Source organism: Paramisgurnus dabryanus, chromosome 4 (genome assembly GCF_030506205.2).
Source record: "Paramisgurnus dabryanus chromosome 4, PD_genome_1.1, whole genome shotgun sequence".
Lineage (NCBI taxonomy): Eukaryota > Metazoa > Chordata > Actinopteri > Cypriniformes > Cobitidae > Paramisgurnus > Paramisgurnus dabryanus.
The window spans coordinates 44624351-44912708 of NC_133340.1; the positions used below are offsets into that span (position 1 = coordinate 44624351).

Sequence of the window (288358 nt, forward strand, 5' to 3'; positions counted from 1 at the left end):
TATCTCTGCCCAGCATCTTATTCTTCCTTGTTTTCCAAATAGCCAGTTTAGCAATATCAAACACATAATTTAATAAAACCAAAGCATTTTTGCGACTGACCAAATATTTTGGTTTCATATAAACAGTTGATAAGAGAAATCTTCACCTAAGGCTGATGCCCATTGAGTTAAGATGGTAAACATATTGCCCAGCCGTGCACATTGTACAAACAGATGAAAAACAGATTCACTTTCAGAACAAAACAGACAGCCCACTGTTGTATTTGGATTGAGGTGCACCACATGTCTATTTCTTGCTATTGCGCCATGAACTATGCGCCATTGCAAATCTCCTGTTCGTTTGTCAATTGGCGTTTTATACAATGATCGCCAACAGCCTTTGGGGGAGGTATTATCTCTAAAAAATTCAGTCCATCTAGATAAAATCACTCCAGACAAAGATTGTGCATTGGTCACCTTGACACAAGTCACATACAATGCTGTTTTCTCAGCAGACTCAAAACTGCCCAGCTGAGGAGTACTGAAGGACAATATGAGATTTTCCTCCTCCTGCCATTGTCCTGAGTCATCAGCTACCATTAGGGTTGGAAAATTATATTCACATCCAGTTTTCCAATCATCAATATGATTAGAATCATTAAAGAGCACCTATTATGGGATACACGTTTTTAAACATCCTTTTGTGTGTAAGTGTGTATTAGTACATGCTAACGATATTCAAAAAGTACATACCTCAAAGAAAACGATGACGCGAGTTATCGTCTCTAACGTTCGAGGACTACAAAAACACTCGGATTGTAGGCAACAGTTTACTTCCTGGGATTAGTGACGTAGATAAGACCACATTATCATAGTTCAGCCCTCTCTGCTTTGCTTGGGTACGCCCTCAAAGACGGGGGTGGGGAGCGCCGAGTCAGAAGAGAGCTAAAATGGCGGAGGTTGTGAGTTCCTGCTTTGACTCTGTTTGCAAACTCTTGTTTCATCGTTTAAGCGATTATATCTCTCGGGTAGACGCTGTCTCTTTAGATGTGAGGGCAAAATAGCACTTTATGGACTTCCACAGAGGACATCATGTTTAATACGGTTCCGGAAAAATCCAGTCAGAAGTTGTTCACGGAGTTTTCACAATAACTGCTTCTCATGAACCGAAGCTGGATTTGCGCGACGTCCAGGCACGGATTAACGCACGGGCCTACTGGGCACTTGCCCAGGGCACTTGGCCAGCAGGGGGCCCTGTCAAATTTACTGTGTCTATTATTTTCAAATAAATATTTTAATTTTATTTTCAGTAAAATTGTGTTAAATATTGAGGGATAATGTGAATTTTTTTGCAGTTGCAAAGTATTAACTAGTAAATAAATCAAATAAATAATTTAAATGTATTGCTGCACTGTTGAGAGGGACATCTAGAGGCGAGTGAAAAGAATTGCGTAATATAAAAGTCACGTGTAGAAGACGGTTACTCAAAAACTAAAACAAAAAATGTGTCAAGAACGTCTAAATTAACTGTCTTTAAAGCAACACTATGTAGTTTCCATGTAAAAATGACTTACAGCTCCCCCATGTGGTTGAAAAGCGCAACAGTGCCTGGTATCAGACACTCTTCTGCAGGCAGGGGGAGGGGCGGGGCTGTGTGCTCTACCCTCCACCACCACTTTCAGAGTGTGCTTGTAGCAGCTAGGAGGCTGCTCAGGTTGCAGCAACAGTACAATTTGTCCAGTTAAAAGTTGTTCTATCACTGAAATAATTTTAGAGACATTATTTAAAGGTAAAAAAACTACATAGTGTTGCTTTAATGGCCATTGAATGCGATCTTGTGAGGGAACTGGATTTTGATGATGTTGTGGAAGCGTTTTCTCTGAGGAAATCGAGAAAGATACCCCTCAGCTAAAGATGAAAAATTTTTAACTTTAGGTAAAAAGCTCCGCTCATCAATGTCAGTTCGAAAGCGGCCGTCCAATCACAGTGGAGGAGGGGCGGGACGGGGACAAGTATCACAGCAACCATCTCACAGCTGACAAAGCGCTTAGCTGAAGAAAGCTGGCACTCAGCTGAAAAACAGGTGCCATTTGGCTTTGTCCAGGCGTTTTCAGACGCGTTTAAAAGTTTTGGTGTACAAAACCCCTAAAAGTTTTGGTGTGTCCAGTCCCACAAAGCTTTTACGCCCGCGACCGGCGTATGTTTTCAATTGATTGCAATGGAAACTTGGCGCTTATTAAATAAGCAAGCAGCTAGCGGGTTTTTTCCGTGCTGAAAACTGGCGCTCGGGGTTTTTTTAGCGCTGAGCGCCGAGAGGTCAAAATATTCAACTTTGAGTGAAAGGCTCCGCTCGTCAATGTCAGTTCTCACACGGCCGTCCAATTACAGTGGAGGAGGGGCGGGACATTACCACAGCAATCAACCTGCTCACAGCTGAAGTATCACAGCTACCAAAGCGCTCAGCTGAAGAAGCTGGCATTCGGCATCCTCAAGGCGTTTTCAGCCGCGTTTAAAATTTTGGTGTGTCCAGCCCCTAAATGCCTGTGGCGAACGACAGTTACACATGAAATGTTATGAAATGTCTGCTAAATGTAGAAATGTAAAATATTTATGGAATTTTCTCCTGTGATATGATTTGGAGAGGTCAGAATCTTTTTGAGTATGTTGTATGTTGTCAGTTACTGGTGAGATATTAAAACAAAACAACTTGTGGTGTGAAAGTACAGAATATTGTGTGCATTCTCTCCCCACGTATTAGTGCCATTGTTAATCCTGTAAAATGGAGCATACAGGCAGAGGCGGACCAACACTTGAGCCCTGTATACAAGTGCAACGCTGTTGCCCAAAAAATTTGTTAAGGGGGCCTTTGAGACATCCATGCCCAGGGCACATCATCGCCATAATCCGTCCCTGGCGACGTCTCTTCTTGAAAGTTGGATTACTGTGCACTTCTGGATCAGAGGCTGTAAGTATTCACGTTTATTATTTGCCTTTTACTGTACGTTACGTAACCGGTAACCGGAGATTAACATAATGTGCGTGTAGAGCTAAGCTTGCAAGCTAATTGTTTTGTGTTGTAATACTGTATTTCATAAACAACGTACCATATTTACACACGTGTATAATGTTGAATTATGCAGACTATCGTTTTTTTATCTATGTTGGTTTAGACATGTTTACAAACTTGCTAAGTTGCTAAGCTAAATACAAATACCAGCTAAACTGTTACCGGTAAAATTTGTTCTCATGATCAAACTCAAGAAACTCTAAGTACAGATGATTTGTTTAAAGTTATATGTATTTTACTGTTGTATTTACTTGAAGCTTTCTTAGATTTTGAAACGAAGTAAACACGTAATGTGTGTTGCTAATGTTGGGCCATGTAATATGTAATACATTTACATTTTAATGAATAGTCTAACGATTTATAGTCGTTGTACTCTATTGTTATAATATGTCTTTTTGACTGAATACATGTTTGTTTTATTTGTCTATATCCTAGATTCGCAGCTGGACACATCCTTCTACACTGTATGCAAACATGCAACATCATTACACACAGTACAAGGAGTCAGACTGGCATATAAGGAGCAAAGGTGTGTAACACATATGATGTATTTAGCTAGTGAAACCACTACCAGTCTTAGATGTATAACTGATGATGACAAAGTTTTTTTTTCTCTGCATAATAATAGGAACCCAGGCAGTAGCATCGTTTCACAATGTTTCCATCACCATCATCAGTGGATGCCTTTGCCGTCCGTAGCCTGAGATTTCAGATTTGCAGCAAAAAAAATTGATTTTCTCATTTATTGGAATGCTGTGCAGGTATTTAAGTATTTTAGTAACTGTGTTAAATAAAGTAGTATTTACTTTTACAATAAATTGATTGCTTGTTTATATTTTTAAAGGTTGTACCTTGCAGCCATCCATTACAATGTCACCAAGGCGTAACAAAAGCAGGAGAGGGAAAGTACAAGGCTATGTTCCCAAAACACACAAGTGACATACCGTAAGCAGTAATGTTTTACTTCAAATACATTCATAATTAAAAACTTAATGTATGAAGCAGGGAAATAAATGATCAAAACAAAAGATTTATTGACCGCAATATTTCTACAGTTATGTGGATGATGTGATCAGGCTTGTGTTTGATGAGGTATTTGAAGATAAGCTGAAGGAAACCCCGATTCCAATGGACCTGGCATCACAGTTTGAGAGACCTTCAAAGGAGGACGTGATTGCATGCCATCTTCAGTGCAGGGGTCGTCGAAAGCCAAAATTGTGACCGATCTGATAAGGAAGCTCCAAGCATATCTGGAGAACAACACACGACAGGATGATAACCTTATAGTGTCGTCTTAAATAGCACCAGCTGACAAAGCTTTGATATGCCATTTATCTGAATAGATAGCTGTAAGAAATGAATTGAACAATTTTTGAAACAAGAGCACAATATGGTTACTAAAGTATGTTTATTTGTATATTGTTTAACATTTAAATATATATTTGTAATAAATAAAAAAAACTTTTGACTGACTATTATATTTTCTTTAAAGTTACATCTTTTGTTCTTTTGGGTACTTTGTTACTATAATGATACTTTAGTGTTATTGGTTTAAAAATGTAATAAAACTTACTCTAGTCCTGCACCTCAAAGGCTTATAGTCGGTACAATAAATGTTCTGTGTGTAGGGATTTAGACAATTTGTGCAAAACCTGGATGATGAATCACGCAGGTAAGAGGCCCTGGAACATGTTGCATTCTCCTTAAAACCTAATAAGTAAAAACATAGCACTTATAAGTAAGCAGTCTTTCATAAAAAAGTTTACCATAGTGAAATAATGTAGAACATTCATTTCAATTAATACTTTCTTTGTGCTACATTTGGTGTTTCCATATAGTTTGCACAGTAATATAGTATGTAACAGTCTTTTATAATAAAGTTTACTATAGTAAAATAATGTTAATAAGTGAAATAGTTTTATAACCATTTCAACAAATACTTTCTATGTGCTACATTTGGTGTTTCCATATAACGTTAGTTTGCACAGTAATATAGTATGTAAGCGGTCTTTTATAATAAAGTTTACTATAGTAAAATAATGTTAATAAGTGAAATAGTTTTATAATCATTTCAAAAAATACTTTCTATGTGCTACATTTGGTGTTTCCATATAGTTTGCAAAGTAATGTAGTACGTTATAATTACCTTTTGGATGTCTTTGCAACACATTTTCGTCTTCGTTTAGCATTCTGGCAGAGCTAAGGACACCTAAAAAAGTTAAATCCAATCGCGTTCATTGACGGAGATCGTTTATATCGTAACGGCCGTCTGAACTCTCTGGATCGAGCTCGAAGTGGTAAGACAGTACAGACAGCATCGTTTATAGAGAAATATAACGCTTGTTTACGTTGCCTGTGACTCTCAGTCAGAACCGGAAAACCCACGCATAGTCAGGGGCGTAACCTTTCAAAAACACGCCGAACCCAGTTGACCAATAACAGTTGAGTAGTCATCTGACCAATCCGAGTACACTAGAGGTGTGTTCGACTTCATGCGGCGCTGCGCAGACCGATCGGCGGCTGACTTGAAGCAGTGCACTGCATTCCGGTTAGTATTTCTGTCCGACTTAAGCTGGCGCTGCAGGCACGTGACTGTGTCATATGGTTTTTAAGTACCGCGAGAGCGGTTCGAGATCAGCCGCCTGAGTTAGCCAGCGCAGTTCGCGAAGAGGAGCTGCACGGGCTGTAATGACGACACAGCTGTTTCAAGATTGGTCGCATTCACCACATGACAACAATCACGTGTGTTTCGTGTGTATTTTCACACCCTCAGTTCCACAAATGCTCACAAATCTGTATTTTTATAACAGTTAAAGCTCTTTTCATGTAGTCGCGATGTTATATTGTGTCATCTTCATCAAAATAAAATGGATACAAAAACGTAGACCCCACTACATTGGTATTTAAATAATTTATGCTTCTGTTAAACTTTATTCTTGTAAAAACAGATGCTGTAAGCCTCTTCAGTTCCACTCATGCTCATACACGGACATTCAAAACAGTATAATTCACTTTTTATGTAGTTTACATCTTACAAATCATGCTTAATGCGATTAAGCAAGCAAACGGCACGTGATCAGCCATGCCTGACGTAAATGCAGCAAACTACGGGAACCACAGCGCGTCCGACTTCACGTCTCCGTTTTCAGCTCCTCCCCGCCTGCACGCGGCTAATCTCGCCGATCGGTTACATCCAGCCACAGCCGATGTCGAACACACCTTAGACATTTTGGGAGGCGGAGACAGGAACTAAATCCGAGCGTTTTCCACACAGGGAGAATTCGGTGAGGTATGTAAGCAATTTATAAGACTCACAATGCATTAGTTCAAGTTTTAATAACATGTATGTACTATGGGATATTACAATAACGTGCTAATTTATTAGCAAAATAGGTACTCTTTAAAGTAAGTGTTCGCTCAAAACACATGACGACTAGTCACCAAAAATTGCAAGAACCATTGATAGCTAAACCCACTGGAGTCTTATGGATTGATTTCAGAAAACCTTCACCATTTATTGCATTACAAAGCAAGGAAGAGGCAGGATATTATTTAATATAACTCTAATCGTGTTAAAATATAAGTATAAAAGTATGCCAGAAAATAAAATATGTAATTAAGATCCAGAAACTTCAACTTTTATAAATAGAGACCTCATAAGCTACTGTTTCTATGGGCTGCTGTTAGAGGCTGTTTACACTTGGCATTAACATGCAAAACGTTTTGAACGCGTCCACTTTCAACCACATTCAGAGGTAGTCGAAACCACTTTCGATCGGATCGCTTTGGAGTTGCGGAACGCAATGTGGTTAAATGTGTTCGAACAGCCACACGCGACCGCCTTCTCTCGGCCCATTTATCTAATCTGAAGTATTAAACACTAATTTTACGTCTTTTTTTACTTCTGCCGTGAACATAAGGTGAACAGCGCTATTTTTAGCCTTTCATTGATAAAACTACTGAGGGTGTTCTCCGTAGTTTCGTTTTGAAAGCGTGAAAGTTGCGCGATCCTATTTCATCAATTGCGCTGAAAATTCAGAGAAAGCTCCAACAATTAAACGTACAAAACACTGTGCAGCATGTATACTTGCTAAACAAGCAGCGGGCTCCGACATAATATAAGTTTGCGTCCATATAAACTCATAATTACTCCCGCTCGCGTTTGAATGACAGCAGAGAGACTCGCCCACCGTCTCACAGACCACCCCCTCACAGTATTCAGGACAGATGCGGTCGAAAGTGGACAAAAGAGATTTAAATGTCAGGTGTAAACGTAATGTGTCTCTCTCGTCCACTTGTGATCCGATCGATGAAAACGCTTCTTAAAACCAAGTGTAAACAGCCCCTAAGTCGTCAGCCATATTGGAATGGATTAAGACAGTACATTAACCACTGTTGCCAATTCTTTAGTGTTTCTGTGGACTCGGATTAATGATCAATTGGTTAAATTTGAGATTTGAATTTTGTTTACCGGCTGTAAATATATAAAAAATATTTTTTATAAAAGTAAAGTTTTGGTATATAGTCACTGGACTAGATATAATTTGCCACTGTGTTGGTTTTGTTATGCAAATCGGACAACCTGCCAAGCCGGTCTAAACACTTGAGAGAAGGTTGCCACCACATCTGCAACCATATTTACACACAAGTGTTATTATCAACTGTTACGTGCTGTTGCGTAGACCCAAACATAATGGGGTGGTTTCCTGGACAAAGATTAGCTTAAGCCGGGACTAGACCTTATTTTAATTAGGAAATATAAACAGTTTTAACAAACATCCCTCACTAAAAACATTACTTGTGTGCATTTTGAGGCAAAACAAAGGGCACTCATATATTTTAAGATACAGTATGTCAGTGCAAGTTGTTTTCAGTTTGACAGCTCTTAATATTATTTTAGTCTAGGGACTAGTCTAATCACTGTCTGGGAAACCACACCATATTTGTTAAACTAACAAAATGTACAGTACTAGTTTACAGTGTTGGGGGTGATGCAGTACAAGTAACGTGCATTACGTAATAATATTACTTTTCTGAAGTAACAAGTAAAGTAACGCATTACTTTTTAAATGTACATATTAATATTTAAGTTACATTTTTAAAAAAGTAATGCAAGTTAATTTTCAGTTTAATTAATTTGATAAAAAAATATGTACTGAATTAAACTGAACATAGTCATGAAGAATTACGTAAACCCTATGAATGCGCGCCTGAGCGGAAACAGTTTGAGTCAGAAACGTATATGGCAGGCCAGAGCTTGACATTTTTGTGATGGAAATATGCAATTTCTGAATGCAGAACTTCTCAGTCATTAAAACAAGATCAAGCCTCAGCCAAGTAAGAAAAAGTAGTATTAGTTTTCATGAAAAGTAGCTAAGTAATGCAATTAGTTACTTTATTAGGGAGTAACTTAATATTGTAATCCATTACTTTTAAAAGTAGCTTTCCCCAACACTGCTAGTTTAAAACCCTGTAATATTGAGGTAATATATATACAAAACAACACAACACATTCTCACATATGAAAGGTTATCCCATTTTTATTCAGAATATTAAACTCTGCAGGGTTTACAACCAGGGGGAGCACAAAGCAGTGGAAACTTCTAAATATGGAATGGTCGAATGAGAAATCTATGCATACAGTGATGTTCAAAAAAATAGCAGTGGCACATCAGTAACCTATTGCACCACTGTCATTAGTAGTAGTATTTCTGCATTGGAAATGATTTACTTACAGATATAGGGATCTATCTTACACCCGGCGCAATGCAGCGCAATGCGCAACGCAAGTGTCTTTTGCTAGTTTCCACCCTGCGCAATTATCATTTTCACGTTTAGCGCCACGTTGTTTAAATAGCAAATGCATTTGCGCCCCCTTTTGTTCTGGGCTGAAAACGAGGTGTGTTCAGGTGCATTGTTGGTGTGTTGCTATTTTGAGGCAACTGAAATAGACTACGCCATTGACCAACAAAAACGTCTCGGTTACGTATGTAACCCTCGTTCCCTGAAGGAAGGGAACGGAGACGTCACGTTGTGACCGACGAATTGGGAACCGCTCCGCGGGTGACCTATCTACTTCGAGAAACTATAAAAACGCCAATGAACTTGGCATGCAGGTATTTGCATAATGCCGGCGCCGCCCCCGCCAGGTGCGTATATAAGCCGCAGGTGCACAATACCAAATTAGCTATATTATTGCTGAGAAGCCGAGCAACAGTGCCCGGCCTGAAAACAGCAATGGAACAGCAAACTGTGGCGACGGGACGTGACGTCTCCGTTCCCTTCCTTCAGGGAACGAGGGTTACATACGTAACCGAGACGTTCCCTTTCAGTCGGTCACTACGACGTCACGTCGTGACCGACGAATTGGGAATCCCTACCAAAACGCCACTGCAGCTGAACCCTTCCAGTGCCTGCAAAAGCCCTCCGCCCTCCACGTAAGGGGCGGAACCTAAGGCGAAATGCAGAAGGCCGGTCACTACCTGTTCCTTAACCCACGATAGTGAAGCAGCGAACTGGGGAAGCGTCTAAACTGAGCGGAGCTAGAACACTGCGGAAGCCATCCCCTAAGAAGGTTGAATGGATGACATAAAAATATGAAACAACCGATAGGTTGCTCATAAGAAGTCTCTGAACAAAACATAGTATGCAGAGAGATGCAGAGCAGGCTCTGCTAAGGAAAACGTGGAGGATTAGTACCCCACGGAGTATACACACAAATGAACCCCACGTAGGGGACAAATGTGGACGCCTAGCCTACACAGGTTTACAGAGAATACATCAGTGATAGGTTGACAGCGGATGCTCTGCAACACCAGCTATCAGGGCGGTGGAGGAGAGGCAAAAACAGTTTTTGTGACGTTTTTTTCCCGATGACCTTCCATATTGGTGCAAATGTGCAGCACCAAAATAGAGGCTCCAAGCCGACACACGAGCCGACCCTCGGCATTCTTAACTAGTTAGTAGAAAGAACCCGAGTGGAAACCGGTTCGACACGAACACTATAGAATCTTGTGAACGTATTAGGTGTCGCCCAGCCTGCAGCTCTACAAATATCTGTTAGCGAGGAACCGCGAGCCAGTGCCCAAGATGATGCCACACTGCGTGTAGAGTGGGCACGTAAATTAAATGGACAAGGCACGTCCTGCTTCTGATATGCAAGGGCTATAGTATCCACAATCCAATGTGACATCCTCTGCTTGGTGACAGCTTTTCCTTTCTGCTGACCACCGTAACAAACAAAGAGCTGATCTGAGGTCCGAAAGCTTTGCGTCCTGTCTATATACACACGTAGTGCACGAACAGGGCATAACAAAGCCATGGCTGGGTCTGCCTCCTCCAAAGGCAGCGCTTGCAGGTTCACCACCTGATCTCTGAAAGGGGTGGTGGGAACTTTGGGCACAAAGCCGGGCCGGGGTCTCAGTGTTACGCTGGATGCAGCTGGCCCGAACTGAAGGCACGAATCATCGACCGAAAATGCATGAATATCTCCTATCCTTTTAACAGAAGCCAAAGCAAGGAGAGTTAAAGTCTTCATAGTAAGAAATTTAACACTCACACTATGCAGAGGCTCAAATGGGGCTTCCTGGAGTGATTTCAGAACCAAGGACAGGTCCCAAGGAGGAATAGAGGGAGGACGCGAAGGATTCAGTCTTCGAGCGCCTCTAAGAAATCTAATGACCAGGTCGTGCTGACCCACTGTCCTACCGTTTACGGGTGAATGGTGAGCTGATATCGCAGCGATATTGACCTTAATAGTGGATGGTGACAGCCTATTCTCCAAACGACGCTGGAGATATAAAAGCACAACACTAATCGGGCATTCGCGGGGGTTTTCACTTTGGGAAGAACACCAGTCGACAAACAGGTTCCATTTAAGCACGTAAGCCTGTCTCGTAGACGACGCTCGCGCAGTAGCAATAGTGTTAGATACCTCTTGCGGTAAATCATTTAAATCCTCCGTGCCCCGTCCAGAGACCATACATGGAGGTTCCACAGGTCGGGGCGCGGGTGCCATAATGTGCCCTCTTGTTGAGAAAGAAGGTCCTTCCTCAGGGGAATCTTCCACGGAGGGGCTGTCGCGAGGAGAGAGAGTTCTGGAAACCAACTCCTGGTTGTCCAATACGGTGCCACCAACAGCACGCTCTCCTCGTCCTCCCGGATTTTGCATAGGGTTTGCGCAATGAGGCTCACCGGAGGGAACGCGTATTTGCGCATGTTTCACGGCCAGCTGTGTGCCAATGCATCCACGCCGAGCGAGTCGTCGGCTAGTGAATAGAACAGGCGACAATGGGTCGTCTCTGGGTAAGGGCACATACATGGTTTCTGTCAGAAATCCCATTCAAATACATTGCCGAACAGTTTATTTGGCAGCCATGGGCAATGTAGTTATTAGGCGATCTGGCACTTTTGCATTACCGGCCCCCCAGGGAAGGAAGGGAGCATACTGGCCAATCGGACGCCTCTAGGGGCGTACTTGAGCCACGGGGGTGCCCCCCCAACCCCCCAGGCCACAGACCCATTATTTGTCCATTTGCCCATTATTGGTGCGGATTTAGTGCCACACCCCTCCTGACCCCCGGACACGCCCCCACTGACACGAACCCACTATTTGTCCATTTGCCTAGCCTGGTTAGCCAGACCTACATCAAGATGTAAGGTCTGGCAACTCTTCACACAAACGGCTCAATGCAAGGGGCGGGATATAAGGTTGTCCCTCAAAATGCCTCTGCACGCAATAGGATAGCGCTATGACGGATCAGAGCAACGAAGAAGGTGACGTAGTTACCGTAACCAGTCGGCAAAACTCCAAACACATCTTCCTTGCTTAAAAAGGACTTCAGTAGGGTTATTTGCTCTTCTCTCCGAAGCGCAGACCCCTGGGACCTTCAGAAAAAAAGTTAGCGAAACAGAGCTCGAATGGCAAACAACATGGTGTGGTGGTCTAGGCCATCAAGAGGATTATGATGAGTGATTTTGAGAACATTTGGACAACCTTGTCTTATTTTGGAGCTACGTTCTCCAGATTCGGATATGTCGATCGGGGGCCCCCCAGAGGTCATCTGACACCGCGCGGGGTCACGAGGAGCGCGTCCGCAAACCCATTACGGAAAATAACATTGGTTTAATGAAAAAGTGTCGCAACCCCCGCGTGGTCCCCGAACGTCGCGCGGCCCTGATACGCCCGTCGTAACATCCCACAGGGGGCCGTGTCGCGCTAATGCGGTCAAAATCAGTGAGGCTCTAAAGGAAAGCAGTGACACAAACCCATTATTCGTCCATTGGCAGACTATTTGTATGTAGGTGTCAGGCCTCTATCTCGGCACAGGAACGAGCTAGGAGGGTGGGATCTGCACCCCTGTCTTAGTCTCGGCACGCTTGACGCGTAGTGCGAGTTTGGTGAAGATCGGAGGAGGTCGAAAATTTGGTCCAAAAAAGACCAAAATTTGTTTGGACAAAATTTTAAACTTTGCCGGATTTGGCTCAAACCGCTCACGCGTGATGAGGGGGTCGAGCCGTGCTCGGGAACGCGCTTCTCGGGGCGGTGACTCGTTGTGGGGCGGAGCTACGGCACTGACACGTGTCATCGATTCCATTAAAAAAAAAATAGTGGGTTCGTGTACATGTCGTACGTGCGCACAAGTGACCTCGACGGTCTCCACGCTTCGTCCGTGTCGCGCTAACTCGGTCGAAATCACAGAGGCTCTAAAGGAAAAAACTGACACAAACCCATTATTCGTCCATTGGCAGACTATTTACATGTACGTGTCAGGCCTCTATCTCGGCACAGGAACGATCTAGGAGGGTGGGACCTGCGCCGCTGTATTAGTCTCGGTGCGCTCTACGCCTGGTGCGAATTTTGTGAAGATCGGGGGAGGTCAAAATGATCCGTCAGGAATATACGACTGGGGTACGCCTTAACGTCTTAATCTAGGCGCACTCTACGCGTGGTGCGAATTTGGTGAAGATCGGGCGAGGTCAAACGGAAGGTGGGGTAAACTAATGGGCAAATGGACAAATAGTGGGTCCGTGGCATGGGGGGGAGTCGGGGGTGAGGTCAGGTGTGGTCAGGGGATCAATCCGCGCAAATAATGGGCAAATGGACAAATAGTGGGTCCGTGTCATGGGGGGTGGGGGGTGCGGTCAGGTGGGGTCAGGGGGTCAATCCGCGCAAATAATGGGCAAATGGACAAATAGTGGGTCCGTGTCATGGGGGGGTGGGGGTTGCGGTCAGGTGGGGTCAGGGGGTCAATCCGCGCAAATAATGGGCAAATGGACAAATAGTGGGTCTGTGGACAAATGGGGGGGTCCGGGGCCGTCGCCCGATGAATTGCACTTCCTAAATTGCAACTGTCAGTTTAGGGGTCCCGTGGACGCCCGGGCGTGCTGCCGCACGGTGGCCGAGGGCCGAACTGCAAGAGAAACCCCATGTTTTTGACCCCGGCTAGCTCCGCCCCCCTGGGGGACGGGACGCACCTCACGCGACCGGGCCGGCCCTCGGGCGAGATGGGCCCCACCCCGGGGTCTGGGAAAAATTTGGGGGGGCCGGCGTGCAGCTGACAGTTTCAGAGTACGTCGGCCAATGTACGTACTAGCTACAAGTTACGTAGTACTTACCGCTTCCCTTAGGCGAGGCCGTGCCGGCTGGTACTCGTTCAGAGTACATTCGCTCCCGGGGGGCGGGGCCGTCATCATGCCTACCACGTCCCAAGCGCAGCTCCCCAACCAGGGTCTTCGATTGCTCCGCCATCTGTTCCTTCACATCTTTCAAGAGCTCCATTTTGAGGGCTTGTTTCCAATCTACCCCCTCTGGGGCCGTCGCCGCGGGGCCGCTTACGGCCGCACACACGGGGGCATCCTTTACCTCGACTTGATCACCTTCGAGGGCTATGGCTTCCTTCTTCAGGTCTTCGAACGTAAGTGCAGGGTCCCTTCGGAATTGTACCCTCAAGCTCTGACGCACGGGGCCCTCCTTCAGCCCCAGCAGAAATTGGTCCCTCAACAGGGTTTCCTCATCTCCCAGCCCATGATCTTCACGTCTCTGCAGGCGGGTAAATTGCTCGCGCAGCCTTAGCGCGAAGGCTCTAATCGATTGCCGGGTGCCTTGTTTGCAATTAAAGAACTGGGCTCGTAGGACAGCTACAGGAGTGGCATCGCCATATAGGTCGGTGAGGAACTGGAAAATCGTCTGGGCAGTGGCTCGGACGGCTTCGGGGGCGGCTTGCACTTCACGTCGGGCTTCCCCTTCTAGGGAATTCAGTACAAACTGCTGTTGCTGGATGGCACTCAGCCCCTGGAGGCCGGCCAGATATTCGATCTGGGCTTTCCACTCGGACAAGCGCACATCTGACTCTAGTCCGCTATATCTCTGCACCCAGGGGTTCCCCAGGAATATGGGCATGGCACGGGGTGGGGCTTCAGGCCTCTCGGGCACAACACGGGGTGGGGCTTCGAGCAACTCGTCGTCGGCTATTGGAGGGCCTTGGTGGCTCAACTCGAGGTGGAGCCCTGCCGACTACGCCAAATCTGTCACAGGTCGGAGCGGACCCGAGATAGTTAAAGGGTCACGCCCCTTCCTAGTTTCCACCTTGAGGAGGTTCCCAAGACCACCTCAATGACCAGACAAACAAGTATACTAAAGTTTAAGATACAGCTTTATTAAATATTTAAAAGCAAGGGGAAAGGGGAAAAGGCAGTTTAAAACAGTTCTCTCTCCCTCTGGTTTCAGACTGGATTTCCCAGGACGTAAGGGAGTAGGACTCCTGTCTGAGGGTTCTCTGCTGTCCGTGGCGCCCTCCCCTTCTCCTGGAGGCAGAACACAAGAGATGCAGTGAATAATGAGCTTGGTGTTTCTCAGCCACTTGCCAGCTAACTCGTAGAGACTGTATCTCTAAAGTGTTTTTCTGTTCTCGCCCACAGGTTTCTCTTCCAAGCCGCGTTGGAGCCAGGGTCGAGGCCGTACGGCAGCTAGGGGTAAGTAGGCACCACGGGGGACTCCTTGCTTCTCCTCACAGGTTTACTGATAGCAGAGGTAAGTTCTCATCTATGGACGTACGTGACTCACAGACTGGGACTTCTTGTGTTTCCTCACAGATTTGCTGGAAGCAGGGGCAAGTCTTCGTTCATGGACATACGTGACTCACAGACTGGAACTTCTCGTGTTTCCTCACAGGTTTGCTGAAAGCAGAGGTAAGTTAGCATTCATAAATGTACGTGACTCACAGACTGAGGTTCTTCGTGTCTCTCCACAGGGTTACTGAAAGCAGAGGTAAGTTCTCATTCAAGTGCATACGTGGCTCGCAGACTGGGGCTTTGTGTCTTCCCTCACAGGTTTGCTATAAGCAGAGGTAAGTAAGCATTCATGGACATACGTGACTCACTGACTGAGGTTCTTCGTGTTTCTTCACAGGGTTACTGAAAACTGAGGTAAGTTGGCATTCGTAGACATACGTGACTCACAGACTGAGGTTCTTCGTGTTTCCTCACAGATTCGCTGAAAGCAGAGGCAAGTCTTCGTTCATGGACATACGTAGCTCACAGACTGGAACTTCTCGTGTTTCCTCACAGGTTTGCTGAAAGCAGAGGTAAGTTAGCATTCATAAACGTACGTGACTCACAGACTGAGGTTCTTCGTGTTTCTCCACAGGGTTACTGAAAGCAGAGGTAAGTTCTCATTCAAGTGCATACGTGGCTCACAGACTGGGGCTTTGTGTCTTCCCTCACAGGTTTGCTATAAGCAGAGGTAAGTTAGCATTCATGGACATACGTGACTCACTGACTGAGGTTCTTCGTGTTTCTTCACAGGGTTACTGAAAGCAGAGGTAAGTTGGCATTCATAAACATACGTGACTCACAGACTGAGGTTCTTTGTGTTTCTTCACAGGGTTACGGACAGCGGAGGTAGGTTATCATTCGAAAGCATACGTGACTCACAGACTGAGGCTTTGCGTTATCCCTCACAGGTTTGCTATAAGCAGAGGTAAGTTAGCATTCATAGACAGACGTGACTCACAGACTGAGGCTTTGCGTTTTCCCTCACAGGTCTGCTATAAGCAGAGGTAAGTTAGCATTCATAAACATACGTGACTCACAGGCTTCGTGTTTCTTCACAGATTTACTCACCCAACGCTTCTCCCGGGAGCGGTGGACTTACAGGGCCATAACAGACAGGGCGTGCGGGGCCGGACGCCTCCCTAGCTCTCACTCTTCCTGTACTGGTTCCAGGGATGCTGAGCAGGGGCGAACTCTCTGAAGAGGCTCCGCACACAGATGGTGATGAAAAAGGCTGCCCACAACACTGGCCTACGGCCCAAATAAGGAATACTCGTATGTTACTCACGCAGATCTCCAACACGGTTCACCACCGCCCTCACTCAGGATCAGCGATGGCTCCACGGGTCACACTGGTGTTGCGGGTAATTGATTTCCCCCACTTGCGTTGGTTAGCACAACGTTTTGGCACTCCCACACGGGATCCCTGAGGTAAGACAGTCTTTATCTCCAAAAGAAAGCACAGCACTGCACTGCAAGCTTTAGTGATAATACACAAATCGAAAATCAAGACTCACCCACAGCATCACACACACACACACACTCTTCGTGAGGTAGGGATATAGGCAGCTTAGTCCCCGGTTTCATGTGTGGCTTGTCGGGCGTGGTTTCCAGCGCAAAGGGAGAGTGATAGATGAGTACGTATGGGTTCCCGGTTTGTCTTCCTAAGCGTCCGTCGGCTCACCCACGCTTCGTTCTCCGGTGGGGCCGGCGCTATAAACTGACACTCCAAACACACGCCAAACAATTCCTCCTTCTCAATGTTTATACAGTATTCCAACAATACTCACGTGCAAGCCTGTATTGTTTGTCCTTCTTCGCCCAGTTATCCTCAACAGAAATTCCTCCTTGCAGTAAGCATTTACCTTCTTCCGCTTCTTTCTTCCCAAAGGGAATGATTTCGTCGCACCCCAGCCTAGAACACAGCCAAAACGCAGCAACAGCACCCCAACACCGGCACAACAAAGAAGCACACCATTTGTGATTTCGGGGCTCCTTATATATCTAGCTCCTCCTCTTCAATGTCCTATCGGTGATCGCTACGTTTAATAACCCCACCTGTGTCTAATACGGGCTGATTTGGCTTCGGGGAAAACCCAGAAGTTCCGGTGTTTTTGCTTCTTCCGGGCGGAACTCGTCCCTCCTACCTTCGGTTCCGCCCTATGCAAAACGTCACCTTGTGACATACACTATCAGTATATGACTGGTAAACTACTAGTTAACTGAAAGTATATTAAAAGAACACTTGGAAGTATACCTGCAGCACACAATAAGTAACCTACTAGTTTACTAAGAGTACACTAACAGAACACTTGCATTTACACTTTCAGTCTATGACTAGTAAACTACTAGTTAACTAAAAGTATATTAAAAGAACACTTGGAAGTGTACCTGCAGCACACAATAAGTAACCTACTAGTTTACTAAGAGTACACTAACAGAACATTTGCATGCACACTTGAAGTATAAGTCTAGAAAACTACTAGTATAGTCATGAGTTCACTTGCAGTACAAATGAAGAACTAATTGTGCACTAGTTGTACACTTAAAGTTGACTACTCTTACACTTATAGTACACTTAGAAGTATACTTCTATATACTAAAAGTGGGCCAATTTAGTACCAAGCGGTATTCAAGCAGTACACTTACAAGTATACTACTAGAACATAAATGTTAGTACACTTACTACATAAAGTATACTTAAAACTATACTCCAACATTACTTAAGTATACTTAATAAAATGAGCTTGAAGTATACTTCTTTTTCGTAAGGGTTACAAGGTAACAGCTAATAAACTGAAACATTTATATTTTGTTTATATTACTCTAACCACCTTCTGTAAACAAACAGTATACTACTGTCTACACTGCACTGTATTTTTTGCATTTCTGGTTGGACACAAATTTTGTACTTGTACTCTGCATAATGACAGTAAAGTTGAATCTAATCTAATTTTCTACCCTTTACAGGAGAAGCACGGTTCAACCAAATGTTCTGCAAGAGATCCAAGCAGTGGGTCTTGAAGAAAAGCTTCATACCACACAGTTTGTAGACGAAGTCATCCAGAAGGCCATTGACAAAAGACTCAATCCAAACATTGTGTTCAACGTGCCAACCTCCCCACTGCCACCCAACATTGCACTAGTGCCTAAACCATCAAAGGAGGCTGCCACGACTTCTTTCAAAAGTCACTTCTGAGACTGACACTTTCTAATAATAATAATAATAATAATAATAACAATCACCTCTTCCCTAAATTCTATTGCTGTGTCCACTTTTACATTATTATATAGGCTACTGTGTGTATATACACACATAATTATTATTATGTTTTGCTTTGTTTTTATTTTGTGCAGGACATTTTTAGATGTAAATTATGTCCTTGTTTATTTTAATGTGTTCTTTCCACTGGTGGCACAATATTTTTCCTTTTTGAATAATAAAAAATACATTTCTTCATCTAACCCTGTCTTTTGTACACCAAAGTTATACATTATAGACTTGTGGAGGCGCAATGATTACTGTTACTGTGATTTAGCTGTCATTACTTACTTTACAAAATCATTTGGGTTAAAAATAAAGCCAAATATTATGTGTGTTACACAATTTAGACCTAAACTTTAAAAAAAGAATGCTTTCCTCAAATTGCAGTCACTGTTTCTTTATAAACTCTAATGTAGCAACAATAAGGACTATAACACGAACCACAACAAATATGAGTTTTAACTTTTTATTAAAAAACATAAACAACTCCCACTCATAGCTGATCCAGAGCTTCATTTGTTTCTTTATAGCCGCTATAATGTCTGTGAGGAGCTGGATATCTACGTCTGATGTCCTGAACAACACAGGCAGGTAAAACAAGTCGATGTCCTTTCCCCAGTCTTTCGCCTTGCAAAACCCATTCCATAAAATGACGAGGATGTAAGGAAAAACAGTAAGCACGACGTTAGCAATGCAAGCTATTTTCACATACAATAGGCTAACATAGGTGTAAATATAACAACCATAGCTCAGCTGACGGACGTGAAAAACAAAATACTCACTTTATACCCATGCCTCCGTTTCTTCCTGCGACAGCAATATGACTCTCTTTTGGTGTCCATAGGCGCACAGCGAGAGCATGTAAACCACCAGACCGGCCCCACCTCGGCTACAGCAGCCGCGGTGGCAGCCTCTTGTTCCTTGTTCATCCGTAACTGTTCCTCGTTGTATTGCGGCTAGACAGGTACCACGACCATCAGATTCGAGCAACAGCGAGGCGCACAGCGAGAGCACCTAAACCATCAGACCGGCCCCACCTCGGCTACAGAAGCCGCGGTGGCAGCCTCTTGTTCCTCAATCATCCGTAACTGATCCTCGTTGTATTGCGGCTCGTACAGGTACCACGACCATCAGATTCGAGCAACAGGTCATCAAAATCCCCTTCTGCCATCCGTTTTCAAAACTACACTCTGCCGTCGTGGTTTGTTTACTCGGCTTTCTCCACAAAGCAAGACCCAGGCTAGCTTAGCTTAGCGAAGATTTAAGATGGCTGACTCTTGTTTTGGTTCGGGCTTTTCCGAATGGACTCGCAGTCCAACCCCTATGGGCGGGGAGAAAACAGGCGGAAGTAGCTCCTAATACTGGCTGTAGTCTTTGCCTCTGGCCAAAAACTCCTCCGATGACGCAAAAATCGTCATTTTGCGTCATCGGAGGACTTTTTTGGACAACCAGAATACAGATATCTCTCCTCTCACTGGGACATGAGGGAGGGAAACACGTTCATTCAGAAATACTGCCAGGTTTCTACTGATACAAAGCTGAATGCTAAATTGGTGAAGTATTCCTTTAAATGTATGAGTTGACAAAGATTGTTACTCGTGACACTGCTAGATTAAATATTTATTTGACCAGCAGATAAAAAAGAAACTGTATCATCCAGCACATTAGATGAGATAGATTTATACAACCGAGTGCAAATTTGACATTCTAAAGACAAGTATATGCAAATCATGGAAAAGTGTGGCTAAATGAACCCCCCTCAGAGATCTTTGGGGTAGAAACAGCAGCAGCACTGCAGCCACAGATTAATGTGGTAAATCTAACCTTAGAACAGTCATTATCTCTAACTCTAAGGCTGCCACTAAGAAGCTCTGGCTGATCAGTTGCATCAGGCATCAATTTAGCACATCTCACAACCAAACCTAGCCTCAAGAGGTTGGTTTCTCTAACAATAGCAGGTGCTTCCGGTCGGCCTAGCTCTTTCTCCTCGCACGTTCGCAAATGTATGGATGCGTCCCTGCTCTACTAAGACTTCCGGGGATCCGCTTAGGTGACTGGCTGGTGTTAGCTCTGTCTCACAAGATGCCAGTTTAGCATCAAAATGTCACTCCTTGAAATATGAAACGTCTGGGGCTACGGCTTAAAACCAACAAAGAGCAACAAAGACTGTATTGTGTCTAGATATGGTGATAAGCATTCAGGAATGTTTGTCAAGTCGACATACCTTTTAATACTATTCCTCATGCTCGCTAATTAATCTTCATCATTGTGAATTCACCAATCACCTTCCTGAACTGATCATCACCTTAAGACAATTATCTGCATAATATCCTTACCATTTAAACCACACATAAGGGTGGTCACAATAGACTTTCAGCATGCTAAATTTTTATGGACCATCTGCAAATATGAGCAGCAACCAGACACAATACCATGTGACAAACCTTTCAACCTTTTTGATTTTATCAGTGTTATCGGTTTTCTCCATCTAGTATTTTTTTACAAGGTCACACCATGACATTATTCTTTCATAGGTCACAGTCACTGTCACACGTCTTCATGTCATACAAATTTCCTGGGAATTCACCAGAGTTCACTGAAATGTGAAACATTTAAAAGCTTGTGTTTCCAGTCCCCAGCATTTGCATACGAATGAAAGTCATTGGCATGAAAAGTGTAGTTTGACTTTCCCTTCACGTACTGATTATGAAGTCTCTGTTATGTTTGTACGACTGGTTTTCTCATCTTTATTGTTAAATCTTGCAAATGGGTTTGGGAATATTTGTATTACGTTACTAATTATAATTTTGAGTAATAGGCAGATATGGACAAATCTGTCTGAACTTTTCCAGAAAAACAACAAATTCACACACATCAGTGTTTTTTTTTATATTTGATAGTTTGTTTTGATTGTTGTTTTAATTTATATAACAAAATATTTTAAATAATGAAACAAACCTAGTTTTTAGTTGCACAACCTTTAGAGGCAATCACTACAAACACTAATTTCTTTATAATTCAGGTTTGAAGGACACCACCTTACTGCTTGTTGTTACTGCTATCAAAAGAAAAACAATGACTGTAAAAAGCTTATAGAGGGCTACTTGAGAATACTCTATTGTTTTGGCCATTTCTGGGTTCTTTCAGCAAAGTCAGTGTTTTGGATACTCATTTTCCCAGAAGCATTGTTGGCTTATCAACATGAATTTCTTTTCTATATTTTTCTTTTAACATTGGAGTCCTGCCAAGTCTTCCATTCGATCCACTGTTGTACCATCTGTACGACCTGGTTTATTGTATGCCAGGGTGACCAGTGCCTGTAGAAGTATCATAGAACAAATCCTGGAATTCATGGCATTCTTCAGGAGCAGCGACTGAAACATTACCTTTTGGGCTTTCGATGGATGTGGAACATGCCGGTATGGATGTGTTTATTTTCCCCTGAGTGTTCTAAAATGTCTATTATAAAACGGCTCGTTCTAGTTCTTCATTCTGATTGGTTGAAACGCGTTCTAAGCCGTGATAAAGTACCCCGGTAAACCCCAGGGGGGCAGGGTTTCATATTTTATTGAAGCTTCCCTGGACGCCGCCATTGCTTAGCGAACACCCATCTGCTGTTAGCATCCCATTGACTCCCATTCATTTTGGCGTCACTTTGACAGCGAATAACTTTACATCTGAGGCGTTTAAAGACTCCATTTGTCCATTAATTATTTCTAAAGAAACACGAAAATGTATAAAAGGCTCCATTACCATGTATCTTACGTTATGTCCCAGTAGAAGCAGTTTTTGTAAAAATAGGCTAACGATTGCGTCATAACCTGCGACTTTCTGTCGCACAGTAGAGAAATTACCGTATGAACTGGGAGAGAAGCTCACAGGCAATCTTTTACTGACTATGAAGCAATCGGGTGGACGTGAAGGCATAAAGTGAGGGAGATTACTAATCAGAATACTAACCAAAATGTGCTCCTGTTCACGCTCGCCGTCTCTGCAAGATTCAGTAGGTGATTCAGATTTCCCGTGGCACGACTATTAGAAGACTTACAATTGCCAGACAGGTTGCTCACGTGACATCCACGTCATTGAGCTCAGTTTGAGTCTGCGCAGTACGCTCGACACCCAGGAAGTGCGTGCTTCTAATTGACTTCAGTGGCCCTGTCCCAAATGGCACACTCCGGACTTGTGGTCCTCCTCAGAGTCCACACTTTGATGACATCACGTAGTCCAGACTTTAGGGACCCTTGATGCGAGTCCACGTGGGTGCACCGGAGTCGTATTTTGGGACAGACTCGAGCATCACACCGGAAAATAGGTAGAGAAGTTGCCCGTCAGTGTGAACTCCTCCCTTCCGTCGTCTGATTGGTTCGATTGCCCTTTCGCAAGGACTTCTGGGTTGGCAAAGTGCACGAAGCCTGCTGCAGTGCGGGCTTCGCTGAAGACCGCATCAAGGGGGCAAAGGAGGCGCTGATGAGCACACTTCAAAGCGTAAAAATGACAGATGGGACACCCTTCGGACTCGTAGACTAAGTGAGAACGCGCAATTTAAGGCCACGAGACCGAAAGTCCACATGAAGTGCGCCATTTGGGACAGGGCCACTTGTCTCCGTTGAATCCAATGGGGTCGTTGTGTCCATTTCTTTTACTGTCTATGGTAAACCCACGGTTCAGACCGTATTACATAAGTATCACTGCGCCACTGTTGCTGCGTACTGCTTTATAAAAATAAACACCACAGTCTTTAATCATTTTTTTTTCTACATTTGCACAATTACGGCGATATCCAGATAAATGTCATAGATAGTGTTAAGTCGTTTCGTCAATAAAGAGAAAATGTTCTCTGAGTTGTTTTTGTCTTAAATTGATGTTTCCGCTATTATTCACTAGATGGCAATCTTACCCAAATTAAACACTGACGCATTCACTCGACACAACAGCGTTGTGGTGGATTTAGCGTGACGTGTAAGTTTTGATGGCTCTGAATCTAATCTCTTACAAAAGTTCTTCACAAAAATGGAATGATCTCCGCCTTTAGCTGAAAATTTGAGAGGTGATAACTGATAAGAGAACAAATGAAGGTTTGATGAAACGTTTTTTGTTGTTGTTGTTGTTTGAAAGCGGATGGTTTGTGCTTTCATTTGACATTTGTTTATTTAAAGAAGATATTTTTTCTGTAAGGCATTAATCTAAAACTATCCAAAATTTATACTTAAATTAGATCAGAATTTACGTTTATAATAAATACATTTTTTTAAATAAAATAAGGTCAACAAAGTGCAGAACAAATATGCAAAATGCCTCGTGCACGGAAACAAAACACAAGCCAAATAGTTAAATCAGATAACCCGAAGTGATTTATAAATAAAATAAAATATAGAAATTATTAAAAGAACGAAAGGCAATCATATAATTTGCCAGCTTTGTCTTTTAAATGTAGAATCAAAGAGGCATAGGTGTCATTTACACTGGGGACGCTGGGGACATGTCCCCACCACTTTTTGAAATGGCTGATTTAGTCCCCACCACTTTTCGAAAGCATTTGGTTAAAATTTTCTGAAAAATCTATCAATACCTGTGCGACTTACACTGCAAAAATGACTTTCTTACTTAGTATTTTTTTCTTGTTTTCATTAAAAATATCTACAAATTCTTAAATCAAGATGCTTTTTCTTGATGAGCAAAATGACATAAAGAAAATAAGTATAGTTTTTAGACAAAAAAATATACAATTTAAGTGAATTTGTCCTTAAAACTAAAATATCTGCCAATGGGGTGACAAAAAAAATCTAAAAATAAGCAAATTTAAGCAAAATGTTCTCACCCCATTGGCAGATATTTTTGCTTGTTTTAAGCACAAATTCACTTAAATTGTATAGTTTTTGTCTAGAAACAAGACTTATTTTCTTAAGTCATTTTGCTCTTATTTTTAGATATTTCTACTGAAAACAAGACAAAATACTAAGTAAGAAAGTCAGATTTTCAAGAAAAAATTTCTTAGTAAAATATCTAAACATTCTTAAATTAAGATGCTTTTTCTTGATGTGCAAAAATCTAGTTTTTAGACCAAAAATATCAAATTTAAAAAATCTGCCAATTTGCGAATTTAGTGTTTAAGAAAAAAAATTTTGCTTACCCCATTGGCAGATTTTTTTGCTTGTTTTATGCACAAAATCACTTAAATTTTGTCTTTTTCGTTTAAAAACTAGACTTATTTCTTATTTTCCAAGAAAAAGCATCTTAATTTAAGAATTTTTAGATATTTTTACTGAAAACTAGGCAAAAATACAAAGAAATTTTTTTCTTGAAAATAATTTTTGCAGTGTACGTTTTGTGGTCCAGGGTCACATATGTTGCGTTGTGTGCTTATAGTGTGTTTTCTTTTACATATGTAATGAATTTCATTGTAATCATTGACTTAACGTGCTGCTGTTTTCTACAGTATGGTGCTTTGGCACTGTTCGGTTGAGCTGGTGTTGCATGGACTGTTACATGTGCAGTCAACATTGTTGAGGGTTTTATGCTGAGTATTTTTCTGTTGTTGACCAGCCTACACTATGCCCATTTTTGATGCGTTGTTATTCAATATTTTTCCCGTCCTGCTGTAATGTTTTTTCATCTGATTTTTTGTCCCCACCACTTTTCAACACAAACTGACGCCCCTGCAAAGAGGCAATGGTTTATTAACATAGAAACCTCTTATGCACGTGTACGTTAGCCCGGACACAGAGATTGTTGGATTTATAAACGCATTTTAAAAATATTTATTGAAAGCTGCTACTTCACATATTATTTGGAGCATTATCATAATATGCAGTATATTAATATATTGTGAGAAAGCTGTTATATGTGAAATCAGATAATGTGTGCACCCATATACGGCCAAAATTGAATGATCCTCATTTCATAACACATTTGCGACGATTCGACTGTGAGATTGGTAGTCGAATCAGGCTTCTCCTATCGATGCATCGAATCTTCGACTATTCGGGGTCACCCCTAATAATTACAACTTATCCCAGCGGGCATATGACCGACCTTCAACGTTGAAATTTGGTTGAAATTAGGTCAGTTGTTTGTTCAACGTTGAAACAACGTTGAAACAACGGTGAATGGTAAACGGTTGAAAAAGGTTAATAAAATGCTTAAAAATCAACGTTGAAATTTGGTTGAAATAACGTCAGTTGTTTGTTCAACGTTGAAACAACGTTGAAACAACAGTGAAGTAAATGGTTGCAGAGAGACAATAAAATATGTTTTATAATATGTGAATCATTCAGAAAAAAAATGTAAAAACTCATTTTATAAAATTGATGAAATTATAAAAAAATGTAACAAATAATTGAATATACAGGTAGCGAGGTAATCTCGCGAGATTACACGAGACTGGACTGTTTTAACGGCTGTCTGCGAGATCTTGCGTATCACACGAGAAAATGCTTCAGAGAAAGAAGAGGTAAGGAACTATAAGCAGGGGTTAAATTGGGATTTGTTATGTGGGGGGGCTCTGCGGGGAGGGGTACTTCAAGGGGTAACATGTTTAATACTGATGATAGCAAAGCCACTGGTGTGTTTCAATGACATTCTGGACCTCTGATAGGATTTGATAAGTTTCAGCTTTAAAGCTGTGCCAAAGGTTGACCCAAAATATTTTAAAAAGAGCTTCTGAATTTTAAATGATGCAAATCTATGAGTTTGACACCCTATATCCATTTGTTGCACATATCATTATGCACAACTGATCAAACTTTAAAGGAAGTTTAAAGAATCAACCTCCTTGAATAATTCTAGGCATAAGATACCCAAAAAGACTCAATTAACAAGAAAAGGTACAACACACAGTACTGTATCAGCAACATGTCTTATAAATTAGCCATAGAGATTCCCTATGCTGGTCAGCAGCTAAAACAATCATATAGTTAGGTTTGATTTGTGTAATCAAAATACATTATTTTATTAAACTATACAATAGTTATATCCAGTGTTATCCTTAACATAATGTAATTAGATGAGTGACATACATACTTTAATCCTTTACACGTTTCTAGTCTTCTATGAAGTTTTCTCGACATGGGCACCATTCTTACCTCTCTCCCTCTGTCTCTCTCTCTCTCTGTGTCTCTCTCTCTCTCTCTCTTTCTCTCTCGTCAAATGATCCTGCGTGAGAGCGCGTTCTTGAAGTTCCGAGTTTTTTCGCTTGAGTTGCATAACTTGCGTGAAGTCGCATCTAAGGGAAAAGCGCGTGTTTTCGCGGCAATTGCGGCGCCCAATTCGCGTCGTTTTCATCGCCCCGTGCGAGGACGCGTCTGATTGCGTCTTTGCATTGACTTTGTATGTACTCTGCTCGCGCAAATCGTTGAACTTGCGTTGGTGAATATGCCCCATAATGAATGAAAAAGCATTATTCCCTTTGCGTCAGTGCACACACACCAGCGCAGCGAGTACACACACACAAGCGCAGCGGATACAATGGCAAGAGCAGAGCGCGACCTTCAGCCTATGTGCCGGGGCTTAGCCCCGGACGGCCCCGGCCCAATTTAAACCCTGACTATAAGTCAATGTAAACGTATAACGTTATTTTATTCACATATACAAAGTGGTATGACAAAAAAGCACAATGCCAAATCGGGTTTTTTTTTCTGTTAGTTGCGAATGTATTCGTTATAGTAGTTAATTTACTAGTCCACGGGATGTTCCCGCCGAAATTGGATTTCGTTATTATGAATATTAATAAATTAATATGAGGTGTGTTTTTATCAACTTAACCACTTGGTTGTTTTTGCTTCAGAAAAGCAACTAGTTATAAATGTAAGGGCTTTTTGGACAACTTCGGTGAAAAAGTGTTGATTTCGTAGTTCAGTCAGCGTAACTTATATCCGAGAGGTCTTACAGGCGCCACAGACACCTATCAGCCTGAGCAGCTCGAGTGCGGTGCGGTCCGGTCAGTGTTAAGCTGCTTAGTTTCTCAAATTCTACTGATAAAGTGTTAAAACTTAGATGAGATGTTGGTGTTTTATGGCTCACGAATTCGCAATAACGGATACGTATAGCAGTTCGTGTTAATGACATTAATCCAAACTTATTGATGACGTGATAACATGGGCGTCGAATCCAATATTAATCATGCTGAGGTTTTCTCGACGGGGTAATGTGTATAAATGCAGTTATAAAATTAAAAGGGACAAGATAGTCGACGTGACCCTCATGTTTCCATGGCAATCACTCAATTACGCTTATGACGCTCACCTGCGGTCATTCGCGCAGTATCCACGATTTTAAGCGGCTTGAAACACTTAAGTTAACTCCTCTGTACGAAAATATCATGTCGTGTAAGTTTGCATGTTCTATTCGAATTGAAATACATTGTAACGGTGTAATTTTGCTTACTTGTAGAATAGTTAGCAAGTTTTAATGGAAATAGAAAATAATGGTCATCTAGACAAATGTGCTCTTGTTTTTAGTATATTTTTATAACTCTTTTGTAATGTCTTCGTTATCAGAGCCCTTCAAATTAGAATAGTGTTGATGATCTTGTCAATGCTGAGATTTTCATGCATCAACAGCCACTACATCTGGATCAGGTAATGTTGTGTTAACCCTGCTATTCTACAGTATTTACTTAAATGCAGTATGCAAGTGTATGTATTCATGTTCTGATTAAAGTCATTATAGAATTCTCTTCCAATATTGCACTAATTTTTCTTTTTTATATTTTGTCAAGATTGAACAAGAAACAGACAGCAAGGGTTGTCAGGTCAGAAACAGAATGACACACAAACACAAGAAACTTCACAGGTGAGAATTGAGAGTGGCTTTTTAAAAACACCTGCTACTTGTTTCTCAAGACTGGTTTATCATTGTCGTTAGGAAAATATAAGAAACTAATTTAGGATACAATGGTTACTTTTCAGCACAGCAATTAATTTCTTTTGTATGCCACTATTCCTTCTACAGTTTGTAGGCCTACATATTTCAAACACTTTGTTTTCAGTATACAGCGACAAAAGTTAATCCAGTGTTCAGAGTGGATGTTGATGCAAGTTTTATAGAGGCTTCATATTGACAGAAAAAAATGGGTCTTTGTGGTGGTGTACATGACAGCATTTATTTGTTCTTATCTTTATGTATTATGGCTTTAATCATAATTTTTTTAATTGTCAATGAGCTACCACCTACCCTGGTAATGCACCACCAAGATACCATGTTGTAATAGAAATCCGTAATTTACTATTTCTTTTTTGTGAAGCGTCTCCCCTAAAACCTTACAATGAATTTAATATTTGTTTTGTAACCAAATCAAATTCTACTAATCCTAATAATTAAGATGCAGTGTTTTGTATTTCACAATTTATGTTTTCTTTGGGCTATGACTTGTTTTTATTTTATTATGTGTTTTAAATTGTTGGCAGATCAACATGCAATTTGAAGACGTGTGATAAAATACAGAGAGGTGAAGTAGTGTGTCTTTCCAGATCCCCAAATCATTCCTTCTTAAAAGGTAATGAATAGTGTTATGACAAAAAATGTAAACATTCTTAATTTCTTTAAAAGTTTTACTTGGGCCACAGTTTTCTGTATTTCTAACCAAAAGATTACATTTATATTTCTATACTAATGAAATTTGTTTTTCTTTTTCCAAACTTTATCAAATGCAATGATCGCTAAGATGAGCCTGAAGAGGAGATTTGGGAAGATGCTGTTTCGTAAGTCGCTTTGCCAGATCACCTGTGGTAAGTTTGTAAAACATATATTAAAAATAGGATTAGAACATCTCCTAATCAAAAGTTTTTGATCAGGTCGGGATGTCTGCTAACAAGATGCCTTGCTGGTCTGGGCGAGTTTAAAGGCTTACACAGACAATCCAGAAGTTCTAAAGTCCATCTTCGATTTCATTGGTAAGGGACTACACAAAAGGCTGTTTGACCCACACGTAAAGCAACCTGTCAGTGTTTGCTTTAAGCATCTCTTTTAGGGGTGTTGAAAATATAAAGTTAATATCACTTAAGCATTCAGTATTGGATTCATTTGTAACCACATCGATCAGAAGCACCATTCACTACCATAGTATTCTTTATCCTACTATGTAAGTCAATGGTGCTTCTGGTCAGTTTGGTTGCAGACATTCCTTAAAAAATCTTTGTGTTCATCAGGACGATTTAAGGTGTAGAAACATCTCAGCAACCTCAGTTGTTGCAAAGGGTCTGAATATGTATAATGTAAATATGATGTTTTCTTTTTTCATACATTTGCAAAAGTTTCTAAAATTCTGTTTTTACTTTGTAAAAATATCTAAACAATTACAGTATCATGCAACAACATAAAATTGAAAGTGAAAGGTGTATGATTTCTGAATGCACTGTAGATGATATTAATTGAACCTCATTGTCATCTTCGTAAACACAACAGCTTTGTTCTTTCATCAGATGGCTATGCAATGTTTCAAGTCAGACTATCAAAGAAAACGTATCTTGCCCTGATGTGCAATAAGATTTTTTTGTACATGGGCTAAAATGCAGCATTTTTTAAAAATTAAATATCTTGTGTTTTTTTCCCTCCTTAGATGCTGTCATCGTATTAAGTACAGCATGAGCCAGAATAGATGGGTGGTGGTGGCCATAAGAAGACGGTCAACTAAACCAACAACAAAATTCATATTTGCAGTTTTTCTTGAATAAAGTTTTTCTATTCAGATTAATAAAATGACTTTTAAACATGATTTTGTTTCATATTTTATGATTTTATTATATATTTAGAAAATTCCACTTCTGCACTACTAACTGGAAACCTAACTGTTTGAAAGAATGTGTTTTATCCATAAAAGCATTAACAGCTGCTTTCATGTTTATTTGGAAAGGGTAGGCACCTGCCATCTTATTTGTCCACATTTAAACTTTACCTTCCTTAAGTGTTTAGTTTTATGAATGGGGTTGTACTGTAAGTTATGCGTAGCAAGTTGCATTCATATGATAATTGCACTAAAAATGACACGTTTACAGTAAATAATTTAGTGAGTATTGCAGTGTAAAGTAAAAATCTATATTTAGTGTTAAAAACAACAAGGAAATAGAAGGTTGAAATTGCGTCATGATATGAACCATAATTCACCTATGTTGAAAGTGTGACGTTGAAACGTCGTGATTTCAACGTTGAAATTTTTTGCAAAACCAAAAGGTAATCCAACGTTGATTCAACGTTGGTACCTGACGTTGAATCAACGTTGAAATGCCGACTGGGATGTTTTATTTTATTTTGCCTAACAACGCCCCTTAGCTGTTATAAAATAAACTGGTAACCCACTGTTTCTTGGGGCTTATTGCTTTAGTTTACGGTAATGTCTTATCAGTAAGCCGCGCTAGCAATGCATGTTGCAGTTAAACTGTGGCCCGGTTAGCATACATACTTGCTTAAGTTAATGTAAAAATGTTAATGTCTGTTGTCGTTTTTACAACTTGGACTAAGGATGAATGATGTGTATTGATGTCGGTGTTTAAACTTTTAATGTCTTGATAGAAAGCTGCAATAGCAAGCAGCTAACACATGTTGCACTATTGTGTACAGTTCTGCTATGGCCCCGTCAGCTTACTTGCTTAAATGAGTGTAAAAATGTTAGTGTCTGTTATCGTTTTTGTACCTAGGACTAATGATGAATGATGTGTATACTCATGTTAGCACTAGGTCAATACATGTTGCTATTGTTGGACTGTGCGGAACTGTGTCAGTTGAACAATCAGAGCAGAGTAGGCTACCGAAAGGTGTTGTTTAGGCAGTCTTTGAACGCCTTCACACAAATCGTTTGGGGATCTCTGAGAAATGGGGTAATATTACATTTATATTTTGAGAAAATGACAGTGTCTCCCCTAGGACCCCGCATGATTCAATTGGCTGAAAAAACTCCTCATGGGTAGTTTTCTTAGCGCCTTATTACAATTCCTACAAAATCGCGTTATGATTTATGTAGTTAGAACATTGTTAAAATTACAATTGATGTCTTTTAAATGATATGTTTCATATAGTAGTATATAAATGAGGCTATAGGTGGGAGATCTACACATTGCTTGTGTCATTATTATTTAGATATTATATACTGTATCATTTCCATTTTTTACTGTCTACTTATACAATTACTTACTCATTAATTACTTATACAAAACATGATTACTACATAGTTGAATCACACATTTAAATTATAATTATAAGCCATGATTACTACACTTTTACTATTAAAAAATATATTCCGTAAGGTATGTTAATAATTTACAAAAAATTAAAGTATTGTTTTTGTAAAGCAGATGATGACACAAAAGTACTGATGTGTCTGCAACATGAATATTAGTTTGTTATATTATTTTTTGTTAACTTTTATTTTTTAAAAATGTTATGCTTCTATTTTGTACAACATAATTAGCTTGCTAGACCGCGTATGCAGACGAGATATCGCAATGACAAATTTTTGAGCAGGCATTAGTGCTAGGTACCAATTGGGGTCCTAGGGGAGACCGAATTGCTCGGGGAGACCGAATTGCTCATGACACCGGGACTTATAAATAGTGATAGGACACTTACAATTTGCATGTTACTGGCTCTTTAAATAAAAGATAAAAGCAGAATGTTGTGCTTTTCGCAAAATTACAAAAATAAACATGAAGCGCATTCTGTCCTCTCTCCCTCAATGAAGTCCTTACAGAAACGCATCAGAAAAATTAAGCACATTCAGAACAGACAAACTGTACCGAGCTCACGCGTTAATGAGCTATGTACCTTCAAAACATCATTTATCAGCGTATCCTCATATGTTTTGAAACTGGACTGTTTGGACATTTAAACAGGAACATTCACACATTTTGTTTTATGAGAACAGAAGCAGATAAACAAGCAAGAAAACATTTTAGGCATTCATGTGTATTAAAATATTTTTGACAGTTCAGAGACAGAGAGAAAGAGAAATGTGAAAACAGCAATGTTTTATTTTTTATTTACTTGAAAACAGCCAATGTAGTAAGAATGCAAATGCAACGTGAACACGTCACTATTATGCTAATGATGCAATGGCGTAATCTAGCGACATTTAGCGACTTTCCAAGCAAGCCTTAGCTACTTTCCATTAAAAATGGTTGGCAATACTGGTGTTGATACATAAAAGAAGAATGAGTTCCCAGCAAACAGAAAACGAGTTGACACATCAATCGTCTCAGTGTATTGTGTTAAATGAAAAGATAAGATCAAACCAAGACTAATCAACTATTGTTTGACAAAAAAAACCCCACTAAAAATAAAATAGCATGTGAGTGTAGTGGAGGGAACATGCAGATTGAAGAAATGATTTAAGTCTTCTTATAGATCGGAGGAAGGAAAGATGCACCCATGTTTTCTGCCAATTGGTTGTTAAAGCTTGTTTGGGTATTAAGGACGGCTTCTGCCTGCAAAAGAGAAGACCAATAAAAGGCGATTAGAAGCTGATGTTCTATGTGCAGGCTAGTGTAACGTTACCTTATTATACAGTATTGTGGTTGTGTCAGACCTGCATCAGGTTCTAAAAAGAAGGATCTCTTTGAGTTATGATTTTAAATGTAGGCTACCTGTAAGGACACAGGTTTCCCGTAGCGAACAAATGTGGCCAGGTGCTCACAGTTGTTGTCAAGTACTCCGTATTTTCCTCCCCCATCCTTCAAAAGCTGTTGAACAGCCTTTTCCATTTTATCTACGGGTTGTGGTTTTAATCCCATAATCTCATCATAATTTACGACTTTTCCATCAGGCTTGAGCAGACCTTGCTTCACAGTGGCTCCTGCTTTACTGTGTAGTCCACTTTCACCTAAAGGAAAATATTTAACTGTCAAAGAAGCCAAATTGTTTCCCACATACCTAGATTGATCCAGTAAACCCAACTAGGTAATTGTATGTAAAACATACTAATGTGATACAACTAACAATTAAAAGTCACCTGACCATGTCTGACTCTGGATAATAAACAAAAGACAAGAGACAAGCACATCCTGCACAGTAAAGTATGTGATACCAGAATGTAAGAATGTTTAAGAATTATTAAAGAACAGGTTATGAAACTGGTCTAATTTTTTATATAAATATAATTAATAAAATGCATGTTATTGCACACTTCAGAATACTGTATGTAGGCTACTTATGTTCAAAACATGTTGCGACTGTAGACACTATTGTTTAATTCTTTCTTATGTAGTTTTATACATGGCAGTGGTGCATTAGGCTTTGTATTACCATGAGAACATGGGTGAAAGTGCTTTGAGACAGGATTGTTAACTTTAGGTGATAAAAGTAAAGAATACAGATCACTGTTGCAGTTAAAATTACAAGTTGATGTTCGATAATTAACATTAGTGTCATATTCGCATTGTGTCGCACAGAGAGACCATGAATACAATTTTGCAATTCACATGTATACAATGCTTTTGAAAGCTCTAGTGGCTGAAAATAATATAAAGATCTGTCAAATATCAATTATAAATGTTTTTATCCTTTACTGCATAAAGAAGTAGCTAAAACATAACAGAAGTGCAGAATGAGTGTATTGGTGTTCTTGTAAAGTTTTTAATAAAGTATTTAAGAAGCACTTTAAGTAAGACAGAGGCAAGTAAGAGATAGGAAACCATGATCTGAAGTTTCTACAGAGAATCACTGTACCTGTAAACTCGACAACCGTATCTTGTCCCTTTTCATTCTTCCCAGTGTACACTGCATAGTGTTTGTACAAACCACGGCTGTATGCAATGAGGTCTCCAAAATTCATGGCCTAGAAAAAGCATAAAAACTTTAACAGCAATGAACGAAATCATATCAACTTGTACTTCCACATAGGATGGTGTCAGGGAATATTTTAGTACAGAATTAAATGTACCTCCAAATACACTTAGACATACGCACACACATAAAGCCCTCTTACATAGACACACAAGCAGAAGCCCAAAGGAAAGAAACACAAAAAAAAGGCAAATCTTATTTATTTTCAAATACAAGTATTTTTCCATCTTCAGCTGTAGGCTACAAAGAAAGTTCAATAGAATAGGCATTAGTTCACTGACCAGGAATAAAAAAGGGATCCAGAAAGCTTTCACTGGAGGGAAGGCTAAGCATGAAAGATCTTATGAGTCAATGATTGTTATTGTTGTATATTGTGTTAAGGGACATACATTAAATTTAACTGGTATGAAAAACCAGCCAGTGTTAACCTGACAGCAAAAGATCAACTAACTAGGGTTTTTTTTTAGGCGAAGATGAGGTAAATAGCAGATTTCACCACTATCCGGTTGTTAAGTTTGTTAAATAATATACTGGTCCGCGCCAGTTCTGGGTCCAGCTTTAAATAATAGACGGGTCCAGGTCGATTCCGGGTCCAGGTCGATTCCGGGTCCAGGTTGCAAAATAACAGACGGTTCCGGGTCGGTTCAGTGTAGCACATTTACGGGTCTCTTTGGGTTCGGGTAGGAACCTGACAGCAAAAGATCAACTAACTAGGGTTTTTTTTAGGCGAAGATGAGGTAAATAGCAGATTTCACCACTATCCGGTTGTTAAGTTTGTTAAATAATATACTGGTCCGCGTCAGTTCTGGGTCCAGCTTTAAATAATAGACGGGTCCAGGTCGATTCCGGGTCCAGGTCGATTCCGGGTCCAGGTTGCAAAATAACAGCACATTTACGGGTCTCTTTGGGTTCGGGTAGGAACTTTTGGACCCGTGTAGACCTCTACTCCGGACCAGTCCTGAAAACTTCAGTGCCGCCTCCACGCTCAGAGGATGAGCTCATCATCTTGAGTTTGGTCCCTTCCCTGCAAAGGTTGCCACCTCAGATGAAAGAATTTGTTAAATTTAAAGTGCACAAATTAATTTATGAAAGCAGCACAGTTGTTCTTAATTTGGAGCCTACAATGTAGTATTAAAAAAGAGGCAACAATCTCTGTAGGTAATGAACCAGACTTTCTCTCCTCTCCTTCACCCTCTTCCAAGCAAGATCCTTTCTTATTCCTGTATGTAAATAGTTGTAAAGGTTCTTTGTATATATTGATTTATTTTGTATAAATAAATGGTCTATACAATCACCAAAGGTTTTGGTTTGTTACTTTATGCACAACATAGTCAATCACAATTTAGACGTTTAGACACCAACACGGAAGCTGGTGGAGATGATACTTGAGGAGTCTCCATTTGTAAGATATCTGAAAGAGAAAAAAATATAATAAACATTGTCATAAATGCAGATTGCAATTCCATATTAACAAATATAAAATTATAATGCTGTTGTTTGTGATAGCATTTCTATTTACAGTAAAACAACAACAAGCTTCATTAAATCCCCCTTCCTTTATTTAGCATTTGCTCTGATTTGCATTTCGGTGGGTGGTCGAGCTGAGCACCGGAGCACCCACGGGATACGCGCATGTTTGCGTATTTATTGTAGCACTTCCATTCGTAAAACAGCAGGTCATCACTGATATCAGTTGCCTTCCCTTGCAAATAGCGCATTAACTCCGCGTCTGCTAGCCGTTTGTGTTAACACGAACTTGTAGACATCTCACTGGGTGAGACTGTACTTTATATTTTTCATAGTTTGTGACGTGCACACCACCGCAGGGCGAACTTCACCACTGCGTGTTGCACTTCACCACCGAAGCACACAGAACTTTTGAGTGTGGTCTAGCCGAGGCGATGCCTGAGCCTCGTTTCCTCATCGCACTCACTTCAGGGAGGCAGCGACGGCGTTGGGTCCAGCATGTTCCTGGGATTGGGACCGTGACACCTCATGGGACCGGCATGCCTCGCTGGACGTTGACGTCCGGCTCGGCTCGTTGCTTCTGAGGTTGCGCCGGCGGTGTGGGCTTTGGGCGTTGTGCCGGCGGCCGTTTTGGAAGCCAGACATTAGATGCAGAGGATGCCTGTTTAGGCAGGAAGTGCCGCATTTTCTGTGAAGACTTCTGAGCCTCAGTGAAGCACTGGGTAAAGCCCTCCATGATGGCGCCGAAGAGACCTGATGGCGAAACAGGAGAATGATCTTTAAATGATGCTGGGTCTGGGCCTGACTCATCCATGTCTCGTTGGAGCTTTGCCTGGTATACCTGCAGGACTCCCATTGTAGGTAGGGCAGAAGCTGCGTGGCCATCGGTGGCGTAAGACTTGGTCGTCAGCGAGGATGTAAGACGACAGGGCTTCGAAGGGTGGTTCAGCTTGGATCTCCAGCAGCTGGCCGATGATGGGCAAAGATGGGCAGCCACAGACTCTTCAAGCGACGGTAGTTTCGGATAGCCGCGTTTGTCCACGCCGTCAACCACTGACAACACCTGGGTGGGTGACAGAGCTCTGGGAACGGGTGGAATGCGGGGCATGCCATGAACTTGTGAGCTCCTGATGGACCTCCGGGAAGAACGGAGCTTGTCTCTTATAAGCCGTCTGCATGAACCATACGTTGAGCCGACTGTGTTCAGGCTCTGTAGGCGGAGACCATTGAAGCCCTAGTTTGCTCTTGGCCTTGGTGAGGATACGGATGAGCTCTGAGTCCGACTGCGGATGGATCTGGCTGGGCTCTGGGGAGGACAGAAAGTGGTGCTACGTGGGCGGGACCCAGGCAGGAGACGCACTCGGAGCGAAAATCCTCCATTGGCAAAGGAGCTCTGCATGAGCCACAATGCCGAAGCGACATTCTCTGCTCTTTTAGAGCAGGGGTCCCCAACCTTTTTTACACCGCGGACCGGTTTCAGCTTTAAAAAAATTTTGCGGACCAGGGAGTGAGATTTGGGGGGGGGGGGGGGGGGGTCGCTGAGTTGCTGTTCGAACAAAGTGCTGAAAATTCTTCTTTTCAAAATGTATAACGTTTTAAACGTAAGTAAAATAACTACCATGCATTATGAAAATTAATAACTGCTTTATTTATAGTATATTTTCTTTAGACGTGTAATACCATATTTTGGCAGATTTTTTGTTTTTGTCTTTTTACTATCATTGTTTCACTAGTTTGCCTGCCCATTTACAGTAGTCTTAAAGGGGACATTCCACAAGACGTTTTTAAAGAGTAACTAAACCCCTGGTCAGAGCCTGACTCCACCCACTGCAATATTTGAAAAATGCAAGAAAAGTGGGCAGATCCCAACGGAGATAGAGGGGACGAACTAAGTGTATTGTGAGATCGTAACAAGGGCGTGGTGATCTTGAACCTGCTTACGTCACGAGTTATTTCTTGGACCCAACATCCAATAGGAAAATTCAACTGCAGTAGCCACCGTTCAACCTGAAGAGGGCAGCACTCAGACGTTTTTACACCATATATTGTAGTATTGAAACACTTTATATCCAAATGTCAAAAAACTTACTAAAATCAATGAACAGCACTAATAAAGCATCATTCTTACAGATCATTAACTAAAAAAAGTTGGTTTAGGGTTTAGTTACTCTTTAAGATATTAAATAAATCTTTGATGTCCCCAGAGTACATATGCGAAGTTTAGCTCAAAATACCCTATAGGTAATTTATTGTGTCATGTTAAAATAGGCACTTTATGGGTCTGAGCAAAAATGCACCGTTTTTGTGTGTATCCCTTTAAATTCAAATAAGCTGCTCAGGTGGGCGCTTGAGCTGTAGACATGACAGAGCATCAGGGAGATATTCTCACGAAAGAAGTTAGTAAGTTATGTTCAGCATTATATATATGAACAAGTTTAAAAAGTAAATCATCTGTTTTATGCATACTAAATACATGTTTATCAGATGTGGAACATTGTGGAATAAAAATAAAGACTTTTAGGTTTCATGCTCCAGTGTTTTAAACAGGCACAATGATTTTAAGCATGTTACAAATAAACTACACTTCCACAAACACTCAGAAGTTTACTTTTTGACCAAACCACTCGAGCACATTTAAATGATCTGTAATAAAACAACACGTTTAATGCTTAAACTTTAGAAAAACAGATCAAATTACATGTTTAAGTTTATTGTGTACGTATTGAACACATTCGCGTTTCTGTCAGTCTCTCTCCTTGTATTAATTTGAAACTTGAGAGAAACATTAAACAACATATTTATGCTTATTGTGTATGATAGTGAATACGCGTTGTTCTCTCACTCTGTCTCGTGCAGTGCATTAATCCTCGTGTTCATTCATATAAACTTCAGAGAAAAATATTAAACAACATTGAAAGCGAACCGCGTCGCATTGCTCTCTCTCTCGTTCGTTTGCTCACTCGCTCTCTCTCGCTCACTCGCTCTCTCTCTCTTTCACTAAGTTAAGGTTAATCCTTTAGAACGTTAATTCAACCTTTAGAAAGATTATTAAAACTACAAGTTATAAGATTGTAGGCTACTGTTTGTGTTTGAGGGAATACTAACGCGTCGTGCTGTCAGTCATTCTTTCTCTCTGACTCTCGCACTCGAGGCAGCGTCATGGTTGGATAACGCAGTTGAAGGGGCGGTATCATTATAATAAGATCCCCTACCTACGTCATGGGGGGAGGGCAATCCGAATGACCTATATATTCACATGCTTGCAGAGAGAGCCTTGCCAAAACAAAGTTACAGGGTTGCTATTTTTCATGTTTTCTTGGTTGGTAGAAGCACTGGGGACCCGATTATAGCACTTAAACATGGAAAAAGTCTGATTTTCATGGAATGTCCCCTTTAACAATTAATGGTTAACGAACTTGGCTTGATGTTCTCGAAGGCAGCACGAATCTTGGTCGGGCTCGAGCCCCAAGTCCAAGTAACAGAACAGAAAAAAATGCACTGAAGGAGGAGAGATGCCAGAATAATTGCGGCTGGGCGCGGAGGCACGGAGACTTGATTGACACAGGACTGTTTAGGTTCCTTCCAGACCTACGTTAAAAGTGTAGCCGTTAAAATATTATTAATAGTTTATTTTGATCATGGTGCCATGATCGCTGGATAATTCTGAAGTTGTTTTAAAGAAGAATAAAATAATTACTTTTCAGTCATTTGCGATGTCACACAGTTGAACGTCTCTGCGTATTTACATGATTTGCAAGGTACATTTGCAAATGATTCATAAAGTCATACCTCTGCAATTCTTTGATCGATTGTGTTTTAGAAGTAGCCTACTGTACGCTCAAAACTCTAATAACAGCAATGTGATCGCTGATGCGCTGGGAGAGAGAGAGAGAGAGAGAGAAACAGAGAGACAGAGAAAAAGTAGGGATGCACCGATAAGATTTTTTTGGGGCCGATACCGATTTAAACAGGCAACTTCTGGCCGATACCGATGCCGATATTAACTCTTTCACCGCCAGCGTTTTTAAAAAAAGTTGCCAGCCAGCGCCAGCGTTTTTCATGATTTTCACCAAAGTTTAATGCCTTCCAGAAAATGTTCTTCTTTAAATATATAAACATACAATATACCAAATGAAAGAACAGACCCTCTGCTTTCAAACAAAAAAACCCGTTTCATCCTACCTTTAGTGGTTCTTTTGCAATCAGCTTTTGAATATGGGTAGGTTTTTGCAAAAACACCATATTTTGAGCAAAAAGCAGATATAATTCCATTTTTATGACGGACTTTTCATAGAGATCCCATTCAGCGCGATCTTTAAAACAGACACGGACATGCAGCTGCTTGCCATAGGGCAATACTTCCGGTACTTAAAGTTGCGGAAGGGCGCCACCTGGTGGATAATAGCGGTATTGCGGAAAGACGGAAAATCTCGTCATTGGCGGGGAAGCGTTTTCTCTTAATTGACGAGATATCTCGTCAATGGCGGGGAAAGAGTTAAACACTTATATACAATACTATACAGTTGGTCTATTAGCTAGTTTATTTTTGCATCAAATTATTTTTACTGAACATGGATTGGATCTAATTAACATTCAACTGACCAACATAATAAGAGAGGCACAAACTAAGCTAAAACAAATATAATAAGACAGCCTGACTGTCATGACTGGGTAGGAGTGACAGGACGCAAACGCAAAGTTCAAAATAAATAACATTTAATAATAAAAGCACGAGGGCTGACATGGTGAATACAGGAACACAGGAAAACAGGAACATCCAACACAGGGAACAGACAGGGTTGTAATGACAATAATCTGGCAACCGGTGTGACAGAAACAAGGCATATAAATACAAAGACAATTAAACACAAGACAGGTGTAGTGTATTGGCGTAATGAGTCAATGAGTGTCCAGGTGAGACGGATCAGTGCAATACACAAAACATGACATGGACTAGCCGTGACACTGACAACCTTCAAAGGTGTTTTTTGCTATTCAGCATTTATTTTATTAACAACATTAACTCATTTTTTACATATAATGGATTTCTTTATGCAGTTAATTAATAAACAATCGGTATCGGCCTTCCTCGTGCTGTTGCCGATATGCCGATGGTTTCAAATTCATCAAAAATCGGTGGCCGATACATCGGTGCATCACTAAGAAAAAGAGAGAGCACGGCTCTGTACAAAAGTGGAAATGATTTATGTTATTTGAAGTACTTAAAGTACAAAATACCCGATTAAGCTATTACATGTCTATTATGCACATTTTTTTTGGGACGGTCTTGCGACCTTGTGGCAACTTGTCCACGACCCGGTACTGGGTCGCGACCCGGTGGTTGGGGACCTCTGTTTGAGAGGAAATTCCCTCTAGGAAATTCTGCTCTTTTTGATCCGGAAAGGGGCCGGGGAAGACGCCGGGGCGTGGATTCCGCTGCAGGGCTTGATTCAACGTCGAGTAAAGGTAAAGGCTTCTTCCTCGGAGCAGCGAGATGATCGCACTTCATAAAGGTGAATTTCTGCATTTGACCCAGACTTAAATAGCGCGTAAAACCCGCCCCTTTCGCGATTTCAAATGCCATTTGTCTGTAATTTTTACTGACGTTAACCAATAGGCTTCAATCGCGGGGTAAACTGGAGTTGCTACTGACACAATGCAAAGTGAACCATTTTGAAAGGGAACCATGGTTTTACTAATAGTAATCTATACACCAAAAAATGCATGGTTACTACACTTTTATTACAAACACATTAACTTACGGCAGATTTGGCAAAGAGGCCATTCAAGCCCATTTCTAATCCGTTGAAATCATGGCATCAATCAGAAATGTTGGGCAGGCTTTACACGATGGACACGGTGAAGCAGATTTTGTACATTACAAAGAAGGATGCTGCCGTGGAACATAACTCGTTTGAATCAGCTATGCGTCTGTTTTAAGCGATTTAAACTTTTCATTTTTGTTAAAACATGAGCAAAGAACAACAATTGAAGCCTTCATATCTAAAAAAGATGTTATCGCTACCTGTGTCCCAATTCAAAGGCTGCGATGTTCTAAGGACGTATTTTAAGACCGATTGCGTCACAGCAGCGTGACTTGAGGCTAGTAAGGCCATCCCAATTCAAAGGGTGCTTAGAATGAAGCCTCAAAATGCGTCCTTATTTCTTCATTAGTGATGTTACGTTCGTGAACGAATCGTTCTTTTTGAACGAATCTTTTATGTGAACGAATCGTTCTCGTTCACGCCATCCATTGACTCATATTTCTCGTTCACTGAAATTTCCCTCCCTTCTTGAGGAGCACGGACAAATGATGCGCGGCTTTCTTTCCGCCTTCAAAGAGTGACAAAACTACGAGCCAATGGCAATCGAGTATAAGCTGTGGCCGAGCATATGATTGGCTCAACGTACTGAATGAATACGCCCTTCACTGACCGAGCCGCTGTTTTGAGTCTGAACGAACGTGAGAGAGATAGAGAGATCGCGTTCTTAAACAAACTGAATGACTGGTACAGGTTACAACCTAATGAATGAGAGAGATCGTATAGATAGCGAGTGCAACGTAAACAATCTTGTGAAAGAATCATGTGGTTTTATTTTAATAAAAGTTATAGTAACCATGTTTAGGCGGACTATTTACCTTAATACAAATGATAAGCAAGGTAATTACTGTTGAAAAAATTGGTATTTCTGTTTAATATAGTTTTATATGTCTATATAGTTTAATCCACCCTTTCACCGAACTTAAATCAGTCATCTGCGTCTGAACGAAGTCTTGAACAACATGACCGAAATTATATGATTCGTGAACGAGGATCTGATGACTGACGAACCAGAGGAGGCATGCACGGGAGTCTTTATTTACAACAAATCCAGATTAGATGTACTATGAATGTACGTGTGTCTTAATATATTCGGTAACTTGATAAAATTATGCTTAGTATTTCACAATTTGAGCTTTATTAAAAACTAATGAGTTTTTGCAAAAAGTCATTCATTGTCTTAAAACACATAATGACACACATCTTCGCCACCTATTGGCGTATTTTTGTAAAATTAAGAAATGGTCACTGAACGAATCAGTGAACGAGTCTGAACGAATCATTTTGGTGAACGAACTGAAAATGAACGAGTCACCTAAATGAACGAAAATTTCCATCACTATTCTTCATGCTGTTAAGGATAGAACGAATGGATCCTTAAAAGCTGGGGCTATCCCGAGATTCATTGCGTGTCTGCAACGGCTGCATATAACAGCTGGATATTCTACAATAAACAATTAAAACCTTTGTTAAATAAAAGTTTGTATTTTGCAGAAAACATTTTTCTTGTCACTGTTTTAGTATCATAAGTTATGTTTTGTGTAAATATTGTTCTGTTTTTTTTGTGTTGTGTATATTTCTAAGGTTGATTCATTTGATATACTCTTGAATAGTTAAATCTACATTAACATGTCATATTTTCTAAAATAAATTAATATGTTTTCTGATTCCATATTTATTTTATTAAGTTAGAAACGTCTTCGCTGCGTCCTGCTGAAAGGCGCGGTGGGCGAGTGCAGCAGGTGACAAAATTATGGTTCTTCCGAAGGTTATGTCACGGTGATCCGTGTCATGTTTTGTGTCTGTTCTATATTGTCATCACCTGGACACTTGTTAATTATCACATCATTCATTCCACCTGTGTGTCATTAGTCTTTGTGTATTTATACCAGTGTTTGTGTCACACTCATTGCCGGATCATTGTCGCTGTTCCACGTCTGTTCCTGTTGTTCTCTGTTTGAGTGTTCATGTGTTCATGTGTTACTTACCTGCCCGTTGTTTTACTCCTCGTGTTTTGTTTCTGTTGGTTAAAAAATGTTATTTATTCATCTGAACTTTGCACATGCGTCCTAACTTACTCACTCCTGCATCCCAGTCGTGACAGGTTAAGCCGTCTCATTTGGGTTCTCTTTGCGGACTTCGGAGGCTGCCACCTTAAATGACCGAGTGCTCGCCTTGGTTGCGTATTTAGGTTAAATGCTTAGAACAGGGGTGTCAAACATACGGCCCGCAAAGGTGTCCAATCCGGCCCGCATGATGATTTATACAGTTTTATTAAATATTAAATACATATTTTAAAAACCCTTTCAGGCGGGGTTTTTGACTTGTGGAAACCAGCAAAACGCGGAACAGACTAAACACGGTGCCCAAAAATCTTTATTGTTTACCGCTCCCCTAAAGATCCACTGATTCCAGTAATCCACTTCATGTTTTCCCGCCCGCTCCGCAGCATCTCTGTGTCCACTCTCTGCCTGGAGAGCGAAAACGACAGTTTCCGAAGTTCGTTGCATTAACAGGTAGATTCATTACATTATATCAGTTGTTAAACCACAGAATTCGTAATTTGGAAGTTTGTTTATGTATTTCTTCCGGTAATGATTTGCTGTCGGTGTTCTAAAAGTGCTAACAACTTAGCAAGCAAACGACAAAATATCCACATTCTTAGTATTAAAGTTACAATGCTTGTCTAATGGATTTAATGTTCCCGATCAGGTGTAAGTTAATATAAACACTAAATTTGCTGTTGTTGGCACACTTTGTAGACAAAAAATAAAAAAAACACCAATGCTTTCAGAAAATATAGACAGAGAACGGAAAGGGAGGCTGCTGAAGGCAGTTCAACATAACAAACCCATCTAGCATTTTCATTTTCTAAATGACTGTTCTCATTACAAATATATTCCAAAGAACAGTGAATGGTTTATAAATAATTTTGGCATTAAGGCAAAGAAGTAAAAATAAAAGCTTTTCAACCTAAGGCCAGTGGATTTTGTACAGATGTAAATTTGTGTGTATAATATACAGTATGAGTGTGACCTTATGAAATGTAGTTTTCACAGAGCTGTGTGTTTCTCTAGTTTTCTTGCTAAACAAATAAATTAATTGGTTTGTTTAGTTAATTTTAACACAATTATCAGCACACTAAGGTTTAAAAAAATTATCCGGCCCGCACTTCGTGGCATTATTTACCATCCGGCCCTCAGCCTAAAATGAGTTTGACACCCCTGGCTTAGAAGGTCGCAGCCCTTGAATTGGGACACAGCTGCTGTCTTACTACGGCTGCGTCCGAAGGCAGGTGACTTGTTACCCGCTGCCTCATGAGGCAAAGACTTTGGAGGCATTAAGGAAGCTGTGGGCCAGTCTCTCTGTTGTCATTTAAACACGAGCGGGAGAAATGACGAGTTTATATGGACGCAAACTAATATTATCCCGAAATCCGCTGTTTGTGTTGTAAGAAAACATGCTGCACAGTGTTTTGTAAATGTATATGTTAGAGCTTTCTCTGAATTTTTAGTGTAATTGATGAAATAAGATCGCATAACTTTCACACGCTTGCAAAATGAAACTGCAGAGATCAGCCGCTTAAGTTTTATAAATGATAGGCTAAAAATAGCGCAGTACACCATATGTTAGTGCCGTGTCAGAAAAGACATAAAACATTGTGTTCAGTACCTCAGATTAGATAAATGGGTGAAGAGAAGGCGGTCACCTGTGGCTTTTAGAACACATTCAACATTTGTGTTTACACTACAAAGGAATCCAATCAAAAGTGTTTTCAACTACATCTGAATGTGGTTGAAAGTGGTCGAAAGTGGACGAGCTCAAAACGTTTTGAACACCGTTTACACCTGCCATTAACGTCATCCACTTGTGATCCGATCGACATAAAACACTTGTTAATGCCAAGTGTAAACCGCCTCTAAGAGAAATGTTTACGGACACACTTCAAAAGGCAGTGTGTTTGAAATATAAACAGTGAGCACATTTGTGATAACTAATCACATATTTGAAAACTGCAATACTAATTTCTCGCTAGAAATGCAATTAAAAGTAAAAAGTGTAAAAAGTGAAAATATACATTTATTTACACTAAATTTGTACTCCAGCCGCTTTCTTTTCAAATTCGACCAGGACATTGGATTCGGAAATGCCTCAATGCCTTCATGCCTTGGAATGCTGCCACAGAAGGCAGCAATTTAGAGTTTTTGGGCGCAGAGTCAAATCCTGGGAGGAGTTAGTTAAAGTATGACGCCTGGAAATGACAAAAACTGCGCCCAAATGACACAAAAAAACAGAATAGCTGACTTCCTGTTTGGTTTACGGCTTCACTCCAAGATACTTTTTTGTAGGTCTTGTCATGATACAGAAGCGTACCGTAATTGTACATCAAACACAGTCCGAGGGCTGCTTAGTTGAACATTTGTAGGTGGCGCTATAGAGCCATCTTCCCACGCTTAATTCCAAAGCCTACACCACATGTAAATTTTCACCACTCTTGACATCTGTGCAAAATTTCATGAGTTTTCGAGCATGATTAGGCCCTCTAAAGTCCCACTGAATTCCGAGAAGAAAAAAATAAAAATAATAATAATAATAATAACTCCTTGAAGAACAATAGGGTCTTCGCACCTTGGTGCTCGGGCCCTTAATATTATGATAATATGCTTTGGAATGTATGTTTTCCAAAGAAAAACACTGATAAAATACAAATACTTTTAAGTAGAAAGTAAAATACTTAAGTAGTGTCCAACTCTGCTTGATAGTGCCCTAGCAACTTGTCAACCCACCTGTGGACTAGTGCTGCACAATTAATCGCATCGCAATCGCGATGTCAGCCTGTGCGATTACATGACAGAAAAATGTTGCAATTATATTAAATAAATAAATGTGTGGACTTGTTAACACAAACTTTCTGATAACAGTTTGATGATTTTCCTTGCTGTTTAAAAAAAGAAAGAAAAATGAACAAAAAAGGCAGTGCACGTGTGGCATGCACGTGTGTGGCATGCGTGTGTGCACAGCGCGGAAATACCAGAGCGAAGATGGATGCAGCGGAGATTGACAGTGATCTGGTAGCTAAAAAGAAAACTCTACGTCTGTTGTATGGCGGTATTTTGGATTTAGGATTACTGACACTGAGCAGTTGCTACATCACGTGGCAATACGAAAACATTTCTAGTTTTACAAATACACATTTTAGCATTATCACTAAACTGTGTGTGGATTTTCCTTAAAACCCATCAAGTTGACTCATGATACCATTTATTATAATCGCAACCGCACATCGCAATATTAGCATCAATAACCGCAATGGGAAAAATTACCCAAATCGTGCAGCCCTACTGTGGACGTTGGCATGAACGATCTATTTACTTTGTCTGTAAAACGATAGCTTTGAATTCTTGTTAAATCTGTTGGTAAAATCTATCGCACAACAGCTTTTTCCCTCGTTTTAGATGCGTTTTCCTCGTGTTTTCACTGATTTCAGTCCGTACACAAATGCTGCCACTCTGTCTTTTGCCGAAGGTGACGTCACATGCATACCCTTCATAGAGACAGAGTGCAGTTTTGAAAACCACGCCCACCCAGGGGAAAACAATCCAACTGTCTCCATTGACTTTGTATTGCGAGAGGCCGCCTCCTTATCATTTCTGGCTTATAACAAAAAACAGAATAATGCCTAAAAGCTGCTGTGTGACAAGGTGTACAGCTAACAAGCCAAAAAAAAATACCCAGAAATAAGTTTTTATAAGCGGCAGAGCCATAAAAACCCAGCCTTTAAGGAGAAAAAAGTGGATTGCCGACTACGTTTCCCTAAAGTGCGACAATGGTAGTACTATTTAAAGTTGACTGTTTTCCACTTTTGTGTCTTTAAATGCTCGTTTTTTGGGATCGACAGCTTATAAAAACTTATTTCTGTTTTTTTTTTTTGGTTTGTTAGCTCTGCATACGGCAGCTTTAAGGCATTATTCTGTTTTTTGTTATAAGCCAGAAATTACAAGGAGGCAGCCTCTCGCAATACAAAGTCAATGGAGATGGATGGATTGTTTTCCCCATGCGGGTGTAGTTTTCAGGTTATGACGCGTTGCGCTTTGTCTCTATAGACCCATTTACAGCCCACGTGATCAAATAGCCTGCACGCGCATTTCGGCAACAGAAGTGGTGTTGTTCCCCAGTGGTTCTAACATGTTAGCAACTCAGAAAGTTTATTAAAACGGTTTCCCAGCATCAAAATGTCTGGTTGTTGCGTTTGGTTGCACTAATATAATATACTAATATACATATATATGTATCTGGCCACTTTATATTTGGCCATCTGCTAACATCTTCTATCCACTCCACTATAGTACACGGATCTGGTAGCTGTGTTTGAAAAAGTTTATAAGTAAATTAAAAAAAAAAACTTTCTCTGTCTGGGTTGCTTCACTGCTGATTCTTGCCATACTTCCTTTGCCAAACTGTGCGCGCGTACGTTGCTGCGTCATCATTGTGTACAAACAATAAAAGGGTCTATTGCGCACAGAAGCATTTGAGAGATGTCCATTGGTGAAGCCCTTTGATGAAATGATTTGTCTATGAAGCTTTGCCAGACCATGATTCAGTTACTACTGAGAATTTTTAACCAGGTTAGCCCCATAGTCTTAGGGGTGTGACAGTTATTATATAACCGTGAGACCAACGGTTATAGTTGAACACCGTCATATGCATTCTATAACCGCCAAAACCGTATTATTATTATTTTTTTAAATATTTATTATCATAGAGAATGTTTAAAGTTACACTTTGTAGTTTTCAACCTTCATAATATATTTTCAAGACCCTTGTGATGGTACATAGACTTAAAATAGGTTAAATGACATGTCCACTATAGCGTATTTTACGCTTTTACTCATACTTTTAAACTTGGGGTTTCGGGTTAGCCTGGTCCAACCAGACTCTCGTCTGGCCACGCTCCATTGCAAAGTGTTACTTCCGTTAAGGAGGGTCCTCTGTTGAAGTTTAAAACTATTGGATCTGCCCAGAGTCACTCAGGATCTGCCATAGCCAATCGCTAACGTGTGGTCGTGACGTATATCATGCGCCGAAACTGGACTGAAACAACAAGTCCGAATGATCAGACCAACAAAACTTAGCAAACATTGTTCTTGCTCCGCTATAACTTCTGTATGTTCGGCAGTTTTGCAACAACGGACCGAATACCTTTTCTCAAGTCTTTCTCTGCTGCCATTACTGAACTATAACTCAATGTGACGCATGACCTCAACATCATCGTTCTTAGCCACCCCCCTCTGTTCGCTGATATGACCTGCAGATTTTTGCAGGAGAAAACGAAACTCTACACAGCAGTCCCAGACGTAGTACTGAAAATTAAGCGGAAGCACATAGGAGGGCGGATCCAGGCTAGTTTCGAGTAGTAACCGAGCACAAAACAAAAAACTACAAAAATCTGCTTCACTTCCTCCACTTCCTCAAATTCGGACGTGAGAGTGCAACTTTTCTGCACCAGAAAGAGAAAAGGGGAGAGTGACAGAATAAAATGAAGGACGAGGAAATTATATTGGGCCAGCGTTCGCTCGCTGGCGTGAACTAAAAGAAGGAGGAGGGGTTTCTGACCGATGCTGACTTGGCCCTCATGCTTTTGTACTAGTAAGTAATGTTATATTGCTTGCATATATTAGTCCTGTCTGGCGCCCAAACACTATTTTTTTACGTTTTTTTTTTACTATAAATTTTACTGGAGGCTACTTGGAGAGTTTAGAGAGAGACTTATTATTGATATTGAGGTGCCGTGGTGGCGTCATGGACCCACGACTCGGGTGATCCGGGTTCGATTCCCCTTTAAGGCAACATTTTTTAAAATCCAAACTTTAACCAAGCGACCACCGTTACAACTGGCTTGTAAACGTAAGCTTTGCAATTAAATTATATTATATGACACATGACATGCTGGAAGACACACTTTGTGACCTAAAGAGGTGTCTTCTTTTCCTTTGCAACAGTGCTGCGGCGCTTGTGGCCTCTAGGGGCGCTAGACGTGAAAATACATGTCTAGCACCCCCTAGTGGCCAAAACGTTCCATGGTGTGCTTTTAAATACTGATTAAAAACAATTGTTAACAGTCTGTGTTATTAATGGTCTACATCGTTTTCAACTGTATTTTTTTTTTAAAACAGCATACAGGTGAGTGAGATATGCAGATGACTCATGAACATGGAGAATATATCAGGTCAATTGACCGTTCGCAAAGACCCGACCCCTTTAGTTACTGTTGCTATGTCTGACAAGATACGCCGCTCTCATGCCCCACCATGTTCTCTAGCAGTGAAAGATACATCACGGAGCAGAGAAGACACTGACAACGCACTGATACACAGGACAGACCAGGTTACTTTTTGGTTACTTTTGATATTAACCATATTAAACAAAGTCTCACCTTTCAAATCATCTCTTCCTTCTAGTTAATTTATAGCATCAAATAAACATGAATTATCATAAGAAGGAATGTTGTTTTAACAGCGGAAAGGCGTCCGTACACTCCGCTTTTCAAGTTCAAATCCTCCATGTTAATCTTTTTTTTTAAATGTTAATCTACTAACGCTCCTGACTGTTTTGGATGGCGAAGAGGTATGATTGGTCAGATCACCTGTCAATCAAAATCCCTGCGAAGGGTCAAGTTTCAAACGACGGGTTAGAGGGAGATGCTTCCTCAGGCTAAAGAAGGGGGTCGTTGGGTGATAGCGGTGAATGCACATTCACTGCTAGTTGTCTTTCTGTTAATTTTAAATAAACATAGAGCAGAGGTCCCCAACCACCGGGTCGCGACCCAGTACTGGGTCGTGGACAAGTTGCCACCGGGTCGCAAGAACGTCCCGAAAAAATGTGTATAATAGCCACTTAATAGCTTAATCGGGTATTTTGTACTGTAAGAGCCGACTTCAAATAATATCAATCATTTCCACTTTTGAACAGAGCCGCTCTCTCTCTCTTTTTCTCCGCCTCGCTCTCTCTACCAGCGCATCAGCGATCACATTGCTGTCATTAGAGTTTGAGCATACAGTACTTCTAAAAGACAATCGATCAAAGAATTGCGGAGGTATGACTTTATGAATCATTTGCAAATGTACGTCGCAATGATGTACATATGCGGAGACGTTCAAATGTGTGACAGCGCAAATGACTGAAAAGTAATTATTTTATTCTTCTATAAAACAACTTCAGAATTATCTATCGATCGTAGCACCATGATCAAAATAAACTATTAGGCTAATAATATTTTAACGGCTACACTTTTAACGTAGGTTTGAAAGGAACCTAAACTTGTCAATTATTGTAGTGGCCGTTTGTCAACAAACAAAGAAAAATTAAACTTAAATCAAACCTTCAAACGACAACTTCTAGCACCCTGGGCAGGTGATGTACGCAGGTAAGAAATAAAACAAATTCAAACTGGATTCAGACTTGTGGCTGGTTTATTTGTTCACACTGAGCAGACAATACAGCATCTCTCACGCTGGTAAAAAACCATATGCCCGTCACCCAGGTGCTATAGGACACCTCCTACTTCCTACCTATATTCACCTTTACCTGTGCCCACTACTGCCCTCAGGTGTATAAATCAAGTATTGTAATTATTAAACTAACCAAAAAATAAAGACTAAACATATAAATAAAAGACTATTAATAAATAAACAACAAAAAGAATAAGGTCAAAATATATATTACTAATTTGAGAAAATCGTAATAGTACACAAATTAATTAGAAAATTATAACAAATTACCACTACTTGAATATAAACTAATGTGGCTCCAACAATCATCATTAATCATGGTAAACTTGAGTCTCCGTGCCTCTGCGCCCGCAGCCGCAATTCTTCTGGCATCTCTCCTCCTTCAATGCATTTTTCTTCTCTTCTGTTACTTGGAATTGGGTCTCGAGCCCGACCAAGATTCGAGCTGCCTTCGAGAACAGCAAGCCAAGTTCGTTTAGGTTCCATTAAATATTAAGACTAAATGGGCAGGTAAACTAGTAAAAACAATGAAAGTAAAAAACAATCCGCCAAAATATGGTTTTACACGTCTATAGAAAATATACTATAGCCTAAATAAAGCAATTATTAATTTTCCTAATGCATGGTTTACTTTACTTCCGTTTAAAACGTAAATTTCGAAAAGGGGGATTTTCAGCACGTTTGAACAGCAACTCAACGACCCCAGCCCCCCCCCCTCAATTTCACTCCCCGGTCCGCAAATTTTTTTTAAAGCTGAAACCGGTCCGTGGTGAAAAAAGGTTGGGGACCCCTGACATAGAGCAAGTAGCTAATCCAGTCAGTTGTCCTATAACAGGTGAACATCGCAAAGCGCAAAACGGTCTGGGGATCTATGGATAATCTTTAATTCGTTTGTAAATATAAAACGAAAATACAGTTTTTCTGTTTTTTGTTTCAAAACGAAAAACCAAATAACCGTTTTTGGTGTCAGAATCAAAAAATGAAAAACCAATTAAAAACGGCCCGTTTTTCGTTTTTGGCGATCATTTTATCGTTATTCCTTTTTGAACAAAGAATGAAGAGGGTTTTTGAACTTCAGTCAATCTGTTTTTCGTTTATAAACCAAAAACGGAAGTCACGTGGTCTATTCCTTTTTTGGAAGCGAAAAGTAACTGGTAACACTTTCAAAATAAAAGTAACTATAGTTAGTGAGGTGATTGTAGACTAAAACTGAACTAATATAATTTTTTAGTACAACTAAAGTAGCACTGGGTGTGAAAAAAAAACACTTTAGTTAACTGAAATAAAAACTAAAACTCCTTCCTCCGGAATCCGTGTATCGTTCGTTCAATCGATTTTTCAAATTAAAAACAAAAATGATAAAACGAATAACAACTTGTTTTTCGATTTTTGGATTGTGCATTCAGATCAAAAATACAAAATATGAATAACGGGATAAGGACAAATTTTAATTTTGATTTTTTATTTAATACCTTAGCAGACATTTGCCAATGAAATCATTTTAAACAGAAGATTACAGGCATAATAAGGGCGTGAATTGCACTGTGCTCCCATGTAAGATCTCATTCGCTTACAGTCCGAGTTTTGAATTTTATTTCTTTTTTATTATTATTATTATTATTATTTATACACATCTGGTTTGGTCTGCGCGGCATTGTTGTTTTTTTCGTCCCGCACCCACTTAAAATTCACTCTGTGTTTCACCGCTTAGAATGCTTTTATCCAACCTTTTTTTCCCTACGACGTTTGTCACTAATTATTAGCAAAATATGAATGAAGGGAAAACATAAGTTTGTATATCTAGTGCTATGTAAAAAATAACTTTTAACTGATAGCTTAACCGACATTTAGCCTATAAAAAATGTTCCTATAAAGACACGCTTTAGCATATCGCATTCAAATTCCGACAACGATGGCTGAATGCGCTCTCTTTTAAGGTGCACTCATAACATCATCGGGATGCAAAGACATTGCCAGGTTTACATGGAATATTAAAAAAAAAATATTCACGGTCAACGCAAAATGTAACAAAGAAACATACATTAAATAGGGCAAAGCATATCACTAAGCAACATATAAACATATCACTAAAAACCATATAAACCTATTTTCTGCCAAACTATTACAAACATTCTTGCAGGTGTACATGTGATCAGAATGAAGTGCGAATACGCTAACGCTGTCAAAAGATGTCGGGGCTAGTGCGCTATTGTCAGTCAGGGCTGCATTTCCCAAAAGCATCGTAACTTAACACAGCTCTACCGTGATGATGTTTCGCCTTTCATCTATTCTTTAAAATGTAGAAGGCAATACTTGAGGAGACTAAAGATTTGTAGAGACATTGTATTATAAAGCTCTTTTAATTCATTCTTTGATTGTGAAGTTAATAATGACCAAAGGTTGTGCTTAATATAATGTGTACAGTATGCATAGAACAGTGTACATCCGTGCTGGTAAAATAAATGTAAAATAAACATAACATAGAAAGGCATAAGATATTAATATATCAATGATAGCCAAATAAGTAATATTATAAACTTAAAAAGGCAATTCACACTGGAATGAGTCCTATAACTAAATATTGAAAAGATGATTTCACATAGCATAAATTATTAAAACGTGCAATTAGTCATTGAACAATATTAAACAATATTATTAACAATTATTAACAATATTATTACATGCATTGGGTGAAGATAATTAGGCTAAACTTTTAACAGTCATTCTATATAGGCGACATTTCAGCACTTGACAAACGGATAGCCACTGCTGTGTGCGATATATTTAAGTGCATTTTTGGGAAATGCACGTGAAGAATAACTAACGTTCATTAAGTAGCTCGTAAAAAGCGCTCTTAAGTGCTAAGTTCAATTTTAACAGGAAACAAAGCCCAGACCGCCCGTTCCCAACCACGTTCCTGTCCAATATGGGTACCCCAGAGTTCCGACTGCTACCAATTTATACTCCTAAATTTAATCCCGCACCACAAGAATCCAACAAGAGTCGGACTGTATAAGAGAATAAGACTACAGGAGAGCATGATTGCTCGTTGCTCTGTCATATGCACAAAGTTATTAAAATGTCTGTAATCTGTTACCACAAAAGTACTTGATCTGTTTAAAATGATTTCATTGGCAAATGTCTGCTAAGGTATTAGATTGAAAAATTAAAATTTGTCCTAATCCCGTTATTCATATTTTGTATTTTTGATCTGAATGCACAATCCAAAAATCGAAAAACAAGTCGTTATTCGTTTTATCATTTTTGTTTTTAATTTGAAAAATCGATTGAACGAACGATACATGGATTCTCCGGCACCATAAAAGGGCCTTATTGTCACTTTCAGATATTAACATCATGGTTTATGGTAAGCCACAGGAACTAGTATAAATGTATAAAAGTATAATTTAACCTTAACATTATAACATTTACAGTAGGTTTTAGTCTTCACTCACCCACTATGCTTGTAAATCATTTAAGGGCATATGCAAGTGAAAGAGCTGCAATGCAGAGCCCTGCTTCACTGTACCATTGTAAATTATTATGTATATTTGTATTTAAAGACATAAGTTGACATCATCCAATTACACAAAAGTAGTGCCACAATTCAAAGATGTGGCTTACCATAAACCATGATGTAAATATCTGAAAGTGACAACAAGGCCCTATGGTGCCAAAGGAAGGAGTGGTCTGCTGCTTTGTCCTGCCAGTCCAGCATTTATTTGAAGAGAGAGTGATGGTAGGTGACTTGGGCCAGTCTCGCTACTATCATTAGTCCTTAAACCCTGCACACAGCACAGGCTCACATCCTCCAGGTATTGGGGAAACTCTGGGAGGCTCTGACACGAGAACCAGGGAGAAAAGCCAAGTTCTGCACACTAGTCATGGGTTATTTGAAGCGAGGCTTCGGAGCGTGTGTCGAGAATAAATGGGCGTGCCAGATGGAGCCTGATTCGAGGCTTGTGTCGTTAATGTAGAAATCACGTGACCAATGACAAACGAGGCCTCGGTTTGTGTGGAACACGTCATTGGTTCGGTCTGAGTATTGAAACTTGCGCCACCTTGTGGGTGTTGTAGCGTTTTAGTGTTGGATAGGTGTCAGGAGTTGTAGAAGCAGAGTGTTGGGGAGTTTATTATTAGTAATAGATTATATTATTAGTTATACTATATAATTAGAAAATAGTTATAGTATATATATTGTGATTAATTATTAGCTATATTATATTATTGTTGTATTAGTAAGATAAGATTAGTTAGATTGCCCTTTTTGTGACCTATTATTTTGTCTTTGTAATGGAGCCAGCAAGAAAGAGGAAATACTCCCTTGTCTGAGAGTATTTTGAAATTTTGCTCACAATAAAGTATGTGTAATTATTATATTTTACTGTGTTAATATAATTATTATAAGTCACACTTTATGACAGTGTGGTCTTCATGTCCATTTGTTCATGTTTGAAGGTGAATTGCTTGCTGTGTCATAAGGAGCTGACATACAGCAATAATATTTCTTTGTTCCCCCAGTCCCATAAGCACTACACAGTACTAAAACTAGTAATGGTTTCACTTTACACAAATATAAATAAACAAAGTAACAATTCTTATTTCACCCCAGACTACTCTCTCATGTACACTGTACTAAACAAAGTCTTACTTTTTAGCTCATACTTTTTTTAGTCATTCTTTAAACAATTAATTAATTAATTAATAATTAATTAACTGTGTATCAATTAATTGTAATTAATGAATTTATTGTAGACACCCCAAGAAAATTCACACCGAAAAACATGCATCTTCTATTTTATAACCAGACAATTAAAACAAAATCTGCTTAGGTCATTGCATAAAATGTATTTTATTTATCTGCTAACAGATAAATAAAATTTTAACAGTCGCTAGGTGTCACTATGGAGCAATGCTGAATTAAGCTTCGGGTGATGAACCTTTGGGTGAAGCAATGGGCTGCGAGGTGTCAGTGGTTCAGGAAGCCTCATTTTGCTATCACTACTGCACACCCTTCAAGCTTAGTGATTAGCTTATGTTGGTAGCAGTGCTTGCCTTCTCTTAAACACAAGTCAAAAGGTCAAACACTTGTTGCCTGTTATCGCCACAGAAAGAATCGGTGCACAGAAGGGGGTAGAGTGACCTCTGCTGGTTGAGCTTCCACATAGCAAGAAGGGCTATAAATATGTTACAAAACTAAAATGTGAATTAAATAATAGAAACTTATAAATAAATAGGCTACCTGCTATCCTAAGCTACATATAAAATGACTTAATTTACTAATCTGAAGTTACAGGTCACCAATAGTCTTAAAAATGTATAATTCTCCCTAACAGCCAGAGTTATTATTTTATTAGTTTTAATAATGGTTAATGGTTTATAAACGAATAACGAATTGACTGAAGTTAAAAGACCCTCTTCATTCTTTGTTCAAAAAGGAATAACGACAAAATGATCGCCAAATACGAAAAACGGGTCGTTTTCAATTGGTTTTTCGTTTCTGATTATGACACCAAAAACGATTACTTGTTTTTTCCCTTTGAAACAAAAAACAGAAAAACGGTATTTTCGTTTTATAATTACAAACAAATTACCCAGAGACCCACCCCTGGACGTTTTTTCCCCCGGACGGTTATTACGAACCATCACATGACTTACGTCATAGCCGTTATCACCATTTCTGAAACCGGCACACCCCACTTCTGAACACACAGATATCAATACAGGCAACACTTGAAGTGACAATTAACTTTCGTCTACAACAGTTGGTTTAAGCTAATCCCTGTCCGGGAAACCACCCCATTTATGTATATGGAAGTTCTCAGACATTAATTACATGTAATCACACAGAATATTCAATGATTTACTGACCGTAGACCGATAGACAGGCGCGCTGGAGTCCTCGAAGGAAATCCTCCCACCGACACGGTAATCTAACTGAGGCCGGCCAGAAGTAGCGCTGCAGGCGGCCGTCATCCAGGGGCAGCTCGGCTCAATTGGATCTGCCGGCTGGCAAAAACCCCTTCCGTGACGCGAATTACCGCGTGATGGCCGTAGCCAGCTATGAGATCACAGAGGTTCGGACCTCGGAAATTTTTTCATATAAAAAATAAAATTTGAAGTTCTCTGAATGACTAATTAGTTTTTCCAAAAAGAATCCACATATATAATTAAGTTTGGACAGTTTACTGTATAGTTAGTGTAAAACGACGAAGATTGGTTTAAGCTGCGACGGCGCGGGTACAGATTTTGCAGTGTTGCCAGATCCTATTGTTAAAAATCCTCATTAGACGTAGTGTTTTAGCAATTAATGTGACACTTTGACATTATTTATAAAGTTGTTAGGTGTAGGTTAGTATTAGAGATTTCTCTGATTTATTTCTGAAATACAAGGTTTTGACGAACTTTGTTTTTTAAGGCCAATTATTTTTCCTTGTTTTTCGTACTAATATCTGGCAACATTATAAAAAAAGTTATCAGATAAGACGCATTATTCAGCGCCAGCAGGTTATTGCTGATACTACATTCGGTAAGATAAAAGCAGTGATCATCATAATTGTGTCTGTAAGAGTATCAACAGTATCAATAACACTATCGAAAAACAAAATAACTCTGGTACAAAGATGTAGAAGAATTGGGCTTAAATAAAATAGGCCAAATATGTTAAAACACGTAGCGTAAAACGGTAAAGCTAATCTCAACAAAACATAAACATTAAGAATTCTGTTATTTCATTTAATTTAGAAGTTAACCCTTAGCGATGCTGAAAACAAGAGCATTAAACAAGTTCTTTTTTTAAATCTTGTAACGTTTTTGTTATAATATTGCTTATTAAAATGATAACAAAAATAAACATTGTTGCATGAAAAAGTAATAAATAATCCAGCAGTCCCAGTCCATCCCCCAAAAAAGAGTGTGTACCCAAAGTGTAAAAAGGTTAAGACAGAATATTTTAGATCCCAGGTAAAAAATAAAGTATGCTTCAATGAACTTAAACTACTTAAATACTAGCATGTACATTGTAAGTTATGTAAAGTTATGCTACAAATATACTTATTAAAAGTAAAGTTCTACTTGAGCAGTACTTCAGTTTACCTGAAAAAGTAAGAATACCAGTACCAACTAGATTTTTATTGAAATAAATGATGTCTCAAACTAACACTTAGATGTTTTAACTTAATTTTAAGAAGTACCAAAAACAAATTTGATATATAAGCCACAAAATGAGTGCACGAAAATAGTACATTTACTAAGTGTACTTAAAAAGTGTATTTTATTTAAGTGCACTTTTTCACCTGGGATAGCATTTGATAACTCCCCACCCTGGACCTCGGTAATTTTCAAACCCTGGCTACGGCTATGCGGCGTGAATTTCTCGAATGACTAGAATTTCACGCGCAAATAAATCGAGTAAACTCAAAATGTTCACACGTCCAACTACGCGCGAAAAGCTCGTTTTTGCCGTCTCTACCGCAGCTGTTGTGAATGCAGTGCACAATCACTGTGCTTTTATAGTAGCCTATAAGAAAAACATCAGTTACATACCTTAGTTTTAAGTTTGAAAACAGAATACTTTAGCAATAGTGATCAATTGACACCACAGATGAATTCCACTGCTGCAACTTCTTTTTAGTTGGAGTTCAACTAACCTTTAGTCCTGCTGCATTAATATGCATATTCATGAGGGTAAGAGGAAGTGCTGTCCCCTTTCTCTGGAATTGTTAATCCACCCCCTAGACCAGCCCATTTACAGTAAAACACTGGAGTTTTGCCAGATGAGAAGTTTCCATGTATCATCATTTTACACTTTCTTTCTTTTATAGCTGTAGGCTAATCTTTTTCTTTTCATTTCCGGTTTACCCTTTTCCTTGCTTATATTTTGTGATTATTTGTATTCATTTCCGTTTTATCAAAAGGGCTTTACACAGAAATGAACAAAAAATAATTCATCTGGATCGATCTTTTAAAAGATGAAGTTGAATGGCAGTGGAAAGATGAACATGATTGATTGGTTGAAAATCTTTATTGACATAGTATATATTGTACAAGGAATGAATAAATAAATACAGAAGCGTCATGCCCATTAACTGAGGGGGCATGTGCCCTCTTGTTTTTTATTTTGAGCCAATAGATTTTGCATCCAACCTCAAAATCAAATAAGCGTCTATTAATCTGTTATTTGACTTTTAATCTGTTTAATATGCACAATATTATAAATTATGTGCTGCATCCTTGTCACTTTTCGGAGATTTTCACCGTTTTGATAGTGTTTTGATCATGTTACATTAGTCTGGCGGCAGTGTTGCCAGTTCTCGCGAGACAAATAAGAAACCCGGCCTGTGAAAACAAGCCCAAAACAAGCGACTTTTCCACGCACCCCTAACCGCATTTGTTCCTCCAAAAAACTCTCTTACAGTCCAGTCAGTCAACACCAGTCGCAACTCGCGCGCATTAATTTAAAGTTTACATCACTCACTACGTTTTCCTAGCCAGAAAAAACAACAGATTGCCCTGCTCTGCCTCTGATTGGCTAGTACTCGTTGCCATCTGGGTCAAAGCCAATTAGAAACAGGTGTGGGTGGGAAAAACTGCTGTCTCCTGTGTGCATGGGGAAAGGGGAGAGACGGAGAGAACAGGGGCACGTTCAATCTCACACCGGTGCGCAACGTTTTGCTACGGTTTCCGGGTTGAACGACATGTTTCCTGGAAACGGTGTGCAACGGAATGCAACAGGTTTTAGAAGCGTTTTCTCTTGTTTGGTGGGTGTGTCAGAAATGTCGGCCCAATCAGTGGCAAGATGTATAAAACCACGCGGTAGTAAAGAGACAGCTCGCTCAATGGGTTCAAGTTGGAATGTTGTCTTTCATTCTGGACGGCAAGGTCAGTGACTGTAACATCAAGGGTATTTTACAGTTTTAAACACACATTTATAACGATTTCATCAGGCTTCAGAAACATTTAAAAAAGAACACAAAGAATGGCCTCTCAGCTACCGTAGTTGCAACTCTTGCGTCATCACAATAGGGTGTTCAATGCATCACTGTTTCTGTTTAATAAACGTTGTGCAACGTCTTGTCGGGGCTGAACGCAGCGTCATCACAACAGGGTGTTCAATGCATCACCGTTTCTGTTTAAGAAACGTTGTGCAACGTCTTGTTGAGCCCCCACAAAACGTTGCACAACGTTTATTAAACAGAAACGGTGATGCATTGAACACCCTGTTGTGATGACGCAAGAGTTGCAACTACGGTAGCTGAGAGGCCATTCTTTGTGTTATTTTTTAATTGTTTCTAAAGCCTGATGAAATCGTTATAAATGTGTGTTTAATACTGTAAAATACCCTCGATGTTACAGTCACTGACCTTGCCGTCCAGAATGAAAGACAACATTCCAACTTGAACCCATTGAGCGAGCTGTCTCTTTACTACCGCGTGGTTTTATACATCTTGCCGCTGATTGGGCCGACATTTCTGACACACCCACAAAACAAGAGAAAACGCTTCTAAAACCTGTTGCATTCTGTTGCACACCGTTTCCAGGAAACATGTCGTTCAACCCGGAAACCGTAGAAAAATGTTGTGCACCGGTGTGAGATTGAACGTGCCCCAGGCTAGACAAACTCCAACGTTTAAATAACATATAAAAAATATCTGATTGACAACTTATTATGGAGCTGGGATCAAGCCCAAAAAAGCAACTACACTTTAGAAACAAGCCCAAAATAACGCGACCCGCGACTACAAATATTTGTAAGCGACTTTACTGAAAAGTACGGTGGCCCTGAAGTGCAAACCACAACAACAAATTACTAAACAACAACAACAAATTAAAAAACACCACAACAAATTAAAAAATGCTGCAACAAATTAAAAAAACAACAACAAATTAAAAAAACACTACAGCAAATTAAAAACCACTACAGCAAATTAAAAAACACTACAACAAAATAAAATACAAAAACAAAATAAAAAACACAACAACAAGTTAAAAAAACACTACAGCAAATTAAAAAACACAACTACAAATTAAAAAAAACACTACAACAAATTAAAACCACAACTACAAAATAAAAAAACACTACAACAAATAAAAAACACAACTACAAATAAAAAAAACACAACAACAAATTAAAAACACAACTACAAATAAAAACACAACTACATTAACCTACCGTGGCCGGTTGCATAAAACTTTAAGACTAGTCTTTAAAGTTAGTCATGAATTTTTTTCTTCAAGACTGATCATAACCGTTTTAATTATGTTACATAGAAAGGTAGATTGGTCTAATTTAAATCCAAATAATAAGACTGATTAGCCCTAACTAATTGCTAGTTAGTTAGAATCATTCTTAAGACGCAGTCTTAATGTCACGACTATGTTCATGCAACCGGCCACCGGAAGAGATAGGTACCAGTGGGCATAGACATTATATAGACACCTCATGACGTGCTGGAATGCATCAAGCTTCGGAGCCATATTGGATGGGTCTCCTCACTGTAACGCTAGCACCAGAGTCAATCGGAGTTAACGGAAGAAAGCAACTATGCCCGTATTTTGTGCAGCTTACGGTTGCAATCATAGATATGTATATAAAGGCTAGATGGCTCAAGGCGGAGTCAGCTGTGTCGTCACTTGGCGGCCATCTTAGGTCAGTGCTGCCATAGTGCTGCTCCCTGCTGCTGTGGACGGAAGGTGAGTGACATACGCCAACTAAAATGCTCGTAACTTGCTGAATTCTTGACGGATTTACAAACGGTTTGGTTTTTTACAAACGTTATTAACGTGGCTATAATTCTGGATGCTTTAACATGTTTCATGAATTTTTTATTTATTTTTAGTATACGTATTCAGTGTCATAGGTACATCTTTGACGTTTATAACAAACCAATCCGTTTGAAAATCGGTAAATAATTAAGCAAGTTATGGTCATTTAAAAGTACCTGCATCATTAAAACTCAATGCTACGAGTGAGCGAGCGCCCTGTCCTAAGATGGCCACCAAAATGCGGACGTTCCACTCAATTGGCCATCAGCGCGGACGAGCCATCTAGCCTTTATATACATATCTATGGTTGCAATAACCGGCGCAGTATTGATTCCAGATCACATGGGATTACATTTCACAAGTAAGATTGAACAATCATTTTGGTTTTTTTACGTTATTATTTATAATATTATGTCAATGTTCAGCAGGAACTGGTACTCTCTCTCATTATCTCTCGCTGTTTTTTTTCACATTTGAAGGTTTCCCAGTGATACAGGCATGAGGAGGCAATGGGAAGTTGCTATGAAATGGGAGGGTTTTTTGTGACAGAGTCTTCAAAGGTCTAGCAAAGAGTATAGAAGAACAAGAGGGGGAACTCTGATTCGTTTTTGGCCACAGCCACTAGATGGCGGTTCAGTAGCATGGCCGCCATTTTGGAATGAAAATTCTCACAGCCAATTCATTCTCAATTCATTCATATTAAAATCAATTTAATACCTAATTACATAAAATATCTAATTACGTAAAAATTACATAAAAATTGTGTACTTTTTAAGTAAAAGTAAAAAAGTAGATGTTTAATGTACTTAAATATTAAATATAAACCAAAAACTTGACATTATGAAATGTAGTGGAGTAAAAATTATGATTATATGCTTTGGATTATAAGTTTTCCAAATAAAAACACTGATAAAATACAGATAGGCTACTTAAAATACTTAAAATAAAGTAAAATACTTAAGTAGTGTCTGCCTCTGTCAATATGCCATACTTAAAGAGCATAATACAAAGTATTTTAGCATGAAACCAGTATTTTTCAATGTGTGACAGCATCCTGTATCAATACTAAATCTCTGCCGCTTATAACAACTCAAACCGTGTGAACATCCGGTAAAAATTAGAGTAGTTATGATTATTCCTCATTAGAAATTAATGCAAGGGAGCGCACTGGAGACCCATCCAAGATGGCGGCCGCGCGATACATCAGCTCCAATAGGCAGCTCAATCTACGAGGTGTCTACGTATATAATTTCTATGCCCACTGGTACCTACCTCTTCCGGTAGGTTAATGTAGTTGTGTTTTTTATTTGTAGTTGTGTTTTTAATTTGTTGTAGTGTTTTTTATTTTGTAGTTGTTTTTTATTTTGTTGTAGTGTTTTTTAATTTGTTGTAGTGTTTTTTTTAACTTGCTGTTGTGTTTTTTATTTTGTTATGGTTTTTTATTTTGTTGTAGTGTTTTTTAATTTGTTGTAGTGTTTTTTTAACTTGCTGTTGTGTTTTTTATTTTGTTATGGGTTTTTATTTTGTTGTAGTGTTTTTAATTTGTATTTGTGTTTTTAATTTGTTGTAGTGTTTTTTAATTTGTAGTTGTGTTTTTTAATTTGCTGTAGTGATTTTTTAACTTGCTGTTGTGTTTTTTATTTTGCATTTGTTTTTTATTTTGTTGTAGTGTTTTTTAATTTGCTGTAGTGGTTTTTAATTTGCTGTAGTGTCTTTTAATTTGTTGTTGTTTTTTAATTTGTTGCAGTGTTTTTTAATTTGTTAAGGTGTTTTTTAATTTGTTGTTGTTGTTTAGTAATTTGTTGTTGTGGTTTGCACTTTAGGGCCACCGTAGAAAAGCAAGCCCAAAGTCGCTTATAATAAGCGGATTTGGCAACACTGCTGGCGGCAGCTGGCGCTGCAGTCAACGGAGTCGCAGACGTCATCAGCGTCTGAGCGCGCTCACGAGCTCTCTGCTGTTGCTGCTGCATTTTGCTATCTGAAGAATTAAAACGTGTTAGAAACGCTCACAACATTTCCAAACCCCAGTACGGTAATGCAGTTAACCTCCTCTGTGTAGAAAATGTATGGTTTAAAATGTGACGGTCTCGACGTTATATTAGAGATTTCTAGATTCGTCTTTTTGGCACAACGCCAAAGTTCACGGGGGAGCGGAATCACACATGCTCACATGAGGTAAAATTAATTGCAAAAATCCGTTCCTCTAATAATTTTATCTTAAAGCTCTACTGTGTACTTTATTGAGTTAATTCTTAACAAAAACCCATGTTTTCTTTCAAAAGTATGTGCTCATTCATGTGTAATTACTTCCCACCCACTAATCAAAGTATTCTCGTAAGTGTAGAATCTGCAATTTAAAATGCATACCGTCGAAGCGCTCTCTGGCTGAATCCATGTTGTGCCTCCATCTTTGAAATACATTCGCCGACGAGGGACATTCCTGAAATTCAAGCTCCGCCTTTCGCGCTTTCACTCTACACTCACGCTGTCCGATAGCTGAAGCCTCCGGAGGTTGCATGTGTAGGCGGTATACGTCATCAAGACAGTCTTATTTCAGAATATTAACAATTATAAAGCTGACAATTATTCTTAGTTAATTGTAAATTGATGTAATATGCGTATGACTTGCGAATGTAATGCTCAGTTGATTTAAATAAACCAGGCTTGATGACGTATCCAGCCTGTGACCTGCGTAGCTGAATCCTTCGGCTGAGACAGCTGCAAACCGTGATGAACCTGCGATCTAATGCTTTGATTTGAAAGCCTGTTGAAGACATATTCTCGAGGACATTAAAACAAATCGCCAAGGATGCGAAACGGGGATTTTAAACGACAACGTGACAGGAAAAACATCAAGACCAAAGTCACTATTGGAGTTAGTTTTCCAAGATGGGGCTCAAGGGACACTGAAGTTGCACTTTCTATATTCTCCACAGGTAATTCAGCATATTCGTTTACATCTATACAGTCCATGTTGTAAACTTGAAGTTTTATAGTTCCTTGGCTAACTTTAGCATGATTATGCATAACACTTGTTAGTGTAAACATGCATGTGGTTTAATGTGTTCGAACAGACACACGCCGTCTCTCCGCCCATTTATGTAATCTGAGGTACTGAGATAAATGTTTTCATCTTTTCTGACCTCTAGCACAAACACACGGTGACAGCGCTATTTTTAGCCTTTCATTGATAAAAGCGTCTGATCTGCGCGTCTTTCGTTTCATTTTACAAGCGTGTGAATGTTGCGCGATCTTTTTTCACCAATATGAGAGAAAGCTCTTACATATACACGGACATGTAACATGTTTACTTAAAACATAAGCATTGTACTCTGACATAATGTCTGACATAATACTCTGTTAAGGGAAAGTTGCGCGATCTTTTTTCACCAATATGAGAGAAGCTCTTACATATACACGGACATGTAACGTTTACTTAAAACATAAGCATTGTACTCTGATAATGTCTGACATAATACTCTGATAAAAGCGTCTGATCTGCGCGTCTTTCGTTTCATTTTACAAGCGTGTGAAAGTTGCGCAATCTTTTTTCACCAATCTGAGAGAAAGCTCTTACATATACACGGACATGTAACGTTTACTTGAAACATAAGCATTGTACTTTGACATAATATTAGTTCGCGTCCATTTAAACCCGTCATGGTTGCTTTTTGTATGTGATTTTAAGCGGACATATCATGACAATCAGACTTTTTTCATGTTAAACATAAATCTGTGTGCTTTGATGGATCACAGGCAAAGGACATTGCAAATTGTTCATTTTTTCTCATTGCTTTTGCTTTGTAGCTACTGGAAGCCATGTTAACCTTGGCATGACACGGCCGGGCCACCGTACGAGTTAAAACGCGTTCCGAATGGGGAGGGCTAGAAAGTAATATTCAGTTGCTTGTCATATAGACTTTCACCGCTAGATGGGAGTAGATCTTACACAGTGGAGCTTTAACATATTTTTTAATATCATTATTGAACATTAAAATGAATCACGTTGCTATAGCTTATGTCATTTTCGTTGTTTAAAATTACATTAATTTTATATGTTAATGCAGTTGTTGTGCAAAATGCATTAATGAAACAATTAAACGAGTCATTAAGACTTAAATAAATAAAACATGCCGTTTCAGATGTAAATATGATGCAAATGTGTCATTATTCCGATTGAATAGTATTTGATATTAAAGTTAGGCAACACTTTTATTCTGGAGGTTTTTGCATGAAAGCAGGGGTTTTCAGATTGTAAATATTAAGTGCCATGGAAAAGAATCTATAATATTTCGTTTGATGTCTGTGTTTGCACAAATTTCTGTGAGCTGTGCACACTGTGCCCCCTTAAAAAAAATGCATGACGCCCCTGAATAAATACATAAAATGACTTTGTACAATTATCAGTCAAAAGGATAAACACAATAAAGCCATAGGCTTATTTCCATTGTGGTCCTTCAAAATGTGTGCACTTGATAGTGCGTGTGAATGTTTACAAATGTAGGGATATGGTGTAAGCATAAGTTAAATGTAATTATATATTTTGAATATGCGGATGATTAAAACAAAAATAAAACCATAAAACGTGGACAAAACATCCCCAGACATATAAGAAACATACCACATAAAACAAAGATGGAAAATACAGTACATACAAAACATGTGACTCTTATAACACTACTACTGTCTAATACTCAGCCAGTTTTGTAGGGTTGACTTAACCCTTGTGCATCAATTAAAAAAAGTTACACATAGGTTCATAGGGGACAAAAATGTCCATGTCCAAAAAGTGTCATAAAAATATTAACAACAACATTAATTTTTATGCATTCATATTTTTTATGCAGTATCAGATTAAAAAGAAAGTTACCTCTCAGGTCCATAAAGGACAAAAATGTCCATGTCAAAAAGTGTCATAAAAATATTATAGATTAAAAAATTTTCCACTTTCACTGATGCAATTTTTTTAACCAGCATCAGCTCTAATCACAATGACTAAACATTCATTCATTTTCAGAATTTTAACCCTTAAAAATGCTGGTTTGTTTACACAATGCCACTGTTGTTTTTTATGAAAAAAACGACACCTCTTTTGCAGCGGTTGTAGTCTTGTGATTTCCAGTACAATATTTTTTTTTCATTCACACACGCACGCACACACGCACGCACGCACACACACACACACACACACATTCTGGTTTCCATGTTTTGTGGGGACATTTCATAGACGTAATGCATTTTATACCATACAAACTGTATATTCTATTCCCCTAACCTACCCCATTCCCCAACCCCAACCATCACAGAAACCCTTCTACTACTTCACATTTTCAAGAAACATCATTCTGTTTGATTGATAAGCTTGTTTTCTCATGGGGACCTCAAAATGTCCCCACAAGGTCACAAAAATACTGGTATTCCTATCTTTGTGGGGACAATTGGTCACCACAACGTGATAATTACCAGGTACACATACACACATAAAATTTTCAGTACACCAGAGGTGGAAAGTAACGAATTACATTTACTCACGCTACTGTAATTGAGTAGTTTTTTTGTGTACTTTTACTTTTTTGAGTAGTTTTTAAAATCTGTACTTTTACTTATACTTAAAGGGATACTTCACCGATTTAGCATTCAGCTTTGTATCTGTAGAAACCCGGCAGTATTACTGAATGACCATGTTTCCCTCCCTCATTTCCCCCTGAGAGGAGAAATATCTGCATTTTGGTTCTGCAAAAAAGTCCTCCGATGATGTAATATGACGATTTTTGCATCACCGGAGGATTTTTTTGCAGAACCAAAATGCAGATATCTCTCCTCTCAGGGGGAAATGATGGAGGGAAACATGGTCATTCAGTAATACTGCCGGGTTTCTACAGATACAAAGCTGAATGCTAAATCGGTGAAGTATCCCTTTAACCCTTGTGTGGTGTTCGGGTCTGTGGGACCCGTTTTTAATGTTTACTAAAAGAAAAATTATGCAATTAATTATTGTTTTAACCTCAGATTCATTGGCCTTGGCTCATTTTCTATAAAGAACATAAAAATAAACAAATTTATAATGACTGTACACCCCCCCTACACATTTATATTACATATGTGGTGTTCGGGTCCACTGGACCCGGGGTTAATAAGAGTGTAAAAATTGAATGTGCTATGTAACTTCACTCTATTTTTCTTCTATCTGGGACTCCTGTGAGTGCATGAGTGTGTTTGTATATATGTCTGTACATATGTGATGGATGCATGTCAGAGTTTTGTCCTTCTGCACTTGCTATAATGCTGCAAGGATACAACATGTTATATATCAAGCATGAACACTCATCTGGCCCCACTGTCCCAAACACTTTACCTTCTGTCTAACAGGAACCATTCTACATTTTCCCATTATCTCCCTTACAAAAAATAACCATGGCTGTATTATAGTAAAAGTGTAGTAATCATGGCAAATTGGTGTATTGATTACCATTTGTAAAACCATGGGTTTACCACAAAACCTATGGTGTGTGCGCGCACGTGTGTGTGTGTGTGTGTGTGTGTGTGTGTGTGTGTGTGTGTGTGTGTGTGTGTGTGTGTATGAGTGCGTGACAGAAAGAAAGTAAATAGAGAAGTAGAAATAGAGAAAGTAAAATTTTATATCCAAGCATTTTTATCATTTTAGGTTGTAGCCAATAGCAACACATTTTACTGCAGTGTGTGTGGACATAAGATGGACAGGACGACACAGTATATGTCTATAAAATGCAAGAAATGCATATACAACACAGCTACATAGTAAAAATCTGCTTCTTATGTGTTGTGTAGGCTGGCATGAACAGGTTATGTGTTCAATGTGGATGATGTGTTATGATACAGCATCTTTCCAGATGGGGCTTGTGCTATGTAAACTTACACAAATGTGTACAATTTCAAACTAAGTTCAAAGACTTAAACATCAAAGTGATAAAAAACGTATTTGAGATGAAAAAGTGATTAATACTTATTTAAGATAAACATGTTTTTCCCCAATATCTGGGAGAGAATAGAATTTTCTTCTCTTATTTCATATTATCACAAAAACGAATAGCACTTTAATCTATAAATAGTCCTCTACTAGTGGTAAATGACAAATATTAACCATAAATTCTGTCTATATTACTTGCAATAAGGCTAAAATAAACATCTGTAAACAGTTATACATAAATTTGTATGACTGGATTGTTTTAGGATACGAATAATGCCGTGGGTCCACTAGACCCACAAACATTGTCTAAGTAACAAAAATATGAACACCACACGAGGGTTAAGTATGTTTTGTTTAAAGTATTGTACTTCGCTACATTTTAAATCATATCCGTTACTGAGTAAAAAAATATAAAAAAGCAAAGTGAAAAGACGCGCAACTGATAATTGATGGGCGGGGGAAAGCGCAAAAAGAACCATGGAGACGGACGAGACAGGCGCGCGCTAATGCAGACCCGCCTCAGTTCAAATCTTATGAAAGAAACCCCTGGTCATATTTAAGCGACCACTTTCCACTGACGCGAAGCGAGTGTTTCTTTCATATGAAAGGTAGGATTCATGCTCTTGAGTATGAAACGACCGGGTTTTTAACCACTCATTAGCACGACGCGTTTTTAATACCATGCACATTATCTTCCGAGCTTCGCGTCAAGTCAAACACAACTTCAGAACGTCCTCGAGAATGCGCAGGTCATTAGGCATTGCAGAGAGAGAGAGAGAGAGAGAGAGAGAGAGAGAGAGAGAGAGAGAGAGAGAGAGAGAGAGAGAGAGAGAGAGAGAGAGAGAGAGAGAGAGAGAGAGAGAGAGAGAGAGAGAGAGAGAGAGAGAGAGAAGAATAAAGGTCTGACATCAGGTACCCAGGTCAGGGAAGCTAGAAGACAATAAACGTGTCAAAAGTACACTAGTCAACATTCGAAGTGGATCAAAACCTTTAATAAATGTTTACATAAAACCAATCCCTAATACCCATTCTTGTCGTAGGACAACTTTGATAAACTTTTTTGATCCACTTCAAATGTTGACTAGTATATATAGCCATGGCACTCATCTCATTATATGCTCATTTAAACTATAGTTTAATAAAATAATGTATGTTACCAGCAATACATCAATTACAAACTTACTATAGTGTTTGTATTTACCAGCTGCTGAACACCTACAAAAGTGCATAACTCAGATGTAAAAATATTTAAACAATTCCATAAATGTTTCTTAGTTTAAAAAAGCTTTTTATTTTATTAACTTTTTGTTATTGCACTTTAATTGTAAAGATGTTCCTATAATTAAAAACAACGAGTTTGAGATTTATAGTCCCTGTGGTTTTTGAACTAGAATCCTCCACCTCTCCCCGCTGTAAAAAAAAGTAACTTTTACTCTGAGTAAATTTAAAATGATTTACTTTTTACTTTTACTTGAGTAGATTTTTAGACCAGTAACTTTACTTTTACTTAAGTAAAATATTATCAAAGTAACTTTACTTTTACTTGAGTACAATATTTTATTACTTTTTCCACCTCTGCAGTACACACATACAAACCACACTCTGACATCCATACCAACACACCCACACAATTATAGCTTCATAATATATCTAATTGGCTCTATAATATACTAAGCCGAGAAAAGCAGAAAACAACAGTAAAGTGGTTATTTGCTTTATATTCCAAACCTAAAAAAATGGCACCATCTGGTAAAAAATTTTGAAGCCTTGCCAACAGAATGAAAGCCTGTTCACAAAGATTGCATCATTTTATAGTTGAATGGCACCGGGATTAAAAATGGCAGTTTTAATGGGGACATTTTGTCCAAAAGGTCCTGAGAGGAAGTATTTTGTGTACCTAGTAGAAAATAGATTTTTTAAAGGAAATGAAGGTGAAATATTAAAATTCCAATAAAAATACACACCTGTGGCAAATTTTATGCAGTTAGCATTAACACAGGCAAATTTATCAGAAAAACAAAACTGAAAAGGACAAAAATGTCCTCAAGGATGCACAAGGGTTAAAATGATTAGTATTGTCTGTTAACTTTAAGGCTGCTGGTAACGCATTTCATATGACTGCTGCTGAATACATAAAAGAGCCCTTACCCTTACAACGTTTAAATCTGCATAAAACAAAATCAGTTGTACTACCCCTTGTTGAGGAGCTGTGTACAGCATTTACCCTAGAAAAATAGTTACAAAGATATGTAGGTACTTGATTTTTAACTTTTCTATGTACCATACACATTTTTATATACTCTTTCTTCTACTTTAAGCCACTTAAGGCTACTAAAATGAGCTGGGTTGAGGTGTGTGTGCGGGTGTAGTTTTAAAATAAGCCTCACTAATTTGTTTTGTGATGTCTGCAACTTCTGTTTGAAGATTTTAGGAATGGTTGTGTACCATGAAGTGCAGGCATAATCAAAGTGGCATTGTATTAGGGCCCCAGTAAGAGTCTCGAGAGCTTGTCTATCTATTAATGTGGATATTCTAGCATCTCAAGCATTTAAAAAGTTAAAATTGATGCAAACAGAAACCCCAGTACTCCGCTATTACGATGTGAGTCTACCAGTATGTAGATGCTTCTAAAAGTGGTCTAGGAGCAGTTTTGCTTCAAGAGGATAGGCTTGTAACCTATGCTTCTCGTGCATTGACTGTGACAGAACAGCCCTATGCTAAATTGATAAAGAAATGCTTGCAATAGTGTTTGGTGTAGAACGCTTTCATCAATTTTTTTATGGCCGAGAGATTGAACTTCAGACAGATCATGAGCCACTTGAGATAATAATGAAAAAGCCACTCAACAGAGCACCAGCTAGAATCCAAAGACTACTCATGAGACTGCAAAAGAATCAGTTTAAGTTTCGTCCGGGAAAAGAAAATGTATGTCGCTAATGCTCTGTCAAGAGCGTGTTTGGCAGAAACTGAAACTTCAGAGAAAGTCGACATTACAGAAGCTCAGGTACATATGCTGCCAAAAAATGTGCCTGTGTCTGAAAATGAAGTTAAAAGAATTTCAGAGAGAAACAGAAAAGGATGCCACGTTGATGAAGGTGTTGAAAATTGTACAGAATGGTTGGTTTAGAAGAATGAAGAAAGTCCCTAGAGAAATTCAAAATTACTGGAATTATAGAGAAGAAATTTCTGCTGTTGATGGTATTTTTTTCAAAGGAGAGCAAATTATTGTTCCTGCTTCAATGAAAGCTGACATGCCTCTGATCCATCAAATTAATTTAGGCATCGAAAGTTGTAGAAGACAAGCAAGAGAGGTACTCTTTTGGCCTGGAATATCTAAGAGCATTTAAGACATAGTGAGTCATTGTGTAGTATGCAGTGCACATAGAAGGTTTCAGACTAGAGAGCCACTACAGCCTCATAGTGTGCCAGATTGGAGTTGATTTGTTCACATGTTATAAAAAAGAATACTTGATCATTGTGGACTATTGCTCAAAGTTTATTGAAATGGATTTGCTCAAGAGTGATACCAGAAGTCTGACTGTCATCAAGTTGCTTAAGTCACAGTTTGCAAGGTATGGGATTCCTGAGGTCATGGGCGAGGCTAGCCCCTTTTTAGGGGTGCTTCAGCACCACTAAAAAGAAGCTCAACACCCCTAAAACTTGGAGCAAGAAATTTATTTATTCTAAAATGTTCGTTCGTCTTTGACAAGGTTAAATAATGTCCAAAACATACTGCGTAGTTTGTGGTTTAAAATGTATATGTTAAGGTAGAAAATGAAAACCTCCACGCTTAGCAAATGGTGTCATCCTCTTCTTTTACTTCTCTGTACCTGCGAGTACATCACGAATCAATCTTTCAAGCCGTGTTTTTGTCTTATACTGAATCACCATGGTACACGTATAATAAGTGTTTATTTTCGGATTATTTTAGTCCGGCGGGTACACTACCCGCGCGCTGTGGAGTAGTACAGTACCTGGGTGACTCGTCATAGACTTAAATGGAGAGAAGTAGCGCCGGTTACAATGTTCTTCTGCAAGACGCATGCAGTTTTGTGCGTCTCAGTGGGTAGTTGCATACGTGTGTCTCCGTTGTTTATTGTATGATTTATCGTTAATTTAACTTATTTTAACAATCGGGAGTCATGTAAACATGACGTCACGTGCGTCTTTTCTGGTCATTCGTCATGAAAACATGGCGTTTGGAACAGAGTGAAAACAAACTACATACAGGGATGGGCAGTATTTCAAATACATGTATTTAAAATACGTATTTGAAATACAAAATAGTATTTTGTATTTTAAAGCCTTTGAAAAAAATGAAATGTAATTTGTATTTAAATACATTTAAGATGAGTATTTTTGTATTTTTAAAATACTCAAAATACTTTGAGCCAGTCAACCAGTCAGGGTGCTGTTTTCATGCATCAACTAGTTGACCAGAGGTGTAAAGTACTTGAGTAAATGTACTTCGTTACTGTACTTAAGTATTTTTTGGGCTACTTTGTACTTGTACTGAGTATCAAAAATATAGGCAACTTTTACTCTCTACTCAATTACATTTTTGATTGTGTATTTGTACTCTTTACTCCACTACATTTGAAATGACACTTAACGTTACTCGCTTCATTGTTTATTCGTCAAATAAAAACGAGACGAAAGTGTCAGAGGGTGATGATGGATAGAATCTGTGGTCGCGAGGTTACACGCACACATACAACTGAGGGACTTCATTTGGCGCTGCGCAGAGCAATCGTATGAAATCAAAGTACTGCGAGAGCGAATCAAATGCATATGGAGAAGTCTGGTCTCGCGGTACTTTGATGTCAAACGCTGAATGGCTTGCGTTGAGCCACCGTAGCGGGACATCTGCGTGCTGCGTATGTCATAAACTGTAGAGAAAAGTTCGCGTCTGGTCTGAGAGAAGAGATAAAGAGCAAACATATGGATGCATATCACATTTGCTTCAGTCAAGTGACCCTTTGTTAAACATGTGATGCTACAATCAAAACAAAAGTGATGCGCGATTGCAGGAGGGTCATCCCGCAACTCAAAGGCAAGCACAAATGTTTATATACTCTGATGCTACTTTATCAGCTAACCTGAGCTGGTACATAACTTGATATAACTTACTATATAAGCCAAAATAAACCAGCGAGGTCCTGTACTGATTGCCCGAGTAACTTATAAGATTGATAATAAGTGTACAATTTCACTGTCCTCACATTTAATCAAGTATGCTGTAATGTATTTACTGTAAAGAGGGATGCATGACGGGAAAAATGTAGTGCACTTAATATGAGATAGTGGTGTTACATACTACATGTGTTTACAATTAATCTTTCAAATGAACAACTTCACGTTTTTAATATGTATTATCATATTTCTGTTAGTGTAATTTTAGTTTACTGGAATTTTTTAAATATTAAAATTATATATTTTTTAGGATAGGCCTATATAAGAATATTTGGTAACACTTTACAATAAGGTTCATTAGTTAACAGTAGTTAATGTATTAACCAACTTGAACAAACCATGAGCAATACATTGTTACATTATTTATTCATCTTTGTTAATGTTAGTTAATAAAAATGTAAGCTTTAATTGTTTGTTCATGTTCGTTCAGAGTGCATTAACTAATGTTAACAAGATTTTAATAAAGTATTAGTAATTGTTGAAATGAACATTAACAAAGATGAATAAATGCTGTATAAGTGCAGTTAATTATTAGTTCATGTTAACTAATGTAGCTTAATGTTAACTAATGAACCTTATTGTAAAGTGTTACCATCACAAAGTAAGGCTATATATTTTTCAGCATGGCACATTCAAGTACACAATAACACTAGACTAAAATTAAATGGGTTCAAGACTAAATAGACTCAGGGCATTTAGTTGAATAACATTAGACTAAAACTAAATCAATTCAGATGACAAAAATAAATTAAATTTTAGTCAAAGACTATGACTATGTTTAATCTGTGTTTGTTCTGCCAGGTCAAAATTTTGAGGTGTTTGATTTCTGTTACGTGCTCTGTTGTTTGTTGTTTTTTTGTGTTCTTTTTGTTCTCTCTCTCTCTCTCTCTCCTCCGCTGTCTGTCTTCTCAGATCCCGGCCATTGGACACCTTTCCTGTCAATCTTAATTATCCTGTGTGACGTCACTCGTCGATCCACCAATCAATACCCGATACCGCCTATTTAAATCTCACCGCTGTTCATTCATGCCAGTACGCTGGTTACTGATGTTGTTAAATCCCTGTTGTTGTGTTATACTGTGTCAAACTCATTTGCTGTGTTGTTTCTCGTTGTGTATGTCAGACTGTTCGTACCCAGTTTATTGGCCACTTGTTTATGCGTTTGTACGTTAGTGTTCATTCGCTCTGTTGTCTGTGACCTTGTTGATATTGGGGAAAGCGGACAGGTAAGTACGTCACGTGACATACATTGTGCAACACGTAGGTTACCATTACTGTATTAGAGACACTAGTTTAGGAGCGTGTGCCACCCTCTGTACGTTTTGTGTTTGGGTAGGTAGTGTAGGTAAGTTAGGGCGTCGTGTGACGCTGAAGATTTATCTAATTACCTTTATGTTTTATAGCGTAGGTAAGAGGGTTAAACGTTAGCTAGAACGGTTTTGTTTTGTTTGTTTCTTTGTTTTGGCACCGCTCGTGCCCCTTTCCACTTTTGTGTATTTGTTATTTGTTACTTGTAAATATTGTAAATACCCACCACCTTTTATTCACCTTGTCACACCACTTAACACCTTTGTTCATTAATAAATTGCACAGTTTTGCCCACTATTTTTGTTGTCTGTCGTTGTTGGCTCCTATACACACACCAAAAATAAATCCACCATCATTTCATATTGTTGCCTCCCATTCATACCCCTAAAAACACCATCTGGGATCGTAACAATTTCTTTTCTATATTAGGAAATAAAACCTCATAAATAAACTTTCTTAGTTTTCACTGCCCAGACCTACAATGTCTCTTTGTGTTGAGGACTAGTGCATCTTTGAGCCAACATTTAGTATGAGTAAAAATACTTGAGTACTTTTAAATTGGGTTACTTTAATACTTTTACTCAAGTCGTATTTAAATTGGTGACTTGTAACTTGTAGTGGAGTAATTTTTACAGTAAGGAATTTGTACTTTTACTCAAGTGTGGCTTTCAGCTACTCTTTACACCTCATCTGTGCAGCTTTTAGTGGGCAATAATTGAAATGTTGGAGTGGGAAAAAAGGAAGGGTGATTGCGTTATTGGGTGTGATGTAATTTGTGTTATTATAACTGTCGCGAAAGGAAATTCAAATTCACACTTGCACATTGGCAGGCAGTTTAATGCACGACTGAGAGAGTGTGAAACACTGACAAACAGGCCTACACTTTTGACTTAAAGGAAAACCACCATTTTTCAATATTTTACTATGCTCTTACCTCAACTTAGACAAATTAATACATACTGTAACTATCTTTTTTCAATGCATTGAGAAAGAGCACTTAGTTTGCAGCATTTCGACCTCAGCGCGCAGTAACATCTTCACAGGACTGATGATGTTAAAGACCATTAGACAGCTGCAGCTCATACAGAACGCTGCTGCCAGAATTCTGACCAGAACCAAAAAATCTGAGCACATCACTCCAGTCCTCAGGTCCTTACACTGGCTTCCTGTTACATTTAGAATAGACTTTAAAGTATTGTTACTCGTTTATAAATCACTTCATGGCTTAGGACCCAAATACATGACAGATATGCTAACTGAATATAAACCTAACAGATTACTCAGATCATTAGGATCAGGTCAGTTAGAAATACCAAGGGTTCACTCAACACAAGGTGCGTCAGCATTTAGTTATTATGCCACCTCTAGCTGGAATCAACTTCCAGAAGAGATCAGATGTGCTTCAACAGTAAACAATTTTAAATCTAGATTAAAAACACATCTGTTTAACTCTGCATTTACTGAATGAGCACTGTGCTGCTTCACACTGACTGCACCTTTAACTCAAGTCACTTTTACTCCTGTTTTATTCTTTTTAACATTTTAAACTGTTTTATTAAAATCACATTTATTTTCTTTAATTGTTATTTTAAATTCTCATGTATCTTTGTCTTTATTGTGATCTTATCGTGTAAATCTTATTTTTACATTTTCTTTTTCTTTTTTATATATTGTTTTCTCATTTCTGTGTAAAGCACTTTGAATGACCTCTGTGTATGAAATGTGCTATACAAATAAACTTGCCTTGCCTTGCCTTGCCTTGCGCCAGAGGTCGAAGTGCTGCAAACTAAGTGCTCTTCCGCCATACAATATAGTTCTCATTTTTATCCACTTAAAAATCATCACGTTTTATTTTGTGCCACCATACTTACTCGTGTAACTACTCATGTAACAGTCTTTAAATAGGGAAAACATGTAAGTGTTTGGTGGCTTCTAAATTCTTCCCTGTTTAGATCCTAAGGAATAAATGGGACTAGGCTAAATGCTAACACATTCATGACACGCTGTGCAAAGATTAAGTCCACATATTGAAAAAAGATGGGTATGTATTCATTCATCTAAGTTGAGGTAAGAACATAGTAAAATATTGAAAAACGGTGGTGTTTTACTATAAAGGCCCTTTCACACATAACGCGGCAAGTGGTGGAATCAGCATACAGTTGCTGATTTCTTTTTAGCTTTGTGCAGTTGAAGCCTTGTTTACACTTTTGCAATTTGCATGGCTCTACTCTACGGCGTGAACCTGCTGAACCTGCGGGCTCCTCAGTAAACCTACAAGACTTTTATGCTTGACGTGCTCTCCGTTGTATAATTCTGTAATAGACAGAGGGCGACTCTTGAGTAATTGTTCTCAAAACAATCAAAAAGCAGCGATGAGAGAAAGTAGTTTGCCGAATAATTTGTCAAACACTCGTCTCGTGAGAAATTTGTAAATACGTGGATTTCTTCACATATAAACAGATTAGGTATGGGTCATTTTGACGACACATGAAAAAGTTTTTATAAAACATCACTTTACTTGAATGGGTGTTCATAAGGCTGACATGAGACGTGTCATGAATATGAAAGAGATTTTATGAACGTTTATGACTACTGTCATTAAGTGTCATTTGTTCAATTATGTCATTTTTATTGCAAAGATTTTGCTCCAAAGCAACTGCATAGACCTAAATTAAATATATATTTTTAGTGTTTGTTGTTATATTGGTGTTTTACTATCCTGAAATGGGGGTAAAAATGCTTCTCCTCACTATTTTGAGTACTGAAAGAGACTTTTACAGACACAGATGGTAAAAGTGAGCTATAATTTCTGTTTACAGTGTATATGAAATACTACTTAAGTTTCAGTTTTCTTCCAGATAGTTATTTTACAATAAACATATTATTGGTTTCTGTAGGAAAAAAGAGTGGGTGGTGGCAGCGGAGCTCATTGGGTGCTCAGCACCCCTAAAGCTCTAACCCTAGAATCGCCTCTGCCTGAGGTACTAATTTCTGATAATGGACTGCAATTTGCTTCACAAAAATTTGCGTGTTCTCTAAAGAATTTGAGTTTCATCATACAACAAGCCCTCACCATGTTCAATCAAATTTAGTGGTTGAAAGGGCTGTACAAACTGTGAAACATATATTAAAAAAGACTGAAGCTGATGAAAGAGATCCATGCATTTCATTGTTTAATCTGAGTCTCCCCATTGCTGGGTCGGAGAGTGAGAACAAGGTTACCAGCATCAACTGTATTGCTTAATCCTAAAACAGTTACTGCTTCAGTGAAAGAGTAATTGGAAACTCATGAGAAATAGCAAATGCATTTGCACCCATTTTTGCGTCCATGGGCGTTCTGATCTAAAAACGAGGTGTGTACGTTCAGGGGCATTGTTGGCATGTTGCTATTTTGAGGCAACTAAAATAGACTACGCCATTGACCAACAAAAACCTGGTCTAAAGTCTATGGGGCAATAGTGTTTTTGTTATTTAATGAATAAATATGCGCCTAAACAGGATGACAACGCAGGTTTGCTTATCACACACATGGATGCGCAGCAGCACAAAAAAGCTATTAAATACGAAAAAAGTAGAGCATTGAAATGTAAGATTATTATTGAGTCTCTGGACATAAATGAGGACCAATTTTGAGACGTTAGAAGGTGTAAAGAGCTGCTTCACCTGCAGCCTGGTAAGTAAATAAATGCTTTGCTTTAAACAAATGCATCTGTTTTTAAATGTTTTTTAAGTGCTACCCCACATATTTATTGTATATGATGACTTTGTAACTGTGGATATGGTGAGATGAGAAACATTTTTAAGTGTGTCCGGGTGCTGAAATGGCTCTCCGCGCGTTTGTAAATTCTTTATCTCCTGTTTGTTACAAATACAGTATTTTTAGAGTACATACTTGTAAATTATGTTTTGATGATATTGGATAGCCATACATATACAGCAATTTAAAGCCTGCTATTTTTACTTCCATGACTAAAAGAAAACGTCTCGGGTTACGTATGTAACCCTTGTTCCCTGAGAAGGGAACGAGACGCTGCGTCGCCATAGAGATGCTTTGGGAACGCCTTCAGGTGTGAGTGCGTCTGAATGTGTATATCAAATCCAACCAATGGTGGGGCGTGACGTCACCGGCGGGGTGACGCAGGAGCCGGAAAGCATAAAAGGCGACGTACAACCACGCCCCCACTATCTGAAATATTGCCGAAGACGGCTTACAGGTACGCAGGAAGTATGGCAAAGGAGACGCAGCGTCTCGTTCCCTTCTCAGGGAACAAGGGTTACATACGTAATCCGAGACGTTCCCTTTCGAGGGAACTCGCGCTGCGTCGCCATAGAGACGCTTTGGGAACGCTATACCCAATCCGCCAGACTATGAGTGCCTGACTGTGTGTAAAAAGCACAACTAAGACCTAAGCACCAAAGATCCAAAGAAGGAGTGAGATCCAACTCATAAAACTGTACAAAAGTGAGCGGTGAGGACCAGCCTGCCGCATCACAGACATCCTGGACAGAGGCACCTGCCCACAGGGCTTTAGATGCTGCCATACCTCTAGTTGAATGCGCTCTGACGGTTAAAGGAGAGGGCCGTCCAGAGGCTTCATAAGCAAAAGAAATAGCCTCGACTATCCATTTACTCAAAGTTTGCTTTGTGGCCGGGAAACCTTTCCGGGCCGAACCAAAGCACAAAAATAACCGCTCTGCTTTCCTGAACTCCGCTGTTCTGAGCACATAGATGTCCAGTGTTTGTACTGGACAGAGTAAATTAAGCTTTCTTTGGCTCGCGTCCTTAAATGGTGGAGGACAGAACACCTTTAAGACTATGGGACGTGGTATGTTGCTCAAAACCTTCGGAACGTAGCCCGATTTAGGGTATAGAAAAACCTTTACCATGCCTAGAGCGAACTCGAGACAGGTTGGCGAAACTGAGAGAGCCTCTAAATCTCCTACCCTCTTAAGGGAAATACCCTCCTACCCTCTTAAGCTAAGAGAAATATAGTTTCCAGAGTAAGAAACTTTCTGAAATGTTATCAATGGCTCAAATGGTACCCCTGATAAGTCCTCCAGGACCAAAGACAGAACCCACGCAGGGATCCTAAAATGACTCGCAGGCCTCAGCCTCCGAGTGCCACACAGGAAATGCATGAATAGATGGTCTCTACTTAATGAGGGACCGACCACTAAGGTATGAAAGACAGATATAACTGCCACATAAGCCTTAATGGTCAAAGAAGGCAGCCCTGCTGCAAACTGCTCCTATAAAAACTCCAGAACTGTACCAAGGGGCAGTTAACTGGGTCATATAAGTGCTCTTGGCACCACGTAATTAAAGTCTTTCTTCAAATGCGTATGATTTCCTGGTGGAGGGAGCTCTGGAAATAAAATAGTCTGCACAACCTCAGTTGAGAGACCCATTTCTATGAGTCTGTCCTCCTCAGAGGCCAGACCCCAAAACTCTAGGCAGGGGTAAACACAGTGCCCCTTGCCTGAGACTACCGATCCCTCCAGATCGGCCCCTGAACTGGGGAGCCGTCTAGGAGGGAGACCAGGTTCGAAAACCACACTCGGGTCAGCCAACACGGGGCTACGAGCAACAGCTGTGCCTGTGCTGCCGGACCCTCTCCAGAACTCCCGGGAGCTGAGCAATTGGGGAAAAACACACCGGAGGCCCTCAGACCCTTCCTGTGTCATGGCAACCAGTCTGAGGGGGACTGGGTGAAAGAGAGAAAACCAAAGAGTACAATGTGAATTCTCCTGAATTGCAAACAGGTCAGCTTTCGCTTGGCCGAACCTGAGCCAAATTTGCTCCCCCACATGTGGGTGGAGTCTTCATTCCTCAAGCTCAACGCCTGCCTCAGCAGAATGTCTGCTCCATGTGGACTTACATAGATTTTGACCTTATGGTCTTCCATAGCCACTTCCCGGCCTTAGAGGGATGCATCCGTCGTAAGCCTGATGTGACGACCCTGAGCCCCCAATATACAGGATGGATTCTATACGAGCAGGAGACAACCGTGCCTGCAGTCGTTGAAATCCATACTACGCCCAGAAAGGAGGTCCTCTGTACTGGAGAAGCACACTTTTCCTGGCGTTTAGCTGATTGGACATTTTTGTCCTTTTGGCTTTCCATAGCTGATCCTCCTCAGCTTAAGAGAGATGCATCTGTCAATGTCATGCAGCGTCAGACCACACCTCACATCGGGCTTTGAGACAGAAACCCGAAATCTTTACATATTCTAGAGTACGAAGACATGTGCGCGTAACCTTGAACATGCAAAAAGGGTTGCCCCTCGAGGAAAAACCCTGATTTTAAAACCACCACTTGGTGTGCAATTGACCTATAGCTTCAACTCATTCACTTATATGAAAAATGGACATGACACGAGCAGGAGACATCTGTGCCTGCATCATCGTAGAGTTCCATATTATACCCAAAATGTGATCGCCTGTGTTAGGACTAACATACTTTTCTTGGTGTTCAGTCTCAACGCTAGGTATGTAGACGTGCAAACACAACATCTCGATGCTGTGCTGCAATCTGTGCTGACTGTGCTAATATTAGCCAATCATCAATATAAATAGTATGCAAATGCCCTAAAGATGCAATGACGCCAGGGCAGCATTTACACATTTTGTAAATGTGTGAAGGGATAGATCTAGGCCGAAGGGAAGGCTGATATTGGTATGCCATGCCCCCAAAGGCAAACCTGAGATTCTGTGAGCAGGAAAAATCCATTAACAAAAACCAGTCCTCGGATCTGATTTGAGATTAATGTGAGTGACTGTCAACATCATGAACCATAATTTTGTGACCGTTTCGTGTAGCCTTTGAATAAAAGGAAATCCAATTCCTGCTCTAAAATTAGGGATAGCCTAATTTTCTGTGCATAACACCCATTGAGATATGTTTGGAATGTTTTTCCATGCTATTATAATTTTTACCAAGGGAACCTGATTTACTGTGCTCTGTACTACGAGAGGCAGAGTGTTCACAGTTAATACAGGAGGCTACTGAGAAGTGTGGGAACCCGTAAATGGCGGATAAAACCCACACTCCCCATGAGGGCATACCCTGATAGGGCTTTATACATATATTTGACAATGTTGGAGGCTTTAGGGATGAAGCCACTCATGGCAACATAAAACATCCTCTAAATATAAATTAAGTTTAAAAGCTAGCTGAAGTGCTTGTGTAAACATGGTCAGATGGTCTTTTCCATGACTTGCATAATAATGGAGATCAGGAAAGAAAGAAAGCCTCTGGTGTTGAGATTGCACTCATTTTGTAAGAAAACTCTCATCTAATTTGCTGGATGATATAGTTTCTTATATATATATATATATATATATATATGCTGGTTCATACATATATATATATATATATATATATATATATATATATATATATATGCTGGTTCATACATATTAAAACTAGCAGTTACGAGAAACAACCTCGATAAACTTCTCATTTAATAGACCGGTCGAGGCAGGCCTCGAACCGTAAAACACGCGAACATCGTCTGACACGGTCACAGTGAAGCACGGGCTACCGATCGGGGCGGGAGAAACCGACATGCGGGCTCCCGAATCCTTCCCGATAGCAATGATAAGTGCACACCGCCTTAGCGGACGCGGATCTGAACCGGTCGGTGAAGAAAAGGGCTGTGTTTACAACATATATCTCCTCAGAAGTAAAACATTGCATAGAGCTCCCGTTCGGGTTGGAAGTGACCGCAATGCGTGCTTCCAAACCCTCCCGAGGCAGAGCTTTCACGGTCAAAGTACACTAACGTTACACCACCTCAGTGGACGCAGGACTTAAACCGCGAGAAACGCGATCATTGTCTTGACTCATCAAAGCAACGACACACAGCCCGAATGGTGTGTGGCTGAGTTTAAGCATTTTGGAAGGGCTCTGGCAGCTTAACCTGCGGACGCTCTTCCGGCCATTCGGATTAAACTTCGACACATGCAGCTCGTATACTGAGCTTGATTAAATCATTACATTGCAGAGGGAGAATAGGTATGCGTCCTCACCACTCTGTACTCAGATACATCAACCCCCTCGGGGGGAAGATTACATGAGATCACGTCCCTCTCAATGAGGGGAAGTAACTGCAGTGCAGGCTTCCACACCCAGAGGAGGAACAACGGAGCATTTTGAAAAGTAAGTTATCATAATGAACACACGTCACACCGCGCCCTCAAGAGCGGCGTGAGCGTGCTCAGCTCCTAAACTTTCTGATTTCTTATTTTCCTTCATTATCAGCCACACAGTTAAACTATTCAGTCACACAGTTTTTAAGCTATTCAGACACTCTTTGACACACACACACAGATAGCCGTCTGAGGCAAAAGAGATAGTGGGGGCGTGGTTGTACGTCGCCTTTTATGCTTTCCGGCTCCTGCGTCACCCCGCCGGTGACGTCACACCCCACCATTGGTTGGATTTGATATACACATTCAGACGCACTCACACCTGAAGGCGTTCCCAAAGCGTCTCTATGGCGACGCAGCGCGAGTTCCCTCGAAAGGGAACTGGTTTTAAAGGTTTTAATCCAAAAAATAACTATTTCAATACAAGTGAAAAACAACACAATTATTTAACATTAATCTTAAACTGGGGATCTTCTTCCTCCGCTTAGTTTTTCAGTTTACAAAGTCCGTCATCTAAATAGGGATTAGACATAGCGCCAGCGCAACTGGCTTTTAAAGGGGATGAGAGCTGAGACTCTCATGGTTTATTGCACATTATGCCCAAAACACACCCATTACTCATTAAAAGAATACGAACAACCATTTTCGACCGTGCGCTTAGCGCACAAACCATTTTTCCCATTGTTAAATTAGCAAAGTGGATTCAGACACGCCTATTTAGACCGTGCGCTGTACTATGTAAAATAGGGCCCTTAGTGTTTCTTGAACAATGCCTCTGATTAAAAACGGGACTAGGCATGTTTAAAGGTTATTTAATTAAATATTTAGTATGTGCATAGTTTAAGCAATGCCCTATGCTACAAGTACCATAAGGGCCGTCAATACTACTTTCTTTAGACTACAACATATTTATTTTAAACTAAATAAAAGATGAATCGCTTCACAAGCTCCGTGAGTCTTGTCACGCTCCGTGCTCTATTGTTCACGCGCATTAAACTCGCGCTCACCGGCGGTGACAGAGAACGTGCACCAGGTGCGCGCTCATATCTGCCGTTTTAAAAGAACTTGTAAAACATTTTTATCTCGCTGGCTGCTTATCTCATGGTTTGGCATAATTAATCTCTCCTAAACCCAACGGTGTATGTACAATAAATGTAATTCTGTCCGCTTTGACAAAAATAAAGGAATATTTTAGATTTAGGGATTCTTGAACCATGTCGCTGATTTAAACACATACGTTTTATGACAAATACTGATGGATCATATGGTTCTTTAAAGTCAGAGAATCAAGCATTAAAAAAATTAACTGGCTTTCCAACCATCTGATTTCATTAATATCTGCATTAATGCAGTAGCATCACACAGCACACTGCGTGCGTGCCTGCGTCTTCGGCGTTATGTAAACTAAACACCTGTAAATACTAAATGATACTTATCTAGCAAAACGATTGTCATTTTTGACAAGAAAAATGAAAAATATGCACTTTTAAACCACAACTTCTCGTCTAGGTCCGGTCCTGTGATACGCCAGCGCCACCTAACGTAAATGCATAGTGACGTAGAGAGGTCTTGTGTTACATATATGATACGCACATTTGCGGACCATTGTAAACAATAAACTGACACAAAGACATTAATTAGTGTCATTCGACATACAACAACATCGGAACGGTCCTCTTTCTCCACACTCGTAAACACTGGGGCGTAGTTTCGCGTTGACATCATGACGTATTGTGTGAGGTCACGCTGGCGTATCACAGGACCAGACCTAGACGAGAAGTTATGGTTTAAAAGTGCATATTTTTTATTTTTCTTGTCAAAAATGACAATCGTTTTGCTAGATAAGACCCTAATGCCTCATTTGGGATCGTTTATAGTCCTTTGAAACTCCGTTGAAAAAAACTGTTAAGTGTTGAGTTAAATATTAAGTGTTGGGCTCTAATAAAGTCCATTAAAATGAGAAAAATCCTGCAATGTTTTCCTCAAAAAACATAATTTCTTCTCGACTGAACAAAGAAAGACATCAACATTTTGGATGACGTGGTGAGAAAATTATCTCGATTTTTCTTTTAAGAAAATGGACTATTCCTTTAACACAGCAAGAGAGGCGGGACTTAAGGCAGAACAGCCAATCATCAGCCGGTAACGCTCAAAGCCAGCGTCATGTTTGAGAGGGGAGGGGGAGAGGTAGCCTGTTAATAACATCCTCTGCTATTTTGCTTCGCTTCATAGACAGAGTCTGGCTGGGCATAATTGACAACCGTTTTCCTTCTTGTGGGAGGGGCTTAAAATCATTGGTCTAAACTAGGGCCGGGACTCGATTAAAAAAATTAATCTAATTAATTAGAGGCTTTGTAATTAATTAATCTAAATTAATCGCATTTTAATCACATATAAATATTTGACCTGAGAACATTAAGAAGTAATTTTTTTACATGGATTTTTAGTATACACTCTTAGAAATGATGTGTTAATTTTATACACATCATTGTGCGGTAAGCTTTTAACACATTATGTGTAATTTTAAGACATTATGTGTCATTTTGTGTTGATTTTGTGTTCAAGTATAAAACATGTTGTGTTAAAAGTAACACAAAATGTGTTGTTTCAATAATAACACAGAGATGGGTAGATTCCAGGATGACGCAGTTTGTTGTCCCAGAATCAACACTAATGTGTTGTTTTGACTGTCTGTGTTCCGGTACCTATTTGCGCGGATCCCCCACCTCACGTATAAAAACAACAAAACATAATATACTATATAGCCTATATTAAAATTAAAATATAAAAAATATATTATGCACATTTTTAAGTTGCACATCGTTTATAGTTTTCTTAAGTGGGATTCAGATGTGAAAAGCGCTGCGTAATGTACGCGCTTTTAGTCTTACCATTGAAACTTAACAAAATTAAAAAATAAGAGGTGATATATAGCTTTAGCCTACATAAATGCTTGTTTCTTTAATGTTGCAAGATCCTCTTCAGGTTTTCTTGCTGTTATGTTTATAATAGTTCATTGTTCAGAGTTCATATTGATGATCTTATAGTCCATTTAAAAATGTTCTTACAAACTGACTCTATTCGTCAGAAAAACACCATTTAACTTTTTTCCTTTACCTGCCGTCGCTATTCTCTGTGCGTGTCCTCCGTCAAAGTAGCCTATTAAAATTAATATGAAGTTGATTTTTGAAAGTCTTAAGCACACCGCAAATCAAACGTGCTGCTATATGCTCTAAATGCGCGTGTAAATGTAATTTCTGGGGACTGCCAAGCTGATTTTTAAGTGATATAGGCTACTCATTGCATGTTTTGGCATTCGGTAGCATATGCATCAATGAGATGCACGGTGTTGCTTTTAATGTTCTTTTTAATTTATATTCACAAAACCTAACAACAAAACATTGTTTATAATTAGTAGACAAATTATTTGAAACGAAATTCATTTTAAAGTAGCAAACAAAACTTAAATTAAACTCGCAATAAGCTAATTAAATTGAAACAAAACAACATTACAACAATATTTAAACCCAGCAATACTCAAACATTAACATATAACAGACATTAGGATACATGTTAAAATAATCTGTAGTTTGTTGGTAGATGTTTATTGGGCAAAACCTCCGTTGCAAACCTCCATTTACCAGAATAAATAATTTTTACTTTGAAACTGATGCGTTGTCCCGTTAAAATCAGCTGTTCGTTTAGGTTCCGTCTACTTTTATTTAAACTGCAGCACAACTCCGGAGTTCTCGAACTAAAACAGGGTCTGCAGCATTTACGAATGACTCCGTTAATAAGTGCGATTAAAATGCGTTAAAATGTTTAACGCGTTATTTTTTGTGTAATTAATTAATCTTAATTAACGCGTTAAAGTCCCGGCCCTAGTCTAAACGTAAGCCAATCACATAACGTTTGGATATGATGTGCGTTATGCGCCGGCTCAGGCGCATCCAATCTCTGCTGTAAAACACACGTATGATGTGAAAACAAACCCATCGAGCGAAATACCGGAGTTAACATGGCTATGAACGACTTTTGCAGATTATGTAAAGTAAATCCGGCCAGAGCTAGTTGAACACTATCCTTACGGTGCCTTTCCACTCACGTCTAAGTGGAGGAACGCCCCTCTCTCCTCTCAAACTCTTCCACCAGACAGACATAACCACATGTAAATTAAATATTCCTACCATATTTTCTGGTTAATCAGGAATGTCACCAAAGAATGTTTAACCACGCGTCCTCCACCGTTAACTGTGAACAATGAAATTCCCTTCCATGATTTCTCGATCGTTGTGCACGTCAAGCAGTGCTGCACACAGTTTCTCGCTGACGATCGGTAATAGTTGATAAATTAAACTTTTCCCAAAACCTATCGGGAGTAGGGCAACAACATAATCTCCATTCAAAATGTTTAACAAACACTCTTCTTGTTCCGGCTTAAAGCACACTAAAGAGTTATTGCTCTTTGCTCCCCCTACAGGTAAGACGCGTAGTTGTTCATTAGCACTGTCGTAAATACTGCAGCATAGCTGGCTCTGATTGGATTGTAGGTCTGCCATAAAGCAAGTTTTTGTAGTTTTCACTCGAAATACAGGACCACTAACCGACGGTTGGAAACTTCTTTAGTGCGGTTTTGGCCGATAGAGGGCTGCAAAGCGAATGTGAAAGTGCCATTCACCCTGTTTTGAGTGGATGAACCACTGAAACTTTTTTGGAAACGTTATTTTAAGGTAAAAAAAACTCTTTGGTGTTGCTTTAAGTTGGCAAGTGCCAACAGAGCAAATAGCTTTCTGTGCCTCCATGTCCACTACAAACTACAACCGTACATTCGGCGCTTAGCGTCTACGTCACGGCTCTCAGCCCGCCCTCTGTTCGTTGATTTGACGGCCGTCTCGATGCCAGAGGAAAACGGTTTGAATGGGAGGTATCTCAGACTGAGTACAGTAGCGTAATGAAATTTAGCGGAAGTACGAAGTCTGACGTAGTCAGGCTAGGGGAGAGGAGGCAGCGCAGCGCAAACACAGAGTGGCCAGAGAAACAGAGGAACGACTTTAGGCGTTCTTGCAAAGCTGCAGAAAAAGTGTGGGTGTTGAACCGTCTCACCGGGAAAAGTGTGGGTGTTAAGTGTGGGTGTGGGTTGCGACACAGTTTGTTTTACATTTACAGTTACGCTTGTAGTAATGCTGTGTGAATCAGAGCAACTTTTGTCATGCACAGTTGCTAAAGATTAGAATAAATACTTGCCAAAATACTTTAACAACATCTGAAATATGATGCGTCATATTAACATATAACAAAACTATCCATTTATACAATGTATTAGTTAAACATTATTAGGTTTTCTTCTTACTAGGCTACTGTAGTAAGTGTTTTCCTAGTTAATTGAAATCAATATAGCGTAAGGTTTTCAAAAAGTCTTTTGTTTTGGTTTATAACCTGCAGAAATGTAGTGTGATTAGACACGTGTTTAAGGAACAGATACTGTACAGTTTATCACCTTTAAAATCTGGATCCTGCTGCATAAAAACATTATATTATAGAGGGGATCTCTTTTGAATAGATTCAACGGCAATATCAGTTTTATACTATTTTTTAACACACGCGCCCTGTTAAAACTGACTTTGTTTCTTATTAAACTTACAAGTAATCATTACTTATTCATTTATGTTTTGTAAAAACCTGAAATCAGTTGTTTGCACTATTTAGCTAAAAGAGACATTGCACTAATCAGGTTTAACAGAGATAACTTGGTATGTTTAGTTTTATAAGAATGGTGTGGGTGCCAACTGAAAACCCGGCCTGGTCACGTGACAGGACCAGCGTCTTGTAACCATAGACTGCAAAAAATATGAATGTGTCCTTGACGTCACCCAGGTTGAATCCAATAGTTGGCAGAGTCTGTCGCTGCCATCTTGCCAGCTCGTCACCAAGCATCACTCGTGGATAACCGAAAATTAGTAAAAAGCTAAGACGTGGGTGAAACTGAGGTGGCTGGTTGCTGAAACTACGCCCTCCTAGCTTGACTGTAGTGACAGCAATGGCAGTTCACCTGTCACTCACGTGGCCAAGTCCTTAAAGATGCAGTTTGTATTATTTTCGCCGCTAGATGGCCCCAGATCAAACAATAACAATGATGTTGTTTACTGACGCTCTGAAGCAGCGTGGAATTATGCGATTTGTAGTCTTTAACTCAACCACTGATGGCCATCAATCAGACGTGAACGAGAAATCACGTAAGGTAATCAAGTCTTAAAAATGTTGCGTTTGATGACATCGTTTATTTCATTATGTAAGTTTATATGTGATGTTCAAAACGAAATTGTTAGTCATATTGATATTACAGTATTAGTCCAAATTCGATGGTAAACACAGCACAGAATTAAGTTTTCAACTTACAATCTACAATGATTTTTGACATAATGTATTGACAGTACAAATCTTATTGTGAAGTGTCTTAAAATGACCATTTATATTGCTGTACAATACCTTTGATGTGCATATCGTCCGCGGGAAGACGCGCTGATTACAATCTACACACTAATGTTGTGATCAATATAATAGCATACGTTTTTTGAAGGGTTACGAATCAAAACAACTCACCCATCGCGTAAAACACAAGCAGGATCAGAATCTCGGTCTAGTTAAATGTTGTCATGAAGCTCTCTCCATCCAGATAATGCAACAACAAATTGATCCTCCCTCGTTTTGTTCAAAACTCTTCTTGGGTCGTTTGGTTGGCCCGTACGCTTACAGGAGCTGACACAACCAGCAGCAGACGGTACAGAAATATCCATAAGTTCATAAGCAAGCGCGTAGCCCGACAGGCGCTATCGCATATTCCGCATTTGTCCACAACACTGGCTCGCTGCGTCCGAAAACTCAAGGCAGTGAGGACTTGTTGCCTCGCTGCCTCTTGAGGAAATGACTTCGGCCTCGGAGGCCTGAAGGCCGCTCAGAGAAAGGCTTTCCGACGCACTTCAAAGGCAGCGTGTTTGAAATATAAACAGAGAGCGCCTTTGTGATAACTAATCACATATTTGAAAACTACAATACTAATTTCTCGCTAGAAATGCAATTAAAATGCTTAAAAAGTGAAAATATACGTTTATTTTCACTAAATTTGTGCTCCAGCTGCTTCCTTGGCCGCCATTTTATTTTTTCGAGCTGGACCACTGTTGTCATGTGGTTTACGTCAGTAAAGGCGGTGACAAAGGGTCACATGGATATTAACGTCATTGACAGGAGACTGCACTGCCCCGTGTCAATGTTTTGAATGGAAATTTTCTCATGATTTACAAGTAGTTGAAAACATTACAGATATTGATAGTAATCAGCTGGACAAAATATATAACACTGGCCTAGTGGTTTTTGGAGATTTTACTGCAAATATCTTACAAATTGCACCTTTAATTATTCAGAACTTTAAGGCTTAACATAATTCAAACAGATGAGTTACAAAAAAATCAACCCTCTCAAAGTTATCACAAAGGGCGAAATAGACCAAAGCAACATACAGACACCAGGCTGTAAACACGTATTTCTGCTGTGAAGTTGGGGATTTTAACATGGGGGAGATACAGATTTGACTCACTTTTCGTATTGGTTTCAAGAGAGAGAAGGTGTTTCTCAATCTCACGGAAGGATCCTCGGAAGCCAGAATTTTGAGGATGTTACGTCATCGACATCCGTCAAAGGACTGTTCCAATGTCCAGGATCCTCAGCATTTCCACCAACTGAATCCTTAGTTTGAGAAATATTCCATATACAGGAAAGGATGCATATTTGTAGCCTTCACGCTCTGAAATCACCCACAATCCTATGTGCGCAGCGCTAAAAGCACACCTTTTCACTGACGTATTGACGCAATGACGCGCACTTGGTAGCCTGTTCCATTTACGTGTTCTCCGAATGCTAAAGAGGAGCCTCTCCTAGCCTCTAAAGGAAGTGACTTGTAAGGACCAGTCCTGTCAAGGAAGTATCCTTGACATTGAGAAACAGCTAAGGTGCGTTCCATTCGACAGGGTCCCTACAGAGTGTTTACTATTCCCTACTTCCTGAGCACGGTATATCAGTTGAAGTGGACTTCACTGACAATAACCGCTCATTTTGAACGCTCTGCAAACAGCATCAAAGAAAGTCAACGATGGGTCGGGCAGATTGATATAACATAAATATATATAGAACTACATTCATATTTTAATTTTTTATTTACTATCACATTTAAAATATGTACAATATACAATAAAAAACATTGAGTACTATGCAGTGAAAAAGGTATGTTTATTATACACTTTAATTGACTATTGCTGCTTTACTTGTCTATTAACAGAATTGAAGCCCTGCAATAACTGTCATGCAAATATGAAAATAAACTTTTATTCTGTTATATATATTCGGTTTATGTGTGTTTCATCAATGGTCATATAATTACATAGCGGTCTGACCGTTCTGACTGGTGATCACATGGTGCGCGCAATGACAGTTATTTGTTCATTAACACTGTTGTAAATACTGCAGCATAGCTGACTCTGATTGGATTGTAGGTCTGCCGTAAAGCAAGTTTTTGTAGTTTTCACTCGAAATACAGGACCACTAACCGACGGTTGGAAACTTCTTTAGTGCGGTTTTGGCCGATAGAGGGCTGCAAAGTGAATGTGAAAGTGCCATTCACCCTGTTTTGAGTGGATGAACCACTGAAACTTTTTTGGAAACGTTATTTTAAGGTAAAAAAAACTCTTTGGTGTTGCTTTAAGTTGGCAAGTGCCAACAGAGCAAATAGCTTTCTGTGCCTCCATGTCCACTACAAACTACAACCGTACATTCGGCGCTTAGCGTCTACGTCATGGCTCTCAGCCCGCCCTCTGTTCGTTGATTTGACGGCCGTCTCGATGCCTGAGGAAAACGGTTTGAATGGGAGGTATCTCAGACTGAGTACAGTAGCGTAATGAAATTTAGCGGAAGTACGAAGTCTGACGTAGTCAGGCTAGGGGAGAGGAGGCAGCGCAGCGCAAACACAGAGTGGCCAGAGAAACAGAGGAACGACTTAAGGCGTTCTTGCAAAGCTGCAGAAAAAGTGTGGGTGTTGAACCGTCTCACCGGGAAAAGTGTGGGTGTTAAGTGTGGGTGTGGGTTGCGACACAGTTTGTTTTACATTTACAGTTACGCTTGTAGTAATGCTGTGTGAATCAGAGCAACTTTTGTCATGCACAGTTGCTAAAGATTAGAATAAATACTTGCCAAAATACTTTAACAACATCTGAAATATGATGCGTCATATTAACATATAACAAAACTATCCATTTATACAATGTATTAGTTAAACATTATTAGGTTTTCTTCTTACTAGGCTACTGTAGTAAGTGTTTTCCTAGTTAATTGAAATCAATATAGCGTAAGGTTTTCAAAAAGTCTTTTGTTTTGGTTTATAACCTGCAGAAATGTAGTGTGATTAGACACGTGTTTAAGGAACAGATACTGTACAGTTTATTACCTTTAAAATCTGGATCCTGCTGCATAAAACATTATATTAAAGAGGGGATCTCTTTTGAATAGATTCAACGGCAATATCAGTTTTATACTATTTTTTAACACACGTGCCCTGTTAAAACTGACTTTGTTTCTTATTAAACTTACAAGTAATCATTACTTAATAGCACTTTACTTATTATCACAAGTCACTTTATATTGAAAATGTCACTTTATATGTCGGTGTTCATATGTTTACTGTCTCTGGTCCCCGTTTATTGTCTGTGGTTATATGTTGATGTTGAAACACCAACCAGGAGTAGCACAACAAATTTCATTGTATTGTATGTAATGCAATGACAATAAAAAGCATTCAATTCAATTCAATAATCATTACTTATTCATTTATGTTTTGTAAAAACCTGAAATCAGTTGTTTGCACTATTTAGCTAAAAGAGACATTGCACTAATCAGGTTTAACAGAAATAACTTGGTATGTTTAGTTTTATAAGAATGGTGTGGGTGCCAACTGAAAACCCGGCCTGGTCACGTGACAGGACCAGCGTCTTGTAACCATAGACTGCAAAAAATATGAATGTGTCCTTGACGTCACCCAGGTTGAATCCAATAGTTGGCAGAGTCTGTCGCTGCCATCTTGCCAGCTCGTCACCAAGCATCACTCGTGGATAACCGAAAATTAGTAAAAAGCTAAGACGTGGGTGAAACTGAGGTGGCTGGTTGCTGAAACTACGCCCTCCTAGCTTGACTGTAGTGACAGCAATGGCAGTTCACCTGTCACTCACGTGGCCAAGTCCTTAATTATTCAGAACTTTAAGGCTTAACATAATTCAAACAGATGAGTTACAAAAAAATCAACCCTCTCAAAGTTATCACAAAGGGCGAAATAGACCAAAGCAACATACAGACACCAGGCTGTAAACACGTATTTCTGCTGTGAAGTTGGGGATTTTAACATGGGGGAGATACAGATTTGACTCACTTTTCGTATTGGTTTCAAGAGAGAGAAGGTGTTTCTCAATCTCACGGAAGGATCCTCGGAAGCCAGAATTTTGAGGATGTTACGTCATCGACATTGATATGACACAATTGAAGCCCTGCAGTAACTGTCATGCAAATATGAAAAAACTTTTATTCTGTTATATATATTTGGTTTATATGTGTTTTATCAATGGTCATATAATTGCATAGCGGTCTGACCGTTCTGACTGGTGATCACATGGTGCGCGCAATGACAGTTAGGTAATTATCGCTCTCCACTTCCTGTGAACTGATGTATCGATGTTCCCTGATTCCCCCATAGAAATATACACTAGCCCTGCGTTCCAGTTCATTTTTTAAGACCTTCCCTTGCTAACTTCCCTCAGTCTCTTTCACTCGGATGTACATCATTGCTTACGTTGTACGAGTGCCCACTACTGCTGGAACACGTGAAGTGGGTTCAAATGGACCATCCTAAGCCCTTGATCACATGGAAAGTGAAGACCCCCCATCATTTGAACTGTGCAAAGCGGGAGCTGCTGAAGTGACGTCACAATCGTGTTGCATTGTGGTATATGGAGCTGCCTGAAGTGTATATATGAAGTTTATTCAAAATCAAGGGAGCGAGGGTCTGTCCATATAAACTTCCCTCGTCCACTTGACGAAGTGGAACGCACTTCAAAATGGCGACAGGGATTCCCCCGACGGAAAGTGTTAAGGGAAGTTCACGAGTGTGTGTCTAAAACTGGAGTGGAGTGGCCTAGATGTCACCTTGACTACGGCAGTTCATTGGACCCAATGCGTCAAATGGAGCTGCCATCTTGAAACAGGGGAACCCTGCATCAGCGTCATTGTACACTGTAAAACCTGTAACTCAACTAAAACCGTTTGAGGAAACCGAATGCCTTAAACCATTTAGATTTTAAAACTCATACATATGAGTACTGTAAACTTTAAATTATAAGTGCATATGACTAAAAATGTTTGAGTTACCTTTACTCAAACATATTAAGTTAGCTTAAGTTCATACCACTCAAATGGATTTAGTTCACTTTAATACATTTTATTTAGTTCATACAACTATATAGCTACTCAAATGGTTTGAGGAAACCGATTGCCTTAAATGGTTTAAGTTGACGTAACTCAAATTAATAAGTTCACACAACTATATAGCTACTCAAATGGTTGGAGGAAACCGATTGCCCTAAATGGTTTAAGTTGATTTAACTCAAATGAATGAAGCTACATAAGATCAGAAAAACATTAGTATAAAAAATAATGACAGAAAAGGGTAAAATTATTACAGTTTATTGAACAATCATTTATTTTACAAACATTGCTTTAGACAAAACAAAAGTGTGCTGTTCAGTCCAAATTCATATTAAAACTAATATTAGATTTACACATTCCATATGAAATATATCAAGTATTCCTTTATGGCTTTAATAGACTGTCCAAACAGGAATATTTAAAACAAAAAAGTGTACTGTTCCTTAATTCAAACAACATCGAAACATTTTTAAAACTTTATAATTTTAAAAATGTTTCGATGTCGTTTGAATTAAGGAACAGTACACTTTTTTGTGTACACTTTTTCAATTTTAAAATTACACAGGGTCACATTTGTCTACGCCAAGCAGTAAGAAAATCCAAATATAATTTTTTCAGTGACAAAACTGTGGTGTACTCACAACATGATGAGTAAATACATAGGTCCAATTGTAGTAACATTTCTTTAGTTTTTGTTGTGTTAATGATGGTAAATGAAAGTAAGTCAGTCAGCCTCCTCAATGGTAAAGACGCCTTTGTACTTACCAGTGAGAAAATACAAAAATATGAATAAATGTTCCACTAACAGAACTGTGGTATACTAACAACATAATAAACAAATGTGGTACCTTTAAAGTTTTTGCGGTGAATGATGGTTGGTCAAGAACAGTCAGCCAGTCTCCTCAATGGTAAAGATCCAAAATTATGCTGCACGCATCCATGCTAACCTGGGAGAAAACACACAAATATTCATTACTTTTCCACTTACAGAACTGTAGTATACTCACCACATAATAAATGAATGAATAAATGTGGTAACAGGTCTTGACAGACAGACAGTCAGTCAGTCAAAGTTAGTCCTTACTGAGAGAGAAAACACATAATATATTAATACATTTTTCACTTACAGAACTGTGGTGTAATAAATGAATGAATAAACGTAGTTACGTTACCTTTAAAAGGTCTTGAATGACTGTTTGGTTGAAAACAGACAGACAGACAGACAGACAGTTGGTTAACGTTAGTCCTTACTGAGAGTAAAACACATAAATATGAATACATTTTTCACTTACAGAACGGTGGTGTACTCACAACATAATAAATGAATGAATAAATATGGTAACGTTACCTTTAAAAGGTCTTAAATGACTGTTTGGTTGAGAACAGACAGACAGACAGTCAGTTAACGTTAGTCCTACTTAGAGAGAAAACACATAATATATTAATACATTTTTCACTTACAGAACGGTGGTGTACTCACAACATAATAAATGAATTAATAAACGTAGTAACATTACCTTTAAAAGGTCTTGAATGACTGTTTGGTTGAGAACAGACAGACAGACTGACAGACAGTCAGTAAACGTTAGTCCTTACTGGGAGAAAAACACACAAATATGAATACATTTTTCACTTACAGAAATGTGGTGTACTCACAACATAATAAATTAATGAATAAATGTGGTAACGTTATCTTTAAAAGGTCTTGAAAGACTGTTTGGTTAAGAACAGACAGACAGACAGTCAGTTAATGTTAGTCCTGACTCCTTACTGAGAGAGAAACACACATAATAACATGTTAATTAGTTTTTCACTTAACGTTACAGAACTGTGGTGTACTAGTAATATGATGGCAAAATCTTGTGATATGATGGCAAACATTTGGAATAAATGAATGTATTTTATAAAAAACTCAGAAAATAAAAAACTTTAAAGGGAGTTGGAGTTGACATATGCCAAAAGAAAAATGTAAAAAAAAAAGTCAGAGCAATTTGTTGGCGTGAATCAATCAGGTTTGTCCTGGACAGACAAAAACCAATACAATATTCAAATTCATTTAGATATGGGGATAAAAATATATTTATTTAGCCTTAAACCAGTTTAACCCTTATAAGCCCGATTTCCTGTTTACACTAAGGGTCCTTGGGAGTCAAAATGACACCAGAAATTAATATAAAAAATATAAATTTTTAATGATACAAATAATATATCATTTTTTTGTTTACTTCCCATCAACACATTAATGCTGTGTTTTGGGAGATATGAAGTACTTTTGTACCTATTTACCACTAATTCCTCAACTACACCATTAACTTGCATGTAAAATATAACATTTTTATAAACCATTCACATGAATTATGATCAAATTTTTTTTTAATTGTTTCTAAATATTGATCTAGAAGTAATGTGTTGAATTTGGCCATCTGCTGGTTAGAAAAAAAACATAAAAGAATTACAGTTAAGAAAATAAATAATTTAGACCAACAGAGGTGTGTGTGACTTTATCTTTCTGTGTGTGTCTGTCTCTTTATGTGTGTAGGTGTTACTGTTTCTTTGTTTGTGTGTCTGAGTCTGTGTGTATTTTTTTTGACAAATAACATTTTTTTTTTCATTTCCCATTCATTTTCAATTGGGGTCATATTGACCTCCATGGACCTATTTTGTAAAAAAAGTACACATCTTCAGAACGACAGAATCAAGCCCAGTTTTTATATGAATATTGACAGATAATGTAGAAAAGTAACAAAATCTTATTCCACACTGAGATGAAGGGATTCATTTTTTTTTAAATAAAGATAAGTGGCTTGGGGTTATTTTGACTCCCGATAAGAGTTAAACTGAATTATAAAAGCACTTTAACTTTTAAGAAAAACAGGCAAAGATTTTTACAATACAAAATATTTTTTGCCTAAAAGTTTTCAGATTAGTGACAATTTTTAAAAAACTTTGTTAAATTGAAGTGTGATATTTAGAAAGTGATACAAATGAAAGTCCAAAGTGTAAATTGTTCTCCCGGTAAAAGCATTGCCACAGCAACTTAACAGCTAACTGCGTCCACCATAAAAGTCAGAGGGTGGGAAAAGACAATCACACCAACACCAACCCAATACTGTATTATGCCCTTTAAACAGCAGGTGGAGTTGTACTAAATAAGAAATAGGTTCTGTGTATAACATTGAAATGAATGTTTACCCTGAACTAAGTGGTATTTTGAGCATTAGAGGCAGACTGGAGAGAACTATAGCATAACGTACCACAAAAAGGTAGCTGGCAAATGAAAAGGGGTCACGCATTTTCTACTACTTGACATTGCTTTTGTCTGGGTGAAATGATTTATAGTTTCTTTTTGTGTTTGTCTGACTACATTTGCATCACACAAAGACCTTTGAGAGGTCATACTAAAATAGCTTCATAGACGCAATGGCTTCGATGTTTACTACCCTTTTGACGTTGATTTCAAGTATAACATGATCAGGCCATTTCTAAACAGTCAAGCAAGCTGTGGAATCTTTTGAAAATACATTTTTTCATATATATTTATTTATTGATTAGCTTATATTGATTGTAATACAATCACAGAGGAAGAGGCTCAAAAGTAACATTCAAAATAGAAATTCTGAGCAATATCAATATAAAGTACAACACACTGAATCTTAATATTTGAATAGTCTTGTTTTTAAGGTTAAACTAATGTATATAGCAGGAACAGCGATTCCACTTGTCCACGTTACAATGGATGCATTTTTATAGCACATTAATGAATTTGCGCTAAATACAAATATGTCAATACAGTACACTAACCTTTCTGAGAACATTAAAAGACATTGTATGCTGTAACTGAGATACATCTGCAGGATTCTGTAAAAGCCATTGATTCACTTGATTAGTAAGCCATCAGAACAAAACAAGAGGTGGCAAATCTGATTTTAGAGGTAGAATAATTTTAGGCCTTCTGTGTTAGGCATATTTATGAATTATATGTTTAAATATAAATAAATTATTTTTAATCATTGCTACTTAATAGACAGAAATAGGAGAGATTTAAAGAGAATTCCTGTGTTGTCCAAGAAGTTACAGAAAGTACCCAAACAATAATGTTAATTTCATTCTTCTCTGAATGGATTTTATTAACACTTTATTGTCCAATTAGGCTGTATTAACACTGATTTGATCTAACTGAACTGACTTTTTAACAACACGTTTTTTTTTTGTATATAACATACATGTTTTAAGGACTTGCCAAATATGCTACGTTTATCTGACAACGATTGTACTGAAAACGTAAAAGTTTTTCCTTCACGTTTGTGTAAAACGACAACATTGTAAAAACGATCTGCGTTTACATGGAAAAGCAGAAACAACCAAAAATATTGTATAATGCATGCCAGGCCAGTGGGTGGCAACGTCACTATACACAACCAAAGGCCCTTAACTGTGCGTTCACACCAGACGCGGAAGAGGCGGCAAGCGCAAGTGATTTACATGTTAAGTCAATGTAAGGATGAGAAGCTTGGAGCTTGCTCTAGCAGTGACGTGATTACATGAGCGGAGGCAGAAAAAGCCCCTCCCATGACCGCATTAATGTCTCAAATGACTACAATTTCACACGCGGCTTTCACACGTGAATGAAACGAGTAAACTCAAAATGTTCAAGCGTCCAACTATGCGCAACAAGCATGTTTTTGCCGCATCTATCACGTCTGGTGTGAACGCACAGTAGGGGAAGTGACAAAGGAGTAGCCCGTGGAAAGACAAACAAACAACATGGCGAAAGCAGCTGGCAGTTTTGTATGGACGGATGATGAATGTGGTTTGTTACTTCAACTTTTTTAGCAACACAAACACAATCATGTAGTCTGCCATTGTTGTGTGTGTATGATAAAATGCACATGCTTGTAGACTAAATGCAAAACACGCATGAGCTTGTGTCATCGCTTTCACAGATTTGCATATTTGCCTTTACATGAAAAGGATAAAGACTCGCACTTAAAAACCACTTTGGAAGCCGTTCGTATTTTTTTTAGGACCCCAAAATTCTGTTTTCGTTTAAACAAACTGCCAAAACAATAAAAGCTTTCCTGTTTTCAGTTAAAAATGTTGTCATGTAAACGGCCCCTTAATTTTAAGCACAAATTTTGACAAAATGTTCACAGTGAGAACATGTTACGTTCAACGTGCTTGCAGTGTATGTGCTTTCTCAAAAGTTTAGGCAAAATAATATAGTCTTCCCTCCTGCACCAGGTTTTGCCACTCTTGGTTAACAGTATGGCTTTACAAACATAGAATTAGCAGTATGATCACATAATAGTCACAAATACAGTGCCAACAACAGCAGTGTATAGCAGCTTGTAGGCAAATAGATAACAAAACTGAAAACTCAAAGCAGTCATGAAAGATGCTTTCAAAAACCTATGTCAAAAACCAGACTGAAGAGGCTTCAAACTTTTAGATGTAGTGCTCAATTTCCATTGCATCAGCTACACTAATGTGTATTTGAATAACATTCATAGATATATTCATAAAACAGTCTTCAGCTTGATTTGTCATGCACAGAAAACATGAAGTGTTCATTCATTTTAATGAAATGTTGTCCTATTAAACAGTACTTTTACTAAATATTATACAAGATAAAGAAGCATGTCAATATATGACAATTTGTTTTTCTTCAGGAGTTTGTGAGAACAGCTCACAATATATATGCAGAATTAATAAAAATATAATCTAACACCACATATAATTTTTAATTGATTTGTTTGTTTCCTAATGTTTGATGATACGTGTCAAGTACATGTATAAGAAAAGGCCATCAAAACCATCCTTGACTGGATGTGAAAGTGCTACTAAAATGTGCTGTCAAATAGTGACAGTAGCTTACATAACTCTTAAACTCTTGCCAAGCTTCTACTTCAGCTACATTAAAAGCTTTAGATACATTCAGAACAATATGTGAGACACTGTGCCTCTTAAGTAACTCTAATGTATGTTCAGAAAACAAATTGATCTGTCTTGTTTAACGTTGTTTTTTATATGTAGTAAGTAAAAATCACACTCTACTTCCACGTGGGTTTACTGGTCCTGGCTGAGTCTTTAATCTGTGTGTTTTTTTCTGAGAAACTGCTACTTTTGAAGGAGTGCTCTCGTCCAGATTGTGAAGGGGTTGTGTCACTGCTCTGAGTGCTTCGACTGGAAGCCCTTGCGCTTTGAACCTTCCTTAAAGACCCACCTAGTTTATCTTCACTCTTTGTCAAAAGTCCGTTACTGACAAAATCTGTTCTTACACCAGAAGTCAATCTCTGAGAGCTAGTTCTTGATAAGGTGGAGCTCTTTGATGGTGTTCCTGTTACAGGTGTTGGGGGCAAGTCTTTTTTAGATCTGGAAGAGGATGCTACTGTGTTGCGGGCAAAGCTGGGCAAAGAAACTTTGTGTGTGTGCTTGGGAGTTTCTGGTGTAACTCCTTCTGAGGTTCCTTGGGCCTGAGCTTGGGCCAAGGCTCGCATTGTTGAACGACACATCTTTTCCTCTGGTGGTGGTTTTGAAATGTTACGGATAGGTTTGGCACTTGTTTTCCTGAGGGGGGTTGCACGTGGAGTGGAGTCCCTTGCCCGGCCAGAATTGACGTTGTTTGGAGTACCTCTTTGTGTTTTGGGATTACCTGGAGGGAGGCTGGAATGCCGAGCAGGTCTGCTTTGTCTCTCACCTCTTCTAGCTGGCATGCTTTGGTCACGAAGTGGACGTCTGGGTTCAGCACTTTCCTGTCCAGGGGGGTTTTCTGCCTTCTTTATGGTACTACTAGATCGATTTTGCCTTGTAATGGGCACCACTTTTCGCATGTTTTGCGTCTCAGTTGTCGTAAGAGTTCTTAAAGGACGAATGCCAGGAATACACCCTGATTTGGACCCAGTCTTGGTTTTGGCAAGACTGGTTGCTTTGGGTCTACGGCTCTGGACTGCCTTCTCAGCAACTCTATGCCCCTCAGCTGTATCACAACTATCTGACTCTGCTTCTTCAGTAGTTACAGATGGACTGAATGCTTCGGCACACTCTTGATCAAGCTTTTCTGCAAGATGCTCATCAGTTGTTGGGAGACCACTGATGGACTCATAATTTGAGGAAAGGGAATTGGCATCCTGAATGACTCTTGATAGGTTGGCATCCTTTGGCTTTGAGTTAATTCCAGATTCTTCCTTCATGATGGGAAAACTTTCGATTTCAGAACAGTCCAACATGATTGAACAATCGGTTTCAGTACAATCCATGACATTCAACGCAGGTTTTTTATTGGACACAGAGGGATCAAGAGGCAGTGGGGTGTCACAAGTTGTTGAGGAAATGGTGCTCATGTCCACCTCCTCCAGTTGGGACAAGATAATTTTGTCATCAAATAGTTTATCTGGCCTGGGTCTATCCTCAGAACTTCTGCTAGATGGAGGGGTATCAAGGACAAATGGTTTGGAATGGTCCTCATCTCTTTCCAGGCTTGTCACAATCACTTCACATGGGTTGTCTACACTGACATAACTGTTATTATTGATCTGGGTTATTTCAAAGGGTTGAAGGCCAGTAACTAGTGTGTGTTTCTCCACATAAACCCTCATGTGTCCAACACCTTGTCCAGATGTCTCCTGAAAAATATCTGAGTTATCTAATTGAGGGGTAACTCCACCTTCAGAGAGAGAAGTATAATTATTATTATTATTTTGGCGATCATTGTTTATGTTGTAGCCAGAGGTTGAGTATCTAGCTAAAGGACTGATAGGTTCTGTTTCAGCCTTTGGTGAAGTTGCACCCTTCTCTTGGTAGGCCTGACTTTGTGGACCCAGCTCCCTATTATCACCTTGTGAAACAAGCCAGGGAATGGTCTTTCTTTTATGGTTCCTGCCTGACCGTGGAAGACTGCTAAATTTGGTGTAGTCAGATGCTGAAGACCCAGCGGGGAGCTCCACAAAGCCACGGTCACCAACTGTGTGATGGTAACGACGGGCACTAGCTGAGCGTCCTAAAGGACTGTGGGGGCTTTGAGGTCTTGAATTAAGCAAGAAGTCCATGAGGCCTCCTTTGGTTAGGATGTCAACATCATTTTCACTACTACTGCGACCAAAACGATCATCATCTTTTTCATTATTTCCTCCAGCCCAGGCAAAACGTTTCTCCTCCAGTTCCCGTAAGCGTCGCTGTCTGGCTTCTTCTTTAAGTTCTCTGTCCTGGTTGTCCTGCAGGAGAGGGGACAAGAATTTACTATAATGTAAGAGGATGTGACTAAAGGCTCTTTCACACCAAATACGATGCAAAATAAATATCTTGTTCTTGAAACCCAGGACATTTCCACAACTGTTTCCAAACAGCCCTGGGAAATATGCCTGTGTGATATTTCACTGCTAATTTTAGTGTTTTGAACACTGTTTTTGATCTAATTTGAGTTCAGAATATGCAAAATTATCATTATACAGACATATACTGAAATTGCAGTTCACAGGAAAATTAGACAGGCATTAAATATTATTGCCAGATAAACTTTATATTATAGTGTACATGCGAATGTGTTGTACAGCAACCCCATATTGTAAAATTTCTTTTTAAGACCAGTGGCGGTTCTACACGGAGGCCAAGGGTGGCCCGTGCCTCTGTAGACATGTCCCTGGCCACCCCTGTGGCCACCCCGTGCTGACCAAATAAAAAAGTATAAATTTATTTTGATTTTACACGCAAGCGGCAAAAGCGGAACTAATGCGACGCAACGTTCTACACGGGCAAATTAGAGCGGCGCACACTGTAGCCGCCTGCGGGTGCTGCTTGGCGAGTGTCTCAATTCGTTCCCAATCTCCCGATGTTGAGAATGTGTTTGCAGGTTTGGGCACTAGTTAGGACTCTAGCTGACTTGACATTGAGACACTGTTCACTGGTTCTCCTGTGACGTGGCTGTTTAAGCGGGTTGTGATCATTCACAGCTGTTACTCATCAACAACCGGCAAAACCAACATCTCGCTAACTTTTTAAAGTTTACACATTGTAAAAAGCAAGGCTTTGAACCGGTTCAAGGAACGAAAACGAAAACCAGAAACTTTTGATGTTTTGCAAGGAACAGAAACGAAACCAGTAACTTTCCAAAAATATATGTTCCGGAACAGAACCGTTAATTGAAAATAATGGTAAATGGTTATTACCGTTATTTTTCCGTTCTTTGATAAGATTTCTGTGCAATATGACTCGGTGAAGTTCACTTCCGGTCGTCGTTGACTCATCAGAGAAATGGGAAGCTTGCCACCAGCAAGTAGCCCACTAAAGCCCAAGTCTTTAATGCTCAATCATAAGAGGTAAATATTGTAGGCTACCAAGTATCTCAAGATGTTTGTTTTTTAATACTAATTAGTGGTGTAACAGTTGATCCATGATCCTTACAGATCACTACCCATGGTTCTGCTTGTTTGCGATTCGCGGATTAATACACAAATTTAAATAGGTTGAAAGTTGATCATTTGCATGTATTTCAAAGGCTTGCAAATGTTAACACTTAAGTGATTTTAAACAATTTAACCGCAAAAAGGTGCTAAAGTGGAAAATGTTCTGTACGCACATGCGTTTGAATGTGTCTGGTCTTACTCCAATCATATGGAATTATCCCTATGCCCTTCAAAGATCAGAACTCTTGATGTATAAAATACATTTGGCGAATAAAGCACTGAAGAACACCGTAATTTTCACTTTATGTGGAGCAACTGTTTTTGCCACATCTTCTTCCCGAAGCGCTGTTTGGAATTTGTCCTCTGTCTGTGTGTGTGCGCATGTTTAAGTGCACTCAACAAATGTAGGCATGTCAGAATAACAGTTATGCCGCTTACATAATGTAGCCTTTTTTAATGTTTGATGACACTTAAGGAAAATTATGTAGACTTATAATTAAAGTTTAATGTCCTAATGATCAGCCTACTTATTTGTATGTCCCACAGCTGACATGGAACATTATTAACCGGTTCAGGAACTTTATTTTTTTTGTTCTAACCGGTTCAGGAATGTCAACTTTAGGGTTGAACCGAAAACCGGAAACGTTAAAATACTGTTTCTGTTGGGAACGAACCAATTGGGAAAAAATTCTGGTTCAAAGCCCTGGTAAAAAGTGCTGTAATTATGCTCTTACATATACGTGCATACATTTGGAGGAATATAATTAAATGTTGCATATAAAAATGTTTACAATTTGAAATAAATATTATTTTAAATACTGATTAGATTGTGGTCCCTAACTGTCTAGCAATGTGTGTTTATATGTAAACTAAAACAAACGGTTATACCTTAACAGCTTTTTTAAACTTCAGACAGAAGTCTTGGAAGATTCTGAAGCACTCATCCAGTTGAAAGGTGTCTTTGTCTTCACAGAAAAAGTCAATGACAGCGTTGCCCTCCTTGCGCATGTCCATCCTGCGACGTTTAAGGTCCTGCAGGGCCTGTGTTGAGCTCTAAAAAATAACAAAAGGGGCAAATTAACACAAAATTAACATTGACCAGAAGAACAAAGGAAATTAAAGCTCTCTACCAGTAAGACTTAATGCCACGTCATTCATTCTTTTTTTGATCTAATCATTACTTGACTCCTGAAGTATATAAGTGCCCTATACTCAACCTATACTCTTTTGCATGTGCAGATACTTATGCTGACATTCACCTCCATCCTACCCACCACCACCAGATTGGCCCTTGTTCATACATCGGGGTAGGCTCCACCCCTGCTCGTCTTACTGTACGTTCACACTGCCGATTGGTTGCCACTGAACCATGTCATAGCTCATTACCATAAAGTTGACCTGATTTCAACTCTCCTCAATGCTCACACCGTCCAAGCTCTCATTGAAAATTAATGACTTCTGATCACTTTGACTCTCTCGCCGGTGGCGGTGTGAACGCACAGTTAGGCAGGAGCAGCAAGGACCTACAACCCTGCGTCTTTGAGCTATGAACGGTAGGGCTGGGTATTGTCAAGGGCCTCACAATACAATACGTATCATGATACATGGGGCATGATACAATGGATCACTATACAGTACGATACAATACGTTGTGCGTTGCGATACATTGCAATACTTTTTCTTTTCTTTTTTTATCAAAAATGTAAATAAAAATACAGCTGATTTTTCTTTCTTACAGCCAAAGTCCACACGTCGTCTTTGAAAGCTGCAGGCGTTTTTAAAATTTCTGCCATTTTCTCACTCCCGCTAACTTCTGAGACATTGGCCGAATGGTCGTATATGACCGACAACTGGACAGCGACAACTACAGCAGCGGCAGGTGGAGGTCGATTGACATGCACAAAGGGATTTGAAATTTTTTATATCGATAGTAGAGATTGAAATATCGACACACTATCATGGACACACATCCTTTTACTTACAACTTGTTAAATATTCTAACGTTACAATGCTTCCTGAGTCTTTCTGGAACAACTGCTTTTCTGTTTCAGTAGATTTTTACAATAACAACAAATATTTAAGTTACCATGATGAAAACACATAAAGTAAAAACAAAATAACAATGCAGAATGTTGTCTCAATTTGGTAGAAGAATAAATAATTGATTTACCTGCAAAAATGAATCCAGCTGCTTTTGCAGCTCCTTGTCATCCTGAATCTTCTCCTCCAACGAACGTGTTTTGACATAAAGAGAGGAAAACTCCCCTTCAATATTTTCGACTGAAATTCTACAGCAATAAAAACCAACAAGACAGTGAAAGAAAGAGAACAAGCAGCAGATAAGTAAGAAGAAAAAGATAAGGAGAGAAGAGAAAGAAAATAAATGTCTATTATAAAGTACAGACAGCAGTGCTTCAAAAATCCTACAACAGAGTTTCAATATGGTAAAATAATACATTTGGTACTTTGCTGCATTTAAAGCAGCAAACCACAGTTTATTTTTATTTTTTGTGGGTTTATGTAAAAAAAGAGCATGCTAAAATAATTGACTGATGTGAAAAATGTATCCTTAAGAAAATAGTAAAACATTTTCTAACACTTTAGGATTAATTCTCACTTTTAAATTAGTTGCTAAATCTTGACTGGAAAACCGCCCAATAAAGCCAAATTAATGCCTTATGCTGCATGACCATATTCTACATTCACTTAATCCAACCCCATACCAAAATCTAACCACTACAACAACTACCTTATTAGCTATGAATTAGCAGTACATTAGGAGTTTGTTGTGGCAAAGTCATAGTTAATAATTAATGTGTTCCCCATTCTGAAGTGTTACAAAAAGCATGAAGTACCTTAAAAAAACACAAAAGGGAATATATAGATCTGTCCAGTGTGTAGAAGAATATACATTTAATGACTGTGGCGAGATCAACATCACTGTTACCTTGCTGCACGCTGAACATGTGTTAGCTTCTCTGGGAACTTCAGAAGGGCCTCATCCTTTTTCTGTGCTTCCTGTGTGCAAAGAATTACAACTCTTAATGTACAATATAAAAAATACAATAAAAAAACTTGCATTTAGTTCACAGATAGTTACCAGTGCCACAAAGTGGAGCAGGTTCATGCCCGGCTTGTTGGCCTTCGTGTCAGCCAAAGAGAGAAGAGAGGATAGTTTGAAGCCCACAGCATTGCCTGCATAGCCACCCTACAAACAGACAAAGGGCATTGTTAATATACACTTTCCAACATGAAATCCTATCATTTCCAATAAAGTTACAGCATCCATTACTCATATGTACAATGTCTTTTATTCACAGTGATACCAAATATCAGCACTGGAAATTAACTTGAGTGTTTCATTCCTGAAGGAGGCTAGTTATTTTGTCATCCATGTTTACCAGATGGATTGCTCATGTGCTCCACCAGAGGGCACTCATCACATCTCCTGGACAATCTTATATTGCACTACATTTCCCATAACCTGTCTATATAATATAAACCCTGTCTATATAATATAATATTAACCTGTCTATATAATATAATATTTCCTATAACCTGACTATATAATGATTCAGTCTTGTTAGTGTTCAAAGTGTTCTCTGGTTTTTCTGTTCTCTGAATTTCCTTATTTCCTGTGTTTTCTGCCTCTCTGTTTGTGTCTTTAAGATGGTTTACTTATTTAGATCTTTTTCCTGGCTCATGGATTATGATTCTGGATGGTCCCATAAATAAAACTGCATTGACCCTTTGTGTCCAGAGCAGTTGTGTGACTGTGACAGTTCTTATACCCTTATCTAGAATCCTCTTTTGTTTCAGTGTTTGACAACCCAGAGGTGCCTGTTCTGGTGGTCCCAAGTGCAGAGGTCCCAAAGGTTCTGCATGTGTTCATTACTGCCATTTTGCAGGTCTAGGTTGCATACAGCCCTGCTGTTCCCCCTGATGCAGCTGCCCAATTTCCAGCACATGCTGCTTCTCGGCCAAAAATCCTGTTCCTGACTTGGTTACGCTCCCTGCCATGGTCTAAGCTGGCTCCTCCCAGGTCTCTGCTGCCTCCTTCCTACATTTCCCATAACTCTTTGGCTGGGCTCATCATTTCTCTTTCAGCTGCCTCTCATTATCGTTGTTAAATATGCCTATATAAACCCTGTTAAATGACTCAGACTTTGCAAAGTCTTGTTAGCGTATTACACTGCAATTCCAAGCATTCTCTGATTTTGCTGGTCCCTGTGTTTCCTTGTTTCCTCTGGTTTCTGCCTCTGTGTTTATCTTCGCAATGGTTTACCCATTTTGATCTTTTGCCTGGCTCATGGATTATGATTCTGGATGGTCTCATCAATAAGGCTGCATTTGGATCAAACCTTTGTGCCCAGAGCAGTTGGTTGACTGTGACAGTTACTGTATAGTAACCTCATATAGAAAGCTATTTTGTTTTAGTGTCTGTTCAATTGACCATTTTTTTCTGCAACATAAATAATCATGATGTGCAACTTACTTGTCACAGCCTTGAGGCTGATTTATACTTCTGCATCGGACCTATGCCGTAGCCTCTATGTTGTAGGCTAGTTATCAGTTTTTATTTATACTTCTGCGTCACTGTACATGTTAATGTGCAATTACACATGCAGACTGCTAGGAGGCTGTAGCCACGGGCACGTTACTGGTGTATACGCAGTATTAAGGTTAAATACGAAGAAGAAACAGCTGGTTGTCTAAGTTATGGAAAAAGCATCAGCAGTGATGGTGCAACTTTTGTTGCAGCTTGAGTTGGTATGTATTCCTCCTCAACTTGTATTCCTCCTCAACTTGTATTCCTCCTCAACTTGTATTCCATTTTTGTTTTTATCGTCACAAACAGAAATGCGTATGAGAAAATTGTATGATCAGACCAATCACAGTGTGTTTTCACAATTCACAAACACATTTTTTTGAGAAATGTGCGTCACGCTTTACAACTAATCAGTATATGTGTCAGCTTCTCTATTACTGTCATTAGCTCACATTCTTTGACATCTGTGTAATGTCATCTCAGCAGACATGATTGAACAGAGGTGATTATCAGGCATTTTGACAAAGATCCCTGTTTACACATTACCTCTAAATGGTAAAATGTTTTTAAATTTAAGGTAAAAATGTATGTATTGAAACAACCACCTTATTATCCGGTCAATGTTATAAAAGCCTTACATATCTGTTCAAATATGAATAGACTGACAGAGCTGAAAGAAAAGATTGTGGTGCAACAGAAAGACAAAGACAGAGAGAAAAAGCCAGTGATAAAGAGAGACAATTCTTACGGCATTCATGATATTTCCTGCTTGGAGAACCAAGTGTAGAATTGCATGGAGCTCTTCACAAGTCATTAGCTCTGTGGAAAATCAATATAAATTCAGTATTCAGAGGCCATCCAGATTCTAAATGCTGTTACTATTTTCTGACATATTGTATAAAGTCTGTGTAATGTACTTGGCTACATAATTCATACAAAAAGTTGTTTGTTTAAGCTACACTGCTAGGATCAGTTAATGATCAAATAATAAAGCTTAATGTGAAGTTCCCTTATGGATTTCAACAGTAGTGAAATGATAAATAAGTGCTATGCATACGTGCTATTAGGATTAAGTACTGTTGAGGTGTGGAACGGTCACAAGCCATTGATTTTTGAAAAGGCTAATAAAGATACTGCTGAAAGATAGAAAGTGACTCTACACCTGAGCCCTGATTAAATGCTCCTCAACTGTTTAATAGTAAATCAGGGCCATTAAACCGTGTGGACTAAGATCTCAACTATAGGCTAATAATATACTGTAAAACATTTCTGTAGAACTAGCTGCCAGTAACTTACTGTAGATTTTACATTTATGTTATTTACTGGCAACAGTTTGTTCAAAGTTAAATAAACATGAAACATTTTCAATCTTTATTTTATACAGTAAGTTACTGGCAACCAGCTGCAAAATTACAGCAAATTTTTTACAGTGATCAAACTGCATGTAGCCATATTGCAGGTGACTAGAAATAAAAGTGCAAGCAGCCACCCATTTTTGTTTGAATCCATAAACCAATTCATATTTTTGGCTAACTTTAGTCTTTACATTTTGGATTGTATGGCTGTTTTTGGTCTTTACCCCATCATTCAATATTAAGTAGAGCAAGTGACATTCAGTTGCATTCTGTGTGAATCGGGCATATTTATTTAAAACAATATAAATCACATCACTTTGCAAGTTTTGTTAAATCTATCTAAATTGAAATTGCTCTATATTTTGTATTTGTGTCTGCATGTGTTCAGTATTTTGCACACATCAAATGACATTTTCAACATTGAAATGCTGCAGAAACAGACAAAACGCTAACCCAAATACTGTATACATTTGCAGATCAGCTCAGAAATTTTTGCCATCTGCTATTAAGTTTGCATTTTATATATATATATATATATATATATATATATATATATATATATATATATATATATATATATATATATATATATATATATATATATATATATATATATATATATATATATATATTGTATATTTGTAAATATTAGTATATTTACATACAACTCCTGTTTCTCAAATATATAAACCTCAAAGACAGGCCAAAGACAGCAAAATTACTGTTTATGTTCTTACCTTCAGTAGCTTGACGCACAATAGTAATCTCACGATTCATGAGCACACAGGACGGGTGGAACTCTTCTTGAAGTATCATAGCCTCAATGCGTACCTCAAAGCTGTAAAAGTGTACACATAATCATAGTTCACTTGCTTTTTCATAAGGGGTTAAACATTATGGACAATAGGATGTTCTTGTGCATATCTAACCATGGTACTTGAATCAACAGGAACATGAAGGAATCGACCAGGGTCAGCTTATTGGGGTCTCCTTTGAAGTCCTTTAATCTCGTCACCTAGTCATAGATATTGTACATGATATGAATTTATATTCAAACATGCAAAGCAAAGCTCGATCAAAGACTCATTACTGACTGGGTGTCATTCGATTAAAGATTATATACAGTAATCAAGTACATAAAATAGTCTAGAACACTTTTCTTATAAATAAATCAGTGGCCCAGTTTAGAACCTGTATTAAAGGGATAGTGTGGCCAAAAATGATATTGAACCCACGATTAACTCACCCCCAAGCTGTCTGAGATGCATATGTCCATCATTTTTCAGACGAACACATTTTCAGTTATTTTAGAAAATGTTTTTAGATCTTTCAGTTAATCAAACGTAAAGTTACGGGTCCACTTCCTTCAAGTCCAAAAAATGTATTTATCACAAAATAAATCCAATTGGCTCCACGATGATAAACAAGTGCCCTCTGGGGGTAATCTGTGCGGTGTTGTTGTAAAAATGTCCAAATTTAAAACTTTATAAACGAAAATAACTAGCTTCCGATGACACCACCATCTTCCGCATTCAAGATGAGATTGTATGCAGTTTATGGAGGGTTCTGTGCTTTGTTTATCCTCGTGGAGCCGTTTGGATTTATTTTGTGAAGGATGGATGCACATTTTTCGACTTGAAGGACGTGACCACGTAACTTTACATTTGATTAATTTAAAGATCTAAAATATTTTCTAAAATAACTAAAAATGTGTTTGTCTGAACATATGCATATGGACATATGCATCTCAGACACAGCAGTGTGTTTTCCTAATATAGACCTCTCTGCTGATGTTATCTTTGACATGAACATGTTGTGATGGATCAAATAAAAATGTCTCTTAAGCATTGATCTCATTTTCACGTACATCTTGTGCCGTATCTAATAAATAATTTATGTAAGGATCTTTTTGCAATCCAACGAGAAGTACTGTAAATACCCGAGATGCAAACTACTGTATATGATGTATAGGTGATGTTTAGAGATCTTCTCACCTCCTCTGACTCTGGTAATAGTTTGAGTAATTCTTTCAGCGGTTCAGCTCCATACTGTTTACTGTTACCCAAACGGATATCTTCTACTATTGCATGATTTGACCTAAAGGAGAAAAAAACAAGTAAAAAAGAGACCATCTGTTTTTAGCTATGGCACAACTCAAACGTAGTACACTTAAATGTACAGATGTGATGTTTAATTTTCTTTGTGATTGAAAATTTCTACATAAAATCATCCTACATAATCTAAAGAACATCTTGTGTAAATATAACATTGTACTGACGAGTGATGGGAATAACGGCGTTATAAGTAATTGGCGTTAGTAACTGCGTTATTTTTTTCAGTAACGAGTAATCAAATAAATTACTGTTTCCCCCGTTATAACGCCGTTATCGTTACTGACATTAAAATGCTGCGCATTACTAAAATTGATCTTACTGTAGTGATTTTCAGCCGCGTATGCTCACTCTCTCAGCCAAACACTGTTTTTCTCTTGTGTGTGTTGTGAGAAACATAACGGATGATGATTGGCTTAATTTCCATCGGTAGCCAACCAGAGGCAGAGTTCACAAAAAGGCCCGCCCACACGCGCAAGTCCGAGGAGCGAGCAGCAGTGTTAAAAAGTCTGAGCAACTTGGTCACTTTGTCGCTAGATTTAGCAACTTTCTATCACTTTAGCGACTTTATAGGACAAATCTAGCTATCTTTTCTGGCGTGGTTGGAGACTTTTGTAGACTGACATGAAAATACGCGTCGTTTTCTCTTCTCAACGAGCAGCGGTGCTGCTGCTGACTGTGCCCCATCTCAAAGCACTGACATGCAGCCCGGTCATCGCGCATCAATCACTCCGAAAACACCGGCGACAGGGCGATGGCACGTACAACAAGCTCAAAGGTAGCGGTCGCAAACACGAAGTATAAAGCACTACTTTTCCATTGTTGAGGTGAAAGGCAAGAATGTTTGTGTAATGTGCAACTTATGCCCATGAGGAAAAAGTCTCTCCAGGTCTGTGGCAAGTAATTCTGATCTAATAAAGCACCTCACGTCACATGCTGCCACAAAATTACTGATTTCTCTTTAGTATCCATTTTAGTCATTTAACATATTTAATTTTGTAAGGGGCATTCAAGTTACTTAAAATATTTTTTTTTTAAAGTAACGCAGTAATTACTTTTCCTGGTAATTAATTACTTTTATAATAATGTAACGCAGTTACTAACTCAGTTACTATTTGTGAGAAGTAATTAGTAACTATAACTAATTACTTTTTTAAAGTAACGTTCCCAACACTGGTACTGACAGAGTAAGGCCATGTTAAAGATTGAAATCAATCAAGAGTGTCACATATATTAATGCTTTTCATAAATGTTTATTTGGATATATCCATACACATTTTTACAATAACAAATAGTTATAGACTTTACATGTAATACTTAAAATGAAGTCCCATAATAATTGTCATCTCGTCTCTGGCATAAGTGTAATAGCAGTGAATGTGACTCGGCATCTAATCAGGATTATGTGATGACTGATACACAAACACTGCATATGCAGAACAAATAAACTAACATCCAAAACAAACATAAATACACAAACAGCTACAAATTAGAGCCCTGCAAGCCCGTCGGGGCCCGACGGGGCCCGACAGGCTAAGCCCATTTGGGCCGGGCTCGGGCCGTTTTTTTTTCTACAGACCGGGCTCGGGTTGGGCTCGGGCTTATTTTAGCATCTCTCCTCATTGTGTATGTGTGTTTGCGTGTACAAATATCTAAAAAACAATGTGATCACAGATAATCTTTGCTGTCATTCTGTATGACCAGTTATAGTCACGCTGTCTTTATAAATGTGGAAATACCTGTTCAACAAATCAAACAGAACCCTTATTTACACAGGACACATCCATCTGCTTACCTCATAACACCAAATTAAAGCTTTTCTTATTTCATGCTTATTCATGATTAAATTTCCCTTTTGCTTTACGTCTTTCTTTGTATCTCCTGAAAATGTGACTGCACGTTACACTCTGATGTTAACTTTCCGGTGTCAAACAAAGCCTGAGAGCTGATGACCCTTACATGAGAGCATTAGGTTTCCTATAACTATCAGGTCCTGTTTCTTGTGCTGGAACATTCACATAAGAAGAACTTACTTTTTGAACTGTTTGAGGAAAATTCCAATGTTCATTCCTTTCTTAGAATCCAGGATGCTGATCTGGGAGAACAGAGGGATGGAGAAGAGAATTTAATTGGATGAAAGGATGCACATGTGTGTGTGTGTGTGTGTGTGTGTGTGTGTGTGTGTGTGTGTGTGTGTGTGTGTGTGTGTGTGTGTGTGTGTGTGTGTGTGTGTGTGTGTGTGTGCGTGTGTGCGTGTGCGTGTGTGTGTGCCTGGTAATTATCACGTTGTGGGGACCAATTGTCCCCACAAAGATAGGAATACCAGTGTTTTTGTGACCTTGTGGGGACATTTTGATGTCCCCATGAGGAAACAAGCTTATAAATCAAACAGAATGATGTTTCTTGAAAATCTAAGGTAGTAGAAAGTTTTCTGTGATGGGGTTAGGGAATGGGGTAGGTAAGGGGAATAGAATATACAGTTTGTACAGTATAAAAACCATTACGTCTATGGAATGTCCCCACAAAACATGGAAACCAGAATGTGTGTGTGTGTGTGTGTGTGTGTGTGTGTGTGTGTGTGTACCTGGTAATTATCACGTTGTGGGGACCAATTGTCCCCACAAAGATAAGAATACCAGTGTTTTTGTGACCTTGTGGGGACTAGGGCTGCACGATTCCAGGAAAAATGATGATCGCGATTGTTTTGCTCAAACTTTTGATCACGATTAGAAATCACGATAATTCTCTAAGTGAAGAACTTCCATTCACTTCAGTATTTTTTTTTACACTTTACAGCCATGTATATAATATTAGGCTATATATATTTTATATATTATAAAATATTTTATTGTTTTGTAATATTCACAGCTCCCATTCTCTTTTTAAAACATTTAAAATCATTCCGCAAAAATCTGCATAGATTTTGCAAAAGAAATTAAAATTGTCTGATTAATCGTGCAGCCCTAATGGGGACATTTTGATGTCCCCATGAGGAAACAAGCTTATAAATCAAACAAAATGACATTTCTTGAAAATTTGAAGTAGTAGAAAGGTTTCTGTGATGGTTGGGGTTAGGGAATGGGGTAGGTAAGGGGAATAAAATATACAGTTTGTATGGTATAAAATTCATTACGTCTATGGAATGTCCCCACAAAACATGGAAACCAGAATGTGTGTGTGTACTGAACAAAAACATACTGTCCATTTAAACTAGACAATGTGGGAAACTTTTAACTAACAAATATAAAACATTCAACTTTTTTATATATAATGCACTTGCATTGACCCATCACAATGGTGTTATATTAAGAACTATGAACAATCTTGGACAGACTTCCAGTATTACCTCTACTTTATTACTATTCTATATTACCTGCATTTTGAGAAACATTTGTTTTACAAATATACAGTATAATGTAATAATTTGACAATTTAACTCCCTGGGGTCCAAAAACGCGGTGCCGCGTTTTGACGTGTTTTCTCATTATCATGGCAGAGTCATCTTAAAATACTCCATCATTAATAATCATACACTTACGTGTTTGACATCATTTGAAACTGTAAAGGGTCTTCTTTAATATGTTTACATTCAAAATAACAAGAGATCTTTGTGTTTTTGCCAAATAAAGAAAATAAACAGGGTGCGCATTCAGACATTTCTGTCTCCACCAGCTGTCTCTCAAAACACGTTACAAAAATCAAGAGATTGAAACTCTGCGAATACTCGTCACACAAACATGATACACGTATCCAAAGAAAGCCTAAAATGACTATTTTTAAACAAGCTAATTATAATCAAAAACAAATATTGCCTGTTTATATAATCTGCATTGAAGTAAAGAGAGTACAGATTTTTCCTGGCTGACTTCATTATCTTTAATGCGGTCACGCACACCGGGCGGTACGCGCTGTTGACATGGTAATGAACAGACGAGCAGTTCAAACAATAATAAACAAAGCCTAAACTTTGATCAGATTTAAAGACTTTACCGGATGTTTGGATGATAAACTTAGATGATACACACACGTGAGGAAGATCTTCATTTATGTCTGGATATTAAGGAAAAGAAGCGTTTCTCTTTAACATTAACGTTACCTAAGAAGAAGAACAATGGAGGACGCACTGGAGGAGGATATATACTTGAAGTAAGTAACAGTTAATTTATCCTCATTTATATTTGCTATCATGTAATATGGTTATGGCTTGTGCAGTTCAGCCTACATAAGCGACCTCAGCAGACTGCATGCTTCGGATTGAAAAACTTTCGCATTGTTTACAAACAAGGACGCGTGATCTCACATAATGGCGGATTTAACTGTTACATGCTGTACAGTGTTAAACACAGTTATTTACTTATATCCTTCATGGCAACTTTCAGTAAGGCTGCACTGCTGGATCTTTTAAGTGTGTTCTGTAATATGATTCGATATATCGTTTATATGCTTATTTACAAATGAGTATGCGTGACCTCCCGTAATGGCGGATATCTGTTACATGTTGTACAGTGTTAGACACACGTATTCACTTCTGTATCCTTCATAGCAACTTTGAGTAATGCTGCACTGCGGGATCTGCTGTTATATGATTCTATATATTGTTTACATGCAACGTAATTCCATACAATGTGCTTTACATGTGACACCGTTTTTTATGAGCCGACATTGTTTACACGGAGACGCGAGCTTGCGCATATGGACGCCATATGTGATGTGTTTTTAAAGTTCATACGCGCTTACAGAAACGCGTTTAAAACAGAAGCTAGACGATAAGGGGATGGGCATCTGAAAACAGTCATCTGAAAACAGCTTTCCCAAGTGCTGCTATCAACCTACAAAATGTGAAAAAAAACAGTAACTTAGTTTTGGTAAACCATACTATGCAAGCATGTGAAATAACAGATAATTGAAACTTGGCTCCCCTTGTGATGTCAGAAGGGGATAATACCAACCCTTAATCTGCACTATCCAACCATAGCACTGCAATTAAGTGCAGAGATCAGCTCATTTGCATTTAAAGGACACCCAAAACTGCAAATTTTTGAGTGCCAATTTTAATGTGCTATAATAAATTATATATATGGTATTTTAAGCTAGAACATACATACTCTGGGGACAGCAAAGATTTATTTGACATCTTAAAAAAGTCTTGTGAAATGTCCCCTTTAAACTACTTTGACAATAATACGTTGAGGTTGATGCTCAGTTTTCTTTTAACAGTAAACAAGGTTAACCAACACCATTTACTGACCAATTGTTAAAAAGGGAAAAATATAATTCCAACTCAATTAAACAAAAAAAAATCTCTTTATAGTTTCTATGAACGTTCCAAACAAAACTTAACATTTTTCAAGAAGGGACTTATTAGGGTTAATTAATATACTTGGGTCAGTGACTATTTGAAAAAAATAATAAATATCACTACTAGAAAGACTACTACAGATTATAAGAGCACTATTGAAATTAATCTTTTCATCAAAAACTAGAAACCACACATTACATTGTTTAACTCAGCATCAGCACCAGGAAATCCTCTATAGTGTGATGACTCATACGCTGAGATCATTAACCAACATGACACAGCTGTTTTATTGGCAACCAAACAGTCATACATGGATGTCTCTCTCTCCCTCTCTCTCTCTCTCTCTCTCTCTCTCGCTCTCTCTTTCTCTCTACCAAACACATTTACATGACCCGTGTGTGTTACCTGCAATTTATGCTGCTCAAAAAACACAAACTCGAAGGACGTACAGGGCGGAGTCTAAATTTACCAACAAGACCACACATGTGGTCCTCGCCACCACAGACAAACAATAGATAAGCTTCAAATGATCTGCACAGGTACACTCGGTGCCTTCATGGATAATTACAAAGCCACCCAGACCTGCAGCAACCACACAAAACACAGCTGGTCGCTTAGACACAAAATGACAAGGGAGCATATGTTTTGTGTAATAGTGACATGAATGTTTTACTTTGGGTGGGAAACAAACTGCAGTACATGATAAGAATTGTGTACATATCTTACCACAAAACAAAAATCATACTTTGCTTTAGTGGATTTAACAGATACAAGTTGTATCTAGATTATATGCAATGTAAATAGTTATAATAGAAATTATTGTTAGTTTGCATGCATATTAACATTTATTTATTACCGGAAACACCCAGCTGATAAAAAGATACATTTTAATAGTGCTGTTTTAATCTGTAGTAGTCTTTCTAGTAGTGATTTTTTTTCAAATAGTCACTGACCCAAGTGTATTAATTAAAGGAATACTCCACTTTAAAAAAAGTCCATAATCCTATCCGTGTGACGCACCAGTGCAACCTTACATAATAGGTAATTACGTCAAAGTCACACGTTACATATGTAAAACGCACACTTGCGTACCATTTTACACAATAAACTAACACAAAGACATTAATTAGTATCATTCCACATTCAACAATGTCGGAACGGTCATCTATCTCCAAACTTGTAAACACTGGAGCGTAGTTTCGCATACGTCATTCGTGACCTATCGACATGATTACGTAATACGTCACACTGGCACTTCACACGGCTAGTGCCAGACGAGAAATTGTTTAGAAGAAAAAGTACATATTTCTTTTTTTTCTGCATTGAAACTGCAATTTTAGTTCCAATAAATTCCACTATACTGAGAAAAGTCTCGGAACATTTTCCTTACAAAACTTAATTTCTTCTCACCTGAACAAAGGAAGACATAAACATCTTGGATGACACTGGGTTGAGTAAATTATCTGGATTTTTTATTCCTTTAAATATATTTATGTACAGTGTGTACTGTATATTACACTGTACAAATACTCAGCCTCATTCCATCCCAGTTGTCTTCCTGTCTTCAGGTGGAAACAAGTGAATGACTAAATAATAAAATGCTGTTCTTTATAGGGTATTCAATATATTGAGCATCTGAATAGCACGCACATCCATCCAAAGTAATTAAAATTACTTATCAGATTTTAAATCAATAACTTTTAAATCTCATTGGCTCCTGCTGGTCTAGTGATTACATGTCATGTGTGTGTTTGACCACAAAATGTGTGAGAACCGACAAGATCTGAAGTTACTGACATGCGGCCATACATACATTTAAATGTACATAGTTACATTTAAATGAATATGCACCAAATATTAATCATTTTCTCTTTCAAACAAGGATTAAATTAACACCCCCCAACACACCAAATGCAGGTAAAAATCAGCTATAGTGGGTAAGGTAGAATCACTAGCAAATCTGGCAGGTTACTTTTTATAAATTATGTTCAATCATTAATTTCTTTGTAAAGCTGATGTAAGCCAAATCTGAACAATTTTGGTGCAAAAACACTTTAATTATTCTGCTTCATGTAGTACAGACAAGTACCGGTAAAAAGACCTTTAAGATAATAAGAAAATCTATTTAGTATATTAATATATATATGTAATATGGAATTTATTCAATGCTTTATTTGATGTTTATTGTACTGTGTTGATTTGCTTACCTAAAAAAGTTTTTGGTGAAAAGAACAGGGGTGAAAAAACTAAGGAAGGAGATGGCAAGATGACAGAATTTTGTTTGAATAATATGCAATTCAGATTTTATAATACATAATTATAAATATTGATGAATAAACATGACATAGTGAGACAGATAATCTTGTTATTTTCTTTCTTTTTTCTTTTTGGCTAGTAGAAGTTCTGAATGGCGGGTAACTTTAAAATGTAGTAGCCAAATTGGCTTGTGAGTGAAAAGGCTAATTTCAAATCCTGCTTACAAATATATATTGATTTTCTCCAGAAAACATTAAGTGCTTTAGTGATGGATGACTGCATGTGCTTTTTGAAGCTTCTTCATTTTGGGTACCATATAAAAGATAACAGCATTTTAATCTTTTATCTGTTTGTGTTCAACTGAGAAAAGGAGGTCCAAAACATTTAAGAGGGCATGAGAGAGAGTAAATTATGAGATACATTTAATTTATGAGTGCACTGTTTCTTTAACTTGATCAGACTACTCAACCTCAAATGGCAAAAAAGAAGCCAACAAATGACAGCTGATGAAGCACTTGTGAAAACCCAAGAGAATCACAAACCTGGCAGTAAAGCAGTATTGATATGTCTGTCTAGAATTTAGTGATGAGCAATCTTAACACATGCTATGCAGAGTCAAGCACATTTAAAAATCAATGCAAGTGTATTACTGTATGAATTCCCAAGACAAAAAATGTAGTAGCAAAAATATTTGTAGCATCAGCAGATCTCTAACCATTACCAGCTTTACTTTTAACTGTTATCCACCAGAAATTGTCTTAATAATTGTGTTTCAGTTCTGCTCTGGTTGTCTTACCTCATTTTTGCTCTCTTTAAACGAGCCTATGGATCTCCCACCACTAGGGTGTCCACTGCCCGTCTTGGTTCGAACGTCCTCCTGCTGGCCAAAGAGCTCCTCTACCGTCCTCACGTCAATTTGATACTGCTGCTGTCTTACTGCTAGAGTCCAAATATTGGGTTTTCCCCGTACCTTTTCTTCTGGAATAGTTTTCCAGAAAAAGCTCCGTACCCGTCGTTTCTTACGTGAAGGGTGGGGTTGACTGGGTGGTGGCGGAAGAGGTGGAGGGGGTGGTGGGGTTGCCTCTGGAGGACCGAGAGTGCTGTCACATTCATGACTAGGGTCATTCGTCGAGGTTGCAGAAGGTTCTGGAAAAGGCAGAGGACTAACTATAGGTCTGGTACAGTCACCTGCCGGCTCCTCTGCGGCAGATGTCACACAAGCCATGATAAGCATCACATTAGCAGTGATACCAGTCCTGGAGGGACAGGCTATATGGTGAAATTTCTTCTTTATCCCCTGAATGAAATCCCCTTGCTTGATTCTGTGGAGTGTCTGGATGTCATTACAAGTTCATTGCAAGCAGAATGAATGAGGAGAATTTCAATTTTTTTTACAACACCACCGACTGACTTTTGGTTCTGATGATAATGCTGAAGATGCAGGGGTTTCACAAATCCTCTTAAACCAGCACCGTATCATTGTCATACTGTATACTATCTTCTTTACTCAGTCCCATCATGCCAAGCTGTTACTTCTAGGCTTTCGGTCAGAGGTCAAAACCTTGCAGGAACTTCAGGAAGGACTAAAACACAAAAAATTGAAATTACTAAGATGCAGTGAAGCGAGGAAACTTTTAAAAACAGAGGAAATTAGTAAGTAAAATACATCAAAGGAAATCTGGTTGTACACTGAAGTTAAGTCCACAGTAGGAAAACGGCAAATGCTATTGTTCAGCTTAAGTCACTGGGGTCAGTTTGCTATGCGTAAAAATGCTCCTGACAGATGATTCCAAACTTTACTAATGAAAAGAAATGTCAATTCTAATAAAGTTACATAATACACAAATGAAAATGTAGGTAAAATGTAGACTTCCTAATCTTAGAGGCACCGCAGTGACCTTCTGAATCCCTTTACTTTAAGAAATTTCGCTGTTCTATGACCTTGAGTTGAAATTCTTGGCATGCATGCTTTGTAATTTAACTTGCCTGGTACCCTTCAGTATGTTAAAATCATCACTGTTTCATACACTCAAATAATTTGTACAAATTTTGTTATATCGTTTTTTTTTTTACCAAATAAACACACAGACAGGTAGTGCATAGGCTATATTTGAATAAAAGAATTAGGGGTGTCAAAAGATTAATCACGATTAATTGCATACAAAATAAAAGTTTGTGTTTGCATAATATATTTGTGTATGTTGTGTGTAATTATTTTGTATATATGAATAGACAAACACATGTATACATGTATATGTATATGTATATGTTAGCCTTATATCAATTATATCAAAATCTAAATACATATATACATATAGATGTTTCTAATACATGCATCCATGTGTGCACTGTAAAAAATTGTGCCGTTAAATAACAGTAATCAACTGGCAGCTTGGTTGCCAGCAAGATAATGTTATTTTACGGTTCTGCCTCTGTTAAAATACAGTTCTACTTCCGTTAATTTACAGCTCTCCTATTTTAACAGTATGTTAATGTTATAATGCCCTGAAAGCAACTCATTTCATTTAGGAAACCAATTGCAGGAACAATTCAAGTTTATAAATATATATATTTACATGGTGGTGTTAGTATTGTGAACTTAATTAATTTGAGTCCACTGAAAACAAATATTACTTCTAAAATTGAACTGCAAACATTTAAACTTTCACACAAATCTCGTGTAGTTCACCATGAGCAAACTACAAAGTTACTGCTTTAAAATAAAACAACAGGCAGCATAACATCAATGATCTACTGCCCATCCTTGACCTAAACAACCACACTACTCTTCAGCACAATGGTAACCCAAAAACTGAGCCAAATCCTAACAAAACAAAACATTAAACACTAAGAGATCTCTCACATTATCATCTTGTGTAAATCCCCTGAACAGTTTTTAAGTTCACATGATTTAAAAAACAAAATACAAGGACTTTTCTCTAATGTCTGTGTGAAACTAACATATTTCTGTATGCAAATTTGACTGTTAAGTTTTCTGTTTTTTAACAGCACATTCTGTTAAATAACAGTAATCAACTGGCAGCTTGGTTGCCAGCAAGAAAATGTTTTTTTACGGTCTCCTTCGGACTGTTAAAAAACATTAGCATTCTGTGTTTTTATATCTTACATATTTAACCCTTTAAACCCCATCGCAAAATCCTTGGTGTCAAAAGAACACTGCTTAATGTGTCCACACTACAAAGAGTAAAAGAAACAGAGCCAATGTTGAAGTGTAATGAGATAATGAAGTGATGATTGAGTTAATGATGAACAGCTGCTGTTAACAAACACAATCACTGAATGAAAGATGAACAAGAACCAAATAAAAGAGAAAACAAGCAGAAACTCAACTTACAGACTTAGAAGAGACTCAGACTTACTCAGATTTTCTAAGATCTCACAAGAAGATCATCAAACAACTCCACAAACAGCATTAACATCTTCACTTATTACAAACCAGTTAGATTTTATTTTATATGTACATTAGCTCTTACTGAGAAATAAATCATACGGTGTGGTTTCCTAAACAGGTATTATCTTAAACCAGGAATAGTTTAATTAGGAAATTTAACAAGTTTTAACAAACATGCCTAACTAAAAACATTACTTGTGCATTTTCAGGCGAAACAAAGGGCACTGATGTATTTTAAAATATGTCAGTGCAAGTTGTTTTGAGTTTGGACAGCTCTAGTCTAATAGTCTAATCCCTAAATAATAGTTACCATTCTCGTGATCAGTGTTTACTTTAGTAGGACTCTTGATCCTTGGGTTTGTCTTTTGGTGTTATATTTTGTCATGCTTATCAATGTGATTTGAAAGACATTGAATATGGCATAAAAGTATAAATAAAGTATTATCACTAACTAATGACTGTTATGGTGTTAGTCTCATGAGTCAAATGTAATTTACTGATTTATACAGAAGCTCATAAGTGATTAGATGGGTGGCAAGCCCTTATAGTAGTCTTATAATGTGACAGAAACTGAGTGTTGAGGTAGCCAGAGGAATATTAAAAACATTGGGATTAAATGAAATTAAAAAACACGAGCAAACTACACACACAGACATCAAGAATCAGGCTATGAATCTCAACAATGGTGACTATCAAATGAAAAGCTTCATGCTGCAATGCATGCTGGGTATCAGCATAGTACAAAACTCATTAGGCCGATGAACTGTTTTTCCATTTTCTTTTGTCACCCTAGTTGAGAATCATACGCTGATTCTTGATGTCTGTGAGTGTCATATGAGGATTGGTTTCAAGTTTGCAAAAATACATTTGTAGGCAACTCTGTCAAGCTATCAGATTACTGTTATACTAATAATTCATGTAATGATTCTGATTCTAATATGTAAATACTTATTCATAAACATTCTTAAAAACTACTAATTTTTATGTTTAAGCTTCATAAGGCCGGTAAGACAAACTACTGATCAATAATCAGACATCCAACTTCACAAGAGTCTCTCATCTCTTGGTTTTCTTTGACATAACAAACATGCATCATAAAGACACAGTTATAACAACCAGACTGTAAACCAAGTCAAGAGCCCAACTAATGAAAACAGTGATCACCATAATGGTGACTTTAAAGAAAATGCTTGTAAAGTCTAGTAAACACCTGTTTGTTCTCAGTAAGAACTGTTGTAGATGTATAACAGAAATAAAGTCAAAGTGGTTTATAAGTGAAGATAGTAATGGTGTTTGTGGAAATGTTTAATTCTCATCTGGTGATATATGGAGAGGTTTAATGTGTTCTGTTATTTTCAGTTGATGTTCATCTAAGTCTTTGTGTCTGTAAGTGTTTCTGCTCATCTCTTCTCTTTTTTTGTTTATCTTTTCTTCAGTGATTCTATTTATTAGCAGCAGGTGTCCATCATTAATGCTTCAGTATCTGAACTCATTGACTTGACTGCAGGTGGATCAATAGGAAACTAATGTAGGGAATAGTGAATGAGGGTGTATGGTGTGATTTGGGACGCAGTCTTTAACGGTGGACTCTCAGGGCTGTAAATTCACATTATTCTGAAAACTGTTTTTTTACAGAATGCAGAATTTAACAGTATACTTCTGTTTTTGTTAAAAAACAGAATCATACTGTTAAATTTGGCTGTTTTTTAACAGCAATTTTTTACAGTGTGTATTTATATATACAAAATAAATATATTTTATGCAAAACAAACTTTTGTTTTCTATGCGATTAATCGTGATTAATCTTTTGACAGGACACAAAGGCAATATTTGAGGATTTACTTGCCAATGCAATATTACTACTGTGTAAAATAAAGCATGGATTATGCTGCTGTATAATCATGGTAACTTTCCAATTCAAATAAAGTGGTATTGACATATGTCCTTATGTGTGGTGTTCCAAATGGCCATATACCGGACACCAAGGCCCTTCACCCATCACAGAGATCCTTTCAAATGTTCCGTTTCTGACAAACCTAAGTGCTGAAAAGTTGTAACAAACACTGGCCATGATTTATAAATTACAAGTTAAATTATTAACACATTCTTCTCGTTTATTTGTTGCTTGCTGATACTTTAAGTTCCACGTGGCATAATTAGAGAAGTTTCCATACTGGTGATTCAGTCATGTCCACGTCTGTATTTGAATATGCAAAGCAACCAACATCACAGCACCTTCAAAGTACAGTGAGGTTGTTAGGGAGACCAGCCACCAATCAATTCACACTTTCAAAAGCACCTATTTTACACAAAGAATAGCAAAGATATTCAACCCGAGCTGATTTTCATGTATAGCTTTGCATATTGAGAAAAGCAATACAGAAATACATTTAAAAAAAAATTATCAGTAAGTACCTTTAATGTTGGGACTGACTGATCAGTACCGACAGGACAGAATCATAAACAGCACAAACAGAACTGTGTAACTTGTTTATCAGTGTCTCATTTGATACTCCCAAGTTTTTTACTTATTAAAAGACAGGTGACGCCATAGGAAGACTCTGGTTCCAAGCAGGCTGAGCTGAGTTAAGCTACTATGTATAATTCATTCATGTGCAAAAGTGAGGATGTCATTCCATATAAAGTCATCTTCGACAGGAAATGTTACACTTTTCTGAGTCTTTTACATTGCAATTCAAAATCAGTTAAGTCAGCCTTTCAAATGCTGCTGTTTAAATCCTGCAAGACTATTCCCTCTCTCAGTTTTCTTTTGAAAAGGCACCGGTCTTCCTTTATACTAAAGAAGAGAGTAAAGTGTAAACAATCTGTAACACATTCTACAGTACTTCACCTCAGTGCAGACTCAATATCAGCGATGGCATACAGCAACACACACTTACGGTACATATACCAAATCTGCCCATGATCGTCGTAGCCTATATTATATTTATTTTATATATAATAATAATTTTATAATCAATCACACATTACAATAATGTGATTCAACAAAAATACTTTAAGCTCAATAATTCAATAGTTTGAAAAAGACAAATGTTAATATAGATAATAATAGTTCTACTGGTTTTAATGACCGACTTCTGTTTGCTATGTGCTCCACATGTTCTCACTCTTTTTGTCACACACGCTGATAATTTTTCTGCTTTTTGAAATGGTACAATATTAGCAGAATGTCATAAATAGTATTTAGCACTGTTGCCTCACAGCAAGAAGGTCCCAGTTTGAACCCCAGCTGGGTCAGGTGTCCTTCTATATGGAATTTGCATGTTCGTCTTGTGTCAGTCATATAATTTCACTGACTCCTTTTAAGGAAAATCTCCTAAAAATTCAGTGTTAGTGGTTAAAAATCTAATGTGGGAAAAATACAGTTGATGTTATCCAGTATTAACACTTAACTTTAATGATTGGTTTCTTGTAGTTAACCTTAAATAAGGCAGCAAGATACAGAAATATTCAGAATATCGCTAACCAGCACATCACAATACACATATTGCAATGTTTTGCAATAAGTGAGTGATTTTAATGCTTCAAAAAGTTATGCATGAATTTTTGGTCGATGCAGATAGCAGAGAGATTGGTGTGACAAAGAGAGTGATGATTTCTTTGTCCAGAAATATTGATTTGACTTTAAGCATCATTGTATCGCAAATCGCATTACATATTATCACACTTTTTCTTTAATTTCACACAGCCCTTACCTTAACCATTGCTTGAGATTTCCAATTAGCCCAAAATGAATTTTCATTTTGTAGTTAAGTCTCCAATAAAACTGGTCATCCAGAAGATTATTTAAGTTTAGATAACAGTGGACTTGCCTGCCCTCGGATCATATTATTTTAATGGCCTCAGGTCGAGACATATGTAACCCTATCACAACTCTTCTGGCAAAATCCTGTTGTTACTTGATTCAACTGACACCACTCGTTTGATGTCCTCAGCTTGAATGAGGCCCTGGGCGCTAACCCACACACCAGACACATAATCCCTCCACCAGAACATTTGCTGCAATAAACAACACCAAAACAAAGAACCTTTGAGAAAACACACAGAGATTAAGAAATACTTAAAGAGATTCAAGAATTAATCTCAATGGTGCTTTGGATTCCGTGGTTCAGTATATCTTTGTAACTCAGCCATATGTCAAAGTCCAAACAAGCAGTATTTCTTTAGGAAATTAAACTGCTTTCACATCCGAGGGTAAAACTGGTACAGTAAAACACCTAGAAGTCCAACTCAGGAAACGATAAAAACAACTGTTTTGTTTAAGACAGACATATCGACCCATGCAATAGTCATGACTCATGCCCATAGATTATACGTATTCTATGATATGCAAATGCTTTATGAAAAAACTTTTGGACAAACAATTTAAGGTAATTTCCATGCCAAGTAGTCATATAACGCATATGTATAATTCAATTTCATCATGATGATTTAAAATGTGTGTGATTCTGAAAAACAACAAGCTTTGTGACATTCTAACAACACACACCAATTGACAAAAAAAAAAAGATTTAAGTTAATAATGATTTTGGGGGGCAAAATTTAGGAACCACAGATTCATCAACTATATTTTATTAAACAAACATTGTTTAACATCTATTAGCTGCGTAACACTTCATTTCGATTACTATAAGTAACTGCAACTTCTTGTCAACTACAATCATTACAGTACAAGTAGGGCTGTCACAATTATTATACATGAGTATTATACACAAGACAGTATCATATTACTTTTAAATGTGTGTTATGTGTATTTATATTTACAGCCAGGTAAACCTCGCAAAAAATGTAATTTAAATAATAATGAATTATTTCATAAATAAACAAAAAAATTTATGAGAATTAAATGTCAAAGCAATAAAACAGGCAATTAATTGTCATAATCGTCACAATTTATTAGACAATTAAACGTCAGCCAAATTTCATAATCGTGACAGCCCTAAGTACAAGTAGACTGTCTGCATTATATCTGTTGACACTTTAATGTGATAATTCCGCAACAGAAATATTTTTGCATCTAGTAATCCTAACCCATTACCTAACCCTTTCCTTAACTCTCCCGCTAACAGTCTACTAATGATTCTCAAATGAGAGTAAGTTTATGTAGGTTCAAATTAATGAAAGTTGCAAAATGCAAAGTTATTTATAGTTAGTAACTGTCATGTTAGTACCTGCAAAAACGACATTTTCTCTACTTACTCTCTGATTGCTGTTATATACTGTTTGTTAAGTACTATAAAAAACATTTCATTGTTAATTTTGCAGTCTAGACTGTGTGAAACATTATGTGAGAGCAGTATTAACTAATGTATCATTAATCATCAGTGACTGAGAAATATTGTTTGTTAATTATTAATTATAATATTCTTTCCTCAAATTTGATACTGATATTCCTCCATGTATGGTCGACTATACCAAACCACTTTATCACAAAGATCAACAAAAATCATTATAGGTACAGTATGTCCAATTGTGGTATTCATTTGGCATTTTCATTTGGAGTATTCTATAGGCCGGAAAACATACCCAAGGCCTAAGCAGGGCCAGGGCGTATACATAATGCCAATAGGATTTTAATGAAAACATTGTTACAAAAATTAATGATGATGAAACTATGAGGGGAAACACAGCTAGAAACAACAGAAAATAATTGCTGTCATTTTCACATACTTTGCTCCATCCCTACATCCCTGATCATGATAATGCAACATTGTCAAGTGTATTAAATATTTTGTTTGATTCTATAGGTAAAAGGTTGAAAGTTGAATTAATACCTTCTGTATTTTTTATTAAGTGTAACACAGTGATGATTTCATCATTTGTTATGATGAATGTTCTCCTAATTGTAAGTTACCACAGCTGTGGGGCAAGGTGACCCAAAAGCAGAACAAGGGGAAGACGTGTATGATGAAGGAATGAGAGAAGAAAGAAATAAGGAGGTGGAGTGTGGTTGGAATCACACATTAAAACAATAAAGTTACACACCTAAGCTTGTGATTCAGATCAGCAGGGGATCTAAAAAACATCATAACTAAGACTTGATAAAGAAAAGAAAAGAAAAATACTTTAAATCATAACATACCATCATCTAGATTAACAACAGTGTTAGTATAAGTCAACATCACTAAGCTAGGTTTACATTGCCTTTAATTTTAAAAAATGACTGGCCCTTTAATTTACTTTGTATAAATTAGATATTTCAGCTGAACCATATAGCTATGCAGAGGTGGTGAGCAGCCAGCAGGAGTTTCTTATATCACGGTTATATTTATTGATCGTAAAAGGTAATTTAAAAAGCAAACTAAACAAACAAAGGAACGCCTAACAATTACATTGCACATAATCAGACATTATCAGACATACATAACAGGACATTTATGAGATTCAAGATTTTCACAGAAGACTGCACTGAAAAAGCACAAAATTGACTTTTGACAAAAAACTTTGAAATGTGTCTCCGAAAAACTTTAGTAATTTTACATAAGTGTACCTTTATAAACCAATCCCATTATCATACAGGTCATGGCACAAGCACTTAATATGGCATGAAAAGTGCACTGACAAGCAGACCGCACTAACACAGCAGTGGTTTTTACTTCACTTTCAATCACTTATGCTGACTTTACATCTGCCTGAGTATGAGGAAAGTTTTTGGTCAAATGTATGACAGATTTGATGTTACAGAATGCTATTGCTAATGTCTAAGGCAAAAATATAGCAGGTGGCTATTACAAATGCTGAAATAAAGGACAATGAGTATAAGGCTTGTAATCTCTTTAATAAGTTCACACATCTATTAATATTGAGCAAATGCGATGATTGCTGGAGTGCTGACAAAACACACACACATGCTCATATTACAGTACAATACTAACTGCCGCCAGCCAACACACAGCCCGGCTTGTTAACCACAAAGAGCCTTGGTTACTCCCACAGTCAATATAAATTTAGAAGCAGCAAGTAATAGTTGACAGTGAAATATAAATGTAAATGTTTTTTAAATGTAATATAAACGGCCTAACATGTACACGGTACCGGGAGAGCATCACAATCAAGCTTTAACAAATAACAAAGCGATTCTAATCTACGCAATTTAACTAAATTAGATTCAGTTGCTTAATATAGAAACACTGAACAAAAAGGTAAATACTATAAAACTAGATTTATGATGTCATTTATAATTTAAACAAGGACTTGAATGAGCCAGTGGGAAAACAGGACGCAATCTGGTTGCCACGGAGATAACAGGTGGGAAGAGAAGCTGGAATCCAAACACCTGATGTTTACGTGTGAGCAAATACAGGAGCTTGAAGCTTATTGGTGAACTTAGTCCCTTTAGAGCCCATTAGAAGTATTATGACAGATTAATTACAAAAACAATTCATGAGAAGTTGTTTTCTGTTTCAACACTGTCTATTTTGGTGGATAAATAAATAAAAAGGTCTGTGAATAGATTTTTTACTTACTTGTGTATCTAAACTTTGGCACTCACAAGAATGTTTAAACAAAATATTACCAATAAAATAAACACAAACTCTTTGTCTTTGTAATCATAACCAGTAATTCACAAAAATAAAAAACTGAATCCCACGCAATCTACAACTTCCGAAAATATTCCCATCAACAATCAGGCTGTGAGTCAAGTGTTTCCACGGTAATCCATCAAGTCATGTATCTATAGACCTTGGCTGGGGGGTAGGGGGACTGGACCAATTATGTTCGCCCACTTTAGGGTGTGTTACCGTGGCAATGTGGCAACAGACAACCATCCTCCCCCGTTGACCTTACCCTGAGGGAAAACTTTTCCCTAAGCTTTGTTTCAGAACTCGTGAAAGGATTGTCTTCAATTCATCTCACCATGAGAAATGGGAAGGGATACTAAAGAAGCTGGCTTCAGAGGATTACAATAAAGCACATCCCAATCTGTGACAAAGCAGCACAAAAGCACCCCAATACTTTATACATCACACAGAGACACACTGCTGAACAGCAGCAAACCTCAGTATATACATTTTGGAAAACAACTGTAGGCCTATATACATTTAACATCATTACACTACTATGACTATGATGGATGTCGGATGATGTAATGTTTACATAGCATTTTCCAGGCTAAATGAATGAAGCACTGAAAGGTTCTGAGCAAACATTGTAGTGTATTCTTATTATTAAAGTCTGAACAAGAAGTTCAAAAAACAGATGTGCTGACTCATGGGAACATCGAGGTTACATGTGATCATAAAGGATGCGTCTTGTGGTGTGACATCAATCACACATCACACTAAAGGCTATAGCATTAAATGTGAGTGGTAATGAGACGGAATCGATTAGTAAAGCCATTAATGGCGGACAAAATTGTAACATCAATAATTGGGCTAAACAACTCACAACCTCATAAACTTATTTTAAATAACTACTTATGTATCACGTTAAAGAATATTATCTAGATACAAGTATCAAATTCAAGTATTATCTAGCGTCAAAGCAGGAACATTTGCCTAATGTTCGACCATGCGAGTGTCACAGGGAACATATTTAAATTAAGCTTCTTAGAGACAAAAAAACATTTGACCGGTCTCTTCATGGATAGGGTAAAAAGGACATCACGAAAAGAAACAAAACCCCTCAATAGCAGATAACGCAACATAACGATTCAGATAATTAAAGACTTGCTAAAACTTACCGTTTATAATCAGGAGAAGAGATGCACTAGGTTTTTCCCTAGTGCGGCAGGTGTGTGTATCCGGGGAGGGTGTGTGTCGGTATCACCGACATTCTGCGCGTCCAGCGCTGCAGCGACACTCAAAGCTGCGGTATTACAGCAAGAGGACACACTGCGCATGCGCACGTGATGTTCTGGCTTCCAACGCACGAGCAGTTTATGCCGCTGTGAGTGGCTCAGGTGAATCTTGACTATCTGGGTCGTCTTTTGTGAGATGCATGTGCGCCAGATAATTGCAACATAGTACTTACAAATATAAATACACTGATATACAGTATTAATTAAACATAAGTTGATTATGATGATGATGACTGGAGACAAGTTTATAAAAATTAATGGAGACTTTTTTCAAATCAGTAATCGATCATTTATTCACAAATGTAGTATGATTTCCGCACTTCGAGTTCTGACTCTAATACATCCAGCTATAAAGTCCACACTAGCTATTTGCATACATTTTCTTCTTAGGAAAAAAACAGAAAACAGCCTTTTCCAAGCCCTAAGCGCTATTGATTGAGTGAGAAATCCACTTATGTATTCACGTATCTGATAAATAATCTGAAACAGCATATGAAGATGCTATATAATTAAGATTGTAAAACAGCTAGTGTTTTCATGCTGATTTTGGCCTATTAAACAAGTGATTCTCATTTTATAGGGCAGATCGTGGCCACACTAGCATATAAGTTAGTAGACAGACAGACAGACAGGTTGACCACTTCCACGAGGAAAAGGCACAATTTTCTTCACATATTTCCTTTTATATAGCATCATTAAATTCTAAATACAGTGCCAAAACATTCCTTGTGAACTAATATAAGGGAACAGTGCCATCTGCAGGGACTTTTTTAGGTTTATCAATAAAAAAATTCATATAACAGATACAAATCAAAGAATGTTTTAATTTTGACAAGAAACAGGAAGAGGCTTCAGATTTGAGAAAACAAACCACTCTTAACTAAAATCATTATAAATGAAATCACGAAAGATTCAAGAATGAAGCTTTATTTTTTTTTTCATTATCAACATGAAGGACTTTTTTTAAAATGCCTGTTACGAATCCATCATTTATCAACAAATATTCAAAAAAGTAAAGAAAAAAGAAAAGAAACACACAGAGAAACATTATTTTTAGCCAATGTAAAATACAAGATTTTACAAATATATAGATGTGTTTCTATACTTACACATGTAAGCTCTTACACGTTTTCTGTACATTGGTGTCTGTCTGTTGCTGGGACAGAACTGAAGTAAACAACTTAGTTTACATTAAATAAAGGGTAATAAGGCAGAGGTGTAGCAAAGAATAAACAACTTAATAATTTTAATATTCACAATGTGTGTTTTGAATATAATTTAAGTAACTAATAGAAAACTAAACTGAAATTCAACATATAATTATAGCATTTATATGCTTTTTTTTAAATGATCCTTTGTTTTCTTGTGATGCCCTTTTTTGCAAACCACCATGATATAAATTCTTTAAAATGCCTAAATTTGAATTCTCACTTATGATTTTGATTATACACTTGCAGAGAGGAATGATTAAAAAGAACTTGTTTGGTTTAGATAAGATGTACATAGGAAAAAAAATCTCACAAAACACAAAATAAAGATTTTAAAAACTGAGGCAGATGCTATAGTATTATATTTCAAGTCAATTTGGTTTATATTTTGTACAAAATAGTTTCCTGTCTTGAGTAAGTGGAATGAAAAAAGTGGTTACACATAATAACGATTGTTTCAAGTGCAGTTTAAATAGAGGTTGCTGGTTTTCCAAAAAAGTGAGCAAGGAAAAAATATTTTGTGTGATTATATAGGGCTGCACATATGTGTGTTTTGCTCCATTCTGTGGGATGGCAATGGGGGTGTTTTTTGGTTTTGAAACACCTGACAACACTGAATTTGACAGAAAGGCACATCAAGTCAGAACTGAAACCCCATCCACTTCCCATGGGTACTACAAAAGGTTCACTTGTATAGCAAACATGAAAGATAAAAAAGCTAAGACTGAGATTTTGTAACCTATGATTATCCCACCCCTTTACTATTATCACAACAGTAAATAAAGCATACTAAAACTCCAAGGCTGTTTTACATTTACTATCGATTACCCCATTCAGATTTCACCTGCCCTTGAAGTAAGCAGTATGGATTTTTACACCTCTGTGCATCCAACTACCAGTTATATAAAATGTTAGGAGAGGTAGATACTGAGGTCTACAATCAGTAAAAGTTTATCTCCTTAAATCTAGAATTATCTTTATTATTAACTATATAGGGCTGATCATGTTTTTGGTCAAATACCAGTTCGATTTTGAATGGTCTTTGTTGACAAACTAAACATTTACACGGCCTCTACAGTAATTCTTTTTTTATTAATATGTATTAATATGTGCGTTTGTTTTTCTTACACCATAAAGTGCTGGTAAATTGATTGAGAAACAAGATTATTATTATTTTTAGTGCACAAGAGAGTGTAAACTCTCCTACAGAGGCCACAAAGCATTTATTTAAAGTTGAACGTCAAGTGTAAAGTCCGACATACTTTAGCAAAGACAGAGGAGCTAAACACATCTCTCTCTTTTATCAAAATAGTTTCCCATCTTATACATTTTCTGACAGGTTTTAGTGTCCTGAAAGGTTTGAAAAACGGAAAGGAATGATTGCAAGACATTTTTGCTTTTTTGGACATTTGGTTTTCTTATGGAGTGTACATATTTCAAGCATTTTGCTATCCTGATAGACACCACCTGACAATATATGGGGAAGATGGAGGTTCAATCAGTGCTGCTCTCTAACCAAGAGGGGATGTCTCCTCCTGGTAACTTGAGTTTGATGTGGAACTGTTTAAGGGTCTGATCCAGTTGCTGCTGGTTGCCTGCGAAGTATGCTGCGATGGCATTATGGAAGAGAATCAGCTGGTTGTGTAAAACCTTCACCTAAGGAAAAGGGAATAAAAATGATCTATGACTTTCTGTACTTCCTAAGAATGTCATTCCAACAGGAGACTTAAGGGCTATTCATGCCAAGAATTGTTTTTGGTTAATCAAGAATCAGAATATATATTTTATAATTGTAGATTTAGATTACATTACAACCTTTAACAATATACATTAGTTATCATATTTGGCTTTACAATTGACAGATGTGTAAACTTACAAAGTACCTACAGTATACTGTTCTGGCTAAAGAAGTACATTAGCAATAGAAATGTACAATTCTTTGGTCATTACACACATACTTAATTCAACCAACACTCATTAATTAATGGATTTATTCTGTAATGAAATTATTCCATTTAATTAATAAAAGAAAACGCATTTCATATTACAGCTGAATTTGCCTACCTTGTTCTCTTCTAGAAACTTAAGTTTGACCGAGACATCCGTACGCATCTTTTCGTATTTTTCTCTGTGAATCTGGAACTGCTGCTGCGACAATTCAATCTTAGGCAGTGTGTTGGCGTCCCGTGGACCCAGATTAAGCTCTTCTAAGTCTGTGCGATATGCGTCATACTCAATCCTAACGAAAAAGAAGAAACGATACAAAATAAAGATTGTTTTGCAAAAGACTTAATAAAATTATACAGTTGTATTTAGGGCTGCATAATGATTAATCGCGACTAATCATTTGCAGAAAAAAGTTTACTGTGTATATAATATATTTTGAATGATTTTGTTTAACGAATGTTGCTTTTTTTAAATGCCCGTTACAAACGACTCTGACTCATAATGATTTAAGATTGATAAAGACTTCTTACTGACCAAAACGCCATAGTACACGCACAAGCTGCGCATGAAACACAGAATCGCACCTTTGCGATTCAGAATCAATTTGATATTTTTTAGTCTTTTTAATGGGACATGCAATGTATCATTACATCCCTAATAAATAAATATATAAAATATAAAAATGTATAAACACGTGTAAATAATACTTCTTAAATATCTACATGCGTTTTTTATATATAATTATTATACACAGTACATACACATATATGATGTAAACAAAAACTTTTATTTTGCAAACGATTAGTCGCATCCCTAGTGGTATTCAATGGTATAGTTTCACACCTTGCCGCCTCATATTGCTTGATGTTGATCAGGGTATCCTCTATTGTTTTATCCACTAGAGTTTTAACGCTGGCGATAAAGAAGTTGATAGCTCCTAAAAGAGTTTCTCCATTTTTTGACAAAAGCTTCTGGGTTTCAGCATTGTAGCCAAATTCCTCCTGAAACACACAAACAAAATGCTCTGCGATTAAATGTGGATCTGTGAGCTGTCAGACCATCCAACATTTTGACTTTTGATTTGGATAAAATGTAACACAAACATCCAACAGTAAAGCAATAAAAACAACTAATATTTTTCCTTAAAGGATTGAAGCACTCTGGTCATTAAGTATTTAGTATTCGTGGCAGTCAGTCAACACCACTGTCTATCTAAAAGAGTCCCATGAATAAATTATACTGTGTTAGTATCCAGTTATACTGTATTGTCAGAATTTATTTTATTTCTTCTCATCAATAAAACTATAAATAGTTGTAATAAGTAAATGTAATCTGGGGCTTCATCTATTCTAAGGCAAACCCTGTCCACATTATTAAAACACCAGCCGCAGCAGTGTGGACAGAGTCTGAATGCTGAATGAAGAAGTATACTGTTACGCTGTTGCTTCGAACTTCTTTTTGCTACTAAATGAGGAATGAAGAACGTTGTAGCGAGTGTAATGGTGCCTTTAGATGAAACATTCAATATTTTTGTTATACATACATGTAGCTCAGGTGTCTTGAGACTGAGGTCAGCAAATGCATCTCCTAGCTGTCTCTGTGTCAGCATCATCTGTCCCAGCTGAGTTACCAGCGTCTGGGCCAGTTTGACCACATGCTCATACTTTCGTTTGTTATCACGAAGAACCTCAATCTGAGCCTCCAGCTCCAGATCTACAGTACGGGAGCCACGACCTAATTTCTCTGACAGGATCTGCTTAGTGCACTGTAGGGAGTGACATAAGACAATCTGTTAAACAAAGATTGAAACAATAGGGGAAAACAGAACAAGGAAAGATATGGGTGATTATATTATCACATGAATATTTGGTTTCCAGTCATTTTTCTGCATCAAAAGGTTATTTATTTGTATTATTTTTTACATTTTGTACTTATTGTCATAGATCATAAGATGTTACAGGCTATAACAATATAATATTTCCTTTAAAAACATAGCTGAAAATCATGATTTCCTGTTGTCTGAATTAGTCAGTGTCAATTCTTTTACCGTTATTGTCTGTTATCGAGGTAAAGTAACAATGCTGACAGTATAACGCAAAAAGTGTGTCTTCTGTGTGAATGCAAACAGATTGCTCCTCTAAAAGGGGCCCTAGTAACATTGCCAAAACATTTCGGAACGCGAACTGTGTGAACAAAAGGCAGGAACAATGCCCTAAGGGGTGTGGGAATAGCGTGGATGCATGTGTACCAAATTATTAAAATAATAAAAATATAACTATTTGAAAAAGCAACATATGGATAAGTCAAAACAGCACCACAGCTCCTAACCTCTAGGCAACAGCTTCAACCTCTTCTAATTGTACATCAAGGGTTGTGCACAACTTTTCTGTTCTTCTTAAATTACTTGCAGCTAAAATAGTATAACTTTTCCTAAAAAAATAAACATTTGAATAGATTGTTTAGGCTGTTCTAGCTAATATAGATGCCGTCATAGCAGAACAATGAATGACTCACTTTATAAGTGTTGATGCTCCACTTTCTCACCAGCTCCAATTTCTCCATGGCAGGGCTCTTCATGTCATCAGAAAGGACCACAGCTCCTGCCTGTTGCTCTCCGAAAGCACCTGATGATAAAACAATGTGTGTTTATTAAAGAAATGGTCTATCTAATGGTAATGCTTCCAAAGTGAAGCTTTGCTCATTGGCATAAACAACAAAGACTGAAATATGCCCTCTGATGTTATGAGTATGGCGTGATTGGATAAATTAAGTCATAAATGGACACTAGCACACTGAGAAAAGTCCTATAATATCATTGGCGATAAGTTTTAATCAAAATTGCGCAGAAATTAGTTCTAGATATTGAGGAAAAGCTTTTAAGAACAGAATTTCCAGAGGTTTAATTGTGTAGATAGGAAAGTGTGACCAGTTGCTTTTAAAAGCTTTTTAAAGTCGGAAAGTAGGTTGGGAATTGACGAAGCCATGCATTGTTTGGTGTTAGTGAACCTGTAAGGGAAAAGACTAATTGATTTATGAAATGTACAATCAAGTAACAAGGTGGCTGGTCGAACCAAGGACAAAAAAAAATGAGCCCCAAAATAAGCAAGAAATCAGATCATAGTGCTGGCAGGATTAAAAACACCATCATACAGTTAAGCATCTACTACACTACAAGGCAACGGCAAGACACCTGTAAAAAATCTGATTCAAGTTTGGTCTTTATGATGGTAGGGTCTGAAACAAAACTGTCAATGCCGTTAGTAAGGCGATAAGGACGGTATCTTCTGTTATGTGGTACCTTTTTGTGTCTCCACCTGACTATCGCTGATGCTGCGAGCTAGCCGGCTGGCTGCTGCATGACTGGGAACAACTGTAGGTTTGGTGGCTTGGCCTGACGCCCCTAAAATGGTCACCGATGAATTCATGTTATATAAACAGATCCTAAAAGACCTTCTTTTAAAGGCGGGGTGAACAATTTTTGAAAAATGCTTTAGAAAAGGGAGTCGGGCCGAGTACCTAAAAACACTTGTAGTCAATCAGCAGTAAGGGGCGTGTCTACTAACCGACATCGTTGCCTGGGTTGCGTATGTGTGGGGCGGGACTATTAAAAGAAGGTCCAGATTCTATTCTGTTTGTTTAGGTGATTTCAATTGTCAACAAATGTCACAACAGAGATCGTGCACCCCGCCTTTAAATACAGCCACAAAGGGTGAAGCGCGTGTGAAAAACACCATGCCACAGCCGTGTTCACAATGTTTATATACTGTAGTAATATGTAAAAGAGAGATATAATTTCAAAGGACCTTAAAATGGGTTGCACTTCCTATGTTGAAACAAAAGTTGTTGCACCATGAAGACAAATACTGTGTCCGAAATTGTACACACTGAATTAAACGAATCTGGACTGCTTTCATTATTATGGTCTTGTTACAATCTTACAGATATCGCTACTTCACTTTAGTGCTTTTATTATATTATTGGCTAACACATCCTTCTATCAGGAAATAATTTTGAATACCTCCATCTACTCTGGTCAAGATTGTTGGGAATTGGAGTATTACTAATTGCATTATTCTGTAGTAACAAATTTAAATACCTCCAGGTACTTCATCCTAGACCAGGGTTCCCCAAATCTTACCCTGGAGGGCCGGAGCACTGCAGGGTATAGCTCCAACCCTGATCAAACACACCTGAGCAAGCTAATCAAGGTCTTCATGATCCCTAGAAAATCACAGGTGGGTAAGTTTGATAAGGGATAAGGGTTGGACCTAAACTCTGTAGCGCTCTGGCCCTCCAAGGTAAGATTTGGGGAACTCTGTCCTAGACTATGTTCATAATATAGTTTAGAATGGAGTACTACTTTTTATTTTATTTAAATTAGAAATAAATTTGAATAACTTCAAATACTCCATCCTAAACTATATTTAGAAAACTGCTATGTTTTTTTTTCTTTTCTGTGTTTTCTTTTTTTAAGCTGCTAAGGAGCAATTGTGAAAAGTGTTATTTTTTATTGAATTAACCATACAACATCCAACATAGTTTTCTTTGTCATGTGACCTGTACGTGCGTTTGCCTATGATGTTCTAACAACCTATTAAAACGTTAAACTCAGATGTTAAACAAGTACATGCACAACAGTGTATACATTTCTTTAAGTTTATACTTATATTACCTACACTTAGAAGGTGGCACATTCATATTATATTTTAACATAAATAACAATAATTTATTTCATACTGAGGTCTTGTGTCAAAAAATACTTTGACAGAGAAACATTGGAAACATAGTCATGGATACATGGAGATTTTAACCAACACTGTATGCAGACTTCAGGGGAAATATAACAACTCTACAGATATGTACAGTACAATATGGTCTCTTTAAATAAAATTTATTGAACCAATTACAATCACTAGCTGAAACGCAGCAAGGGGGAACCCAGTTCCAGTGTAATGTGGAGTAAATAATAAAAGGGCTGGACAGCAATTACATCAATCTAATGACAGGCTGCCACGTTTCCATCCAACAAATTAATTCACACTGTGCGCAAGGTGAAAAAATGAAAGGAACAGCAGATAAAAAGGATAACAGATGAATTTGTAATGAGACAGGAACAACACATTTCTTTTCAAATTCAAATCCGTCCTCTCCACATCACACTCACATCATGGTCAAACAAATGAACCAAATGTGGGTTTATATTAGATGCACTGTATACTAAAAGGATATTGAAGCTATTCTCTTGTCTAGTAATGCTTGACAAATGCTTGAAGTGAAAGACCCTGTAAGTTTGCATTCGATTGTAGCATAATTGTGTCAAGTTGCTTTTTTGCAGTTGTTTGAATGATACACAACTGATATTCATATACAAAGCCTGCTTAAGGTAAGAATTATACAGTACCTGGGTGTGGACGCATTTGGACCACTCCTTCAGTAACTGCATAGTTTTCAGGTGAATTGTTGGAGTGTGACGTGTCTGGTCCAGGGATAGTATGTGGCACATCCTTAAGAGGAAAGAAAGATTTCACAAACAAAGAATAAAAATATCACATAATTTACCTTGTAAATTTGCTCTTATATTCTTATATCATTGCTCTGCAATGTAAATAATAATTACATGCATTATAAAACAACGCAACTAGATGTATAATGCAATGAAAGCAATAGATAATGTTAAATACAAAGGTAAACATAATGTTGTCAAGCACATGAATAAGCTTGGTTTATCTAACCATGCAATTATTATCTTGTAAAATTTTTATATTTAAATGATGACATTTCATAAACTTGCTTATTGGTTCAATACTACCCTTCGTATTTTTGTTAAGAATAAGAAGGGTAAAATTTGCTAGTTATGATGTATAACAATTTACAGACTGTAGACCAAATAGCTACTCAGCTAAACTGAGCTCACTGTCTGCCCACTGTTGCAAGGCTTATAGGGCAAATTAAATAAATGTCAAAATGGATACATGAAACTGGAGGTGGGGCTGGGCAAACCAACGTAATCCACAAAATAATAGGAACTATAATACAAATCCTGTTTAATGGTTGGTTATGATTCAGCGTCCTGCTGTATTGATTTCGCAATCATTAAATTAGTAAATATATGCGTGTATTCTTCAGTTTTCTGTTCAACTAAGACCTATCATGTGGTCAACTATGCTGCCTTAAAGTATACAGCATATGTTTGTAATGCTTACTATGTAAATTAAATAACAGTCGGCTCTTCATTTCCAGGTATTGAGAACATAATTACAGTCATGACAAGAACACAAAACATATTCCTTGTCATTGTTTCTCATTATCAGTACATAGTACACTGGCAACATTCATGCAATGTTTGTGTCTAAATGAGAATATTGTTGGTAGACATCTGTTTACTATGAGAAACATCTGGAGTGAATAAGAGCTCAGTTCAAGTCGGAGTGAGTGGCCTTGTGTGTGCTGGTGAATTATGGTATAGTGTCTTACCCTATGAAATACATCCTCGTGACCCCTGTCTGATTCGCCGTTTCTGGTGACTGAGATTTGAGCAGCTGGGCTTCTGTTGGCCTCTTCTGCCATAGCCACCTTTAGTACAAACCCAATGACAATAACTTAGCAACAAAAACAACATTAAAGTTGTATGGCTGAAAGCTTGCTGAGCAGTACCACCACCACCAGAAAAAGCATTGCACTTCTACAGCGCCACAGCCCAAGAGCTAGTATAAGGTCAGACCTGTGAGGAACAAGAAAAGCTAAGTCTGCCACCTGGTGATCATTTTCATCAATGATATATTGATACCACATTTGATTACGTAAAGTGCCAAAACAGATTATTATATATATATGACATTGCATCGTGAAAACATCCAAGATTGAGAGAATGAGGGGGAATTGATGGATAACTCACCAGTGATAATTATAAATTGGCAAACTAACCATAAAGTAATTATCTTGTTTCCACAGCCATACATGCTGAAAAGCGGTGAAAGTCAAACTAATAAATTTTGTTAGGGAATCCAAATACCCTGAGTTTAATTTGCTGATAAACATACCAAATTAAACAATAAAAACTAATTTAGCAGTTAATCCAGGGAGGTAATCATTCAGTATTCTTCTTCCTTACAAAAATATCTAGAGCAGTGTTAATTGACCAATTATACTGTAATGAATCTGGTTGTTAAATTATTTGTCTGTTTTCTGGCAGACTGATCTAAGACCAGAAAAACAACACATGATCAGCAATATATCAATATACCAAAATATCACCAGTCCAGCTATGCCACTGCTAATGCTAACTGATCAAGTGAGACAAATATCAGCAAGGTAAGTAGATGTGTCCTGGTAAGAGTGCCGCAGGGATGAAGTTTTTTTGTAGGCTAACCTGAAAGTTAGTGGGATACTGGATCCCTTGCAAAAAAGCCAGTAATTTTTCCCATAGACTTTTGGATTATCTCAAAAAATAAGCTTGGTGTTTCAGTAAACTGTTGTTTAACAAAAGTTATACACGTTATCTCAAGTAAGCCTTCACAGATAAACTTTTATGAATTTTGAAGTAAAAATTCAGCATTTTATATTACTAGTAAATGCATTTACACCAATATTTATAAAAGTTTCATTTTCATATTCATCTGTGAGGATTACCCTGTTAAAGTGTCTTTAACTTTTGTTAAACACAGATTTTTTTGCCAATCCAAAAGTCTATGGGTAAGAAAAAAATTATGTTTTTTGCGAGGGAAATAGTGTCCCACTAACTTCCGAGTTGGCCTACCAAAAATACGTCATCCCTGCGGCACTTTATAGTGGAACGGAAGTACACTTCAGACATCCTACAGAAGGGACACGCCATTTCCCCTTTTCAGCTCTTTCAACGTCCAATCAATTAAAAGGCTAGGAAAAAGACATTGACTTGCAAGCTTTATAAAAAAGTTACTTACTTTTCTAGGCCAGTCTAAGGTCTAATAATCACTTAGCGTTCAAAAGGATATCATATAATCCAAGCATAAACTTTGTTACTGTAATTTACAATATCATGACTGTTGGTTAATCATAGGTAGATATCCTGATGTACCCCAGACAATCATGGTTTTACTCATTCAATTCAACCAAACAGTCAAATTCCAGGATGTGTTGATTTAAACACATTACTGCATGTGTCATTTCGTGTTGATTTTGAGTTCAGATAAATAAAAGGGCCAACACAAAGTGTGTTTTTCCAAAAATAACACAGAGATGTGTTAAGTTAAGGACAACCCACTAGATGTGTTGTCCTTAACTAGACACAAGATGTGTTATTTTAACACAGTCGTTTTAAGAGTGTTGTGTCTTAATATTGACTTAAAATGAATCATCCTCAATGTCCCTCTGGTACTGATCGTGGGTCTTCAGTATTACACGCATCCTGAAAAATGACTAGTCTATGAGACTGTGCTGCATCAGATTGGGGAGAACTCAGAAGCCCCTCTGCATGTCATGTTTTGGAGAGGGTAAATGGTTAAAAGGTCAGGTGTATTTCAGTGGTTAAGTCTGGCAAGACATTTACAAGTTTGCCAGTCACAACATTGCAGGCTTGTTAACGGATTCTGTCACACCAGAGATATCTGTTTGATGTTTATAGTTTCAAAACAGTGTTTTAGCACCACTTTATGTTAGCTTTTTAGCAGTTTCCGAAAAAGCCCACATAACTTTTCGTGCATTTGATAGATAAGTTAACTAGGATTATTCTTTTAAGCATATTTGTCATAGGACAGGTGTGTACTGAAGGCATGAGGGTGAAAATGTTATAGGTATATAAACTAAAAACAGGTGTAAAGAAAGACCAAGTTATCCTTTAAGGTTTAAGTCAGATGGCTGTCTCAGTGATTTGAATTTTCTTGACAGACCTGTTATTTGTCTGGCTGCCTGGTGAAAAAAACAGCAGTGTCCAGTTTCAAAGTATGAATATTTTACAGCCTCCTGATGCCAACATGCCAGAAGGTCACTAGTAGCTAAAAACGCTTTCTTAGATAAGTCAAATGATCAGTGGCCATATAAAAATATTAAAATCATTTTATTTTACTTTAAGTGAGTTCATTTGTCCATTAATGACTGCCAGTATTTAAGTCATGTCTAATCCTGGTCTATGAAAACCCTTCCTTTCTTAAATGTTGCACAATTAAATGCTCACTAGCAGATCTGATGAACACAGCACCAGGTTTAAGCCCAGCATAAGAGTCCCCCAGAGTTTAGTTGCTTAGATACAAACTAACACAGAGAACAGAAACAACAGAAATCCGATAAGTTGTATTAAAGACAGTCGCTGTCCTAAACCCTTTATCAGTGCTAAGCGACAAACAGTAGGTCTAATGAATATTAATGAATATTCCATACACCTCCAGCAAAGATAGGTCTCTCAGGTAAATCTGAGATAACAGGCGAGCGAAATAACAGAAGCAATGGCCATGCAAGATTACTAGAATAGACTTAAGAAATGTGCACATAAAGAAATAGAACAGGGGAAGCCAATTTCTTTCCTGGGGGCCAGTGTCCTGCAGCTAATCACGGTCTTACTAAAGGAACTAGAAACTCCAGGCAGGTGTGCTGATGCAAGATAAAGCCAAAATCTGCAGGACACTGGCCCTCCAGGACCAAGTTTGGGTACCCCTCACAAAGAGATTAAATAGAAAGAGAGACGCTTGTCATATCATCATGTTGTAGCATTCAGGCAAAATTTGGGGACAATTTGTTTGATTTGAAGAATATTTTTCATCTTATGCCTGAAATCACAGCAAAATGTATGAAGGTGATCAAATGCCAGCCAAGCTAATAGCTTTCAATACAGTATATCATTACTATCACCTTTACATCAGCTTCTGTCATCATAGATGTCACATTGGTGGTAGTTTTTATATCAGCATTTTCCTTACGATCTTTAAGGACTTCACTAGTTTTAATCTGGGCATGAGAATCCTCATTTTTATCTTCATTACCATCATTGTTCATAGCATGGTTGTGGTTTTCAACTTCCTTGTTCTCACTGATGTCAATTTCAGTCATGTTTGTTTCATCCAGGTTGTTTTTGCTTGACTCTGATTGCCTCAGAGAGTCATCTGTATTTTGAGGGCCCTGTTCTGTAGGGTCCGACTGTTTATCCTGTGAGGCATTCTTCTCTGAATCAAAACTAGCTTCTGACATTCCTGAAAGTAAACATATATGTGAGCAACTGACCAAGTCTTAGTCTTTCCAGAGGAGGTTTCCTTCTCATGCTAAATTCAAAAGACATAACTCTACTTTTTAACTCTAAAAAATCTATCGTTCAAACCATTAGCAATTACAGATTACCATATAGGAAGTAAGCACAAGCTTTCTGACTAATTTTAATTAGGTTTTTTGACATTGTTAAAAGGATAGTTTGGCTAAAAACGAAAATTACCACATTATTTACTCAACCTGGAACCAACCGAGATACATATCTCCATTTTTTAAATGAACCCTTTTTTAGTTATTTTAGAAAATGTCTTAGCTCTACAAAGTGTTTTAACAGTTAGGGTGCTTTCACACATGCACTGTTAAGGTCGCCCCAAATGACGTGTCGGTCCGATTACGGTTTGTTTGGGTCAGTGTGAACACAACAGCCGCACTCTGGTGCACACTAAACAGCCGCTCTGAGACCGCTCTAAACAGGTGGTCTCGCTGAACTCTGGTGCAACCCATCTGTAGTGTAAAAGCTGCTCGACCTCTGGCCGAACCAAATACAGAAAGTCCTCCACATGTTTGAGCCACTGGCTTCCGTCGTGACTCGTGACGTGAGCCGGGTGTTTTATTGTGGGTTAACAACAAACAAGGCAATCTTGATCCGTTGCAGAGATTCGCTGTCTCCTGGACGTTTGAGCTGATGATTTTATAAATTAACAGCTGTCCTCCACACACAAATAGTGATGGCTCTGTGAGAAGGGCTTTTAATAGAACAATTGCGCAATTTCGCATAAAAACAAACAAACTTTGGGAAGATGTGCATCATTTATCTCCATATCTTGCTAGCTTCGCTCTTCCTGTCAGGCTGGTTGTAGTGGAAAAGTGGGGGGTGGTCATGGGGGAAAGCGCTGTCAGAGACCAATGAACAACAGCGTTGTTTTGTGTAGTTGGTATAATACAATGTGTTGCCATGGTTTATGGTTAAAAAACACATTATTTTCAACATACCGTAGATTTTTGTAGCTCCAGATATCCTGCCTTCCTCAAACGCATTGATTTTTACAAAACTTATCGATCTGAAAAGTGCTGTGTCCCTAATTGGCCAGCTAATCTGTACGTTGTGATTGACATCAGCCAGAAATGTCACGCTCTTACCATGTTTGAAAGATTCGCTCAAGATGCAATGCCTGAAAGGAGTTAACTTACAGCCTGTGAGTCAAAGCAATGGAATTATGATAATGTCTGTGTTGTTCACGTCAACAGGCCCAGGAAGTAAACTGTTACCTACAATCCTTGTGTTTGTTGAAGTCCAAGAAAAGAGAATTATGTTGGAAACGATAACTCATGTCATCGTATACCTTGGGGTTTGTACATTTTGCATATCGTTAAGATGTAATAATACACACTTACACACCAAAGGAAAAGTAAAAGGCGCAGGAAGCGCAATCGAGCACTGCGTAATATTATTTGGCCTCCTGCAGCAATGGTTTAGTTCCTAGCCATATCTGCCTGAAAACAAAATCGCAACTTTAAATTTTCTGTCAGTCTTAGTACACAATGTAACTACAGAAGAGTCAAGTTTTAAATAGGAAAAATATTGAAACTCTGATTCTTTTAAAGCGTTGCTAAATCGTCTAATCAGATTCAACGAATTGTGCTAAGCTATGGTAAAATTGGTAGCGCCAGACCCGGAGATCGGGTAAATGGATTCCAAAACAGTAAAAATCAAATGTTTAACTCTAGGGGAGATGGAAAATGAGTACATTTTCAAAAAAAATGTGTAGTGTCCCTTTAACGATTACATCCCGCATATCTTTACACAAAAATACTAATTTTGTTAGGAAATTAATGTGTCAGTTAATAAAAAGACATTTATACATGAAGATCATATTTAACATCTTTTTATAAGTAAACTAGACCATCGCCACCCATTGAACCTAAAATATATGGGTAACTTTATACGGTTTTCAAGAATCAGGAAATACTGTACGTTCTAAGAGCAGTTCATGATAAGCCCCTATCTATTTATGAATAATGCTGAATGTTTATGGTCTGTGCCATAGGGACTTGCCCATGATGTCCATAAATGGAATTGGGGTAAATTAACCTAGAAAATGTCAAATGTGTATCATGAAGCTCAAGTTACATAAGCTAGCATGATTAGAAATCACTTTTCAAATATCTCTTTAAAATGATATGCAAAAATGCATTTCAAGAACAAAGTAATACTATCAATCTGCTGTGTCATCCTTGTCATTTACCAGACCACATTCAGATGACAATATAGATGTATAGAACAGATTAAGTAAATAACTATATTTAAGATGTAGAAAGGGTCCTAGTTTTTGAGATTATAACTGATTGTCAAATAGTAATAATTTGCTGCCAGTTAACAAAATAATGAATGAAATAAAATATAAATTATTTTATAGATATTATTTAGTTGTTATAATAAAACCAAAAGAGGATAAAGGGGTGGTAAATGTATGCCAGACAATAGCAGAAGGAAGCCCACTGTTCCTTTAAGTTTAAAACAAGGAAACGACCGTGTAAATGTCATGGACAAGAAATTACAAAACCCTACTATAACGAAGGCCAGACATACAAATTGTATTTAGGTCACGCTCTTCTTGGAGTGTCCAGTCACGTGACGCGATTAAAGCCTTTTCCATAGTAGTTTTCGTTCATTCGCGTCATGGACACGTAAACGCTTTTCTACTTTTCAATGCGCAAAAATAGTACACTTACACGCCAACGTCTACATAAAAAACAGCCGCTTCTCAAATACAAGTTGAGCTGGTTAATTACACTGCTTTATTCTTTTCTGGGACTCAGTCTTTGAATGTTGCTGCATTGTTGCGCTAGTACGTCATAAAGTTGCGATTGAGTTACTGTACTTCCTATGCCAGACCCACTTCAGTCGTATTACCTTACAAAACTCTATCTGCCTGTCCTTTTACTCTCTATCACCTACATATTAATGCTCCGAACTTCCTTGACCATGCACACATTCAGTGTCATGAATACAACTGGTTGACAATCAGTTTTTCGTCGGATCTTTTGATCTAAGACGAGAAATGATCTGAACTAACTCGACCGTCTTATATGTTAAACTTCCTTAATTCACTTTTTCCCAGTGCCAGAGGATTACACCTAAACAGTAAGCTTTACTGAAGCCATCATTCCTGCCACCATAAATCAACACGAATGCAACAGTTGGTTGTATTCACCAGCACTCACCTGCAATCAGTTTATAGCTGATCTCTGTCTTGTTGCACAGCTCTTTTCATATAAATGATCTTGGCTTGAGTTTGAGTTGCTGTTTGTATCATTCGAGCACACTGAGTCCCTCCACAGCTCAGTGAAAGTCTTTTCAAATACACCCGGAAGAGGACGCGTGTGTCAGTGCATACACTGGATCACAGCATGCCTGTCTCCTAGTGGTCAAATCAACAATGACAACAAAACACCGATAAAACAATATACTGTATGGCACATCTGTACCTCTGCACATTTAAACATTCCCGAAACACTTTATTTAAGTTCACATTTTACTTTTAAATTAAAATGAAAAAATAAATAATCAAAAGCACTATTAAAATCATTCCAATTGTTTATAAATGGTTAAAAGTGAAAAAGATCAACCCAGGAACTTAGTTTTGGTAAACCATTAAAAAATAGGTCTTTGAAATTTGACTACCATTGTGATGTCAGAAAGGGATAATACCGCCCCTTAATCTGCACTTTCCAACCACAGCACTGCCATTAAGATCAGCTCATTTGCATTTTAAAGGACACACCCAAAAAAACGTTTTTGCTCACACTTACAAAGTGGCAATTTTACCATACTATATTAAATTATCTACATGGCATTTTGAGCTGGACCTTTACATACATTCTCTTGGGACACCAAAGATATATTTTACATCTTAAAAAAGTCTTGTGAAATCTCCCCTTTAAGGGCTCATTATGGTCTTGACATCAACAGATTAATTTGGCAAAAAAATGGCTACATATTGAGCTGTACACAGATATAAAAGGCTTAATACACATCATCATGCATCATTTCAAAAGATAATAATCTTTATCCATGTTACAATTTATAAATAAAATATGTGACGCAATTATGCTACTGAATTTTCAAACATGCAATTTCTGTCTGGTTAGAGAATTTCATCCACATTACACAGTATATTTTCCATATACTGAGCTCTGTATTTTGAATAGACACATACAGTATCATATGCTGGTCTCTTTTGGGATGCTTGATAAGACGTATATTGTTATAGGCTTGCAGTCAAATCCATGAACAGAAGAACTTTTCAACTTTTGCACTAGGGGGAACTAAAGGCCACAAATTCTTAGACTTGTAATGACATGTGATGGTCTTCTATGTTGCAGTGTAATTCAATTACATAAGTTTCACTTTAACAGATTCAAACATTAGCTTACCCAAACTATTTTCTCAAATCTCATTGTCAAAAGCCACACTGAATTTGAAACATGCACACTAAGCAGCAATAAAAACATCACTTTGCAAAAAATAAAACTTTCTCTACAAAATGACAGCTGGAATTTGTTAAAAAAAGTTGCATAAGCGTGTATGTGGTTACATGATAAATTACTTTGCTGTTGTGTTGTGTTGTTTCTGGCACATAGAGAATTATAATATGATGATTAATATTATATCATTGTTACTGAGTGTTTACATGTTAAAAATATAATAACGATTTTGAGTACATTTTTTATCAGGTTTTTAATCTTGTATGTACTGCAGTGGAAAACTGTGTAATTTAATACATCTAATCAGACTTATTACAGTGCATTGAAAATGCGCTGTACTGTTCTTACTGGGCTTTTTATTATTATTATTATTATTATGTTGGCTTGACAAAGCCAACATACTGTTCTTCGATCTAAGCTTATTATTATTATTATTATTATTATTATTATTCTTCTGATCCCCAAAATTTTTGACTGTAACTCCTCCTAGAGCTTTCAAGCTACATTCACCAAACTTTCCAAAAGTCTTCAGACTGGTCTGACTTAGCGTGCTATGACTTTTCTAACTGATGGGACCTACCGAATTCCTAAACGGGGCGCTCAAACACCCCAAATTTTCCATTGACTTAACATTGCGACAAACTTTGACGGGTCATAGCTGCGAGCGAGAAATTTGTAGAAACTTCTGGGTTACCACATTTGAAGAGGCTGGCAGGCTCTGTAAGAACATGCCTCACATTGGGGTGTAAGTTTCACCCCTGGGGCGTAAGGGCCACCCAAATTTCCCCATTGACTTATAATGGGGCAGGGAACATGCCCCTATAAGGGAATAAAAGCATCCCAGATGGAACATCTTCACTTTAGAGTGTCGTAGAGACATGGGGGTGGGCTCATTTTACTCAGTCATCCAATCAGTCTCTTAGGATCACCCCAGAGCTATTAAGCCACGCCCCTAGCAACCATTTTGGGCACCCTAGCAACATCTCCCATAGACTGCCATTATAAAATGCCCAGATGGATATCTTTGCATCACAGTGTCACAGAGACATGGGGGTGGGCTTATTTTACTCAGACATCCAATCAGTCTCTTTGGATTCTTATTGAGGTATTAAGCCACGCCCCTAGCAACCAAATATGAGCACCCTAGCAACATAATAAACAAAGCCTTATATCTCTGGATCCGAACTTCATAGAGACATGGGGGTTGGGTGTTTGGGTCATATTAGCTTCATGCTAGCTTCATGCTAAGTCATACTAGCTTCATGCTAGTTTCGTGCTAGCTTTATGCTAATTTCATAATTAATCTGGCTAACTTCATGCTAAATCATGCTAGCTTCATGTTAAATCTTGTTAGCTTCAGGTTAAATCATGCTAGCTTCATGCTAGTAATGCTAGCATCATGTTAGCTTCATGCTAATCATGTTAGCATAATACTAATGTCATGCTAATCATGTTAACATCATGTTAATCATGTTAGCTTCATGCTAGCTTCATGCTAATCATGCTAGCATCATGCTAGCTTCATGCTAATCATGCTAGCTTCATGCTAATCATGTTATCATCATGCTAGCTTCATGCTAATCATGCTAACATCATGCTAGCTTCATGCTAATCATGCTAGCATCATGCTAGCTTCATGCTAATCATGCTAGCATCATGCTAGCTTTATGCTTATCATGCTAGCATCATGCTAACTTCATGCTAATCATGCTAGCATCATGCTAGCTTCATGCTAATCATGCTAGCAACATGCTAGCTTCATGCTAATCATGCTAGCATCATGCTAGCTTCATGCTTATCATGCTAGCATCATGCTAGCTTCATGCTAACTTCATGTTAATCATGGTAGCAACATGCTAGCTTCATGTTAACATCATGCTAGCTTCATGCTAATCATGCTAACATCATGCTAACTTTATGCTAATCATGCTAACATCATGCTAGCTTCATGCTAATCATGCTAGCATCATGCTAGCTTCATGCTAACATCATGCTAGCTTCATGCTAATCATGGTAGCATCATGCTAGCTTTATGCTAATCATGTTAGCATCATGTTAGCTTCATGCTAATCATGCTAACATCATGCTAGCTTCATGCTAATCATGCTAGCATCATGCTAGCTTCATGCTAATCATGCTAGCATCATGCTAGCTTCATGCTAATCATGCTAGCTGCATGTTAATCATGCTAGCATCATGCTAGCTTCATGCTAATCATGCTAGCATCATGCTAGCTTCATGCTAATCATGCTAGCAACATGTTAGCTTCATGCTAACATCATGCTAGCTTCATGCTAATCATGCTAGCTTTATGCTAACCATGCTAGCATCATGCTAGCTTCATGCTAATCATGCTAGCATCATGCTAGCTTCATGCTAATCATGCTAGCTTCATGGTAATCATGCTAACATCATGCTAGCTTCATGCTAATCATGTTAGCTTTATGCTAGCTTCATGCTAGTCATGCTAGCATCATGTTAGCTTCATGCTAATCATGCTAGCATCATGCTAGCTTCATGCTAATCATGCTAGCATCATGCTAACTTCATGCTAATCATGCTAGCATCATGCTAGCTTCATGCTAATCATGCTAGCATCATGCAAGCTTCATGCTAATCATGCTAGCATCATGCTAGCTTCATGCTAATCATGCTAGCATCATGCTAGCTTCATGCTAATCATGTTAGCATCATGCTAGCTTCATGTTAATCAGGCTAGCAACATGCTAGCTTCATGCTAATCATGCTAGCATCATGCTAACTTCATGCTAATCATGCTAACAACATGCTAGCTTCATGCTAATCATACTAACATCATGCTAGCTTCATTCTAACATCATGCTAGCTTCATGCTAATCATGTTAGCAACATGCTAGCTTCATGCTATTCATGCTAACTTCATGCTAAATCAGGCTAGCTTCACTTAAACATACTAACAGCCAGATAGCCTACTAAACTAAACTTCTGTCAAACCGTTTTAAATGTTCAGGCTACGCTTTGTCAAGCCAACATAAAGTTTGTCTTCAAACTTTTCTATCTAGTTATTATTATTATTCTTCCAACCAAATTTCCGCAATTAATACGGCTCGAACCGTTTAACTTAGAAACTTCATTCAAACTCTCAAACGTGCGGACTATTCGGGAATAGTGTGCTATGACTTTTATAAGCGATCGGGGGTACGGTCTTCGCCCCAGGGGCGAAAAAGCAGCCGAAAAATCCCATAGACTTAACATTGCGACAAACTTTGACGAGTCGTAGCTCAGACCTAGGATTTCACAGAAACTTGTGACTTGCCACATTTGAAGAGGCTGGCAGGCTCTGTAAGAACATACCTCACAATGGGGTGTAAGCTGTACCCCTGGGGTGTAAGAGGTCCCCAAATTTCCCCATAGACTTATAATGAAGCAGGAATCATGCCCATATAAGGAACTAAAAACGTCCTGGATGGGATATCTTTGCAGCGCAGTGTCATAGAGACATGGGGGTTGGGTCTTTGGGTCATATTAGCTTCATGCTAAGTCATGCTAGCTTCGTGCTAGTTTCATGCTAGCTTTATGCTAATTTTATAATAAATCTTGCTAACTTAATGTTAAATCATGCTAGCTTCATGTTAAATCTTGTTAGCTTCATGCTAAATCATGCTAGCTTCATGCTAATCATGCTAGCATCATCTTAATCATGCTAGCATCATGCTAATAATGCTAGGATCATGCTAATTTCATGCTAAATTCATGCTAACTTCATGGTAATCATGCTAGCATCATGCTAGCTTCATGCAAATTATGCTAGCTTCATGCTAATCATACTAACATCATGTTAGCTTTATGCTAATCATGATAACATCGTGCTAGCTTCATGCTAATCATGCTAACATCGTGTTAGCTTCATGCTAATCATGATAACATCGTGCTAGCTTCATGCTAATCATACTAGCATCGTGCTAGCTTCATGCTAATCATGCTAGCATCGTGCTAGCTTCATGCTAATCATGCTAGCATCGTGCTAGCTTCATGCTAATCATGCTAGCATCGTGCTAGCTTCATGCTAATCATGCTAGCTTCATGCTAATCATGCTAGCATCGTGCTAGCTTCATGCTAATCATGCTAACATCGTGCTAGCTTCATGCTAATCATGCTAGCATTGTGCTAGCTTCATGCTAATCATGCTAGCATCATGCTAGCTTCATGCTAGTCATGCTAGCTTCATGCTAATCATGCTAACGTCATGCTAATAATGCTAGCATCATGCTAACGTCATGCTAATCATGCTAGCTTCATGCTAGCTTCATGCTAATCATGCTAGCATCATGCTAGCTTCATGCTAATCATGCTAGCATCATGCTAGCTTCATGCTAGTCATGCTAGCTTCATGCTAGCTTCATGTTAGTCATGCTAGCATCGTGTTAGCTTCATGCTAATCATGCTAGCTTCGTGTTTATCATGATAACATTGTGCTAGCTTCATGCTAATCATGCTAGCATCGTGCTAGCTTCATGCTAATCATGCTAGCAACGTGCTAGCTTCATGCTTATCATGCTAGCATCGTGCTAGCTTCATGCTAACCATGCTAGCATCGTGCTAGCTTCATGCTAATCATGCTAGCATCGTGCTAGCTTCATGCTAATCATGCTAGCATCGTGCTAGCTTCATGCTAATCATGCTAGCATCGTGCTAGCTTCATGCTAATCATGCTAGCAACGTGCTAGCTTCATGCTAACCATGCTAGCATCGTGCTAGCTTCATGCTAATCATGCTAGCATCGTGCTAGCTTCATGCTAATCATGCTAGCATCGTGCTAGCTTCATGCTAGCATCGTGCTAGCTTCATGCTAACATCATGCTAATCATGCTAGCATCATGCTAGCTTCATGCTAATCATGCTAACATCATGCTAGCTTCATGCTAATCATGCTAGCATCATGCTAGCTTCATGCTAATCATGCTACCATCATGGTAGCTTCATGCTAATCATGCTAACATCATGTTAGCTTCATGTTAATCATGTTAGCATCATGCTAGCTTCATGCTAATCATGCTAGCTTCATGCTAATCATGCTAGCATCATGCTAGCTTCATGCTAGTCATGCTAGCATCATGCTAGCTTCATGCTAGTCATGCTAGCTTCATGCTAGCTTCATGCTAATCATGCTAGCATCATGCTGAATCATGCTAATCATGCTAGCATCATATTTCATCATGATAACTTTTTTAAATCATGCTAGCTTCACACTAAAACATGTCAACAGCCAGGTAAACTACTAGACTAAATTTCTTTTACATTTCTGGCAATCAACTTTTTGCATTTTCATGCACTGGTAATTCCTTGGGAATTGCATATCTAGTTATAGATGCATTTATATATTTATGTACAAAAGCAAATGCACCAATTATGATTTTCATGACAAATTTATTTACTCTTTTGTATTTTGTGATTGTTGAAAAATGTGATATCATTGATTAAATTACATTACATAACTGTGGGTGTTGATAAATGCATTATAGTATTTATAACACAAACATAATAACAATGTATTGCAACTGCGATTAGAACATGAACTACTATTGATACTATGTACAAGAATAAAAATCTGAATATCTGAATATTTACAGAGTATAACAAATGTTTGGAAATTGCCATGTGCATTTTAACTAACCACTTTCAACACACAATAATATACAATTGACTTTTAAGATCGTCCCAAGAAACAGACCGCTATATAGTACAACATTATTTTTATAACTGACATGGAAAAAAAATAAACAAGTACTAAATATGTTTGTTAATTGTAAGTCAAATTGTATAACATATAGGAAAAGTGCAGCATTTAGACTAAGTAGAAAGAAAACAAAAACAGTGGGTTATAAAAATCACGCATTTGTCTGCAACTCTCTTTTGATGTCCAGGTAGAAATTGAAACATTCACATGAACTTATGAAAATATTTCAGAGGCTTGTATCATAAGGGATATTTTATTAAACATTGAGAATAGAGCCAGCTATCTCATTGTGCTGATAAAAAACTCCAAAAGTAAAACCACAATCACATTACAGTTGATAGATTAAAAGTCACATAATCCTTGCATTGCTGAAAAAACATGTTTCTTATTAAAACCAAGAGACTACAGCACAAAGATGGCTTTGAAATGTATCCCGTTGTAGACCAATAAACATGTTCGACATCTACATTTATGTGGCCCGTTATTCATAAATCAGGTTGTACATCAAGAAAATATTCTGCAGTAATTCAGTCTTCCTGCCAACTATTTCAACACCTCATGTAACACATCATTAACATTTATCTCAATGTTGAGTACAGTGCCAGTCTGGACCTTCAACCACTCCAGTTTCGAAATGATAACATAGCATTAAGAAACTGTCTGGGGCTTTTCTCTGTAATTATAAAAGCAAACAGTATGGAGTCTGTTAGAGAAACTTGATTTACAATAGGACCTAGACGAGAGGAATGAGCGAATGAGTATACGAAAATACAATTGACATAATCCCATGAGGGGAAATGAGAGTGGATTTGTGCTGAACCTATGGTAGATGCCTCCTGGTAATGCCAGCCTGTATTCTGAGATCAGTTCCCAAAATGGCACTGGGATTTTGAATGAACCTATATATTGCTACAGGTTTAATTAAAACTTTTTGTATGTTAGAACATCATTGGGAAGTCCTAGCACTGAAGCTTGCGAATACTACGAGAAATTCTTTTAAACTCACGGTGACCCTTCTGCCAGCGCTTCAGCGACGTTATAACCAAATTTCCTTCCATCTTCTGGCCCATCACCAGATAGGCAGCATTGATGTCATTCATTTCATCACACACACACTGTAGCCCATCTTTTAGCCAAAGCACCGTTTTCCTGAGGTCACGCTCAGTGACGCCACCATTCAGCTTGTAGATAGTCTTGCTCTTGGTTTCTGGAATGATCTTGGTGTCGCCATTCATGTAGGAGATCTCCTTGACCTTGATCTTTAAAGCTAGTGTGTGATCAAGATTAAAGTGCATTGTGTTAGAGAGACGTAAACAAAATTTTTAATTTTTAAATCTTCAAGGTGAACTGAAACAATACAATTCTTTTCCTTTTTTATGTATTGTACGTTTCTATAGTACATTATGTGATTTTATAATATTATGTTCTTCAAGTCATTTGGTTTACTTTAGAAAGTTTATTTAAAACACCTGCTTTTGTTAAAAATAACTAATATTCAATTAATATAAAATCTGCTAAACTTCTCCCATGGCAAATCTTTTTCTTGTTCTAACGGGAAACTATGTTAGGGTTGTAACTAAGACAGTAATTCATATGTAAATTCATATGTTTAATTCAAACATAAAATAAGAACTTACCAAAGTCATTCTTGCAAAAGCTGTCCACGATTTCATTATCATTCTCCGTTTTTTCTTTGCAGGCATCACACACTCTTGGAACTATGCAAAGAAAGATTAGCAAAGATAAAGTTAAGGGTGAGCATGCACCTAAATCACAACTTGAACCAAAACCTTCATACAGTACCTTCCTTGGTAACAGTCGCTAATGCATCTCCACCACCAGGTGGTATGCACAGGTCGTTATCCAGAGGAAAGCGCTGACAGTCCAGCATCTCCGGCCAAGGGAACCCAAAAGCAGCCATCACCGGAGCGCAGCCGTTCTTCACGCTCTCACACAATGACCTGCACGGCTGAATGGGCTCGTCCAGATCATCAAGACACACCGGAGCGAAGAGCGAACAGAGAAATTTTCTGGTGTCCGCGTGGCACTGCTTCTGCACCAAAGGGATCCAGGAGGCAGCCTGTTGCACAACCTCGTTCATGGTTTCGTGTCCGAGGAGGTTGGGCAGACGCATGTCCGTGTACTCGATATCATGGCACAAGAGAAGGTTTGCAGGTATTGGTTTGCAGTTGCTTTTTTTCTGGAAGAGCTCGGGCTGACCGAAGGCGTATAATCCGTGAAACGCATCCAGATATCCAGGTAAGGAAAGCGCAAGCAGCAGTGCCAGATATGCGCGCATCTTTCTACTTCAGCAGAGACAGAGCATACAGAAGTGATGCACCCTGAACTCTCGCCGTTACTCGCAGTTATGGATAACTAAACTCGATTCTGTGCCAACCTGTTCTCACAGTAAAGTGTGGGCGGAGCGAAAGAAAGCGCTCGGATGTCCACTGTTCAACTTTGCCCCGTTTCCTGCATAAAGGGTGCTACTTTAAACCTAGTTAGACACACACCTAAAGAGCATTATGCATTTATTTTCGTAATGCAGATTTTCGAATGTTTCAGAAGAATTTTTAAGGGTTGGATTCTTATAGGCAACTACTGATAATAACTAGCTAGTTAGCTACTCACTGACAAACAGTTTTTCATAAGACAATATGATATCCATGCACATTTGATGTAGGATTTTAAGTGATTTTTATTTTATAAATATTTTAATTTTATATATTTCAGGCTATTAATAAATCAATGTGAAATCAATGGGTGAAATTAAACTGCTTTTAATGTTTTATTAGGGGCTACATTTTCTTTTTCATCATAACAATGCACCACTTTCATTATATCCAGTAAGAAACTGATTTTATGTCCTAAATAAACATAGACATATTTTTATATACAGACAGTGTAATAAGACAGATATAAGATGCATGTTTTAATTAAAAAAGCTACTACCTTATTATGCTATACATTTCATGCAATCTTGATTTGGGTGTGCACATTGGCCAATGGCATTTAAAATTTTAAGGTAAATTTCAGCATGCCATAGTCAAACTTATTCATATAAAACTTAATTTACCAATAACTAAACTGTGGCCAGTAAAAATCCTGGGTTGCTTGTAACATTTTGGACAACCATTGGCCATGGTATCTGGTGTGCAAAAAAGTTAATGTAAAAGCCCTGATAATAAACATCTTGCAGATTCTGCAGCGGATATACACTCCACTGTGTGTGTGTGCGTGTGACAGAGAGAGAAAGCCCTATGGGGTGAAACTAAACTCCTTGCGGCTGTAGGTCTGGTCCCTGTATCATTCATCACTCTGTAGGGTCCGCTTTTATGCCACACTACGAGTGGGTCACAAAAACCTCTCTCTTATCTAAAACAGCCTCCCACCCTTCATTTTTCAAAAGTTTAAGAAACCTTACAATAAACAGCTACAAATCTGAACCGCAGATACATTGAGTCAAGCAGAAGCATGTGTGACCTGTTATGTGTTCAAGCAACACGTTGTTTATAAAAAAGTGTTTTTATAGCGATATTATGAACATAGGGGTTTCATTGGATCTTTCTTGTCACCAGGTTTACTGGGTAACCGTTTCTCAACAGTCCTCTTAGAGATATTCCCCTGAGGCTTTCAAAGGTCATATGTTCAGAGACCCCCATTAAATACAACTTAGCTGCTGGGGTTTCCTCTCTTTGGGGTCCTGCTGGGAAGTAGAAGTCATTCAGGGGCTTGTTTCTGGCTGTAAACTGATAGCTCTTGGTCTCTATGACAATTGGACAACACTTGGTTTAACCTCTTTTCAATAGTGTGACTTGAGTTTTTCTTTTCTGGGCATAGTCTAAATGGCTTTATGTTTACCATAACGTTTTGAAATAGAGAGCGAAAATCTTTGTGCATTTAAGAATTTATATAAAAGTACTAATTTATCATTTTAAATATAGAAGTAAAATAACAGGAAAGCATAGATTTATTTCATATTTGACTGATTTATTTCACATAAGTTCACAACTTTTTCTCAGAAATAGTTTAAGAAATATATTTGTTGAGTCAAAGAGTACTGTTGCAGGTGTTTGTATATTTATCCACATTTATTTTCATATATGGTGAGCAGAAGCTCATCAGGAAAATGAAATAAAGCTCATATGTTTTTCATTATGCAAAAAACAAAACACTGCTTTCCAGCAAAGAAAAAAATAACTGTTTGTAGGCTACCCGGTGTTAACGTGTCTATTGGAATCTATTGTTTTAAAAATCATGAATTACAGTCAATGGATGTTTATGTTTAGTGTACTGTAAACAGACAGACAAGGCCTAAAGATTCTGCACAGAGCACTAACTCACTGAGTTAAGTTTTTACTTTATCTGTCCTGCTGGGAAGGCAAAAGGCAGATTACAGAGAAAAATGAGCTACAACCCTAACAAGCTTATTAATGCGAGTACTGAATATGCACAGCTTGAACTGAAGAATTCAGTCACACTGCAGACGTATTTATGAAACTGAAGTTCCCTATAGTCATACAGACTGTACTTATAAGTTGAAATTAAAAAATACCCCACACTGACACATGCAGAGAATTGGGAGGTTATGGAGTCAACATGTTTTCAATGGCAGGATAGATTGAATGACTAATGTGGGAAGACTGTTAGTATGTTTAAGTGAACGTGCCTGCTTTTTTATTCATTATGCAGGCCAACTGTATTAATTATAACTCCTGGCTCGAGGTTCTAGGGATTTGTTTGGTGATTTAAATATGTAAAGAGTAGTTTAGAGTTTTTTTCCATGTAGTTCAGTGGAGCCTAATACACAAAAAAAATTATTACAATATGCTACATGTTATTGTCAACCCAGTGTTGTGTCAAAAAGAGACGAACCCCACTTGGGCTATGTGATTTAAACTATACAGGATTGTTTATGTGTGTGGGTTTGTCTATTGTTGACCCAATGTTGGGTTGAAAATAACCCAACTTTGTGATGAATCTGAATTGAGACTTTTTCTCTATACTTCATACTATATAAACATACAGTAATTCATAGAATACTGATGTGGAATATTGAATGTCAAAGCTCAATAAAATCATAAACTGTGTTTGGGTTGTGTAACATAGGCTGCTAAGTGACCCAGGGTGACCTGGGGCATTCCAGAGAATGGCTTTGTGGGTAAATAAAGCCTGGCATCCATAGCTTGCCTGGTGAAAAAAAGGTTTACAGGCATCCGCCAAATGGCCTGGTGATACATAAGGCAAAACAGACATTCGGTAAATCCCACCCACTGTCTAACACATGTGCATTATTTAAAAAAAAAATTCAATGCACAAATACGTCTGAAACAAAGCTACAGCATATAACCACAATATAACTACATCCAGAAAGGCATGCAAACAGTACACATTTATTCATCATTGTACAGACATATGTATTCTGTCATTAGATCAATATATTGACAAAGCTCCTAATGTGAGAAAATCACTATGTTATGCTACAAATTATAGCAGAATGAATAGAGCAGAAAGATATATTTTACTAACACAATTTGAGCCAACAGAAAAACCAGCCGTGTTCTAAAACGTCAAGAAATAATCCTAAACGAATGCTACACTAAAAATGAAACAAAGTAAGATGTCTGCACAAGGTCAGTTTTATATAAATAAATAAATAAATACTGATGTGATTTTGATTCTGAACTGCATTTGCGACCCAGTTTGTAAAAACTTCACGGTCATGGCTTCAGTTAAATGTGTTGCTGGGTTTTGTGTGGCATGTCAAGCAAGTCAAGGTTTAATGTAATTTTAGAACATATGGGTCTAAGTCTAAACCAGTAAAAAATAGCTGTGATCCATATGACATTACTAATCTTGGAAACAGTCTTTTGTAATCAATGTTCATGCTAAGTGTTATCATACGGTCACCCATTTTTCTGTATCACTGCGAGTGAAATGTTGCACATAATGAAACAAGCTTTCATCAAGCTGTAGCACCATGTTGAAGTGGTTGAGCTAAAGTGCTTGTCTGGTTATTTTGACAAGGCATGATGAATGATTTTGCAGTGGCTTGAAGTTTTGCAGCAACTGAAAGCAGCGTGGCAGTCTGGTTTAATTTCTTTTTTTTTTTCCTAGCTAGAAGGCTTAATTTTTTTCTGACTGATGCTAAGCACACACTATTCGATTAAAACTTGTGCCTCTTGTGTTTCTACATTGTAAAAAAATTCAACTTCAAAATTGTATCCCAAAGGTAATACAATAAAAATAAGTATTTTTGGAGGAAGAGTAAATTAAATATGTTGCTTATACTGAATATGAAGATTAGTCTGTAATAGGTTGCTAACAAAGGCTGTTTTGTTAACTAACTCAAGTGTTTGTACAACATAGTGTTACTACATTAAGTAAGGGTTTGAACATTCCCAGCATGCACTTCAGCACATACATTTATGTGGTAAAAATTATTACAAATATTACTGTTTTAGTGTTTGTAGTAGTTTATAAAGTGATAATGAAAGTGTGTTCAAATTCAAGGCAATCTGTTTGACCAGTTATTTGACCAATATTTTGGGCTCTCTTTTATAAAATGGAAAAAGGAATAGTTTTGAGGAATTCCTCACCTTCATGTTGTTCTAAACCTGTATGAGTTTCTTTATTCTGCATGTTAAACACAAAGGAATTTTGATATATGATGGTAAGCACAGGGTTGATGGGATCCTTTGACATAGTATTTGTTATAGTCAATGGGTACCATCAACTGTATGGTTACCATCATTTATTAAAATATCTTTAATTTTTGGTTGTTTAAAAAACCTCATATACATTTAGAACAATGTGAGGGTTAGGAAATAATGACACAATTTACATTTTTGGGTAAATTATCCCTTTAAGTAAGAATTAGTTAATTTATTTTATAAATGTCTGGGTGGACTATACCTGTATGTCCTGAGTTGAATAAACTGAGAAATTGACTTGCTTCATTATTTTGGTTCAAACTATTATTTTTGTATAAAGTTGAAAGACATTTCTCAGTAAACTTAGTAAGCTGAACTTTAAATGTTGTTAGCTTTGTGAACAGTGCAGCTCTGTGCACAGTTCACAGGACCATAACAGCGTCAACTAAAGGTATGACCATGCCTGTGAAAACCCAGCTAAAGTATTTTTTATGATTCATTGTTTCTACATAAAATCATCCTACATAATGTAAAAAACATTCAGTCCATGTCAACGATTAAAATCAATGAGCAAAATCAAACTTTGATGCTTCTAATCTCATATAGGTTTTGAAACTTTAGCTGGAATCGCAAATACAGGGTGACATATTTTTCCTTCAATTAAATCTATGATACAGATACTTATTCTCACAAAAATACATTTGCACTCGACAACAGGAAAGTTGATTCTTAAAAACGATAAGAGACAGAACAAAGGAAGGGCTTTCATTTGCTCTTTGAAATTATTTGCATCGAACGGGAGACGATTATATGCTACGCTGTCTCTATAATATGTGAGTTTATAAAAAAAGGCTAATTTAATAATGAAAGAACCCTTAAGTAAACTCTCAGAAAAAAAGGTACAAGAAGGTACAAAAGTTTTCACTGGGGCTGTACCTTTTCAAAAAGTACACTTCCCTTTCAGTCGGTCACTACGACGTCACCAGATGCGTATATAAGCAGCAGGTGCAGAATACCAAATTAGCTTTTTCGGTTCGAAAGCTGACAGTATCTGCTACTGAGAAGCTACTTACTCTTCTTGCTGAAGTTGATTCTCCCTGTGCGAATCATCAACTGAGCACATATAAGAGTGATTTTCCCTGAAAGAGTGATATGGAGAGCTTTGTGTCTTGTTAAAGACAGCCACTCTCTCGTATATCCGGAGGTCAGCGTCCTTTTCTGGATGGCTTTTTCGTCCGTGTGAGCGTGGATATGGGAAGTACATGGGTCCCAAGGACGGTCACGAGTGCTGTCTTTCGTGTTTGGGCATCGAGCACGCGGAGGCAGTGCTCGCTCGAGCGGCGGAGGAGGTAGGGCTGGAGTGGGTTAACCCCCCTCCTCCCAAACCATCCCGTCTGGATGACTGATACTTCGGAGCTGCTCGGGCATCTCAACCCACACCTCCTGTACCGTTCTTCCCTGAAGTCCACGAAGAGCTGACTTGATCCTGGATGTCACCGTTCTCAAGCCGTTTACGGCCATTTCAGCTTTCACCCCTCACCTCCCTCACCGATGGAGCCGCTAAGGGTTACGTGGGGATCCCTTCGGTGGAGCGGGGGTCGCGATGCAACTGTGTCCGGCCACCGCTGCCTCCTGGAAAGACTGGCCGACCCTTTCTTAGCAGGCTTGTAAGCAGTTGTCCGCTCTCACAGCGACTTTGTACCAGGCCTGTGGAGAGGCGGCATTCTCCCTGCATGCCATGGCACTGCTGCAGGTCCACCAAGCTAAGGCCCTGAGGGATCTGCACGAGGGAGGCCACGACTCTCCTTCCTTCTCGGAGCTCCGAGTTGCCACTGATCTGGTTCTCCGGGCGACCAAGGTTACAGCGCAGGCAGTCAGTTGTGCAATGTCCACCATGGTGGTCCAAGAATGCCACCTCTGGCTGTGTCTGGCTGACATGAAGGAGGCAGACAACGACAAGTTCCTGGATGCTCCAGTCTCCCAGACCGATCTCTTCGTCGAGGCTGTGGAGTCTTTTGCCCAGCAGTTCTCCGCGGCTCAGAAGCAGACTGAGGCGATCTCGAAGATCATGCCCCGCCGGAAGAGAGCTGCCCCCGGTCTATCAGCGCCGGCTCCTCAGCCTGCACCTCGCCGTGGGAGTCCTGCGGCAGCCGCCCCGCTCCCCTTCCTCGGACCACATCTCGGCAGCGCTGTGATGGGGCACACACCAGCTCACCCTCCTCTTCCTCTATCGCCAGCGGGTGCTTTTCGGAGTATGGACACTTCGTCTCGGAGCCCAAACGACCATCTCACCCTTCAGCGGTCTCAGGTCAGTGTCACACCACACACTGTAGATGTGTGTGCTGCCTCTGCACACACACCGGCAGTTACACCTGTTCCGCTCGGCTGCCCCACCGCAGGGACATCGGTAGTGCCATTAATTCCACTCGCACGGTCTCTGGGTGCCTGGCAACAGCTCCCAAGCCCATCCGTTGGTTATTACGCACGATCTTCCTCGGTTACGAAATTCAATTTTAACCGGCAGACTCCAAAGTTTTCGGGCATTTGTTTTACCATGGTGAAAGTACTGTACTGCTTGCAGAAGTAAACGTCCTGCTGGCGAAGGACGCGATAGAGCCGGTCCCTCCAACCGAGATGATGTCAGGGTTTTACAGCCCTTACTTCATAGTCCCCAAAAAAGGTGGTGGGTTACGACCAATCTTGGATTTACGTGTATTGAATCGGACACTCCAAAAGAGGTCCTTCAGGGTGATAACGCCGAAGCACATTTTTCAATGTACTCGCCCCCAAGATTGGTTTGCAGCCATAGACCTGAAAGATGCGTTCTCCCTCACCACAGGCCATTTCTCTGCTTTGCGTTCGAGGGGAGGGCATATCAGTACAAAGTTTTACCATTCGGACTGTCTCTCTCTCCACGTGTATTCACGAAAGTAGTGGAGGCGCCGTTAAAACCCCTGAGAGAGAGCGGTGTGCGCATTCTGGCTTATCTAGACAATTGGCTTTTAATAGCTCAATCTCGGCAGACGTTGTGCGAACACAGAGACTTAAGGCTTCGGCATCTTGCTCGTTTGGGTCTTCGGGTCAACTGGGAGAAGAGCAAACTTTGCCCCATGCAGAGGATCTCTTTTCTCCGTATGGAACTGGACTCTATCGATTTATTGGCACGTCTAACAGAAGCGCGTGTCCAGTCAATCCTGACTTGGCTGAATACATTTCGAGCTGAAACAATTTCAGAAGCTCCTGGGGCATATGGCTGCAGCTGCGGCGGTGACTCCGCTCGGGTTGCTCTATATGAGACCGCTTCAACGTTGGCTTCACGATCGAGTCCCGAGGAGAGTGTGGCGTGCTGTCATACATGTGTAACCATTACAACTGCGTATCTTCTCACTTACACTCTGTGGTCAGACCCAGCATTTCTTAGGGCAGGTGTGCTTCTGACACAGGTCTCCTGGCATGCTGTATTACACACAGATGCCTCCAACACAGGGTGGGGAGCCACGTACAACGGGCTTGCAGTCTCTGGGGTGTGGACAGCACCCCAACTGCACTGGCACATCAACTGCCGTGATCTGTGGGCTGTACACTGTCATAAAGTCCGTTCACGGAAGGGAACTTTATTGCCTTTATAGTTTGTTTCCGGCGGACCATTAAACAGTTGCCACTGACCTGAGAGCTGTGACAGACAGCTGAGCTCTCTGATATCGTTCATGTTGTGCGTTCATGTCAAATATGTGAGTAATCATGCATATTGTTACATCTTTAGCACCTTGTGCCTGCTATTGTGAATGTTCGATGTTATGCCAGTGTTTATATATGCAAATGACGATCGCGACGCGATCGCAGTAATCTGATATGTATATTAGCCATGTTAGCATTGTACACGCTGATGCTCACGTGCAACCATGTGCTTCGCACTATCGCACTATATTTAATAACTGTTTGAGTTCATGTTATATACTGTTCATTTACTTAACTAAACTAATAGTTATGTGTAATGTTTACATGACTGTTTTAATCACATAACTTAAACTTAACTACTGAAGTGAATGTATACAGATTTATTCATTTATATGTTTATTTTACAGACCACAACGTAATACACCATTACTCTCCATACTCCTACCAATGTATATGGCTATCATTGCTTGGCTGCTTAATTATAATAAATAGAAGTTTGAGGAATTACTTCTCCATTGACTGATTCTCTAACAGGAATCTTTATCCTTATTTATCCACTATGAGAACAGCGAATTAAACTAGATGTGGGAAGGCTTCCACACATAAGATGGTCCTTCGAGCCGGATGTAGCAAAAGTAAATAATATGGATACTGCAGCTAGCAATGTAATAGATACAATGGATCGGCCTAAAAGACAGAATCAATTGCCTGCTTACCTGGGTGACTATGAAGTTGGTTACTCACCTATTGTGGACCCTCCTCTAATCGCTACCTCCCATGCTCACAGCCAGCATAAAAGCTCATCGAGGAAACCGTCCCATAGTAGAGCCAGCTCTCATTCTAAATCCAGTAGCCAATCCAGTATTGTTGATACTCATGCTACATCTGCACTTACAAGCAGCCAAGCAGCCATACTAGGTGAGAGAATAAAGCAGCGCCAGTACAATGACCTTGTTCAACAAATGGAGGAGGACAGGTTGGCAGAGGTGGAGTTTCAGCGACTACAAACTCAAACTAAAGATGCCCAACGTGCTCAGGAAGAGGCTCTCATGGCAAAGGAGGCTTTAACTAACCAGCTGGAAAGACGGCGGAAATTAAAGAAGGCGGAAACCGAACTGGAGGTGGCCAAGATGGTGAGTTCTCTGCTTAGCATTGATACGAGTCAAGTTGATCCAGAAACTCAACCATCACCAGACTCAACCCAGCCGCAACCTCAGTTTCTACACACCAGGTCAGTCCAACCAGCTAAGTTACAACAGTCACCCTTTCCAGTATCCTCAACAACATCAGTAAAGCAGACTGTTCCAGAGGCACAGAGTGCATTCAGGGCCACGCCTATAATTCAGTCAACGCCCAAAGCTCCTCAGTCATTACATGATTCCATGCCCTCACAAGCCTCAGCTTCATCCATGTCATTGCCCTTGTATGTCGTCAGTCAGGATTTAAAGGGGTCTCATGTTGCTTATTCTAGTCAGAGCATACCAACGGTTAATCAGCCCCCTTTAGTCCCTAAGCCATTACAACACTTCACACCCCTGAAATCAGCAGTAACCCAGTTTATCACACCACATACAGACAGTGTTCTGACCTCACAAGCTATACATCCTGTAGCAACCGTTACATCTGCCTTAAATGCAAATAGCTTAACACAATATGGAGCAGCTCAACCTGTCAGTCAGGCCCAGCCTTCTACAGCTACTAGGAAAATAGGGACCAACCTATTCAGCCCTACATTCAACCCTCTGCCTTATCCACCTCTGTCTGTTCCCAGCACAGGATACATGCCTCAACCCGGAACAGATCTTTTAATGGCAGCAGCCTATGGCATCCCTCGTCCTACGTTACCCATCTTCGAAAGTGGCACTGAAAGTGACTTTGCTCTGTTGAAATTGGCCTTGGACAATCTCTTAAGCTACCATACTCACATTAGTGAGCAGTACAAATATCAAGTGTTGTTGAGCCATCTAAAATTCCCTAGTGCCCAGCAGCTGGCTAAGGCATATATGCACCATCCACAACCATATACTGCTGCTTTACAAGCCTTACAGGAAAAATACGGCCAGCCTAGGCAGCTCGTACAGTCTGAGTTAGGAGCTATAATGAGCACTCCCCCCCTCAAAATGGGCGATTCCAATGCCTTTGACTCATTTGCCTTATCCGTCCAATCTCTAGTGGGCATGTTAAGAACTTTGGAAGGACAAAATGGGTATGAGCTTATGTGTGGTTCGCACGTAGATCGTCTTCTGGGAAAAATGCCACCAGCTTATCGAGACAGCTTTGTGGAATACTGCCTAAGCCATGGCATTCTCCAAACTGGTTCTGATCGAACCTATACTCTTCCTGACCTGGCAGTTTGGTTACAGACAAAGTCACAAGCAAAACGTATCTCAAGCCGAGCAGCTGCTATGTTCCAGCCTGATATTACAAAATCATATGGGAAGAGTAAGGGAACCACACCTTATAGAGAGCGATCGACACCTATACTTTTGACCTCTGAAAAGGCTGCCAAACCCATTGACCATACACAGGCTAAAGTTGCCTCCAAACCAAAGCCCTACTGTCCTCATTGCGACAACAGAGAACATTATCTCAACTCCTGTGATAAATTCAAAAGGTTGAACACTACCCAGATTGTCACATGGATCACAGAAGGTAAACGTTGTTGGAAATGTGGTAGAAATCATTCAGTGGACTCCTGTAACCTCAAACGGCCATGTAAAGTCTGCAAAGAACTGCATCTTACTGTATTACATGACTCTGTAAAGGACACTTCAAAGCTGTGCTGCTGGTGAGTTCACCATCTACGCCAATCTACCTGGACAGGCCTAACCGCTCACAGAAAGTTATGCTTAAAGTTGCCAAAGTACTTCTGCACAATGGTGGCCAGATGATTGAAGCCCATGCTGTTCTCGATGATGGCTCTGAAAGAACCATTGTTCTTCCTCCTGTCGTTCAGCAGCTGAAACTACATGGAGTTCCAGAGGTTCTTCCTTTACAGACAATCCAACAAAGTCATACTGCAGTCAAAGGAGCATCAATAACCTTTGAAATATCTCCAATTGACAGACCCACAGAGAGGTATGTCATCCGAAATGCCTTTACTGCTCCCGGATTAAGTCTAGCTGAGCATGATTATCCAGTGACAGCACTGCAGAAGGCATATCGCCACCTAAAAGGTCTACCACTACTACCTGTAGATAGGGTACAACCCTTACTCCTCATAGGGTCTGATATGCCAGATCTCTTGATTCCCACTCAGCCCGTATGTAAAGGACCACCAGGTGGCCCCATTGCTATATGTACCAGGCTTGGTTGGGTGTTGCAAGGCCCAATGAATCCAATTCAGCCCCCTAGAGGTCAACAGCAATGTTTGCACATTCTCACAACTCCACCCCGTGATGAGCTGTATCAGCATGTAGAGCGCTTATGGCAAATCGATGTTTTGCCATACAATGAAAAGGTGATCGTTAGGTCTAAACAGGACCAACAGTCTTATGACCTTTTACAGTCAGCTACTGTCAGAGTAAACGTGAATGGTGTATTTCGCTATGCTACACCATTGTTAAGACGTACACCTATCACCTTGCTTCATGCAGACAAAAATGCTGTGATTCCCAGTCTACGAAATATTGAGAGGAGGTTGGCAAAGGATCCTAAGCGAGCTGAATCCTACTGCTCCGAAATTCAGAAGCTGGAATCGGCAGGATACATTGCCAAGATATCAGCAGAGGAAGCAAACAAGACAAAGGAGTCCTGGTTTATTCCGCATCATATGGTGTGTCATAATGAAAAGGACCGAGTAGTATTTAACTGTTCATTTCAGCACCAAGGACAAAGTTTAAATGAGCAACTGCTTCCTGGACCGGCACTGGGTCCATCTCTGCTTGGAGTCATAATGAGGTTCCGACAGCATGCCATTGCAGTCAGTGGTGACATCAAGGGCATGTTTCACCAGGTGCGTCTGTTAGCGGAGGACAAGTCAGTGCTACGATTCATATGGAGGGACATGAATAGGGAAGCTAACCCAGACATCTATGAGTGGCAGGTCCTTCCTTTTGGCACAACATGCAGTCCCTGTTGTGCCATTTACGCCCTCCAGCATCATGCTCAAGAGCACAAAGACACCATGACTGGCTTAGCTAACATAGTGGAGCACTCATTTTATGTAGACAACTGCCTGCACAGCACTCCAGACCAGGGTGATGCCAAAGGTATAATAGATGGACTGCGGCAGTCTCTGATGAAAGGAGGCTTCGAAATAAGGCAGTGGGCATGTAATGTACCTGCAGTTCTCAAGCATCTGCCACCAGAGGCCAGATCTGATAGCAGCGAGCGCTGGTTGTCCCAAACTAGTCATGACATGCAAGAACTTGCCCTCGGCCTTCAATGGAACTGCCTTGATGACACTCTTGGGTATAAGAACCGATCGGCAGAGACTGTCCAACCCACAATGAGAAACTTGTACAAGACTTTGGCAAGCCAGTTTGATCCCCTGGGGTTTATCATACCATTTACCACACGGGCTAAGACACTCATTCAAGACCTTTGGAAACATAACTTAGGCTGGGATGATCCAATTGAACCTCTTCATTTGCGGGAAAAATGGCATACATGGGTTGCAGAGATTTCTGACATCACTACACTACAACTGCCACGTTCTTATGTTCCGGCCTATGCAGACACTCCTTCCACTGTCAGGGAATTACATGTCTTTTGTGATGCCTCAGAAAGAGCATACGGTGCAGTAGCCTATCTTCGGGCCACAGATGAACTAGGTGAAGTTCATGTTGCTTACATCTTAGCTCGATCCAGAGTGGCTCCCCGCAAATGCTTATCCATGCCACGTTTAGAACTGTGCGCCGCACTTTCTGGAGCCCAAATGGCCAACGTAATACAGGCTGAACTGACTCTTCCGATACAGCAAATCACATACTGGTCTGATTCCACTACCGTGCTGCATTGGTTGAAGTCCGAGTCATGCAGATACAAGGTGTTTGTGGGGGCTCGAGTATCTGAGATTCAGACATTGACAGATGTAACTAGGTGGAGATATGTTGACTCAAATCAAAACCCAGCTGACCATATCACCCGAGGTCTTACCTTAAAGGAATTAGCAGGTCCTCACCAATGGAGATCTGGACCAAGTTTCTTGACTCAAACCTTAGATATGTGGCCATCGGCACCCACACCAGAGATTGAACCTGAACCTACTGAACTGAAAAAAGCATCCTTTCTTGGAGTAGTCACAATAGCTTCTGGCTCAATCCCACCAGACCTTGGTCAGTTCAAAACCTGGAAAGAACTAGTTCAAGCCACTGTTAGGGCCTGTGATGGGGCGGCTGCCCACACTGACACTCCTAAAGCCTCAGACTACATTCAGGCAGAAAAGCTGCTTTTGGCACGTGCACAGTTCGACTCTTTTCCTGAGGAATTCAAAGCTTTGACAGCTGTACACCCCATTCCTACAGATAGTCGCTTAAGTTCCCTCGCCCCAGAGTATGATAAAGATACAGGTCTTATAAGAGTAGGTGGACGACTCCGTCGGGCAGAAGCTTTGTCTCCAGACATTATCCATCCTATAGTTCTAGACCCTAAACATCATGTTACAAAGCTACTTATTCAGGATGCAGACCAACGGCTTCATCATCCTGGTGCAGAACGAGTTCTCGCAGAGCTACGACGCAAATACTGGGTGATTAGAGGTCGCGAAGCAGTACGTAAGCACCAACGTTCCTGTTACGATTGTCAGTTTTGGCGTGCCAAACCACAAACCCCACAGATGGCAGATCTTCCTCCCGCTAGGCTACGTCTGTTCAAACCACCATTTTACTCTACCGGCATAGACTGCTTCGGCCCCTTTCATGTAAAGATAGGACGCCGTCAAGAGAAAAGATGGGGTATTTTGTACAAGTGCCTAACAACAAGATGTTTGCATCTAGATCTCCTTGAACACTTGGACACAGATGCCTTTCTTCTTTCCTTGCGACGCTTCATAGCTCGAAGAGGGAAACCCTTTGAAATATTGTGTGACAACGGTACCAATTTTGTAGGAGGGGACCGAGAGCTTAGAGACACATTTTACCAAATGTCCCAGGAGCTTCAAGAACAGTTGGCTGAACAGCAGATTCAATTTCGCTATAACCCACCAAGTGCTCCACACTTCGGCGGAACATGGGAGCGAGAGGTTAAATCCGTCAAGTCAGCCTTGCGAGTGGTTCTGAGAGAGCAGTCTGTACCCGAGTCTGTCTTGCAAACATTATTAGTGGAGGTCGAAGGAATGCTCAATTCAAAGCCACTCGGCTATGTCTCATCAGATATTGCAGATCCAGATCCTGTGACCCCCAATATGCTGCTCATGGGGCGCCATGATGCTTCTCTACCGCAAGTCCTCTTTGACTCCAACCAACTCTTGGGGAAACGTAGGTGGAGACACAGTCAGGTATTGGCCGACCATTTCTGGACTGCTTTCATCCGCTACTACTTACCAGAACTACAGGGTAGACAGAAATGGAGATCAGATGGCAAAGAGCTGGCAGTGGGGCAAGTTGTACTTTTAATTGATCATCAACTTCCACGAGCTCTGTGGCCTGTGGGTACTGTGGTGGAGACATATGCAGGGGCTGATGGAAGGATTAGAACAGCTAAAATCCAAGTCAGAAATAAGATGTACATTCGCCCAGTTGTAAAACTCATTCAGATTCCCCAAGTTATAGATGATTAGTCAAACGGACTTTCTTAAGGGAATCAATTATCCTGACAGATAATTGGGGGCGGCTATGTCATAAAGTCCGTTCACGGAAGGGAACTTTATTGCCTTTATAGTTTGTTTCCGGCGGACCATTAAACAGTTGCCACTGACCTGAGAGCTGTGACAGACAGCTGAGCTCTCTGATATCGTTCATGTTGTGCGTTCATGTCAAATATGTGAGTAATCATGCATATTGTTACATCTTTAGCACCTTGTGCCTGCTATTGTGAATGTTCGATGTTATGCCAGTGTTTATATATGCAAATGACGATCGCGACGCGATCGCAGTAATCTGATATGTATATTAGCCATGTTAGCATTGTACACGCTGATGCTCACGTGCAACCATGTGCTTCGCACTATCGCACTATATTTAATAACTGTTTGAGTTCATGTTATATACTGTTCATTTACTTAACTAAACTAATAGTTATGTGTAATGTTTACATGACTGTTTTAATCACATAACTTAAACTTAACTACTGAAGTGAATGTATACAGATTTATTCATTTATATGTTTATTTTACAGACCACAACGTAATACACCATTACTCTCCATACTCCTACCAATGTATATGGCTATCATTGCTTGGCTGCTTAATTATAATAAATAGAAGTTTGAGGAATTACTTCTCCATTGACTGATTCTCTAACAGGAATCTTTATCCTTATTTATCCACTATGAGAACAGCGAATTAAACTAGATGTGGGAAGGCTTCCACACAGTACACCGTCATCTCCTTTTTTGGAGTCAGAAGAATCTGAGGTCTCTTCGTGCCATTCAAATCCCATTCATACCTCTCACGAGCAGCGTGCCCTGGCGACTCCACCCCCAGACGGTTCAGCTGATTTGGAAGCATTTCGGCAGAGAGCCAATAGACCTGTTTGCCTCTCCAGACACAACCCATTGTTGCCTGTTTTATTCACTAACCAAGGGAAACCTCGGCATGGATGCGCTGGCACACAGCTGCCGTGGGGTGTGCGCAAATAGGCATTCCCCAGTGAGCCTTATCGCACAGATTCTGTGCAAAGTCAGGGAGGACGGAGAGAAACTTTTACTGGTTGCCCCTTATTGGCCACCAGGAACTGGTTTCCTGAACTCATGCTTCTCGCGACAGCCCCTCCCTGGTAGATTCCCCTGAGGAAGGACCTTCTTTCTCAAGGAAGGGGGCACGTTATGGCACTCACGCCCCGACCTGTGGTATCTCCACGTTTGGTCCCTCGGCGCACAGAAGTTTTAAGTGATTCACCGCAGGCTGTTTCTAACACTATTGCTGCAGCGAGAGTGCCGTGTACAAGACACACTTACGCGCTCAAATGGAACCTGTCCTCTAAACGAGAAAACCCACGAGAATGCCCCGTCAGTATCGTGCTTTCCTATCTTCAGTATCATTTGGACGGTAGGCTGTCACCCTCCACCAATAAACTTGATATTGTGGGATATCCGCTCATCATACCCTGATAAACGGTAGATCAGTGGGTCAGCACGACCGGGTTATTAGGTTTTTAAGAGAAGGCTGATTCCTTTGCGCACTCCCTCTATTCCTCATTTGGACCTGTCCATGGTGCTGAAAGCCCTGCAGGCTTCCCCTTTCGACCCGCTGCAGTCTGTGAGTCTGAAGTTTCTCACTTACCTCTGACCCTGCTCGCGCTGGCTTCGGTTAAGAGGGAAGGGGGCCTTCCTGCTTTTTTCAGTCGGCAAATCGTGCCTTAAGTTTGGACCTACTGTCTCTAGTGTAACATTGAGACTCAGGCCAGGCTATGTGCCCAAAATTCCCACCACTCCTTTCAGAGATCAGGTGGTGAGCTTGCAAGCACTGCCCCCCGATCAGGCAGACCCAACCATGACTTTGTTATGTCCCGTACGCGAATTGCTGTTGTATGTCGACAGAACTCAAAGTTTCAGGACCTCAGATCAGCTCTTTGTCTGTTGGGGTGGTCAGCAGAGAGGGAAAGCTGTCACCAAGCAGAGGATGTATCATTGGATTGTAGACACTATTGCACTTGCTTATAAACTGCAGGGCACCCCATGTCCATTTAATTTGAGAGCACACTCCACTAGAAGTGTTGCCTCATCTTGGGCACCTGCTCGTGGTTCCTCGCTGACAGACATCTGTAGAGCTGCTGGTTGGGCGACACCTAATACGTTCTTTAGATTTTACTGTGTTCGTATCGAGCCGGTCTCCTCTCGTGTTCTCTCCTCATCTGGGGGAACACTGAGAACCGGCTCATGTGTTGGCTTGCAGCCTCCTACTGACACCACACTGTAGTGCCAGTATGGAAGGCCATATGGTCAAAATGTGTAAAGTTTGATTTGACTCTCCTCCGCTTCCTTGGCAGCTGATGTTGCGGAGCATCGGCTGTCAGTCTCTCACTAGCTGCATCCTCGCGAACCTATGTGTTAGGCTCGGCCTCCACATTGCGTCCCCTATGTGGGGTTCATCTGTAAGTATTTTCCGTGGGGTTAATCCTACCAGCCCACGTTTTTCCTCCAGCAGAGCCCGCTCTGCTCCACAGTTATTGCTGTTTATTATATCAACCACGGTTGATTGTCTACCACCATTAACCCTGCCCCAGGGGGTGGCTTCCGCAGCGTTCGGTTCAGGTAGGTGACTTTCCAGTCGCTGTCACTATTGTGGTTAAAGGAACAGGTAGTGACCGGCCTTCTGCCTTAAAACCTATTTCTCAGGTTCCTTAGTGGATTCGGAGGGATTTATGCAGACACTGGAAGGGTCAGCTCCAGTGGCGCTTTGGTGGGGATTCCCAGTTCATCTGTACCTAAATGGTACATATTAGGACCCAAGGTAATGGCCCAGAACTTTTGTAGCCTACCATTTTTCTGAGAGTGCACCAAAGCTGCTGTTAAAGTCATGTCTATAAGATGCTGGCACACTGATTCAAAAGATCAACTAATGCTTAGTGCTTGGCTGAAAATGTCTGCTTTGATGTTTTCAGTCTAGTTGGCTACAGAAAGATGCAGATTACCATCAGCTCTTGATGAAGATACACTGACAGATTTCAAAACTGTTTAATATAAGTCAGAACAACCTTGCTTTTTCATCATTTAATCAACATTTTACATTGAAATTGAAACATTTGAAACATGAATAGGTCTGGATGTACAGTTACATTATGGATATTGTATATCTGGCAAAATTAGAATGCCCTTTAATTATAAAAGAGAGCATTGACCCCAGGGTGCACTGTAAATCCTAAAGTTCTCATTAAGTTATCCTATTTAAACATATTTTAAAATGTCAGTTTTTTTAAATAATCACTCATAAATCTTTTTTGTGTGCATGATGTCATACCATATTCAGTGAACGCTTTTATTGTGCAATGTAAACTCCTATTTGTCTCAATCCAGTTTCCAGACAGATGTGCTTTATTTTTCACAGTTGTAGGCGTTAGATTAAACTGTTTGGAAGCACCACTGAGAGACTAAATAACACTAGGTGTATGTGTGGAAAGATACTGTATAATCTTAATATTGTTGTGTTAGTGGATTCCTAATATTCTTGTTTTTGTTTGTATTTATGTGTCTGACAGTATATAATGCCTTTTATTAAATCTTTCCTGTCTCAAATTGATTTCAAGCTGGTAATTACTTGTTTTTCTGTATTAATAGCCCTCTTGCTTCTGGTGTCTTTGTTACTGTACAGTAGGTCTTGTGTTTGTTTGGTCATTTCTTCAGTTCATGTTTAGTTTGTTTTTCTGTTCCATGGTCTCTAAGATTCAGATTGTATGTTATTGATAACTGGAAAAGATCCCAACATTTCACAACTAATAAATCCATAAATATATGAAGTTTCGTACTGAGAAATTAACAAAGACCCGAGTTGCTAAGCCATGCTTATGCAACAGAATGCATGTGTGACCAATCAAACAATTAGTTTTCTCTCCATATAAGTGAAGCTGTGGAGCAGTTGAACATGTGGCTAATTAAGTCCAATTGTTTCACCCAGTTCCTTCATTCAAGTCAGAAGCTATTAACAATTAAGTACACCACGAATTGCTTATGATAACAGCGCTTTGCCTCTGGAATGTAGCTTTTTGCTCAAAATCGCACAAAGAGCAGAAGAGCATATGGTACTTCAAACAAAAAAACATTGCTGCATTTGCATCAGTGATTAATCCCGGCCAAGCTGTGGTCTGATGCCTCCACATGCATTGGGATGATGAAACTTGCTCTTCATTCTGCACAAGGTCCCAATAAGGTTCTGGAAAATAATTCCTGAAGTCATCGTGGTTATTCACTGAGAGAATTAAAACAACTTGTCCCATAATGTATGGCGTCTGTGGCCATCCACAGAAAGTAATGTATGGATAGTTTCCTGATTAATTTAGGGATTGTGGGCTTGTGCACTATGACCCATGTCAGTCACACATCAACATACGTTCAATCCAGCAGGCAATTTGAACTGTAAGCTGATGGGGTGTAAATCAAACGCTAGCTGGCCTTGACCTTTTAACACTCTTTCAAATTCATTCTGACTGCTAAAAGTTGGAGTACATGGGTCAGTCTAGGAATCCCAGTGTGCATGACTGTGATAAATGGTAGTGGGCCTCCATAAAGGCAACCCCCCCTCCTTTTCAGACCTAGGGCCCCATTGGTTGTCTAACCCAAAAAAGATGCACTTTAGCCGAGGTCAGCTAGAAATAATCCTTCACAGATCATTAATATGTTATATTCGATTTTAAGAAATAGTCTGAATTCCAACATTTTTACTTTCTTCCAAAAAGAAGGTATAAAAACGCAAACTATAAAATTATACTCCATCGATTTCCAAACTTGCTGAGTACCTGAACAAGTTTTATTATTTCACCCTTGATTAAACTACTCTCCCGAGCATTCTGTGCATCGCTCTATTGAGAGGCTGGGTCACCCTAACCTAACCCTAACCTATTCCCAAACCACAAAAAACTAGAAAACCATCCTTAAATTATGTTTCTTGTTGATCACCTCTAACCTCTTTCTCCACGTGCCTCTGATCCCATTGTTCCCAAAGCAGACAAGAACTTGAATGACTGTGACTTCTGGAGTCTTAAACTATTTTGGAAGCTTGGTCTATTTTCTGAACTTCCACAAAGACTGTGTAGACTAACTGCACTTTGTTTTACCACCTGTTAACAAAGTGCAGTTAGAATGCCTGCAATCTAAACCTCCTTGACCAACACTTAACAACAATTAACCATTTTCTGTCAGAAATCAAAAGTGAGGCTGAGAATTTGATTTCACATTGATCAAAAACTTTGACATGGCCTTATTCTGTCATTTTTTTAAAGATGTCATGTTAAGGTTATATTTTCACAGAATGTTCTTTACATTATGCAGGATGATACATACTGTACTTCACATTTACAGAAGTGGCACAAAGTGATGTTTACAAACAATTTACATTTTTGAAATTAAAGATGCTTTAAAAATGTTCTTACAGACAAATGTGTGGTACTTACTTCTGAGGACCTACATGGTATTTAAGTGCATCATTACTGTACTTACCAGTGGTACATACTTGGTAGTTATTATGTAATATCAGATACATACTTATAGTGTAGGTATACTGTAACTAACAAGAAACACTACTGTACATACAAATTAATGTAAAATATAAGTATTTAGTACTTACAGGCAAGTACCTGTAAGTAGTAAATACAGTACTGTAATGCTACTATTTAATTACCATGAAAGGCACTATATAAAAAAATTGAATTGAATGTAGATACTTACTGTAGAGGTGAGTACCACACACTTGTATGTAAGTACAACATATTACAGTACAAGTACAACAATTTACCATATATGTACAAGGTTAGTACACGTACGGTAAAATAAAGTGCTAATAACTATACAAAATAGTACCACAAAAGAGCATCACTAAATATTAACAACAGATAAATCTGTAGTCAGTGTATGCTTTATTACCAGTGGGTTTTGGTTTATTTGTTTATCAAATAAAAATGGTTGGCCTGTTTACTAAATTATTGTGTCTAATATTCCTTAAAAGAACTTAAATGTTTTGATTTGGTATCATACACCTAATATTTAGACGATGTTATCTAAGTCAAAACTTAAACAAGTAGGTTGAATTGACTTGAATAATTAAGTTGTTAAATCTTCATGCTTTGGTTTGCAGTGTTCATAATGTGAAGATGTACTGTATGAACTCAATACACTCAGAATGTTTACCCTCAGCCAAATGAGTGTTTACCCTCACATTTGGCCACTATACAGTATGTATAAAACGGAAAGGGTTTGTACAGACTGTGTCACATTACAAACTTTACAAATGTATTTGTTGTGAATTTTAACCTCATTCTCATTTGCTGTCTCAGATAAGTTATACATTTTTTTAATTGACAATCTTTTTGTACGTTGAGAGTCTAACAATATAAAAGGAAATTCATAATTTTAACGTAGTTTTGTGTAAACAAATAAAACATTCTCCTGCCTTGAATTCACAATACAGAAAAGGTTTTGGAGCACATCTGAAAGTTATAGAACCAGTGTACCACATGGTTTTGATAAGGCCTGGTGCTGTGAGTGAAGACTTACCTCTATGCTGTTTGAAGCACTGCAAAACATTTACAAAGTGTGGCTGCATGGGGCCTTTATGACTACATGCATTTTACAAAAATACATAAAGTCAAAAAGGATATCCTCAGAGGTGCAATGAATCCACTGGGTCACAAAAAAAAAGAAAAGTTTAGCCTATAACTATGTCTCCAAGACTCATTGTATGTAAATTCAATTATTTGAATTTGTGTGTTTTATATCAAAGTAAGTTTTTTTAGTGTTTACAATTTAGCGCTATTTACAAAGTCTAAATAACATATTTATAAAAATAGTATTTTCATTCATACATTCACAGAGTGTAACAATGCATATAAGACTTCAAATAAGGCTAGACCATGCCAAAAACCAGCAGGCAGCAAGGCTAAAACAGTACCAACACAAATAAAGCTAAAATGAATTTGGATACTTTGGGGAAAACATTTGACCTCGTCCCCATTTCCCCAAAAGGCTGGCGTTATGCATGGAGATCTGTCACTGGTGATGAATAGACGGCCATCATTTATGCAGCGCTCTACTGTAGTGCTGAGAGACAGTAAACAGAGAACTGCGTCTGCTGTAAAGTCTGTTGTCTGTCATTTATCTGCATTTAACGCATCACTCTAATCTGGGTCAAATCTAACACAGATGTGTAGTCTCCCATTTTTCATGTTCTTTGGCTGCTTTGTCTTAAAGTCCCAAGAATTTCCTAGACAAACTGAAAAGTTAATGCACCAGGATTGCAAATTTTCATTTTCACTAACAATCGTTGGCAAGTTGCACAGTATTCATGGTTTAGATGTGTAATAAACTCTTGTGATGGATTCCGCACAAACTGAAAATAAATTAGGGGATTTCTGGCAAGGGTGTATGGACAGTTGAAATGTAATATTTTTTTGTGATATAAACAGATTTCACAATGGAAGCATTAAGGGATATGAAATCCAAAGATTAAAATCGTTGGTCTGTAACTTATTCTATTATGGTGTTTACCCAGATAAGAAGTACAGTTCATCTCACGCAATTTGCATTTTCTGAGCTTTATTTGATTTGTCTGACCTGTTTAATGTTATCTCTATGATAAACTGTTTTTTTATAACATTTTTTGGGATATTTGTAATCAACTTCTATATATGTCACATAAACAATTAAAATATCAAATTTACTAGTTTGTTTTTGTTTGTTCGTTTAACATGTTTTTTTTTTAAACAAAAATTGCAGATTGTTGGAATTTGTATAAAAATGTATATGAAAAAAGTCAAAAACATTTTTGACATTTTTTTTTTATTATTCATATATTGCAGACACAGAAAGTGACTCTATTTACATGTGGTAAAAAATGAATTAAACAAAACAAAAAACAGATAAGACAAACAAACAATAAATATAGCCATACATAACATGTTGTAAGTGTATGTGTGTGTAAAGAATGAGGGGTTATTTAACGTAATGCATACATGTTTAGAAGTATGTAATCCAACTAATAGATACATTTAGATAGATTCATTCGGTTATAGGAGAAAAAAAATAGGGGAATAGCACAGACAGAGGGCTTGAAAGATGAAGGAGATACATACGCCACAGGCATCTAGCCCTTCTGTGTTTTGAGGTATTGGGGACAAATGTGGCACCGGGCCCAAGGAGCAGCCCCCCATGACCCCACAGGACAGTTCCCACCTCAGGCCACCACTTGCACGTCAGGCTTACCCTGTTTTGTTATATTGATGATAAACGAAAACCTCTAATGTGTGGTGCATTTAAAAAAATGGACATGCAGTGGAGATCCAGACCCAGGTAGTGGTGAGGTCAACACACATGTCACACTTACCCTATGTTTTATTTGTAGTTTTAAGTTGATACTGAAATAATATGTTGACTGAAAAATAAAAAATCTACTGGTGTTTAGTGCATTAAAAACAGTGTGATGTGCAGTGCCGAACCAGGTCAACATTTTTGACATTAAATGAATGTCAGTAAATCTTGAGCAAGGTTTCGCAAAATACTTTTCATATAAAGTTGGGCCATCAGGGTTGGTTATGGAATAGGAGTACAGTAATTTTGAAAAAAAAAAAACATGAAAAAAACATTACCAGATGTTTCGTTATGATGCCTCAGTATGTTTGAACTCAGAATTATTCCTCAAGTCCGTCCAAGCTTGAAAATTATCTTTGCTTCACATAGGGCCACATCTGTAAAAAGTTAGGAGTTTTTTATACTCATAGTTCATCATAGATTAAGGCTTGCGCAGCATCATAAAATGGAATTTTAGCTTCTATCATTGACCAGTGGGAAATGAGGTTTGTTTGTTTTTCCATTTCTGAAACACATCTCAACAAATCAGAGAAAAGAGATCAAATTTCAATATTGTATAATGCTTTAAATAATAATGGATATGTGTTCGTCAGAATTATTAAGGCTATGGAACAGTATGCAATGATCGAATTAAGGGGAAAAAATGCATGCGCATGGTTTCTCTCTCTCTTTCTCTGGCAGATAATATGCAAACTTACAGTAAGACGCTTGTTCTTAAATAACTTAAGAAAATCACTGGCAGTGTAAATAAACCACAATAAAACCATCCCAACCTGCCAACATTCTTCTACAGAGCGATAAATTCAAAGAATCAAGATGCCAAAAGCATAGAGCAGTATTGTTTAGACGGACAATGAGGTTGGTTTATTACTACAACTTAAAGGGACATTTCACTTTTTTGAAAATATGCTCATTTTCCAGCTCCCCTAGAGTTAAACCTTTGATTCTTACCGTTTTGGAATCCATTCAGCTGATCTCCGGGTCTGGCGCTACCACTTTTAGCATAGCTTAGCACAATCCATTGAATTTGATTAGTTCATTAGCATCACGCCTTAAAATAACCAAAGAGTTTCAATATTTTTCCTACTTAAAACTTGACTCTTCTGTAGTTACATCGTGTACTAAGACTGACGGAAAATTAAAAAGTGTGATTTTCTAGGCAGATATGGTTAGGAACTATACTCTCATTCTGGTGTAATAATCAAGGACTTTGCCGCGTAACATGGCTGCAGGTGGCGCAATAATATTACAAAGCAGCCGAAAATAGTTCCCTTAGTATCTTTCAATAGCAGTGGACTATTTTCGGGCACTAGGTTATATCATTGTAACTACAGAAGAGTCAAGTTTTAAATAGAAAAAATTTAGAAACTCTTTGGTTTTTTTTTAGGTGCTAACCCCCTTAAGGGTACCAAAAAAACATATGGCAAATTAAACAGAGATAGTGTGAGAAATGCCAAGTTGTTTATTCCGACAACAAGTCAAAAATAGTCCAAAAAAGTCCAATAAAGAACTAATTATAAGGAAAAATATTCAAAAGTCTTCAAAAGTAAGTTCAAATCAATGTTACAAAATACCAATTCAAAACAGATTCAAAAATTATTAAAGCAAAATACAAAAAAAAACAATAACAGAAAATACAAGAAAATATCCGCAGCCTTCCGGTCACACTTCACAGCAGCAGGCACAGACCAAAAAAAAAAAAAAAAAACTACTCAAAACTACTCCAAACATTCATAATATTTATACTGGCGGCCAGCACTCACAAGAAACACTCAACACAATTCCCATAGACATTAACTTTGGAAAAATTTATTTGATCACAATAATTATAATATATGACTTCTTTTCCAATATCTTACAAAGTAATTCACAATATTCTGAACAATGAAAATATCCCAGAAGCAACTCAGCCACGTTGTCCCTGAAACTCCCATGTTCAATTAACATTGGTAGACTCCAAATTGAATGGAACAAAGGATTCCCACCACTACTTCCCCATAGATATAAAACTATGGGACAAACACCAAAATAAAAAAATTCCATTCACTCATTTTACTGAACAATTAATAATTGTAATAAAAATATGAATATAAAAAAGTTGTGTCTTGCTTCTTTGTTGTGTATGTGTGTCTGAATCTATGTCCATGTTCAAGTCCCAGTTCTCTGTGCGGTAATTCTGTGACTGTTACATTCGCAATGCCAATTGACTAATTTGATTTTATGGATTGTGCTAAGCTATGCTAAAAGTGTTAGCGCCAGACCCGGAGATCAGCTGAATGGATTCCAAAACGGATTTCCAAAAAAAGTGGAGTGTCCCTTTAAGTGACCCTGGACTATAAAGCGGCAATTTTTTTTAAACTTTATTGGAGAAGCGTAAACTATCTTGAGCGGCACAAACATAGGTGCCATTGTTGTTTTGGTTATACTCGAGCATGTCTAACACATGTGCATGACGTCACTATTATCACAAATTCTTCTTTACTGTACGCATTTTATGCAGATTTTGAAACCCATCTTTAAAAGTTAGCATTTTCAGGACCCCAAAACACTGTTGTTGCGTAAACGAACAGCCAAACCACATACTGTAAAAACGTTGTCATGTAAACGGCCTCGGTTAGACCGCCTGGAAAAAACTGCTGGCAAAGTTTTAAACTTCTGATAAACCTCTTTCCATTTGAACCAACAACACAAACCTGTCTAGTAATTTGTGCATCACATTGCAGATCTGGCAAAGCTGCTTTCCATAATTTTACAATTCTGTAATTAATTTCTCCTAAGATCAACACAAACCATACAAAAAAACATCCCTTTAAACCAAATTCTGTCTTCTGATTCCATAAAATATTATGAAAGCTGAAAAGACAGTATGAAAAAAATGTTGGCGTGGGATATTATGAGTTTTACTGAGTTTACATTTTGCGGGTTGTTTAGTTGGATAAGCCATAGCTGCCACTTCACTGGTGGTTTTTGAAAGCCCTTGTCAACCGCCAAATTTAATAACTTAGCAATTTAAAATGTTATTTTCCATCTGTGTCTTTAATTGCCCTTCTTTAAATACAATCAGTTGATTTAGCCTCAATACTTGGTCAGTGTAAAGGTTCATGCTTTGCCATTGTAACGAAGCATAATTTGCACCTTAAAAGCACATCTTTGATGTTAACACATTAACAATCTTTCAATGTCTACTCAGGTAAATTGTTGTAAAAAATTATGAACAAAAATCATGTAAGCAATGAGGTGCGAGAGGCTGTGCTGTGGAGTAAGTAATGCCTGAAGGGTGTTGTTAGGCACAAAGTGAAGAAGAGTGAATGCAACCCCTTCAGCCATGACACATTTATGATTTTGCAATATTAAAGCAAAAAATAAGCCTATATATCAACACAACTTTCATGAAGTACAATCACCAAAAGGCTTCTTTCCGCTGGAAAAAATATTCCCTGACGGACTGTGAACAGCAAGATAATCTTTTACAAATATGTTATGTTGTTAAGGGTGCTGCACAGTGATACAAAGAATTGTTGGGTGCAGTGGTCATAGCTGTATGTTATTGTAAATCAAATTTATAAATGTTTTATAAAATAGTTTATAGCACAGTCAAAAAGGTAAGCTTAAAGAAGGAAAACCACTATCTGGCTCTAAAACAGCATGTAGGAATGTTATGCAGTGTACACATTTGCAAATCTACAACAGAAAAGGAATTTAAGAAGCAGAAATTGAGAGACATTCTAATAGTGAAATTGTTTTCCCAACAATAAGCCTGCAATTTTGGCTGGGCACACACTTCTTTATTAAAGTTACACCATTTGACCAACATGTCAGACATCAGGAATTAATAAGAGAAAGTCAGTTTCATGCCAGTTTCAGTCCAAGTGTAATATGTGTAATAAAAAAATACTGGTTCAAGATTTGACTGGTGATATCAGTTGTATTTGCAGTGCCAAAACAGTTTAGTTAAGACCAGCAAGCTTCTTTATTCACAAATCTGTTCTGCATAATGACAAATTATACTAAAATATTGTTTCAAAAATATATGGAGACTCTTTGATAAATTTAATGTCTTTAATCAAAATTAATTTTATTATAAAAATATCAAATCGTATAGGAACTCCATAAGGTATTATAAAGTGCTTCTCTTGTTTAATATATTCAGTGCACACAAAGAGAACCTGGCACAAGCTCCTATGTTCAAGTTGCAGAAACATTTGTACCAAACATTTGACAAAACAATATAATAACAAAAAAATCTGTAGTTAACATTTTGGGGTGCCGGGGTTCACTCCCCTAGACCAGAGCCAGTTATGATTTTCTCTGAGCTATGAATAAAAAAAAATTCTATGTCCTATCTTATTATTGTAGTGGGAGACTAAGTGTAGACTAAGTAAAGCAAGGTTAAAATATTTCTAAATCACTTAAACCATATTTGAATACCAGGAAGCCCCACTCGCTAATCTTGAAGCACTGGAGTTCCCTTGTCTGCAGGTAGGTGCCCCCCAATCACAAACGTTAAACATCGCCCATGGTAGGCCATTCTTAATAAAAACAATTAAATTATCAAGAAGCAAAAGCTAACATAATGCAAATGTTTGTGATTTCATCTTGAGCTGTCCCCGATTAGCAATATTTAATTTAAAAACAGTGTTAAAACACACAGTAGATTAAATAAATGAATATTATTTTTTAAAGACTACAATTGAACCTCTAGATCCTCTATGACATCTTTTGGCAGTGTTGATATTTTTGTGTAGCATCCCAACCCTGTTTCTGAGACCACTGGAGAAGTACTGGGTGTTCTAACAGTAAGTAGCGACAGGGATGGTGAGAAACTGGGGGTCATTGCTGAAGGGGTTAATCCTGTGTTTCCAGTATGTAGTAGGGTTGGTTTTCTACTTGGCATCCTAGGAAGGACAGCACGTATTCCTGGCTGGGCAACTGCTGTGATGAGAGGCGGTGGGTACAGAAGGCTATGAGACTCTGGATCCACATCCCCATCCCTCATCTCTTCGTCTGGAAGCATGCCAATGTCTGTAAAAACAGAGGCCAAAGTTTGGAAGCGTGGTTGCCAGCTAAGAAAGTAGTCTCCGCCATGTAGCTGTTCCTCAGAGGAAATCAGGTTGGTGAGTGAGCCTTCGATCCAACCACGTTCACCAGGCATGGACATGCATCTTTTCATGACCTCCTGCACTTCTCTCATGTTGACCACCTGAGGAAGCATTCCCTCACCTCCTCCTTCTTCCCTAAAATTGTGGAGACTCTCAGAGCTGGCCATGTCCACTATTTGGACTATTCCTATATTGGCACCAGAAGACAGCTCTTTATTGGAAGAGTGTTCCAAGTTTGAGTCCACACTGGTCTCTGAGTTTGAGACTTGTGTTGGGATAGACCTAAACGGCTTGTAATATGAAAATTTGTTGATTGATTTGATCTCCTGATCCTCAGCAGTCTCATCCTCAGCAGATCCTCTTCCACTCGAGTCTGAGTTCCTCAATTGGTTTGCAATATCAAGTTTTGCCCACGCATTTAATGGTGTTTGTAAATCTTGAAGGTTTATACCATTGATGCTATGAAGATTACCACCTATCCTACCAAAAGTGTCAGTCTCTTGGTTGAGGTTAGCAGATATGGAGGCTGTCTTCTTGGAAGATTTCTCTTTGGACTTGTACCTTATAACAAGTGCAATGATGCTTATCAAAAATAGGAAGAACACTAATAATGACACACTGACACTGGTGGCTTGGACACTAAGAGAAACACTTGCTTTTTCTGAACTGGATATATTCACAATTACATGACAACTTGATGACCTGGAATCCAGTTTGGGGCTGCTTGCCAGAACCAATAGATTCTCTATTGTCTCCTTTAACATGGAGCTTCCTCTCTGATACACTGGGTTTAAAATAAATATACTGCCAGTTGTTTTGCTGACATTGAAAAATGGGGATGGGTTGACTAAAGAGTATTCCACTAAGCCATCCAGACCACCATCATGATCCATAGCCATCACATGACCAATACTTTGGCCAACCTTGGCATTATGTGGCAGAGAGAAATGGTACACATTCTGAGTAAATATAGGGCTGAACTCATCAATGCCCTCGATGTTGATCTGTACTTTCAAGGTTGCCACCTGATCTCCTTTGTCACGTGCCTCTACCACAAAGCAGTATTCACTTGCTCTTTCAAAGTCGAATGTCTGTTTTGTGTGAATTTCTCCAGTAGATGGATTAATACCAAAGGCTTCTTTTCTGTCTGGATTAGTACTGTCATAGTCCATGAAACAGGGGGTTTCAACTGAATAGGTCAGTAGTCCAAAGTTTCCTGCATCTTCATCAACAGCATGTGCGGTGCATACAGGGGTAAAAACTGGAAGGTTTTCAGCTACTGAGCAGTTGATGATAGGGAACACGAAGAATGGGGCATTGTCATTCTCGTCCAGTACTGATATGTAAACAACTGCGAAAGATACCTTTTTGTCATTTGGAGCAGCGCAGTCTGAGGCTTGGATTATTAGGGTCAATTTAGTATCCTCTTCATAGTCGAGGGTACCCATAACATCAAGGATACCTGTTGTAGGATCCAATCTGATTAATCCTCTGCTGTTACCTGAAATAATGTTGTATTTTACTGTCCCATTATTGCCCAGATCAAGATCATGAGCAGAGACCTGGATAAGAATAGCACCTATAGGGCTGTTTTCACGGATTTGTGTATGGTACTCTGTACTACCAAAAACAGGTGCATGGTCATTAATATCAAGTACTTTGACTGTCACCACAGTTGTGCTGTTAAGTGGAGGCATTCCCCTGTCTGTTACAATCACAGTTAACATGTAAATGTCAGTTGTCTCTCGATCCAGACTATCACAGAGCACAACTTGTCCAATAGTTTGTCTGTGGGCTTCGAAGGTCTGAATGCTAACAACATCTAGACAGAAGCGCCTTTCGTCATTTCCACCTACAATTGTGTACTCCAAATAAGTGTTTTCAGATGAATAGTCTTTGTCTTCTGCTGACAGAGTGAGGAGAGTGCTTCCAACAGACGCATCCTCTGGAACATTTACCAGGTATGAGTTCTGTGTGAAGTAAGGGGCATGATCATTGGAGTCTGCCACCTCTATGTCCACAGATGTGACGCTAAACAGTTTTGGGTCACCACTGTCCCGTGCTTCCACCAGGAGCCGCAGGATGTTTCCATTTGGAATATGCTTCAGAGGCCGGTTGGTAAACACTGAACCTGCGGGTGGTAGAAAAGTTCCCTTGAATACTTTTTTTACACACGTGTGTGTGTGTGGATTAATAAGTACACTCTAAAAAAAAAAAAAAAACTTTGTTGCACTTAAATTTTTAAGTTGAATCAACGTGAATTAATAATTAATTTCAACAGTCTTGACTTTATTTTTTATAAAAATAAAGTTGAATTAGCTTAAGTTATTTCAACTTTATTTTTAAAATATATAGCAACTTAATTAAATTTATTGTAATTTAAAGTTGATTAAATCTAAAAGGTTCAGTGCAACAAGGAATTTTTTACAGTGTAGATATTAACTCTTTCCCCGCCATTGACGAGATATCTCGTCAATTAAGAAAAAATGCTTCCCCGCCAATGACAAGATTTTCCGTTTTTCCGCTATACCGCTATTATCCACCAGGTGGCAACTTTTTAAACCCGGAAGTATTGCCCTATGGCAAGCGGCTGCATGTCCGTGTCTGTTTTAAAGATCGCTCTGAATGGGATCTCTATGAAAAGTCCGTCACAAAAATGGAATTATCTCAGCTTTTTGCTCAAAATGTGGTGTTTTTGCAGAAACCTACCCATATTCAAAAGCTGATTGCAAAAGAACCACTGAAGGTAGGATGAAATTTTTTTTTTTTTTTTTTGAAAGCAGAGGGTCTGTTCTTTCATTTGGTATATTGTATGTTTATATATTTAAAGAAGAACATTTTCTGGAAGGCATTCAACTTTGGTGAAAATCATGAAAAACGCTGGCGCTGGCTGGCAACTTTTTTTAAAAACGCTGGCGGTGAAAGAGTTAACAGCACATTCTAAAAATACAGTACTTAGGTGTCATGTGCCTTTCTTTAAAGCGTTGAAGCCACATGTCATGTTTTTGTTAAATCTGTTGGATATGCTTGAGAAGCATGAAAAGTAACTCCTTTTTAACACCCCATTTTCTAATACACAGTATTTCGTGCTCATGTTCAATACAATCAATCTAAGACTACAGCTAAAAAGTACTGGTAAATACTTATTATTAATTTAATAAAGATAAATTCAATATTTACAAAGTAACTGTTGTTTTTCAATTTGTAGGTGTGTTAATTGTGTGCATTACCATTCTCAGCATCAATGTAGAATCCTGTCATTGGGGAGGAAAGAAGCCTATAAGAAATGTTGCCATTTTGTCCAGAGTCTCGATCATTTGCTGAAACAGTCATAACATATGAATCTGCGGGTGTCCACTCTGGCAATATAACCTGGATGGCAATAGATAAATAGATAATAAATGGTGTATGAAAACATGACACTGCAAAATTTTCGTCTTGGATGTTAAAGTGGAAGTGAATAAAAAACAAAATTTTAACTTGATATTCTGTTATATAAGAGGTCATCATACTTAAATTAACATACTGCAAGCTTCAGAACTGAAAACATTCTTGTTACTGAAATAAACAGGAATGTGCCTGAAATGTGCTGTCAGATTAGAATTTAATCACCTCCTCCAAACCCAAAAGGCAATGACCACTTTTGTAGCCCCACCCAAACTGTATGCAGTCAGTCAACAATCAGTAAACATGTCTTCAAAGATTGCCAAATGTAGCCAAAATTACATTTACATTTTTTTTGAGAGACTTTTATTTTGACGTGGTGATCTGTTATGAGTACCCATGTTATGAGTATGAGTTTGGTTGTGGAAGAACACAGTCGCTGTATAACCTAACCTTGGAACTAGGGATGTCCCGATCCGATCACATGATAGGAAATCGGCCCCGATCACGTGGTTTCAGACTCGATCGGAATCGGACGTTCCCTCCCGATCAGGACTCGGATACTTATGCAGGGTTTAAAATCCATCAAGGTCTCGCTCTGCTCCGCGCCAGTGTAGGCGCTGCGCTGGTGCGTGTGAACTGACGAGAAGAGAATAGGCTTGTTCGACACAAGAACCGGCAGCCGAATGACGTCAAAGTTCCGCGAGAGCGATTTAAAAGCAAACTCCTCCGTATGATTTCGCGGATCACTCTCGCGGTAGTTTGACGTCACCCGGCAGTCGATTGTTGTGGCGCCGCATGAAGTCGAACAAGCCTGTTGACGTGTTTTCATTTATAGGCTTCACAATGGTGCGTGCAAGGAACCCACGACAAAACTGGGTTTTTACCGCTTATTTAAACGACGCATTGATCGTTTTTGTCACCATGTGCTCAGACGCAGCTCCGCATCTCACTCAGAACCTCAAGAATGCGCATTCGCACAGGATCATTTGACATTACTGTAGAGATGAGAGATAGAGAGAGAGGTAAGAATGGTGCACACGTCGAAAAAACTTAATAGATGGATTTCAGTCACGTGACCTTTTACGTCATGCCGCCATTTTTAGGACCTACCGAGTACCAGTAGGCTATTGACAAGCATTGGCTACCTTGCTACGATTTACGGATTTCTTATCTTTTACTGTCTATGATTCTTACGGATACAGTAAAGGGCTACGAAAGACAACATGTCGCATCTCGACTGTCATGAAAATAAACACTACTTAAAAAAAATATATCTTGGTTAGGGTGTGATGCCTTCTCGATCCCTGATGCGTTCTTCCAGCCGCTGTCCGCTGCTACCGAACTACCACTATTTTACAACATAAGAAGGCGCAACACAACATGAAACTTTGCTCGAAGTATCACCTGGATCTCTACACATGAACGCGAGCATTGAGAACATTGTTTGTGTACACAGAGTTTACTAAAAAGAAAGGTTTTGTACAACTGACTTTTGGCTGTTATGGTGTCCGCTTGCCATCTCTGCCAGACGTAAATAATCGATTTCCGAAGGGGAATGAATGAATCTCATATGAGGCTCCTTTTTCAACTAGAAGGTCAATATTGTTTTTCACTTGCGACAAAACAACGACTTATCCGTGCATTTTTATGGAACTATGCTTTAGGAGATATCAATCTTTACAATCCTCCCTCGTTACGTTGCAATTGGAGATCGATACATCTTGACTGGGAAGAAGGCGGCGAACGGACGCCAAATCATCCAAAGTCAGTTGTTCAAAACCTTCTTTTTAGTTAACTCTCTGTTCACAAACAATGGTCTCAATGCTCGAGTTCACGTGTAGAGACACAGGCGATACTTCGAGCAAAATATCATGTTGTGTTGAGCCTTCTTAGTGTTGTTAAAATAGCGATTTTGATGCTCACAGCATATTGAAGGCATAGCTTCTAGTTCTTTTGCGACCACTTCAAGTCCTCAAAATGGCGGAAGACAAGTGAGTGATGTCAGCTCATATCCATGTATAGAAGTCTAGAAACAAAGTATTAAAGTATGTATAGCCATGTCACTCATCTCATTACAATATGTTAACTAGATAACTGGATAGAACTTATTGTATAGTTTAATAAAATAATGTATTTTGATTATGCAAATTAACTACGACCTTACTATAGGTATTTTTTAACTAACTGCTGACCAGCTTAGGGAATCTCTATGGCATATTTCTGAATCAGTATGTTGTTTTTCTTGTTAATTGAGTCTTTTTTGGTAGCCTATCTTATGCCTAGAATTAGTCAAGGAGGTTGATTCTTAAAACTTCCTTCAAAGTTTGATCAATTGTGCATAATGACATGTGCAACAAATGCATATAGGGTGTCAGACTCATAGATTTGCATAATTTAAAGTTCAGGTTTTAAAGTTTGGGTCAACCTGTGGCAAAGCTTTAAAGCTGAAACTTATAAAATCCTATCAGAGGTCCAAAATGTAATTGAAACACACCAGTGACTTTGCTGTCATCAGGATTAAACATGTTACCCCTCGAACCCTCCCTCCCAACAGAGCATCCCCACAAAACAAACCCCAATTTAACCCCTGTACATATACTTTATATATTCTCATTATTTTTTAACACATCTATAGTTATGCGCTGGCACAGAGCTAAGACTCTTTTTACTCCACACAGAAACAGCAACGCGTGCGGCATGACATAAGGAACATCCTGGTTCTGTTTTTTTCGCTCTTCTTTATTCCTTTTTATGTATTATAGAAGTATCGGATCGGGACTCGGTATCGGCAGATACTCAAAATCAAATGACTCAGACTCGGACTCGAGGGCAAAAAAACCTGATCGGGACATCCCTACTTGGAACCATACTTGGAACCTAACATTAGGAATGCGTGGTTTAATTTTGTTTTTAAAGAAGTTCTAGCTCGTTTGGGGTGTGTTTGTTTACTTTGTGTACCGCAGATTAATTTGTAAAGAAGCCAGAAGTCGATGCTGGATTTGGAGAGAGATTGTGATTAAAAGCACCATTCATATTGTATCTGACAGGAATAACACAGCATTATTATGTAAGTAAAACATTTTAGTAAGTTACTACGTTTCACTATTGCTTGTTAGAGATCGCTTGATATGTCTTGATTGTAACATCCTTGCCTAAACACGTATGTTTGACTGTTTTAATTTACTAAAACATTAAACGATTAAAAAGGTGCAACACTTAACAATACAACTGTGATATAACGATAGAAATATACAAAGTTAGTGATAAGGAAGGACTTACCAGCCGCAATTTAGATTCTGATGCCCGCTTATTGTGTTGTATACGGTAATTTAGGCAAGTTGAGTTTGAAAGATCCAACACTCAACAAAGCTTTGTTAATCATATAACTGTGGTGTGTAACGTTACGTGTATGTAAGAGCAACCTCACAAGCACAATAGAAATATACAAAGTTATTGATAAGGACTTACCAGCCGCAGTTTAGATTCTGATGCGCGCTTACTGTGTTGTATACGGTAATTTAGTCACGTCAAGTTTAAAGTTTTGTTTCTACTTTACTATATGCATTGTCATTTATGTGTATCATCTTTAGCACCTAGAATAATTTGTGGTTCAAACATATATGTGATCGGCTGATTTTTTAACACTTTAATGTTTCCAAAACAATTACCGACATGTAATGAAGGGGAATGAATCTATCCAATCATAGTACCGAGCGTTTACGTCCAGGTTTTCAATGCGGCCCGCCCCTTCAAACAAACCATTTCTCCAGACAACATCAAAACCATGTTACAAAACAGCCTTCAAAATTACTTATTGCTTTTGATGTTTTTGAATTTAAAAACCATGCAAACATCATATGTAGACCTCAAACAACAGTATAAAACAATCAAATCGACAGCTTCATTGCCCCTTTAAATAAATGTAAAAAAAAAATCAAAAACAGCACTTCAATAACAATTAACAACCCCCCCCCCCACTGATGAGTTATCTCGTCTATTAGGGAAAAACATTTGCATGAAAAAAAACGTGTTCCTAATGAGTTTTAATGGTTATCTGTAATACCGCGATTATCCACTAGATGTAGCTCTTACCCAATTTATAAAAAACTGAAGCTGGCGGGGAATGAGTTACTATAAAACTGCTGCATGTTGCAAATTCTAACTTTGATTAAACAGATTTATTTACACACAGACATTTTACATTTCTTTTACCTGGTAAGACTCTTGAGAGAAAACGGGGGGGTTATCATTGATATCCATCACCTGTATGGAGAGTTCAGCCACTGTTTGATGGACAGAGTCTGATGCTTCCACTCTCAGTGTATAGACAGTTTGAGTCTCATAATCCAGTCTTTTAGTCGTGGTAATTATCCCTGAATAGCGGTCAATTGCAAAGCTTGTCTCATCCTTCCCTATAAATCTGAACGTTGCTGCAGGACTGAGGTCAACGTCATTTGCAATTACTTGAGTGACAATATGGCCAACAGGAAGATCTAAGGACACAGCAAGTAAAAACAATTCTCAGTGTTTTGTAATTAAAAATGTTTCATATTACTATAAACCTGTAAACATTTACCCCATAAAGCACAACAGATGTATTAAAATTATCTCATTGATACGTATTTCATTCCTGACAGCTTTTATGGGAATGTATTTGGTGATGCTGGAACAAGATCGAGTGGAACTGGGGGTGGAGGTGGGTTATTGTTAGAGCTCTGCGCAATACATTATACAATATGTTAATGGCATATTTAAACTTATAGTAAGTAGAACAAACCATTGTAATTAGCTATGATTTAGCTAAAACAATTACCAAGCTGATTGGCTGGCAGATGGCAAAACCAGAAACTACCAGCCTGCACCTCTAGAGTTTGGCTAAGAGGCATTCCAAGAGTGCTAATGTTTACTAAAACAGCACTGGGAAGTTTGTCTTTGTTCGCTGTGTTAAGGGCCGTGTGGAGTGGAAGCAGGGTTAGTAATTTGCCTGCAGCATAAAGCTCGTCATGGCATATGTGTTTTTTAAGGATCGCTCTGAGTGGTGTTTCTCTCACCAGAGAGGGGAGCGGGAGATGGAAAGTAAGCTGAGTGATTACAGAATGCTATCCAACTCACTAAACACAGAGTCTGTGTTACTTAACAACAAACAAAGCTTGATGCCTCAGGTTAATGGCAACACAATATATAAACTAACTGGCCAGTTATTTTGGGAAAGTTTATCTCTTTATAACTATTGTATAAAAACATTACACTTCTATTCTATTGTTGTCTCAGTATGGCTACCTCTTTAAATGACCACTGAAGGTTGCATTATTCAGTTTTGTACGTGTTCTTTTATTTTGGATAATTTTATGCTTTCCTGTTGCGTTTGGCATAATGTTTCTGTGCTGATTGTTCACACCTGCACCTTTTTCTGCATCATAAGTCTGTATATGTGTTTTTCTAATTTTTTTCTGATCTCGAATGTGTATTTATCTTGTAAATGGTCTATGTGAATGTTAACATCTAAGTTTGTTTGATTTATGTTCCTAGAAGAAAGTCTTGTTATGTTTGATATGTTTGATTATCTTTGTGTTCATTTTGTTCAGTAAATTAAGCTGTAATTGGGTTTGTTTTACTCCTGTTAACAATCGACAAACACCAAATGTCTAAAAAATTGATAATAATACAAAATACTGTTTCATGGCCACTACAAAATATTTCTGAGCAGGAAATTTCCTTAATTCACCTTCCATTGGCAGACTGGGCAAAGGTAGTACTGAATGTCAGCAAAGTATCATGCCTATGGCTAAATTACAGTTTGTGCTGTAATTAAGTATAAAAACACTGTGATATTGCCATGATATATGTCACTTGATTTTCCTAACAAATGGTCATTGAAATAAGGTGCTTAACATTTAACAATATTTGCGTATATGCTGCAAAACTAGCTATCTTTCATACTTAATTAATTGTATTTTAGTTGTAGTAGTTTTATAGTAGATTTAGTAAGTGCATAAAAATTTGCATTCAAAACTGTCTCCTCATCTTACACTGATTTGCAACAGTGAGCTTATAATAATGATAATAAAATGTGAGTTTAAAGTCATTTTTTCATGTAACTGACAATTACGCAAGTCATCTGAGAGGTTATGTCATGTTTGTAAAGAGATAAAGGAAAAAAAAAGAGGACATTGAATGTGTATTGGGAATGGTGGAGCATTTGTAGTTTGTTCCTACAACAGTTGCTTAGAATTTAAACTTCTCATCTAGATGGCAGTGTTTAATCTGTAAAGTTTAAATAATGATCATCTGGGGAATACCATGTATACTTAACATATATCATTTTTTTCAACAAGGTGTTTTATGGCTTGTGCCAGTATGTCTTTATAAGTTCCATACTTTCTACGATGGTCACTTGTTCCATGGATGGTATTGTAGGGCTATTGTCATTGACATCTACGACGTGGACACGGACAGTGGAGGTGCCTGTGAGAGGGGGGCTTCCCATGTCTTTGGCCTGTATTATTAACCTGTAATGTCAAAAATATTTTTCTTAAAAACGGAAACCTTGAATCATAATCATAATTCTTTATGTTGATTCAGTTAATTCCATAATTCTGGGGTGTCCAATCCTGCTTCTGGAGGCCTAGTGTCTAAATTCTGCAAGACAGTGGCTGTGTCTCAATCCATTCCCTAGCTCCCAAGGTTGTGATTAAGTATATTGTGTATGCAGGTTCCTATAGTAGGAAAAAACAATACTACGGAAGTAAACAGGGTCCACGAACGATTTGGTTAAAAAAACTTCTCAAAATATCTTCCTTTGTGTGCATCATAACAAAGAAATTATTCTTGCGTGATTTCTGGTGAGGGAACATAGGGACCATCAATACTCACTGATTTTTGGGTTGCATTGTGGGAATTTAAGGGAACTAATGTTCCAGTGCACTGGAAGGATTTTGCGATTGGGCCCTTAAAATGGCAGACTCCCTGATCAGTGCCCAGACTACTGAAGAAGGGACCAGACTGACACAGCCAATGGCCCTCCATGACTGAGTTTGGACACCCCTGCCATAATTGGTCAGTAAACAATTTCCATAAACATTTCCTTAAAATTCCGTGGGAGATCAAGAAGCCAAGAATAAGTCATACTTGTATGAGGAGACAATCTCTCTGTCAAGGACAGTATTGGTGGCTAGAATCCCACGAACAGAGTCGATCACAAATGCATTATTGTGGTTCCCATCCACAATGAAGTAACTGATCTGTCCATTTGCACCACTGTCAGAATCTGTGGCTAACACCTAAAAACATTAAATAGGAATTCAAGCTGCATTTTTTGAACACATGTGATTTAATTTTTTTCACAATAGATACCTGAACACAAAACTCTATGGGGCAGTTTCCCGGACAGGGATTAGACTAGTCCTAGACTAAAATAAATGTAAGAGGAGTTCAAACTGAAAACAACTTGCACTGACATTTCTTTAAATACATCAGTGCCTTTTGTTTTGCCTCAACATGCACACAAGTAATGTTTTTAGTAAGGCATGTTTGTTAAAATTATATAAAATTATATTTCATAATTAAACTAAGGCCTAGTTCTGGCTTAAACTAATCCCTGTCTGGGAAACCATAACAAAATAACTTAGTGGTCGACCGATATGTTTTTTTTTTAAAGGCCGATGCCGATATTAAGAAAGCAATGTGGCCTATATTTAAAATTTTATTATGGTGACTGAGAAACTAGTAAAACTAAATAAACAATGATTTTGCATATTTATGCAATATTCTCTTAATTAAAAAAACTGTAATGAGGTAAATATTTTAATAAATATATTAACTGACTGAAAAAGATTTGTGTCTGCTCTTCCGTTTTGTCTTTGTAAAAACAAAAGACGACAATTGCACAGCCTAAGTTATTTTGCTTAGACAGAATCATGTAGCATCAAATCAGAAAGTCTTATCCTCCACACACACACACACACACACACACACACACACACACACACACACACACACACACACACACACACACACACACACACACACACACACACACACACACACACACACACACACACACACACGCACACACACACTCTGGTTTCAATGTTTTGTGGGGACATTCCATAGACGTAATGCATTTTATGCCATACAAACTGTATATTCTATTCCCCTAACCTACCCCATTCCCTAACCCCAACCATCACAAAAACCTTTCTTGTATCTTAGATTTTCAATAAACATCATCTTGTTTGATTTATAAGCTTGTTTCCTCATGGGGACAACTAAATGTCCCCACAAGGTCACAAAAACACTGGTATTCCTATCTTTGTGATAATTACACAACGTGATAATTACCAGATACACATACACACACACACACACACACACACACACACACAAACACACACACACACACACACACACACACACACACACACACACACACACACACACACACACACACACACACACACACGCACACACACACACACACACACACACACACACACACGCACACACACACACACACGCACACACACGCACACACGCATACACATTCTGGTTTCCATGTTTTGTGGGGACATTCCATAGACGTAATGCATTTTCTACTGTACAAACTGTATATTCTATTGCCCTTACCTGCCCCATTCCCTAACACTAACCATCACAGAAACCCTTCTACTACTTCACATTTTCAAGATACATCATCCTGTTTGATTTATAAGCTTGTTACCTCATGTGGACCTCAAAATGGTCAAAACAATATTAGTATTTCTATCTTTGTTGGGACAATTGGTCCCCACAACGTGATAATTACAAGGTACACACACACACAGCTTTCTTGCTGGGTTTCGACTGACACAGGTTATTGAGTGCATATCTGAGGAAGAGGTGGTTGCAGGATTTGTCACTGTTTATGAGGTAAATTTGTTATCGCCAGTTGTTACCACTGGGCTGCGGATGCGACACCTTACGGTTTGAGTGAGACTTTGCTGTTTGTCGGACTCGGAGTGTTACACACAACACAATGTCACGTTTAAAAGGTAATGATGATTAGTTATCCATCTCACCGTCTTTTAGACGCTGGCTGTGTGTTTGACTTGTTGTGCAACGCCGCATGAGCGTGGGCTCGAGCAGAGGCGTCATGCCCATTCAAACTGAGGGGGCACCTGCCCCCTTGGTTTTTTTGAGCCAATGGATTTTGCATCCAACCTCAAAATCAAATAAGCGTCCATTAATCTGTTATTTGACTTTTAATCTGTTTAATATGCACAATATTATACATTCTGTGCTGCATCCTTGTCACTTTTCGGAGATTTTCGCCGTTTTGATAGTGTTTTGATCATGTTATATTACTTTTATTCTGGCGGCAGCTGGCGCTGCAGTCAGAGCGCAGTCGCAGACGTCATCAGGGTCTGGGCGCGCTCACGAGCTCTCTGCTGTTGCTGGCTTGCTGCTGCATTTGGCTATCTGAGGAATTAAAACGTGTTAGAAACGCTCACAACATTTCCAAACCCCAGTACGGTAATATGCAGTTAACCTCCTCTGTGTAGAAAATGTATGGTTTTAAATGTGACCGTCTCAACGTTATATTAGTAGAGATTCATCTTCTTGGCACAACGCCAAAGTTCGCCAGAGTTCACGCGGGCGCGGAATCTCACATGCTCACATGAGGTAAAATTTAATGCAAAAATCCGTTCCTCTAATAATTTTATCTAAACATTATTGAACATTAAAATCAATCGTTGTTTATATACTTTAATTTTACATTAATTTTATATGAAATGTAGGCTAGTTGTTGTGCAAAATGGATTAATGACACAATTAAACAAGCCATTAAGACTTAAATAAAACATGCCGTTTCAGATGTAAATATAATGCAAATGTGTCATTATTCCGATTGAATAGTATTTGATATTAAAGTTACTTATCACTCTTATTTTGGAGGTTTTTGCATGAAAGCAGGGGTTTTCAGATTGTTAGAAATGTAAGTGCCATGGAAAAGACTGAAAGCTCTATAATATTTCGTTTGATGTCTGTGTATGCACAAATTTCTGTGAGCTGTTGACACTGTGCCCCCTTAAAAAAAATTGGTGCATGACGCCCCTGGGCTCGAGTGTATTTATCTTGTAACACAATGCTAATGGGACCCAACCCGAGAATCTTACGGCCAAACAGAAAGATTTATCGTCTGAGGCCAATAAAAAAAAATTCAAATATCGGCCGATAAATCGGCCTTGGCAATATATCAGTCGACCACTAATATAACTCTTACAACTTTTCATTACAGCAATCACAGAAAATCAAAGCAAATTCAAACAATGATTATCATAGAGGATTATACACCATTTCTATAATAATAATAACATGGCCAAACAAAAGCTCAATTTCTTTACCTGCATAACATAAGTGTTGTGAATTTGTCCCTCCCAGACAGCTGTTCTGTAGTAGCTTTGCTTGAACACTGGTGCGTTGTCATTGACATCCTGCATAGTGATGGTCACTCTTGCGTAAGCTGTCTGTTGTCCATTTTCAGCCAGAACCACGAGATGAATTTTGCGCTCTACTTCGAAGTCTAGCAGCTTTTCTTCCCCAACTATGATATCTCCTGTCAGAGCGAAAGAGTGTTTTTAATTGTTGCATTCTCTTATTTCTATCTCTCATATCTTATTGTTAGGACAACTGCTCTTTTTGATTTACAGAATATAGTTCAGAAAATGAATGCCTGGATATTGCCAACAAACCACAAAGCAAAGGATGTTTATACTCTATAATACAAAGAACGATACTGTTTATTCTTCTATAACCCCTGTTTGTTACTTTTACTTTCTCAGTACTATGAGACATTTCCAGTGCCTTGAAATGCTTTGAATAACTGAGGGCCGTCTGGGTTTGATTTTCATTTGGTTGTCAAACAACAGTCAACAAAGCAACAATTCTAACAAAAGAATGGCAGAATTCTTAGACAATTACAGACAAATGTTTCTTACACATGTTGGTGTGCAGTCCAGATTGCAAAAAAAATGAAAACCGGGGGGAACAAGGATTCTGCTTAACCTCTCTGACTGATTTGATTTGAGTTAGTGATCAAGCTAGCATGGGAATCAGGCACTCTAGTAAGAAGGTTAAAGGCCTAACCATTTTGAAATTGTTTATTAAAGATACAATTTGTAAGATATTTGCAGTAAAATATCCAAAAACCACTAGTCCAGTGTTATATATTTTGTCCAGCTGATTACAAACAATATCTCTAATGGTTTCAACTAATTGTAAATTTTGAGAAAATTGCCATTCTAAACAGTGACACGGGGCAATGCAGTCGCCTTTTCAATGACGTTAATATCCATGTTACCCTTTGTAACTGCCTTTACTGACGTATTAACCACATGACAACAGTGTCGTGGACAAATGCGGATGTAATAGAGTATGTCGGGCCACTCACTTGTTTATGGTAAATTTGTTAATCTGAACACTTAATTCTGTGCTGTGTTAACACACCATCGTATTGGACTAATACTGTAACATCTATGACTAACAATTGCGTTGTGAACATTACATGAAACCTTACATAATGAGATAAAATGATGTCATCAAATGCAACATTTACAGTATAAAACTTGATTACTTTACCTCATCTGTTAACATGATTTCTCGCTCTCGTCTGATTGATGGCCATCAGCGGTTGAGTAAAAGACAACAAATCCCATAATTCCACGCTGCTTCAGAGCGTCATTAATCTACGTCATTGTTATTGTTTGCCCTGTAGCGCGCGGATTATTCAAATTGCATCTTTAACCACCCAAACAAATTTTTTTATGATGGAAAAAATACGTGGGCAGAATTCACACCTTTCAAAGACAGGGGGCGTGTCTGCTGTCTGCATTGAAACCACGCCCACTCGTGGAAAATCTGTTGTCTCTCTCAACTTTCAAATACCGCTACAACCTGAATAGATGCTCGCGATTGTGTTAGCGGCAGGGCAATATGCAATGGCTCAAGTGCGTCATCGAGCCACCGTTTTAGGCCTGCCTAAAATATTCTGAACTCAGAAATGGTAGAAACTTTCGATCGAACTCTGCAATTCAATACTACTTAGTAAACAGTCTTTGGCGTGTTTCAGCAATCCAATTCTAACATTTAAAATGTGTGTAGAAACAATTTTCAAGATTGCCTTTACAGGGACTTTAAAAGGATAGTTCTCCCAAAAATGTATATTCTGTCATTTTCTTACCTTCATGTTGTTCTAAACCTGTATGAGTTTTTTATTTTGATCAACACAAAGTAAGATATTTTGATAGATGATGGTAAGCATACAGCTGCTGTAACCAATAACTTCCATAGTAGGAAAAAATATTATGGAAATATTGTGATAAATGATGAAGAAGATAAGGGGAAGCACGCAGTCAAACTTACCAATTGAATTCCATCATATTTGTTTATGCTACTATGGAAGTCAGCTGTGTGCTTACCATCATTTATTAAAATATCTTATTTTGTGTTCATCAGGTAAAATAAATTTATACAGATTCAGAACATGAGGATGAGAAAATGATGACAGAATTTAAATGTTTGGGTGAACTATCCTTTTAAGTAACGTTTACACACTGCACACCTTTTTGCATTGTAGCTACACGGAAATTTCTATTTTCAAAGTTTTGTTATTTTAAAATCTTAGAATTCTCACCTGTACTTGTATTAATTGTGAAGGCCTCATTCTCATTGCCACTGAAAATACTGTACTTGATTGTAGCTTCATCTGCTGTATGGTCATAAGCTACAACATTTGCCACCCAAGAACCTTGCACATGACAAGCAAAACAAACAAATTGAGTAATACATCTATTAATACCAACCTGATAAAAACACAGGCCTCTGAAACTAAATTTGAAAACAAGAATTAACAAAATCAACAGGGAGATTTTAGAAGAAACATTAAATTTTTTTATTCAAAGTTTACCTTTCTTGCTGTTCTCCAGGATGGTGACTTCATAGAGCTCCTCTGTAAACTGCAACAGTGGCTCATCTCCATTCAACTGAATAAGCAGAAGGCAGGTGGAGGTGAGGGAAGGTGTACCCATATCTGCAGCCTCCACACGGAGCAAATGTGTCCCTGAAACCCCAGTCTTTAAGGGAGCTTTAAACCTCACATCTCCAGAAAGCCTATCCACCTGAAACAGCTCATATTCGTCTGATAGTCTAAAAACCACTGTGCCATTATCTCCCTGGTCTGGATCACGGGCTGTAACTGTGATGATGGGCTGATGGAGATATGTGGAGGTGAAAGAGACTGAAACCCGCATGGGTTCCTCAATACATGATGGTGGATTGTCATTAATGTCTTCTACCTGTATCGTAACTATAGCGACTGAGCTGCGTGGGCCCTGTCTGCAGCCGTCAGTAGCTACAGCACGAAAAACATGCTGAGAGCGAGTTTCGCGGTCCAGTGACCTCGTCAGTCGTATCACACCTGTGGAGCCCTCAACGTAAAAGTTTCCAGAGTTCTCCTCCAATAAGGAGTAGGTGACGACACCATTGGACCCCTCGTCAGCATCCCGTGCTATGAGTCGTATGACCTCAGAATTGGCAGGAAGATCCTCTCTAATGGTGGCACGGTATGTTTTCCGAGTGAACGAGGGGACGTTGTCATTTTCATCTGAGAGGGTGATGTTTAGGAGTGTAGTGGCGCTCAGAGGGGGATCCCCATGGTCAGCTGCAGTGATGAGGAGGGTGTAGTTGGTACGTTCCTCTCTGTCCAAGACTCTAGCCGTGCTGACTGCTCCAGTCACACTGTCAATACTGAAACACTTTTCTGCATCTACTTTCAGTGGATGATAAATGGAAAAAGAGACAAAGCACTGATTCATACTCTGGAATGATTTGTTAGGTAGCAAATAAAAATGACAAATTGGTAAATTGAAACTATTTTGTCTCTTCTGTGCAACCGATTGGTTCTCCTAAAGTTAGTGACATGGCCAATCAATCTCTCCATTCTTTCTACGTAACCCATATGCTTTCTACGTGCAGCATGCCATGGGATTTTTTCCTTGCCCCCCTCCTTACACAGGACCACCTGCCTAGATCTGCTATAGGGGTTCTGGTTACTTCCAGATGCTGCATCGTAGCAGATCTAGTCTGCCAAGACAAAGCTTCTGTACATTCACTGCTCCATTAACTGTTTCCCCGCCATTGACAAGATATCTCATCATTAAAGAGAAAACATTGCATAAAAAAACGTGTTACTGATGAGGTTTTAAGGTTATCTGTAATACCGCTATCATCCACTAGATCCATAATTTATAAAAAACCGAAGCAAATTTTTTTTTTACACTGCGTTTATGTTTTGATAATCGTTCTGAATCTGATCTCTAACAAAATTCCTTTACAAAATGCAATTATTTCAGGGTTTTTTTTCTAAAAAAATTGTAACATATTAAATAATTTATAAGCAGAGAAAAAATATAGATAGGATGAAACAGTTTTTGACGTTTTGTTTGTTTGTTTATCATTGTTTGTTTGAAAGCAGAGGGTCTGTTCTTCATTTGGTACATTTGTATGTTTATATATTTTTAGAAGAAATTTTTTTTTTCTTTTGTGAAAATCAGGCTGGCGGGGAATGAGATAAAATGCTAAAAATGTACATTCTAAGAGTAGTCAAGATTGAACTAAAATTAAACAAATAAATGCATGCAAGCAGCAGTACAGCAGTAAGAGTTAAATTAGCAGTATAGCTAAATTTACTTGCCTTCCATTGAGTACTGAATTGTTCCATTTGGTCCATTATCAACATCTGAGGCCTGGACCGTGTGAATTACTCCTGGAGGCAAATTCTCTGGGATTATTATGTGAAAGTCAGGTTGAGAAAATTCTGGAGCGTTGTCATTATCATCGAGAACAGAGCAGATGACCGTGGCAGTGCTGGAGAGAGAGGGGGTTCCACTGTCCTCTGCCTGAACTGTAAACAGCCAACAAACATTTAAAGAGGTGACCAGGTTAAAATATTATAGACAACAGAAACTAAACAGGTTATCACTCTTTCAATGTTTCTTTTGTAATGAACATAAAATGTAGCTTAATACAAGCAAATGTGCTGAAATCAAGAGACATTAATCTGCTTTCGTTTTGTTCACACAAATCATTGCAACACTGAATCAATTTTCATGTTGAAATAGTATTTCAAAATAAATAAAAGTATTCTTTATATTTAATTTGATGACAATTTCATAAGTATGCAAATGCAAAAACCATTCGCAATGCAAATACTCCTGTGATAATTTGTAGATCTACAAATAATATTAAAGCAGCAGAAAAGCTTAAATGCTTCAATGTCAGTAAATTAAGCAATAATACTGAAAAACACCTAAGGGCACATTCATATTATCCAAACAAAACATGCACCAGCGCAATTTTCCCCCCTTCCTACTCCCCCAGATGCGCGCACTCACACTGTACTTTGATCGATCCGAGCCCGGCCCGCTTTCGTTATTAGGATGCGAAAAGCAGGAAGTAAAGCGCCCTCTTAAAGGAATAGTCTACTCATTTTCAATATTAAAATATGTTATTACCTTAACTAAGAAGAGTTGATACATCCCTCTATCATTTTAGTGCGTGCACGTCAGCGCTGGGGCGCGCTGCGACACTTCGATAGCATTTAGCTTAGCCCCATTCATTCAATGGTACCACTCAGAGATAAAGTTAGAAGTGACCAAACACATCAACGTTTTTCCTATTTAAGACGAGTAGTTATACGAGCAAGTTTGGTGGTACAAAATAAAACGTAGCGCTTTTCTAAGCGGATTTAAAAGAGGAACTATATTGTACAGCACTTTTGGGAGTACTTCGACTCGGCGCAGTAACACTCTCCCTCTCCCATTATGAGAGGGAGAAGGGGAACGGATTTTTCAGCCCAGTCTCACCCCATGTCGTCAATATTTGACGACACTTGACCATTCGTCATATGTTGACGCGAAGGGTATACCTTTCGCGTCATTTTTTGACGAACTGGGGACTTCAATACTATTACGTCCGTTGCATTCTCTTTCCTATTTTATTACCATTTCCGCGTCGGTTTAGGGTTAGATTTACATAATGACATCCCTACCCAAACCTAACTCTAACCCCAACGCCAGGTGACAACTGTTTCATTTCGCGTACCTAACTCTAACCCCAACGCCAGGTGACAACTGTTTCATTTCGCGTACACTGTTTAATTTTGCGTAATCTAACCCTAAACCGACGCGAAAATGGTAATAAAATAGGAAAGAGAATGCAACGGACGTAATAGTATTGAAGTCCCCAGTTCGTCAAAAAATGATGCGAAAGGTATACCCTTCGCGTCAACATATGACGAATGGTCAAGTGTCGTCAAATATTAACGACATGGGGTGAGACTGTGTTAGATTTTTCAGGCGAGTTGAAGTACTCCCAAAAGTGCTGTTCCGCCATACAATATAGTTCCTCTTTTAAATCCGCTTAGAAAAGCGCTACGTTTTATTTTGTAACACCAAACTTGCTCGTATAACTACTCGTCTTAAATAGGAAAAACGTTGATGTGTTTGGTCACTTCTAACTTTATCTCTGAGTGGTACCATTGAATGAATGGGGCTAAGCTAAATGCTATCGAAGTGTCGCAGTGCGCCCCAGCGCTTACGTGCACGCACTCAGATGACAGAGGGATGTATCAACTCTTCTTAGTTAAGGTAATAACATATTTTAATATTGAAAATGAGTAGACTATTCCTTTAACACTGGAACCCATCGTAATGTTAAGTCTGTGTTTTTTCTGAGACGTTTGGTGCGCGATGAAAGACAACCCTTACACATGTCATCATATTGCTTAGTTGATCTGTCACGTGTGCAGCTCAGACATTTACATAACCCTGCTGCGCGAATCATAAGGTTTTAACGTAGGCAGATGAAGGTGAGTGGTTGCGCAATTGACGTCTCCTTTTGAAACGCAATCTGGCGGGATTGCGCTCACACTATAGCCTTTCGCGCCCCAGCCCAAGTGAACCACGCACCAGGCCACCTCTGCAAGTGAGCCCAGGCCTTTGGTTTGGATAATGTGAGTACACCCTAACTATATAAATAAAATCTGTTTCTTTAAACATAAGCACACGTTTGAAGAGAAAAACATCTAAATATTCAACATTTGCTCTACAGTTAGGTGAAAACAGATGTGAGAGGTCCAAAATTGAGATGATGGAAATGCATTGAATTTAAATTAACACATTTAAATGATGTGTTCTAGATTCTGCAAGCTCAAATGTTAATAAAACATAAATACAGTAAAACCATAACGATTAAAAAAGCAAAGAAAACAACACAGAAGGTCTCAAAAGCGCCTTAAAAGCAGCCTAGACTAACTACTGATCTGTGAGTAGTTCAGAGATCTGTGCATGATTTTGGCATTTGTTCTTTTGGAGGGATGAATAAACTGCAGTAGTACGTAGAGAGATTGCAAGAATAGTAGATATCACCTCTGAGAGTAAAACTAGAGCAGATCTCTCGGTCTAGGCATGTGGAGGTGCTGATCTGACCAGTGTGAGAGTTTATCATGAAGAGCTCATATCCTGAACTGGGCAGCAAGCTGTAGCTCACGGCAGCATTTTCCTCTGTAGGAAACAAACACATACAGTACACACACACACACATGGTCAATTCTGTACTCAACAGTTCAGAGTGTTTGCTTGTCTACAAGAAGCCGCTCTGACATCTTCTTGTAGATGACATGACATCACGACAGGGAGGTTAAGTACTACAAGTAAACATCAATTTCATGTGCGGCCTTCAGGACCTATGTGCAACAGCTGCCAACAAATAAAGGAGAGTTGAGCTCTGGCTGCTTGACAGCTGAAAGAGTTCAGCTTTTGTAGATGGAAACAGCACAGAAGAAATACAACCTGATACAATCAACAGCATTCCCATGCAAAGACAATAATACAGAGAGGAAAAGGGAACAAGAACTGGACCGTGTGTACAACTAACTACACACTGGAGGAAACTTTGGATTCGGGGTCATTGTAAAGCAGCAGTGTAAACACAAGCAGATACAATAAGACAGACACAAATACACAAACACATACTAGAATACACTTCCAGTGACACACTCAGAGAAACACTTCACCACCAGCCACAAACATCATGTATCACTTTTATGACTGTACTAAAATCAACTGCATTAATGTAACAGAAAAATTGTTAAATCAATTACTGACGGTATTAATCTTCATCTGACGGGAAGGAGCGTTTGGCGCACTGGTTTTGTGGGCTTTCACGTAATGGAAGATAAAAATCAAAGAACAAACCATAGACCACACTGCTGAAAGGAGTGAATTCAAGGAGAAAAAAAATAACTGGCCTTTATTAGCACAGATGGCTTGAGTTAGTGAATCATCACACACAATTCCAAATATCCTGCAGGAGGCCTGACTGCTGTTCTAGGATAACGTCAGAAAGGCCAAGACAGGCAGACACTGATATTGCGGCTGAGGTATTTTAAAAGGACCGGGTAGATTTGTGAATATTTGGACTAGGGTCAAGGCGCACGAAATAACACACAGTGTGCGAAAAAGAACACAGAGACCTGTTGATTTATGTTAGCAATCAACTTCAACAAAACATGATTCAGGTGGATGTATGTTTTTAACAGCAGTGCGCTAGCTAACTAAATAAATGTCAATCTGATGACCAAGGCCATCTGGTGCTCCAGATCTAAATTGTGATAGACAAATATGTAAAAATAAAACCTCAGGTTACTCCTGATGACAGGTTTTGCACCCAAAAACCTACACGCAGACATCGCAGGTTACTGTTATAGGAATGAGTACTGTACTGTATTCAAGTAAAATATACATACAGTACTTTGCAAAAGTCTTAGGCCACCATGCTACTATTAGATCTGTTGTTTTTGCAATGGCTGGGTATCGATTCAGATGTTCCAGATCGATTCGATTTCGATTCGCAAGCTATCGATTTGATTTTGATTCTCGATTCAATTTTCGATTCTGGTTCTCGGGTCGGTTTTTATACTAGATTCAAGCATCAACATCGATGAAGCACCTGAAACTGCCATTTTAAGCAATGAATGAATGAATGACAGGCTTGCCTCTCGCTTCTTGGTAACATCACGCAAGGCAAAACAGAGGGTGACATCTACTGAAGAAGACTAGTAATTAGATTAACGTTAATCTTACGTTAAATGTTTGAAAAAATAAATATGACAGAAAAAAATCGATTATGCTCTTTGAGAATCGATTTTGAATGGACCACATTAAAAAAAAATCGATTAATCGAAAAATCGATTTTTTGCCCAGCCCTAGCGATCATGTATACTAATTTCTCAGTCTTTTTATTAGAATACAACCAGAAAATACAGGAAATGTGTATGTAGTATTAAAAACAGTGTAAAAGTAAAAGCTGAAGTGTCAAGCATTTAGGGTAAACTCCCCTTCCACTTGAGCAATAGCAGGCAGCTGCAGGATCTCCTAAACCTAAATAAAATTAAATCCTAATTTCTAATTCTAATCAAATGACTTTCAGGACTTCAGTCTCCTCAAAAAAGCTCAAGATATGTTTTGTGCCAAGAGAGGTCACACTAAATACTGACTGTTGCCTGAAGAAGACATTTAGTCCTGAAAATTGTTTTGTTTTTAATTTTGTGGAAATATTTCTTGTATTTTCTGTTTGTATCTTAATAAAAAGTGTGAAGAATAAATATGGATGAACATAAAAACTTTGCTAAAACAACAAAGCTGGTGGTGGTGGCCTAAGACTTTTGCACAGTACTGTATATATAGTGCTTTTTCACATTATGGATTACTGCAAAGCAGCTTTATTATACATTAGGGTTGTCAATAGATTAAAATATTTAATCTAGATTAGTCGCATGATTATCATGAGTTACCTCGCGCACCTTTTAATCTGTTCTAAATTTACCTTTAATTAACACTTCAGGTTTTTAATATTCTAATCAACATGGATGTGGACAAAAATATATGCTATATACAAATGTATGTTTAGACCAGCCTGTTTACATTTTCGACAGAACCATCAGCCCTTTTTTTTTTTGTATATAAAATATTCTTTTTATGTGTCTATATACCGGGGTCGGGCACTCAAGCGACTGTGTGCACGTGTTGTATATGCAGTCAATGCGAGGATCGTTTTCGAGTCTTTTCTCTTTTAATAACTCTTTTAACATCAGTCAGATGCCAAACTTTATCTCCCTTAAAAATTATTAGTCCTGCACTTTATTTTCTTATTCCTGCATGTTTTAAAACCAAAACTAAAATATCAGAGTGGATGGACAACCATAAATGCGCTAAGTTTAGTTAAACATTTAGGACAGTAGGCTCCACCTCATAGAAATCGCACAAAAAAGATGATTTTAGATGTTTAATGACTATTTAGAGCATTGGGGTTGCTAGACGAGGGCTTAATGTACTTATTTTATGAAAACCTCAGACTCATTTAGACACATAGGTCACATTTACTTTTTAAGGCTGCATCTCAATTCATTTAACTAGGGGCTATAGACTAGACCAAGAGTCAAACAAGAAATTGAGTGTTGCGTTAATTGTGCGTTAATAAAATTTGTGGAATTTGTGTAAACACGTTATTAACACGTTAAGTTTGACAGCCCTATAATAAATACATTAATACATTGGGAAAAACAAAAATAAATATTGGTATTGTTGCATTTTTTCCACAAAAGATCTACTTTTGTTGGTACTCATGCTGAATATAATTGTCTGTAGGTAATTACACCGTTGTAATGATAGTGCTATTGAACCAAGTATGGTTATGAAATATTTCATAAGATGTGTGAGATTAACTTTACAATTATTGTCTGTGGGGTTGTTATCTGTAAATTATATTTATTTATATGTAATTTTTTTCAGGATTGGTGATAATAACTGTAAAAACTGCATATATTCAAATTGTTACATTAGGGACATTAAATGTATATATTTGTGACCCTGAATGTAAAATCTAGACTAAACCCTTTTACTGTAATTTCAACCTATGACATACTCTTATCCAATATTTAAGATACCAAGATACATTTTTAACAGAATGTTCTTCATATTATGTAGAATGATTTTATATTGAAAAAATAGTAAATCACAAAAATGACTTTAACTGTGTTTTCACATGCAAGGTCATATTTGTCTGCAAGATTATGATTGGTTTCTAAAGAATGGAAAATTACTGCATTGATGAGAACTACACCAAAATGTAAATGATTTCAAGTACGGTTGCCAGAAATACCTGTGATTTCATCCTCATATTTACAAATAAGTTATGTAAACTACAATTATGAAAATACATTGATATTCATATAGATTGTTAGTTAATGTTAATTAAGGTTTGAGGCAAACATCATACAGGACAATTGTTTTTAAAATACACTTTTTGTTTAACTATAAAACAGTAAACCTACATTATTTATATTTAAACATAATGGAAACAATCAGACTTTAACTATGCCTTACCCAAGAATAATGTGTTCAAAACTTTTTAAGCCTGAGGGGAAATGGGGGCTTTGTGAAATGAATGCCTGCATCGTTTATTGATGGAAATTGTGTGAGTGACTTTACTGCCATCTAGTGGTGGTATAAGCAACAGCCACATATTCTAAAATGGAAATTACAAATGATGGAGATTTCAATATTCTTTTAGAGCAACAATGAGCATAGTAGAGGAGAGCAGAGCACAATGCACAACACTAATCTAACTTCAAGTTGTTTGTTTCTACCGTTCTCATACAATTACTCCAAAAGTGACAGAAATGGAAACATTCCAACCTAAGGTTAATTGTTAAAAAACAATACAAATAATACAGTAATTCAAGAATTCAATACTATTCTGTCTATGTACTAGAGGTGGATTTTGCCCATCTCTCTCACGAATCTGGCTATAATAGATAGATACACACATCTATCCATCCATGATCCTTTATCTAAGCATTCTTTTATTCTGCATCAATATAAATGCATAGATATTTTGAATTATATATAATTAATTTGTCCAGTATCTTAAGGAAAACATTTCAAAACATTTCACTTATTTTCAGTAGATCATCCACTGACAGTAAGAGAAAAAGACCAGAAGCACAGATTTCATGGCCCTGTGGAACTATGTGTTACATTCAACCCAGCGTTAGTATGCGCCCCGCTTACTCCTACACATGAAACTAGCAGTATCATTAAAGACCCAGTTACTTATAATAAGGGCTAGTGGTTAGTTAAGTGTATGGGGAAGATGTTCTTTCATTCATATTTAATAAAATTATGTTTGGTTAAAGGAACTGAATTGTGAGCTCATGCAACTCTCTCATTCTGTAACAAACTAAATGCATCACAGTTCATAGTGGCGATGTCTAACAACCTCCACAGAGGAGAGAGCCTGACATATGTAGTCAACTGTCAGTGTCAACATATGAAAAAAGCTGTGCAAAAACTATGACACATCACAGAGGTGTGGAATGACAAAAGTGAAAATAAATGATGATCCCATTCTAAAGTGAACTATCCTTTTGAACAAAGCATGACTTTAAACTGGATGGAGTAATCAATTAAAATTAATAAAGTTAAGACTTTTGATGTTACCTGAGTCCATGTCGACTGCTGTGACCGTGACAATAATCTCTCCTCGCTCTCTGTTCTCCATAACTGTGACATTGTAAACTTGCTGCTGGAACACAGGAGGCTGGTCATTCACATCCAAAACCTCAACTGTAAGTGTCTGAGTGGAAGAAAGAGAGGGAATGCCACGGTCTGTGGCCTGGATTGTGAGGATGTGGACATGCTGGGATTCATAATCCAGAGAAGAGTTAAGATACAGATGTCCTGACAGAATCAGAGATAGAGACAGAGAAAAAGAGAGAGAGAGAGAGAGAGAGAGAGAGAGAGAGAGAGAGAGAGAGAGAGAGAGAGAGAGAGAGAGAGAGGAGAGAGAGAGGGAGAGAGAGAGAGAGACCTTTCCTTAATTCCCAAATACAAAAGCATCATCAAGACAAAAGAAATACAGTGGGATTACAGACAGGTTAATGCCTCAGATGATCTTAAAAATGGCAAACACAGGCATCTTCTTGTTACTCAGGAATTTTCTTAAGGTTAAAAATTATTATATTATACAGTATTATTATACTACAGAATATAATAGCAGGAACATTTTTGAAACAATTTTTGAAGTATAATTTTTATGCTGTAGGTTTAGTGATTCTCAATTACATCTAGATCAGTGGTCTCCAACATGGTGCCCGCACGGAGTCTGTGAGTTGCCCGCCAAAGCACATTCTATTAACAGCCTCAATATTAATATTCATTTATTACATATTTTTTATATTAGCTTTGCTTCTTTTATGTATGTTAACATTTTAAAGAATGATAAAACATATTAACAAGTAAAATAAAATAAAATTAAGAAGTAAAAGAAAACATTTGAGTTAACTATATCAAAAAAGTAGCCCTCTAGATTGTTTTATCCATTGTGGTAGCCCTTGCTCACAAAAAGGTTGGAGACCCCTGATCTAGATTCCTTGAAACCATCCAATAAGCAGCCTACCTGTTTTTTCCATGTTAAAGCAGCCCTTCTCATTGCCTGATATAATACTGTATATTAATTGTCCATTACTTCCTTCATCTTCATCTCTGGCTTTTACATGATGAACCAAATGTCCCTCCTCTGTGTCCTCTGAGACAGAAGCTGTTTCCATGGAAACAAACGTGGGGATGTTGTCATTGACATCCAACAGAATCACCTGAGCTATCACAGAGGAGTATTTCTGATCATTAGGGTCATCCACAAGGTCTCTGGCAGTCACTTTAAATACAAAGCTCTCACTGTGCTCACGATCCAACTGTGCATTTGTCGTGACAACTCCAGTTTGAGGGTTGATGTGGAAAGGCAGTTCATCTTTGGCAAGTTCAGAGTCAAAGGCCAAATTGTAATAAAGCTCACTGTTTTGCAGGCTTCCATCTGCATCGCGTGCGTTAAAGGCGTACACCTGTGATCCGTTAGTAACATCTTCATGGACACCAAACACCACAATGTTGTCATTGTATGGGAACCAGGGAGCGTAGTCATTGACATCAGTAACACTGATCACCACAAATACAGTGGCATTGAAAGTAGGAGGGGCTTCTGCATGTACAACCAAAAAATAACGTTGTGTGACTTCATAGTCCAGATGCTGTGCCACATAGAGCTTGCCACTATTGATACCAAACTGCAAAGTGCCATCACCCTCCACAACAGAATATCGCAAGTGTGTATCGGGTGCCTTAGTAATCTCAAGTGAACCAATGACACTTCCAAGCCTCACATCTTCTCGCACGGTGAAATGTCTAAAGCCTTGGAAATCTGAGGGTCCATTTTGTTCGTCAAATGCATAAACCTAGAATAAAAATACACCCTCAGCAACTGAGAAAATTTAAGGGATTTAAAATACACTTTGAACAAGGATTATTCAACTGGGATGAGAAATTAACCATCTTGATCAAGGCATGTCATAAATCAACCTTTGCTGGGCTTGAACCCTCAATCTTTTTACATTAATAATCCAGCTCTTCAAACACAATGCTAGAGCACTTTTCTTTTTATGGTAGACTTAATTTATATTAATAACCAAATATTTTTAACCCCTTTGACACACATATTAGTGTTTTCCCATGTCTAAACTTGGTCTTTGAGCACCTGTATGTGTATAGCTGCAGTCTCTTCCAGAGGTACCGAGCCATTGTCTTTAGCAACCACATTCAGGGTGTAGTGCATCTGAGGGTTTAAGGAGAACTGCTCCGTCACCGTGACATCCCCACTATGGCTGTCAATACTAAAGTGCCCCATGTGATCATCTAAATGTATGCGAAAGAAACACAACACATCACAGATAAAATCATAAGTGTGTAAGCATAATAACATTTTCCTTATTTTAATTATACAGTACTGTGCAAAAGTTTTAGGCCACTATGTCAGCATTAGTTCTGTATTGACGGAAGTTTGAGCAAGAGGAGGAGTTGTCAGGAGTGATGATGTTACTGCGCTCAAGGTCGAAGTGCTGCAAACTAAGAGCTCTTCCAACATTTGATATAGTTCTCATTTTTTTCTGCTTAGAAAATTGCCACGTTTTTTTGTGCCACCATACTTGTGTAACTAATCATGTAACCGTCTTTAAATAGCGAAAACATGTAAGTGTTTGGTAGCTTCTAAATTAATCCCTGTTTGGATCCTAAGGAATGAATGGTGCTAGGCTAAATGCTAACACATTCACCACAAGCTGTAAAATGATTAAGTGCATGCATTGAGAAAGGAGAGGTATGTATTTATTCGTCTAAGTTGAGGGAAGAACATAGTAAAATATTGAAAAACGGTAGCGTTTACCTTTAAAAACTGTGTAAAAGTATAAGTTAAAGTGTCAAGTATTTAGGGTAAACTTAACTTTCACCTAACAACTTACCTTCCACTTCTTACACCAAAATGAAATCCTCATTTCTAATTCTAATTGAATGACTTCATTCTCCTCAAAAAAGCTCAAGATGTGTTTAGTGCCAAGAGAGGTCACACTAAATACTGTCTGATATCTGAAGAAGACATTTGAATTTTGTGTACATAATTTCCTATATTTTCGGACATCAAAACTTTGCTAAAACAACAAAGCTGCTGGTGGTGGCCTAGGACCTGCACAGTACTATATGTTCACTTTACATACAAAGTACAAGTGCCCTCTCTGTATTTTTTTTACCTTTAATGAAGAACTTGACAGTTCCATTTTCTCCAGCATCCAGGTCTTTAGCAAACATACTGATTACAACAGAACCCTCTGGAATTCCTGTCCACACCTGTATCACACCATCAATACATATTAACATTTATACCTTTACACATTTATGCATTTACAGTGTGTCAGAGGTATACATTTTATTAGTTTATCTGCCATTTTAGGGTAACTGCTGGATGACAATGTCAATGTAGTATATTAAGCCATACTTTGTGCTATCACCTTTTCTATCAAACTATCATTTTATGAAATATATATGTATATATATTTATTTATTTATTTATATTTATTTGAACAACACAAATGGCATATGTGTTAAAATAGCTTTCCTTGTAGAGCAACTGGTAGAGCATGGCACAGTGCAGAGATGAAATGGAATGAAAATTTTACATTGTGGTTATAGTGACCAAAATCACCACAATTATCAATATTATTATGGTTTTGTGAACAATTTCTAAAAATTAAAAAAAAGTACTAATGCAAACCAAGTTTAAAATTGATTTCACATGTAAGTGCCATTTTGTTTGCATAAACATCAAATAAATAACATTGACATTAATCATGGCACATTTGGGGTCATGTTCATTTACTTCAGATAAAATACGAGTAAATCAGATTTTCATATAAACACAGAACAAATCAGCTTGTCATCTGTCTGCGTATGTTGTGAGAAATCGGGTGTAATTTATGACCTAGGAGTAAGCATGACACCAGCGCTCACAGCAGTCGAGAAGAAATAAAGAGAGTAGGAAGAAGCTTAAACTCATCAGATCACATAATTTAATTGAAATTGAATAGAAAAGATAGGTCTATCTAACAAAATATTAGGTAAACATGTGTCAGTACAACTAGATTTCTGGATTTCAATTCAGTCAATGAAGCACTATCATCGCAAACACATGGTAGCAGACGTGAATGAATGTGTTTGTCTCATGTTATTGCTTAAATTGGTTGATGCTGGACAGGAGTTTTTGAGCTGTGACACGGTAATTAAACGGTAATTAAAAAGTGATGCGGTAATACTAAACATTGGACATTTTTACCTTGGTAAACCAATAAACTGCTATTTGTAAATCTCTAATAAAGTGGCAAAAACATTAAGATTGTTTGATTCCCAACACTGTCAGAAAAAAATTACAAAAACTTACCTTTTCTATTGCATTTCTATTACATTTTACTGGTACAAAATTGTTCCTTAAAGGTACAGGGTAAAGTATTGTTCCCCAAAAAAGGTACAACATTTCAATGTGTTGTATATCCATAAAGGTACAAAACTAGCCTTTGAGGGTATCACCTCGGTGACAGAAAAGGTACAGATTTTACCTTTTTTTCTGACAGCGAAGGAATCCACATATTCATTAAATAGCTTGCATGACTGCTTCATATGATGTGTAAATGTCATATATGTCAACAAAGAGAATCAATATACAATTCTATAACTCTAAAACTGAAGATTAACTTCAATAAAAAGTACACATAAATGTGTTGTATTTAACCTGTACGTTTAACTGTTTGGTTGCAGGCAGGTGCATGAATTGGGGGGGGTTGTCGTTGATGTCTGTGACTAGAATGTAAACAACACTGGTGGCGTTAAGACGAGGACGACCCTGGTCTGTCACCATCACCCGTAGCACATGTTGTGCTTGCTCCTCACGATCCAAAGCCACCAGGTTTATGATCTCTCCTACAGACAGAGAAAGATAATTTAAAGGGATAGTTCACCCCAAAATTTTAGTTTTACACTTATGTTTTTACAAACCTGTATACATTTCTTTGCCTTGAACACAAAGGAAGATATTTTGAGGAATTTTTGTAACCAAACCAAACAGAGGCCCCATTGACTTTCACAGTAGGAAAAAAGAACACTACGGATGTCAATGGCGCCTCTGATGGGATACCTCTTGAGGTATAAAATGGGATGGATAACTTGAATCTAAATGAAATTCAGTATTAATTTGACAGTTATTCTGACCTGTTCTGGGGTTGATGCTAAAGTGTTTTCCATCAGACAGCAAGATGTAGGTTAACACTGCATTGTTATGAGAATCTCTGTCTGTGGCTTTTACTGTTCCTATTAACCCATGAGGGGATGGTCCCTCCTGCATGCTAAAGAAATACACATCCCTTTCGAATACAGGTGCATTGTCATTCTCATCCTTAACCACAACCACAACAGTTGCTGTGGCAGTGGCTTCCATTGGACCATCTTGCATGCTTGCACAGATGCTGAATCTGTAAGTGGGTTCAGTTTCGTAGTCAAGACGTTGCGATACAAACATCCATCCACTCTCTGGGTGGATCTTGAATGGTGGCACCCCAGTGATAGGTTTAAGAGAGTATGTCATGGCAAAGTTTCCTCTGCTCCGGGCTCTGGAACTATAAGCACGAACTTGAATTACTCTGGTGTCTTTTTGAGCATTTTCTCCAATTTCCACCTGGTAAACCAGCGTTTCGAAGGCTAGTGTGTCTTCTGCAAAGCCTGAAGAGTCCATCTCTATCACAAGATCTAGGGTAGAGTTCAATGAAGGCTGACCCTCATCCTTTGCTATAACACTGAGCTCGTATCTCTGTCTAGAATCTCTAGACAGGTCATTGCTCAGAGTGAGAGTTCCAAGGTGTGGGTGAATGGTAAACAACTGGCTCTTAGGAAGTAACGTGTAGCGAATTTTGCCGTTAAGCCCGCCGTCTCTATCTTCAGCATGTGCAATGAAGAATGGTGTCCCTGGAGGGGTGTTATGTGATATTGTGATGCGCCCTGAGGTCTTCTGGAATACAGGAGGGTTGTCGTTGACATCTGTTATGGAAACATTGACCTGAGCAATGCTGTAGATAGGAAAGGTTCCTGTGTGGAACTGTAAGATCAGGAGAACACAGGAGAGGGACTCATGGTCAAGAGGTTTGTTTGTGGTGATGACGCCCGTCTGGGCATCTACTGAGAAAAGCCCCTGTGGATCACCAGATGAAATGATGTATGAGACTACCTCCACTGAATCTGGAATTAGAAGCAACCAAATCAACATAAATTTGACAAATTGTGATTATGCAACAAAAATTGAGAAAAAAATAAAATAGTGTGTATGTTTTTAAGCATCAAAACTTTATAGTGATCATCTGTTTATCTTAAAAAGGTAGAAACAACATCAAAGAACCATATAACGACTTTAGATTTAAAATTTTCTAAGGGCATTATAAATTTGCAAAAGGAAAAGAATACAAAAATTGCACATTAAAGGGGCAGTAAGTAGGATTTTCCCACATCTAGGGGTGACATTGTATTTTGCATTGAAATAAATAGTGCTCTCTAGCGCCTCACTTTTCCAAATGCGTGTTGCAACTACGGTAGCCCTTATGTACTCACTGATATCCTTGTCCATTTCAGCTGGTTTACGTGTTCTGAAGGAAAACGCATTGTGGAAACGTGTTGCGGTAGGCTAGTGCTTTTTGTCCCTCTCTGCTATTATAGTTTTTCAAGATGGTGGAACGACATGAAAGACTTCTTGGGCTTACCAGTTCAATATAAATAAAGAGAAGAAATTCTAAGCTTACAAAGAAAAGTCGTTTCATTGGCAGAGTTCCTTTGACACCAACAAGGACATATTTATGAAAAGACATTGATTTTGACTAATAAAATACTTAACACATTGTCCCTTTATGGTGGACAGTATGGATTTTACTAGATTTTAAGAATACAGACATATTGGATCTTAAAGAGCTGCACAATGTTTCTTTACAAATTCTCCTATTGCCGTAGTTCTGAGACTTGTTGGGTAACGCCCCCCTTTCAAATCTATAAAATAAATGTGGCGCCCCCTTCAGGACCACCACCGCATTTCCGACTCTACTCTGGAACCCCACTTAAGCCCGGGATACACTGCAGGATTATTGCACTCCTATAAGATGACATGGATCATTTAAACTTGGGTACAACAAGCATGTAGTTGATGTACGATGATGCCACCTACTGAATCAGAGGCTTTGACGGCTGTGTCACATGTTAAAAATTTGTTTAATACTATTTTTTTATTATTTTTTTTATATTTTCTTTTATTTTAAGAAGTAAAGGTACACAAAAAAAAATATGTTTTCTAAAATGTTTTATCTAAACTGACACTAATCTTTGGCAGGCTATTTAAGATTCTGGAATAGGGATCTTACATACTTCTGTAACACCTGTGCTATTTGTAAGATTTATCTATATGTCCTAATCTGGCATTTGAAAGCTCAAACAGACAACCAAAGGCCCCAGAGATTAAAGGATCTGCCTTCTTTCCAAATCAGGAACTCAGAAATTCTTGTTCTTCATCTGTCTTTAAAGAGGATTAATCAGCTAATGTAAATTATAACCTCAGATGACTGTCTAGCGTTCAAGCAGGAGACTAACAATTTGTGTTTGTGTATTTGGCTAATATCCAGTATATTAATCTAATTTTAAAATTATTCAAATTAGTTAATAAACATGTATTGCTCTCTATGCAGAAAATATGTTAAAAATGTACGATTTTTGAAACTTACTTTAAGTAATGACAATGTATTACTAAACAGGTTTAAGAAAATGCTAAATTCTAAAACTCTGGTCTTACAACTTTGCCAGTTAAACATTTAACTCTTTGATCAGCTCATCAATGACTTCCAAATGATGGATGTGGTTTTGTTAAATAATACAACAATCATGTTATCAATCAATCTATACAGTAGCCCCAGAAGGTATTAGGAGACTAAAGACACTTGTATTTCCTACTCTGAACAAACTTCTGCAATTATTTTGGTCCTGAGGTTATTTGGTCCTTCATAATGAACGGAGGGAGTCAGTGCAGCTTACACAACTATATGATAGTTGTATATAGATGTACTGTGTGACTATATATTGCTTAAGAAATGTGTTATCTGTGTTATATTTTAATACAAACCATTTAGTAAGAAAACATCTCAAACAACTAAAGAACACAGTTTGATAGTAGTAAACTCACTGGCAGGTGTAACAGCCTTAACTAAACCGACAGTGGAGCCTACAGGTGCATCCTCAGAGATGAAGAAGCTGTAGTGGGACTTCTGGAAGAAAGCAGGGGGCTGTTCGCTGTACAGGACGCTCATGGTGATATTAGCAGGATGAATGGTAGACAGCCCTCCTCCATCCCGAGCTGAGATGGACAGTTTTACACTGCTACTATGCAGCTGAGACAGTGAAGAGTTCAGGTAGACCGATCCTGTGGAAAAGACAATACCTAAAATCACTTTTCAAATATAGTGGCTGAATATACAAAGAACAAGTTAATTTCATACTAGTGACAGACCAATATATTGAAGTGGTTATTTTGAATATTATAATCATCGGAATCGGCTGATACATTTTTCTGTTTGGACGATAAATCTTTACACTCCTTAAATTCATTGTTTCTTAAGAATATTAGGTCAAATGTGAAGCCAGTGCAGTGTCTGACAGAAAAATGATGATTGTTAAAATCATTACTTGCTATATAATGTTAAGTTTTGTTATGGTACACACAACAACACTCTGGTTTGCAGAGCAGTGCAAACAAATAAAATGTGTTAATATATTTGATAAGTTGGTAGATTCTTTATTGGTGTATAACTTTGACTGGAAAATTGAACACCAATTGATCTGTTTATGGTTCTTTGCAACTTTGACAGATGGTGAAGCGTCTGCTAGATTCTGTCACCTTGGTCTACCTTACAATCCAAAGCATTTGTCTCATTTAATCCCTGTCTTTGTTACTAGCCTCAGGCTGAGGTACCTCAGATGGGACATCACTGTTCTAGATTCAAACAATTGATCAATAATCAACAAACCATGCAGCAGCCAGTTCTATAATCTATAAACAAGTGACTATGTGGGTGAGAGAGTTAAAGCAAGTCCTACAATGTTTTCCCTTAGTAATAGTATGAAAAACGTTTGATTACTGTAATACATCTATTGAGGTTGTAGTCCAACAAGGAAATCAAATTTTGTGCCATGTGTACCTTCTGGAATGATTCTGATTAGTTTAATATAAATACAAATATGTGACGGTGACAGTGTCACATTCCCATTGTTCCTTCCTGTTTCTCCATGTTTTTCCATGCCCTATGAACTCAACTTCAACTTATTTATTTATATAGCACCTTTAATGCAACTGTGTTGCCCAAGCTGCTGCATAAATCATACATGTTAATGTACCAAACACTTTTATAAGCAAAACAAAAACATATAAAAACCAATAAAACTAAAAAGAATAAAAAAATGTAAACCCAATGAAACATTTACAAGCAATCACTCCATTTCAAATGCCAGACTAAAAAGATAGGGCTTTAACTGAGACTGAAAAACCATAACAGAAGGCGCTTTCCGAATGTACATAGGCCAGGGGTGGGCATCGAGGGCCACAGTCCTGCAGAGTTTAGCTTCAACCTTAATCGAACACACCTGAATGTCATTTCCAAACAGTCCTGAAGACTTCAATTCGATTTTTCAGCTGTGTTTGATTAGGGTTGGAGCTAAACTCTGCAGGGCTGTGGCCCTCAGGACCAGGAGTTGCCCACCTCTGACATAGGCAGACTATTCTGTAAATATATTCAATATTTATGGGGCTCTAATGAAGAATGTCCGTTCCCCATTAGGCTTCTTTTTAGATTTTGAAACAGACAGCATCAGATGGTTTGTTGATCTTAGCGATCTTGCAGGTGCATAGCACTCTAAGAGATTTGAAATATAATTTGACGCATACAAGGCAAAAAATGTGGGGCTCAAAAAAGAGCCCTGGGGGAGGCCATATTTTTAAGGTGTCACAGGAGATGAGACATTGTCAATGTTCACATTAAAGATCTGTCCTTAAAATATTACTGAAACCATTTGAAGACAATACCACTAAAGCCCACCTCACCCTTCAACCGATTTAAAAGAATGAGATGATCCACAGTGTTGGATGCGGCACTGAGGTCTAGCATAATTAGCACTGTAGCTATCCCAGAGTCCGCTGCTATTAACAGATCATTTAAGACTTTTACCAAGGCGGTCGCTGTACTATGGCCGGTTCTAAACCCAGATTGGAAATTATTCAAAAGATTGTTCTCCTTTAAAAAGGGAGTGATTTGGGATACAACTGCCTTCTCTGTAACTTTAGACAAAAAAGGAAGTTTAGAGATGGGACGGAAATGATTCAGTTCTGAAGTGTCTAGGCCAGGTTTTTTAATTAAAGTCGACACTACTGCCTGTTTAAGACACAATGGAACCCGACCAGTTGTTAAGGAGCTGTTCACTATAATATGGAATATAGTGCTGAACATATCTTTCAAAAACCGTGGAGAAACAGAATCAAGTGATGTAGAGGAGGGTTTCAGCTGCCTGACAAGGTCTGCCAGAGCTGGGAGAGAGACCGGATCAAAGCTATCAAGTTTACATGAGGCTAACACAGGGACATCCAAACCAACATTAGCGATGGAAATGCATTCTCTGATCTGTTCAATCTTTTTAACAAAGAAATTCAGAAAATCCTTACTGGTAACAGGGATAGGATCAGAAAAAGCAGCATTCTCCGGGTTTAGCACAGTGTTAATTGTGCTAAACAAGATCTTTGAAACCTATTAATCAAATCTGAGAAATATTTAAATTTTGCGGTTTTTACAGCACACTGATAATTACTCAATGAGTCTTTAAATATGTCATAGGACAGGGGTTTTCAAACTTTTTGTGTGTGTGGACCACTATTTGTAATCAAGAATTTTCGCGGACCACCTCATAATGCTTATTATAAAATATGTCTACACAAAGTCCTGAATTAATCTGCACATCTAAATAGTCTTACTAGCACTAAAACTATAACTGGTCATCACATCAGTACAACAGGTTTCTTAACCTTAATAATTATTTATATACATATTCTTAGTGTTGGGAAAGTTCACTTTCTACATGAACTAGTTTAGTTCACAGTTCACAAATTTTAAAATGAACTAGTTCAGTTCATAGTTCATATTTGAAAATGTTAAACTAAGTCACAGTTCCAAAAATGAACTAATTTATAGTTATTTTTTTTAAATGATTGCCATTATAACCCATATAGAACCACCACAGACAGCAATTATTTGATCAGTTTTAACACTGAAGTTAAATGCGTCAGATTTCATCTTCATGTCCAACTTTAAATCCTTATCCAACCAGGGTTTACATTAGCATTGACTGTCTTTTAATTTTTGAATTTGCTTACACATACCTGAAAAGGCTAGCCGGGTGGGGGTCGCACCCCGGGCGAGAAGCGCTGAGAGGCATTGCGTGTTTGACAACTCGCAGGTATTGCACACCACACGTGCACGTTAAATAGCGTGAGCTTAGTCAAAGTCTATTTCAAGATCCGAAATATGCGTTAGCAGCCTATGTTAATCGTTAACGATTTAGGAAAAATATGATGTTATTTAATGTTAAACTATTTGAGTTGCGCGGCAGGAATTTCAGCAGCGTCTGTGTTGTTGTGATGACGCATGCAGCGTGACTGGTGAACACCGAGTGGTGGCGGTGTTGCCAGATGGGGTGTTTTTGTCCGCTACACATTAAGGCCTGTTTACAGTGTGTTTTAATCGGGTTTTCGCCTGGAAGAATATTCAAATCTGGCACCCTATTGAACGACGTTAAACTGAGAGAGCGTGCCGTTCACAGGCACCAGAATGAATGAGTTCACAGTAACGTTTATTAGGCAGCAGTACACGTTCGCCCAAAATATGAACGAGTTTGTATATTAAAATATGCATATTCTTATTTTGCCTTTTCACGGACCACCTGCAGTACCCTCACGGACCACTAGTGGTCCGCGGACCACAGTTTGGGAATGGCCGTCATAGGATATCTGAAGTCTGTTTCTCCTCCATCTGGTTCGGCTTTCCTACAGTAATTTCACCCTTCAACTTAATATAACGACTACAAAACAGTGATTCGAAATACATAATGACATTGCTTTACCCGGTTAAAGAGGTTATTGGCTCTTTTAACTGCAAGCTGGGACTTTCATTCCATTCACTGTCATAGTATGCCTGCAAGAAAGCTCTTGCGAATGTTTTAAATGAAGAATTAAATGATAGGAAAATAAAGAGTTTCGTTGCAAAACGAGATAACTCCGTTTTTAACATTTTTCTCAAAACATGTTTATTATTATGTTATCAAGTTATTATTTTGTTTTATGGTGCTACTTAGCTTCTTAGCTATTTAAGTTATGAAGGTTTAAATCAAAACAAATCAACTGCAGTTAAATTGATATTAATTGGAATGCACAACCGAAAACCGAGATTTCTGAAAAATTATCTCGTTTTGCAACGAAATTTTTCAAATATTAAACCGTTTTTAATATATGACTAGTATTACACAATAGAAAGCAGTCACCCTAATTTATTATAAAAAAATCTACATTATATCTACACAATAAACCTAAAATTCACACTGAATTTCCTAAAATATAAGTGCATTAAATAAAAGGCATAATATAAGTGCTTAGCTCACATCTTTGCTGGCACTCTCTATAAAAGTGTCAGTCCACTCTCAATCTCCATTCATGACTAGTAAGGATTTAAAAAGGTGCTATGTAATCCACAGGCCTCCTGCTGGGACATGACATACGTGGTTACTATATCTGCTACAGACAACGCTTAGCCCCACACTCAAGACAACCGCATCTGAATACTCATTTTAAACTAATTGGTGTACATGGAACAAGATAACCCATGAGTATTGTTAGTATTGCGGGGTTAAGAATGACACAGAAATTGTTTCAACTTTGTTGATGTTTTTATAAAATGGCATAATGCAGCTTTAAAATAACAGACTATCTGAGCCTTCTCCAAACCACTAAACCCTGGAGGTTTTCACTGTAAATTAAGGCCCTGTCCACACGTACATGGGTATTTTCAAAACCATACCTTTGTCTATGCGGTATCACTTTAAACAGGCAGAATTTACATTATGTGATGTTTTTTAAGTCCCAGTGGATGTTAACTCAAGGCATGTTACCTGTTGACTGGTCCACGCTGAATAAAGAGGCAGAATCTCCAGGTAGTAGCTCATAAGTGATTTCCCCATTGATGCCAGAATCCTGGTCAGAAGCAAATACGCTGAGGAGTTCAGTGCCAGGCTGGGCATGGCAGCTTATGCTTGTGATATATCTCTCAGGATTAAAAACAGGAGAATTATCATTCACATCCTCCACATCGATGTGAACGAATGTCTGCGAATTAAGACCATCCTATTGAGAAAGAAAGAAAATAATTTCAGACGGTTTCTCCTTTTTTACTTTATATTACAATACCTTTAACTTACTTGATCTTCAGCTTTAATTAGCAGGTCAAAGGTCACAAAGCCAGCTTCATAGTCAATGTCCTGGGAGACACAGATTTCCCCTGTAACAGAGTTGATGTTGAAGAAAGGGTGGGCATCCTCGCTAATGTAGCCATCACAGAGCGAATACTGCACTTTTCCAAACTCAGCATCATCAGCATCTGTGGCAGTGACCTGGCTCAGATTGAAATGTGATCATTAAGGTTAATCTCATTTAAAGACTTATTCAGACCTGTAGTGTAACCAAGAACTAATAGGAAATATAGCTGCAAGCAGCAATTGCGGGGTCAAGCACCTTCAGCGCAATGAGCACCCAAAGCACAGCAAAAACCACACGACGCAGCAAATGCGCAAAGCGCAGAAAGCGCGCAATACAGAGCCCGAACCCGAAGCAAAGCAAATGCAGAGCAGAACCACTGCAGTGCGGAGCAACAACAGTAAAGATGGCAAAAATATAACACGTGTGGAAAACCAGACAGGTCGAGAAGAACGTGTTAAAGGGAACACAAAAGGAAATCTCAATAAGTGAAAGTAAGAGCTGGGATTCGAACCCATGACCTCAGGTTCCCAAAGCAACGCACTAACCGCATGCGCCACTGAGTAAACGATTAAACCACTGAGTTGGTGTGTCCAAGCTATAGAATAGAGATTTAGAGCTGTAAACATTGATATCCAGCAATTACCAAACGTGCAGAAATAACAACAGAGAGCACAAATAACTGAAATACAATGTATTGTATGAAAATCACAAAACTTAAGTGAGAAAAAAGTTAAGACAAAATATCACTGCACATGGGGTTTGAACCCATGACCTCAGAATCTCATGGCATGTGGTTAACCAGATGCGCAACTCAGCTAACACAGCTCAAAGGGCAGCAAAAAACAGCTTAGGTGCTTCAAGGATTGACGTGTGCCAATCAACACAGATGCAGAACTGACAGTGCAGAGCAGAACTATCAGAAATACAATGTATATGGGAATCAAAAAGCTCAAATGAGATTGAAGACAAGAACATCATTCTGTATAGTAATGCTATACAATGTAATATACAGTCACATTAATTTACTATGACAAATAGACAACGTCACAGGCACGGTCAACTTTGGAGTGGTATTTCTAAGAAAGAGAACAGAATATCAAAAATCTGTTCGGTCATTTCTGTGCGGATTGCTCCAAACATTATACGAGCAGTACCTGGCATAAAATAAACAACATTTGTAAAAGGAGTAGCGAAAAAATAATCTACCATATGCTTTACAATAACACATGAACAGAATGTTGGAAAATGACAAACGAGGCATCGTTGCAATCGGCATAAACCAGTGAATACAATTTCACAAAGAAATTAATATCAGACAAAGTATTCAGAAGTTATAAGCAGTTCCATGAGAACTGTTATAGTTTATAACCCCTAGGTGGCGCTGTACTCTGACTTCCCAGGTACCCTCAGGACATCATGTCGAAGCTCCTTACTAATTTTTGCGCGGATATGTCCAATAGTTCAAAAAATATAACAAATTATGTGAAATTTCAAAATGGCGGACAGGCGGTTCGGTCAAACCCGGCATAATACACATCGACAGATGCGGCATGAGGTAAGCAATCCATAGACATCAAGATCATAATTTTCTGACAAACAGTTCAGAAGTTATGGGCAAAAATAGCCTATTTTATTATCTCATGACCCATAGGTGGCGCTGTCACCAAATTTGGCATGGACCCCAAGTTCATGGTCCACATGAAGTGTACCAAATTTCATTTCAATTGATCAAAGAATGACTGAGCTACAGCTTCAGAACCATTTTTGCGTCAACCTCGTTAAGTTTGCGCATTTATTACTTTTGAACAAAGATAAATATCAAAATTCTGTTCAGTCATTTCTATGCGGCTTACTCCAAAGATCATCTGTGCCAAATCTCATAAGAATTGAACAACATTTGAAGGAGGAGTAGCGAAAAAATGGAATACTGTACATTTCAAAATGGCCGCTACTGTAATGGGTGGAGTTTTACTGTAAGGTATTAAAATCAACAAGCATGAGGAGAGCAATCACGTGTACTAAGTAGAATTTTCATAGATCAAGCGGATCAGAAGTTATAACCCTTTGAACATTGAATTTTTGAACTGCTGGTGGCGCTATAGAGTTAGTACTAGAGACCCCATTTTTGGTCACATGACTTTTTAAGACCACCACTACAACTGTGCCAAATTTCATCATTTTCCTATGTACGGTTCATAGGGCTGCCATAGACGCCTATGGCTAAGAAGAAGAAGAAGAAGCAGAATAATAATAAATATAGCTGCAAGCAGCGATTCGGGGCCAAGCACCTTCAGCGCAATGAGCACCCAAAGCACAGCAAAAACCACACGACGCAGCAAATGCGCAAAGCGCAGAAAGCGCGCAATACAGAGCCCGAACCCGAAGCAAAGCAAATGCAGAGCAGAACCACTGCAGTGCGGAGCAACAACAGTAAAGATGGCAAAAATATAACACGTGTGGAAAACCAGACAGGTCGAGAAGAACGTGTTAAAGTGAACACAAAAGGAAATCTCAATAAGTGAAAGTAAGAGCTGGGATTCAAACCCATGACCTCAGGTTCCCAAAGCACAGCAGTTACCGCATGCGCCACTGAGTGAACGATTAAACCGCTGAGTTGGTGTGTCCAAGCTATAGAATAGAGATTTAGAGCTGTAAACATTGATATCCAGCAATTACCAAAAGTGCAGAAATTACAACAGAGAGCACAAATAACTGAAATACAATGTATAGTATGAAAATCACAAAACTTAAGTGAGAAAAAAGTTAAGACAAAATATCACTGCACATGGGATTCGAACCCATGACCTCAGAATCTCATGGCATGTGGTTAACCAGATGCACAACTTAGTTAACACAGCTCAAAGGGCAGCAAAAAAACAGCTTAGGTGCTGCAAGGATTGATATGTGCCAATCAACACAGATGCAGAACTGACAGTGCAGAGCAGAACTAACAGAAATACAATGTATATGAGAATCAAAAAGCTCAAGTGAGATTGAAGACAAGAAGATCATTCTGTATAGTAATGCTATACAATGTAATATACAGTCACATTCATTTACTATGACAAATAGACAATGTCACAGGCACGGTCAACTTTGGAGTGGTATTTCTAAGAAAGAGAACAGAATATCAAAAATCTGTTCGGTCATTTCTGTGTGGATTGCTCCAAACATTATACGAGCAGTACCTGGCATAAAATAAACAAAATTTGTAAAAGGAGTAGCGAAAAAATCATCTACCATATGCTTTACAATAACACATGAACAGAATGTTGGAAAATGACAAACGAGGTATCGTTGCAATCGGCATAAACCAGTGAATACAATTTCACAAAGAAATTAATATCAGACAAAGTATTCAGAAGTTATAAGCAGTTCCATAAGAACTGTTATAGTTTATAACCCCTAGGTGGCGCTGTACTCTGACTTCCCAGGTACCTTCAGGACATCATGTCGAAGCTACTTACTAATTTTTGCGCGGATATGTCCAATAGTTCAAAAAATATAACAAATTATGTGAAATTTCAAAATGGCGGACAGGCGGTTCGGTCAAACCCGGCATAATACACATCGACAGATGCGGCATGAGGTAAGCAATCCATAGACATCAAGATCATAATTTTCTGACAAACAGTTCAGAAGTTATGGGCAAAAATAGCCTATTTTCATATCTCATGACCCATAGGTGGCGCTGTCACCAAATTTGGCATGAACTCCAAGTTCATGGTCCACATGAAGTGTACCAAATTTCATTTCAATTGATCAAAGAATGGCCGAGCTACAGCTTCAGAACCATTTTTGCGTCAACCTCGTTAAGTTTGCGCATTTATTACTTTTGAAAAAAGATAAATATCAAAATTCTGTTCGGTCATTTCTGTGCGGCTCACTCCAAAGTTCACCTGTGCCAAATTTCATAACAATTGAACCAAATTTGAAGGAGGAGTAGCGAATAAACGGAATACTGTACATTTCAAAATGGCCGCTACTGTAATGGGTGGAGTTTTACTTTAAGGTATTAAAAACAACAAGCATGAGGAGAGCAATCACGTGTACTAAGTAGAATTTTCATAGATCAAGCGGATCAGCAGTTATAACCATTTGAACATTGAATTTTTGCACTGCTGGTGGCGCTATAGAGTTAGGACTAGAGACCCCATTTTTGGTCACATGACTTTTTAAGACCACCACTACAACTGTGCCAAATTTCATCATTTTCCTACGTACGGTTCATAGGGCTGCCATAGACTCCCATTGGGGAAGATGAAGAATAATAATACTGACAGTTCCAATAGGTGCCTCAGCACCTTCGGTGCTTGGCCCCTAATAATAATAATAATAATACTAACAATTACAATAGGTGTCTCAGCACCTTCGGTGCTTGACCCCTAATTACTCATCACAGAAAATGTGATGGTCTATGTGGCAATTGCATACCATACATAAAGGAAAAAAACTAGTTAAAAAATAATATTTTGACATTTAAAGCACCTTTAAATCTTTTTGAAACTACCTAAAAACCTATCATCAACCACCTAAATGACTCACCACAGCCAAGGAAAGATCCAAAAGCTCTTGAAACATCGTTCAGATTTTACTTTGGACGACCATTAAATAACAGCACCATGTAGGTAATGCAGAATTTAGAGTGATCTGCAGGTGCTGAAAGACTCTTACAAGGCACTTTGCTTTAACACAGCTTAAGACACTTTAGTCTAATCGACAAGGTGTCTTTTCCAACAGCTGGAGCCAAATACTTCTTATTCCATACTTCTTATTCACCACGATATTACAATAGTGAAAGCGCAAAGTGAAATTGACATACTGGCCAAGTTATGGTACCCATACTTGGAATTTAACTTCTGCATTTAGCCCATCCATGCAAATACTGAACACATCAATTGCTAATCATGAACACACACACCCAGAGCAGTGGGCAGCTATCACTGCAGCACCCAGAGAGCAACTTGGGAAAACATGATTTGCTGAAGGGCACCTCAGGTGCAACCTGCTGGCTATGAGAATCAAACCACTAGGAGCGGTGAATCAAATAGTCAATTTTAACTTGATAATTTGTTATATAAGAGGTCATCATACTTAAATGAACATCCTGCAAGTTTCAGAACTGAAAATGTCCGTGCTAATGGAATATAACAGTTTTTGGCACCAAGCCAGTATTACGACCGAGTTAGGAATTCAGAGAAATATGACGTCAAAGTAGAATTGAGGCACCAAGCCAAATACAACGACCACTTTTGTAGCCCAGTCCCACAGCTTTGCGTGACACACGTGTGTCTCAACAATCAGTAAACATGTCTTTAAAGATTGCCAAATGTAACCAAAATAACTTTTAAATAAATTTTTTCTGAAAGACTTTTATTTTGACGAGGTGATCTGTTACGATAGAGTAACCATGGAAACGGAGTTTTAGTTTTCAGTTGTGGAAGAACCGTCTATGAGAAGAACACAGACGTTGTATAACCTTAACTCGGAGGCTCGGAACATAACATTAGGAATGTGTGAATAAAGGTTGTTTTTGAAGAAGTTCCAGCTCGCGTGGGGAGTGTTTGATTACCTCGGATTCATTTGTAAAGAAGTCAATGCTGGATTTGCAGAGAGACTGTGATTAAAAGCACCACTAATATTGGATCTGACGAAATGACACAGCAGTATACACAGTAAGTAAGACATTTTACTTTATTTAAGTTACTGCGTTTCACTATTGCTTTGTTAGAAGAGATCGCTTGATATGTCCTGTTGTAACATCCGTGTCTAAACAAGAATATTTGACTATTTTAATTCACTTAAAACATTAAAAGATTAATAAAGGTACAACACTTAACAATACGATTGTAATTTAACGGTAGAAATATACAAAGTTAGTGATAAGGAAGGACTTATCAGCCGCAATTTAGATTATGATGCCCACTTACTGTGTTGTATACGGTAATTTCGGCAAGTTGCGTTTGAAAGGTCAAACACTCAACAAATATTTTTTTATCATATAACTGTGGTATGTAACGTTACGTTACCCTTATAAGTCACACCATGTTGGTGATTGGAATGTCTTTAAAATGATGTAAGTGAAGTCGTACATTGCTAATACTGCATGATTTCATTGTATGGCTGGAAGTGTGTATAGTAATTTTCTTGTGGACTGAATAAAGTCTACAATTGGCATTTCTTTTTACGACAAAACCCAGCACCGTGTTTTAATTCTTGACGTGATCTTTATAGGCTTCTGTATGATTGTTAACTGGACTGCACATTGAACTTGAAAGCGCGACGCTCATATCCGATAGCGCACGTGCACAGGCAGAGCTTAAACGACTTCATGTTCGCGTCTTTTTGGCTTAAACGGACAATGCTCATGTGTCAAAAAGCTGTCTTTGTGATTTTCATAGTAAACATGTGGTTACTGTACGTCTTAAACGAATAAACATTGTATTGCATTCGGTCTTATAATAAGCATAAACTGTCTCTGTCATTAAAGTTAATTAAATATATAAAAAATAAAACGTTTGTATTTTCGTAAATAAAGAATAATCCACATTTACTTTAAAAAACATTTGCCAAACATCCTTTGTGGTGAGCTCTGCTATTTGAAATAAGTTTAAGGTTTATCATGGAATGTAGATGATCTTTTGCTTCATTAAAGGGATAGTTCACACAAAATTAAAATTCTGAAAAATGTTGTTCTAAACCTGTATGAATTTCCTTTTTCTGATGAACACAAAAGAAGATATTTTGATAAATGATGGTAAGCACACAGCTGATTTTAACCATTGACTTCCATAGTAGGAATAAAAACAACATGATGGAATTTAATGGATATACCATTAATTGTGTGCTTATCATCATTTATTAAAATATCTTATTTTGTGTTTATCAAAATAAAATAAACTTATACAGGTTTAGAACATAAGGGTGAGTAAATGATGACAGAATATTCATTTTTGGGTGAATCCCTTTAACAGAAATACAGCAGAAATGTTTAAAATTCACCCTTATTATGTTTACATCTTATAATGCATTAATTCATGCTTTCTTGATACATAGTTACACATCGTTTTCTTTCATGGACTCAGTGTTTCCCATAGATCTGAAATTTACTTGTGGTGGTAGCTGGTGAAAAGGGCAATCATTATCCACCGACAAAAAATGGTCTACTATACATGTGACAAAGAACTAATAATGTGTGACACAACACAATACTTTGATTTATTAAACATTAATATTAATTTCACATTATAGGTCATTAATCTAACCACCCCAAACTTTCTTTGCCATAAACAAAGCTGACACTGTTTGTCAAAGCACCACGAAAACACTTAAGTGAAGTAATTTGATGACACCTTTTATCAAACTCAATATAATACAATACTATGTACAGTATATTAATTGACAGTGCAGGTCTATAGATTATAAATGTGACTGATGTTATAATGGTAATAATTTCTATTAGATAGGCACTTTTCTGCTTCTGCTTTCTATTTCTCTTTTGCCGATTAAAAAAGCTTAATCCACTAATTATTTCAGATTTAAAAGTCTACTTGCTGTCCCGATGACAGAATTTACATTACAGCTTTGCGTTTTATATATCCTGAGTCAGCTTGAGCTTTTCTCGTTCAGTACTAGCACTGCTTTTTGCTACAATCTCTATGCAAACTGTTTAGATTTAGTAAAGATATGGTATATTAATAATAAGATTTAAAAAAAATGGGATAAAGAAAATGAAGCGGCGCGTGGTCTGAAACAGCACTCGAGCTTTAGCGCCAGCCCCGCCGCTCCCATAATGCGCATCATGCGCTGTGCGTAGGGTATCAGGTGCTGAGGGGGCACCAAAAATAGCCTAATGAAAAAAAATTATAATCCTGATATTATTCAATTAAGCCTATAGAAATATTATTAGGCACATTTATCCATGTATATGTTACAAAAAGGGGGGAACGAGATCATTTAATTGCTCTAGTCTATAAAGTATGCCCCCCAGCCTTTGATGGTCCGTGCCGGTTGATCGCGCAGGCGCCTGACGAAGTTTGACAGAGACTGTTTCTCAATCCGAAGGCTGCAGCCTCCAGAGGTCGCATTTATAGTCTGCATACGTCATCAAAACTTTCTAATTTCGTAATATTAACGATTATAAAGTTGACTATTTTTCTTAGTTAATCGTAAATTGTTGTAATATGCTTATGACTAGCTAATGTAATGTTCAGTTAACTGAAATAAACCACGCTTGATGACGTATGCAGCCTGCATATGCGACCTCGCGAAGGCTGCATCCTTCGGATTGAGCTATGGCCAGTCAGTAGGCAACTTTTGGAAATAGCCCCGAAAAGACAGCAGGAGTCAGGATCGGAAAAAAAAAAACTGCGGGATGATACCCGTGCATCACTTGCAGATAAGTCCATCATGTTTAATCATTCACTCCTAAATAAGGGAAATGCGCATGGGCTGCAGCTGCTGCTAATCGTAATGCGCCTCGAACTTGTACTGACATTAATGTTAGCAAACGATGTTGTTATAATTTATAACTTTAGTGCAAGCTTAATTTAGATTTAACTGTAAAACATTACCTATGCATATGCATTTTACAAATAACTGACGCAGCTGTTAATTTCTTTACTACGTTTCTTTAGATATTGAGCAGTAGTTTATTTTGACGTGACGGTGGTTAATACTTTCTCAGTAAAAGTTAACGTTAGCAGTCACTACACATGGTAGGCTAACAATTCATGGCTCTTAAATATATATAAATATAAAATGTCATTATATATGATATGAAGCAAACATTGTGACACTTAGTTCTCTGAATCTTTGTTTTATTTAAGAATATTGAGTATTCTTGTTTACCTATTGATGTTTATTTAATGTAATTTATTTAAAGTGACATTGCACTTGGGAAAAACATGTCTGGATTATTTTGATCATTTAAGTTTGGTAATTTTTTTCTATTTTGCTATTCTATAAAAGTTTGCACTTTCAAATGTGTAGTGTGTGTTGGCTAAAGCTGTGAAGATTTTACTTTCTGCTATTAAGCTATATGTTTGGTAATAAAAAATTAAACTGGCAAAAACAAGCGTTTTTTTCTCAGGGTCGGGGGCATTATAAAGGAATTATGCTTAGGGCACCAAAATGGCTAGCAGCGGCACTGTTTAGCGCGGTAGCGCTCGCGGCCGTTCTCCGATGGACTCGGGTTTTAAACATAATATTAATCAAAACTCAGCTCAAGTTCAGAAACATGAAAGGATACTATGTGACACTGAGGTTGCTTCGCCTCGCACCCAAATTCATTGAGAAACAGAGAGCACGTGAACGGACACTCAATGGGAGAGACACAACGTGCTTGCACGCAAAATGAAGCCAACTTGGATGCTATAAACACATATGCACATAAGCATATGCAACCATTTTGGCCGCAGTGTAGTTCCCTGGCTGCTCCGTATGTGCTGCTGTTGATCCAGTTTGCCGCGCTGGATGATGAGTTTATGACGCGTACATCATCTTCACGGTCCCACCTCTCTCTCTCTCTCTTTCTCTCTCTCTCTCTCTCTCTCTCTCTCTCTCTCTCTCTCTCTCTCTCAACAAAACACGGGTCATCCAGTCGAGTTCAGAAAATACGGAAATTCGTAAAGTGATTTTTTTTTCTGGGCGGGTCGCAATTTACCTGGGCGCAGCGCCCAAGTAGAGCCTATGTATGGGAAACACTGTGGACTATGGACCCCCTTTCATGAGCTTTGGCCACCCCCTGGCCTGAAATCACTAATACATCCTTTAAAGTATATAATTAAGAACGTTTTTGGCATTTATTTGAGATACATTATGGTCTTTATTAATCAAGCAACAGAAACTAATCATTAGATTAATCGTCCAATTAGTCGTTAGATTAGTCGACTAATCGGAAAAATAGTCGACAGATTAATCGTTTAATAAATAGTCGTTTACCCCAGCTCTAGCGCTTACTGTGTTATATACAGTAATTTAGTTTTGTTTAAACTTTACTATACGTATTGTCATTTATGTGTATCATCTTTAGCACCCAGAATCTTTTGTGTCTTAAACATATATGTGTTCACCTGCTATTTTTACACATTAATGTTTTTAAAACATTTCCCCACGAGGAATGAAGCTGTCCAATCATAGCAGTGGGCGTTTACGTCTAGGTCTTCAATGCGGCCCGCCCCTTCAAACAAACCATTTCTCAAGACAGCCACTAATCCATGTTACAAAATAGCGCATAACTTATTGCTTTTGATGTTATTGAATGTAAAAACCATGCGAACATCATAAGTAGACATCAGACAACAGTATAAAACAATAAAATCGACAAATTCACCGTCCCTTTAAGTGGGATTTTTCCATACAATAAATGAATAAAAAAACATGAACAGTAAACATGTGGACGTCATTGCTTTCGGTGCTGCGCGCATAGGATTGTGGGTGATTTCAGCGTGCAAAGAGCACGAAGGATACACATATGCATCCTTTCCTGTATATGGGATATTTCTCAAATGAAGGACTCAGTCCTTGGCTGAAATTCCGAGGATCCTCAACACTGGAACAGTCCTTCGACGGACGTCGATGACGTAGCATCCTCGAAATTCTGGCTTCCGAGGATCCTTCCTTGACATTGAGAAACAGCCAGAGCTTTTGCAACCAAATTCATCGAGAAACAGAGGGCACGCGAACACACACCGAACTCATCGGGAGAGACACAAAGTCATTGTCACGTGAAAGTGCCAAAATAATTCTGGAAGAGAGTTTTCTCCGCTGTCTCTGCCATGGTTTTGCTTTCTCACTCCAAAATGGATACAACGTTATCTATTACAGACAACAACAAATAAGTTTTGCCTTGTTGGAATAAAAGCGTTAACGTCTCCCCACCACCTCTTTTGAAAAGTAAAATAATTAAATAGATATCAATTCTGATGTAAACAAATCGATTTTAAAATCGTTTAAGAAAGAATCGCAATCGTTTGGTGAATCGATTTTTTTTCTCCCACCCCTGCTAGAAAGACTGATGTACTTCAAGTGTAACTATAAAGAGCCAATGAATATTCACATGCAGCATTTACATCTGCCGACCACGTCCCACCGGGGGAGTATGAATAGGCAGCAGGTGCATTGCATTTTCAGGTTTTCGCTGAGAAGCCAAGCCAAAGAAGACTGGCCACTCAGCAGTGGTACAGTAACCGTGGTGAGGGAAAGTAACATGTTACAGGACGTTACATTCATAACCGAGACGTTCCCTTTCAGATGTCACATCGATGACAGACGAATTGGGAATCCCTAACAAAGCACCACTGGTGCTGCCCCTTCCTGTGCCCTGCATAACCCTCCCGGTGTCTCTTGTTAATAGAGTAGCCAGGACAGGGCCTTATGCAGAAAAGGTTGGTCACTGCTGTTCAATTAGTGACACTTAGATCAGGGGTTTTCAAACTTTTTGTGTGTGTGGACCACTATTTGTAATCAAGAATTTTCGCGGACCACCTCATAATACTCATTATAAAATATGTCTACACAAAGTCCTGAATTAATCTGCACATCTAAATAGTCTTACTAGCACTAAAACTATAACTGGTCATCACATCAGTACAACAGGTTTCTTAACCTTATATCATAATTATTTATATACATATTCTTAGTGTTGGGAAAGTTCACTTTCTACATGAACTAGTTTAGTTCACAGATCACAAATTTTAAAATGAACTAGTTCAGTTCATAGTTCATATTTGAAAATGTTAAACTAGGTCACAGTTCCAAAACTGAACTAATTTATAGTTATTTTTTCCCATATTATTTTTTTTAAATGATTGCCATTATAGCCCATATAGAACCACCAAACAGCAATTATTTGATCAGTTTTAACACTGAAGCTAAATGCGTCAGATTTCATCTTCATGTCCAACTTTAAATCCTTATTCAACCAGCGTTTACATTAGCATTGACTGTCTTTTAATTTTTGTATTTGCTTACACTTACCTTGAAAGGCTAGCCGGGTGGGAGTCGCACCCCGGGGGCGAGAAGCGCTGCGAGGCATTGCGTGTTTGACAACTCGCAGGTATTGCCCTCCAGCGTGAGCTTAGTCAAAGTCTATTTCAAGATCCGGAATATGCGTTAGCAGCCTATGTTAATCGTTAACGTTTTGGACAAATATGATGTTATTTAATGTTAAACTATTTGAGTTGCGCGGCAGGAATTTCAGCAGCGTCTGTGTTGTTGTGATGACGCATGCAACGTGACTGGTGAACACCGAGTGGTGGCGGTGTTGCCAGATTGGGTGTTTTTCCCGCAACACATTAAGGCCTGTTTACAGTGTGTTTTAGTCGGGTTTTCGCCTGGAAGAATATACAAATCTGGCACCCTATTGAACGACGTTAAACTGAGAGAGCGTGCCGTTCACAGGCACCAGAATGAATTAGTTCACAGTAAAGTTTATTAGGCAGCAGTAGACGTTCGCCCAAAATATGAGTTTGTATATTAAAATATACATATTCTTATTTTGCCTTTTTACGGACCACCTGCAGTACCCTCGCGGACCACTAGTGGTCCGCGGACCACAGTTTGGGAATGGCCGACTTAGATAACACTGGGATGCGAACCCAAACCGGCGGTATAGTAAAATGCTGCGGAAGCCACATTTAAGGAGATTTTTCAGTGAGATGTACAATATGGAATAACCACGTAGGGTTTTACTGCATATCGAAGTCTCTGGGGTGGCTTCAATAAAACTACACCACACAGTGACTGCAAAGGGAGGTCTGCCATGAAAAAAGGTGGCAAGGAGCTGTTCTGAGGTCCTGAAGCTTTGTGTTTAGTCCATGTATATCCGCAAGGGCGGACAGGACAGAGCAAAGGCAGGGCTCGTTCTGCCTTCTCCAGGGGCAGCGCTTGCAGGTGCACTACCCGATCCTGTAACAAAAAAGAGAAGGATCCGCACACCAAACAGCTCCCTTTCATAAATTTATTAGGAGTGACGTTTCGGGTCTCTACAACCCTTCCCCGATCCTTAAATGCCTCTCCCTGTGTGCTTCATCAACTGCATAAAAGAGTGATTTCCCTAAAAGAGCAGCACATTTGAGCTTTGTGTCTTTTTAAAGACAGACACTCACTCGTGTCTTGGTCGGGTGCGTCTTTTTAAAGTCATTCTGTATGTGCTCTGTTCCTGGAAGCATATCTTCATTGCTCCCATGGATGGCCATGATCGTTGTCTTTCATGTCTGGGGCTTCAGCACGCTGAGGCAGCGTTTCATGATAGCTTGTGCCCCATCTCTGAGGGTATGACTATGGTGGATCTGCGGAGACGGGTGTCGTTTCTCCGGGAATGGCGCCCTCCTTCCAAGCCAAGTGCTGCTAAGGGCGCAGCGACGAAGCTTGCGAAGGATGATCTTAGTATAATGGTGCTGGACCCTCAGCGCCCTGGTCCATCGTCAGCGGAGGTTCCGATGGAGACGAGCGGCCCGTGTTCTACGGTGTCCTCGCCCTCTTATGGTGGAGGGCCGGGTGGGAATCCTAGGTTTCGTTTTGTCTCCGTTCCGCCGGCTTTTCAGCCGGCAACCACTCAGTTACAAAAAGAGCGAATTCCTCCTTCATCCGCAGGTCTTCAGAAGATTTTTGGAGTGTTGAGCGGGCTCATAATCCTTACTCGTCCTCTGGCTCTTCACAGGAGTGCTGGGGATGCACACGAGCTCATAACCCATCCTCCGTCTCCAGCTCTGAACAGGAGCTACAAATGGGCTCATAACCCATCGTCCTCCCACTCCTCCATCGCCAGCGAGTGCTTCGATCAGTTTGAGACCCTCACAAAGTCTCACCTGTTCAGCCTCCCTTCAGCGGACTCAGGTGAGTGTTACATTACACAACACTTCTGTCCATGTGGCCGAAACACACATACCAGCGATCACCTCTGCTCTGCGCGGGTACACTGATCGTGCCCTTTGTCTCTCTCGGTGGGACTGGAAACAGCTTCCCAGCTGGGAGCGTGGAAACAGCTTCCCAGTCCGTCGTCTTGGCTTTTACGCACAATTCGTCTCGGCAATGTGATAAAATTTTTCCGGCATCCACCCCAAATTCTCCAGCATTCTTTCACTGCCGTGAGAGCTGCCGGTGCGCATGTACTAAGTGCAAAGATTACCATCCTACTGGGGAAGGACATGATCGAGCTGGTCCCTCCAGCCGAGATGAGGTCAGGGTTTTACAGCCCTTTCCTTATTGTACCCAAGAAAAGCGGTGGCTTGCGACCGATCTTGGACCTGCGTACGCTGAACCGTGCACTTTACAGAATGCTGTTCAAAATGCTGAAGCCCAAACGCATATTTGCATGCATTCGTCCAAGCGTTTGGTTCGCATCTATCGACCTGAAGACTGCATACTTTCATGGATCGATTCTCCCCGACACAAGCCGTTTCTCTGCTTTGCGTTCGAGGGGCGAGCATACCAGTACAAAGTCCTCCCATTCGGGCTCTCTCTCTCGCCCCATGTATTCACCAAAGTAGTCGAGGGGGCCTTAAAACCTCTGATAGAGAAGGGTGTGCGCATTCTTGCGTATCTAGACGATTGGCTCATAATAGCGCAATCACATCAGACACTGTGCAATCACAGAGACTTAACTCTAAAACACCTCGCTCATTTGGGTCTTCAGGTCAACTGGGAAAAGATCAAGCTTTGCCCTGTGCAGAGGATCTCTTTTCTCGGCATCGAACTGGACTCGGTCGATTTGACAGCACGTCTTACAGATGCGCGTGTACAGTCAATACTGACTTGCCTGAATACATGCAAGAGCAAGAGCGCGGTCCCGCTGAAACTATTTCAAAAGCTCCTGGGGCATATGGCAGCAGCAGCGGCAGCTGTGACACCGCTCAGGCTGCTCCATATGAGACCTCCTCAGCGTTGGCTTCACGACCAAGTCCCGAGGAGAGCGTTTTTTTCTCTCCTCCACTCCCTCGATGGCTGATGTTGCGGAGCATCGGCTGTCAGTCTATCAATGATGTATTCTCTGTAAACCTGTGTAGGCTAGGCGCCCACATTGTGTCCCCTATGTGGGTTCCTACGTGTGTATAGTCCGTGGTATTAGAATCCTCCACGTTTTCCCTTCGCAGAGCCTGCTCTGTGTCTCTCTGTCATACCATGTACTGTTCAGAGGTCTCTATATGAGCAACCTGTCGGTTGTTTCATATTCTTATGTCATCCAGTATTCCTAGATCTGCCCAGTCCAGGACGCTTCCCCAGTTCGCTGGTTCACTATCGTGGGTTAAGGAACAGGTAGTGACAGACAGGCCTTAGGTTCCGCCCTGTACGTGGTGGGCAGAGGGCTTTTCAGGTACTGGAATGGTTCAGCTGCAGTGGCGTTTTGGTAGGTATTCCCAATTCGTCGGTCACAATGTGACGTCATAGTGACCGACTGAAAGGGAACGTCTCGGTTACATATGTAACCCCCGTTCCCTAAACAAAGGGAATGGAGACGTCAGGTCCCGTCGCCACAGTTTGCTGTTCCATTGCTGTTAACAGGCCAGGCACTGATGTTCGGCTTTATCAGTTTTAATATAGCTAATTTTGTATTGTCACAAGGGTTTTTCCCACCGAGTTTTCTTCTAGGGGTTTTTTCGTCCCCGGGACAGTCAGCCAACTTTGGCTTAACTTAGCACTTTACTGTATATGTTACTGTATATGTTTACTGTATATGTTACATTATTAATACGCTTGCTTGTACGGTTTAACCTTAGCCGCTATATTCTACTTCTTATATTATCTATTGATTTTCTGTGTTCTCCCCTACATCTACTCATGTAAAGCTGCTTTGCAACAATTAACAATTGTGAAAAGTGCTATATAAATAAAATTGAATTGAATATTGTGCACCTGCGGCTTATAAACACACCTGGCGAGGTACCTGATTGGCGTTTTGTTAGTTACTCAAAGTAGATAGGTTTCTGTGGAGCGGTTCCCAATTCGTCGGTCATGACGTGACGTCTCCGTTCCCTTCCTTTCAGGGAACGAGGGTTACATACGTAACCAAGATGATCTTTCTAGTTACACTCGAAAAGATTGTTCTCTTCAGCGAGTTCCCAATTCGTAAGTCATCAACATGGCATCGAAGGGACCAACTAAAAAGGGAACTAATGTTAACAAATGGAACCTTATTGTGAAATCTTAACAGAATATTAAACAAAAAAATTTATGGATTATAAGCAAAACAATTTGCTTTTCATTTATATTTCAGATTTTAGTAAAATGTTGCACTAGATGTGGGTGATAAACCGGTAGATATGATAAACCGGTAGAAATTTTGCAACCGGTAGAGATTTTGGACAATCATCTCTATAGAAGTTACACACCCATGTAACGTTACTGTTCGCGTGGTCATGAAAACTTAGCGTTTGTACACATATTAGGGCTGCACATTTTCAAGTTTTTAATTAACCGTTAACCGACACACTTAGCGGTTAATACTCGGTTAACCATATTATGTGCGCCGCAACCCAGAGATACAGACACACGAGAAAGGGGTATTTAATTTTTAACACCTTTAATAACTGGTTGGACCACATTTAAAACGAAATTAATTTATAAATAAAACGCAGTGGTAAGGACAGAGCAGTTTAAGTATGTCACTGACTTTTGCGTTCGCGGGGATGGTAGGCTGGGGCGCTGGGCGAAGGTACTCGCAGGCTCCGCGGCCGCCTCTCTATGATGCCCGGGTGTTGGCTGGGTTTGAAACGATAGCCGGTGAAACGGTGATTACCGGTGCTTCAGCCTCTCACCGGTTAGATCACTTGCCCACCCCGACACCGTCTTTCACCATCGTTTTTAAATCATCTAGTTTCGTTAGAGAGAGAAAACACTTACAACTGAATGTGTCTGATGCCTGAATTCAGCGGAGCTGAACGCGCGTCACATCACAGAGCAGCCACAGGTGTCAGATTTCATTTATTTCTGTCAGAGTTTGCGAGGCGAGCTGAATGTCCAGACGATAGCAAAAGCCGCGTGCTTACTCGTTTTTGTTATAATGTACATATATGATGTTTAATATAAGCGAGATCTTTTTGTTGTATTTTTTATCAAGAAAAATAATAAACCCATCATTCAAGCAGCGCTTTATGGAGGAGTAGCCGGTTGCACTGTTTGGAACTGGCAATTTCTGCGAGAATTACCTGCCCACATTGACTCGAGCACTTAATTAAACCAGCTGTTGCACTCGCATTGCACGCAAATTCATACGCTATTTAACGCAGCTTACGCAAGCGCTGCATTTAAACAGTTGCGTAATTCAAAAGTGAAAGTAAAATGCGCACGTCTGCATGCATTAACAGGTGGGAAAATTCTGTCACCTGATACCACTTAACCGAGCAAAATGTTTCACTCGGTTAAACCATTTTTAACGGTTAATCGGTTAACCATGGACACCCCTAACACATATGTAAATAATTTTAAGCCATTGCGCCGCCCCGTTTTGTCTGCGCAAGTCACGCATCCGCTGCTCATTAAGCTCATGAACTTTTTTGCTGGTTTATTTGCCTTAAAGGCGCTCTAAGCGAATTGAAGCGTTTTAGACCATAAAACATTTTTGTTACATACCGGAAACATCTCCTCACTATCTGCTTGCTGCCTGTCCACTGATCAAACTGTAAAAAAACGCGATCTCTGTAGACAGCAGGCTTCACAAACGGCAATATCAACATAGTGGCCAAACCTAGCATCACAAAACAAAGTATTCCAGCCAATAAACAACATAAAGGATTTGGAGTGGGGGTTGGGCGCGTTCATGAAAGCACGGAAGGGAGGGGAGGAGTTAGCTACGCTCCGTCTGTTTGAAAACAGTTCAAACGTCAACAATAACTAACGTCTCGCAGATTCGCTTAGAGAGCCTTTAAATACATATATGCGTCAAAATTTCCATCTTTGCAAGTATCCTCATAAACATGACATTTAGGACTTAAGAGAAAGTTGAAAGAGAAAACGCATGTGTAACTGTCGATTGGATCTGGACTTTGGTCTTAAAGGGAAAGTTACCTAATTTTGCTCTTGACAGTAACTATAATTTTTTTGTGAAAATCTCTTACTGCTTTTTCTAAATAAATCATTTTCTACCTTTAATAAGATTCATAATACACATTATTTGATTTGATCATTCTGTTGATCTTCAGTGAGCTTGAATTTTGAGTTTTTTATGCATACGTTTTTTGTGAGAATTATGAAAATTCTATGGCATTAAATATTTTAATAACATAACATTATTAAAAGATTAAAAAACTCTACTGTGATACATATAGTTATCATGATATAAAATAAGTCCTACCGTGAAATAAAATATCGCCCACCCCTATGTTGCACTAGTGACATGTTAGGTTGCTAACTTAGAGTAAAAGTTTATGATCGTTAGTGTTTTACAAATATTACATGTTCGCTAGCTTTTTATTTGTAATGCTATTGTTCAACATCTAAGTCTAGGTCATTTAAACTATATTATTTCATGGCAGAACCTTATGATCCCAGCGCTGCTATCATAAAGAGATACTAGCATTTATGAGCTTTAAGTTGTTGGAAGGAACAGTACATTAGGTCAAAGTCTAAAAGAAGCTGCCTGAGTTCAGGAAATTAAACTCTGTATACAAACATAGGTGTGATATAAGTAATGTGAGGACCAAAACAGAATTGTTGCAATAAACACAAAAAACATGCTGTATCTTTGTAGAGATACAGCATGTAGAAACTAGTAGGCTTATATCTTTAATAATTAAGCTTAATCTCCAATGCAAGGCACTGTAGGTGTGTCCAATAAAATACTGGAACTACTACTACTACTACTACTAATATGGTTTTCATGCCAAAAACACGTGTCAACAGTTTTGGTACTATTACACTGTTGTCTGTCTTTGTGTCTGCAGTAAAGCTCAGTACAGTCTGTGTTTTTGAAAGTGAGATTATGTGATGTGATAGTAGCTGATTGTTTCTTCTAGCTCTGTGATTCATTCAATGCCTTATTTGTTGTGCAGTGGCCTCATCTCCAATAGGTACTGTTAGCTATTGTGTGTTAAACAATCTACCATCATTTTGGTCATGTTTATTTCACATTTCATTTTGAATTTTTTTGGTTAATTTTAACTTCATACTGATTGCATTGAACAGTAATAATAATTTTACCTGTAAGATGCATGTTCCAACAGCTGTATGCTCTTTAATGGTTATGTTGTAGAACTGTTGCTGAAATATGGGTTTGTTGTCATTGATATCCGTTACATGGATGTTCACAGTGGCTGTGGCAGAGAGAGATGGAGAACCACCATCAGTAGCCACCACTAAGAACATCAGCTCCCTCTGTTTCTCATAGTCTAAGCTTGCAGCAGTAATAATGACACCTGTTTTTGTATCTATGCTAAACAGATGCTCTTTCTCTGACTGTACAAAAGAATAAATGATTTCAGAGTTCTCTCCTTGATCTCTGTCCGTGGCCTTCACCTGTAAGAGAGCTGTTCCCTCATGTACATCCTCAGGAATGCTCTCCTCATAGGTGTTTTGTTCAAAAACAGGTGGATTGTCATTCACATCGGTGACCTGAACTTGAAATGTTGTTTTACTCCTTAGGGGAGGCGAGCCATAATCTGAGGCAATCACAGTGAGTTCATACATGTCATTTACCTCTCGGTCCAGTTTTCCATCCACACAGAGTACATAAAGAAAATCATCAGTGGATTTGAGCGTGAACATTGCATCCCCACCTTGGAGGACCACATCAATCTTCTTTAACTCCCCTAAATCAGGGTCTGAGACCGCAATCCTGGCAACATATTCCCCCCGCCATGCTCCCTCTGATACTTTAGGTGCTCCAGCCTCATTTAAAAACAGAATGCTGATATTTGGGTGGTTATCATTCACATCCAGTATTTTAATACCCACAAAAGCATTAGATGATTCAGGCTGACTCCCAGAATCCCATGCTGTCACCATGAGCTCAAAAAACGACTGTTTCTCATGATCCAAATGTTTATTTAATCTAATGATACCTGAGGAGCTATCAACAATGAAATACTCATTTGGGTCACTTTGACGACGGTTGATGTCATAAGTGACCTCTCCATTGCTGCCAAAATCTGGATCTGTTGCAAATACCTGACAGACAGGAGTCATTAATGGTGCACTTTCCAATATGACAGCACGATACTCGGTCTGATTGAACACAGGCTGGTTGTCATTTTCATCCAGTACAGTAATATACACCTGTAGCTGGCCAGTTTTTGGTGGTATACCACCATCAAATGTCTCAATTGTGAGACTATAGGAGTCTGTAGTTTCTCTATCTAATCTTTCTCGCAGAATAAGGTCTACATTGAACATATCACCTCCACTGTTGCGGACTTCAACTGTAAAAATCTTCCTCGCGTCTCCATCTGTAATTCTGTAGCCCTGGATGCCATAAGCACCCTTATCCTGGTCTTCAGCTCCTTCTAGCTCAAAACGGGTTCCAGGAGGACTTAATTCAGACACATTTAACTGGATTGTTTTAACGCGAAACACAGGGAAATTATCATTTACATCCTTGACCTCAATGATAACTTTAACAACCTCTCCTGTTAATGTAGCCGCCGCAAACTCATACTTATCTACGCGCTCTCGGTCCAACACGACGGCGGTGGAGATGATCCCGGTGTCTCCATCAATCTTCAAGTCTCTGAACACATCTGAATCTTTGCTTTCAGATATAAAGAACCCAGAACCTGTGATATTTACGGGTAGTCCATCTCTTATATCTCCGACGACAGTCTTTGCAGGTAATCCTTCCTCTACAAAAAGACTGAGATTAAACACCTGCGCGCAACAACCTTGACACAGTAATGTCGTTAAGAAAAACTGCAGCAAAGTCCGTGCGTAAAACTCCATGGTTAAGTGAAAACTTTGAAAAGCGTTAAATACATTCTTGGTGTTTTGTGGCTTTCGTTATAACGTCGATATAACGTCTTGGCACTGTCGCGTCGGGCTGAAGTTCAATAAAGCTCTTTCTCGGGAGCGCGTGTACCACCGTGTCCTTCCAGCTTCTTCATTATTCGCTCCTTTGCGCAAATCTTCTTGTTATATATTGTTATACAAAGATAATGTGGTTAACAAGGATACGCGACAGATGAGAACAGCAAGTGGGGTGTATAGTGAATGCTGAGCGGCGAGCGTCTGTGAAGACTGCCTGACGTCACGTGGCGCACAGCAGTAAAAGCAGTTGTAAAGCTAGATTTTTAGATGTTTGAAGTCAAAAGAGTGAGACATAAAAATATTATAATTTTTTTACTATAATTTATTATATTAAATAAAAATGTACGTATTATGTTGTTATATCAAATTTACTTTTATATTCGATCTAGACTGCTGTTTGACCTGGTTGTGTTTTATTTTATTTTTCTTAGATATTTTAATGTTTGGTAATTTGGCAAAGGAAAATGGTTAAATATGACAAATAAAATATAAGAAACAAAAATGTTATCGTAAATGATTATGCTTTAAACAAAGACTGAACTTCACACCATCTGTTCATGCACTAAATGTGCATAAAAGAATGTTAGCATAGGCTACATCATGCAGAATTGCCTTTTTCATTTCCTTATCATCTGTCATCTGTTCAGTGTCAAAGATATTTTACACTTTACACAAACCTTCAGATTCTTATTAGACAAGTTAAAAATAGGGAAAGATCACAACAACACTCTAGCTAGCTTTATATTAGTATCATGTTTGAAGCCATATACAGAACATAAAGCGAGGAGCTGCTGAAGACTAAGCACTACTTAGACTAAAGAACAGAAGATCATCCGTATACATAATATGGTTTACTGAGATATCAGTATTACAAGCTTTAAAACATTCTGACATATCATCAATAAAATAAAAAGAACTTGGGACAGATCCCCTCACTTCTACCACTGCTGACCCCAATAGGGGCTGAACTTTATTGTTCAATTTAAAGGGATAGCTCACCCAGAAATTAAAACAGATCAGGGCCACTATTCACTTCCATAGTATTATTTTTTCCTACTATAGAAGTCAACGGTGCCCTAGATCTAATTTGTTAGAAATAATCTTTAAAATAGGCTATCTCCATCTGTGTTCAGCAAATCAAAATAATTAATACAGGTTGAGAGTGAGTAAATGCTAATAGATTTTTAATTTTTGGGTGTTTTAATTTTTTTTATCCCTTTAACTGGCATGAACCGCGGTGGGCATACCAGTACTACAGAATTTCACATTTTGCACCACTCTCATTTTAATAAAAAATTACTTACTATGATTTACACATTCAAAATAGACATGCATAATAAAAAATGTAAACTGATGAGTTTTTATATTTGTTTTCTATTTGGGCCTATAGGTTTGGACGAATGGGCTTTAGATACAGCAAAGAACCATTTAAGAGTATTTTAGGAAAGTCACTTCTACATGAATCCTTCACCTTTATATGAGCATAAACCTCACTTTAATATTATATCAATGGTTTTTGTCATAGCTTCTGAATGTCATCTGACCATTTTCATCCATACAATATGATTATATCTAACCAGCTCTAAGATTGTGGTGGATATTAATAATTATTTTGATTTTTTTATTGAACTTCAACAATGTTGGCAGTTAGAAGTGTAATGCTAATCATTACATATAGAAAGACATTAGTCTTGATATACGTGTATATTTATTTTTCGAGAACCAGAAACAAAGTATTGGTTTTTATATATTTACAATAATAAATTAGCAAAAAATGAACGTATTCTTACATATAAACAACATGTGGAAAGTAGCTAATGTTTTCATTTTTTTTCATCTTCCATGAACTGGAAATTGAACAGAATAAACGCAGACAATATGCTCGAGTTATATAGTGTCATATTGTCTAATTTTATTCATAAATTGTTCGCATTTTGGCTTAGCTTTACTCCATTTCTTTACATAAAAGTACTTTCAAGAAAAATAGAAAATTGTGTTTTTTATGCTTTAACAATAAGAAAATTACAAAAATGCCACGGGTATATACAAAAAACAACCCAAAGATTACTATACAAGATAGATCTAACAAATTAAATACCGTAAACAAAACATAAATACAATCAAAAATAAATATATTAATACATTTTAACAATATCAAAAGTAAAATTAATAATTTTACGATTAAAATAATTTAAAAATGGAAAATTGTGTAAGAAATGTGTACAAAAAAATTGACGCGTCATTTTGACGTAACGCTTTACCGGAAAACGTGACGTGATGCCGCGCCCGGAAGTCTTGCTTTTTTACGTCCGGTTCAGTTTGTGATTGTTTGGTGTCGTGTAAAGTTTTTATTTTTCAGTTTATCGTCATAATCGCGTTTAAGAAGGGAAAGCAAACATGACCGAGGTAACTATGCTTTGATAAGCTGCTGTTTTAGTTTAATTATCTGACTGCACGACTATGCGTTTACCAATAAAAGCGTCGCGCTTTATTTCAGCACATGCGTGATCGTGTATATTGCTGTATATTTATCACACTGCGAGGATCTGTGATTGATTTGCTTGTTTTTTATTCTTACAGGATGTACAGAAGCACTCTGTGCACACACTCGTGTTTCGCTCTTTAAAGAGGACTCATGATATGTTTGTGGCGGATCATGCTAAACAAATAGCGCTGGACGACAAAAGGTAAACACTCATTCATTCACTGAAATTATGGCTATATTTTAATGTTTATACTTTAATGTTTTTATTAGTTATAAGGTGTATTACGAGCCTGTACTTTATGACCAGGGTATACTAACCTATGTGTTGTTTTAGGTTTAAACTGCAAAGCTTTCTAGCTGTATCACATTTGTGTCTATGTGTACTCCACATGGGCTGAGCGTGTAAACAATGATTTTAAACGTAGTAAAATGTTCTTCACTGATATCCTTACATGTTTCATACCTTGGCTTGAACTTTGCATGTGCTGTAGTCACAAGATGAAGTTGGCAGCAAAGATGAGAACAGAGTATGGACCTGTATTACACATGCCTGTACTGAAAGAGGGAAGAGACAAAGGTCCGCTCCACGCCTCTGATCCATATGGCCAGCCAGAATATCCTCTGTCTGGTATGTCTCTTTCAACAGTGCTGGTTACAAACATAGGAAAAGGTTTCTGCATGATTGCTTTTCCAGCTATATAAATCAGTGTCACGATGTTTGTTAATAAACTTTGTTTTAACAAACAGTATCAGCAGTATCAAAAATAAGAAAAACAGTTTAGCATCAATGAATGATCTTTCCTGCCTTTAAAGATATTACTTAATTCATGCAGATGCTACTCCAGATTACCTGGTGACAGGCACACATCCATACCCATCTGCTCCAGGTAAGACTCAGATGGTCTGTATAGTCATTACTGTATTGCATCTTCAGGTGGAGATGCTGAATACTTAATATTTACATGAATTGCTCAAAAAAAGTTTCTTTGTAATTTGGTCAGGTGTTACACTCACTGCAGACACACAGATGCAGAAGATGCCCAGTGAAGCAGGCGTTCACTCAATGGCTCTTGCCCTTCCTCCTTCTCAAGCAAGGTGCGTGCAGACACTTTTCTGTTCACTAAATATCTCAATTACTCAGCAGATATATCAGCATAATTTTCAAAACCCTGTGTTCAAAAGTTTGTATTTATAGGCCCACAAAAAGTTGTTGCAAAGGAACACCCCCCCCCCCCCCAAAAAAAACCTTTTCTGGTTTTAGTTGAAAATGGTGTCATGTAAACAGATTTTACAATGTTGTAGATTGTAAATATTTGTATAATTTTTACAGTGTACAGCACTAATAACCTTACAATAATATTTTATATTCGGAAAGCATATAATTAGAAAGTACAAATTGTCAGAGTTGGCAACAGCTCTGGGGTCTCATGTATAAAGCGTGCAAACGCAAAGGTTGTGATCTATAAAAAACAAACTTGACAGGAGAATGGGCTTGCAGGGTGGAATCTGAGGATGATTAATGTATGCACACTTGCAGGTGATCTGTGATTTATGAATGGAACATTGCTTTGTTTTATAGGTCTTAGTATTTTTTGGCGTATGCCATTTTTGGCTTTTGTGCGTTTGTAGACTTTGTAAGGATTTTATAAATGAGACCCCTGGTCTGATGGAGCAAGTGAAATGCACTGACCTTACTGAGCCCTTTAGTGAGATATTCACGTATTTAAGGTAATTTTTTGTTCAATACAATACAGGCTGGATGCTAGTCGAACTGCAGCCAGTGTGGCAGATATCCACAGACACGCAGGAGGTGCAGAAAGGTCTCGCCCTCCACAGCATGCACTGGTGAGTGCTTCCTATTCCATGAACTTTTGAAAAATGGATTTTTAAAGGTTGGGATTTTTACTTTAAAATCGAATGTAACTAACTTTATGACATGTTGTTTTAGATATTAGCAGGCTACTGTAAAAATGTTACATTTCTCCAAACATTGTGTAGTTAAATGCTGATTACATGTGACATTTATTTCACGAAGTTTGTTTTTTATGGCAGTCTCTTGTAGAAGGGGGCACCAAAACTTCTGCGCTGGTGCCAAGAAGGGCTCCTATAATGCCCAAACCACAATGGCATCCACCATGGAAACTCTACAGGGTAAGTACTGTTCTTTGTATATGTCGTATGCAGGGGGGAAAAAAACTTATTTTTCAGCAACGATAAACTCACTGATTTTAAAATACTTGGAGATGGTGCTCAGAGGGACCGTTTACAGTGGTGGTGTTTAATTGGAAATTATGTTTCCAGTTCATTATGTCAATATTTTTCTATTGTGCTTCTCAGGTTATTAGTGGACATCTTGGTTGGGTCAGATCTATAGCAGTGGAGCCTGGCAACCAGTGGTTTGTGACTGGATCAGCGGATCGAACTATAAAGGTATAAATACTATAAACTATAAAGCGGACGATAACCTATAAAAGATGATTGTAGGGCTGAAACGATTCGAGTAACTCGATTACAAAAATTCCTCGAGGCAAAAATCCTGCCTCAAAGCCTCGTTAAATTCCTATGACGCGCACTATACACGCAGGGATCTGATTCACAAGGATTGTTGTTCAATGTTCAGGAAGCACAGCGTGTGATACATTTTGAATTTAGTTGGTGCGATGGCGGAGGGTAAAGATGGCTGGGATCATTACAATCTTATCATTACTTTACATTAAGCATCTGAACCGAAACCATGCTGTTTCGCCAAGCGTCGCTGAACAAGGAAACGTAACCTAAATTAGCCTATACATTGATGTTCACTGATTTTAATCCCATACTGTATTTGTAACAATGTCGTGATGTGGTTTGACTAGATATGATGTTTAGCTTTAATGTTTTTTAAGTAGTAAACATATTCCCATTGAATTGCAAGAGAGTATAACCTAAAAAAATCCCCTTCACACACACACACACACACATGCGCACATGCACCCTTGTCTCTCTCACGCGCCAGTCAGACCAATCGCGCCATCACATATGCTTAAACTTTTATGTAGCCAGTAGCCACACAACAATAATTTCAGCATGTATTCACTGTATACACCAGGACGTGATGTTGTGACGTGATTTTTAGAACGGATGCTTCACCTAAAATGCACCGCAATGCAAGTGATGCAAGCCTATTGCAGCGTTCTATTGAAAATTAATGTATGTATTTCTGCCGTACCAAACTGCAATGAAGCAACAGGTCTGACACTCTTCCTCATGCACAGCACCCGTGCACACACAGGTTTCTAGGTTACCATAGCAAATATGCTCACCCCAGAAAATATATATTATTTGTTGGTAGTCTAATGGTTAATCCTGCAGGTGTAGCAATCTATGAATTTTTTATTTTTGTTTTTTAGAAAGGCATTTGCTTTTTTGTTTCCCTTTTTTGTTTACTTACAATAGTACCACCAAATGAAAGATAATTAGGATTGAGTGTGCCATTTTAACAGATTTTTTTTAGCAACTATATATATTTTTTCTCATGACAGATCTGGGATCTTGCCAGTGGTAAGCTGAAGTTGTCTCTAACTGGTCACATCAGTACAGTGCGAGGTGTGGCTGTCAGCACACGCAGCCCGTACCTCTTCTCCTGCGGGGAGGACAAGCAGGTTAAATGTTGGGATTTAGAATATAACAAGGTATGAACTCTTTAAGCTGTTTAAACATTCAGTATATTTCTTTCTGTTTAAAGTAAAAACAGAAAAATTATGTGTAGTGTATTCAGTGTTACTCTCTGGTGCATAATCAATCTTGCTTTTTTGATTGTGGGAGCAATTGTAATTAGTTTAACATTGTCTGCAGGTTATAAGACACTATCACGGTCATCTGAGTGCAGTCTATGACCTTGATCTCCACCCCACAATTGATGTGCTGGTAACCTGTAGTCGAGACGCCACGGCAAGAGTAAGGCATCATGTGTACCCACACCTCAATACTTTAATGTTCCTAGTATTTAATAACTGATCACAATAAACCTGCCGTACAAAAATACTAAATAGCTATGTTATTTGTACATGGTAGGTTTGGGATATCAGGACCAAGGCGAATGTCCACACTCTTACTGGACACACCAACACAGTAGCCACAGTTAAATGTCAAAGCGCTGAGCCACAGGTTATTACAGGTAAGCAAATTTTTTTTAAACTACCTGTAAAATTTCATCTGTTGCACAGAGAAGGCTATCAAATGTCAGTTATCCATGTTAAGAGCCTTAAATGCATTTATAAACGCCTCCTGGTTTAATTTTTTTATTGTCTGATAGTTTTCTTGTGCCTTGTATTCATTCAGGCAGTCATGACACAACCATTAGACTCTGGGATCTGATTGCTGGCAAGACGAGAGCCACACTGACCAATCACAAGAAATCTGTGAGAGCGTTGGTCCTTCATCCCAGACAGTAAGTTACTGTGTGAGGTTTTTGTGATGAACCAGCAGTCATTCTGTATCAAAAACAAAATAGGCTAATAAACTGAATAAATTAAATTGATTTCATTCACTGAATTATATTAAAAACATGTAATGATACCAATTGTTGGTTATCTCCGAGTTGTTATACACAATTGTTTCATTTTACAGATACACCTTTGCCTCTGGTTCTCCAGACAACATTAAGCAATGGAAATTTCCTGATGGAAACTTCATTCAGAATCTTTCAGGACATAACGCTATTATAAACACACTGGCTGTCAATTCGGATGGAGTACTGGTGTCAGGAGGTGAGAAAAAAAAAAATTTGTTTACCAGGGCCAATTCTGCTGAAAATATACAGTAGGACTTTGTTGTAAACCACAACCTATTATAGTCCTAACAGGAATGTTTAAACTTGTATTTATTCTGTCTTGCTTTTAATAGCAGCTATATAGTGCACGCTTGGTTTATATTTAAAGAAAAAATCTTTATTTAAAAGTTTTGGTGAGGCCAAAGTAAGTTGTAGTCAAAGAAGTACATTTGAAATGTTGTTTAAATAATCCTTCAATGTTATAATAGAAATACTAATTACTTATACTATATGAAGATTGTTTGTATTGTTGGTTTGTATGTACTTTATATGCATATACTGCATCCAGGTTTGTGTATTTAACTCCTCTTTGTCATTGTTGTTTCTACTGTCATCCCATACATTTCTTATTTTCTTTTTCCTTCTGATTTCCTTCATCAATTCTTGCATCTTAATTTGACCTTTTTTTTTTTTTTACATCAGCTGATAATGGCACAATTCACATGTGGGACTGGAGGACTGGCTATAACTTCCAGAGGATTCATGCTGCAGTGCAGCCAGGTTCTCTGGACAGCGAGTCTGGGATCTTTGCATGTGTGTTTGACCAGTCTGAGAGTCGACTCATAACAGCAGAGGCTGACAAAACCATTAAAGTCTACAAGGAGGATGACACAGCAGTAAGACACTCTCATTTTAAACTTAAGCTTACTGGAATTTAATAATCACAACTATTTTATTGATCAGTTTCGTTGACTGTTGTTTTTTCTCTCCTTTAGACTGAAGAATCCCACCCAGTTAACTGGAAACCTGAAATTCTCAAAAGGAAACGATTTTAGATTTTTGTTGTATTACATTTTTCTATATTGAAGCTTTGATTTTTCATTTGTCATTATAAGTAATTGTCAAAGGACTTGCCGTAAGGTGCTGCATTTTCTTCTATCTGCATAACAAAAGCATGTATGTGAGCAATTTTTCATTGTAATTAGCAAGAACTCATTTTGGAACTCATTGCCGTTAACCATTAGAATTCAATAATTGAAGTTTACATGGTAAAAGATTAAAAAAAATAAACAATTGTTGTTTTTTATTTGTACATATTTTTTTTATAATTCAGCCTCGTTGGTGAAGGCCATACATGTAACTTTACATACCATACAATTTTACAGTAAAAGCCCAATAGTAAAAAAAATCTGTCTACCCTTTAATCTGTAAAACTGTAGCATCCCTTTACATTTACGCAAACACAAAAACTTTTCTTAACAGGTTCATTAGTTTCAAAATATAAAGCATGAATTCATTAAAGAATTCAAAGACATTAATAGTGAATAATTTGTGCATAAATCTTGTAGCCCGTTTATCAACCAGAGAAAGTTTGGGATAACACAGTTTAATTCATTTTTTATTCACACACCTTTTATAGAAATTCAATTTAATATTTTGCATTTAGAACTATAACAATAAGCACGTTTACAAGTAGGAGCAGTATTCAGATGATCTTGCAAATTGTGACCTGTATAGCAGAATTTGTTTTACCGTAATGGTCAACTGAGAGGCCTCAACTAAGCCTGTATAAATTTCTTTGTTCTGTTAAACACAAAGTAAGCTATCTGCAAGGAAGCAGGACCACCACTGACTTCCATAGTAGGGAAAGGTGCTCCAAAAATCTATCTTAAAGCAAAGTCCACGATTAAGGGAAACATGTACAAAATTATTTTTTCAAATTGCAATTTTTTTTAAAATCCTCACTGCACTAAATTGAAAAAAAAAAAAAAAACGCAGAACTGCTGGATAAATATCAATTAAACAAACAACTTTTCCAACAGCTGTTTCAAAAAAGTGCTCCTTTAAATTCGACATTTTCATAAATGATGTTTTACTTATGATCATTCTGAACCCTACTTGGAAATAAAAAAAGATATTTAATTATATTAAAGATATAATAATTATATTTAATAATCAGTGTGCAGTTTGACAGGTCACCAAGTCAGGCTATAAATATCAGGGCTATTCGGAAATTAATAAAAAACCTGTTTTGAATTCTGGAAAAGATGGTATATGCTTGAGAATTATTGGTTCAAATGAGTAGGCTACTGTTCTTAAACTTTATCAACTGGTGTCACTGTTGGACAGTATTATTTTAGTTTGCCTTGACATTTTTATTTTTTATTTAATGTGAATTCTTGAGCCAAGTAAATGAACACTCATATATGTATGCAACATGTAAACAGAGAATGTCTGCTAAACAACTGCCATGCTAATCTTAAAGGTATAGTTCACCTAATAAAGAAAATGTTTTAGAATATTTACTCGCCGTTGTGCCATTCATATCCCCTATGGAACCAATATGAAGATATTTAGGAAAGATTTTGTTCTTTAGAAGCTATAAGAGAGGTACTTTTCACTGCGGACAATATACAGACCTGCATCCCATACATCCTTAAAAGCATTCAAAATTACCATGACCCCATGTATAAGTAGAAATGAGTATCCTTAAAGTACCCAGATAGTCTACTGTTTTGAAAGTGGTAATTAAAAATGCAGATCCATACTGCAATTGCTGAAATTACCCACAACTTATTGTGAAAGGTAGCAGCGATGGTGACATTACACATGATTATTTAATGGAATAAGTGATGGATCATTGAATTAAGAACTATCTCTTTAAGAGCAGACACTTTCTAGCTGACGTTGTATTTATCGATTAAAGGGGACAAATATTATGCAATTCTTTTGCATCATAGAACATCAGTGCTTGGAGTACAGCCTGGTTGACACCATTGCAGTGTTTTATCAATGCAAAATGGGGCAATATTGACTTATTGATCTTGCTGCCCACAACTCCTACACAAAGGTTAAGAAACCCACTCAAAATTGAAAAACAAACACACAGATGCACCCTCAACATTTAATTCCAACGGGGCTCTTACACTTTGTAATGTCAAATTTCACAACAGGTTTTCTGTTTAATCATATTTTGATTTATCAAAAAATACAGAATTTTCATAGGATGTTAAGCTTATAGTGAAGTACTAAAGAAAAATCCTATACATTTATAATTGGTATAAAAATGTCATTTTCTTCAGCTTTTTCAAATGAATTTTTAATTATTTAAAAAAATGGTACACATTTGTCATGAACCACATTATAATATATTATCTTAAATGGCTGAACATCATGATTTACTGTTGTCCACAAGGTAAAAATGGAAACACAGTCTCTCACACACAAATGTTAGTGAACACTGTTACTCAACTGGTAATAGAGCTTGATAGTAACAGAATTGACACTAACTTGGACAACAGGAAATCATGATTTTCAGCTATAAAGACACTCATCTATATTGACAGTAAATATTATAGTGTCATATAACAGCTAAAAAAGACACTTTTTGAAGAAAGCAAATGCACTAAATGTACAGCACCAATTATATAATCACTGGTTTCTGGCATGAATTATTTTCTTTTTATCTTCTTTATTTTCAATTTCCTTTACACATTTGTTTTACTTCAGATTCAAAAGTTATATTTAGCTATTTGTATACCTTACATACATTGTTAACCTTACCTACATTGGTAAGAAATGAAGACTACCAAATAACTTTCATTTACAAAAAGTGATAACATTTAATCATTAATTGTCAGTGCATTAGACCAGTTACAATTTGCACATTTACATCAGCATGCTTTGTAAAGTAAGCTTTTGCAGAGATTAATATATGAAAAACAATCAACCGGAGAACATCATAATACAAATGAAATGGAAATGAACAGACAGATGCTTGAAACTGTCCTTCACATGTATTCTTGCATTGGTAAGAAATGAAGACTACCAAATAACTTTCATTTACAAAAAGTGAAAACATTTAATCATTAATTGTCAGTGCATTAGACCAGTTACAATTTGCACATTTACATCAGCATGCTTTGTAAAGTAAGCTTTTGCAGAGATTAATATATGAAAAACAATCAACCGGAGAACATCATAATACAAATGAAATGGAAAAGAAAAGACAGATGCTTGAAACTGTCCTTCACATGTATTCTTGCATTTCAACATAACGAGATGATAGGTTAGTACCACTGGAACAGCATCGGTAAGGTCTTTAAATGTCTCCCAGGCCTCCAAACTCCTTGACACTAGTGTGCTGGCCTCCAGCACCCAGCCTATTAATGGGAATGATCTTCATGGTGGTCTCCTTCAGAGAATACCAGCGATCGTGCCATGAGACCCAAATAATGCCATTGTCTTGTCCAGACGGATGATCTTTCTCTGTGTATTTGCCACCTGTGAAGAGAAAAAAAATACATCAGGATAAAGATTTCTAATTCTGCTGTTTATTAAAAAAACTTTTATTTTGTGTAAATCAGAGAGTTAGAGGTGTCCCTAACAAATTATAATCTTTACAACTATCCTCTATGTGAGACTTAGGTTCATTTGTGAAAAGTTTATGGGTTTACCCGGGTAATATTTTCCATTGAGTTGAGCAGCATGGCAGCGGTTCATCCACCAGCCAGACCCCTCCTCTAAGGCACAGTTACCCTCGAACTTGTCGTTGTCTTTATCAGGTGTACTAAACTGCATGCCGTTGTGAGATGTGAAGTATTTATCACTGGCGTCACCTCCAAAGCTAAAGCCATCAAAGGCATCACCAGCATCTCCAGCATGGTAATAAGCATATGTCAAACGATATGAATCAATTTCTGGTCCTATTTTGAATGTGGCATAATCAGCGTACCTGAAAATGTTGTACAAAGAAGTCTTACAAAAGGAATGTCTAAAATAGTGAGAACATATTGAAATCTGGTTATATTCCATGCGTATCATACTGATGGCTGTTTCTTAATCTTTAGCAACATGCTTGTTTAGATTAGGTCATGCAAACTTGGCAAAAACATTATGTTAGCAGAACAAAGTCCTGTGCTTGGAATAATGCTTAGATGTGCAACTTCCTTACAAATATAACCAAGAGGCCTTTAATAAGGTTATTGCGGAGTTCCACTCATGGTATTCCAACCTAAACATTTAAAAGCATTGGGCAGATATTTAAGTGAGGGTTTTCCATAATAATTACTTTTTGTTGCCTTCCCAATCGACCATTTCTATCCTCAGAACATAAGGAACGGTGGACTGAACAGACAACAGGTGCATCTTCTCATTACCCAGCCAGAACTCTGTTTTATCATCTGGTGAAAGGTACCCAAAGCCTTCCTTATACTGAATCCAGTTTCTGTTGAAGTCAACGCTACCATCACGTCTCTGAAAAATATTGAGTCAATTTATTTTCACTGACATTACACACATTTCACATTAAGTTAAATGTTTATTAATGGAAAATGTTTGCATGTTCGGTTGCATCATGTACCCTCTGAAGGACAGTCCATCCTGATCCAAAGCTGTCTATCTCACAGTAGACCAGGAATGCTTCCGGAGCCCTTGCTGGTTTGACATAGTAGAGTCCACTAACCTTACCACCTTTGTTTGCAATTTCCTGACAGTCTAGGGGAAAAGTGTACAAAAGTTTAGGCTTCGGATATACGTTCAGTGTACCGTCCTATTACTAACGTTTGATCATTGCAAATGTTTGAACATTTAACAGTTTATACCTTTGCCTGTTATTGGCTGAATCTCCACGGTGTCCTTGCAGGGCTCTTTGCATATCTGGTCCAGCTGGAGAGCCATTTGCTTTAGATCAACCATTTTTCTCTCATTAGCCTGTAGGGTTGACTGCAGTTGACTGTGGAGGAAAAGGTTTAAAGCAATGAACAAAAAATATTGTTAAAAGTTGAAAAACTTGATGATTGAATTAGACTATAAAATCTAATCAAAAACAAGTTCTTACTTTATTTGATCTTCCTGAGCTAGAATGCTCTTCTCAAATCGTAGTATATCGTCTAGCATGCTTGAAGATTTTTTGATGTAAGTATCTGGCAAACAAATAAACATTAACTTCATGGACAGTAAAAAACCTGAGTTGTTACAGTAAAGCCCAAACTAACATAAAAACTCAAAACTATATATATAAATACTTAAATATATATATAATAGAAGCCTGCTTCAATCCATGGGCAACATCTTATATTGTACCCGTGTACATTTAAGAAGTTTTTTCACTATAAGTGATAAATTGTGCTACCTGGTGATTGTTTTTGGGCTTGCTTATCTGAGTCTTTCAGGTAGATCACTGTGTCCTGTGCTCCTTTGGTAAGGTTGACGATTTCCTCCAATTTTTGTTCCATTCGATCCAGCTGTCCGTCCACATCAGGCTTGTACTTATTCAGGTAATCAGCGACACCACATGTGGTTGGGCAGTATGTCCCCTGAAAGAAAGAGAAAATGAGGGAGCACTGTTAAACAAGTGACTGCTACACTGAATGTTTTAAAAGCAGTTCAAGGTATATGGTTTATGTGATACTTACAAACTCATCTATTGTTTGACATTCTTGTGATGGTGAAAAGTCCCCTCTCATTTGCTTTAGGCAAAGATAAGGAGAAAAAAATTAGCAAATCAACACATTACAAATTTGCCATTTCACTGACAGTAAAAACCTTTACTGCTTACCGCTGTCGTTATCGTGGACAGCAGCAAAATAGAAGCAGCCACATGTACGAACGGGGCCATGTTGGTCCTGCAGTCTGTGTGCTCTATCTTAGAGCTTGTGAGTGACTGTTGACTACTGCAGGATATTTATCCGATCAAGGTCCTACTCAGAGATGGAGATAACGGTTCACTATACAAATAAGAGATACCACCACCCTGTCACACTCTCTGTCTGACTCAGAACTAACCGTAAAAGTCTGTGTAATCCAGGTTACCATAAATAAACTGTTTTCATGCTAATGTCCATAGTATGTAATAGGGGAGAAATTTTTATTACTCAAGGTAGCTGGATTATCAACCTAAATTAGTCAAACATCAATTTTCTTCACAGCATGTCACTGCTTTTTTAACAAATATACCAAGAAAACAAATATTATTTACCATGACACAGCACAATCATATTGCTACAGAGCTTGTGGGTCAGTTTCTGCTGTAACGTAAGTTAATGTCTTTACAAATAGACATACAAGTTGTCATACTTTAATCACACCACAAAAAAAGGTCTAAGGGTTGGTTTCCCGGACAGGGCTTATCCTAGTCCCAGCCTAAAATGCATGTTTGAGCTGTCTTTATTTAAAAACAGACAAGAGTGGAAATCCTTTGTGGCTGACATGCAAACAGGATTCCATAATGGGCAGTAAATAAGTAAGTATTTAAAAACACCTTATACTGACATATCCTAAAATGTATCAGTGCCATTGTTTTGTCTCAAGATGCACACCACTGTTGTTTTTTGTAAGATTTGTTTGTAAAAACTACTCAAATGTCCTAAATTAACTAAGGCCAAATCATGGATTATATTAAACCCTTTCTGGGAAATCGCCCCTAAATGTGCACAGTGAGGACAAACAGTGCAATCAGTAAGTCATTCTTTTACTGGTGATAACTGAAGCAAAGATTTGATATTTTGTTACAAACCTGTATACATTATATTTGTAATCAAGCAGGAAACGAGAAGCACCATTGACTCCCATAGTAGAAAAAAAATACTTCAATGGTGCTCAAAAACTGTTACAACCACTGCTTAAAATATCTTTCTTTGTGTTAAACAGAAGAAATTTTACAGGTATGAAACAATATGAGGGTGAATAAATGATAAAAATTATGATTTAATCCTTTATCAATCATATTTTGTTTTACTAAAGTACACAAAGATTTTTATCCCGGATTGGGAACATATTCTACATAGGCTTACTTGACTTTAGGTTTATCAGAGAAAATAAAATAATTTAGTTGTACTATTTCACGTGTGTGTGTCATTGTCTGGATGTCACCCAAATTATGTATGTAGGTTAGTAAACTTGTCAAAAGCATGTGACTTGAGGCTGAGCTCTAACTGATTTCAGATCGGCCTTGGGGCACAGCGCAACTTTTGATGTTAGGGAATCAATAATGTATTTTATGTTTTTGACCTTGTGTGATTGAACCATTCTCAGAGTCTCATAACCACGTTGCAGATTGTCATGTAACTTATTGTTATACTGATCAGTGAAAGCAAGTGAAATATCTTGAGATGAATAACAAGGCATTCAGTTGAAGAATAAATTAAAGATTAAGGAGCTTGGACCAGATCGACCGACAGAAGTCAAATGATCGTGGTCGAGCTTACATTGTGTGCTTTTCCACCACTTTTTATGGCGGTTGGCTAGCTGGATGCGATGTAAGTCATGCCTTTTATTGTTTTCCCTGTTTCTGGTTTCAGAGTCTGACTGTGTGATAGACAGGCCTGGGGTGGGTAATCGGGAGACTCGGAAGAATTCCCAGTGGGACGCTTCACTTTTGGGCCGGTCGAGGTTCTTGTTTTTTTACATTTGTCATTAGTGAGTCTATCTTCTCTTAAATAACACTACACATGTTCCGCATTCCGACACCGCAGCACGCAGCCTCTGCATGGGTTATACCATGTAAGGGAGTTCTCCCCTCCCATAGAGTTGGTTCGGTCCATAGTGCGTCTTTTCCATAACTTTTCTCATGTAGGCTACTGCTGGTGCCTACTGATAGCTGGGCCGGCCCTACCATAAGGTATGCATTTTAGGAAGGATGGGTGTGGGGAAGAGGAGGAGGATGCTGCCAAATGTGCCAAGCTTACAGATTTATTTTCAAGGATAAACACAAGTGGCAACAGGTAAAGAGAGATAGGCCTAGTAATGATTAGCATTAGCAACGTAATTATTTGGGTAATACCATTTTCAACCTATTCACAAGCAAAATATAAAATTTAATCAAAATATTAGCCTTTTGTGTATCACCCAATACATGACGATTCATAGACTTATTTTGCAGTTATATAATATTAGAAATATATAGAAATATTATGCAGTTTAATATTGATAACAAAACTCAACCTTGATCTGTGTATGCAGTAAAAGTACTTTTTATTATTATTTTATTTTAATTACCAATTATTTTGGTTGTGGAAAAGTGAATTATTATTTAACCTTTACATTCTTTGTCGAACCATGGTATTAATAAAAACTATACAATAGTAAGAGTTGAACTGTTGCTTCATTTATCCAATTTGGAAAAAGTGCTAATTTGGAATTCCACTATGGAAAAAGTGGGCTGGTCTTGGGCCTGAAACTCCCGGACTGAAAAGTGGCCCCACTCCGGCCCTGGTGATAGACTGCATGAAATTTTGTTGGTGCATTTGAGCTGGCTTAGAGTGGACATATCCCGGTATATTCCATGGCTTGGTCCACTGTGTTTAAGGGAATTTCGAGAACCGTGCAGAACGAGCTGTTGGACTATATCTTCTCTGTTGTCACATGTGCTTGTGTCACGGCCAAGGGGCTGGCGCTGCTATACTAAGCCACGCCCCTTCTCAACTTCCACCTCGAGGAGGTCCCCAAAGCCAACCCAATGACCAGACAACAACGAGGACAGGTAAGTAAATAAAACAAACTTTATTTAAATATTTAAAAGTCTTGGGGAATGGGGAAGGGGCAATTAAAACTAACTCTGGCTCTGTCCTCCAGGCAGGCCACGGCACGGGAAAGTGGCAGGAAGGGGAACAGGGGCAACGGGTGTCCGGAGGGGGGGGAGATGTGGAAAACAGGCTCCTGCCTGTCCCCGTTATCCGTGGCGCCCTCCTCTTCTTTCCTGGAGGCAAAGATAAAATAGTGTGAGGTTTTAGGGGTTTGTCTCTCTTTCCACCTGTGTACCTGTGTTGCGCTCTGCAGAGACTTCACTGCTCGGGCTCGTACAATTCTCTGTATGTAGCTCACTCTCCTTTCTTCCTCTTTCCGCAGGCGGCGGCTGGGAAGCAGAGACACGTTCAATTTGGGCTTGGATGGTTCTCACCTCTCTGCCGCTTACAGCTCTTGGTAAGTGTAACTTTCCGCAGTTCGCTCTCCTGACGTTCACTCCGGTTCTCTCTTTCTCCACAGGCAACTTGGACACGACAACACGGTTAATGCAGACTTGGACGCTTCTCACCTCTCTGCTGGTTACAGCTCTGGGTACGTATAACTGTCCACAGTTCGTCCTCCTGACGTTCACTCTCGTTCTCTTTCTCCACAGGCAACTTGAACACAACAACACGGTTAATGCAGACTTGGATGCTTCTCACCTCTCCGCTGTTTACAGCTCTGGGTACGTATAACTGTCCACAGTTCGTTCTCCTGACGTTCACTCTCGTTCTCTTTCTCCACAGGCAACTTGAACACAACAACACGGTTAATGCAGACTTGGATGCTTCTCACCTCTCCGCTGTTTACAGCTCTGGGTACGTATAACTGTCCACAGTTCGTTCTCCTGACGTTCACTCTCGTTCTCTTTCTCCACAGGCAACTTGAACACAACAACACGGTTAATGCAGACTTGGATGCTTCTCACCTCTCCGCTGTTTACAGCTCTGGGTACGTATAACTGTCCACGGTTCGTTCTCCTGACGTTCACTCTCGTTCTCTCTTTCTCCACAGACAGCTTGGACACAACAACACGGTTAATGCAGGCTTGGATGCTTCTCACCTCTCCGCTGTCTACAGCTCTGGGTACATATAACGGTCCACAGTTTTTTCTCCTGACGTTCACTCTCGTTCTCTCTTTCTCCACAGGCAGCTTGGACACAACAACACGGTTAATTCAGACTTGGATGCTTCTCACCTCTCCGCTGTTTACAGCTCTGGGTACGTATAACTGTCCACGGTTCGTTCTCCTGACGTTCACTCTCGTTTTCTCTTTCTCCACAGGCAGCTTGGACACAACAACACGGTTAATTCAGACTTGAATGCTTCTCACCTGTCTGCTGTTTACAGCTCTTAGTAAGTACAGCTTTTCCTTAGCTTGCTGCACGGCGTTCTGATCGACGATGTAACGGGGGCGGGCTTACGACGGCTGGCCTACACAGAAGGTCAAATGGGCGATGCTTTCCCAGGAGGCGCCGGGGGTAAAAACCCTCTCGGCGAGTTCTCTGGTCAGCAGAGGGCGGAATGTCACACCGTTCCACCGGGCCGAGCGCTGCCCTATCCTCAATACCCGTAGGGCGATCGAATACCGGACAGGGGCGCCCTTTCGTAGAGACCACGGGACGGCGGAGTTACTTCGCCTCTAACTCTGCAACAAGGGAACATAGACAGGTAAGGTAGCAATACAAAGGCCTGTAGTGGTACTCACACCCACTGCCAGCTTCCAAATCTTCACCGCCGTTCTCCGAAATCTGTCAACCTGCAGACGGGGGCAGCTTTCAGAGGCCCACACCGTCACTTCCAACTCAGAACCGCACACAGCGTATGATAAATGGTTCTCCCTAGGACCGTTAGGCTCTCCGTCTCTTCCTCAATGAAATGGATGATGTGGGTTACGTCTGACAAGACACACAACACTTGCACAGCAACCCACAGCAATACACAGCACCACTTCAACGTGAAAAGTCATAAAAATACATGGACTCACCCACCACACTACAGGTGTACATAAGAGACGTCCGACGTCCTCCACTTCGTTTGGGTTAGATGGGGGCGATGACAATACGGCCTGGGTAGTTAATTTCGCTGCTGTGGCTGCCAAGACACAATGTACCTGCGGCTCACCTACCACGCTGGATCAGGGGTAGGGCCACACTCCACCTCCTGGAGGTATTCCACGAATGCACAGGTTAGTTTTCCACTTCGTTCTAATACCGGAGTTAATACTCACAGCAGTCCGCCTTGTTTACGTTGCAAAACCGTTACGTTTCCTTCCTCCTTTGTTCCTCTAAATGTGTCACTTACACCTGTATTTCTTCCACCCGTAGGGTTTACTATTACTCCAGTGATTGCTGCAGACTACAAGAAAAAGAGAGAGAGAGAAAGTATAACCAGCCACCAACACGTATCAGACGAGCGCAGCTCCGCACCTCAACTCACACTAAGCACCCCAAACTGTGATTTACACTGCTCTTAAATACTCCTCTGTGTGCTGCAGTCTTCCAATCACCCGGCGCTCCTCTTAACCACGCACAGCTGCGCTTGATTTGGCTGATTACAGCCCCCGCGATACTACCGGATGTCCGGTGTTTCCTCTTCCCGGCCTGGGCGGAAACATCCGGGCGGAACCAAAGTTTCCCAACTTTTGGTTCCGCCCAAAAAGATCGTCACCTTGTGACATCCTCCCCCGCCAATGCATTCTAGTCCCTGGAATGCCTCTGAGTCGTCCACTCACCGTAACGGGCGGCGGGGCGGCCTTGGTTCTCCCGTTGGGTGCGTCTCATGGGTGAATCGGGTTCAGCTGGCTCGGGTGCTAGCTCTGACTGCCTCTGGGCGGCCGGGGGTTCAGCTGGCTCGGGTGCTAACTCTCGCTCTCTCGGGGCAGCCGGGGGTTCAGCTGGCTCGGGTGCTAACTCTCGCTCTCTCGGGGCAGCCGGGGGTAGCGCCACCGCGGGTCGGCCTGGTACCACAGCCCATCCTCCCATCCAGGGGGCCGCCGGTACCGGCTCCACAACCCTCTCCTCCGCAGCCTCGGGATAGTTCGGGCAGGGGCGAATCATGTTCCGGTGTACCACACGTTCGGGGCCGGGCTTCCCTTCCGGCCAGATGGTGTACACCGGCTGTCCCGGTCTTTGCTGCCTACAGATTACATACGGGATGGTCTCCCAGCGGTCACTTAGTTTTCCTTTGCCTTGCCGCCGATTGTCTCTCACCAAGACCCTCTCTCCTGGTAACAGGGGGGCGTCCCGGGCAGTCCGGTCATACAACCGCTTGTTCCTCTCCCCTGTTGTCTGTATCTTCCTTGATACCTGCTCGTAGGCGAAATGTAGCCGCTGGTGATGGCACCCCACCCACTCTGTCACACTTGCTCCCTCCTGACCGGCTGCTACTCCCAAGACCAGGTCCGTGGGCATCCGCACGTGTCTGCCGAACATCAGGTAAGTAGGGGCATACCCCGTCGTACTATGTACGCTGTTATTGTATGCTTGTAAAAGGTTCGGTAAAGCACTCACCCAGTCGCTCTGTTGCCGTTGATCCAAGGTCCCTAGTAACCCCAACAGGGTCTGATTGAACCTCTCGCAGCTGCCATTCCCTTGGGGATGGTACGACGTCGTGTGGGTTTTGGTACACCCATACAGCTGGCATAACTCTCGGATCACCTTCGACTCAAAGTTGGCCCCTTGATCCGAGTGCAAAAACTCCGGGCATCCGAATGTCTGGAAGACGTTCCGCCATAGAACAGTCGCGGTGGTGTTTGCTGTCTGGTCAAGGGTGGGAACTGCCCATGCATACTTAGTGAACAGGTCGGTGATCACCAAGATGTTTTGGTAGCGATCTTGTGGCCGGCCCAGTGTCAGGAAGTCCATCGCCATAATGTGGAGGGGGGCTTTGGCATGGATGGGCACCATCGGCGCTCGAGCCTGTCGTCGGGATTTGAACAGCATGCACCTGGGGCAAGCCTGGATCAAGCTACCTACTGTGGCTTCCAGCCCTGGCCAGTAGAAAAATTTGCGCAGCAGGGATACGGTCCTTTCTTGTCCCTGGTGCCCCAGCTGATCATGGTAGGCTGAGACTAATGCTGTCGTTTGATCAGCGGGCACCACGATCTGGCGCACCTCTTCGGCCAGCTTCGGGTCACTAACCTTTCTGCAAAGCACTCCCTCCTGTAGCTCCAGCTTGTCCCACTGTCCCAGTAGCCTTCTCCCCGTCTCTGTCTGGGCTAGTCTTTCTGGTGACGTTGGCCGTCGGCCCTGCTCCACCCACGTCTTCACCTGACACACATCCTGATCCTGGGCCTGCCTCTCTATCCACCGACGGGGGTCCCACCCCCAGTTCCCAGGCGCGGCCTCCTGTTGACCTCCTTGGGCGTCCACGGCCCCTATCATATAGCCCTCCCTCTGGCTATCTTCTTCTTGGCCCCCCCGGCACCCGGGGTCGTCCACCTCCGGCAGTCTTGAAAGGGCGTCGGCGTTCGTGTGCTCTCGCCCAGGCCGATACTGCAGGTGATAATCAAAATTTGCCAGCTGGGCTACCCACCGCTGTTCCACGGCCCCCAACTTCGCCGTCTGCAAATGTACCAGAGGATTGTTATCCGTAATTACTGTTACCTTGGCGCCCCAGAGGTAGTCCTTAAACTTCTCACTCAGGGCCCACTTCAGGGCCAGCAATTCCAGTTTAAACGAGCTGTAATTTGCATCGTTCCTCTCAGCTGGGTGGAGGCTTCGGCTTGCGTAGGCGATCACCCGCTCCGCTCCTTCCTGTCGCTGGGCCAATACAGCCCCCAGCCCCAGGTTGCTTGCGTCTGTGTACAAAACAAATGGCTTAGTGAAATCTGCGTATGCCAAAATGGGAGCCTGTAACAATTCCTGTTTTAGCCTCTGAAACGCAGCCTCACAAGGATCATCCCAGTTGATGGAGGGTGACCCACGTCCCCGGCTTCGCCCTGTACCAACCAGCAACTGGTTAAGAGGCTTAGCGATCTTCGAAAAGTCTTTTATGAATCGTCTATAGTATCCCACGAACCCCAGAAATGATCGTACTTGCCTCATGGTCTTGGGTATATTCCAGTCTCTTACTGCAGAGACTTTCCCGGGATCTACGGCCACCCCCGCGGCGCTGACCACGTGGCCCAGGAAATGGACTTCTCGCCTCAGCAGATGGCATTTATCGGGTTGCAGTTTCAGCCCATATTTTTTCATGGCCTGGAAGACCTCTTCGAGGTGCCGAAGGTGGGAATCAAAATCTGGGGAATACACAATTACATCATCAAAAAATATACTAAGACTGACTCCATCAACTGACCTCCAAGGCAGCGCTGCATCAGACGCTGGAACGTGGCTGGAGCATTACAAAGCCCGAAGGGCATCCGCTCCCATTCGAATAGTCCAAACGGGGTCGTAAAGGCGGTCTTCTCTTGATCTGCCTCGGCCACCTGCACCTGCCAATACCCACTGGCCAGATCTAGAGTGGAGTACCATGCGGACCGCGTGAGACCGGCAAAGGAGTCTTCAATCCGCGGTAGGGGAAAAGCATCTTTCTTGGTTACCAGGTTGAGCTTACGATAATCCACACAGAACCTCCAAGCCCCTGACTTCTTCTGCACCAGCACGATGGGGGCCGCCCATGGGCTACTGCTCTCCCGGACGATGCCCCGCTCCAGCAGGCCTTGCAAGAGTGTGCGTACCTCTGTGTATAGGGTAGGTGGAATCGGCCGATATCTCTCCCTGCTTGGTCCTGCATCCCCAGTCGGGATGTGGTGTTCCACCACTCTGGTGCACCCATAGTCTTCCTCATGACTCGCAAATACATGTTGCCATTTCCGAAGGAGTGCCTGGAGTTTCTGTGTCTGTACCTGTTCCAGATTTTCCCCTTGTAGTGACTCACCCGCAAGGTGTCTCGGCACATCACTCTTCCTGTCGTTTGAAGGGGCATCCATCTGCGTCAGGGCCACCTCAATCACAGTGGGGCACACCTGACGGAAACTGACGTCTCTTTCCTCTCTCACCTGATGGGGTGCGACCGCCGTTAGTCGGGCCAGTCGTTGGTGTCGATGTAAGTGGACTGCGTAAGGGTGTTCGTTACGTACCTTCACGGGGACCCTTCCCCGGTGGACCACTGCTAGGGCCCGTGCCACTTCTACTTGAGGGCAGTCTGCATGAGGTTCAACCAATACCCACTCCTCAGGGTTGCCTCCTCGAGGGGGCACTCTCGCTCACACAATGGCCTCACTTCTAGGAGGAATGGACAAAGCAAATCGACACATCACTCTTCCTACCTCTTCTCGGTCTCTACGGACCTGGGCCATCTGGACCCGACGACAGTCGGCGACTACACGCTCCCATTTGGGCCTCTCGGCAGGTGAGATCCTGGGGCCAGGCTTAGCCTGAAATAACTCTTCCCAGCATTCAGAGAGGACGTTCATGCCCAATAGGGCCCGATGGGCACCCAAACACCTGTCTTCTACAATGATCACCCCCTTTTGGGGAACTAACACCCCATGGACTTCTAAATCTGTTAGTCGGTAACCGACGTAAGGGATCTCTAGGCCATTTGCACCCCGCAACGTCAGCCAGGGGGCCTCTACTCCTTGCGCTCCCTGCCTTCCAAATACTTCCTGTGAGAGGCTTTCTGCAAACAACGTCACCTGGGAGCCCGTATCTACCAGGCACTGAACTGTCTTGCCACACACCTTTACTTCTGCTATTGGGCTATGCCCGATCATCTGGTGCCTAGGGTAACTACTTCTTCTTGGGTATTCTCGAGGGTTCCCGGCCACACGACCCACTGTGGCCGGCCGATCTAAAAACCCCCTTCAGATGTCCTACGAGGCCCACACTGACGACTGATATGCCCTGGTTCCCCACAACGATTGCAGATTGGCCGCCCCTGGTCATCCCATTCGAAGCGGGGTCGGTTAAAGCGGTTCGGGCGTCCGGATGGCTCTCGGCCTCGCTCCGAGTAAGCTCGCTCTCGGGGGGCCGGCCTTTGTTCCTCCCGCGCCCTTCCTTGGCGCAACTCTCCCAAGAGGGCCTTGGATAGCTCCGATATCTGCTCCTGGACGTCCTTCAACAGTTCCGTTTTCAGGACCTGCTTCCAATCCGCCCGCTCAGGTTGTGTAGGTGCGGCTCCACTCACGGCCGCGCATACTGGAGCCTCGCCGACTTCGACCTCGTCACCCTCCAAGGCCAGTGCCTCTTTCTTAAGATCTTCGAAGGTGAGCCCGGGGTCCCTCCGAAACTGGACCCTCAGACTCTGTCTTACGGGGCCCTCTTTCATCCCCAGGAGGAACTGGTCACGTAATAAGGTCTCCCCGTCTCCCAGGCCATGACCACGTCGGGCCTGTAATCGGGTGAACTGCTCTCGCAGCCTAAGGGTGAACGCTCTAATGGGTTGTCGGGGGCCTTGCTTAACATAAAAAAATTGGGAACGGAGGACAGCTACGGGGGTATGGTCACCATATTGTTCGGTGAGAAACTGGAATACGGTCTGGGCGGTGGCTCTAACTGCTTCGGGGGCGGCTTGCACCTCTCGCCGTGCTTCTCCCTCTAGGGAGTTTAATACAAACTGAAGCCGCTGGGCGGCGCTAAAGCCCTGTAGGTCGGCCAAGTACTCTAATTGGGCCTTCCATTCTGTCAGTCGGACCTCCGACTCTGCTCCTCCATATTTTTGAATCCATGGGCTACCCATGATGATGGACGTGGCACGGGGTGGGGCTGCGGGCCCCGCGTTGTCAGTCATTGGGTGACCTTGGTTACTCAACTCGAGGTGGGACCCTGCCGACTACGCCAAAATCTGTCACGGCCAAGGGGCTGGCACTGCTATACTAAGCCACGCCCCTTCTCAACTTCCACCTCGAGGAGGTCCCCAAAGCCAACCCAATGACCAGACAACAACGAGGACAGGTAAGTAAATAAAACAAACTTTATTTAAATATTTAAAAGTCTTGGGGAATGGGGAAGGGGCAATTAAAACTAACTCTGGCTCTGTCCTCCAGGCAGGCCACGGCACGGGAAAGTGGCAGGAAGGGGAACAGGGGCAACGGGTGTCCGGAGGGGGGGGAGATGTGGAAAACAGGCTCCTGCCTGTCCCCGTTATCCGTGGCGCCCTCCTCTTCTTTCCTGGAGGCAAAGATAAAATAGTGTGAGGTTTTTGGGGTTTGTCTCTCTTTCCACCTGCGTACCTGTGTTGCACTCTGCAGAGACTTCACTGCTCGGGCTCGTACAATTCTCTGTATGTAGCTCACTCTCCTTTCTTCCTCTTTCCGCAGGCGGCGGCTGGGAAGCAGAGACACGTTCAATTTGGGCTTGGATGGTTCTCACCTCTCTGCCGCTTACAGCTCTTGGTAAGTGTAACTTTCCGCAGTTCCCTCTCCTGACGTTCACTCCGATTCTCTCTTTCTCCACAGGCAACTTGGACACGACAACACGGTTAATGCAGACTTGGACGGTTCTCACCTCTCTGCTGGTTACAGCTCTGGGTACGTATAACTGTCCACAGTTCGTCCTCCTGACGTTCACTCTCGTTCTCTTTCTCCACAGGCAACTTGAACACAACAACACGGTTAATGCAGACTTGGATGCTTCTCACCTCTCCGCTGTTTACAGCTCTGGGTACGTATAACTGTCCACGGTTCGTTCTCCTGACGTTCACTCTCGTTCTCTCTTTCTCCACAGACAGCTTGGACACAACAACACGATTAATGCAGGCTTGAATGCTTCTCACCTCTCCGCTGTTTACAGCTCTGGGTACGTATAACTGTCCACAGTTCGTTCTCCTGACGTTCACTCTCGTTCTCTTTCTCCACAGGCAACTTGAACACAACAACACGGTTAATGTAGACTTGGATGCTTCTCACCTCTCCGCTGTTTACAGCTCTGGGTACGTATAACTCTCCACGGTTCGTTCTCCTGACGTTCACTCTCGTTCTCTCTTTCTCCACAGACAGCTTGGACACAACAACACGGTAATGCAGGCTTGGATGCTTCTCACCTCTCCGCTGTCTACAGCTCCGGGTACGTATAACGGTCCACAGTTTGTTCTCCTGACGTTCACTCTCGTTCTCTCTTTCTCCACAGGCAGCTTGGACACAACAACACGGTTAATTCAGACTTGGATGCTTCTCACCTCTCCGCTGTTTACAGCTCTGGGTACGTATAACTGTCCACGGTTTGTTCTCCTGACGTTCACTCTCGTTTTCTCTTTCTCCACAGGCAGCTTGGACACAACAACACGGTTAATTCAGACTTGAATGCTTCTCACCTTTCTGCTGTTTACAGCTCTTAGTAAGTACAGCTTTTCCTTAGCTTGCTGCACGGCGTTCTGATCGACGATGTAACGGGGGCGGGCTTACGACGGCTGGCCTACACAGAAGGTCAAATGGGCGATGCTTTCCCAGGAGGCGCCGGGGGTAAAAACCCTCTCGGCGAGTTCTCTGGTCAGCAGAGGGCGGAATGTCACACCGTTCCACCGGGCCGAGCGCTGCCCTATCCTCAATACCCGTAGGGCGATCGAATACCGGACAGGGGCGCCCTTTCGTAGAGACCACGGGACGGCGGAGTTACTTCGCCTCTAACTCTGCAACAAGGGAACATAGACAGGTAAGGTAGCAATACAAAGGCCCGTAGTGGTACTCACACCCACTGCCAGCTTCCAAATCTTCACCGCCGTTCTCCGAAATCTGTCAACCTGCAGACGGGGGCAGCTTTCAGAGGCCCACACCGTCACTTCCAACTCAGAACCGCACACAGCGTATGATAAATGGTTCTCCCTAGGACCGTTAGGCTCTCCGTCTCTTCCTCAATGAAATTGATGATGTGGGTTACGTCTGACAAGACACACAGCACTTGCACAGCAACCCACAGCAATACACAGCACCACTTCAACGTGAAAAGTCATAAAAATACATGGACTCACCCACCACACTACAGGTGTACATAAGAGACGTCCGACGTCCTCCACTTCGTTTGGGTTAGATGGGGGCGATGACAATACGGCCTGGGTAGTTAATTTCGCTGCTGTGGCTGCCAAGACACAATGTACCTGCGGCTCACCTACCACGCTGGATCAGGGGTAGGGCCACACTCCACCTCCTGGAGGTATTCCACGAATGCACAGGTTAGTTTTCCACTTCGTTCTAATACCGGAGTTAATACTCACAGCAGTCCGCCTTGTTTACGTTGCAAAACCGTTACGTTTCCTTCCTCCTTTGTTCCTCTAAATGTGTCACTTACACCTGTATTTCTTCCACCCGTAGGGTTTACTATTACTCCAGTGATTGCTGCAGACTACAAGAAAAAGAGAGAGAGAGAAAGTATAACCAGCCACCAACACGTATCAGACGAGCGCAGCTCCGCACCTCAACTCACACTAAGCACCCCAAACTGTGATTTACACTGCTCTTAAATACTCCTCTGTGTGCTGCAGTCTTCCAATCACCCGGCGCTCCTCTTAACCACGCACAGCTGCGCTTGATTTGGCTGATTACAGCCCCCGCGATACTACCGGATGTCCGGTGTTTCCTCTTCCCGGCCTGGGCGGAAACATCCGGGCGGAACCAAAGTTTCCCAACTTTTGGTTCCGCCCAAAAAGATCGTCACCTTGTGACACTTGTGCTGCATTATTGAAGCAAAAAGAAACATATTGGCCTGTGATTAGGCAGCTTTACTGTGTGTGTGTGTGCACCTGGTAATTATCATGTTGTGGGGACCAATTGTCCCCACAAAGATAGTGTCACAAGTGACTATCCGGGCGGAACCAAAAGTTGTCCGAAAGAATGGTTCCGCCTGGACCGATGTATGCAAACACCGACACTTCCGGGTTGACCCGGGCGATGAAATAAGCGAGAACCCGCGACAGGTGAGAGCGTCGGCGTGGCGAACGCTGATTGGAGGATTTGGAGGAAGAGGAGGCTTATAAGGAGCATGTGAAACACGAGTTGTTTGCAGTTGTTCTCCCCCGTTGATGACGGTGTTGGTAGTGGGTGTTGTGGCAAGTGGCAGTACAGTGGACGAAGAGGAAGTGGAGAAAGAGCGGACCTGTTAAAGGAGACAAAGACAGAAGGATCGATTATGAAATCAGGTTTGAATTACCATACGTTTGGAGAGTGATACGTTTACATAAAAGTACTTATCTGTATTGAAGACGGCGATCCTTAAAGGAGAGTGTGGACAGCTGGGGACTTCTTCAGATAACGCTGGAATAGGAGAGAGGACGACCCCAAGAGGGGAGAAAACCATCAGGCCGATCCGTGAGAACAAATACTGCTTATAATGTGATAAAAGCTTGGAGATACGAACCGTCATTGCTGTGTGAGAAGTGTATGATCACGTAGTGGCCCTACCGTGGAATCTGAAGTCGGTGGGTGAGCCAGAGAGATCGGAGGATATCCAGAGCGGAGTGTGGGGGGTCCGCGTCAACCGTCCAGAACGCCCGTGGCCGCAAGTGGGAACATCAGTTCCTCGGCGAAATGTACTGACCAGTGTGGAGGTATGAGCCTTAATTTTCACTGATAAAAGTGTGGAGTGCCGTGTGTGAGGAGTGTATTATTGACGTGCGTGCACTTGAAGCATTCGCAGTGCTGTGCTGTGTCCTTGTCGCTCATACCACCCCTAAGAAATACCTCTGTCGCTGTGAGGCACACTGTGGAGCCGCTGGGGACGTGCCTACCATCAAGGACGACATTGTTACTCCCCCCCCGCCTACGCGTCTGTGATCTGTGCGCTGTGAAGAGGATCTTAGTAGGGAGCCCGTAGCATTGTGAGGGCACCTGCTGCGGTGGTGTGCAACTTTCCTGTCGTCCGCCATGGATCACGGCCAGGTGACGTCCATCCCTCCTATTCTACCTAAGTTGTAATACTGCTGTGCTGTGTCTAGAGTAAGGAGAACAAGAGTAAAGTTAAAAGTCATACTCACCTGAAGAACCTGTGGAGTAAAAGCCAACAATCAGGGTATATGTACCTGTGCAGTCCCGCTGCCACGTTCAAGACGTCATTGAGTGACGAGGGCGGAGCTACGCTTCCCTAGGCCGCCATGTCTTGTAGAGCCACTTGTAGTCCACTTGAAGAGCCACACACCCAAGGGGCCCTGAAATCATCAAAAGCTGAAGGTCAGTAGAGAATAGAGCTGAGTGCTACCTGTATGTGACACTGTCTTGCCGTTACAGACGTTGTGTGCCACTGAACCCCAAAGCCACTAGGGAGCTGAGCTGTAAGTACAAAGTAAAAAAACCTTCCCGGAAGAAACATACCCGTCACCTCGATTGCCCAGCCCCTTAGGGTGCATAGACACGGTAAACGGTTCTTTTAAAAAATTCAGGAAAATCTTCCGCTATACCTTTAACTTTTCAGCATTGTATCTAAACAAGTGATTCTCAAAGTGTGGTACCCCTAGCTCTCACCTAGTGGTACACTGAGGAATCAGTGAATTTAAGACGTTGGTCATTATGGTGGTACTTGGAGAGTCAAGTTTGAGAACCACTGATCTAAGCAGTATAATACATTGTCACCTATAAAATTGCTATTTGCAGTCCTGCATTACTACAAGTTTGATTTTGAGTTTGTTTGCCCCCAAACATTTTTTTTCACCGGTCGCCACTGCTTACAGATTTACATACTGTGGAAGGTTTTGGTGTCCACCCTGTTAATGGAGCAGCTTTCCGATGACTACTCCGTCTAATGCATTGACAGACAAGGGCAAGTTCAACCAACTGCTATATGAATGTCCCACTAAACCCACTTTCTCTTAAGCAGTGGTTAGTCATAGTGTCATACATCATATCTCTACATCCAGGCAACCATTTCATGCTCTTGCTTTTTAATTAGATTCAGCAAAACTGGCAGTTTCCAAGGCTGAGTTCGCTGCCCTGCTGAAAAAACCAGCATCAAACCAGCATGGACCAGCATGGGAATTATGCTGGTCTATGCTGGTTTAGCTGGTGGTCACAGCATACCAGCACCAAAACACAATATATGCTGGTATGACCAGCATGGGATGCTGGTGCTAATGCTGGTTTAGCTGGTGCTAATGCTGGTTTGTTGCTGGTTTAGCTGGTGCTAATGCTGGTGCTGATGCTGGTTTGATGCTGGTTTAGCTGGTGTTCACTAGCAAACCAGCACCAAAACACAACAAATGCTGGTCTTGCTGGTATGCTGGTTTTTTCACCAGGGAGTGGAAAACATTGCTTGGGCCTTAACTGTCTACTCTTGTGGAGATTATCGCAGACTTGATGACACTAGACCTGACTGATACCCATTGCAGGATTTCTCTGTCAGCCTGGCTGGGAAAACTATGTTCTCGAAAGTGGAACTTATTTGAGGATTTGAGTCTATCCTGGGGACATCTCAAAGACTAGTGTGATAGCACCGTTTGGATTCAAAAACGCAGCACAAATCTTTCAGCACATGATAGAAATGATGGATTTTTTATTTGTGTCCCCAAGAAAGAATACCAGGCTTATTTACAAATCACTGCTTCTTTGCTTTAGCCAACATGGCTTAATAATTAATCCAGCTAAAAGCCAGTTCAGCCTGACTGCTATTGTCTTTCTTGGTCAATGGATTATGAGCTAAAGTCAACTGCATTACAAAGTTTCCTTTTTTTTGGACACTGTGTAAGCAGTACATTTGGGTATAGACTTTGCCCATTTGGGAGGTGACCAACAATCTGCTCCTGAGTTGCAGGCCTACAGAACATCTCAATTTAAAATCCAGTGGTACCTGTGCAGTAAAAGCAAGCAGAGTTCAGTATGGATCAAGGTTTGTCTCACCCTGGGAAAAAAAATCTACAGAAACTAGTTTTGCCAAAGTTTGTGTGGCATGGTTTGAAAAAGAATGTTCAAAACTGGGTTTTAGCTTGTGCTACTTTACTACTTTTACTTTACTACATTTGAAAGACAAATATCATACTTTTTACTGTACTACAATTATAAAATAGGTCCCAAAGTACAAAGAAATTTTTTAGTCTTGCGATTTGCCAGGACATTTCACTGTTGTCAAGTATTTTTTTTCTGACTCACAAAGTTAGCTTTTAATGGGCATTTTGCAGACTTTTTAGCAAATCTGGCAACCCCAGGATCTTCCCCGCTAAACTAATGTAAACGTTGGCACTACTACTATACACAACTGAATGCACTCTAAAAAGGCAAATAGGGTCATAAAAGACGACAAAAGCACATGTTATAGTGTGTTGTGACTATCTGTGTTCTCTGTGTATTTGTGTTCTCTCTGTGTTGCATAACAGCTAAACGGTAAATAAACATTACAGGCACCTTGAGCTAAAATACAGAGTGTGACGAGTACATAGCCTACTGCACATGTTTTTAGGTTCCCTCATCTATAAAAATAAATTAACCGCACAACATGTTAAAAGTTAACAGTTTACTAAAACTTGAGTATGGAAGGGTGCACACTTCTTATTAGTTTTACTGCGTTTCTTTTACCTGAGTCTTGGATTGTTCTGGTTCATGGAGTGAATGGCCACATTCCATGTGCCAGCAAACAAAGGAAGAGGCGGGGCTTCAGGCCTCAACTTATGCTTTTTTCCAAGTAGCTTATTTCTTTGTCTGTTTGTAGTAGTTAACTTCTTTACTCTTTCTTTAGATAATTGATTGTATTGAGTTAATTATAATACAAAATATGTGTTTTTTAAATATTATTATGGTTTGGAGGTTTACTGGTTAGAGGATTATTTAGTATACATCTTTGGGGAAATTGGTAGAGGCCAGAAAGTGTTTAAAGGGTGCTCTGAATGTTTCAGTGTTGTCTACCCCTTATAACACTATGGGCTGCTAACCTTTAGTGGTTTATTTTGTTAGTTTATTTTTGGAGTTTATTTTGTTGTTTGTTACTTTGCTAATGGGAAGATAAGTTTTTCCTTATTGAATAAACAATTTTTCATTTGATCATCATCTGTCCTGCCTGTTTTTGGCCACGACAATCACAAATTGATTGCAGCGGTGGGATAGTCAGTAGAGGGCAGTGGTGAGGATGTACATTATGGCTCCAAAGAAAGTAGGGCAACTGAAGCAACAAGATGAAGTTGAGGAGTTGGCAGAGAAGTCATCAGCAGTTTGCTGAGTACCTCAAGGGTCTCAGGGCTCTACGCTAACCTTTTTCCCAAGAAGTACATGTGCTCCCAAATGAAAAAATTTAGGAGCACACAAAGAAATATAGGAGCACAGTGAAAAAAGTAGATTAAACTGCTCAATTCATATGGATTAGTTTTATGATCTTTTTATGAACTTTTTTCGAAGAATTAAAGTGGTAGCTGTGTAGGCTGTCAATGGAGGGAAAGAAATCTCTCAATTTCATCAAAACGTTCTTCATTTAAGATGAGTAAAAGTTTTACTTAGAACGACTTGATGGCTAATAAATGACAGAATTTTCTATTTTGGGTGAACTACCTGTTCAATATCCAAATATTACTTTTTGCCTACTTCAAAAAGAATGAACACGTCAATAAAGTATAAAGTGCTAAAAAAAACAAATGCCTGCTTGCTTTTTCCTATGCAGTACTAGTAGGCTAAGTTGTCCGCTCAGCGTTGACTGTTTTGGTCGTAACTTCAGTTTCTGGACTTTGTCTTTTGGTGAGACCTAAACATTGCTTATAAAATAAAATATAAAAGTATTGATAGTGTCCGGGAGTTCCTTTTTATTGCACTTGGTCTTTTGAGATAATGACTATAGGCTTCATATTGTGTTGAGTATCTAGCTCACTAACTGTTTACTTGACTTTTTTAAATGGTGTATAGGGGCCTGTTTACACTTGGTCACTTCATGCTAGGGTGGCCATTCGTGCCAGTTCCTCCGGACACCTCCCGAACAGATTTTCGGGTGCGTTCTCTCGAAGTCGCGTTAGTCGACCGCATACGTCATCAAGGTTCTCACATTTCGGGTTCAATTTCAGAAAAGCAATCGTTACATTTCAAGGTAAGAATAAAACTACAATGATTGTATGACTTAAAATAAATAAATCTTAATTTTCTAATGTATTTAAACTGAAATGTGAGAACCTCGATGACGTATGCGGTCGAGCAACGCGACTTCTGGAGAACAAACCCAAAATCCTGTTCGGGACGTGTCCGGCGGAACTGCCACGAATGGCCACCCTACTTCATGCATATTTCCTGATCAAAACAATTTCATTTAGGTGAATTACATAAGTTTGTTTTCGCAAAAAAATGATATAAATCGGATCTTCTTTTCATGCGCTATATGCAGATTTAATGTATGCCAGAGTTTACGTCACCAAAAGCAACAGATATGAGCTGCATTTTACTGATCATAAGCAAATTTTTAAAATCAGCGATAGGAGAGAGCAACAGCAGCACTGATAGCCTAATATCATTTCATTTCTTTACTATTAATGAATATAATTGTGTGTTGAGCGTTTACTACTAGGGTTGTGACGGATCACAAAACTCATGATTCAGATCAAATTACAGTTTTTGAGGCTCAGATCGGATAATTTTTCAGATCAGCAAAAAATGGGGTGGGAAAAATCTAATAACAAATAAAGAAATTACAAACATTTGTAAAAAAGAACAAAGTTGCACATTAAGTAAGGTCTAAAATTGGCATTTGTTACAGAAATTGAATCAAATGATAAGACTGTCTTCATTGTATAATTAAATACAATTATTACTTTTTAGAGCTACAGGAGTGAATTTTTCTTCTTGGGTAATTTAACATTAATGACACAGACTTAAGTAGGTTAATTGAGGTTACTGTCTCTTTAAAGGGAAATTTCATCGATAGAAACATTAATCTTTATTGAATACATTTGTATGGAAAACCACAATGCACCACAATGCACAGCTATGCAAGCCACTCCCATTAATCGGAACACCATTCAGATATGCTATTGTGTACATAAATGCCACGTTAGTATAACAAATAAAATATAAACACTTACTTTATAGTCAGACGTCCATTTATCCCTGCAGGCTTTGGCTGTCGCTTCCAGTTTAGATCCTGCACACAAACGTGTCCACCGCGCAATATGTATACTCCACAGAAGGGCTGGCTCAGCGTTTGTGCTCATAAGCCGAAAGACGTCTGTGAAATTAACATGCGCAAATACCTCTTTTTGCCCGGACATTCACCAAACAAACGTCCATATCCTGATCTGATGCGGAAATTTTATACAGAAAGCACACCGCGAGAGTACAGCCACTATTAGTCCGTCCAAGCATATACTACACAGACACGCTGGCTCAGCGCTTGTGCTCGTAAGCCAAAACACGTCTGTGAAATAAACACGCACAAATACGTCTTCTTCACGGACATTCACCAAACAAATGTCCATATCCTGATCTGATGCAGAAACGTTATATGGAAAGCACACAGCGAGAGTACAGCCACTATTTGTCCCACCTACTGTCTGTAATAGGTCTGTAGCTTGAGTGGGTCCCACCCATAGCCCCCACCTTGGAAAAATGAGAAATGAGTGTCTTTCACCCTCGACAAAGATATAGCACGTCCTTCTTTCAATTATGCAAAATGATGATTTTTACATCATTGAAAGAAGGAAGTGCAACACTGAAATCTGTATTTCTTCTGTCTCAGGGGAAACTGAGAGAATGATGCACGACCATTCAAAAACATGACTGGGGTTCTAATGATACAAAGCTTAATGCAAATCGGTGAAGTGTCCCTTTAAGACCATATAAGCATGGACTGGTTTTTGACTCTAATCTATACATAAGCCTCTTTCACACAGTAGTTCTGGTAAATTACCATAAATTTACCAGAATTAATTTACCAGTAAATACAAAAATGTGCTGTTCACACATGCAGTGACGTTCCGTCTTCTTACCAGTAAGACATCATTCACACATCAGTTTTAAAATACCGGTAAACTCGGAGAGACAGCGGAAGTTACTCGTGGCGCGCGGCCGGCGAGCTCCGTCCGTGTCGTATTTGTAAACAATGGCGGGTTATGACTTAATATCCACGGTCCATTTTGTTGTTTTCACATCTGTGGCAAACGGTCGCGAAGTTGCTCGTGACAAAACAAATTGCGTTAGGCGGCGTCAAACGGAACCTGCGTTTGGACATTAGGCTTCACAGATGGTGTGCTAAGGACGTCGGCAATATGGCGAATAGATGGTAAGCTGTTTTAAACAACTTTGGTTAAGAAATGTGGATGTTAACTTCAGGTGTGCTCGAATTTTAGGCAGCATGTCTGTGGAAACGAATGTAAACAGTGCGGGGGTAAACGCGTCATCTGTATAAAAAACTTTCTGATTGGCCCGAGCTGCTGACGTCGTCCGTTCTAAATGCTGGTAATCCTATATTTTACGTTCACACATACCGCTTACCGGTAAATACTGGTAATCTTACAACCTGTCTTACTGGTAAATTGGGAGCACTGATTTACCGGAAAGGTTCTGTTCACACATGACATGTTAACTACAATTTACCAGTAAATTACCAGTAAAGACTGTATGTGTGAAAAGGACTATTCACTTAAGACTTAAATGTTTTTATTAGAAATGGAATACTGTGGAGATCATTTTGTTTGTATGTGCTCGTCAATAACAGAAAGATTTTATGTTCGCTTGCTCTTAGAAACACGTCTCTCCATGTGTGCACTTTTTGAGTGCACATAAACCTGCGCGCACACACAGACGGGGCCGAATTCCATATGTCACAGCAAGAAAAGTCGCTCCACATAAACCTTACATTGTTTTTCAGTGCTCTATTCACCAAATGTATTTGAATGGACTACAGTATGAGACACAATAGCGCAACTCTCGCTATAGTTTACACAACAAGAGTTCTGATCTTTGAAGGGCATAGGGTTGATCACTTCTGACTAAAGCTGAACCGGACACATTCAGCAGCATGTGTGTCTGCGCATACAGAAAGCTGCTCACTTGACTCTCTCACTTAAAATCCAGCAGTTCCTTTTCAGTCGGTCACTACGACGTCACGGGCAAAAGATAAGCAGCAGGTGCAAATAGGGAAATTAGCTTTTTATCGCTTTGAAAGCCGGCAGTATCTGCTACTGAGAAGCTACTTTACTCTGTTGGGATTCGATTGCTGAAGTTGGTTGGACTGGCAGTACCACAGCGGACGCTTCGCGTATTCCACGGCTCTACATCTGTTTGTTTGTTTTGAGATTAGTGTGTGCGTTGCCTTTCCCTGTGCGCATCATCAACTGAGCATCTGAGTGAATTTCCCTAAAAGAGTGTTACGAGAGAGCGACTCGCCTGTCCTTTCGGAGCTCCGGGCTGCCACTGATCTGGCTCTTTGCGCAACGGAGGTGACAGCGCAGGCGATTGGTCGTGCCATGTCCACGATGGTGGTCCAGGAACGCCACTTATGGCTATGTCTGGCGGACATGTCGGATGCGGAGAAGAATAAGTTCTTGGACGCTCCAGTGTCCCAGACTGGCCTCTTCGGTGAGTCGGTGGAGTCTTTTGCCCAGCAGTTCTCCGCCGCCCAGAAGCAGACGGAGGCGATCGCCCAGATCATGCCCCGGTGCAAGCGACCTGCATCTCGCCCTCCAGCGCCGGCTGCCCCGTCTGCTCCTCGCCGAGGGCACCCTGCGGCGGCTGCCTCCACCCCCCCGCTAGAACATCTTCTAGGCCACAGAGGGGGACCAACCGTCGGCAGCCCGCCCCGCCCGCCCCACCCGCTTCCCGTGGCGACCTGGAGTCGAGTGGGATCACTCTACGGGAGACGGTGATGGCAGTACCACCTGTCTCGCTTCGCCGCCCCACCGCGGGTACACCGGTAGTGCCGTTAATTCCCCTCGTACGGTCCCTGGGGGCTTGGCTTCAGCTTCCCAGCCCGTCTCGTTGGGTTTTACGTACCGTCCGCCTCGGTTACGAAATACAATTCAACCGGCACACACCCAAATTCTCGGGCATTCGTTTCACCACGTTGAAAGCGTCCGATGCACATGTACTGCATGCAGAGGTCTAAGTCCTGCTGGCGAAGGACGCGATCGAGCCGGCCCCTCCAACCCTTTCTACAGCCCGTATTTCATAGTACCCAAAAAAGGCGGTGGGTTACAACTGATCTTGGATTTGTGCGTTCTGAACAAATCTCTGCAGAGGAGGTCTTTCAGGATGATAACACCGAGACAAATATTCAATTCAATTCGCCCCCAAGATTGGTTTGCGGCAATAGACCTGAAAGACGCGTACTTTCATGTGTCCATTCTCCCTCGTCACAGACCGTTTCTCCGGTTTGCATTCGAGGGCCGGGCATACCAGTACAAAGTTTTACCGTTCGGGCTGGCTCTCTCTCCCCGTGTGTTCACGAAAGTAGTGGAGGCGGCGTTAAAACCCCTCAGAGAGAGCGGTGTTCGCATATTGGCTTACCTCGACGATTGGCTTATAATAGCTCATTCTCGGCGGACGCTTTGCGAACACAGAGATTTAACGCTTCGGCATCTCGCCCGTTTGGGTCTTCGGGTCAACTGGGAAAAGAGCAAACTCTGCCCCACGCAGAGGATCTCTTTTCTCGGCATGGAACTGGACTCGATCGATTTATCGGCGCGTTTGACAGAAAACCGCGTCCAGTCAATTCTGACTTGCCTCGGTTCATTTCGAGGGAAGAATGCGGTCCCGCTGAAACAATTTCAGAAGCTCCTGGGGCATATGGCAGCAGCAGCGGCCGTGACACCGCTCGGGCTGCTCCATATGAGACCGCTTCAGCTTTGGCTTCATGATCGAGTCCCGAGGAGAGCGTGGCGCGCCGGCATCCATCATGTAGCTATTACACCTGCGTGTCGCCTAACATTCCCCCCGTGGTCGGACCCCGCGTTTCTCAGGGCCGGTGTGTCCATGAGACAGGTCTCTCGGCATGCTGTGGTCCACACAAATGCGTCCGACACGGGCTGGGGTGCCACGTACGACGAGCTTACAGCTTCTGGGGTGTGGACAGCACCCCAGTTGCACTGGCATATCAATTGCCGAGAGTTGTGGGCTGTATATCTGGGACTTGTACACTTCGCTACGGAGCTGCGAGGGAAGGATGTACTAGTACGCACCGACAACACTGCGACCGTTGCGTATATCAACCGTCAAGGCGGTTTGCTCTCCCGTCACCTGTCGCACCTCGCTCGGCATCTCCTCCTTTGGAGTCAGAAGCATCTGAGGTCCCTTCGTGCCATTTACATCTCGGGCTCGCTCAATACAGCGGCAGATGCGCTTTCCCGAGCTGCACGCCCCGGCGAATGGCGACTCCACCCCCAGACGGTCCAGCTAATTTGGAAGAAGTTCGGTCGTGCGCAGATAGACCTGTTTGCGTCGCCAGACGATACCCACTGTCGCCTATTTTATTCACTAACCGAGGGCAGCCTCGGTGTGGATGCATTGGCACACAGCTGGCCTCGGGGGATGCGCAAATACTAGTTGGCCAGCATGATTTGGTTATTAGATTTTTAAGAGGCGCTCGGAGGCTAAACCCCTCGCGCCCTCCTTCTATTCCTCCCTGGGACCTGTCCATGGTGCTGAAAGCCCTTCAGGGACCTCCGTTCGAGCCTTTGCAGTCTGCGAGTCTGAAGCTTTTGTCAATGAAAGCTCTGACCCTGCTAGCATTGGCCTCAGTGAAGAGAGTAGGGGATTTACATGCATTCTCTGTTGACGATTCGTGCCTTCAGTTTGGTCCTGCTGTCTCGAGCGTAACATTGAGACCCAGACCAGGCTACGTGCCCAAAGTTCCCACCACTCCTTTCAGAGATCAGGTGGTGAGCTTGCAAGCGCTGCCCCCGGAGGAGGCAGACCCAACCATGGCTTTGTTGTGCCCCGTACGCGCACTGCGACTCTACATGGATCGCATGCAAAGCCTCAGGTCCTCAGACCAGCTCTTTGTTTGTTATGGTGGCCAGCAGAAAGGGAAAGCTGTCACCAAGCAGAGGATGTCTCATTGGATAGTTGATACTATCGCCCTGGCTTATAATCTTCAGGGTATTCCTTGCCCCTTTAATTTGAGAGCGCACTCCACACGGAGTGTTGCCTCATCTTGGGCTCTCACTCGTGGTTCCTCGCTAACAGACATCTGCAGAGCTGCTGGTTGGGCGACACCTAATACGTTCATTAGATTCTACAGTGTTTGTATCGAGCCTGTATCCTCTCGTGTTCTTTCCTCATCAGGGGGAGCACCGAGAGCAGTCTCGCAGGTCGGCTTGCAGCCTCCAACTGATGCTTCATAACTTTGTCAGTATGGAAGGCCTTCAGAGCAAAAATGCGTAATGGTTTGAATTGTTCTTCCTCCGTTGCCTTGGCAGCCTTTGTTGCGGAGCATTGGCTGTCAGCCTTTCACTAGCTGTATCCTCGCGAACCTACGTGTCTGGCTCGGGCTCCACATTGTGTCCCACCGGGTTCCTTTGTGAGTATTTTTCCGCAGACACTGGAAGAGGTCAGCCCCTAGTGGCGTTTTGGTAGGGATTCCCAATTCGTCGGTCACGACGTGACGTCGTAGTGACCGACTGAAAGGGATCGTCTCGGTTACGGATGTAACCCTCGTTCCCTGAAGGAGGGAACGGAGACGTCACGTCCCGTCGCCACAGGTGCTGCCACCTGCTGTTACGGCCGGTCACACTTTCCCAGTGAAAAAGAAGCTAATTTCCCTATTTGCACCTGCTGCTTATATACGCACCTGGGGGGGCGGCGCCAGCATTATGCAAATATCTCAATGCCAAGTTCATTGCCGTTTTAGTAGTATTCGAAGCAGATTTGTCTCTTTAAGCGAGTTCCCAATTCGTCGGTCACGACGTGACGTCTCTGTTCCCTCCTTCAGGGAACGAGGGTTACATTCATAACCGAGACGTTCCCGCACATTACCACACTATTTCAGTGATTGGTATGCTTCGCTTCATCGCGCTGCTGTTCAGTGTATTGAAAACAGCCTGGCTCTCGCGCACTGTGCTCCTAAATTATTTCACAAGTTTGCACATAACTATTTTTAGGCACAAATGCGAGTGAAATAATAGCCCTGGGTCTGATGAGCCTGAGCAATTGACTCTGCAGGACCTGGCAGAGATGTTTCACAAAGGTATAGAGTTACAGAAGCAACAAGAGGCTAAGATGGAACAGGAGGCAGCCAGATAGGAGTAACAATGGAAAACAATGCAGATTTTCATACTATCTCTGCCCTGCACCTTTACCAAGATCTTATTTGCCTTCTGATGTTCCAGATAATGGGTCCAATGCCTCTGTGTCCCTTGATCCAGATCCTGTTCAAGGTATGATTGAGCCTACACTGCAGAAATTGCAAGATTCAGATGACATTGAAATTTTTTTACCATGTTTGAAAAAAATGCTCTGGCCTGTTAGTTTGCAAAAATGTATTGGACCCTAAGGTTAATTCCCTTATTGACTGGTAAGACTAAAAGTGCATATGTGCACATGGACATTGAAGAGTCATTAGAATATGAAAAGGTAAAGCCTTCCATTTTGAGCAAGTATGCCATTAGTCCTGAGACTTACCGTCAAAGGTTTTGCTCTCTAGAGATTGAGCGTGATGAGACTTCAAAAGAATTCTGGGTCCAATTTAAAGAGCTTTTTGAAAAATGGGTGCAACCAAAAGGGAAGACTGTAGAGGCTGTGGGAGAAGTGATTATTTTAGTTCACCTGAATTGCAGGAGTGGTTAAGAGAGCATAATTCTAGTACAGCTGCTCAGGTGGCTTCTTTAGCTGATATATTTGTAGCTGCTCGGCCGCATTAACAAGCCTTGGGCTTTGTTCACAAGGGGAATAGAGAACGTAGTAGTTCATCTGTCAGATGGGGGGACAGTAAGGGTAATTCCTTTAGTAAGAAGCCTAAAAGTACAGAAAATCACCCCTCTGGACCTTTACAGCAGGTTACTCAGGTGCCAATTTGTTATAACTGTGGACAGGAAGGGCATAAGAAGCTGATGTGTCCCGAGTTGTCTGTTAAATCTTCACACATTTGTTCTGTTCCACCAGTACAAACGGAGAAGTGGACTCTGTTCTTAAGTCTAACAGTTCCTGTAGAAGTTAATGGGAAAACCATGAATGCATTGTTAGACTCTGGTCTCATGCAGACGCTGTTCGAAAGACAGTTAGTTTTTAAGCTTTCTTACAGGAGTGAAGGTTAGGTGATGATTAAATGTGAGCATGGTGAGGAGGAGACCCTGCAACTGAAGTACAGGTAGTGGTACAAGGGTAAACCTGTTTATTGAGAGTAGGTGTAGCAGAGAAGTTACCATACTCTGTGATTTTAGGCCAAGATTTTCCTTTACTCATGAGCCTGCTGGCCCGTAATTCTGCCTGTAATATGGTGATGACTCTGGCACAGATTAAGCATTCAGAAATTAAGTTTGAAACTTTTAAAAGCCTCCCTTTCTTTGACTCTGAGCTTGAGGTGAGATCAGTTAAGGAGAGGAAATCTAGGAGGCAGAAGAGACAAGAAAAGTATAGATATGCAGAAACCGAAGGTAAAGAACAGGGTGGTAAGATGGACTAATTGATCAAATTTAAGATTCCCAGTAATATGGCTGAGCTGCAACAGAACAATGCTGTTTTGTTGTCATTGTACCAACAAGTTGCTATGACAAATCATGCAGAAGGTGAGGAGTCTGTAGAAAGGTGAATAGGTGGGAATTTTGTCTTTATTGACCCGTCTTTCGGATGAGACGTTAAACCGAGGTCCTGACTCTCTGTGGTCATTAAAAATCCCAGGATGTCCTTCGAAAAAGAGTAGGGGTGTGCCCCGAAATCCTGGCCAAACTTGCCCATTGGCCTACTAATCATCCCTCATACTAATTGGCTATATCACTCTGTCTCCTTTCCACTAATAAGCTGGTGTGTGGTGGGCGTTCTGGCGCAATATGGCTGCCGTCGCATCATCCAGGTGGATGCTGCACATTGGTGGTGGTTGAGGAGATTCCCCCGTTCACATGTTAAGCGCTTTGAGTACTAAGAAAAGCGCTATATAAATGTAAGGAATTATTATTAATTATTATTATTATTTATTAGGCAGTGTTGTATCGACAGCAGGGAGATAGTTTGCAGATGGTGGTCCCTAAGAACGTTCAAAATATTGTCCTGTCTTTGGGTCATTCTATTCCCTGGGCCGGTCATCTAGGTAGGCAGAAAACTTTG

At 39.3% G+C, this 288358-nt stretch overlaps 9 protein-coding genes and 2 long non-coding RNA genes across 19 annotated transcripts; 5 read left to right on the forward strand and 6 right to left on the reverse strand.

Moving 5' to 3' along the window:
• The first annotated feature begins 3175 nt into the window (after positions 1–3175).
• Positions 3176–4243, forward strand: LOC141282089 (uncharacterized). Of its 2 annotated transcripts, XR_012336659.1 has the most exons (4): positions 3176–3575; positions 3675–3807; positions 3891–3991; positions 4102–4243. It is a non-coding gene; the product is annotated as an uncharacterized lncRNA (long non-coding RNA). The 2 variants fall into 2 exon arrangements; XR_012336658.1 differs by having other exon boundaries at positions 3176–3807.
• Positions 4244–27867: 23624 nt separating this feature from the next.
• Positions 27868–30075, forward strand: LOC135735545 (uncharacterized). The gene is made up of 6 exons (XR_010527638.2): positions 27868–27940; positions 28081–28154; positions 28769–28857; positions 29026–29089; positions 29156–29254; positions 29920–30075. It is a non-coding gene; the product is annotated as an uncharacterized lncRNA (long non-coding RNA).
• A 2228-nt stretch (positions 30076–32303) lies between these two features.
• LOC135735547 (phospholipase A and acyltransferase 1-like) lies at positions 32304–90785 on the reverse strand. Of its 4 annotated transcripts, none has more exons than XM_065253964.2 (4): positions 89894–90785; positions 34017–34125; positions 32936–33171; positions 32304–32776 (listed from the first exon to the last, which is right to left on the reverse strand). In XM_065253964.2, the coding sequence occupies exons 2-4, from the start codon at positions 34120–34122 to the stop codon at positions 32681–32683; spliced, it is 438 nt and encodes a 145-aa protein (XP_065110036.1). In that variant the 5' UTR covers positions 34123–34125; positions 89894–90785; the 3' UTR covers positions 32304–32680. The 4 variants fall into 4 exon arrangements, with proteins under 4 accessions (XP_065110036.1, XP_065110037.1, XP_065110035.1 ...); XM_065253965.1 differs by lacking the exon at positions 89894–90785 and adding an exon at positions 58477–58563; XM_065253963.1 differs by lacking the exon at positions 89894–90785 and adding an exon at positions 56803–56924.
• A 7550-nt stretch (positions 90786–98335) lies between these two features.
• On the reverse strand, positions 98336–132008 carry fhdc1 (FH2 domain containing 1). Of its 2 annotated transcripts, none has more exons than XM_065254773.1 (12): positions 131892–132008; positions 120572–121358; positions 114254–114315; positions 112104–112206; positions 111039–111124; positions 110847–110947; positions 109503–109573; positions 107306–107413; positions 107153–107223; positions 106376–106493; positions 105094–105258; positions 98336–103017 (listed from the first exon to the last, which is right to left on the reverse strand). In XM_065254773.1, the coding sequence occupies exons 2-12, from the start codon at positions 121007–121009 to the stop codon at positions 100858–100860; spliced, it is 3483 nt and encodes a 1160-aa protein (XP_065110845.1). In that variant the 5' UTR covers positions 121010–121358; positions 131892–132008; the 3' UTR covers positions 98336–100857. The 2 variants fall into 2 exon arrangements, with proteins under 2 accessions (XP_065110845.1, XP_065110846.1); XM_065254774.2 differs by lacking the exon at positions 131892–132008 and adding an exon at positions 126904–127000.
• An 833-nt stretch (positions 132009–132841) lies between these two features.
• arfip1 (ADP-ribosylation factor interacting protein 1 (arfaptin 1)) lies at positions 132842–148746 on the reverse strand. 3 transcript variants are annotated; one of them, XM_065254775.1, is made up of 10 exons: positions 148562–148746; positions 144986–145323; positions 141638–141736; positions 140565–140667; positions 138462–138563; positions 137678–137787; positions 136707–136928; positions 136007–136164; positions 135281–135455; positions 132842–134872 (listed from the first exon to the last, which is right to left on the reverse strand). In XM_065254775.1, the coding sequence occupies exons 2-10, from the start codon at positions 145319–145321 to the stop codon at positions 134711–134713; spliced, it is 1467 nt and encodes a 488-aa protein (XP_065110847.1). In that variant the 5' UTR covers positions 145322–145323; positions 148562–148746; the 3' UTR covers positions 132842–134710. The 3 variants fall into 3 exon arrangements, with proteins under 3 accessions (XP_065110847.1, XP_065110849.1, XP_065110848.1); XM_065254777.1 differs by lacking the exon at positions 144986–145323; XM_065254776.1 differs by lacking the exon at positions 138462–138563.
• Positions 148747–155390: 6644 nt separating this feature from the next.
• sfrp2 (secreted frizzled-related protein 2) lies at positions 155391–157986 on the reverse strand. Its single transcript, XM_065254778.2, has 3 exons — positions 157345–157986; positions 157179–157259; positions 155391–156808 (listed from the first exon to the last, which is right to left on the reverse strand). The coding sequence occupies exons 1-3, from the start codon at positions 157838–157840 to the stop codon at positions 156501–156503; spliced, it is 885 nt and encodes a 294-aa protein (XP_065110850.1). The 5' UTR covers positions 157841–157986; the 3' UTR covers positions 155391–156500.
• Positions 157987–165804: 7818 nt separating this feature from the next.
• On the forward strand, positions 165805–168664 carry LOC135736150 (uncharacterized). Its single transcript, XM_065254938.1, has 2 exons — positions 165805–165925; positions 166280–168664. Exon 2 carries the CDS (start codon positions 166517–166519, stop codon positions 168662–168664), a length of 2148 nt encoding a protein of 715 aa, XP_065111010.1. The 5' UTR covers positions 165805–165925; positions 166280–166516.
• Positions 168665–168667: 3 nt separating this feature from the next.
• LOC135736025 (uncharacterized) lies at positions 168668–173335 on the forward strand. Its single transcript, XM_065254780.2, has 2 exons — positions 168668–172796; positions 173151–173335. The coding sequence occupies exon 1, from the start codon at positions 168718–168720 to the stop codon at positions 172591–172593; it is 3876 nt and encodes a 1291-aa protein (XP_065110852.1). The 5' UTR covers positions 168668–168717; the 3' UTR covers positions 172594–172796; positions 173151–173335.
• An 8725-nt stretch (positions 173336–182060) lies between these two features.
• dchs2 (dachsous cadherin-related 2) lies at positions 182061–246725 on the reverse strand. Of its 2 annotated transcripts, none has more exons than XM_065254782.2 (20): positions 244724–246725; positions 225529–225720; positions 225223–225454; positions 220205–220441; positions 217210–218229; positions 216740–216921; positions 215202–215298; positions 214157–214314; positions 213026–213857; positions 212068–212307; positions 206935–207069; positions 204201–204410; positions 202416–203273; positions 202143–202256; positions 199855–200066; positions 196601–196752; positions 195851–195981; positions 193685–193965; positions 189316–189457; positions 182061–188216 (listed from the first exon to the last, which is right to left on the reverse strand). In XM_065254782.2, the coding sequence occupies exons 1-20, from the start codon at positions 246455–246457 to the stop codon at positions 185671–185673; spliced, it is 9705 nt and encodes a 3234-aa protein (XP_065110854.1). In that variant the 5' UTR covers positions 246458–246725; the 3' UTR covers positions 182061–185670. The 2 variants fall into 2 exon arrangements, with proteins under 2 accessions (XP_065110854.1, XP_065110853.1); XM_065254781.2 differs by having other exon boundaries at positions 216734–216921.
• Positions 246726–248814: 2089 nt separating this feature from the next.
• On the forward strand, positions 248815–254863 carry plrg1 (pleiotropic regulator 1). The gene is made up of 15 exons (XM_065254783.2): positions 248815–248947; positions 249122–249228; positions 249518–249654; positions 249860–249913; positions 250028–250121; positions 250781–250871; positions 251079–251177; positions 251364–251456; positions 252548–252697; positions 252861–252962; positions 253080–253182; positions 253347–253455; positions 253635–253774; positions 254260–254453; positions 254553–254863. Exons 1-15 carry the CDS (start codon positions 248939–248941, stop codon positions 254610–254612), a joined length of 1542 nt encoding a protein of 513 aa, XP_065110855.1. The 5' UTR covers positions 248815–248938; the 3' UTR covers positions 254613–254863.
• Positions 254864–256669: 1806 nt separating this feature from the next.
• On the reverse strand, positions 256670–260489 carry fgg (fibrinogen gamma chain). The gene is made up of 9 exons (XM_065254784.2): positions 260336–260489; positions 260193–260246; positions 259910–260093; positions 259616–259700; positions 259380–259510; positions 259139–259272; positions 258848–259032; positions 258234–258511; positions 256670–258060 (listed from the first exon to the last, which is right to left on the reverse strand). The coding sequence occupies exons 1-9, from the start codon at positions 260393–260395 to the stop codon at positions 257879–257881; spliced, it is 1293 nt and encodes a 430-aa protein (XP_065110856.1). The 5' UTR covers positions 260396–260489; the 3' UTR covers positions 256670–257878.
• Between the last annotated feature and the right edge of the window lie 27869 nt (positions 260490–288358).

Excerpts from the sequence above, each read along its gene's own strand:
- LOC135735547 (XM_065253963.1), bottom strand. The coding sequence starts at position 56,907 with ATGACGGCCGCCTGCAGCGCTACTTCTGGCCGGCCTCAGTTAGATTAC. Across the intron at positions 33,172-34,016 it reads TACGGTTGTCGAGTTTACAG|GTGAAAGTGGACTACACAGT; the intron begins GTACAGTGATTC and ends ATTTTCCTTTAG. Across the intron at positions 32,777-32,935 it reads GGAAACCTGTGTCCTTACAG|GCAGAAGCCGTCCTTAATAC; the intron begins GTAGCCTACATT and ends TCTCTTTTGCAG.
- fhdc1 (XM_065254773.1), bottom strand. The coding sequence starts at position 121,009 with ATGCTTATCATGGCTTGTGTGACATCTGCCGCAGAGGAGCCGGCAGGT. Across the intron at positions 107,224-107,305 it reads TGCTCCACTTTGTGGCACTG|GAAGCACAGAAAAAGGATGA; the intron begins GTAACTATCTGT and ends CTTTGCACACAG. Across the intron at positions 106,494-107,152 it reads CATGTTCAGCGTGCAGCAAG|AATTTCAGTCGAAAATATTG; the intron begins GTAACAGTGATG and ends TTATTGCTGTAG.
- arfip1 (XM_065254775.1), bottom strand. The coding sequence starts at position 145,321 with ATGTCAGAAGCTAGTTTTGATTCAGAGAAGAATGCCTCACAGGATAAA. Across the intron at positions 137,788-138,461 it reads TCAGGTGGAGACACAAAAAG|GTGCTTTCGGAGAGCAACAG; the intron begins GTACCACATAAC and ends TTTTATCATCAG. Across the intron at positions 136,929-137,677 it reads GGAGCATCAACACTTATAAA|TGCACTAAGCAGATCCTGTC; the intron begins GTGAGTCATTCA and ends CACTCCCTACAG.
- sfrp2 (XM_065254778.2), bottom strand. The coding sequence starts at position 157,840 with ATGCGCGCATATCTGGCACTGCTGCTTGCGCTTTCCTTACCTGGATAT. Across the intron at positions 157,260-157,344 it reads AGCGACTGTTACCAAGGAAG|TTCCAAGAGTGTGTGATGCC; the intron begins GTACTGTATGAA and ends TTCTTTGCATAG. Across the intron at positions 156,809-157,178 it reads CTTTTGCAAGAATGACTTTG|CTTTAAAGATCAAGGTCAAG; the intron begins GTAAGTTCTTAT and ends ATCACACACTAG.
- LOC135736150 (XM_065254938.1), top strand. The coding sequence starts at position 166,517 with ATGGATACTGCAGCTAGCAATGTAATAGATACAATGGATCGGCCTAAA.
- LOC135736025 (XM_065254780.2), top strand. The coding sequence starts at position 168,718 with ATGCTTAAAGTTGCCAAAGTACTTCTGCACAATGGTGGCCAGATGATT.
- dchs2 (XM_065254781.2), bottom strand. The coding sequence starts at position 246,457 with ATGGAGTTTTACGCACGGACTTTGCTGCAGTTTTTCTTAACGACATTA. Across the intron at positions 212,308-213,025 it reads CTTTAACATGGAAAAAACAG|GACATCTGTATCTTAACTCT; the intron begins GTAGGCTGCTTA and ends TGATTCTGTCAG. Across the intron at positions 189,458-193,684 it reads TCTCTCAAGAGTCTTACCAG|GTTATATTGCCAGAGTGGAC; the intron begins GTAAAAGAAATG and ends ATTGCCATCCAG.
- plrg1 (XM_065254783.2), top strand. Across the intron at positions 249,655-249,859 it reads GCCAGAATATCCTCTGTCTG|ATGCTACTCCAGATTACCTG; the intron begins GTATGTCTCTTT and ends TAATTCATGCAG. Across the intron at positions 253,775-254,259 it reads TGGAGTACTGGTGTCAGGAG|CTGATAATGGCACAATTCAC; the intron begins GTGAGAAAAAAA and ends TTTTTACATCAG.
- fgg (XM_065254784.2), bottom strand. The coding sequence starts at position 260,395 with ATGGCCCCGTTCGTACATGTGGCTGCTTCTATTTTGCTGCTGTCCACG. Across the intron at positions 259,273-259,379 it reads TCAGCCAATAACAGGCAAAG|ACTGTCAGGAAATTGCAAAC; the intron begins GTATAAACTGTT and ends CTTTTCCCCTAG. Across the intron at positions 258,512-258,847 it reads GATTGGGAAGGCAACAAAAA|GTACGCTGATTATGCCACAT; the intron begins GTAATTATTATG and ends CAACATTTTCAG.